This window comes from Peromyscus eremicus, chromosome 5, assembly GCF_949786415.1.
Source record: "Peromyscus eremicus chromosome 5, PerEre_H2_v1, whole genome shotgun sequence".
In the NCBI taxonomy this organism is placed as follows: domain Eukaryota; kingdom Metazoa; phylum Chordata; class Mammalia; order Rodentia; family Cricetidae; genus Peromyscus; species Peromyscus eremicus.
The window spans coordinates 11,463,822-11,752,179 of record NC_081420.1 but is presented as its reverse complement, the minus strand read 5'-3'; the positions used below and the strand labels follow the sequence as shown (position 1 = coordinate 11,752,179).

Below are 288,358 nucleotides of genomic sequence, written 5' to 3'. Positions count from 1 at the left end.
CCAGACTCGGTGGGACCTTCTGGTGCCAGGAGCTAGGAAAGTTCAGGCCTAACTGAAGTGGTCTGTGAGGTTGGACCCCTTGGGCATAGCCATTTTGATGCTGTCCTAGATGCAGATTTTGAGGAGACCTGGCAGGATCCTGGCAGAGCAGAAGATAAAGTGAAGTTTAGGGGGGAATTTTTTTCTTAGTTCTGGTAATTGAGGGAGGGGAGTCCCAAGAGCAGGGAAAGGTGGGGGAGATCCCACCCTCAGGAACAGGCAGTAGGTGGGGAAACTTAGGCTGTTGGTTGACAGTACTTATCTGGAGTCCATTTGACCTGTGCTTAACTCCCTGGAGCTTACAAGAATTTTTCTGCATTTACAAAAAGAAATAAGTTTTAGACACATTAACATTCCCACTGTTTGTAATCTGTACTGAAATCCACATTGTAGAAAAGACAGTAGACTCACACCTTTGAGTCACAGCAACACTTTTAAGTCTACACTTAAAAAGTAACCAAAGGGAGTTTAAAATCTTGAGCTTATCAGAATTCCATCGATTAGTGTTAAGGCTAAGAACTTTTGGAGTCTTGATACAACAGAAACATAGCAAAGGAAGGAAAACTCAAACATGTTTCATTCTTTTATCCTTAATTTAATACCTTAAATCACTTTTTAAAAAATCACCACTTAGGCCTCCGTGCCTTCTAGCCTTTATAACCTGCACTGACACACCTGAAAACCTTAGACCCTAAAACGTGTTCTTAGATCCTCAACTCAAGCTTTCATATCCTCACACAAACTTTACACCTTAGAACACCTTCTTTCTGTCTAATTCACCAGGAGACACAGGTGGTAGATTACTGAGGGCAGTCACTGCAGAGTGAGTTCCTTTAAATAAGGGAAGAGTAAAAAGATGCATTGAAATCTGCTTTTTGAGTTTATCTCTTGTCTGCGTGTGGTAACAAGGTAAACTGTGTCTAGACCTAGTAGTGGCTCTAGGAGAGAGGCCTGTGGCCTGAATTTTACACACAGAGGACTGAGAAGGCTGCTAAAGTCATGGTTGCTGCTGTTATGCTGACAAAGCTATCACTAGCCTAGTCATCAGATACCATCAGAGTTCTGAGGAGGAGAAATTTCACCTGAGTAAGAAGTGCAGAGCAAGCAGCTTCTGAATCTATTAAAAATGACAGAGACTTGCTGGCTACCTAGACAAGCTACTCTAGGGTCCTCCATGGTCGTTGGGGGCAGAGGTCTCAGGCAGCATCAGTCTTCGGCTGCCAGGCCCAGAAGATCTGACAGACTTCCCTGTGGAGTAGGAACTTGAGGGTGTGTGTGTGGGAACCAACCTACCTCGTCTAGGCAAAGTGGGGCAATTGACTCCCCAGTGTCCTGCCATCCACAGTATGGACAGGGTCTTGGCAGCAGCTGAGGTGAAAGACATTTTTTTTCACCCCGTGGCTGGTGCCACATTTCAAGCAAGCTCCAGGTGGAGGTTCTTCTGTGTCCATCCATCTTCTTTGGAGGAGATATGAGTGCTGCTTATGAAAAACTTTTTTATTAAACACTTTAAATGCCATATTCTGCAGATCTCTGAATCTGAGGACCATCTACCTATTGAGTATATCTGAACAGACAAACTTTGCTTGTTTCTAGTTACTTGTTTTAAGCATAACTTTGAAAACATATACAGGAAACTAAGTAAGGCTTATCCCTGTAATTAACTATATTGCTACTAAGCATGATTACAATTAAAGAATTTGACCATTATAAGATGACTATTAACTTATGTTCCTTAACAGTCTACAATAAGTTAGCAGCTTTCATAAGACTAGGAATTTACGTTCCATTCATGTTTAAGGTGACTGACCATTAACTTGCATTTCTTAATCATCCTTGATCATTAACTTGCACTTCTTAATTATCCTTAACTGTTTATAATAAGTTAGTAGCTTTTATAAGACTAGGACTTTATGTTCCATCCCTGTTAAGTTCAGCCTTAAAAATAATGATTTTGAACTGAAGCTCTTCTAGTATCAAAATAAAACTTTTTAATCATAGATAATGGACTCAGTAAAGAAACCAAAAGTAGTCATTCCACAGGTGAAAGTGGGATAAGTTTGTTCCAAATTGCTAAGGCAAGAAAAAGTGATGGGGAAAGATCCCCAGAGCCAAATGGGAACAGGAGAAAGGGGGCCTGTGAGCAGGGATTGAGGGAGCCCATGAGGCGAGCACTGCCCTTGACAAGCCATGGGGGCCCCTGCCCAAATGCCCAACCCTGGAAAAAGGACCCTCTCAGGACCAGGAACTCCATTATAGAATACATATCTTACTTATCAAATGCCTTATTTGTCAAACACATGTTGTCACTTATCTAAGTTCCCTAGATGCTTGGTGTTGAACACTTGGCAAAGACATAAGTACTTAGGTGTAAATCTCTAAGTCAGCTTTTATTAACCTGAATAGATATTTATAATCTTAAAATTTTATCACCATATAGAGTATATTCTAAACCAGAGTTGAACCACATACACAGTATGTTGTAATAAATATAACCTTACATTTCTATCATCATACAAAAGTCCATACCAATCAAAAATATTTGAGAATTGTTGCTTCCTTAGTCTAAAGGGAGATAACAATGAACAGAGAGTTCATTAGTACATGATTGTAGCTTGAGTTTTCCTGCCTGGCCCACAGTCAGGACAAATCTCTCTCACCTGCCCTCAGACCCGACCAAGTAAACACAGAGACTTATATTGCTTTCAAACTGTATGGCCGTGGCAGGCTTCTTGCTAATTGTTCTTATAGCTTAAATTAATCCATTTCCATTAATCTATACCTTGCCACATGGCTCGTGGCTTACCAGCATCTTCACATGCTGTTTCTCATCGTGGTGGCTGGCAGTGTCTCTCTGACTCAGCCTTCCACTTCCCAGCTTTATTCTCCTCCTCGTCCCGCCTACACTTCCTGCCTAGCCAATGGCCAATCAGTGTTTATTGACTAATTAGCAACACATTTGCCATACAGAACATCCCACAGCACTTCCCCCCCCCCTTTTTTTTTTCAAAAAGGAAGGTTTTAACCTTAACAAAGTAAAATTACATATAATTTGGGAATTTGGGCGTAGCTTCTCTTACTACTTCCTGCTGGAGGGGGGCGCTGTATCTTATGGGGAAACAAAGAAAATTTTAGAATTATGGAATAGTCCATGAGGCTGTATCGTCTGAGCCAGATGCCTTCAAACCATTCTGGATGTTGGATCATCTGGGCCATGGTGTCATCGGAGATCTTTCAGGGGGTCTTGGCTGGTCAAACCTGATGTATCTTAATCTTGAACAAATCCATAGCCTCTGGCTTTCTGTGGGAACAAAAGCAGAGTCTCCTTTCCAAAGTAACATATCCTTACATCGAAATTTTGAAGTCAAGATATCTTTAAAATATGCATATTGGTTTAACTCAGCTTCCTTTACAATCAAATATCTCTCTGCAGTTAAAAATCCCAAAGACAACACAATCCAGATTCTCTGTGTAATATTCATCTTTACGTGGCTTATTTTTTATATTACCTTTACTGTCTCTTTAAAGACTTTATTTTTTTAAACTATGTATTTGTTTCTATAACTGTATATATCACCTTTTTTGTCTCTTTCAAGCCTACGTATATTTTACACACATTGTAAACTATTACATCTGAATCTGTCTTATTGTGAATCTATCACTTTAAACTGCAGCAGCTGTGGCTGCTGGCTCCGCCCACCTCAGCTTCCCCACATGGCGGTGGTTTACCACCAGCTCTGGGAGCTATCGTGGGTCTATGCTTTTATCCAAGCAGCGTGTAGCCCAGAAACCTCTTTTTTTTTTGTTTTGTACCTGCAAAGTCTAAATCCACCACGCAGCTTAATGTGCCACTTGCGGAGGCCTGATTCCCGCCATACTGCAGGTCGAGCATGCATGCCAGGAACCCGCCAGTAGTTCAAACCGGCAGCTGCCGCTCATTTGAGAGAGACAATTAGGAACTGTTTTTAGCTCCGTTTTAGAATCTTTTTTCTCAGTTTTTAGGTGGAAACTCTTGCCACCACGTTGGACGCCATTTGTAGCTAGAGTTTTCCTGCCTGGCCCACGGTCAGGGCAAATCTCTCTCACCTGCCAGTCCCACAGCCACTCAGACCCGACCAAGTAAACACAGAGACTTATATTGGTTACAAACTGTATGGCCGTGGCAGGCTTCTTGCTAACTGTTCTTACAGTTTAAATTAATTCATTTCCATAAACCTATCCCTTGCCACATGACTTGTGGCTTACTAGGATCTTCACATGCAGCTTGTCATGGTGGCGGCTGGCAGTGTCTCTCTGACTCAGCCTTCCACTTCCCAGCTTTATTCTCCTCCTCGTCCCGCCTACACTTCCTGCCTAGCCAATGGCCAATCAGTGTTTATTGACTAATTAGCAACACATTTGCCATACAGAACATCCCACAGCACATGATACATACTCTTTAACCTTAGTAAAGTGTCGGGGTCCAGCCCCAATCTGTTGAAGGGTTCTTAGAGGAAGGAGTGAGGAGTCAACCTGAGTTTATTCATGATGAGCATTTTATACATCAGTAAGGAGAGGGGCAAAAGACTTCCCCCTTACAAGGCCAAGGTATAAAGTACCAACAAATGTAGACCCTCAAAACACCTGGCAACCACACCTTTGGCCAAATCACTTATAATGCAGCCCTGCTGGGCAAAGCAAGCTCAGATTTTCTGTTCTTGAGTAAGGCCTTACTAGGGAGCCTGCCTTTGTGGGCCTCAACAGTAAAGATGGCTGCCAGTCATGTGGCCATCTATATACTAATGAGGTCACCAGCCAAGATGGAGGAGAGCTGCATGGTAGCTATTTAAAACATGTTTTCCCAAACAATAGTTAAGTGATACGCACATATACACATAGAGTTGAATCCAAGTTACATACACATACACGCAGAATTAAATCCATCTTACATTCACACATATATAGAGTTAAATCCAAGTTACATACATATACACACAGAATTAAATCTATCTTACATTCGCACATATATAGAGTTAAATCCAAGATAGCACAGTGGGTCTGCAGGCTACAGGTGGAAACGGAGAGACAGCACAGTGGGTCTGCAGGACTGTAGGTGGAAACAGAGAGACAGCACAGTGGGTCTGCAGACTGCAGGTGGAAACAGATAGCACAGTGGGTCTGCAGGACTGCAGGTGGAAACAGAGACAGCACAGTGGGTCTGCAGACTGCAGGTGGAAACAGATAGCACAGTGGGTCTGCAGGACTGCAGGTGGAAACAGATAGCACAGTGGGTCTGCAGGACTGCAGGTGGAAACGGAGAGATAGCACAGTGGGTCTACAGACTGCAGGTGGAAATGGAGAGATAGCACAGTGGGTCTGCAGGACTGCAGGTGGAAACAGAGCATAGTGGGTCTGCAGGCTGCAGGTGGAAACAGAGACAGCACAGTGGGTCTGCAGGACTGCAGGTGGAAATGGAGAGACAGCACAGTGGGTCTGTAGGACTACAGGTGGAAACGGAGAGCACAGTGGGTCTGCAGGCTGGCTGCAAGGTGAGAGAAAGCCAGGAAGGAGCAGAAGAGAAGGGAGGTGTTCACATGGGTCAGCAGGCTACAAGAGCCAGAGCCATGTGGAGAATACAGCAGGCTAGAGCTTAAGCTGTGGGTCTCCAAGGCTGCTGGGAGAGGGGAGCAAGCAGGAGAGATGTCCACCTGGGTGCAGCAGGCTGCAGGAGCCAGACAAGCAAATGTGTCCACATGGAAAGTAACTCAGAATCAAACTCTAAAATTTGGAATTAGATTCACTCACAGACAAAAGATCAGTACATACCTTACTGAGGGTTAGATCAGCCAGCAGATGCTGCAGGGGAGAACCAGTGTGTGCTGTGCAAGATGAAGCTGGCCTCTCCGTCTCTGACTCCCACGTTGCAACTCACATACAGACAGGACATTTACGCAGTTTAGAGAGGGAGAGCAGACAGAAACGAGCAGGTCTCGGAGCAAAGAAAAAGGAGAGTGGAGATTTCTTTCTCTGCTCCCCGACCACCTGGCCCAAGGTATACTGAGGCCAGATTCGATTTGAAAGGAGTGGTCAGGGGTTCTCCAAAGACGTCCCAATGGAAGGGAGGAGGTGTATGACACAGTTACCAAGGATGAGGCAGAGAGAAGTCCTGAAGGTGGGAGTCTCAGGCACCCCTGGGGCTCAGAGCAGGACCAAACAAAGCAGGTACAGGCTGTTCAGTGTGGTGTTGTACAAGAATGGGGCCAAGGGCTAAGAGCCTGAGTGAGGCACAGTTGCCTGGTCCCAGGACTTCTAAAAAAGCCAGAGAGCAAGGACTGTGCTCAGTAAACAACACCTCATATCCAGGTAGTAGAATATTTGAAGGTGTGTTACTTTTGCTTATGTTGCATTTGTTTAACTCTGTGAAGCTGTGTTACTGTGCCTGTGTAAAACACCTGATGGGCTAATGGGCTGGCAGGCAGAGATAATATATAGAAGGAGAAATCTGGGAGGAGAGATCAATCAGCCAGAGAAGGAGGAGGACTCCAGGGGCTAGCCACTCAGATACACAACCAGCAGCCGAGTAAGATTTACAGAAGTAAAAGAATGAGAAACGTCCAGAGGCAAAAGGTAGATGGGATAAGTTAAGAAAAGCTGCAAGAAACTAAGACAAGCTAATGCCGGGCATTTATAATTAAGAAAAGCCTCCAAGTGTGATTTGTTTGGGAGCTGGGTGGCGGGCCCCCCAACAAGAGTAAAATACTAATAATAACATCCAGGGGAATTGTCAGAGGGGGGATTCCCACCAGAGACCCAATGCTGGTAATGAATGGAAGGCAAAGCCATCGGTGAATGAGAAAGCAGATCTGTTGCGGGTGGAGTGGGAGGGTAGAGTCCCGGTGTGGCCAGACCAAATGCCAGAAGAGCCTAGTGAGTCTTGGCACCAATGAAAGGATAAAAAAAAGAAAGGCAAAGAAGGTATCTGTCCGTGGACCCTGTCAAGGTACGCCACTAAGCAAACACTCCACGTGCAATGGTTAGTGCAAGAGGTTTATTGGGGTAAAGCGAGAGCAAACGGCCCTGCCCTGTTGGAATGGGGACATGAGAAAGGCAGGCAAACAGACAGACACACACACAGGCAAAGAACAGGGAAGAGGAACGAGAGACAAGAAAGGCAAGAGAAGCAAGAGGGAAAAGAAGAGGCAAGACAGCGGGCTGTGCCTGGTGGGTTTTAAGGGGTGCAGAGCTGTGCCTGGCAAGCACTTTTAAGGGGTGCAGAGCTGTGCCTGGCAAGCACTTTTAAGAGTGCACATGTCGCACAGCTGACGGTGGAAAGGCACCTGGCGACGGGTGATGACGTAACTGCTTCGGTGGCAGAGGCGGGCTGCTGCCAGGGTGGAGACTAACAGACAGCCCCGAGGAATAACACCTGAGGGTAACCTCTGGCTGCCACATGGGCACAGGTGCACACATATCTACATGTAATAAACAAACAAATACCAACAAAAACACATCTCCTGGAAAAAGTTCTTACTCTCAACAATAGTACAAAAAAAAATATAAAATTTCAAATTAAAATTGAGTTCAAGCAAACATCAAGGAAACAACACGACGTTTGAGGCTTCTCAGTGGGGCAGAGCTGTTTACATGTTAAAAAGTCACTTTTTAAGAAGTTACCAAAATTCTGTGACACCCATCATGTGAGAAAGCCAAACCCTGACCCACAAGGGACACTGACATTGCCAACCTATTTGCTCACCTCTGTTCCATAGGCACATGGACCAAATTCATGTGCAGGTAGGTAGGGCCACATGACTGGCCCGGACCAATGGGCTGTGACACCAAAATGCACAAAGAGTGGGTGCAGACCGGTTCCTGATCTCACGGATTTCCAAGCTGGAGCTTCTTCAAGCTCATTGTTAGCCAACAATGAGACAGAGCTGGTAACAAACAGGCCCCAACTTCAGTTGCTTACCAGGACACAGGCTTGCTTCTTATTCACCTAAATATCCAGTAAGGGTGTTGATCAGCCCACGCCAAGATGATCTTGGTAGTATGCCAAGATTTACATCAAACGAGGTTCACTGTAGCATTACTATGCTGGTATAATTTTTACAACACCCTAAATGTCAAAAACTAGGAGCTAGTGAAGCAAATTATGGCCCATGGTAGAATACTGTAATAAATATTTTACAACAAAGAGGAGTGATATATTGAAGATCTTTAGTAGCAGTTGGGGAAATTTTTCCAATAAAATATTGAGGGAGAAAGGCAGACGGTGTGATCACATTTTTTTTTAAACGACTGACACACCCATAGGAAGAAGTAGTGGGGAGAGTCGTAGTTGTGGCAGGGAAAAGGCACAAGATGAATGTAGGCAGACTTTTCCTGTCCTGACCACCTGCCCCCAAATAACCGGCAGCCGCTTTCCAAATAACTGCCTTGGAGACTTAATATAAATTATAAATGCTCGGCCAATAGCTCAAACTTGTCCTAACTAATTCTTACAACTTAATTTCTATTTATCTATGTGCTGCCCCAAGGCTTGTGGCTTTTACCTCTATCCCATTTTGTGTGTCTGACTCGTTCTCTGTCTGGCTAGTGACTCCTCTCTCTCCGCCCTTCCACATCCCATCATTCTCAGTTTGGCTTTCCTGCCGAACTTTATCCTGTTGAGCTATTGGCCAGTCCGCTTGTTTATTAAACCAATCATTGCAACATCCATTCACACAGTGTACAGAAGGATTATTCCACAGCAGATTAGTGATGGAAAGACCACAGAAGGGAGTGCAAGGGTGTTAGTGGAATGCTGAGAGATGCTGTTTCATGCAGTACAGAAAGGGGAAGAGTGTTTTCCAAAGCCTGGGAGCAGCAGTGGGAATAGGAAAGGACTGGCTTCAGGCAGCCCCTGTTGAGCAAGAGGTCTCCCGGGTGAATCACTGTGTGGGCATCGTGCCAACATAACTCTTCTTCCTTTGTTTTCACCCACAATTGATGTCTCAGGTTACAGTCTTGCTAGCCATGGTTCAAGATGGATAAACAGATGAGTGGCACTAACCACTCACATGGATGTCCAAAAGCCTTCTCATGCTGGCTCAACTTGAGTGGGTCTTAGGTGTGGGTTATGAGGCATGCCATAAAACTGCTTAGAGAACTTGGACTAGACGTCCCCGGGAGTTTGAAAACCCTGCCAGACCTTAGTTGTTCAGGAACATGGTGTGCTGAGGGAGGGTGTTGGCTTCCAGACAAACAGGACATTTTCTAAATGATCAGGGCCTGTTCCAGGAAAAGGCCTGGAGAGGAGGTGGGGTAGATTGTGACGTTTTCAGAAGTGGCCATCAGGTTGATCAAAGCACTCTGTGTGTCTCAGTCACAGTGATAAGTTCCAGAGATTCCACCATTTCCTGTCTGGGGAAGCCCCTACAGGTGAGGCTCTTCCTTCACCTCCATGGGGTTTCCAGAGTCACCAAAGGGAGCATGCACATCTCTGAACACTGGGCTGGAGCACTCCCACAGAGATGTTCAAAGCCTGGTTAAGAGACTACAAAAGCCATTGGGGCCTCTCACAGCTAAACCAGCTACCAGTTGCTAATGCTCTCGGAGCTTACTGAGTACGTAGAGTAGTGTCAGGGGAAAGAAATCAGCCATTAAGAGCACTTGCTGGTCCTGCAGAGGACTGGAGTTCAGTTCTTAGGATCCACAATGGATGACTCAAAATTGCCTCTAACTCAGCTCCAGGTATCTGACATCCTCTTCTGGCCTCTGCAGGCATTGCACTGGTGGACACATACACCCATACACAGATGTATACATTTATACGTGGATATAAATAAATAACTCCTTTAAAGGGGGAAGCCAAGGAATCCTGACCATATTTAAGACAAGGAGGACATCTGAGAGAGAAGAACAAAAAAGGTAGCAGGAGGAAGCAGCAGCTGAAGTCAATGATTTCCCACTTGTTGATCACACGGTAAATTTCTATTCAGCACACACTGGATGGACTGCGTTAGTCCCTGGGAATAGCATGCATCCAGTGGCAGTAAAGGCTGCCACCCAACAGGGGACAGATTCACAAACTACAGTGATAAGGCCATGGGGACCTGGCAGGACAGTGACCTTAAGCTGAGCCCTCAAGGACAAGAAATTGTCCTGTTCAACCAGGAACATAGCTTGAACACAATCCGGTTGTGCAGAGGTTCCTGGGGAAAAGGGAGGTGATAATGAAATACCCCGGATGGGCTGCCCCACACTATGTGATGGCACAGGGTGCTGGCTCCAGAGACACTCCATCACAGGAGTCCCCAGTTCTCCAACTACAGAGATACTGGAGGAAACTTCCTATGTCCATTGATCAGATTGTCCTTCATCGAGCAGTGAGCATCCTGGTCTAGTCACATCATCAATTCAGTGCTTGCAGAAACAGATGCCAAGACAGGGTTTGCAATGCAAAAGATCCCAAGGACCACTTGGGATGAGATGATAGGAGACAAGGTCCCCAGAACAAGAAGATCTAGAGATGGACGGAACGAAGGTTAAGTATGATTGCCTCATCAGGGGCAGCAAGGAAAAAATGCCTCATAGCTTGGTAGGAAGCCTGGTGCAGAGACACATCTGGGCACAGATGACCAGACTCCACTGTTAGTGGTGTCTGGAGAGGCTCAGTTGGCCCCTATCTGAAAAGGATGCAGCCTCAGCCCGAACATTGCAGAGGAACCTGCCAACTACACTCTTTATGGCTGACCAGCTTGCCCTAGCAAAGAGCCAAGCATTGTGACTCTGTGGCTACCTCACAGGGCCTACTTTGTTTATTTGCCATCAAAGTGGAAACTGATGTTGCTTGCAAAATTTGGGGAAGGAATTGATTCAGAAAGGTCATTGTAGACAGGTATCTAGGGGTGTCTGGCAGCTTGGCAGGCCTCAAGGATGAGGGAGACTTAGCCTCTGTTCCAGACTATAATTATACTGATGCTTGGAAGAGAGAAGAGCTCCTCTCACTGGAGCTAAGGACCTGCCCATGGTGCTGCCATCAAAAACCCACCCCCTTCTGAACAGGAGGCCATCATGCATGATGCATGCTCCCCCCCTGGAATGCAGCCCATTGTGTGTGCTGGTGTCATGTGACCCTCTCTGCAAATCCCATGGGACGTGAGACCCATGTCCTTGGTTTCTGAGCCAAGAAAGTCTCTTTTAGCCTATTAACAAGCGACATATTAACCTGCACCCAGGAAACCACTGAAAGTTTCTCTAGCTTGCAAGCAGAATATGAATCTCAGCTCCCATTAAATCGGAATTCTTGGAAGGGTAAACACTACATGAAATCAGCTTTCCATAATTACAGGTTGGAAGGTCTAGCTGGCTGCAGATCAAAAATAGGTATATGATAGTTACATCTATACTGAACGGGCACAGAATTTCCAGTTTTATTCCCTAGGTACTACAGGTAGTAACAACTATTTGCATAAAATTTATAGTGTTATTGGTCATCATAAGCAATTAAGAGATGATTTTAAGCCTATGATATTGCATAAGTTTTATGCAAGTATTATGTAGAATTTTTAAAATTACATTGTGTGTGTGTGTGTGTGTGTGTGTGTGTGTGTGTGTGTGTGGACATATATCATAGCACACATGTGGAAGTCAGAGGACGACTTATGAGTCAGTTCTCTATTACCACATGGGTCCCAGGAATCGAACTCAGGTTGTCAGTCTTGGCAACAAGCGCCTTTCCTTGCTGAGCCATCTCACCAGCCAGGGTCATCGCATCGGAGCATTAGCACCACAGAGCTTGTCATCTGTGGAGGATCCTGGAGGCTGAAGGCGAGTCTTTTTAGTAGTATAATGGGAGCGTAAAGGGGATGGGAAGAATCTGTCCTCAGGGAGACTGAGCTCCGAAAAAGGGAGGTCACCAGGCAGGATCTGTCCACTCTGGGGTTGTTGTCAGGTCCCATTTCCTGAGCCATACTGAGGGAAATTATGAGGTCCAGAACACAGCAGCCACCTCAACAACCTGGCTGTAAATCAACAATATTTGTTTTAAATGGTAACAGTGAAAGGCTGTCTTGGGACCTCATCTCTGGAGTTATTTATAGGCTTCATATGACAGCTTAATGGGATAGATCACATTTTAATGCAGCAGAGCTCTTGGTCATAGGAGAGTCTGTCACAGAGGCCTCCAGTGTTTCCCAGACGAGCTCAGGCAGCACTTGAGGAGCACTTCAACAGAGATCTGCTTCCTGAACACCAGGGAATCGAGGCACACAGCCCGCACCAGCACACTTAACATCAGCGGATCGAAGGCTCGGACCCAGCATCCCTGGCTCATACTTTTCTCTGTTTAGTCCCATAGTCTTCCACATCACTTTCCTCTGCTGATGCAGGGAGGCAGTCCCATCTTTCCACCCACAAACACCATACCTGGTTGGAACTGCAAGGCTGATCTCACACGTGGCTTTTTAAAAGTGGTGAACTGAAGCCGGGTGGTGGTGGTGGTGGTGGTGGTGGTGGTGGTGGCGGTGCACACCTTTAATCCCAGCACTCAGGAGGCAGAGCCAGGTGGATCTCTGTGAGTTCAAGGCCAGCCTAGGCTACCAAGTGAGTTCCAGGAAAAGGCTCAAAGCTACACAGAGAAACCCTGTCTCGAAAAACAAAACAAAAAAAAAAAAAGTGGTGAACTGAGCTAGGCAGTTAGCACAGCTGGTAGAGTGCTTGTTTGAGTCTAGTCCTCTGAAGTAGCCAGGCTTGGTGGTACACACCTGTGAACCCAGGGCTGGTGAGAGCAGAGGCAGAGAGGGACAAAGGGGCAGAAAGGGACAGAGAGGGACAGAGAGGAGCAGAGAGACAGGCAGATCCCTAGAGCTCACTGGCTAGCCAGCCTAGCCTGCTTGTAAAGTTTCAGGCCAGAGAGATTCTATGCCAGAACAAACAAACAAATAAACAGATAAATTCTCAAGGTAGACAATGCCTGAGGACCACCATCAGAGGTTCCTCTGGCCTCTGTCTGCATGCACATATATATATACACACACACACACACACACACACACACACACACACACACACACACACACGCGCGCGCCCTACTACACAGGAACATGCACACATCTGTGTACATATACAACATGAGCTAAGTATCCCATCTCAAAGTCCCCAGAAGATACTAAGGCTATCTTTTTGCTCTCTCTACACCAGCTACTCCCTGCTGCTTCACCTGGCAGGGGCTGCTCCTCAGCTAGCCGGAAGTCTAAGGCACATTTCCCTGAGTGGTCTGTGCCTTGACATGGGGCCAGAGCAAAAGCAACTTAGGCTCTACACAGAAAAGCCTCCCTTTCCCCTTGTGTGGGGGCACAGACCCTTCAGGAGATAACTGGAATCTTAGCAACCAAGACTCCAAACTTAGAAAATCACCACACTATTGTTCACGATCTTGGTTTAAATAGCACCTCTACTTCCTTTCAATCGATTTGTGTTTGTAGCTGTTGAGAGGCTTACGTGTTTCTTTGACTGTGTTTCTCCAACATCATCATCGTGACAGGACACTTTGCCAGCAGAGATCTGACACTGACATGGTCCTCTGTGGCTCATCTGAGGTGTGCTGCTGCTCTAGCTGGCTCACATATGAACCTTGGTTTATCCATCCCCCCAGAAGCCAAGAGTCTGAAAGTTTCAAACCCCTAGCATGTCCCCTTTTTCTTTCATAACCACATGCACCATTCTTGTTCCCAAAGGAGATACAGACAGGTGTATAAGATGGTCGTGCCCCTAGTGGGAAACGAGGCTGCTTCTCATAAAATATGCAGCACCATGTGGTCAGCATGGGTGTTCCTGAGCATTCACTGGAGAGCCAAAAACCTACATGCAGACAAGGCCTTGCACGTGAGTGTTCACAGTAGCTTCTAATAGTAATAGTAAAAGGCTGGACTCCATGTCCCTCCATGGCTGCACTGTTGAGCAAACAATGACCTGTGCATCCCATGACATACTAGCTAGCCATAAAGAATAACTCATATATCAAACAGCTTGGGTGAGTCTGGAAGGATTCATTCTGAGCAAAGGAGATGCCCAAGAATGTTCATAATGTCTGTTCTGTTTCTATATCACTCTTGAAATGGACATGAGCTGCCTAACTTCTTGTCAGGACTCAGGAGCCAGTCACATGTTTCAGGCAGCCAGCTCCCTTCTCCCAAGATAGCAAGGATGCCGTTAGGGTGGTGGAGAGGAGACATGGGTCCCAGCAGTACGTGTTCTCCAGTAGTGTGAGTGCCAGTGTGGCTGGAGTTCTGCTGAGACGTTGTGATAGTTCACCCTCTCCATTCATGGCATTGGTTAGTTAGCAAGATTCCAGATTGAATTCTCCATTCATGGCATTGGTTAGTTAGCAAGATTCCAGATTGAATTTTTATATTAAAATGTCCTTAAAAAAAATCTGCAAAGCACAGGGGCTGTGCACAGGAATCCCCTCACAAAGAGCCTATGGCCACTTGGCTAAACAGGACTCCATAAGCATGTGGGTCTAGCCAGGGGGTGTGTGGTCTGCTCTCCTGAAGGTTGGGAAGGTATAAAGAGAGAGGAGGACCACAGGGAGAGCAGGCCTCCCCACAATCTCCAACCAGGCAGTGCTGGGAACAGGGACCTCCAACACATGAAGTACTGTGGGCTCCTGAAAGTTCTTAAAGGATGTTGACAAAATGTGCTGGAGTTGGATAGGGCCCAGTGGATGATACAAGGGAAACAGGTTAGGAAGTAAAGAACTGAACCAAGACTTGCTGTGTCCTCAGTATAGACCAGTTCACAGAGTATCAGCTGCCCAGGTAACGAGAAACCTGCCATTCAGGAGAAGAAACTTATTCTTCTTAGCACAGATAGGAAACAGTAGCCTCTGTTCTTCTGAGAAAAAGCAGATTTTAGCTCCCTCAGCAAATAGTGGTCTCAACTCATCCTGTTAACAGACGTTCTCAGCTCTTATAGGTAACCATCATCACCAGCTCTCAGCAAAAATTGTCTCAACATATCTCATGTAACTCCCAGATCACATGGGTAAGAGGATTGTCTCTCAGTTAACTATACCACAGATCCCTGGCTTTGCTACCTGTCTCAGATTCCTATATAACAATGGTCTCTGGTGCCCTAGATTACAGCACCCTCAACTCCCCAGGTGATAGTGGTCTCAGACCCCTCAGGAAACAATGTTCTCAAATGACAAGGTAACAATGGCCTCATGTTGCTGAGGTTAAAGTGTTGTCAAATGCCCAGGTAATAATGGGTAACCCAGGTTACAATGCTTTCTCTCAGATAATAGTAGTCTGTTTTCCCAGGGAATAGTCTCAGAACAGCAAGGTTATCGATCCCCATGTTATTATGCTCTTAGATCCCCCAAGTAATAACTGTCTTCATATCCAATACAGCAGTGTTCTAAGACACCCCCAAGTCACAATGCTTTCAGATCCTCAGGTTAGTGGTGTTGTATCCCCATGTCCCAATGGTCTCAAATACCCAGATAACAATGGTTTCAAATCCTCAGGTAACAGTGGTCTCAGATTTCCAAGTAACAATGGTCTCAGATCCCCAGGTAACAATGGTCTCAGATCCCCAGGTAACAATGGTCTCAGATCCCCAGGTAACAATGGTCTCAGATCCCCAGGTAACAATGGTCTCAGATCCCCAGGTAACAATGGTCTCAGATCCCCAGGAAACAATGGTCTCAGATCCCCAGGAAACAATGGTCTCAGATCCCCAGGTAACAACGGTCTTAGATACCCAGATAATAAATGGTCTCAGATACCCAGGTAACGAAGGTCTTAGATCCCCAGATAACAATGGTCTCAGATTCCCCAGGTAACAATGGTCTCAAATGCACATACAACAAATGGTCTCAAATCCCTAGGTAACAGTGGCCTCAGATCCCCAGGTGACAATGGTCTCAGATCCCCAGGTAACAATGGTCTCAGGTCCCCAGGTAACAATGGTCTCAGATCATCTAGGAAATGTCTTCATAACCAAGATAACAATACTTTCAGATTTTCAGTTCACAATCCTCTCAGATTCCCAGGTTACAATCCATAGATATGCCAAGTAACAACAGCATTGATTCTCCAGGTTACAATGATTTCAGTTCCCCCAGGTAACAATGGTCTCAGGTCTATGAAAACAATGGTCTCTGATCACCCAGGTAACAACTGTTTTCCATCCTTCAAGTCATAAAGCTCTCAAGTCCCCCAAGTTACAATGTTCAGATCTTCAAGGTGACAATGGTCTCAGACCTTCCAGGTAACAATTATCTTCACACCACAGGTAATAATGTTCTAAGACTCTCAAATTACAGTGCTCTCAAATCCCAAGATAACAATGTTCTCATATCCCACAGGTTAACAGTGCTCTAAGATCCCCAGAAACAATGGTCTTGAATCATCTCAAATTCTCCAGGTAGCAATAGTTTTAATCACCAGGTAACAACTTCATATACCCCAGGTTACAATGTTACCAAATCCTCCATCTGATAATAGTGTCAGATTCCCAGGAAGTAGAACAGTTGTCATGTCCCAGGTAACAGTGCTCTCAGATCATTCATGTTACAACACTCCTAAGTTCACAGGTAATAAATGTCTCAGACATCCCAGGTAGCAATGCTATCAAATATGCCAGGGAGCAATATCTTTATCCCATAGTTTAAAATGTTATTAGATGCACCAGCTAACAATGTTTTCATACAGCCCAGTCGATGGTCTTGATCCAACAGGTTACAATGTTCTCTGTTCCCCAGATAACAATGTTCTCATATCCCCCAGGTAACAATGTTTTCAGATCCCACAAGTAACAGATCCCCCAGGTAACAATGTTCTTAGATCCCCCAGGTAACAATGTTCTCACATCCCCCAGGTAACAATGTTCTCACATCCCCCAGGTAACAATGTTCTCACATCCCCCAGGTAACAATGTTCTCACATCCCCCAGGTAACAATGTTCTCAGTTCTCCAGGTACCAATGTTCTCAGATCCCCCAGGTAATTTTGTTCTCATATCCCTCAGGTAACAATGTTCTCATATCCCCCAGTTAACAATGTTCTCATATCCCCCAGGTAACAATGTTCTCATCTCCCCCAGGTAACAATGTTCTCATATCCCCCAGTTAACAATGTTCTCATATCCCCCAGTTAACAATGTTCTCATATCTCCCAGGTAACAATGTTCTCATATCTCCCAGTTAACAATGTTCTCATATCTCCCAGGCAACAATGTTCTCATATGCCCCAGTTAAGAATGTTCCATCTCTCCCAGGTAACAATGTTCTCAGATCCCCCAGGTAACAATGTTCTCATATGCCCCAGGTAACAGTGTTTTCAGATCCTCCTGGTTACAAAGATGTCATTTCTCAGATAACAACAGTCTTGATCCTCCATGTTACACTGTTCTCAGGGCCAATAGGTAACAGTGTTCTCAGATCAACCAGGTAACAATGGTCCTGGTCCTCCAGGTTACAGTATCCTCAGATCCTTCAGGTGACAATGGTGTCAGATTCTCCAAACAACAATCATTCTAGTTAATAGTTAACAATGTCTCAGATTCCTCAGGTAGTAAGTCTCAGATGCTCCATATATTTGCCAGGGAACAATGGCCTTTATCTCTCAGGTAACAAAGCTCTCAAGTTCACAGGTAATGAGAGTTTCACATCACCCAGGTGTTCTCAGATATTCTCAGACTTTGAGATACCTATGTTCTGATATCTGCCAAGGAACAATGGTCTTGAGGTCCTGAGTTACAATATTCTCAGATCCCCCAGTAACAAATGTTCTTAGATACCCTAGGCAATGGTCTTCATCCCACAGGTAACAATGCTCTCAGATCCCCCAGATTATAAAATTCTCAGATGCCCCAAGTAGCAACGTTCTCATAACAGTTAACAATGGAGTTGATCACTCAGGATACAAAGTCTTCAAATTAGCCAGGTAATAATGGCTTAATCTCCCAGGTAACAATGTTCCCAGATCAGTCAGGTAACAATGTTTTCATCTCTCAGATTACAATGCCCTCAGATCCTCCAGGTGACAATGCCCTCAGATCCTCCAGGTGACAATGCCCTCAGATCCTCCAGGTGACAATGCTCTCAGATCCTCCAGGTGACAATGCCCTCAGATCCTCCAGGTGACAATGCTCTCAGATCCTCCAGGTGACAATGCCCTCAGATCCTCCAGGTGACAATGCTCTCAGATCCTCCAGGTGACAATGCTTTCAGATCCTCCAGGTGACAATGCTCTCAGATCCTCCAGGTGACAATGCCCTCAGATCCTCCAGGTGACAGTGCTCTCAGATCCCCCAGGTGACAATCCCCTCAGATCCCCCAGGTGACAGTGCTCTCAGATGCACCAAGTAAGAATGATCTTGATCCCAGGTAGCAATGGTCTTGATTCCCCAGGCTACAATGTTTCAGATCCCACAGAAACAGTGGCTTTGATACCCACAGAGAAAATGCTTTCAAATGCCCAAGGTAACAATGGTCTTGATAAACCAGGATACACTGTTCTTAGCTCAGTTAACAATGGTTTAAAATGCTCTCAATGGTCTTGATATTCCAGGTAAAAATGGTCTCGATTCTCAGGATTACAATGTTCTCAAATCATTACATTCAGACCCTCCAGATAATAATGCTCTCAGGTGTTCTAGGTTACAGTGTTCTCAGATTCCCCGTTACAATGATCTCTGATCTCACAGGTAACAATGGTCTTGATCCTCCAGGTTACATACAATGTGTTCAGGTCACTCAGGTAACAGTGCTCTCAGATGTTCTAGGTTACAATGTTCTCAGATTCCCCAGGTTACAATGATCTCTGATCTCCCAGGTAACAAATGTCTTGATCCCCTAGGTTGTATACAATGTGTTCAGGTCACTCAGGTAACAATGGTCTTGATTCCTTAGGTAACAATGTTCTCTGACTCCCCCATGTAACAATGTTGTCATGCCCCAGTAACAATGTTCTTGATTCCTTAAATAACAATGTTCTCAGATGCTCCAGATAACAATGCTATTACATGCCCAGGTAACAACTGTCTTAATCCCCCAGATTGTAATGTTCTCAAATGCCCTAGGTAACAATGGTCTTGATTCCCCAAGTAACAATGTTTTCATACCAGCCAGGTAAGAATGGTCTTGTTCTGAACAAGTTACAATGCTGTAGATCACAAGAATCAACGGTCTCATTTCCCCAGATTACAATGTTCTCAGATCCCTCAGTAACTCATGTTCAGAACAACTCATGTTCCCCACAAGTAACAAGGCTGTCAGAACCCATTGGTAACAATGGTCTTGATTCCCCCAGACAGATGTATATATACCACAGGTTATAATGTTTTCAAATTCCCCAAATACGGATGTTCTCATATGGCCCAAGTGACAATGGTCTTATTCCCCAAATTACATTGCTCTCAGATGCTCCAGATAACAACTGTCTCAATCCCCCAGATTTCCATGTTCTCAGATCCCGAGTGACAATGCTCTCAGATCTTCCAGGTGACTATGCTCTCAGATTCCCTGGTAAGAACAGTCTTGACCCCAGGTAACAATGGTATTGATTCCCCAGGTTACCATGTTCTCAGATCATCAAGGTAACAAGGCTTTCAGATGCTACAGAAAACAATGGTCTTGAGTTCCCAGTAACAATGATCTCAGACCCCCCAAGCAGCAATTACTTTGACCCCCAAAGTAACAATTGTCTTGATTTTCCAGGTACAGTATTCTCAGATCCCTCAGGTAATGATATTCTCATATGTCCCACTTAACAAAGACTTTAATCCACCAGGTTACAATGTTTTCAGATGTCAGGTAACAATGCTCTCAAATGCCACCAGAAACAATGGGCTTGATCCCCCAGGATCAATGTTCTGGAATTCCCCCCATGTAACAATGTTCAGATGCCCCAGGTAGCAGTGTTCTCAGAGTGGTCTGTTAAGAATGGTCTTCTAAAATCAGGCAGGTAGCAATAGTATTGATCCTTAAGTTACAGTGTTCTCAGTTCAGACAGATAACAATGTCCTTGATCTGCCCCCCAAGGTTACAATGTTCTCAGTTCAGCTAAGTAACAATGGTCTTAATCCCCACAAGTTACAGTGTCCTCAGATAAACCAGGAAAAATACTCTTTAACCTCATCTGTTACGATGTCCTCAGATCAGTCAGGTAAAAAAGGTTTTGATAACACCAGGATACAGTGTTTTCAGACGAGTCAGGTAACAACAGTCTTGATCCCCAAACATTAAACTGTTTTCAAAACAGTAAAACAATGGCCTTAATCTTCACAAGTTATAATATCCTTAGATAAACCAAGAAAAAAATATTCTTTAACCCCATGAGTTACAATGTTCTCAGATCAGTCAAGTAAGAATGACCTTCATCCCCAGCAAAGCTACAGTGTTGTCAGATCACCCAGGTAAAAAAGTTTTGATAACCCAGGATACTATGTTTTCAGACCAGTTAGGTAACAATAGTCTTGATCCCCAAAGGTTAAACTGTTTTCAAATCAGGAAATGATGGTCTTGATCCCCCAAGATGACAATGCTCTTAGATCAGCAAGGCACCAATGCTCTTTATCCTCCAGGGTTACAATGTTCTCAGATCAACCAATCTCAGATGAGCCAAGTAAAAATGGTTTTGATCCCCTCGGGATACAAAGTTCTCAGATCAGTAAGGTAACATTGGTCTTGATCCCTCAAGGTTACAATGTTCTAATATCAGTCAGATAACAATGATCTTTAACCCCACAAGTTACAATGTCCTCAGATCAGCCAGGTAACATTGACCTAGATTCCCCTAAGTTACATTGTTCTCAGGTCTGCTAGGTAACAATTGTCTTTATCCTCTCCCAAAGGTTACAATATTCTAAGATCAAACATGAAACAACTGTCTTGATTCCCACAGGTGATAATATATTCAGATCAGTCAGGTAACAACTGTCTTGATATCCAAGTTTACAATGTTCTCAGATCAACCTACCAATACTGGTCTTTATCCACAAGATTACAATAATCTCAGATCAGCCAGGTAACAATAGTCTTAACTCCTCAAGGTTACAATGTTAGGAAATCATGTAACAATGTTCTTAATACCCAGTTACAACATTCTTAGACTAGCCATGTAACAAAGGCCTTTATACCCCTCCCCCCAGGTTACAAAGTTCTCAGATAAGTAAGTTAATAATGGTCTTGAGCACCATGTTACAATATTCTCATATCATTCAGGTAACAATGGTCTTGATTCTCCCAGGTTACAGTGTTCTGAGATCAGCCAGGTAGCAATGGTCTTTATGCTCCAAGATTGCACTTTTCTCAGATCACTCAGGTAACAATGGTCTTGATTCTCCAAGGTTACAATGTCCTCAGATCACCTAGGTAATGACTGTCTTCTCCCCCCCCCCAATATAACAATATTCTCAGATCACAAGAAAACAATAGTCTGTATTCTCTTCCAAGTTACAATATCTTCAAATCAAATAACAATGGTCATGATTCCTTCCAGGCTAAAATGTTTTCACATGGGGTAACAATTGTCTTGGTGCTCACAAGTCACAATGTTCTCAGATCAGTAAGGTAACAATAGCCTTGATTCCTCCTCCCCCACCCCCCCCCACCCCCGTTACAATGTTTTCAAATCAGGAGACAATGGCCTTGATCTCACAAGGTTACACTGTTCTCAGATCAGCCAGGTAACAATGTTCTTTTCCCCCCAAAGTCACAATGCCCTCAGATCAATCAGGTAACGGTGTTCTTGATGTAGGGTAAAAAGGGCCCTTGAAAGATAACCTGAGACTAGAGCCAAAGAAACACACCCTGCCCCCAACCCAATTCAGGAACTGAAATCCAACCAATCTCTGAGTATGAAATCCAACCAATCTCTGAACTTGTTCCAAGCTTAGAAACTGAAATCCTACCAATCCCCACCCTGAAAATCTCCACCTTGGGAAGCTCCACCCCTGGGAAATCCTACATAAGCCCTGTACCTGTTCATTTTGGGGCTGCCCTTTTTCCACCCTGGCAGAGGCAGCCACTCTCCCTCCCAATAAATCTTGAATGAGGTTTGTTGTTACTAGTTGTAGTAACAACTTTCTTTCCATGGAGCAGGGCAGAGCAGAGATGGAACAACTTTCACTGGAGCAGAGCAGAGCTGGAGCGGAGCAAAACTATAACACTTTGGCTAGGGAAACTTCCCCTTGCTGGAGCAAACTGTTACTTTCCGGGGAAGTTGAGCAGAGCTGTAACATTTCTGCGAAGCAGAGCTGTGACAACCCAGCTGGGGAAATCCTCCCCTGCTGGAGAAGACTGTTACACTTGCACTAGGGAAACTTTTCCCAGAGAAAGGCCTGTAACACTTCGCTGGGGAAGCTGTCCGCCACCAGAACAGAGCCGTAACATTTCTGTTGGAATACCTTTCCCCTTTGAGCTATAGGTAATCCTTGACTTCCGACTGCCAGTATACCTTTTCCTTCATAGCTGTAACACACTTGATTCTCCCAGAATACAATGCTTTTATATTAGCCAGGTAACAGTGGTCTTTATGTCCCAAGATTACACTGATCTCAGATCAGTCAGGAAAAAAGTCTTGATTCTCCCAGGTTACAACGTTCTCAGGTCAGTCAAGTAACAATGGTCTTGATCCTCCAAGATTGTGATGTTCTCAGACCACCCAGGTAATAATTGTCTTTATCTCACACACACACACACACACACACACACACACACACACACACACACCAATATTCTCTAATCATAAGGTTACAATGGTCTTGCTTCCCCTCCAGGTTACAATGTTTTCAATTCACATAAAAATGGCAATTATCCCCTCCCCCCCCCTCGCAAATTACAATGTTTTCAGATGAGTCAGGTAACAATGTTCTTTAACTCCACTGGTTACAATATTCTCAAATCAGTCATGTAACAATGACATTGATTCCACAAGGTTACAATGGTCTCTGTTGAGTCAGGTAACAACAGTCCTTTTACCCCAGGTTACAATGTTTTCAGATCAGCCAGATAAGAATGATTTTGATCCCTCCAGGTTACAATGATTTCTGGTAAGTCAGCTAATAAAAGTCTTCATCCTCCAAGGCTACAGTGTTCTCAGATCACCAGGCAACAATGGTCTTGATCTCCACAAGCCACAGTGTTCTCAAATCAGTAAGGTAAAAATGATCTGTTCCCCTCCAGGTTACAATGTTTTCAAATCAGGAGATAATGGTCATGATTCCTTCCAGGTTACAATGTTTTTAAATAGGACAGCAATGTTCCTGACCCCCTAAGGTACAATGTTCTCAGATCAGTAAGGTAATAATGGTCTTGATTCTCCCAGGTTACAATGTTCTCAGGTCAGCCAGGTAACAATGGTCTTGATCGCTGCAAGCCATAATCAGTTCTCAGATCAGTAGGGTAACAATGGTCTTTATCCCCATTGGTCACAATCTTCTCAAAGCAGTCTGGTAATACTGGTCTTGATCTCCCCGTGTTAGTGACTAGTCTGGTAACAATGGTCTTTGGTCCTTCCAGGTTACAATGCTCTAGATTAGTCAGGTAACAATGTTTTTTATTCCCTCATATTACAATGTTCTCAGTTTAGCTAGGTAACAATGTTCTTGATCCCCCAAGGTTACAATGCTCTCAGATCAGCCAAGTAACAGGGGTTTTGATCTGCACTAGTTACAATGTCCTCATATCAGCTAGGTATCAATGGCTTTCATTCCCCAAGGTTACAATATTCTCAGATTACCCCAGGTGTCAATGTTCTTATATGCCTCAGGTAACAACATTCTCAGATCAGGAAAGAAGCAATGGCCTTGATCTCTGGGTTTCAATATTTTCAGATATCTCAGGCAACCTGTCTTGATCTTTCTGATTACAATGCTTTTAGATCTTTCAGGTGATAATCCTCTCCAATTTGTAAGTAAAAATGTTCTCCTATTCTCTAGGTAACATGTATCTTAGAGTCCCTAGAAACTATGCTTTTATATCTGCTAGGGGACAATGGTCTTGATCCCCTAGGCTTACAATGGCCCCAGATCCCTCAGGTAACAATGGTATTGAACCCCTTCATAATAATGCTCTTAGATTCCACAAGTATCAATGATCTTGGCTCCCCAGGTAACAGTGGTTCTCTGTTCTGCCAGCTAAAAGATTCTGGGTTTCACATAACATCAGTTGTCAGCTCACTTTGGTATCATTGGAGTTATCACATCTCCAAGGTAAGTTTTCTCAGCTTTCTCAGGTAACAGTAATCCCATCTACCCAAGTGACAGTAATGTCACCTCTCCCGGATAACAGTGGTTCTCAGTCCAATCATTAACAGTAGTTCTCTGGCTTCCCATGCAGTCTCTACTTCACAATGTCACAGTAGTGCTCACAGTACCAGGTAACAGCAGTATTGGTTCCCTCAGGCAACAGTGGCTCAGCTTACCCATGTAACCATGACCACAGCTCCCAAAGGCAACAGTGGTCTAAATACTCCTATGTGATATTCTTCTCAGATCATCCACTTGGTACTACTTCTCAACTCACCCAAATAACAATGGTCACAGCTCTTCCAGATTACAATGGTCTCAGCTCACTCAGGCAACACTGAGCTCTAATCCTCTAAGTAACAGTGTTATCACCTCCCGAGCTAGTCCCTGGCCCCTCCCTCATGTAATAGTTGTTTTCAGATCCTCCAGGAAACAGCAGTTCTCTATTCATCCATGACAGTGGTTCCCTGGTTTCCAGGTGACAGTGGTCCTCTTCTCACCATGGCAATGTTTCTCTGGTCTCCAGGTAACAGTCATCCTCATGTGACCCAGGACAATGCTTCCCTGGTCTCCAGGTAACAGCACTTCTCAGCTCACCCACAACAGTGGCTGCCTGGTCTCCAGCTAAAAGTGGTCCTCAGCTCACCCAAGTGATGGGAGGCTCTGCTTTCCTAGGTAGCTCTGATTCAGAGCTCATACAGATAACAGTAGTCTCAGATAACCCACGGAACAGGGTCATAGTTCACCCAAGTCACGTAATCTTAGCTCCTATAGATAACAGCAGTCTCTGATCCCTGCATACAATGGTTCCCAGCTCTCCCAGATAAAGGCTATCTTTGCTCACCATGGTAAGTAACTGTTTCTCTTGCTTAGGTATCAGATGGTCTCAGTTCACCCCTGTAACGATGATCACAACTCCTCCAGATAACAGTGGTCTCAGCTCTTCCACATAACACTGTTTTCAACTCCTTCAGCTAACAGTGGTCTCAGCATCACAAGATAATAATGACCTCAGATCACCATTGGAATAATAATGGAAGTCTCCCAGCTTCCCCAGACAACAGATGTCTCAGCAACCCCCAGGTAAGATGGTTATCAAGCTCTTTGTGTAACACAGTTCTGTTCACCCAGTTAACATGGTTCTTAACTCACCCAAGTAATGGAGGTCTCACTTCCCAGAGGGTCAACTATGGTTCTCATCTCAGACAGGTAATGATGGTCCTCAGCACATATGGGTAACAGTGGCCAGGACTCCTCCAAGTAACAATATCTCAGCTTACTCAGATAACTGAGTAACCCCTACATGTAACACTGTTCTCTGTTCACTGGTTAACAGTGACCTCAGCACTGTTAGCAGTGGTCTCCACTGCTCAGGTAAAAGTGCTCCTCAGGCCTCCAGGCGACAATAGTCTCGTCTGACTGGGATAACAGTGGTAACCCCCTCCAAGACAGGAGTAGTTCTTCACTGTTCAAGGCAACAGTGGCTTTAGCTCCCCCAAGTAACAATATCTCAGCTCACACAGGTAACTGGTTCTCAGATGACCCAGATTAAAGTTGTATCACTTTCCTAAGTAACAGTAGCATCCACTTACCCAGGCAACAGTGGTCTCAGCACACCAGGTAACAGTTTTACTGGCTCACCACTGTTCTCACCTCCTGCCCAGGTACCAATGTTCTTACCCTCCCCCTCTAGATAGCAGTATTATTAACACACACACACACACACACACACACACACACACACACACACACACAGAGCATACCACTGTTCTCATCCATGCCCTCAGATACCTGCTGTTCTCACCACTCTCCAGGAAACAGTTCTCACCTCCCAGGTATCACACACTCACACACACACACACACACACACACACACACACACACACAGAGCATAACATTATTCTCACCACTCCCCAAGTACCAGTGTTCTCACCTCCACCAGGTAACAGTGGATCCCAGCTCCTCAAGGTAACAGTTGCATCTGCTCACCCAGGCAACAAGTGTTCTCAGCTCCCCCAGGCAACGATAGTTCTCAGCACACCGGGTAACGGTTTCGAAGCTCACCCAGGTCCCAGTGTTCTCGCCTTTCCCCAAGTCTGTTATCATTCAGATACCAGTGTTCTAAACTTCCCAGGTATGGATGTTCTCACCTCCTCCAGGTACTAGTGTCCTCACACTCCACAAGGGCCTGGTGATCTACCGCCCAAGGTGTATGTTCTCACTTGCTATGTACCAGTCTTCTCACTTCCCTGAGGTAACACTGTTTTCTCACACACCACACTTACCACTTACTCGCCTGTCCCCCAGGTACTGGTGTTCTCACATCCCACCTTATATCTGTGTTTCACCTCCCCCATGTAACAGTGTTCTCACCTCCTCCCACTCTAGTTTTCTTACCTGTTCTCAGTTCCCTCAAGAAACAGCATTCTCACCCCCTCCCAGTTACCACTATTCTCACCTACCCCAGGTACCAGCATCCTTACCTTCCAGATGCCAGTGTTCTCACCTCCACAGGTAACAGTGGTTCTCAGCTCCTCCAGATGATAGTCATATCCATTCCCCCAAGCAACAGTAGTGTGAGCTCACCCAGACAACCATGTTCTTGGTTCCTCTGGGCAGCAGTGCCTCTCACATTCCAGCTAAGTTTGTCCAGCTCACGCAGTCAACAGTGATCACAGCTCAGCAGATGTCAGTGATTCTGGCTGCTCCTGGTGACAATGGGACTCACTGAGTTCTTAGGACTTTTCTCAGCTTACCCTAGTGACAGCAGTCTATGACCACTGGGCAACTGCCATCTTAGGTCACAGGTTACAGAGGCATCAGCCCCTCCCGAGAATCGGGTCGGAGTGGGATGCAGACAGGAGCCACTTCGGCAGAATCCACCCTGATGGTACCTTGACTCTTCACCACGTCAAGCGTCACTCTTCTCCTCTTCTGATTCTATAACTCTGCATTGAAAAGGTCAAGTGCCTTCTCAAGTGTTTGTGCTCTCCACAGTACTGCAGGCTGATGGCAGCCTTGTTCTGCTGCACCTTCCCCCTCACCCACACCTGGCCCACGGGCCCCCGGTGACACAGGCTCTTTTTTACCTGATTCTCCAAGGAATTTGAGGTCTTCCCTTTCCTGATTTGATTCTTTACTCCATTAGCGTGAAAACAAGTGACCACTTGTGAAAATCATGATGTTTTCCTTTTGATGCTGAACCTTCACCCACCAGCTTCACCTGTGAACAGACACCACTGTGAGAGAATCAGCTCCCCAACTGCAATCAAATGTTCCTCCCAGGGCAGTGGGCTAGTTTTATGGTTCATGGCTTCCAGGGCCTTGTCTGTTATGTCCTAGCTCTCCCAGCAGCCCTGCTCTAGGCTTCTTCTAAAACTCCGCATGCTATTCTTAATGGAGATTGCCATGATGGCCCCCAAACCTGGGGCCACCCAACCCTGGATTCCCAAACTGAGGCCATTGCTGGAAAATATTACAATTCCAACTCAAGGGAGGCCAAGTTGTGTTCAGTTGAGAGTTCTGATCCTGCATCCAGGTCAGGGCTAGTCCTCCTCCAGGTCAGGGCTAGTCCTCCTCCAGGTCAGGGCTAGTCCTCCTCCAGGTCAGGGCTAGCCCTCCTCCAGGTCAGGCAGCAGCACTATTGCACTGCCCTGGCTTCACTGTGTAGCTAGACTAACCCAGCATGCTCACAACTGTCAAGGGTGTGTTCAGTTAGGGAGGCCATTGCCTCATACACCCAGGTTCTCCACATTGAGACTGCTCAACCCCAAACTCCAGGTGCAGATGAAGAGGGAATCTACCCAATGGTCCTCTAGGAAGGACCTTGAATTCCTGGAAAATCCCAGTCAACAGAGTCCCGTGATCAAGCTGGGCTGTTAACTTCAGGAACAAACAGCTACAATTGGGTCATTTCCTCAACTTGGTTTCCCAAGAGCAGAGTCAAAGTCAAGTACCCTGTCATCCAAGCAGGAAGGGAGGCATGGAGGTCAATGAAAGGTCTTGATCATCTGTGGGGGTGCTAGGAATGATAGGATGAAAGGGAGATTATTGAGTCTACTTTAAACTAAAAAGCAACTATTAATTTCAAATATTTTACATTGGTATGGATTTTTATGTATTGATACAAATTTAAGGTTATTTTAGTGTGTGTGTGTGTGTGTGTGTGTGTGTGTGTGTGTGTGTGTGTGTGTATATATATATATATATATATTTCTACTCTTGTTTAAGGTATTGTACCTATGCAGTTCACTTTAGAATGTAATGTAAAGTTCTAGTCCTTAAAGGCTATTATTACAAACTATTTAAAATAGTCATCTATAATAATCAAACTTGTAGCCATGTTAGGTATGTTTTCAAGGTTAAACAGATACATTTTAGATAGTAGATGGTCTTTGAACACTTCAAAGATCTACAGAATATGGCATTTAAGATGCTTAATAACCTAAGGGTTTTCATAACAATAAGACACATCTGCTCCTGGCAGCATCAATTTACTTCAAAAAAGGATGATGTGCATTGAAGAACTTGCACATTGAATTTGCTTTCAATGTGGTAAAGCTAGCCACTGGGCAAGAAACTGCTCTTGCCTCAACTGCTGACAGTATGCTGTCCAAAGTGGATAAGTAGGATAAAAGAAAGCAACTGCTGAACTCTGTCAAGACAAGGTAGGACAGTTCTTCAAAATTCCTGCTTCACAGAAAAGTCTGAAGATGGATGCCCCAGCATTGCAGAGGAAACTTGGGTGACTGACCAGGTAGCCAAATGTCTCTGTCATTATTATAGTTTCAGAAGTTGTTTGCTCTGCACTTCCTGTTTACTCAGGTAATATTATGTCCTTATCAGGTCTCTGATGGGGTTGAAGACTAGATAGTTACAGTTTTGTTTGTTACCAAATTCAGAAAAGAAACTCACAAAAGAGGTGTAAGTTTATAAGATTGAGAGATATAAAAGCTTAAATTGTTTATCTAAGAAAATGTTTTGAGGTCTAAAAAGATAGTTTTGGGTTGGTAAGATAGAAAGTGTATTAGGTATAAAACTTTGGACTCACCAAGATAGGATAGATAATGGGGTATTGTCTCTGAATTTGCCAAATGCAAATGGACTGGACATTGTGACTGTAATTCTTACCTGATAATTATTCTTATTATATATAGTTTTACTGTATTAGAGTTAAACCCTTTCCTTTTTCATTTAGACAAAAAGGGGAAATGTCATATGGTAAAATGTAGATTACTAAAAATAGTTTTTATTACCTCTGTTCCATTCTGTGCGTCTGACTCATTCCATGTCTGGCTGGCTTCTCTGCTTCTCTTCTTCCCAGAGTCCTCTCTGCCTGGAAGTCCCACCTATACTTTTTATCTAGCTATTGGCTATTTAGCTCTTTATTAAACCAATCAGAAGGCACCTTGGCAAAGACACATATTCAAGTGTACAAAATGATTATTCCATATTTCCCCTCAGCCACTGCCACCTCAAGCAGGACCCAACAGGGCAACTTAGTCCATTCCGTGCCGCCATATTGGAGTGCCACAGACAGAATAATTTACAATGAACAGAAGCATGCTGACCCACTGTCCCAGAGGCTGGGGAGGCCAGCATCAACACAGTTTTATTACTGCATTTTCCATGGAGGAGGGAAGAGTAGGGTAGGCGCATGACCAAAGCAAGGAAATAAAGATTGAGATAAAGAAAAGGGGACCAAGCTCATCCCGTAGTCACAGGCCCACCTCCACATACCAGTACTATTTTGCCCCACCCTCCTGTGCTATCAGCCTCTCATCAGCCCCTACCCCAAAACCATCATCTTGAAGATCAAGTTCCAACATACTCTAGCAATATATTCAAGCCGTAATATACGGGATGCAAATATGCCTGCCTTGTGCCCCAGAAAAAGAATGAGCTTGATACTATTCACTAACAGAAACAAAACTCACCCTGAGGTGGAGGATGGAAGCCTAGCCCAGGCGGGTTAGGGAATTCAGGCGCCTGCACTGTGCACTCTTACTGATGGAGTCCTAGGTCTGTGACCTTGTCCTGAACCCAAAGACACCATTGGGGTCCCCAACACTGTATTACCTTCTCATAAACTATACCTCAAAATCAGAGAGGGCTATAAAGCTTGAAAGATAGCTTTCCACAAGCCTTCCCAAAATCTTACAGCAATCTCTTCTCCCCCTTCCAGAACCTTCTGAGCTGAGGTAAGTCTAGACCCAATCCCTAGGGGTCCTTCCATGGACACATGATTGGCTAAGATGCTCAGCTGGAGATGATGGCCCCATGTAGGTGCCTCTAAGCAGGGCTGACAGGGCTGAACAGACCAGATGAAAGTTTTGACAGCTACTTGCAGATAAATAGTCCAGGCTAGGCCACAGGGGCTGAAGGCACACTGCCACGTGCAGACAAATAGCCCAGGCTAGGCCACAGAAGGTGGAGGCATATTGCCACATGCAGACAAATAGTCCAGGCTAGGCCACAGAAGGTGGAGGCATACTAACACATGCAGACAAATAGCCCAGGCTAGGCCACAGGAGGTGGAAGCATACTAACACATGCAGATAAATAATCCAGTGTAGGCCACAGGAGGTAGAGGCACACTGCCACATGCAGACAAGTAGCCCAGGCTAGGTCATAGGAGGTGGAGGCACACTACCACATGTAGATGAATAGCCCAGGCTAAAAACCATAGGAGGTGGAGGCATACTACCACATGCAGACAAGTAGCCCAGGCTAGACCACAGGAGGTGGAGGCATACTACCACATACAGATAAATAGCCCAGGTTAGGACCCAGGAGGTGGAGGCACACTGCCATATGTCCCTTTCTTAGTCCAGGCTCTGTTATTGTTTTCAGTTTTAAGGAGGAAAATGGTGTCATCCTTCCATGTCCACATCATGTTACTCTTTGGCAACACAGGCCCAAGACTCAGTTCGCTGTGTGGCAGCCCTTTGAATGTTATAAAACACGTCACTCTGTGGAGTCATTAGCCATGCTGTCTCATCACACTGACACGCAGTTGAGACTCTACCAATATTCTAAATTCCTGGCACAGTTACCCGACCAACAAGAACAGCAAGGGTTCTCCGAGCCTCTGGAAATGTCAAGTGCTCTGGTTAGCTCTGCAGAAGTGGTACACATGTCACTTTTCCAACTGCAGTGGCTGAGGCCCTTGGAGGATGCACTTCACTCCCTGGAGAGGAGCCTCTGCCGGCTGTGAGATGCCTGCCTCACAGCATGGCATCTTGCAAGCCTCCTTCTGGGTTGCCTCTCTGAGGTGACTCTCTGCAGGGGTCCTTCTCTAGGGGCTCTCATTTTTGCAGCAAAAGGAATAGTCAGTGGGCTTCTAATTTTATTGATGGGAATTCCTTATGGACAATCTCAAGATGCTGACATAGCTTGCAGTAGACAGGTGCTGCCTCCACTGTCCCAGCAAAGTGGGGGTGTGGGACAGAAAAGCAGGTATTAGGATTTCCTGTTGCTGTGAAGAGACATCATGACCTCAGCAACTCTTATAAAGAAAACATTTCATTGTGATGGCTCGCTTACAGTTCAGAGGTTCAGTCCATTATCATCATGGCAGGGAGTATGGCGGTGTGCAGGCAGACATGGTGCTGGCTATATCTTGATCAGAAGGCAACAGGAAGCAGACTGAAGCTGGGTGGATCCTGAGCACAGGAAACCTCAAAGCCCTGCCCCCCCACACACACACATGTAATGACACACTTCCTTCAACAAAGGGCATACCCACTCCAAAAAGCCACACTTCCTAATAGTGCCACTCCCTATGAGATTATGAGGGCCAAATTATATTCAAACTACCCTAACAATGGAGTGAAAACACGCCATCTGTCAACTGCTGTAGTCCTGAGGGAGTGGCTCTCCACTTCAGAGCACATGAGAACCACCTAGAATGTCCACTGCATGTGACCCCTGGACCTCTTACGTCAGGTAACCCAGAGTGGAACCCAGAAAGGTGGGACCAATTCTAACCAGGTGGACCCCAGCCACAAGTGGAGACAAACACCCCGGGGGGCCAGGGATTATTCCTCCGCAGCCTGTCAAAACTTGGTGGACAGTCTGAGCTGGATTATAGCAGTGCTTCCCGAGGGCTCTGGAATCCCCACGGGATAGTAAGAGACAACATGACCCCAGCAGTTCTCTCCGTCAATTATGGACCCGATGACACGGAGCAGGATAGCCGTGTCAGGAGGACTCTGCTGAGGTCCCAATAGAATCATATAAATCACTTTATAAACCAGGTGACAGATTTAGAGACGGCAGCAGAGCCTTGCTGGCAGTTTCATGAAGGTGATAGTCCAGGAGGTAACAGGAGTTACTGCAGTCACAGGGAATGCTCCAGGGAGACAGGGAGTGGACTGCAAGGAGCAGAGTGTCCTTGTCCTTCCTGCTGAGTGAATGCAAGGTGCTTACATGCAGAAGCACGCCCGAATGCCATCATCGGTACCAACTGTGTTCCTCTGGTATCCTGCTGGCCCCGCCCTGTGTAATGTCTCCCTCATCAGAGCTTGTTCCATGTCATGCTGGAATCTCTCAGCCAAAGAGGGGAGGTCAGGAGAACACATGACCTAGGTTCTCTGTTCCCTGCTGTTGAATCCTCAGCTGGGTTCACAGGGGCCACCAGAGGGTCCCCAGTAGGTGGGCTTCTCCACGACCACAGACTCTTCCTGGATTTCTTCTCATTCCTCCTGTCTCAATCACTTGAGTTTCCGGGTCATCATCATCTGAAATAAATGACTCACTGCTATAATTGTACCTCAGGCTCTGCTGATGGCACAAACCAACCATGGCACATGATTTTAGTTTAAAACTATTTTCCAACTGTTAGTGTGAAGTACTTCTTCAGGAATGGAGAAGACAAGTGCAGAGTCTGGAATGGCTGATTCTACGCACCGATCTATTTCCCATGATTAAAAAGCAGACTAGGGAATGAGCACCCTGACAGAATCATGGTCAGGGGCAGTAATGGCAGGTGATTCTCCTGATGACGTTAGAACTGCAATTCTCAGCCGCAGTTCTAACTTCTTTCTTAAGACACAGAGCTGGGAGCAACCAGAACGGAGAGGCCAGTCAAAAAGGAAGCCAGAACAGACAGGGCCAGGTAGCAGTAGCTCCTAACAGCCACGGGAGGCCTCAGTGCTGGGGACTGGGTTGTAGGAATAGCGGTGTTCCAGTGGCTGTTGTGGAGCCAGCTCCTCCTAACTGAACCGCTCCCTCCAGGACGGGACAGAGAAGCTGCTGCAATATTGCAGGCTCACGGGCTCAGAAAGTTACAGGATTCACAAGGCCCCTCCCCAAGACTGCACAAGCAGTATGCCATTGCTGGAGCAGGTGAGACCTCTGGGGGCTCTGCCCCCAAGCTGGGGAGAGGGTTCCAGTCTGGGGTGGGCTTCTCAATGATGCAGCTGCCTCTGGGGCACCCAAGCTCCTGCAAGTATAACCCCATACACTCCTGTAAGTAACCCCCATACGCTCCTGTAAGTAACTCCCACACTCTCCTGTAAGTAACCCCCATACACTCCTGTAAGTAACCCCCATACACTCCTGTAAGTAACCCCTATACGCTCCTGTAAGTAACCCCCATACTCTCCTGTAAGTAACCCCCATACTCTTCTGTAAGTAACCCCCATACTCTCCTGTAAGTAACCCCCATACGCTCCTGTAAGTAGCCCCCATACACTCCTGTAAGTAACCCCCATACACTCCTGTAAGTAACCCCTATACGCTTCTGTAAGTAACCCCCATACTCTCCTGTAAGTAACCCCCATACTCTCCTGTAAGTAACCCCCATACACTCCTGTAAGTAACCTCCATACGCTCCTGTAAATAACCCCCATATGTTCCTGTAAGTAACCCCCATACGCTCCTGTAAGCAATCCCCCATACGCCCAGTGTTCACTAAGCGGGACTGGTGGGAGTCGTTCCCGGCTCTGCTGTCAGGGCCTTACCTGGGGTGAACAGACGTTTGTTCATGTCTCCCCAGGAAAAGTGACACATGTCAATACCGTCACCATTCTCACACGGGAAGTTACACTGTGAACTTTAAACCTCCCAAAGGCAATTCAAGATGCACCCTGGATGCAAGGCCGTTTAGGAAACACAAAGGAAAACATTTGCAATCTGGGGAAATAGTTCTTTAAAATGACACCAGAAGCAGAAGGCATGAGAAGGAAGGTGGATGGACTCAGCTTCATGTCTGCTCTGCTAAAACTTTAATAAGGGGATGAAAAGGCAGGCTAGAGACTGAGAAAATGCTAACAAATCACATATCTAGCAAAAGGTGTATCTATAACATATAAGGAATGCTCAAAATCAGCGAGAAACAATCCAACGAGAACATGGGCAGAAGAGCAGTGTAAAATGTGAAAGAAATCTGCCGCTCAGCGTCATCCTCTGACAACAGTGACCACCCACCAGAATGCTAAAGTGACCATACAGGATGCCCACAAGGATGCAGAGAAACTAAGTTACTCATAACTGATGGAAATGGGAAACACTTGCAGACTCACAGGAAAACCATGTGGCAATTATGTAATTACCAAGAACCCAGCAGCCTAAGTCTTGGACATTTCCTCCACAGAAGTTAAACTCATGGACACACCAAGCTTTAACAAAGTTAAACTTTAACACTGTTCACAGCAGTTTTATCTGTAATGTCAAAACTGGAGCCAACCTAAAATGGCTATCACGTGTGAACAAACAGCTCAGCAAAGTGTGGTCCATCACACCAGGATATACCAGCCAGCGACACAAAGGGAAGGCATGGGCACAGGAGGAGCTGGGTCAATCTCCAAGAAGCCATGCTGAGCAGGAAAAGCAGGTCCCATGGGCCCCATATAATTTTGTTCTATATCTAGAGCACGCTTGAAATAACAAAATTCTGAAACAGAGAATATATTAGTGGTTACTAGAGGTTAAAGTCTGGGCCGGGGTGGTGGGGGGTTGGTTATAAAATGGCAACAGGGGGCGTTTGTGACAGTGGAGGTACCCCAGCTTTGATGCTGGGGTGTTGCACTATGATTCAGCCAAATCTCACCATTATAGGAAACTGGGTAAAAGGTGTATTTGACTTCTGTGTGTTATTTCTTACAAGTGTAAGTGGATCGGCAATTATCTACTATTTAAAACGTCTGGGTTAGGGAGCTAGCCAGCTCACTCAAGCACTTTCTGCACAAACTGGAGGACCTGACTTTGATCCCCAGAATGCACATATAAAGTGCCAGGCATGGTGTGCTGGCCCACCAGCCTAGCCTACTTGGCAAGTAGTCCCTGAATAATGACACCTGAGACTGACTTCTGATCTCTGCATGAATGTGCACATGTGTACATAGGTACCCACATGCACATATGCACACATGCACATGAGTTAAAACATCTAATTCTTTAAATAGAACAAAAGTTACGTAAAATAATAAATTTGAGAAATTTTAATATAATCTTATATATAAAGTATATACTTTTTAAAGATTTGTTATTATTTTAAATTGTGTGTCTGTGTGAGTGTGTGTACGTGAGTAGACATACCCTCAGAGTCCAAAAGAGGCACAGATTCCCTAGAGCTGAGTTACAGGTGGTTGTGACCACTCACTGTAGATGCTGGGAACTGAACTCAGGTCCTCTGGGAAAGCAACTGAGCCATTTCTCACGCCCCAAAAACCAATGGGTATTAACACAGCAAGTAACAGGAAAATAAATGAACAGTGACTGGAACCAGGGATCTGGTGAATAAGGGGTGTTCAATGGCCACACTGTTTCCAAGTGTCTTATAGGCCAGCAGTCTGAAAACTTAGGGAAACAGTACTTTTGTGGTCTAAAATCACAGCTCCTACGGATTCTAGATGAATCCTTTCTCCTGATTTGCAGTTACTTTCAAGAAATAGAAAAGGGGGCAAATTTCATGCCATTAATAAAACATGCTAACATACACAGCTCCCAACTCAGACTTTTTTAGTTTACAGTAGCATTGTGAAAGCCACAGATCCACTAACTCCTGTACTTCACTTCTTGAACTTTAGTCCCCTGTGGTATATGGTAGGACGTGTTATATTAAAAGATAGAAGATGGGAGGTAGGCGTATGGTAATGAAGTGGAGACAAACTTGCTGTTCAGAAAAACTTCACTAGGCGAGTTTTTGGCTCATGGTAACAGGCGGGCATGATGGGGTCTTGAAGGGAGAGCCTTCAGATTGCTGAGTAAAAGGGAATTTCTGGCCTTTACAGGTTTTACAGGGAGACAGAACTAGATAAAAGTAAAGTTGTAACTCAAGGTTGTCTTAAGTTTCCTCAAAGCTTCAAGGAGGGAGGCTATAAACAACACAACTTTTATCATTCCTCTGTCTCAGAGCGGGGATGTATTAGTCAGGGTTCTCTGGAGAAACAGAACTTATAGAATGAATGATGGGTGTATGTGGGTGCACAGGGGGCGGGGGTATGGATGTATATTGTCCCAGTAGGGTTTCTATTGCTGTGAAGAGACACCATGACCATGGCCACACTTACAAAGGAAACATTTAATTGGGGTGACTTGCTTACAGTTTCAGAGGTTCAGTCCATTATCATCATGAAGGGAAGCATGGTGGCATGCAGACAGACATGGTACTAGAGAAGTAGCTGAGAGTCCTCCACCTTGCAGTCAACAGGAAGTCAACTGACATACTGGGTAGTAACTTGTGCATAAGAAACCTCAAAGTCCACCCCCACAGTGTCCACCCCCACAGTGTCCACCCCCACAGTGACACACTTCCTCCAATAAGGCCATATCCACTCCAACAAGGCCACACCTCCTAATAGTGTCACTCCCTATAAGATTATGAGGGCCAATTACATTTAAACCACCTCATATATGTACACACACACACACACACACACACACACACACACACACACACACATTGTGTGCACAAGGCTGGATGTCTCAGCTGGTCTTCAGTATAGGCTAGAATGCCAGTGAAGGAATAGACTTGCCAGAGAGAGCACAAGCTAGCGGACAAAGAGAGCTTCCTTCTTCCATCCATCTAGGCTGCCAGCAGACGGTGTGGTCCAGAGTAAAGATTAATCTTCCCACCTCAAAAGATCCAAATTAAAAATGGGTCTTCCCACTTCAAATGATTCGATTAAGAAAAAATTCCTCACAGGTGTACCCAGCCACTTGGGTTTTAGTTAATTACAGATGGAGTCCAGTTGACAACAAAGAATAGCCATCGCAGGAGGCATGGCCTGGTTTCTGAGGCAGGGTATGGGACAACATGGGACCTATGATCTAACAATATGCTCTCAAAATGCAGCTCACAGTCAGCCTTGAGCTCATGAGGGGACCACCAAAGGAGACACACAGGCATCGGTGCTGAGCTGGAGGACAAGGTAGGATAAGTGTGTCAAATGCGTGCTGAGGTATTTAATATTTAAACATTTAAAGCGGTTGATCATTGTTGTGCTTTCTCTTCTAGAATGTTCTATCTCGGGACAGCTTAGTCCACACTCGGGTATTCAGTTCCATTTTGGTGTAAGTGTAAATGTTCCATCTGCAGTGGCAGCTCTGTTGCTCACAATGGCTGCAGGACAGGACTCCTCACAGTCTCCACACTGGCTGAAACACTGTCTTTGTAGTACTCTCAGATAATACACGTGATTACACTCTGAGGCCCTACAGACCCAGAGAGTGAGACTTTGTTCTAGAGGTTTAAGATGTGTAAGTCAATTTTATTTATTTTTCCTTAGTATAATTCATCTTGGAATGTTACTGGTGAGGCATCTGACATGAATGTCATTCCTTCTCTCCCTTTTTCCCCTCCCTCTGCCTGCTCTCCTTGCTTCCTTTCTGAACACTTATTGAAGCTCGTCTTTATTTCAAGGGGAAGTTCACTGGTGTGTGCTCCTAGACATGCCCTGTTCTATCACAGCACTTGAGTCTCTGTGGCTGTCCTTCTTCAGCATGGGGTGATCTTTCATTGGCTGCTTAATGATCACTTGTCCACCTGTCCCGTTTCCTAGATCCCTGTTGCTCCCACTCGCTCCTGGACCTGGCATTCCATCTCCTTCACAACTACTCACTGGTGTTGCCTTGGTTCTAGTTTTGTGGGACAGCTATTCCACCCCCCTTTCAAACCAGAGATCCAGGCTTTGGGAAAGGTGGCTCTCTGCAGCCCCATCTGCCAGTCTTAAAACTCAGAATCTACATGCTTGTTTGCATATGTCTTTTCGTGATAGACCCTCATGGCTGAAGCCTGTCTTCCTGTCCTTTCTCGGGGTCTCATGGGATCCCTTCTGTTCTGCTTCAAGAGGCACAGCAGGCCCCAGTCCTCACGTGGCACTTCCTCCTGACATGGTTATGGTTCCCTTTGCCTCCACACAGCACAAGAGAGTGCTGGGAACCCAAGCCAGGGCTCAATGTGGCCCTTCATGCCAGTTGCCTTCCCCACACTGCAAGAGGCTGAGTGCTCAGCTGGGCTAACAGCAGAGAGGCTTTGTGCTCAAGGAAAGTGGTTCCAGGCCTCTATCTCCTTTGTCCAAACTCAGGGCCAGTCTGAAGAAGCCAGTGATGAGCTACTGCCTGTAAGTGAGCCCTCTGGACCTATCAGGCTCCCTCAAACAGAATGAAAAAGTGCCAGGTGCCTGGAGAAACCAACTTATTCTTCAGGGTGCCAAGTTTTGGAAAAATTCAATGATGTGACCGTGGGCAGGAGCCACACAGGCACCTCCCTTTTTAATATCTCCAAAGTGACCATGCTTCCAAACAAGTATGTTCCATTGCTTGGGCCCAGAAGCTGCCCTGGGAATTAGCTTGTCTAAATTCACATCCTCCCATTTGGATTGGGCTCCTACAGGGGTCTGCTCGCCAAAGAAAAAGGAACCCTTGGGAAAGGGGGAAGCTCATCTCCAGCGATCCCCAAGAAAGGGCCCTCGAAGCACCGCAGCCATCTTGACTTCAGAGTATGCCACCACCTCCACCCTGCCCAAAAGAGATGCAAGCTCTCAGTCAGGCAGGGGCTGCGATGTCCTGCTCTTGCCATCCACCGGGAACCTTGATGCTCAAGGCTCTTCTCTCCTGTGCTGCTTAAACAAGTAAGATGAAGGAGAATCTAGGACTCCACCATAGAAAGCACCCATTTCCTCCTAAAGAGATCACTGTGGCTCTATCCATCCACTGCTTTACACACACACACACACACACACACACAGAGAGAGAGAGAGAGAGAGAGAGAGAGAGAGAGAGAGAGAGAGAGAGAGAGAGAGAGAGAGAGAGAGAGAGTTACTGAGCTGAGTTACATCCACAACTGTCCTCCATACTGGAGTTCTTTTGAAGGAACTGCAGCCCTGACCTCCCCTTAGCATGCATTAACCAAGCCTAACTTAGGTGTGCACAGAATCTGGGATGGAGCTTTCCTCGCCTGGCTGCTGTATGAGATGAGGCCTCTCTAATTAAGCCAACATTTCCCTTTGGCCTCTAGCTACAGGTCCTTAAGAGGGGAAGAAGTGGAAGGGCACTCCCCTCCAAGTCTAAGCTGATTGGGAGGACAGTCACAAGGAAATGCCTGACTCCAGAAAAAGCCAGCCAGCATTCCATCTTGTACTAGTTAGGGTTTCTGTTGTTGTGATAAAAGACCATGACCAAAAGCAACTGGGGAGCAGCTTGCAGTCCCTCCTCCGGGGGAGGCAGGGCAGGAACTCCGGGCAGGAACCTGGAGGTAGGAACTGATGCAGAGACCATGGAGGGGTGCAGCTCACTGGCTTGCTCAGCCTGATTTCTTCCTCCTTCTTCCTCCGTCTTCTCTCATCCTCCCTTCCTTCCTCCTTCCTTCTTGTTTTGTTTTTCAAGACAGGGTTTCTCTGTGTAGCCCTGGCCATCCTGGAACATGCTATGTAGACGAGGCTGGCCTCAAACTCACAGAGAACCTCTACCCCTCAAGTGCTGGGATTAAAGACATGTGGCACCACCACCCGGCTTCAGCCTGCTTTCTTCAAGTACCCAGGACTACCAGCAGAGGAGCAGGACCACCCACAGTGAGCTGGACCCTCCTGCATCAATCATTGATTAAGAAAATGCACCACAGGTTTGCCCACAAAGCCAGTACAGTGTGGACATTCTCTCAATTGAAGTTCCCTCTTCCAAAATGGTTCTAACTTGTGTCGGGTTAACATAAAACTAGCCAGCACACCTCTACTCTGAAAACATGAGCATCCACATGGGCTTGACTTGCTCCACAGGCAACTGGGGACCAATTATGTAACCCAGCCAGCTGACTGACATCTAATCCAAACAAAATGTCAGCTCCCACAGGCTGAGGGCTCAGTTCCTAAACTGTCCTCTGCTGGGTGCCAACCTTACAGCCAGAATCTGTGCTGTGAAACTCTCGCTTGGGTTTGGCAGCTCATCACTAAACGTGTTTTACAAGGCTTGATGGTGAGCATGAGGCAAAGGGCAGAGATGCAGAGATGGTGGGGAGAGGCAAGTAGAGTTCCTGTGCCCTGTCTGGGTGCTGGACCCGACAGGCCCCGGCAAAGGGGGCTGTTCAGAAGCTAGCGACCCTGGTGATCACCTCAGACTTCAGCCCCTCCGGAGGCTCTGGGCTGCGGTAGAATGCCCTGACTCTATTAGCGTTATTTCTTATGACCATTCCCCATTCTGTAGCAACCTAGGGCCTTCAAAATAGGTCATCACTGTGATGGTGGCAAGGGTTTGGGGAATTCATAAGAGAACCAATCTGAGATACCCTAAATTCCAAACGCTAAGGGAGAGAGGAAGGAATGTGACATCAGTTTTTGTCAATCAGTCACAATCTAGAATCACCTGAGAAAATTCACCTAGTTAAGGTTAGCTTGTGGGCATGTCTGGGGGGTGGGGACGGTCTTGACTGTGGATTAGGTAGGAAGACGTGTCCATTGTGAGTGACACCGTTGCCTGGCTTGGGGTCGTGAAGAGTATAAGATTAGAGAAAGCTAGCTGAGAACAAACAAGCAGCCAGCAAGGATTTCTAGGGATTTCCACTCATTTCTCTCCACTCTTGTCTGCCTATTATGTGACTAGTTGCTTGAGTTCCTGCCTTGATGTCCCTTGATGACGGACTGACCTGGGAGTGGGAGCCAAACAAACCCTCTTCTCCCCTAAGGTGCTTTGGTCAGGGTGTTTCATCCCAGCAACAGAAATGAAAACATAACAGAGGACTCATCAGTTAACAGCTGAAGAGCCGACCCAGGACTGCTCCACGTTCCTGAATGTGTATTGAAACCTTAGAGCCCAGGCAGCCACCAGCCACCAGACACAATTGCACCCTGCCTAGGAAGAACTTCTCAGACAAGCCTTCCAGACTCAAGCACTTCCAGGGGCTGTGCTCCTATCCCAACATGTTCCCGACTGCACTCCTCTGCTTCTGACCTAGAGCCGATGCAGATTTAATGTCAGTTTCCTTCCCTAGGTTTTCATATAAAAAGGGCCTTAGTCATTTCACATCCTTAAGACATCCCTCCCACACCAGCTAGCTTTGTCTCTAGGAGTATTAACACTGCCCCCACTCCACCCCAGGGCCTGGTCCTCACAAGCCTGGCATCTGTAGCGCTCAATAAACCCCTTTATTAAAAAGGAAAAATGGAAGACACATTCTTTAGCACACTGGGCTCAAGATTTGGAAGGCCAGATGCAGAGCAGTGCCTCCGAGCATGCTCGGTTTGCACCCGAACACTCCAGCTGACTGTAAAGGAGTGGACCCTCTGAAGCTGTTATCGCAGCTCTCCTCGATAAGCACCTGCCTGGCTGAAAGGCCAACACTTCCATCACCATTTCATAAGCACACTGAGGAGTTGTGGTGGTCCCCTGACCCATGCATCATCTTATTCAGGTCTGGTGGGGGCAGGCCAAGCCCTTTGAGCACCTCACAGTTTCCAGTGACTAGTGAGTGACCAACCCCTGGCCTGTGTTGAAGGCTCTAACATGGACAAATCTTGCCTCCAATACGGTGACCCTCTGGCCCCTTGGGACCTCTGACTTGATTGCCCCAAGACAGAATCCCCCATTCAGCTGACTCAAATTTTTTTCATTCCCAAGGCCATTTTGCCCAAGAAATTTGTATGTGGCCTGTAGATATGCTTATATATACAAAGTATACATTTGCTGATAATAAATCATTAAAAAGTCACTTTAAAACAATTTTGTATACGTGTAAATTTTGACCTATCTAGCCACAGGTGTTTGTCCCTTTAACAGTGCCAGACACGGTTCCATCTCATACATGGAGCCCCAGAGGCCATCAGAAAGTGGCCGGTGACATGGAGAGCATCCACGGGACTATCACACCTGTGGGCACATCCTGTCAGGTCCCTCTTTGTAGCAGGCTTCCTAGGCAGGTGAACTGGAAGATCACTTTTCTCCTCCAGTGGCATATAGCACCCTCCAGTACCAGGAGATCCAGCCATGAGGATGAAGGGCCCAGCAGGGCACCGTGATTCTTTCGTGTTCTGTTACTCAAGGATGTGGCATTGCCCACAGTAAGGACTTAAAGTCAAATTCAGAGTGTAGTCAGGAGTGTGAGCGGTATCCTATGATGGCTGGGGGGCCTGTCGGACCCCACTGTTGATAGTCGTCATAATCCCTAAGCTCAGCCATGTGACCAAACAGTGGGGCTATGCCCTCAGTTTAAGAAATTGGAATCTAAGCCGGGCGGTGGTGGCGCACGCTTTTAGTCCCAGCACTCGGGAGGCAGAGCCAGGCGGATCTCTGTGAGTTCGAGGCCAGCCTGGGCTACCAAGTGAGTTCCAGGAAAGGCACAAAGCTACACAGAGAAACCCTGTCTGGAAAAACCAAAAAAAAAAAAAAAAAGAAATTGGAATCTAGAGGGATGAAGTCACCTCAGACTTCAGCCCCTCTGGAGGCTCTGGGCTGTGGTAGAATGCCCTGAGTCCATTAGCATTACTTCTTATGACCATTCCCCATTCTGTACATTTCATTTCAGTACAAAGTTGTGTTGTATTCTATGGCACCTGACATCCATGAACCCCCTGCACTGAGGTGTAAACATACCCCTCCTTCAGATGACCACATCTTGATCACAGTCACAAATTCTCAAAGAAGATGAACGTGTGATGCCCCCTTCCCAGAACAACTTAAAGTCTATGGTCCCATTTCCTCTTCACCTTTATTTCTTTCTACCCTTCCCCATCCAGGGAGCAGGAGGTAGCAAGCAGCATTTAGACCCTAGGAGAAGCTGGAAGAAGAGTTCCTCTCTCCTGACCTTGGGAAGGAAGACCAGGTAGCGGAGGATCCAGCCAAAGAATCTGGTGTGTCCCAGTGAGTCTTACTGATTCTCCTGCAGCACTCTGCAAAGTATGAACAACGGAAATCATGATCCGGGTAACACTCCTGCAAAGTATGAACAACGGAAATCATGATCCGGGTAACACTCCTGCAAAGTATGAACAACGGAAATCATGATCCGGGTAACACTCCTGCAGAGTATGAACAATGCAAATCATGATCCGGGTAACACTCCTGCAAAGTATGAACAATGGAAATCATGATCCGGGTGACACCACCTGAGGCCAGTCAATAGGAGGGAGGTGGCAGCTACGCACATCCAGGACACAAGGGTGACACAGAGGTCTCTCTAAGAGCTGGAGGAAGAAAGAAATCTCAGCGGAGAAGAAAAGCCAGACCACAGAAGAAACAGAAGGCAATTCCCTAATAACCTAAAGGAGGGGAGGCAATCAGAAATGCTCTCCACCCCTTCAGAGCATCTCAGCCGCTCGCTCCCTAAGTGGAAATAAAAGCTCTTGAGAGGCAGTGATTTGCTTCAAAAAACATTCATTTAAAAATGTCTGGAGACTATTGACACTATCATTAGACCTTGGCAGTGGCCTCCTATGTGTTTGCGTGAGAAAAGCTCCTGGTTTAGAAAGAAAAATATGAGTCCAAGAATAATGTGCTCAAAATACAAGCCTAAGATGAGAAGCTGATGGTCTGCAATAGGCATGATCTTCCATTAAATGTTGTCTGTATCCACCCATTTCAGGGCCTGAATGTTCTCGTAGCCCTCTACCCCCCTCCTTTACTTTCCTCATTCTCCCTTCCCTCCCTTCTCCCCCTCCTTCTCTGTCTTCCCTCCCCCTCCCTCAGCTGGGCAGCCATCCAGATGATTCATAGTATATTCTAGCTATATTCAGCACAAAGCATCTGAGCATTGGAGGATCAAAGTTACATCAACTAACAGGCGCTGGGGAATTGACAAGCAGCTAAAATTAGGCCATTGCATAGCAGCGGCCTTTGACTGATGGAGTGAAATTTAGCCTCTGGTTCACTATTTAAAGACTGGTGGCAGCACCCTTTTCTGTAGCCACAGCAAGTACACAACCAAGTATCCGGGTCTGATTGAGTGTTTGATCACCTCTGGCCCACCGCTGGTTGTGGCAGATGGACAGACTCCTAAGAAGTCGAGCCTCCCATTCCCACACCCAGAGCCTCTCCGGGCCTACTGCTCCCTCCAGGCACATTCTGTAAAGCTATTTTAATCACTTTTACAAGCATTCCTGCCATCAAACAGTTCAGCCTCCAAATCCTGACCCAGCTCAAGGGTTTCCAAATTCATCATCGACTTAATTAAAACCAACAGCTCCTAACTGCCAGACCAATGCGTCAACTGTCCTACTGGCCTCTTTTCCTCTTCTGGCTCCTTCAGGGTTAGATGCGCTCCTCCTCACACATGACAAGTGTCCTCCTCACACATGGCAGGTGTCCTCTTCACACATGACAAGTGTCCTCTTCACACATGACAAGTGTCCTCCTCACACACGACAAGTGTCCTCCTCACACATGACAGGTGTCCTCTTCACACATGACAGGTGTCCTCTTCACACATGACAGGTGTCCTCTTCACACATGACAGGTGTCCTCCTCACACATGACAACTGTCCTCCTCACACATGACAGGTGTCCTCCTCACACATGACAGGTGTCCTCCTCACACACGACAACTGTCCTCCTCACACACGACAGGTGTCCGCCTCACGCATGACAGGTGTCCGCCTCACGCATGACAGGTGTCCTCCTCACACACGACAGGTGTCCTCCTCACACACGACAGGTGTCCTCCTCACACACGGCAGGTGTCCTCCTCACACAGGGCAGGTGTCCTCCTCACACAGGGCAGGTGTCCTCCTCACACACGGCAGGTGTTCTTGTCACACACGGCAGGTGTCCTCCTCACACAGGGCAGGTGTCCTCCTCACACAGGGCAGGTGTCCTCCTCACACACGGCAGGTGTCCTCCTCACACACGGCAGGTGTCCTCCTCACACAGGGCAGGTGTCCTCCTCACACAGGGCAGGTGTCCTCCTCACACATGACAGGTGTCCTCCTCACACACGGCAGGTGTTCTCGTCACACACGGCAGGTGTTCTCGTCACACACGGCAGGTGTCCTCCTCACACACGGCAGGTGTCCTCCTCACACACGGCAGGTGTCCTCCTCACACACGGCAGGTGTCCTCACACACGGCAGGTGTCCGCCTCACGCACGACAGGTGTCCGCCTCACGCATGACAGGTGTCCTCCTCACACATGACAGGTGTCCTCCTCACACATGACAGGTGTCCTCCTCACACACGGCAGGTGTTCTCCTCACACACGGTAGGTGTCCTCCTCACACGACAGGTGTCCTCCTCACACAGGGCAGGTGTCCTCCTCACACATGACAGGTGTCCTCCTCACACAGGGCAGGTGTCCTCCTCACACATGACAGGTGTCCTCCTTAGGTGTACCTTTGCTTTGTGACCCTTGTCACCTCCAAAACAGAGACACACTGGCCCTTGGACAGATTGACACTGTGGGAGCCCAAGATGATCACCATGCCTCTGAGGGCCAAACAGCCTTGACGGGCCACTCCTCCCTGTGCAGAGAGCACTTCCAGGAAGTTGGTCAGCAGCTGCCCTGTCAACTTTGGACTGACGCCGCCCTTGCTATCAATCCTCAAGTCCAAGGAGAACTATTTCAAAACAGCTTGCATAACCTTCCTCCCCTGTCCTCTGAAACTCTGACCTACCTCTGCCTCCTCAAGCATGGCTGTGTGGCACCCTAGCACACATTCCAGACATCCATCTGCTACACCTCAGTTGTTCCTTGGGTGGCCTATTTCTTGATGGGTTAATTTGATTTAGCGTGGTTGCAGCTCAGTCTCTGGCCTGTATGGCCTGCAATTACCAATTCTGGTTTCATTATCTCTGTGGCCAGGCTGAAACTTCAAGAAGTCCTGAAGGCTCAGTGTGAGCTGCCCAGATAGGGGCAAAATGAGACAGTACAGGCAGGGCGTCAGGCTCCCCCATGGCCACCTGTACTGACAGTCCTAAGACAGGACCCGAACCTGCAACCCCAGAAAAAGAGAGTAGAGGAAGAAAAGGACATTGGGGTGAGAGGTCTAGCCCATTCAAGGGGCACCATGTTTAAGTGCACCCTACACCAGACACAAGGCCTTGGTGGGCAAAGGAGGAGATGGGAAAAGCCGGGCATGAGCTAGGGTTAGAACAGAGGATGAAAGCCAGCTGCTGGTGCTACCCTGGTTCTAAGGAAGGGACTGTGACGAAACACCATGACCAAAAGCAGCTTATACTTCCGCATCACTGCCCGTTATCAAAGGAAGTCAGGACAGAAACTCAAACAAGACAGGAACCTGGTGGCAGGAGCTGATGCGGAAGCCATGGAGCGTGGCTTACTCCCATGGCAAACTCAGCCTGCTTTCTTATAGAACCCAGGACCACCAGCCCAGGGTGGCCCCACTCACAATGGGGTGGAACTTCCCCATCAATCACTATGAAAGTGCCCCACAGGCTTGTCTACAGCCTGATCTTATGGAGGCATTTTCTTAGTTGAGACTCCCTCCTCTCAGATGACTTTAGCTTGTGTCAAGTTGACATGTTCTTGGTAATTACACAACTGCAGTTGGTTCTGTGTCTCTGCGTTCAACTGACCCCAAGCTGAGTACACTCAGAGAAAACTTTGCCACTGGATGGTCTTTATAGAGACATTTTCCTTGTCATTATTCATGAACAACCCCATGATAACAAATCCACAGTTCACTCCCTGTTCATATATGGTCACCAAGTGTGAAAGGATGCACAGAGGTTATGTTTAAATACAATGTTTAAATACAATGGCGATTTTTGCAGATTTTCAAATTAATTCAACGTGCGAACTTACAGGGTGAAGTGTAGTAACTGGGGACATATGTGTGGTGTGACAGAATCAGGGTGCCGAGCATTTTTTATGAACACTGACAACTGTATTTTGGGGGTTCAGGGTGATGTTTAAGATGTGTATACACTGCACAAACTTCCTACCAGAGTCATCGATGGCTCCATCTCCTGTCATTACAGCTTCTAAGCTCTCTTCTCCAAGCCATTCATAAATTATACTACACATCAGTCACTTCATAAAGGGCTCCTGCAGCCCTCCTCTCAATGAGCATCTGTGCCGTGCTCTGTACACACCACTCCACACACACTTACTCTGCACCTACGTGTCTCCTGCACAGCCCGCCCAGTTTCCATGCTCATCTCTTCAGTTTGGCTCTGGCCACCCCTTGGTGCTTGCCCTGTAGGACTCCTGCAGTGTCTGAGTTGCAAGCCTGAGTCTGTGTTTTCTTCCTCCTTATGAACTGGCCTTTTTATCTCCATATCTTGCTTCTGGGTCTTTCTTTCGGAAGTTTTGTTCCCCATCGGCCACGCGTTTCTTGTCAGCGTTTCACAGGAACAAGTGCTTGGGTTTCTGTAGCCTCCGGCTCCACTGTCTGAATATTCTTGACCTACCTTTAATGGCTGCCCGGGTCTTCTCTTGGCAATTTCCTGATTATCTATAGTCTGCATTTGAGGCATCACTTCATGGTGAAAGGATTGTAGGTGAGGCATTTCGAGAGGAAGGGATAAGCTAGGTGAACACAGAAATGGAATCAGAGCCTGTTTGCCCAACGTTTCACTCTGGGGTCAGTCTCTGCTTGGAAGGGCTGGGATTTGCAATCTATAACACAGCCTGCTGGGCCAACAGTCCTTGACGAAATATCATCAGAGCTGTATGTGCACCCACAATGCCTTCCACCCTACAAGGCACTCCACGTCCCCCAGAGATGGTAGTTGGTGTCCAAGCTTGGCTCCCATCTGAGGCACCTTGTTTGGTCTGGCCCTGGGAGGTGTGCCTGAGCTCCAGCTGCAGCACGAGGCTACATACTTACCACCACCCAGAGGCAGTCTGAATCTCTTGCTTCGGAGGCTCCTCTTTCAACCGCATCCTTGGGAGGTGGTTGCACCCTCTCACCATGGAAGATTGGGTCCTCACCGCTGCATTAGTGTTCTTGCTCTGGGTTGTGTTTGTCCCTTAACTGATACACTGGGGTCCACCCCTCTTTGTTTTCCAGGGCACCCAGTTTTCAGTGTCAAGTTATTTTTAAACGTGCTTAATTGAAATGTTGTACGATATAGAAAAGCACACACATCTCACTGCATAGCCTGACAGATTTTGGCAAACAGAGTATGTTCATGAAACCAACATGTTGACAGAGACACAGAACCTTGCCAGCAGTCCTACAAGGCCCCTCCATCTGTTCCATCAGGAGCCCTTTAGATGTAAGATGTTTCATAAACTCCTGCACAATGGCATATGTACTTACTGTCCAATGATGGAGAGATCCAGAGTAACCTAAAGCCAGTGCACCCGGAAAGCATGGATGTACTTCACACCATGGCAGCAAGCCCACAGTGGGGGTCAGAGGAATTGGTTACATTTCCCACTGCTGTGACAACATGCCTGGCAGAGGGGCTTAAGGAAGGGTGGTTTGAGTGACAGTCCGTCACGGAGTGAAGACTGGCGGCAGGAGCTTGAGGAAGCCAGTCACACTGCTTCCACAGTGGGGAAGCAGGGAGCAATCAATGACGAAACTGGCTTTCTCCTTTTAATTCAGTCCAGGACTACAGTCAACGAGACGGCACCGTCCACATTCTGAGAAGGGCTTCTTGGTTGAACATCTCTAGAAACTCCCTCAAACCCATGCCCAGGTCTGCTAGGGAAGTCCAAACACGGCCAGTGAGGATTAGTCATTACACAGTTTAGGAGACCTACAGAGAAGGGTATGGTGCCCTGCAGGTCCAGGAGCTTGCTCTGTCATCCAAAGCGTCCACTGCAATGGGACAGATCACTAGCTATTGGCTTCCTAATGCAATTCAGAACACTCTATATGTAAAATGGGCTCCCACAATCAGTCTCGGGCTTTTCCACAAAAATGGGTTCAGATTTCCTCCACCCAGCCCATGAGCTGGCCTTGGGGTACTGAGCCCTGGGTACCAATTCTCTATAGTACTAGACTCTGGAGCACAAGGCTCTGGGGTAGCAAGTCTCCATAGTACTAGACTCTGGGGCCCAAGGCTGTGAGATACCAAGTTTCTGTAGTACTAGACTCTGAGGTACAAAGCTCTGGGGTACCAGGCTGTGGGGTACCAAGTCTCTGTAGTACTAGACTCTGGGGTACCAGGCTGTGGGGTACCAAGTCTTTGTAGTACTAGACTCTAGGGTACAAGGCTCTGGGGTACCAGGCCTGGGGGTCAGAGAGTAAAGATGTGGGGTAGGAGGCCTCTGTGCCAGGCTCTAGTGTACCAGGGTCTGGGGTGTGAAGGTCTATGGTACCAAGTTCATGGCATACAGGCTCTGGGATAGCAGGACCTGCTGAGCAATGTCCTAGGGTAGCAGGTTCAGTACCACACTTTGGAGTACAAGACTCCAAGCAAGCAGGCTCAGGATAGCAATCTGTTGTGCCTGGCTCTGGGGTCTGAGATTCAGTAGTACCAGATTCTGCCATATTAGGCTTTAAGGTCTGGGGCTTTGAAATAATACTAGGGTTTTGGCCTGTTCTCAGGAGATGGGGAAGAGAATTGTCCCTTTCTGTCACTATAACAAAATACCCAAGACTGTAATGCAGTGGTTCCCAGCCTTCCCAGTGCTGCGACCCTTTAACAGAGTCCTGTGGGGAATATTATTTTAAGGTGTGTCACTTTTGTTTATGTTGCATTTGTTTAACTCTGTGAAGCTGTGTTACTGTGCCTGTCTAAAACACCTGATGGTCTAATAAAGAGCTGAACGGCCAATAGCAAAGAAGGAGAAAGGATAGGCAGGGCTGGCAGGCAGAGAGAATATATAGGAGAAATTCTGGAGAAGAGTGATCTATGAGCTAGAGAAGGAGGACCACCTCAGGGTCCAGCCTCCCAGCTACACAACCAGCAACAGAATAAGAAAGAAAGATATACAAAAATAGAGAAAGGTAAAAGTCCAGAATCAAAAGACTGATGGGTTAATTTAAAGTTAAGAAAAGCTGGCTAGAAACAAGTCAAGCTAAGGCCAGGCATTCATAATTAAGAAAAAGTCTCCATATGTGATTTATTTGGGAGCTGGGTGGCAGGTCCCCAAAGAGACAAAGAGTAAGAAACCAAACAACAATAAAGTCCCTCATGATGTGGTGACCCCCAACCACAAAATTATTTTCATTACTACTTTATATCTATAATTTTGTTACCACTATGAATTTGTATTGTAAATATTTTGGGGGATAGAGGTTTGTCAAAGGGGTTACTGCCCATAGGTTGAGAACTGCTGCTGTAGCGTATGACCAACAGGAAATCATTCCTCACACTTCTAGGAACTGGAAGATACAGGTACCAGCAGGCTCAGAGTTGGGCACATCTCCCTCTGCTTCCACGAGGTACCAGAACAGTGTCCTCACTGGACGGGAAGCTAGAGGGCATGAAGAGATGAGAGCAACAAGACACCTTTATAAAGGCCTCAATCCCCTATACTTAGGCTTTGCCTTTCAACCTAACCACTAAAGGCTTCACTTCTTTATTCTAATGCTTGAACCAGTACATCTCACTGTATGGATCTGGGGAAATATTCGGACGGCAGCTTAGAGGGAAGCTCCCCCAGGCCCTTCTCCTCTGTTGGCTGACCCTTTCCAGTATACGTACAGGAGAAAATCCCCAGCTGCAGCTGGGTGCTGGGTACAACTGCAGAGGTAGATGATGAATACTGTACCATGTGTGAACTTTCTACCTGGGGTATGATGGAGCCATGGCTGGTACCACTATGAGAAGAGGCTCCAGCTCCCAAGAGCCATGGTTGTGGGCTGGCCTGAGATGCAGGGAGAAATCTGGAATCAGAGCTTCAGGAGGGGCCCTAACAGGATGGATGGAGGATGCTCCTCCTGTGCATGGCATTCATCCTTCCTGCATGCATCTTGCTATGCCTCCCTCCATGCCATACTTGGGATGTGGCCCTGCCTCCTGCTTTCTGTAGGAAAAATTGTTTCCTTCTGTGATGTTACCTACTGGCTATCTATCTTGGGCACTCAAATAGGCCAAACCAAAAACTAGACAAATGCCAATTTCTCTACCCCATCACTTCCCTTTCCAGTCATCTGTGTCCCTCCTACACAAGCTAAAATAATAGACACTTACCTATTGAGACCAATGTCTAAGGGACCCTGGAGTTCTGAGGTCTATGGCTGTCCCAACCTCACCCAGCTGGATCCCAGCTTTCCTTCAGCAAGGACACTGTAATAGCCAGCAAGCATGGATGGCTCTGGTTTGCAATGTCATGCCAAAGAGGAGGGCACAGGGGTGGGGTGGGGCATGGTGCCAGCACTGTTGCTTCTAATTTAAATTCTCATTTCTTATTCTATTTTGAGATCCCCTCTGGATTTGAAGAATGTCGAGACATGGCTGTAGTAAAGCCTGGAGTACAGAAAGGTCCCCAGGGCTGTAAGCAGGCAGCCGTAATGAGAACAAATCACTGCCCCAGCAAGCCACGCCTTGGGCCTTTGACCAGAAGCTCAGAGTGGCGAGGGTGGTTCCCAGTGACTGGACTGACTGGATGAGGCTACCGAAGGAGACTTGGAGGCTTCCGAGCAACTCTGTACATGCAGAGCCAAGTAAGCCTTTTAACGACGTTGGGCACCCAAGGGTGACAGCAAACACGACCAGAAACAAAACTCATTGGGCACCACAGGACGCCGAATGACGCAAGAGTGGTCTCCCTTGGGGGAGACGGTGCCTTCAAATGCAGGCACAAGAGTGACAGAAGGGCCCTTCCTCCTAGAGAAAACGGGAGAAGAAGAGCCAAAAAGGCCGGCGCCGAGAGAGGGCTGGCTCACCTTGGCTGACGGAGAAGTCAAGGCTCGGGTGGGAACCAGGCAGCGTCTCTGCACCGTCAGTTCACTCTCCTGCCCTTTAAGCACAGCCACAGCAGCCTGACCTTGGGCACATGTATGCCAAAGCATTTTCCACACATGTAAAGATACTTTGCATGCTTTTTCTAAAATTCCCCCATGAGGCTCTATAGTGTGTTTCTGCGTTCTTTCCTCAGCTGTGGAGAGGGCGTTTCGAATTCCAGATTTCAGGGTTTCTGGGTTTAACTTACCCCCCCACACCAGGAAAAAATCATCAAAGCAAAGTGGAATAGAACACCAACAATGTGTGAGTGTGTGCCCGTACATGTGAAAATCATTTTGCGTTTTCTTGGGTTAAGGCGAACAACCACGGCCAACTCGATGTGTGGACAAAGCTGCAGGCTTCGGACAGAAAGCAAATCTCCAGAATATAGTCACTGCACGTCCTGGCGCAGGGCAATAGCTCCTAGTGTGCTTGGTCTGCCTGGCTCTGGAGAGAACAGAGATGGGATGTGGGAAGACCTCCACCTCTGCCAGTATGACACCTCAGGCTAAGAAAGACATGCTCTCATCTAGAGATTTGAGGGTGGGTGATGAGAAGGAGGCTGAGAGGGACTGGGTCTTGCTTCCTTGAGAATAAAGTGAATGCGGGTTTGCCAATCAGCGGTGAGGCCCTTTATGTATAAATGCCCACTGGCCGCTGTCTATGTGGAGCATGATTCCCCAAGGCACTAGAGTTCTTTTTGTCCTTTGGAGAAAAAATGTTCTAAGCTTTCAAAGGTCCATAAAAGTGGCCAAGAAATCCATAAACTCCTATTCAAAACTAATTTCAATCCTTTCTAAAATTAGAAGTGGAGGCGTGGAACCAATCTAAATAAATAATTAACTCCTTGAGTCTTGGGGTTCACTTGCTTCCAGAGGGAGTGACATGCAGGATTCCCCCTGCATGGAGGTAATGAACCAGGTCTCAGAGGAGGGATGGCTGTCTCAGACTATGTCACACAGAAGGCTCAAGGCTGGGCCTCAGAATGCATGCTGTGATTCTGGGAATGTAAACTATGGGACAGCGATGTGCTTTGGCTGTTGAGAGATGCACTGGGGACATGGGCTTCGGGTGTCCCTGTTGGCTGAGAAATGGAGACTGCTGTGTGTACAGTTTTGTCACCTGCTTGGTAGTGGAGACTTACTATGGAATTGCTATTTTCCATGGAGCCAGAATACTAAACTTGATCATCAAATAGTTCAGGAGTAAGTTTAGGGGTGAGTTTCAGAAGCATCTAGATAGCCACAGTTCTCTGAAGGGCAGAAAGTAGCACAGAAGGCAGGGTCTGGGACAGCCCAGGTACCAATCTGTAGAAGGACCCTTCAGCCCACGATTCAAGTAACACCCTAGTGTCCTGACAAAGAGCTCTTTCCTCAATTCTGATAGACAGCCTTCATCTTAGACTGATGGAGAGAGGGAGGCTTGTTCCCTTCATTAGGAAGGAGAGGTGAATATTCAAAAGGATTTTATGGGGCTTGGTACAGCCCAGTCAGACAGTACCTGGTTAGTATGAGTGAGGCCGATTTCAAGCCTAGAACACACAAAAAGCTACACCCATGAAAGGATACAGGGGCTTCCTCCTTTTCCACTCACAGGAGAAATCCTGTCAATATGGTTTACCATACTGAGCATCCATATATCCATGTTTTACTTTTTTAACATACAGTAAAAATCAATGAGTTAATACATATCTGAGATTTTCATATATGTATCCTGAGTAATTTTTATTATATTTTAATTATCCAGTTTGCATTAAGACTGCATTTGCTCTGAATAATGAACTAGGATGTGTCTCTTACTTCTATTTACTGAAAAGATACACATAAATTAGGGATTATTTATTCCTTGCAAGTTGTGTAAAGCTCATGGTTTTTCAGGGGGAGTTAGTACCATAAGCAATTCCTCTGAGGCTAGAGGCTAGCTTTCCACTAAATTCCACCTTCTGCTTCCATGGGTCTTGTGGTTTGGATCCTAAATGTCACACATTGATGTGTCAGAGATTTGGTGCCAGCCTGTGGCAATATTGGGGGTGACCTTTAAAGAGGAGAGGCCTGGGAGAAGGATGAGAGGTGTCCTTGAAGGGACTCTTGGGACTTGCCCTTCCTTCCTGTCTCTCTCTGTGCTCCCTGGCGGCTCTGTGGTGACCAACCGTGCTCCGGCCATCCCTCCTCTCTCCCTTGTCCTTTTTTTTCTTGCCTTACTGGGGATTCGTTTTGTCATTCTGCTGAAAGTAGGCCGGTGTGATGGGGAAGCTCAGTCACACATATCCAGTTTACTTTTAACAGGACTACCTTTTAAAACAGTAACTCAGTCTTTGGAAGCAGACAGGGCAGCAATGGCTCTAGAAAGCTCTGCTGGGGCGTGTACACTAATCACATCCTTGGTTTTTTTCTCCCTGTGGCTGGTTGACATTCCTCACCCCGCAGATTCTTCTCCGTTACTATATAAAACGTGCTAGCCTCTGAGCAGGTCCAGGCCTAAACAGGGACCAAACTCACGTGGGCATCACTCCCAGAGAACGGGGCTGGCTTGGTGCCAAATGGCTTTTCAATTCAGATTTGCTTTGACACCTACACAAGGACTCCTTACTCCCATAACTACCCTGTCCCAATCTTCACAATAATTCTCAGTAAAAATCTGTCTGCCGGGTACAGACCAGGCAGGTTTTGCTCGACATGCAGAAGACACCCTTAGTGAATGAGAAACTGTGATGAGCCTGTGCCCATCACTCAGGACCACACAGGGCTGAAATGGTTTTATGGATTCTTGGGGAGAAAGCCCCAGATCCGCCTCACTAAGTGTGTCAGGTACTCAGAGCCAAGACCACACCCACTATGTGACCCAAGCAGGTGACTGAGCTTCTCCAGTTCTGTGTCCTGAATCATCAAGGTCTGCTTTGCTGTACAGGTGTCCCAAGAAGGCAAGAGCCCAAGGCAACTGTCTACAAACATGGAAAAACCAGGCAAGCACACACACGCACACACACACACACACACACACACACGCGCACACACACACACACACACACACACACACACACGCACACGATTCCTCAGGTACTGTATCTGTGAAAACAGATGATCCAGACTCGACAGTTTCATGATTTCTCAACTTTATGACAGCCAGGCCACCCTGCTTTTCACTGTCACTATAGTCTTCAATATATTACTAAACCTCTAACATTTTACCACAAACTAGGCCTTTCTAGGTGACTTTTGTCCAACTGCAGGCTACATGAATGTTCTGGACCTGTTTTGGGAAGGCAACACTGGACTGTGAGAGCCAGCAGATGAGATATAGAAGGCAATTTGGACCCCGGTAGTTTTTCAACTCAGGATGGGCTGAAATGTGCCCACCCCCCATAAGTACAGCTGTGTCTGTATGTGTAGATACAGATGTGTGTGCTTCACATACGTATACACTCATGTACATGCAAACACCAGTCTCTGTATATCTACATATGTGCAGTGGCACACCCACACACATGAATATGGTGTTGCATGTGTTCATATATCTTCAAGGGTTCTGTCCAAACGGGCACAGAGCCAGGCCGTTCACTCCTCCAGCCCACTCCAAGTCATGAAGTTTCTCAGTTCATGAAAACCATCGACTTTTCGGAATGCAGCCATGCTCTGTGGGAGGCTCCTGCTGCCTCCTGGACTTCATTAGCATAAGTATGACATTAGTGGGACTTCTTAGGATGGCTTATCTCTCCAGAGACTCCAATACGGTCCTCAAACACTTGCTGCTGACAAATGTGGATTCCATTAAATGAGATGCCAGGTTCACTGATAGTGACTGACAGCCAGCAGAGGAGGGTGCACTGATGATAAAAAATATTCTTCCTAAAGAAGAAATATATTCCTAAAATATTTATGGATGAGCTCCCTAAATTGCTTTATAATCTATAGATGAAAGTGCCCCTTAAACATCTGCCATAAAATGAATACCCGTCTAAAGCCATAATCAATTTTCTTCCCATTTATTTCATCAATTGTCCAAGTTGGCATGAGTTCCAGACTCTTCCCAAGCTCTTCCTGCCTCTCATATCACTACTGAATTCAATTATGACCTGACTGCCTGCACTCTGTACAGCTAGAGAAGCTGCCCAGACAGGCGTATTCACTGACTTTTTATTTAAAGCAATTTGGTACCGCAGGCTTCCTCGGCAAAGGGGGCATGTCTTAGTAACAAAAGCATCGAGGTCATCCCACACACAGCCAGACAACAGGCCATGCTGTGGCTATGAGAGTTCTTGTCAAACTGCACCCCCACACACTGTGCAAATCCAAACCTCGGGACTATCATGACACCTGCCCACGCTCACCTGCAAGGGGCAGAAATCTCCTCAGCCCCGTCAACTATGCAGGACACATGGCAGGTATTAAAGGACTCTGGCACTACCCTCAGGAACAAGCTGTTTACACCAGGCCTGTAAGTGGGTGGCTCCCTTCTGTCCAGGGCCTGGACATCGTGGCTGTCACCAAAGCTGTCACAGTAAAGCCATACTCCTCTACAGCAGCCAGCAAGAGCAGTAGCCACCTCTTCTTCTTGCCATCAATGCTGCTGGAAGCCTGGGAATTTGAGTACCTGGGCACTCAGAGTGGGTGCCGCCGGCCTCCAGCCTGAGGGAAGCATAGCAGAGGTGGAATGCCACCTACCTCTCCCACCCACCCCTGCACCTCATAGGAGAGCCAACACACTGTATGATGAGCAGTAGCAGGCCACCTGGAGGCCACACCATAGCTTCTAGGAGGTAAAGCTTACCTGAGATGTCTAGAACGTGATGTCCACGCAGTAGCCACTTTCTAGAACCCGGTGTCCATGCGGTGTCCACCAGCCACTGGTGTCTACTGTGCAGCTGAGTCAGGAGAGTCAGGACTGAGATTGTCTCTGTGTGGAGAAAACAGCCAGACCCTAAAAATGGAGACCATCTTGTTAATCAGTCCCCACTGATTACACAGAGGACATTTATGGAATTCAAATCTATTGTGAAAGTCAGTTTTATGTCCACAGAAGACAGGTCTATAAAATGTGGTGCAGAGAGCAATGGAATCTCATGGGCCTGTGAAAAGTGAAACAATTCCAATTACACTATGTATGTCCCGCAATGACACTGTGACGAATGGAATGAACCAGCCACAAAAGGTCAAAGCGTATGTCACTATCTTATCTACATCACTAGAACACCCATGGGTCTCTGGTCTCTGGAATCATGGGGACACCTGTGACTCACTGTGCAAGGACAAACAGGGGTTAGTGACAAGTGTGAGGGGCAGGTGCCTGTCCACTGGATCGGAGAGACTCAGAGAAGACACCACCTGGCACCTCCCACCGATCCACTAGCCCCAGCACTGGCTCCAGTCACGAGAGGAGCTTCCTCCCACATGCATGTATGCCAAGAGAAGGAAGGCAAGGAACTCTGCCAGAAGGGCCCCACCACCGTGAGAGGGGAGAGGGAGAGGAGGAAGAAGCCAGGCCAGCCTGAGTCAGGAGAGCATTCTGTGAGCAGCTCCTTGGGGGAACTTGCCTAGAGCCAGGATTCTTGTGAGGACCTCACCCATCTTCCCACAGTCTGTGGAGTGCATCTCCATACCCCTTACCACCTCACAGATGGGAGCTATCAAGACGTGGGGCATCCCTCAGCTGCCAACAACAGGACTTGCCCTCAGAACTCAGGCTAGGTCCCATAGCTGTCAGAGGCCAGCAGACAAAGCTCGTGTGCCATTTCCCAAGCTTCCCTTCCTTTTGTCAGAGAGTGCCTTCCAATCCCATAGTCACTTCCAAGGCTTGCTTAAGCCTTTCAGTACTGAGCCCAGCCATGCTGCTCTTCCTGTGACCTTGAACAGATACCATGGTGGTTTGAATGAGCAACGTCCTCTATAGGCTTATGTATTTGAACATTTGGTCCCTAGTTGGTGGTGCTGATTGGGGAGGTTCTAGAACTTTAGAATGAAGAGCCTTGATGGAGGCAGTAAGTACAACCTTTGGGGCAGACTGAGAGTTTATGGCCTAGTCCCATGATCAGTTTGCTATCTCTACTTCCTGTGTGTGCAACTGAGATGTGATCTCTCAGCTTCCTGCTCCTGGTGGCCACACCTTGGCTGCCATTATAGATATCTAGCCCTCTGGAAGCAAAGGCCAAAATGAACTCTTCCTTAAGTTGCCTTTGTTCACAATGTCTCATCACAGCAACAGAAAGGTCACTAATACAGACCTTCAGATGTTTGGTGTGGCACAGCAGATGGGAAGATATCCTTGGTGTGAGATGAGGAATTTTCATAATTTAAAAACTATACTCAAGTTTTTTTAAGTAACATTTGGATTTTTATCACAATGTAAAGTGTTACTATAAAATTTCACATGGCTCCTCCCCTCATCTCTATTTCCCAGCCCACAACTCCAGAAGAAGCTCCCTGCTCTACCAGAGGCCACATTGGTACCCAGAACCCCAGAGACCACACCAGTTACCAGGACCCTAGAACCCCAGAGGCAATGCTGGTACCCAAAACCCCAGAGGTCATGCAGACCACCAAAGCCCCAGTGAAGGCACCTGATTGGACCTGAGGACTCATTGGCTGATTACCAGAACCACAGACCACTCTGGCCAGAAGACCAGAGAGGTAACAGGAACCAAGGGGAAAAACACCCACCCAAAAAAGATAAACTCAGAAATTGGCACCTAAACCTATAATTACCCCAAACCCAGATGCCTAGAGGCCAATGTAAGAACACAATCAATAACAGCCAGGGCAATATGTCACCACTAGAGCCAACAATCCTACTACCTATCCTGAATATTCCAACAGAGCTGAAGCACAAGAAAATGACCTTAAAACCAACTTTATGAAGATGACAGAATTCCTTATGGAGGAAATTCATTAAGGAAATCCAAGAAAACACAAATAATTGGAGGTCCCTTAAGGAAATCAAGGAAAACAAACAGTGGGAGGAAATAAATAAATCCCTTCAAGAAGGCCAAGAAAAAATAAATAGGTGAAGGAAGTGAATAAAACTGTTCAAGACCTGAAAACGGAAATAAAAGCAATAAAGAAAACACAAACTGAGAGAATCCTGAAGATGGAAAATCTAGGTAAGCGAACAGAAACTACAAATGTAAGCATCACCAACAGAATACAAGAGATGGAAGAGAGACTCTCAGGCATAGAAGATATGATGGAAGAAATGGATACATTGGTTAAAGAACATGTTAAATCTAAAAATTCCTGACACAAAACATCCAGGAAATCTGGGACACTATGAAAAGACCAAACCTAAGGATAATAGGAATAGAAGAAGGAGAAGAATCCCAGCTCAAGGTCCTAGAAAATATATTCAACAAAATCATAGAAGAAAATCTTCTTAACCTTAAGAAGGACATGTCTATAAAGGTACAAGAAGCTTACAGAACACCAAATAGACTGGATCAGAAAAAAAGTCCCCTTGCCACATAATAATGAAAACACTAAACATACAGAACAAAGAAAGAGTATTAAAAGCAAGGGAAAAAGAACAAGTAGCATATAAAGGCAGCCCTATCAGAATTACACCTGACTTCTCAGCAGAGACACTAAAAGCCAGAAGGGTCTGGAAAAATGTCTTGCAGACTTAAAGAGACCACGGATGCCAGCCCAGACTACTATACCCAGCAACATTTTCAATCACCATAGATGGAGAAAATAAGATATTCCATTACAAAGTCAAATTTAAACAATATCTATCCACAAATCCAGCACTACAGAAGGTACTAGAAGGAAAGTCCATCCCAAGGAGACTAATTACACCTGTGAAAACACAGGAAATAATCTCACACCAGCAAAACCAACACACACATACACTACCACCACCAACAACAACAACAACAAAATAACAGGAATTAGCAATCATTAGTCATTAATATCTCTCAATATCAGTGGACTCAATTCCCCAATAAAAAGACACAGACTAACAAAATGGATGCAAAAACAGGATCCATCCTTCTGCTGCCTACAAGAAACACACCTCAACATCAAAGATAGACATTACCTCAGAGTAAAGGGTTGGAAAAAGGTTTTCCAAGCAAATGAAGCAAGTTGGTGTAGCCATTCTACTATCTAACAAAATAGACTTCCAGCCAAAATTAAAGATATACTACTACAGCTTAAATCATATATTGACCCTCAAACACCAATAGTGAGAGACTTCAATATCCCACTCTCATCAACAGACAGGTCACCCAGACAAAAACTAAACCGAGAAATACTGAAGCCAACATGACTCAAATGGACCTAACAGATCTCTACAGAACATTTCACCCAAACAAAATATACTTTCTCGGCATCTCATGGAATTTTCTCCAAAACTGACCACGTAAATTGGTCACAGATACAAGAAAATTGAAATAACTCCCTGTATCCTATCAGACCATCACAAATTAAAGCTGGATTTCAAAAACAACAGAAACAACAGAAGCCTACAAACTCTTGGAAACTGAACAACTCTCTATAGAATGACTACTGACTGGGTCAAAGGAGAAATAAGAAATTAAAGATGGGCTGGAGAGGTGGCTCAGAGGTTAAGAGCACTGACTGTTCTTCCAGAGGTCCTGAGTTCAATTCCCAGCAACCACATGGTGACTCACAACCATCCATAATGAGATATGGCACCCTCTTCTGCCTACAGGCATATATGCAGACAGAACACTGTATACAGAATAAATAAATCTTTTAAAAAAAGAAATTAAAGACTTCCTAGAATTCAATGAAAATGAACGCTCAACATAACCAAACTTATGGGACACAATGAAAGTAGTAATAACAGGAAAGTTCATAGCACTAAGTGCCTACATAAGGAATTTGGAGCAATCTCACACTGGCGACTTAATAGCACACCTGAAAGCTCTAGAACAGAAAGAAGACACACCCGAGAGAGATAGCAGGGAATAAACTGAGGGCTGAAATTAAAACAGAAACAAAGACAACAATACAAAAAAAAGTAAACACAATCAAACTTTACACCAACTTGCAGTGGTTTGTTCACACGTGATCCATCCCCCAGGACACTACTTAGAAATGAGAAGAAATGCTGATGCACACCACATACAGAGGAGCCTGAGAGCACCGCACTCTGAGAGAGAGAGACTGCACATGGACACACACTACCTACCTGTTTGTGAGCTTCTCAGAATAGGCCTGGGCCAGAACTACACAAGTGATTATGTGGGACTTGGACGGGGCTAGAGAGAAAAGCTAAGAGAAAGGGAGTAGTTCCTTTTGCTGGGACAAAAATGTTCGGAGGGTAACAATGGCTGCAGAACATACCAGAAACTACAGAGTTGTGTGCTGTAAATGGGTAATTTGTATGTTATCTATGTTGGTAAGATCATAACAACAAGGCAAAGGACACAAGAAACTGCCATTCCAGGGGTGCAACAGGAGCCCCAGCACACAGGGCAGAGGTGGGGCACTGCTCATCTCATGGCAGAGAGAAGAGAGGAGGAGAACTGGGAGGTGGAAGACAAGAAGAAAGAAGAGGATATAGAAAAGGAAGAGGAGACGGAGAACTAGAAAGAGGGGAGGAGAAGGCCCCAGAATCCCCTTCAAGGACACTCCATCAGTGGCCAAAGACCTTTCACTAGGCCCTACTTCCTAAGGATCCCAGCACATCCCAACAGTATAGCTCCTGAGACCTTTGCTCATGGGTCTCTGAGACATCTGAATCAAAACTACAGCATTTGGGGCTCATTTTCACTAACAATTCTTCCTCTATCTGTGAGCACTAATGGACTACACTTCTGAATCTGTTCTGATTGGCCAAGCCATCTGGCTAACGTGCTGGGAGTACAGTGAGACCTTCTGCTTCCAGGTGAATGAGGTCCTCACCAGTCCTCTCTCCCACTGCCTGCTGACAGCACCGTGTGCAGCAGCAGCTGTTTCATCAACATCGTGACACAGGTGTGGTGACACATTGTGTAACCCAATAAAGCTTATCTGGGGATCGGAGGACAGAACCAGCCACTAAATTAGACATAGAGGTCAGGCAGTGGTGGCACACACCTTTAATCCTATCACTCAGGAGGCAGAGATCCGTCTGGATCTCTGTGAGTTCAAGGCCACACTGGGCTACATGAGAGAAACAGAGCCAGGCAGTGGTGACACACGACTTTAATCCTAGGAAGTAATGTGGCAGGACATAGAAAGGTATATAAGGTGTGAGGAAACAGGAACTTGCTCTCTTGACGCTGAGGATTTCATAGAAGTAAGCTAGTGGCTGGCTGCTCTGCTTCTCTGATCTTTCAGCTTTCACCCCAATATCTGGCTCTGGATTTTTTTTTTATTATAAGACCTTTTAAGATCCGTGTTACACACAGGGACTGTCACAATGAATAGTCTCCTTAGCAACACTGCTGATATACAGCGTGACCACGAAAAGCACCTATTATTGCAAGCAACTCAAACTTCGTCATTGATGTGTCCTTAGCATTATTGCTATGTCCTGACTTAACAGGCGATCCAGCACATGACAATGTTTTAACTTGAACTTCTGCACTGGGAAACATACAGGAAATGAAAGAGCCTGCACACATTGCAGTTGCTAGCACAAACAACCACAGGATGGGACAGATTCGCAGGATATGTAGGGAAGGTCTCCAGAGCAGTTCTCAAACTGTGGGTCACAACCTCTTTGCGGGTCAAATGACCCTTTCACAGAGGTTGCCTAAGACCAAGACCATCTGCATCTCAGATACTTACATTATGATTCATAGCAGTTACAAAATTACATTTATAAAGTAGCAGTAAAAATCATTTTATGGTTGGGGATCACCACATCAGGAGGAACTGTATTAAAGGGTGGCAGTATTAGGAAGGTTGAGAACCACTGCTCTAGAGGGAGGTCCCACTTGTAAGCTGACGAGGGGGAAAAGAACATCCACCTAACACAAGGTGATGGATGCCAAGCCAGAGTCTGCGCAGATGGCCATGGTGCCATGGGCAGTGGGAGACTGCCTGATGGGGCAGGAAGTATCTTCTCAGAGGTGGCATCTGACCTCAACAGCCAGTCACAGGCTAGTGATACAAGAGAAGGACACCGTTCTGGGGAAGGATGGCTGGATGGTTAGATGGATGGTTGGATGGACAGATGGAATGACAATAAAGCCAGAAAAAAGAGGGACATGTGAAGGTCTGGGACTAAGAAGGGGCAGGGCTGTACATTCTCCTATTCTGCACCCAGAGGAAGGAAACAAAGCTTGGTCTAACAGGGATACAGGAGCTGAGCTGGGTGTGCCCAGCTCAGTGGATGATGGGGCTAAAACCCTTGAAGTCTCAGAGGGGTTGGAGTTGACACGTCTGGGAATGCAAGACAGGGTGCTGGAAAAGGTGGGGTCATCAGTCCCTACCCCCAGAGTCTCCATAGAGAGCTTGAATAAGTTCAAGAGTGGAAAGGCTGGGGGAAGAAGCTGAGACCTTAGTGTTCAGGAGCAGGAAGTCAGTTCACTCATTCCAGGAATGAGAAACCGAACAGAAGCAGAGAGAATGGAAGGAAGCAGTCACAACAGGCCTCGCAGGACAGGCAGGGCCTTCTGAACTGTATTTGGGGGGCTGGAAAGATGACTCAGTGATTAAGAGCACTGGCTGCTCTTGCAGAGGACCTGGGTTCGATTCCCAGCACCCAAAGAAAGGCTCACAACCATCTGTAACTCCAGTTCCCAGGGATCTGGTTCCTCTTCTGGCCCCCATGGACACCAAGCATGCAAGTGGTGCACAGACATACATGTGTGCAAAACACTCATACACATAAAATAATTTTTTTAATTTAACCATATTTTGATACAAGAGGACAAATACAAAGATCTAGAGATAGAAAATTTGTAAGGCAAAAGAACCTATCATATATTCTACTTTTAAAATGTTGCTCCATTTAAAAAATATTTGTTTACTTATTTTGCAATGCTGGGAATTGAATCTATGGCTTCCTGCATGATACATAAGCACTTTATCACTAAGTTATGCTCCAGGCTCCATTTAATTTTTAAAAGCATCATTCACAGGCCACTACATCAATTCCTGGCCCACTCACTGTTGCCAAGCCTTGAATTTCAAAAACACAACTGTGGCAGGTAGCCCAGGCCAGGCCCACAGCCACTCAGGCTCAGTGACCCCCAAACCCTGTCCTAGTGCAGGTGACCCTAAAAATGGGCCACATTCCAGCCTGAGTCTGATGGAGTAACATGGGGAAAGGCACAGAGGCTAGAATCCTAGAGAGCAAGGCCAGGTGTGACGTGCAGCTGCTTTATCGAGACCACTACTCTTCCTCCCATTAAAATTCTGCATCCTGTCCTAAAAATGTACCCTCCCATAACCCACCCTGAGAGCCAGAGGCAGAGTCCCTCCCATCCTGGAGAGCCCTTCTCCTGGCCTCGGCCCAGGCAGGGAGAGGAGGCAGCTTGGGTCAAATTTCATCACATATAAAACCAAAAAAAATAAAAATAAAAAAAATAAAAAAGAGAGAGAGAGAGAGAGAGGTATGCTTGCTAAGCCCAAAGGTTCCTTCCTACCATCCACTCACAGAGCCTTAAAGTTAAGCAAGTTCATAGAGTGTTCACCCCCTACCACCACCACACCCCATCTCACACACACACATGGTATGAAGAAATGAAACAAGCTGGGAACACATTTCAGAAACCTTTCGACCAGGTACAGAATCTCTCACCAGGCGAGAAATGAATCATGCAAGTTAAGAAGATCAACACGAATCATGACTGGTTACACTTGTTCTGCTGAGGTGAAGGTCCCCTCCCCCCCACCAGCTCAGACAGATGGCGACCTCAGAAGCACTCCTGCATCCATGGGTGTCTCAATGCCTACCTGACTCTCCTCCCTTCCCTTCATCCCTCCCCATCTCCTTCTTTCTCCCTCTCCTCCTTTTTCCCTTCCTCTTTTTCCTTCCTTCCTCTTTGTCTTTCCTCCTTCCCTCCCTCGTCTTCCCTTCTTCTTTTCTTACTTAGTTTCTCTCTTCCTCCCTTTTTCCTTCCTCCTTTCAAGTGCTTTCAGTTCATCCTGGTTCATCCAGAAGCAGCAACTGAACCCGCTCTACGGAAGAACTCTGGACAGCCTGGAAGCAGCGTCCAGGTTAAGACCTCTCAAAGAACAGGCCTCTGATAGTGAGGTCACTTCCGGCTTGGAGGGGAGAGGGGAGAGGGATGGGAAGAAAGGAGGAGGAAAGGGAGGGGGAGGGAAAGGAGAGAGGGAGGGGAGAGAGACAGAGGGAAGGACAGAGAGAGACAGAGACCCCTAAACCGGAAGTGGATGCAGACAATGGATGCTGTTCACTTGAGGCGCTTTCCTGACCACTCTTGATTCTAATTCTAGACATTGGATGTCTGCGCAGAGCAGTCTGACGTCGTAGACTGACAAGAAGTGGAAATTTAAAGAAGAGGCTGAATTCTTATTTCAGTTAGTTTCCTTTAAAGGAAGATTCTGATTGGTTACTGTCTGTGACGTCAGATTCTGGATCCAGCCAATCAGAAGTCAGAATCTTTAGTACAAAACCATGGGCCATGATGTTTATTGATAGAAGGTTCTGGACCCTCTGGAGACAGAGATCCTTGCCCTGAGGCTGGACCAGCGGGGAGCAGTTGGGCTGAGTCCACTGAGCTCAGAGATGGGCTAAGCCTCCCCAAAGACAGCTGACATGAAGGTGTAGAGACACGAGACGGGACAACTGAGGCCTCTCCCGAAGGAAGGGTCTAGATATGTCTGCAGCCTCTCGGCCCCAAAGCTGTCCCCTAGAGACACCCCTTAATCAGAGCAGTCGTTCTGGACACCAAACAGAAACACAATGTAATGCGGGGGGCGCTGGGGAAATGGTTCAGCCGACAAGTGCTCGCCCCACAAGCCTGAGAACCTGAGTTGTATCCACATCAAAAGCCAAGGGAGGGGATACAAGCTTGTGATACTAACTAACACTAGGTAGGTGGAAGGAGACAGTAGGACACCTGGTTCTTGCTGGCCAGCCAACCGGGCCTAATCTGGTAGCTCCTACTGCAGAGAGAGACCCTGCCTCAAAAACTAAAGACAGTGGGTTACTGATGAAGACCTCTAACTTCAGTCTCCAGCTGCCGGATACATGGCACACACGTACAGATTCAAAGGACCTCTGACCCCAAGACGCCAAGCCAGAATGGCCATATACCCTGATGGTAACTGTCACGGGTTTCTGTCTCTTGTGTGCAAATTCAAAACAAGTGAGAGGAGACAGGCAGAGAACAGCCACAGCCACGTGCGCACAGCCAGACCTTGTTGTCCTGCAACAGCACACAGCAACAGAGAGCCCAGCCTGGCAAAGGAGACTTGCACAGGCCATGGGTTGCATTCCCAGCACCCAAAAAAAAAAAAAAGTAACTGCGTTGTAGATTTTTTTTTAAGATTTATTTATTTATTTATTATACAGTGTTCTGCCTGCATGTGTGACTGCAGGCCAGAAGAGGGCATCAGATCTCAATACAGGTGGTTGTGAGCCACCATGTGGATGCTGGGAATTGAACTCAGGACCTCTGGAAGAACCGTCAATGCTCTTAACCACTAAGCCATCTCTCCAGCCCCCCAAAGAAAAAAACGTAACGGTGTTGGTGATATACTAGAAGGCGCTGGTGTTCTAGAGGCTCCTAGTCAGCAGACACACCTCAGGCCTGTGGAGATACACCCCAAAGGCACACTTGGTTCCTCAGTGGAAACCGGAAAATAGAATGCAGTAGCGTTTCCTTTGAATCAGCCAACCAGGAAGAACCTTGATCTCTAAACACAGCGTCGCCAGGAGCCTGTCACCCTCAGAGCGGCCTTTCTGCCACTCCCAACTAGGCCAGTTTGGGTAAGGCTCATTTTGAGCAGAAGCCAACTGAAACCCAGTGAATGTAGAACGGCCCTCTGCTGTCCCACATGTGGAAAAGTCATAACTGTCCCTTGGTGGAGGTGATGCCATCTCCAAGATAACACTGCAGGCTTCATTCTGCACAAACTGACCCTGCTCCATGAACTTGGCTTTCCAGGAGCTTCTCTTACACCTCTTCTACGGTGTGTTTCCCCTCACGGCCCAGCCCCCTCTCCTCTGCCTCCTCATGGCCCAGCACACTTTGGATTCTGTTAAAATGGCACAGAGGGCCTGGGACCTAACTGTTTGGGTTTCACGTCTTCTGTATTATCTCACAACAAATCAAAATATTAATACATTCTTTACATTAACAAATGAAATTTTTACTCGTTTTTCTCTGGTTTAACTTTCTTCAGTCTATTTTAGAGGGTCATAGACACAAGCTAGGAGAGTAGAGGAAACAATTGCCTGTCTACATCCGAGACACTGTTGTCTGGGCTGAATCTGGGGTTTATTCGCTTGCTTGCTTGATTGATTAACAGAGTCTTATGTAGCCCAGGCTGGCCTTGAACTTGTTATGTAGCCAAGGACAACCTTGAACTTCTAATCCTCCTGCCTCCACCTCCCAATTGCTAGAATGATAGGCGTGTAACACCCTAACTGGCCTATGCAGTGAGAGGATTGAACTTTGGGCTTCATGCATGGTAGGCGAGCATCCTGCTACCTAAGCCACATCACAACCCTGTGACCCACTCTAGCCTACAGAGTGTGACAAGTGATCTGGGCCTGGCCTGGGCAGGTATGGGGGTGACTGTTCTTAACCTGAGCCAGCTGGAAGACAAAGGAGGTAAATTATGGCCCTAGGCTGTCTCCAGCCCACTACCTGTTTTTGTAAATATGGTTTTCTTACAACATAAGCACACCTCTTTGTTCTGAGAGCACCCACGCATGACAAGGGTGGAGTTGGGAATGCATGGTAGAGACTGAATGCTTTGCAAAGCTTGAAATCTTTGGCCTTTGTAGGAAAGTTTGATACTTCCTCATTTTAAAAAAATCCATCTACCTGCTAAAGAGGCCCTAAAGCTATCTACAAGGACCACCACCCTGTCTCATACCTAATTCCCACGACCAGGTGCTTCAGTGAGGCCTGTTATCATCAGTGGATCCTGAAGTTCAGTAGAGCACTCAGCTGGTCTAGGTCACCCACAGAACAGAAACAGTGAAACAGCAGTATTAAGTCTCTACACTCAGGAGTGACTTATTAGGCAGCAGAACTACTCCCCAACACACGCGCACGCGCGCACACACACACACACACACACACACACACACACACACACACACACACATTCTCAGCATCCCTGAGGCCAGGGGCCCCTACCTGCGGCTCAGCTGGTTTCTGACAGTGTCGGACTGCACACAGCACAAGTTTTCGTTTTTCTGGAGAAACGCTGTCAGTCATCCTGAAACTGCTGTCAACCACAGACTTCTGTTTCCTTCACCTTGGATGTCCCCTTCCTCTCCACAGCACTGTGACCACATTGTGCTCTGTGGGTTTGGCCTTTTTAGTGACTCTTACCACTAAAGCATACTAGGATGCTACGGTCCCCCAGGGTGGGAACTTCTTAGCCTTTGTGAAGCTGAACGGCCACATGGGCACTCCTTCAGATCAGCAGTACCTGGCTCTGGATTCCCAGGGTATCATTTTAAAGGAAAGCACCATCATGAAAATAGCCCCATTTTCCAACCGCGTGGAGCACTGTAAATCAAGGTCAGCCACTCAGAGGTTTTTCTCATTGGAAAGCCACAACTACGCCACTCCTCCGGGACAGCAAAACTCTGGACAAATGCTGCTCACACTCCCTCTGCCACAGTAGTGTGGCCTCATCCACTGTGCAGTGGGTATTCCTAGACATCCCTGCAGGGCCACAGTGGCTGGGTGCAACCTCCCTCCATCAAGGGGTCCCTTCCCCCCAACAAGGTGCCCATGCCCTAGTGCCTGGAACCTGAAGTGTGTCCTGTTAAATGGGGAAAAGGACCTTGCTGGTGTACTAGGACTGGACACATTATAATAGGGAACATGTCCATGTATCCGATCTGATGTCAGACTGTCACAGCTGGTGACACAAAGAAATGTGAGAAAGGATGGAGCTGCTCTGTTTGCCCTTCTATACCAGAGTGACGTAAGTTGGAGGAACTTGTGAGCCACAGCGGCATACTGCTCAAAGGCTCAGAAGGCCTAAATCAAGGTGCTAGAAGAGCACACATCAGGAAAAGCCACTCCCCGGCTCCAAGAAGTGCATGCTGCTGTGTCCCCACTGGTGGGGAGAGGGGCAGCTCGCGGAGGTCTCTTTCACAAGAACACAAATCTTATTCATGAGGTGCTACCATTATGACCTTCTGACCTCTCAAGACTCGGTTTCCTAACCACCAGGGTTAAAATCTCAGCACACAAGTGCTGCTGGATGATGGCTCAGCAGGTGAAGCCCTCAATCCCCAAGCATGAGGACCTGAGTTCGTATCCCCAGGCAGGGCAGCATGGATCTAAAATCTTGGCACTGGGGAGTCAGAAGTAGACAGACCCCTGGAACTCACTACCTGCTAGTCTGGTCAAATGAATGAACTCCAGTTTCAGTGAGAAACCCTGTATCAAAAACCAGGGTGGAGAGTAATTGAGGAAGACATTTGACATTGATCTCTGGTTTCTACATGTAGAACATGCATGAGCACCCCCCACCCCCCCAACACACACACACACACACACACACACTATGAATACAGATACCTATCACACACAAACATTTGAATTTGAGAAAGCCACGATCAGCCTGTAGTGGGGGTTGCAAAGAAGCTGGAAATGTGGCCACTGGTTTAAGACTCTTCACAACAAGAAGAGATGCTGAGATAGGCCCTGGCTAGAAGCCAAAACCATGAAAGGGCCATCTTTTGGTGGGGGCTGAGGACACTTCTGCACATACAAACCAGACTCGCACAACTTGCTCAGAATCTCCGAGTGAGAGTGATGTCTCCTGTCCTGTCAGACCTTAGGAATAATCTACAGTGTCTCAACCATTATCCTCTCCCTCAAAGGGAGTACAACCAGCAATGGCGATATGGGAAGCTGTGGTGGTATTGTGTTCCCCAAAATATTGTGTACCTTAATAAACTTATCTGGGGTCAGAGAACAGACAGCCACTAGATACAGAGGCTAGAAAATGGTGGCACTCACGCCTTTAATCCTAGCATTCCAGAGACTGAAATCCCTCTGGATCTCTGTGAGTTCAAGGCCACATTGGAAACAGCCAGGCATGGTGACACACGCCTTTAATCCCAGAAAGCAGCCTTTAATCCCAGGGAGTGGTGGTAGAAAGCAGAAAGGTTTATAAAGCGTGAGGACCAGAAACTGGAAGCATTTGGCTGGTTATGCATTGGGCTGGTTAAGCTTTCAGGCTTCTAGCAGCACAGTTCAGCTGAGACTCATTCTGGATGAGGACTCAGAGGCCTCCAGTCTGAGGAAACAGGACCAGCTGAGGATCAGGCGAGGTGAGATAGTTGTGGCTTGTTCTGTCTCTCTGATCTACCAGCATTGACCCCAATAACTGGCCTCGAGTTTGATTTTATTAATAAGATTCATGCTACAGGAAGCACCCTTAATTCTTGTGTTCATGAGGTTGTCTCCAAAGAGTGAGGTAGAAGAAAACAAAATACAGTGCTAGGCAGGGTGTGCCAGGCAGGGTAAGGCCATGCCCCTGAAATGTGCCCACCCACATTGAGCTGCTTATCAATTCACAGTTCCAGAAGTTTCCATGCTATACCGAGTATAAACATTCCATGAGTGATGGGGTGACTGTGCCATAGTGTAAAGAATCAGCCCTTTTTTGCAGACTGAGCGCCGGCCCCTATGTCCTGGGGGTGTTGTTCATCAGACCACCAAAGATGCTGTCAGAATCACTCGGGTCCACTCTGTTCATATCCAACCCCACAAGAAGGTTACATTTCTCCTACCCTCCCCAAGCCCTGATCTTACTCTTCCATTCCCTCCTTGCCACATGTCTCTGACACCTTTGCTGCCCTCCAGCGGGCTTTGCTCCACAACGTGTCGCCTTTCCCAGCTTCCTGCTGCCCCAAGAACATGGGCATAGCAGCGTACCATGGAGAATAGAGAGCAGGGCACCCTTGGGTCACTAAGCAAGCCTCACACCCAGAGGCCTGTCTTATTTAGGTTTTCTTTCGCTGCAACAAAAATACCATGAACCAAAAGCAAGGTGGGGAGGCAAGGGGTTATTTGGCTTACACTTCAGCTTTGCTGTTCATCACTGAAGAAAGTCAGGACAGGAACTCAAACACGGCAGGATCCTGGAGGCAGGAGCAGAAGCCATGCTGCTTCCTGGCTTGCCTCTCCTGGCTTGCTCAGTGTGCTTTCTTATAGAACCCAGGACCATCAGCCCAGGGTTGGCACCACCCACCATTGGCTGGGCCCTCCCCTATTGATCACTAATTGAGAAAATGCTTTACAGCTGGGTCTCATGGAGGCATTTCCTCAGCTGAGGCCCCATCCACTTTGATGACTCTAGCTTGTGTCAAGTTGACACACAAAACCAGCTGAGACAAGGCCTAGCACTGACTCTACTTTCCCATGGGCAGAGACAGAGCCTCCATGTAGGAGAGTGGCGAGGACCTTCGGAGCACATGGTTATAAGTTGTCTACGCAGAGGCCCTTACAGAGAACACGTTACACAAGAGCTTATTAAGTCAGTGTACTGCTTGTGGGTTTGACAATTCCTTTCCAACAAGCCCCCTTCCTATTAACATCAGAGCCCCCACTCTTCTTAGAGCAAGGCCCAAATCTTTGTGTTCTTTCCTGGCCTGGCCACAGAGCAAGCCTGAGTCAGAATCCTTGGCACAACTTCTAGAAGCTTCTCAGAATTTCAGAGAATGTAGAGGGAAGTACCCCCATGCTCCTAGATGGAACAACAGAGTTTGAGCTGCGCAGCTCCCCAGAAAATGAGTCCCTGGCTGACTTTGGCTGGGCACACAGGGCTCATGGCTGGGAAATTCAAGTAAAGAGGCCCCATGTAGATGAAGGTTCTCGCCCCCACTGTGCTGTGACACACACCCCAGGAATCCCTAAAAGTACCCATATCTGAGATGATTCAGTAGATAAAGTGCCTGTCCTGTAAGTACAAGGACCTAAGATAAAAGTCCAGAAAATCAGGGCATGACTGCACGTATTTGTGATCTCAACAGTGGGGGGAACTGCAGAAACAGGCAGACCCCTAGAACTCACTGGCCATCCATCTGAATAAGTAAACTTCAGGTTCAGTGAGAGAACCTACCTCAGTAAATAAATAAAGCTGGAAAGCACTCCAAGAAATACATCCAACACCTGCCTTGGGCCTCCACACACATACGGACTATATGTATGGGCACCCGAGTGCCTACAGCCACACGAACAAGTACATACCACATATTACACACAGTGAGCACACACAAAGGCTCCATACCCTCCTCATCTCAAAAGCTCCATTGGAAAGTTCTGTAATGACTGCCACTGCCATATCTGGTACTGACAGATGACCACAAAATGTACCTGAGCTGGAAGTGACTGAGATGAGACAGCTGTCGGAGCTCACACGTGTATGAATTGCTTGGGGATCTTGTTAACATGTGGGTTCTGACTCAGGAAGCCTGGACAGGTAATGTTGTGAATTTCCGGAGACATCCTGTGATGCTGACCAGTAGGAAACAGCCTACTTTCACAACTGGGTCTTCCAGGACCTGTGCCACCTCTGACCCTGAACCAAGAGAGAGAAAGAGAGGGGGGGAGAGAGAGAGAGAGAGAGAGAGAGAGAGAGAGAGAGAGAGAGAGAGAGAGAGAGAGAGAGAGAGAACATGCTTTCCTTGAATGGTACTGGAACACTGCACAGGAGGAGAAAGCCCAGCTGATCTGCTCATGTGGTGGCTGTGGTTGCCCATCTTCTGTACTGATGGGGTGGTCCCACCATGGCACCAACCGGGATAAAGATATTGAAACCAGCAAAGGTGTGAGCCCAAGTCCACAGTGCCCAGGGGCTTCCCTGCACAGTGAGGGGCCTGCCATCCACACCTGTGTTGGTGACTGCTTCACTTATCACAATTTAGAGGCTACCAGGTCGTTAAAAGGGAGACTCTCCCAAGGCCCTGCTGCCCCCTGAGACTCTGTAGGCACTGGTTGCTGGGGAGTGAGAGGCATTTTCTTCAGTGGTACAGTGTGTGTTTAATGGTGGTGGTTGTTGTTTAAACTCTACAGAGGTGTACCCCTGAATCTTCAGGGAGACATGATGCATGCCTCTCAAATTTTAACATGTACCCTTACTGTAAGCTGAGGATCAAGCAAGTCAAAGGCATATTCAGCCTCTGGAGGTCTGGGGCAGGTCCAAGTTCTGCATTTCTTTTTTTTTTTCTTTCCAGAGCTGAGGACCGAACCCAGGGCCTTGTGCTTGCTAGGCAGGTACTCTACCACTGAGCTAAATTCCCAACCCCAAGTTCTGCATTTCTTACAAGCTTTTGGATGAAGATCCAGCTATTGGCCACAGGTCACACTCTAAGTAGCTAGAAGATAGGACAGAATTTACCTGAATTCTCGAAGGGCCCTGGAAAGTAGAGCTTAGGCTGGGAGCACAGCGCAGTGAGGGAAGTCCCTGCTGTGCAGATGGGTCTCTGTCTCATTCTGCAGCAAAGCACATGACAAAGCAGCCTGTGGTCTGCTGTGGCTCACAGCTCCAGAGCACAGTCCCCAAGGCCATGGTGGCAGGGCCAGCAGGTGTCCCGGGGTGTTCACAGGCAGGAAGCACAACGTGCTGGAAACTGGTACTCATGCTTCCTCCTTTTCATTCAGTCCAGGACCCCAGGCCACCAAACAGTGTTGCCCACATACAGGGTGAGTCTTCCCACATCCATTAACCTAACCTAAGTGACAGGCATTTCTAAATCCTACCAGACCGACAAAATTCACCATCACACCATGCAAACACGTGGACCTGAGTTTGATCTCCAGAACCATGTTTCTAAAAAGAAAAGCCAGGCGTGGTCTTCTGCTTTAGTATCAGGATTAGGAAGTCGGCTTGGGAGCATCGGCCAGCCTCAGGCCACGAAAACCCTGTCTCAAAATAAAGAAATAAATAAGCGAATGTCTGTCCTGAGAAAGAACATTCTCTGGCCTCTCTGTGCACCTGCAGCTATGTGTACCCACTCACATGCACACAATATACATGTGTGCGTGCACCACATACACACACACATATACTCATATAAGAGCTTATTCACAACCAAAAGTAAAGCTAAAAAGACTGAGAACCCAGTGAAGTGGCCCCATGGGTACAGGAGCCCATTGCTCTGCCTAATGACCTGGAGACCTGAATTGATCCCTGGGACCCACATGTGGAAAGAGGGAACTGACTCTTGCATGTTGTCCTCTGCCCCCTACACCCATACCATGGCACATGAACATGATAGCACACACACACACACACACACACACACACACACACACACACACACAATGAATTTTTGAGAATTAAGTAACACTCATTTTCCAAGGAACCAGCAATAAAAATGGGAAGGACTCGAAGTTTATGGCTGAGATTGTGTTTCCAAAGCTGTGTATTTATTCCTTATCACTCCATAACAAATAATAAAAGTCTATTGCCACATAACAAACTCTACTGCTTCAACAAGCCATGTATTATCTCACAGCTCTGTGGGTCAGAAGTCCAAGTAGGTCAATTAGCTTCTCTGCCCAGAGTGTCACAAGGCCAAAGTCAAGTGCTTATATTTGGAAGCTCAGGGAGAAAAACCACTTCCAGCCCCTTTACACTGACGGCCAGATTCGGGTCCTTAAATCCTTTTCTCACTGGCTGTGGGCCAGAGACTGTTCTCAGCTCCTTGAGGTCATCGTTCTGGGTCAGGGCCTCGAACCACCCACCTCAAAGCTAGCCACAGGTGTCCTCTGTCAAATCTCCATTATGTCCCTCCCTGTTACCAGCCAGAAGAAATTTGGCTTTTGAAAGACTAATGGCAGGGGCTGGAGAGATGGCTCAGTGTGCAAAGTATTTGCTGTGCAAGCCTGAGGACCCAAGTTCAAATCCCCAGAACCCATGGAAAGCTGAGTCCAGCAGCACAATCTGTCATCCCAGGGTTCTTATAGCAAGAAGGGAATTGGTGACAAGAGACTAGTTCAAAGGTCATGGGCCAGCCAGCCTGGAGTACACAACAGTGAACAACAAAAAGAGATCCTTTTCAACACGGTGGAAGATGAAGACCAACATTCAAGGCTGTCGTCCGACCTCACACGTGCAGTGTGGTGCTTGCATGGGCACATTTACACACTAACACACACACATGCACACCCAGTGATATGTCATACCTTCTGCTGCTTCCTATGGCACCACTGATTATCTTAGGCCCATGGGAGGATCTCCCCAGGTTTAGGTTCACCGGGTGTCTTCCATCATTTTTCTGATGCTGTGATGAACACTACAGTCCAAAGCCATTTGAGGAGAAAAGTGTTTATTTCAGCTTACACTTCCAGGTCGCTTGAATGAAGTCAGGGCCGGAACTCAAGGCAGGAACCTGGAGCAGAAACCATGGAGGGGTGCAGCTTACCGATTCACTCTCTGGCTCATGCTCAGCAAGCTTTTCTATGCAGGCCAGCACCACCTGCCTGGGGATGGCACTGCCCACAGTATGCTGGGCCCCTCCTACACCCATTAGCAATCTAAACCAAGCCCCATAGACCTGACCTAGGGGAATCTGACCTAGGCAATTCTTCACTTGGTTTCCCTCTTCCTATGTGACTCTAGGCTGTGTCAAGTAGACGAGGGAAACTAACCAGGACAACTGCTAAACAGCTTTACATCTTCAAAACCTCTCAGTCCCGGGAGTAATTCCAGGAGGCCCAGTTCCTAGGGGCCAGTTTAGAATGCTGCCCGCCATGGCTGCGAATAGGAGCCAGGTAACAAAGGCTCTGTACTCATGTTATCTAGTTTCCACATAGCATAATTTGTTTGTGATTGCTTCCTTATATGTGTATGTATGTGTGTACACATATTTTTCATAGATTATTTTGTTTATTCTCAGAACTTGGTTCTGGTATAGCCCAATATGTCTCATATTCACTATGTAGCTGAGGCTGGCCTTGAACTCCTGAACCTCTGTCTCTGCCTCTGACTCCCAATGCTGGCATCCCAGGCCTGTGCCACCATACCTACATCTTTCATTTCTGTTTATTCCTGACTAATATTTCTCTATGTAAACATGCCAGGAAATAATTATCTGTCCACCTCCTGGTGGGCGTGGAGGGTGTTTCCAATCTGGGGCTGTCGGGAAGGAAGCTCCTTTTGAGCATTCATCCATGGGTCTTTGTGTAAACGTACGCTCTGTTTGTTTTTGGCAAAGACCAAGGAGTGGAAAAACTGGGTCATCTAATAGATATGCACGCTCAGCTCTAGGAAACTGCCATGAATAGTTTTCTAGTGTCTGCAGCATTTATAGTCCCACCAGGAGGCCTTGCTGCTGCTGGCATGTATCCTCACCCCAGTGAAGCGCTGTGGCATGTATCCTCACCCCAGTGAAGCGCTGTGACAGCTCACTGTAACTCTGCTTGTCCCGGGTGACTGACAGCAGCAAGTATCTCTTGTGTCTCTGTTGGCCATGCGCAGATCCTCTTTGATGAACTGTCTGGTCAAATGATTTGTCCACTTGCATAAATGGTGGTTTTGACCTTTTTAGTTTTGAGTTTTGTGCCAGTTGCATATTGTGACCTGCCAGACACCAGCGCAGCGCTGCTAATGCTTTTTACTATCCTATCAATCACGCTTTCATTTTCTTAATTTGCTCTTTTTTAAACATCATCTCCCTTTGAAGTCCAGGCTGGTCTGTTGCTCCACAGCCACAGTATCCAAGTGGTGGCTGAAATTGCAAGCTTGCACAGAACCACACAGCCAACTTTTTAAAAATATTTACTTCTGTTTTTTATGGGTATGAATGTTCTGCCTACATGTATGTCTGTTAACCATGTGTGTGCCTGGTGCCCTTGGGGGTCAGTCAAGGGTGTCAGATCCCTTGGTACTGAAGCTGCAGGTGGTTGTGAGCCACCAATCAGTACTGGGAACTGAGGCCGGGGCCTCCACAAGAGCATCGAGTGCTCTTAAGTCCTGAGCATTGGTCCAGTCCCCACACATCCAACATTAGGAATGTCATTTGTAGAGCAAAGAGTTTACAACTTGGAAAACTTCATTTTATCAATTTTTATACGGTCTGCTTTGTGTGTATGTGTGTGCACACACGCACGCTATGTAATTAAAAAATGTGGGCTGGAGAAATAGATTGGTATAAGAGCGCTTGCCGGAGATCCTGAGCTCAGATCCCCAGTACTGACATAAAAATCTGGGCCTGTCTGCACAGGTTTCTAATGCCAGCTCTGGTGGAGGTGGAGACAGACAGATCCCTGACCAGCTCACTGACCAGCTAGACTAGCCGAAACAGCAAGCTCTGGGTTCAATGAGAGATCCCATCTCAAGAGAGCAAGGCACAGAGTGGTAGTGGAGGAAGCTCCACTTTCTCCTCTGGCCTTCAAATGCACTTATGGGTATGTACACATGCATGCACACACACACACACACACACACACACACACACACACAAGCACACATACATAGACTCTACTTATTCAAGGTCACAAAGAACTTTTTCTTCTAAGAGTTTTATGTCTGTGATCATTTTGAATGAATTCGAATTTGGACAAAGTAAAGAAAGGTTGACACTCCCGCCCGCACACCACCCCACTTTAGTTTTTCAGTGGTGGGGAAGAGCTGATCTGGGACACCAGTTAGTTTCGACTCTCTGTGGTGCCCAGGGGGCTCACATCTCAACCCTCCCATTCTCAGGGCATCACGTGATTACCACAAGTTCGAAAGAAGTCTGTGATCAGGTGGTGCCAACATCTTCAAATTGCTGGGATTGATATTAACCTTTTGTTTTTTACCAGTAACTGAGAATTAACTTCTCAGTTTCTACACAAAACCTTCTTGGGATGTTCTTCAAGTTTACCCAGGATCTACAGTTTATTTTGAGAAGAACAGCCTATGTTTTTGTACTATTTTGCCTTCTAGCTAAGTGAGAGTCAGAACACATTTCTCCAAAGTACACAGGCCTTTTGAAATGCCTTTTGTGGATAGCATTGTTCCGTAGATTTCTCATACTTTCCCTTAAATGTATGTTGAAACATTTCACTTGGGATTTTGCATGTTGTTCGAATCTTAGATGGTCTTTTAATAAAAATCCCAGATATTGGGGTGAAAGCTGAAAGATCAGAGAAGCAGAGCACTAGCCACAGCCACCACCTATTTATTACCTCACCAACTCCGTGAATCCTTTGACTAAAATCCTCTGATCCTCACCTGAAAGGGTCTCAGCTGAATTGCTTTAGTTCCTGTCTCCTCACATTTTATATACCTTTCTCTTCCCTGCCGTCGCTTCCTGGGGTTAAAGGTGTGTGTGCTTCCCAGTACTGGGATTAAAGGTTTGTGCCACCACTGCCTGGCTCTGTTTCCAGTGTGGTCTTGAACTCAGAGAGATCCAGACGAATCTCTGCCTCCCAAGTGATAAGATTAAGGGTGTGTGCCACCACTGCCTGGCCTCTATGTCTAATCTAGTGGCTGGCTCTGTCCTCTGATGCTCAGGCAAGCTTTATTAGGGTATACAATATATCACCACATTTGTAATTAAAACTTTTTTTATTTTCTAATTATTTGCTGCTCATATGTAGATATGCAGTTAATTTTTATATCCTGAAAAATAAGCTAGTGGAGATTTGAGGTTTTCTATGTAAATAAATAATAAAGTAACTATGTTATATTTAGAGAGCCTGGCTGCTTTTTTGATGTGGGTTTGCCTTTTACAGCCTTTTCATTGTTTTGATTTATTGTTGCAGCTAAATTCTCAGTATGATGGGGGTGGATGTGTAATCTTGTTCCTGATCACAGACAGCACTGTATTTCAACAGGAAGTGTCCGGTTAGATCTAGGATTTCCACAGATACCACTTGTCAATGGAAGGGGCTCAGGCTTACTTTGATGTAAAATCAGTTCCACCATCATGGTGAGGTTAACTCTCTTTCTCAGCAATCTGAGAGGCAATTAGGAAAAATGCCAGCCAACCAAGAGTGGACTATGTGCCAGCTGTGAGCCTGGCTGCTGTGGAGACATCACTGCATGGGCTTCTCATGAGGAGCCCACTGAGACAAACTGTGTGCTGTGACCGAACTCTTAAAAGACTTAAGACATCTGAAGTCGCACAAAGGGGGCTCTGCTTCCAATTAATAACAGGGTAGAGAGAAAATTGAGTGGCTGGCAAAGTGCTCGATTTAGAAGCATAATTACCTGAATTCAACTCCCAGAAGCCATGTTTTTAAAAAGCCAGGCATGGTGGCTCATCCTTATAACCCCAGGAATAAGGAGGTGGAGACCGGTGAATCTCTGGGGCTCTGATGGACAGCCAGCCTGGTCTACTCAGGGAGCTCCAGACCAGTGAGACCCTACCACAAAAATAAGGTGAATTGTGCCTAAGGAATAACACCCCAGGGTGACCACTGATCTCCATTTACAGATGCACAGAAGTGTGTGCACATGCACACACGCGCACACACACACACCAAACACACACACACATACACACACCATATACACACATGCACACATACACAAACACACACACATATCACATACACACACCATACACACACATACACACACATCCCAAATACACACACATACACACATCACACACACACACCATACACACACATCACATACACACACCATACACACACACATGCACACATACACAAACACACACACACACACAAAAGCACACAGAAAGAGAAATCAACAGCTAGAAAACAAACATTTGAAAATAATTACAGAACTAAATCTTACTTTAAAAATGAGAAAACGAATAAAATTGTAACTGATCAAGAAAATTAATAACAGAACACAAACAGAAACCTCAGGAGTTGGGGACCAGTTCTAACTTCAGATATCACAGATATTAAGAATGATAAGCTCACTTTTTGATTGTGCTAATTGATTTGGCAACTTAAGAAAAGCAACCAATTCCCAGCAGAGTGTAATTGCCAAAGACGACACAGGATGGAAAGGAACATCTGAAGATCGCCTTGTTCCTTGCAGAAGTGGAGTCTGTTGCCATAAGCCTTCCAGCCGAGGCAACTCCATCCCTGGTGACTTCACAAGAACTCCACCAAACGTTAAAAGAAGCTGTAAAGCCATCAGCACACAAACTGTTCCAGGAAACAAGACATGGAACGCAGCCCACTGTGTTTTATAGGATCAGCTTAACCTCACACCAAAACAGAACAGCACACAGCCAGACAAACAGACCTTGTCAGAGCCTCCGCTAATGGGTTAACACCCTCCCATGAGCCTGGAGCATTCCATCCAGCTACCAGCACACTGGACAGACTCATCCACGCCAATGGGAATGGACCGCTGAGACCGCCAACTTCATCACGCCAGGATGTGTTTTAAGCGCCTGCCACATTTGCTGCTGTGTTCACTTTTTTTTTTTTCAGAGAGAAACAAACTAAACTAAACTAAACTAAACTAAACTAGGGCAAAAGGAACGTAGAAAATCAAATTACTTGTGTGGCAGAAACCCAGAGATAACAACTAAGATCTGGGAGAAACCATATTGGAGAGGAATTTGTAGAAGGATGACAGAGAGAAATGGGCCCCTACCTTGCTGAGCACAGAGACTCTGAGGAAGGCCCTGCCTGTCCATTTCAGCAGAAGCATTCATCAGGGACCTTCCTGTTCAGTCTCTGGGACACTGAATGTCTTTAATGATTAAGAATCAGGGGTAGAGCTTGCCAGGAGGCAGGAGGTTCTAGGTTCCCTTCACGGCACCCAAGAGTCAGGGGAGCGGGAGGAGGAAAGGAAGAAAGGATATCAGTGTCCTCCTTGGAGGATAGAAATCAGTTCCAGGTCCCTGACCACAGGAACATTCCCAGGATGCCTGGTGCCCAGCATCCCTGAAGAACTTTAGTAAAAGTTCTTCACTCTCGGCACACAACACCTGTAAGAACAGCAAGGTCAGGCCTTGATGCCTCAGGCTCAGGGTCTGAGAGAGGACTTTCTGGCTGGCAGTTTGATGGCCATAGTTGTTTAAAGGAACAAGGCAATGATCACTAATGTCTGAATGTGAATTGGCCTGGAGAGCATGTTGTGCGGGCAGCCAGCCTGTGCCAGGGTGGTCCATGGACCTGACACCTGCAAGCAACCCCTGACGATGTTATTGAGAGAAGCTGAGAGACAACTCAGAACACAGATGCAACTGGACAATCCTGCCATATCAAAGAGGGGACAGAACTTTTGTAAAATCCATGTCTACTGTGTTGTACAAAAGCATTTGGTCCAAGACAGATGGTAAGAAAGAAGAGGAGAAAGAGGAGAAAGAGAAGAGGAGGAGGAGGAGGAGAAGGAGGGAGGAGGAGGAGGAGGAGGAGGAGGAGGAGGAGGAGGAGACAACTAGAAACAAATAGTCCTTCCTCGTCACTGTGACCCAGTGTTCCAGCACAGCAGCTCCATAATGTACCTTGACGTCTAGCAGCTTTGAATGTGTTTTTGTTTTGTTATTTTTTTCTTTTTTTTTTTTTAAGACAGTCTCATTACTTTGTCCAGACTCCCGCACTTAAGCAATCCTCCAGCCTCAGCCCTGACCGCAGCCTGCCACCAGTAGCTGGGGTTACAGGTATGTACCACTTGGCCTGACAGTTAACAGCACTAGAGTGCACAGTGTAACTGAGAATAGAACTTGTAGCTCAGCCCAGGATTCAGGAAGCCCTGGGCTGGAGCCTCAGCAGCAAATAAACCAGGTGTGGTGGTGCACATCTGTAATCCCAGCGCTCAGGAGGCAGGCAGAAGGAGAAGAAGCACGAGGATTTCTCTCTGCTCAGATCTCACCAGTCTTCCTGAAACATTTTTGCTTTTCTGAGTCAGCCTGGAGCTAGGCCTCTATGTGGCCTATCTATTTCACAGATGCAAACTGGAAATGATCTCTTTAGAGCTACTTGGAGCCCCAGCACCCAGTGGTCATGTACTCAGAGTGATGGGTTCATTTCTGTTTTCTGGAAGGCTTTCCCCTAGGGTTAGCAGGCTGTAAGCTACTCTGAACCACTATTGCCATTGCTCTGAACCACACCAATGCCACTGTTCATCCCTTGGCAGCCCTAACAATACAGGCTCTGCCATTAGTCCTTAATGTGCCAATTCAAGAGACAGGTAACAGTGAAACAGGAAGGAAGGAGATGTAGTCAATGAGGCTACATCGGGAAAAGGAACAAAGATATTTCTGTGACAACTCCCCTGTCCCCTAGTCTACCTTCAGGGTCCTGCAGGAGGGTTAGGTTCAAATAGAAGGGAGGAGATATGCATAGCTTTGCAGTCCAGTTAAAGTATGGTCCTGCCCACCCTCATCACCCAGTCTGTCCTGCACGGTAGTTAGAACTATGGGGCATCTTTCCAGAAGCAAGTTCCTCTGGCTGGCACAAGGCCTCAGTCTTTTCCTCCCTCCAGCAGCAGATTCCTGGGGAGATTCCAGGTCCTTGGGGACATTGTTTTTGTAGTCTGATAGCTCAGGGAAGAACACAAGTCTGTCTGATTTAGAAACTCTCTCATTCCTGTCAGCAGCCATGCAGGGGAAATTTTGAGTTGGATTTGGACTGGTGGATTTGGGAATGGGCAACCTTAGCTCAGATAGAAGAATGTCCTATTGACTAGGTCTCAAGAAGCCCTGGACTTCAAGACCAGGAGCCATAAATCAGCACAGAACAACTACAGTCAGTGGGGGTGTTGGCAGTGGCTGGTTCTGTCTGGACAGCTCTAGAAACTCACAACCCACTTCATTACATTCTGTTCATAGTGTCCTGTGCTCATCAGCCTGGGCCACTTGTGCCTATGGCAGAGTAGGGCAAGCTGTTCAGGGAGTGAAATGCACAGAGGCCAGCCACTTGAGCATATATTCATGAGCATCCAGAGGTACAGCCAGTTCCATTGCTGTGGGAGCCCAAATTACTCAGGGTCTGAGTAATCTGAACTTGCTTTACCCAGCAGGGCTGCATAATGGGCTGATTTGACCACTGGCGTGGTTACCAGGTGTTTTGAAGGGTCTACACTTGGCTGTATGATGTGCTTTGATCTTGCAAGGGGGAGGTCTTTTGCCTCTCCCCTTGGCATATTATAAAAAAGCCCTTTTGAATAAACCTTGGGGCTGTTGGGTACTGACCCAGGCCCTCCCGAAGCTATCCTGTGTCTCTGTCTTTCTCCTCTTCGTCTAGGTCTATTTTTCTATCTGATATTTTCTCATTCCTCTCTCCTCCACCCAAGAACCCTTTGAAAGGTGGGAGCAGGTCGGAGCTGGACTCCCACAGCCTACCACACACCGCCACCTCCCTCTCCCCAGCAAGCTGGCCACATTGTGGATATGCATTCACAGGCAGCCAGAAGTGCAACCAGCCTCACCACCACTTACCTTTCCCACTAAGCCTGCCATTTGCCTCTGCTTGGTGTTGCGCCACAGTATAGGGGTGGTTCCAAAGGCAAGCCAGTCCACAGGGGACCTTGCCTGTGGGTGACAGGGATACCTTGTGTATGTCCCAGCAGTTCTGGGCTCTTCCCAAGGCTGACAGTCATCTGAGAGTAACTTGGGACTGTGCCAGAGTCACCCTGAAGTAATCATTACTTCTATAAAGTGACTCAGATCAGTCAGGCATGTGCAGGTGTAAGACAAGCCACTAAGAGGGGGAAGGAGCCACGAGGCAGCTCTCTGAGGCACCTCAGACTCCCCACTGTCCTCTGCGCCTTGTGCCTCCCTCCAAATGGGGGGACCCTCACGACTCATAGCAGTGCTCTGACACCAGGGAGGGTGTGTGTCCCTGAAGGACAGCAGCTGGGACAGACAAGGGCAGGAAGAGCCAGCAAGGTGGCTGAACTCACACTTCCCAAGGGATCATGAGCGAGAACCCTTAGGGCAGATGAACGTCAAATGCGGAAGGAGTAAGAAGGCGAATTAGAGGACCAGAAGCCTGGACCATGGCATGAGAGGTTTCTGGTGTGGCATTCAAGAGGGATGCTGAGATGGACCACTGTGGGTAAAAAGTCTCTTAGAAGGGTTTTAACACCATGGAGAAAGAAACAGCATGGCGGGGACTCTGAGAAGAGTTCAGGCCCCAGTGCCAGAGACAGGATGACAGGGTCTCTAAAGCAAAGTCATGCCCTGGCAGGGCTGAGGTCCTTTATGTTAGCTCTCTGAAGACGGGAGTGGTTTCACCACGAGATTCTGCAGCCAGGCTCTCTGATTCCCAGGCAGGAGTCAAGGAAAGAGGTGGGAGCCGATGGACCCCCCCCCCACACACACGCACACGTGAACTCACTTCCCAGGTGAGAATCCCTAGCATGTGAAGTCTGTTAGCCAGAGAGTCGCAGATTGTGTCTGTAGGGGCCTGCTGGTATCAGTGAGAGGGGAAGGGCTCCTGCAGGGGCTGTGGCCCAGAGAGCAGTCAGGTCTGGATTCTACCATCACATGCCACCACTTATAGAGGGCCCCAGGAAGACAGGGCCATGCTGGGAGCTGCCACCTTCCTGGCCTCTGTTTCACTCCATCCCCTGCCTACTCACACTCTCTCTCTCCCAGGTCACATCCACCCAGCTGGTCTTCCTCCTCCTAGTTGCACTGACAACCCATCCCCACTATACTGCCTACCCAGCCTCCATGCCCCACAAAAGCCATGGCCAGGGTCTCCCTTCCCTTGGTGACGAGGCCTGCACATATGCCTAGGTGAACCAGCCTGCTGCCATTGTTTCCCACTACTGCAGCGAACATCAGGAGTAACTAAGGCAAGCTGGGTCTCATCAGACAGCCAGGGAGCTTGGAGAAGCCACAGAAGCCTTCTCCTCCTTTGCCTGTGACATCTCTCAGCATGCTCAGAACGAGCTCTACCACTGAACCACACCCCCAGCCCAGCCTAGGGGTAAGCTATGTCCTTCCCTGCTCAGAGAGCTCCAGGCCACTGAGAGACCCTGTCTCAAAAAACAAAGTGGATGAATTCTGAGGTACAACATCCATTGTTGGCCTTTGTCTTCACATGTGCATGCCCCACACATGCACCCAAATAACACACACACACACACACACACACACACACACACACACACACACACACCACAGAATAAATGAATAATTTTAGTGTTTTTAAAGAATTATTTATTTGTATCTTACATGTATGGCTGTTTTGTCTGCATTTGTGCCTGCATACCACAAACATGCAGTACCCATGCAACCTGGAAGAGCAGAAGAAAGTGTTGGATTCTCCTGGAACTAGAGTTACATACAGTTGTGAACTGCCATGTGAATATTGGGAATTGAACCGTGGGCTTCTGGAGAGCAGCCAGTGCTTTGTTGGTGAGCCATCTCACCAACATCATAAATAAATAAGTAAACTTTAAAAAATGTAAAAATTAGACAGATGAGTGACATCAAGTCAAAAATTTCTCCCACCACAAAGGAAAGGGTGGAGGATACAAAGCTAGCTGCAGACTGGGAGGAAGTATGTGCCAACTATTCACCCAGTGAGAGATTAATGATGAGAAGGCCCAGGGAACTCATACAGGGTAGTGCTGCCAGCTATGAACCCGTGGTGGGTAGGAGCAGCAGCTGGAAGCTCATGCCTACCCTCAAACCCCACAGGCATGCCTCAATCTCCAGCACAGTGCTCTCTTACGGGACACCTTGCCCTGTGTCAGTACGTCAGACATGAGTCTGAATCCTTGGTGGTTCAGGCATGATCCCAGACTTTGCACATGACCACTGCCAGGCTAGGGGGATACCGACGCATGTGACTTGGCATCATTGAATTGCCATTTGGAGTAAGGTCCTGAGACCTTGAAGACTTGCTTTCCCTCAGCCATGCCATCCCAGTTAGAGCACAATCATAGTGGTGATGGCCTGGGGATCCTTGAATCCAAGGATGATCTTGGAGATTCCCCTGGAGGAAGCAGGCAGGCGTGCGGTGGGTCTGACTGTCTCTAGCTTCTGTGTACTGATGTGAGAGCATGTTCATCAGACCCCATCTCCCTGTGTAGATAAAAAGCTCTGGTTCTTTAGAGGCACTGTCTGCTGGTCCTGTCCTGCAGCTACATGGTCATCAGGAATGAGGGCCATTGCCATAGTCTCACCTGCCTGCCAATTAATTCTGTGACCTCCATCAGAACCCTGGGTGGGAACCCTGGTGGGAATCGCAGGTCTTCAACCCTACCCCAGGGCTTTTGTGAGCAGCCATCACTTACCTTCACTCCCATCCCACCCCGACTGACAGACACGGTCTGGTAGGGGCCATCCACCACACAGGAAAAGATTTTTCAGTATCTGTTTACTGACAGAATACTAAAGCCGAAAGACACGATGAGGCCAGCATGGATAGGTTGCTCAATAAATAGTTTCGGAATGAAAGACTTAATAATTATCCGGATTGCAGACGACTTCAAAACTATTGGGCTGGAGAGATGGCTTGGTGGGAAAAGTGCTTGCTCTTCAAACAAGGACCAGAATTCAGTCAGGTCCCCAGAACCCACGTAATGCCAAGCTGGTATGCCGATAGCTTTTAAGTCCAATGTTCAGAAGAATCCTTGAAGCAAGTTGGCCAGCTGGACTAGCCAAATCAGCAAGTTCCAGATTCAGTCTAGAGACCCCACATCAACACACACACACACACACACACACACACACACACACACACACACATACACACACACACACACACACAAACACACGCGCGCGTGCACACAAACATGCACACATATATACACACACACACCACATATACACATACACATGTAAAGATATTGCAATTTAGGGTTTGGGGGTTCAGCTCACTGGTAACATGATTCCATAATATTGTGAGGTCCTGGGTTTTAATCCTAGCATCACAGAAAGAAAATACTACAGCATGTAACAATATTAGGGTCTCAAGTTTAAAACTCTTTTTTTACCTAAGCATACAGATTTGGTAAATTACACATTCGAATAAACTAGGAATTGCAGGAATATGGGGTTTATTTTTGGTTTGGTTAGATTTTTTGGTTGGTTGGTTAGGGGTCAGAATAAAAGGGGTTGGCCACAAGGAAAAGTATAAAGGCCAACAAATACATTGACACTGTTCACATGGTGCTTATATGTCTCATAAGAGAAATTAGACACCTTTGCATAAATAATAATTATGAAAGTGCACATTAAAACAAGAGAGCATCCTCAAGGATCAGCTGGTAGACTAGTGTGGTATCTGTTCCTGAGGCACTCCCAGTAGGCATGCAAGTCAGCATGAGATCTAGAGTGTACTATAGCAACGCTACAGAAAATCAAAACTGCCTACCCAAGACAGTGCCAGCCCATGATAGAGAAGTGACAGCGAAGCCTCAGAACAACCAGGGTGTCCAATGGTTATTCAGGTGTGTGTTCACAGGTGTGTGTGTGTGTGTGTGTGTGTGCAGGTGTGCATTTGTCTGCTCTTGCAAGAACAGAGAGGGGTCAGCAGTGCCATGGTGATGGGGGTATTGGCAGATAAAGATCCACCTGGCCAGAGCACCAAGCAACTAGCATACGAAGACATATCTAATCCTCATGACATCCACCCCATTGACCAGGAAACTGAGGCAGTGTTGGCCAAGTGACCCATTTGTCTCCAAAGCCAGATAACAATGCCTACCGCCCATGACCAGAACTATTTATCCTATTCCACTGGCAGGCTTAAAATACTGAAGGTGGCCTAACCCGGTGCCCCCAGCATGTTGGAGGTGGAGTCTGAAGAAAACCTAGACTACACAGGGAGTTCTAGCCAAGGCTGGGCTACATAGTGAGCCTGCCATGAGACATGCAACACCACAAAAAGCAGCAGAGGCTGGGAAGGTAGCTTAACCAAACAAGTGCTTGCCTTGCAAGCATGTGGACCTGAGTCTGAACCCACATACAAAGTCACTGTGGTGTGGCATGCAGCTGTAATCCCAGCACTGGGGATGGAAGGACAGGAGGATCCCTGGGACTCACCAACCAGCCAGCTTAAACTACCTGGTGAGCCCCAAGGCCAGTGAGTGGCCTTGTCTAAAAAAAAAGGTAGGTGGCTCTCAAGGAAAGACAATAGGATTGACCTCTGACCCTCACATGTACATACACACATGTACACATGCACACACACACACACACACACACACACACACACACACACACACAGCAGGAAGTCAGGCACATTGTTAAACATTTTAAGTGAAGGGACTCTGGGCATTAATTTACTTTTTTTTATTTCTTCTTTTTAAAGCAGTTTTATACAGAAGTTTCTTAGTGTAATGATCAAACCAGTCACATCTCTTCCTCCCTGAGGACGAGGCAAACCTTGGGCTTTCTCCTTTCTGTCCAGGTGAGGTGATGCATGTGGGCTGCATGGAGAGGCAAAGTCCATGTGATGCTGAGTTACACAATCAGCATGATTCTCAGGAACTGCAGTGCACCTGAGCTCCTGAGGTAATCCCTGGATCCCAGAGCCATCAAACACAGCTTCAAAAAATAAAAGGGGTACACCCAGCCCACACCCTGATGCTGTAATCCATCATTAATTAGGGGAAAGAAAGAGAGAGCTGTCTGGTTTTATGATCTCAGCTTTTCCACCTGGAGAATGAGCCCTAAGGATTCCATGTAGCCGTTCACCAGCACCAAGTCAGTCACAAGGGACTACAGACAGCTTCTTGGCGCATGCTCCTAAGCCAGCCCACAGTGTCAGAGGTTAGACCAGAACACCTGCTAGCCCAGTCCAGACTTTTAGTTTCAGATTTCTTATCTAATGTGTGTGTAGGGGTGAAAGGGTTGTGCATGCATGTGGGTACGGGGATGCATTTGGAGCCTAGGGAGGGTGTCAGGTGCTGTCCTCTACTGCTCTCCTCCGTATCCCTGGAAGACAGTGTCTCTCACTGAATTGGAAGCTTGAAGCCTTGGCTAGCCTGGTAGGCCGGTGAGCTCACAGAATCTTCCTGTCTCCACCGCACCCCCTGCAATTCCACCCTACCCCACAGCTATGCCAGACTTTGTATGTGGGTGCTGGGAATTTGAACTCAACTCCTCCTGCTTGAGAGCAAGTGCTTTTACCCATGGAGTCTTCTCCCTGCCCCCTGCATGTTTAATTAGACATGTTACTTCTAACAGTGAATAAATACACATCCTTGTAGTGTGTGTGTGTGTGTGTGTGTGTGTGTGTGTGTGTGTGTGTGTGTACGCGCCTGCATCTGTATGCAGGAGTGCATGCTCATGTGTATGGTGCACTAGTGTGTGCAGAAGTGTGGAGGTCAGAGGACAATCTCAGGTACCATCCGCCTTGTTTTTGGAGACAGGGTCATCCGGTAGCCTGGCCTGCCTGCAAGCTCCGGGAGACTCTTGGCTGTCTTCTTAGCCCTGGCATCACAAGCATGCACTACCATGCCTGGCCTTTTCTGGGGTCACTGGGGATTCAAACTCAGGTCCTCATGCTTTTTCACTGCAAGCATTTTACTGAGTATGCTAATTCCTCAGCCTGTGTTTCTTTATCTTTTAATTTAACTTAATTAATTTTTTTTTTGAGATAAGGCCTCACTGTGCTGCCCAGGTTGCTCTCGTGTCAGAGCAAAGGTGTTCCTTCTGGTTCAGTCCCCTGAGTAGCTAAGAGAGGACTTAGTTGTACGTACTTTTCCACCTAGGGAACTTAGCATGGTGGAGGCCTGGCCTCCTATCCTCCATGAGGTTAACTTGATTGGGCTGAGAGATAATTCGAGGACTAGGAAAGCCCACCCTTGTGTCATCTCTGAGGGTGTTTCCAAGATGAACAACAACAGGTCAAGGGGGCTGTGACCTAATCAAGGGTTCAACTGTGGGATTCACAACTGGAACAGACAGTCAGGAAGTGCTTGAACAGTGGGAGGTGGGGCGTGCTCTGAGAAACAGGTCACTGGGGGCCGGTCTCTGAGGCTCTTTCCTGCCTGTTGCTGATCTATGGTGATATTTTATTTGTACTGAAGTGTGATTTTATTTGTGTGTTAATAAATAAAGTTGCCTGGGGGTCAGAGCTAATAGCAAGCCATAGCAGAAGCCAGGCGGTGGTGGTGCACGCCTTTAATCCCAGCACTCGGGAGGCAGAGGTAGGCAGATCTCTGTGTGTTCAAGGATACAGCCAGCACGGGAGACACACGCCTTTAATCTCAATACCAACCATAGAAGACCTGGAGGTCTGTATAGACAGGCAGTGACGAGGAGGTCATGTGGTTGGATTTACAACCAATGAGAAGGCAGAATAGAAAGTCAATAAAAGGACAGACACACAAGAAGTAGGCCTCTTTCTGAGGGGAAGGACGGCAGCGGCAGTGAAGGGTAAGAAAGGGTTTTAAGTCTCAGCTCTCAGCTACTGCTCTGACCTCTTGGGCTTTTAACTCTACAATTGGCTCTGTGTTTCTTATTTAATAAGACTGTTCATCTACACTGATCCACTCTGTTTCCTGGCCACCATGATGTGAGCAGCCCTCCTCTATGACACCCCACCCTCCATGATGGACTGACACCTCTGATACCCTGAGCCCTGTTCAAAATGCACTGTGTCCAGGATTTTGTCACAGTGATAATAAAACTGAGTTCTACACCCCTTAGGCTCAAGCATATCCACTTCTTTCAGAAAGATGCTGGCTGGGTGAGTGTCCCTGGGGATGTCCCCACCTCAGCACTTGGCTAAAGAAATTGAAATGTGTGAGGTCACCAGCAGCCACAGACCCTCATGGAGGAGCTGCCTTTATTTAGGAACTGCCTACACAAGCTCTAAGAAATGGGGTGCCCGAGGGAACTCCCCAGGCAGAGAAGTGGGAGGAGGATATTGAGTCTTAAGCAAGAAAAAGAAGGATAAACCACCTACTCTTCCCAGAAAGTGCAAGGCAGGATTGCAGAGCAAGCAAAGGGCAGGGAGGCCCTGTGGTCAAGAGTGGGTGTGGGGCTCAGTCTCCACTGATGCCCTGGTGCCTAAGAACCCTGAGGAACCAGGACAGATGAAAGCCTGAATGAACTCAGCAAGAGTCCATGATGGCCTCTGGACGGCAGCTGGACCCTAAAAGACCTATTCCATTCTTCTGGAGGCTCAAGAACATGGCATGATAGGGTTCTAACCTAGGACAAAGCTAGGCTACATCTTCATGGGGCAGGACAGGGAGGGGCCGGGACTGGGTTTCATGTCCTCAGCCGATACCACACACAACAGGGAAGCCCCATACATACAAACTGACCTGATCCAGGCAATTGGGACTTGAATCACTGAAGGGCATGCAGAACTGTGAGCAAGGGTCTGCCTTTACTCTGGATAAAGATGAGCTGCTGGTTTCTAGCTCTGCCTTGATCCTGGCCAGTGCCTCAAATGACAGTTCTCTGTAGTGACACCTGTTCCCAGGGTAGAGTAGACATGAGGTAGAGGCACCCTGAACAATTAGCTAATGATAGAAGGGCTTATAGCATGGGTTCTCAACCTGTGGGTCATGACCCCAAGAGACCATCAGAAAACACAGATATTTACACTATGATTCAGAACAGTAGCAAAATTACAATTATGAAGTAGCAATGAAATAATGTTATGGTTCATGTCACCACAACATGAGGAACTGTATTAAAGGCCTTAGGAAGGTTGAGAACCGCTAGTTTACAGCAAAACAAATGTTCTCTGTGCTTTTACAGGACACCAGGCAGACACTCATGCTTTGTCCAGACATGTCCCACTTAAACCTCACAAGTTCAGAATAATCCCCTTCCTCACAGTTTTGACCAGCAACATATGGGAGACACAAACTTCTGGGCCTTTTGAGATCATAGCTTCAACATTCTTCTCCATGTTTCTAGGACCTCCAGACCACATGGAAGAGAGAAAAGACAGCAGAGGAGAAAGGATGCCATTTTGGACAGTCCCACCCAGAGAGATCAGAGATTAATGTAGACTAACTATTCATTTAATTCCTGCCTCACTGAAGAAGCCAGCTGAGCCTTGCCCACACTGTAGAAAACCTATAGAGTATGATAGTGTACCAGCAGTGATGGTACACTCACGCCATCAAATACAGATGCTTCTGTTGCTATAAGAAACTACTTAAAGCTGGAAACTGTTGGTTTATTCTTAAAGAGGCTTGTTTAATGTACAGTTTTGGAGATGTAGACAGTATGATAGCAACTCTGGGAGGTCCCCATGCTGCACGCACCTCTGTTAGACGGCTTCACAGAAGGAGCACATGCTGGAGGAGTCCCACCGGAGGACAGAACATGAAGAGGAACAGGCACAGTCCTTTAGAACAACAAACTCTTGAGAGAACAAACCAGTTCCTCTCCAGCAGAGTGCTCCCAGTGACCCTAGTTCCTCTCCAGCAGAGTGTTCCCAGTGACCCTAGTTCCTCTCCAACAGAATGCTCCAGTGACCCTAGTTTCTCTCCAGCAGAGTGCTTCCAGTGACCCTAGTTCCTCTCCAGCAGAGTGCTTCCAGTGACCCTAGTTCCTCTCCAGCAGAGTGCTCCCAGCAACCCATCACCTCCTGCAGGGCCTCACCTCTTAAAGAGTGCTCTGGCTTTTAATGCCAACACCTGGGACAAAGCTCTCTGCATGTGAACTCTTGGGAGATACTCAAACCATCTAAAGCAGCATATCTACCCCACAGCCTGTGGCCCACAGGCATCCCAGAATAGCTGTGAATGTAGCTAGCGAATGAGCTATGGATGACAATGTCATGTCACAATGTTAAAAACCATAAGAGTGTGTGATATTTTTTTTCCTCCAAGCCCCTCTCCACTGCTACACTATTTCTTCAGAATCACATTCCTGAGGCAGATAACCATCTCCTGTCCCAGCCACAGGTGGGGAAGCTGCCTGGCCCACCTAAGCCATGGGCTTTTTCAGGGTCAAAGGCCATTACAGCATCATTAGTCTGTCCACTGTATTGTTCAGGTATTGTATCCTTATTCCTTAATTTTTTTTCTTCTAAAGATAGCATAAGTGTAGTCTAGATTTGTTGACAGTGTCCTTTTATAAACTACTCTAAAATATTTAAGAGCCTTACATTATGCAGTGTGCTTTAGGCCTAAGGTCACAAATACGTGCAGGAGGTAGCCGCTGAAGTCCTTAAAGACTGAAAGAAGCCAGAGCACACTGTAGCTTTTCAGGAACCTGTGGGCTTTTCTTGGTAGTTCCTGAGCTCTGTGTTGGAAAAGATGTGAGGTTGGAAGCCGTCTATGGATTCAGCCCCCACTCAGCCTCGGAAAAGGCCTCCTGGTGGAGACTACCCACCTCACACATCAGCGCTGCTCACAGACAGCGTCAGATCAAGAGATTCAGCAGCTAACAGGAAACCTCTGGATAGCTGGACAGTTTCCCATGAAAGAAAAAGGCAAGATCCACCACCGCGTGTTCCAGCCTGACCGTCACTAAGGGCATCTGCCAAATGCAGCCCCCACTACAATGGGTATCCTGGAGGACTGGGCTCAGTGAAGCTGGTGGCTGATAGAAGTTCGGGTCAGGGACTCCTCTGAGACACTGGCCCTTTAGAGACCCGTCCTGTCACTGGCCTCTGCTTCCTTTCTGTCCTCAGAGATGTCACTCTGGTCAGACCAGGAGTGTGTGTCTGTGCACGAAGCACACATAGCCCTTTCCTTTCCTTTGATAAATCATGGTGGGGGATAAAACAGGGAAAGAAGTCGAAGTCACAGGGGAGCAGAATCTGCACCCTGTGCGAAAACAGTCTGCTTTGGGGGAGACCCTGGCAGGAGCTGTGGGAGCTTGCTCCACGTACACTGAGTACATTCTCTGGGGACAGGTACGTGCTACAACCACTCAGCTCACTTCAGTTCAGGAGGCCTGGCCACCCTCTTTCACTTGAGTGCACAGAGCCATTGGGAGTCAGAGGAGCTTGGGATGGATGGGCAGCCTGGATGGTCAATTAAGTCTTCAAAGGGGACCAAATCTGGGCACTGTGTGCCCAGTCTCCATGCAGGGAGGTGCCATCCCTGAGTCCCATCTTCAAGAGGCTCCTCTCCAAGAGGAGGTCAGGACTCAGCGTTTCTCTGAGTGTCACAGCCCCCTTGTCATGCTGAGGTTGTTTCATAGAAAACACTGTGGACGCATCAGGCCAAGGACCCTGGCGCTCTGTTCCTGACATCATGCTTCCTGCCACAAAGCCTGCGTCAGGTTCAGGTGTCTCTTGGTGTTGCTGGGGAAGTGGCTCTACCACATCTGTAGGTATAAACATCCTTAGATGTTGCCTCCTTGCAAGTGTGGTCTGTGCAGAGCCTCCTGAAGACCGTAGCTCATCTTCAGATGGCCTGTAATACTTCAAATGGTATCAATGCTGAGCATATCTACTATATCTCAGGAAGACACCATGGGACAAAACGACTGCTTTCAACCCAAGAGTGACTGACTCTGGATCTGAAGACGGACGCCACCTTGGAGAGAAAGCTGAGATCTTTACGCATTCCCTCCAAATCCAGCACACTGAGCTACAGCCACTCAATGTACTGAACTCACTCTTGGGGTCCCACCCACTCAGCTGAGGTCACCTCTCAATTCAGTGTCCCCAACATCTCCAAATCTACCTTCTTGGTGCTCTCTGAAGATACTCCCAGCCTCTGTCAGTCTCTCCCTGTCAAAGCCCCCTAAGGCTGGGCTAACAGAGTCCAAGCCCCAGATTTCACATCACACCTGAGTCCAGTAGACTGGCTCCTCGCCCATTCTCCCTTGGTCCAGATGTTTCGCCTACTCGCTCACAGTGGCAAACAGTTGCTCCCTGGTATTTGGCAAGGCCGGTCTCCACAACTCAGTGTCTCTAGAACAGATGGTAATTTGTTGACACTCAAAGACGTAAGGGGACTCAATTACAGTCCCACTAAAAAAAGCTTTCTCTAAAATAAGAAAGTACACAGATTCCTCAATGTGTGGAAATCGCTGACAGTTTTGTTTCCCCCACAGGAGTGAAAAAGAAGCCGATGGCTTATTTTTGCAGGCTCTGCTCATTCAAGTCTATTTTAAGATAATTTTCCTAAGTCAGTCCACCAGAATAGCATTCGGTTTGAAAATCACCATCTGTTCGGAGCACAGGGCAGGGTCTCAAAGGGTCCGGGCTAGCATACCTGACCTTCACAAGGCATCAGTCCCCTGAGACAAGAGCAAGAAGGTGTTTAGGGGGCTCCCAAATTAGTGTTGAAAGAATGCACTAAAACATGGCATTGAAAATTGTCATTAACTATTGATATATGGTATTTATAAACTGAAAGACACACACACACACACACACACACACACACACACACACACACACACACACGCCATTGACCTTTCAAAAAGCTGTTCAAACAATCCCGTGTATTTAAATAGTTTTCTTGTAAAAAGGCCATCCAACCTTATCTGGGTTGTTCAGATAAAAATTAACCTATGGAAAAGAAAGCCTACTCAGAAAGCTATAAAAAGGCCCTCGCTCCTCTTTTTTTCCGGTGACCGGGGCCCCTCCCTCCCTCCCTCTGGCCTCTGTGGTGACTCATGTTCTTCTCTGGAAGGCAGCAGGGCCTGAAATACAGCAGGAGAGCAGCAACCTGACAGATGAGTAATGATAGAAGAATTGCTCTGTATCCCCATCCCCCGAGAGGTAAGGGCTCTCCAGGCTGGGGGCAGGCAGCATGGGGGTGGGGGGGTTAGGAAGGCAAGGGAGGGGTGGGAGTAATTGGTGCCCAGCAAGCCTGCCCACCTGGCCACAGGTCTAGGTCATTTTTAGCCTCCTCTAAACTTAGTTCTGTCCACCCTCTTGAATAATCTGCATCTGAAATGTCATGCTTCTCCTATGGATTAGAATGCGAACACACACAAGATTGTATACTAAATTGCTAATGATGGGCATTTATTGTTTTATAGCCCAATTAATAAACTGTTCCTGTGAGGGGCTCCTCAGGCAGCAAGGACATGGCAGGAGTGTCTCAAAACCTGTGCCACCACGCAATGGGTGCCCCAGTGCCTTCTCAGCAGAACCCCTCCCTCCCTGCATGTCATGAGGTTACAAGACCCCCTGAGCACGGAAGCACCCAGCGGGGGCCTCTAGCTGTTGTGTCTGCCCTGTTTTCCAAAACAATTGTGAAAGGAAATCATGCACACTTGACAATCCACAACTCACACATGTTCACACACACATACACACACAAACACACAGTTCATACATTCCACATATACTACATGCACATATGGAAACATATGCACACATTCATGAGCATGCATACACCCATCATATCACACCATATCAAACACATAACACAAAACATACACCATACATGTATGTGTGCAAGCATACCACACACACACATCCTTCCTTCTTGGGGAAGCCAGGACAAGAATCATCCTCCAGTGAAAGTATGAGAGCTTTGTGGTCCTCAGTGAATCTGCCCTTTGCCAAAAGCACAGCCCCATTGGCACGTGACTTCTCATGGTCATGTGTCCCAGGAAGCAGCTTGGACTGTGTTACTGGCCTTTCAGAGTAGCCTGTTCATGGGTAGCTTCAGCTACCAGGGGATTTGCTGTCCTTATGCCACAGCCAAACATCTCAGCTATGGGGAGCTGGAATGCAGGTCGCTAGAGGGTGGTTCAAAAGTCAATGTACAACAGCGTTGTTGGCTTTCAGTGGGGCCTGCCTGTGAAAGCTGGGCCCAGGCAGGTGGGGGCCCTCGGCGGGCAGCGTTCACTTGCTGTGAGGCTGAGGTGAGTGTGCAGAGCTCTGGAGGAGGCAGGAAGCAGGGCCTTCCGAACAAACTACACTGCAGGACCACTCACTTCTCTGCCTGCAAACCCCAAAGTTGAGAAGCCAATCAGATCGTCTTGAAGTCTGTTCTCAGAAGCAAAGCTTGAGGACAGGGGTCTGGGAAAGGCGAGGTGGGCACTTCCTACTTCAAATAGCTTTAGAGTATGCAAACTGTTCAGAAGAAAGGGAGTCTTGAATTCTCTTCCTCAGAAGTTTATTTAGGAAACAGGCCATGGTATTAGCAGAAGTTCACATGTGGGGTCAGATCATCTTGCCCCAGAAAGTCCCAGAACTTCTTCTCTCCAAGCCCTCAAAACCAGGCTCCCATTTCCCCCAAAGAGCTCATAATGAGAATAAATAATACTGATCTCAGAGAAAACACATAAAATGGCCTATAGCTGGGTAAATCAGAACTTTGCAAAACTCGACAGCTCTTGAAACACTGGGAGACAGTGAGGTGTGTGTCCGGGAGTTACTCTGTTGGTAGTAACAGGGATGATACCGGATAGTGGTCAAATGCTTTCCCGGGGTTCACAAGCTGCCCACTGGAGGATCTGGACACACTGTGAGTGCAGAGGTAAACAGAGAAACTCACACATTGCTCAGAGATCCAGGAACCTAGAGGGGCCCAGCCAGACTCCACTGGGCTACTGACAGAATCATAGCTAAGGATGGTGGATGTCCCCCACACTTTCCTCCTGATCTAGGACAGAGTCCTAAGGAGGGCTGCCCATGACAGCATGTCACCCCTGGCCAAGGTCCATGTCCTTTTCAGGTATCTCCAGAGAGGTCATAATAGCACTGTCTCTGATGGGGAGACTGGGAACTAACTGGCAGGAGCATTCCTCTCCAGTAGGGGAGGGAAAGCTGGGCCACAGGGGCTGGGTCTAGGTACTCCCTCTACCCAGGCAGTCTATTTAAACCATGTCTGTGCACATCCCCACCCACCGACGTTCTGACTCAGGTGTTGACGCCTCCACAGGACTCTGCCCCCATGGCTGACCCGCTCTCCCACAGTGGCGGGAGCTCCTGGCTAGTCCAGGTTCTTGCCAGACCAAAGGCCTTTCCACTGCCAGGCCCTCTCCTTTCCTTCACGGCGGAGGCCATGAAGGCTTCTGGGCTCTGCTGTCAGCCAAGGTCACCCTTAGTCCTCCACAGACAAAATGGAGGCAGATGGTGGGGCCGGGGACACTGCTCAGCTGATAATGCGCTGGCATGCCTGAGGACCTGAGTTCCGGCCGACAGTGGGTTGGGAGTTGCCATCAGACGGAACTAGACCAGAGAGCGAAGCCATACAATGGACACCAGGAATGACAGGCAGCACAGGGTGTCCCTCCAGCCCTGAGAGCCTGGCCCTACTGTCCCCATGATGCTGCCTCCTGTCCTTTCCTGCTGAGGGTTGCCGGTCAAGTGACATTTCCTTTGATCCAGGCCGCTTTGTTTGAACTTGTCCCACTCACAACAAAGAATCCTGACACATCAGTTCGTCAGACCAAACTCCCTTGATAAGATTAAAAACCCGCCACAGTGTGGCATTTACTTTTTTTTTGTTCCATGGACTCAGTACTGGCCACACAGTAACTTTCCACTGTATGCGGAAACATGACAGGCCTTGCCTCGTGGCTCTGAAAATGTTCATCAAAGCCACTGTACATCAGTCTTTAGCTCACCAGACAGAGAGGTAGACCTGGCTTTTCGACAGCAAGCTGGAACACAGAAAGGTAAAACCAAAACACTGCGGAAGAGAGAGTTCCCACAGGAACCCTCTCACACAGAACTCCCACGTTTAGAAAAGAAAGCCCTGAGTCGGTCTCTCTGTTTCACTCAGAGGTTTAAAAACATTTGTGAATCGTGCAGGAAGGGTAAAAAAAAAAAAGTCCAAAAATGCTTAGCTATTTCTGAAGTGCTTTATTTTGGAATTTCTGCTCTGTTCGAGCGGCCTGTGTTCGTGGGCGAGAATTATGTCACGAGTTAATCATCTCAGGAGACAGCAAACTTGGGGAAGGAGAGGTTGTGCAAAGGGCCTTGAGGCCGGGGCTGCGTTGCGTAACGGGCTGCTCCTGCGCACGTGTCTGGGATCAGAGTGCGGGGCTCCACAACGCAGCCGGTGTCACAGCTCCCGCTGACCTTTCCGAGACAGAATCACAGCCACGCCCCACCCCCAACACGGACGGTGCCAATAATGAAGTTGGATGTGAACAGAAAAGCAGAAATGTCAGTTCTCCCACAGTTCCCCAAGGAAGACTTTGAAGTCCCCGTTGCTGCGGCAGCCTGGTGGCTTGCCTGCCTGTCTCACTCCAAAGCACTGTAAAAAGCTGTCCTTTTACACCAAAGCAAGATGTTTTGCTCAAGTACTTCCTGGCATCTGTGACGGGAACAATAGGCACAGCCTCACAATAGATTATTTTATACGTAAGAAAAGCAAAAGGTCAGAGATGGGGGGAGCCAGGGCTGCGGGCGTCACAGCCCTCCGTCCCTGTTTGATGCTGTTGCGCAAGCACGCTGGCCTGGCCGAGAAGCTGTTACTTAATCCTGCCAGTATTCTCCAGAAAGAACGCTTGCGAAATACTGAAGACAAATATGCTGTAATTATTACATGCACAGGGAGCTTGTCAAGCATAAACTGTTAGTGTAACATCAACACAGTCTCCCGCTCCACTGGAGTGGACCAGTAATTAGCACCAACAATGCACTGTGTGTGTGTGTGTGTGTGTGTGTGTGTGTGTGTGTGTGTGTGTGAGCAGCGGGGGGCGGTGCCCAAGGCCTTGTTCTCCATGATACTTCCATCTGAAAACTCTTCAGAGCCAAGCACCAAGTGTGCATTCTAGAAGAAAATAAGCCGACACCTAACTCCTGATACATCAGGGGCCACCAAATGTCACCAAGAAAGCAGAAACTGTCACATGTCACCAAGCCTCTCTTTCCTTCTACTCCCCTTCCCACTTTCCCCTTCTACATTTTCCCTCCCTCCTTCCCCTCCCCTCCCCTTCCTTCCTCACAGGTCTCCCCCTTCCCCTCTCCTCTCTTCCCTCCCTCCTTCTTCCCCTCTTCTCCCCTCCCTTCCCACCTCCCCTTTCTTTTGCAAAAAGGACCCTTGGGTTTTATGGCATCAGAACCTCTGACTGGGAACCCTGTCCGAAGGCTGATCCGTTCACATCAAGGACTGGTCCTGTCATGCTCTGAATCTCTAAGTGTGGAGTATGAACTCGATAGCTTTTTGTTGCCAGAAAGGCAAAGCACAACAAAGGCTGAGATTTCATAACCAGCTTTCGGTTTTCACTGACCAACGCTCTCCTTCAGCTCAGTTTGCTCTGTTCTGTGTCCATCTTCAATCGTTGAAAGAAAATACACAGCAAACCCCTTTCTTTTCATGTGGGAGATAAGACATGTCCACATTTCAACTGAAATAATAATAATAATAATTCAATAAATGCCACTTTTCCATCAGAAAGTTACTCTACACACTAAGTTGATCAGTAAGAGCTCATAATACAGGGCAAGAGACACGGCTCCACGGTTAAGAGCATACCTTGGTATCCCAGTGGACCAGAATTCAGTTCCCAGCACCCACATCAGGTGGCTGACAACCACCTGTAACTTCAGTTCCAGAGGATCTGATGCCTCCAGCCTTTCAGTGAACCTGCATTCATGTGCACATACCCACCCCATACATGTAATTAATAATAAAAATAAATATTTTTTAAAGAGTGCATGGTACATGAGGCTGCACTGTAATCAGCTGCCTGAGGCCATGAGGATAGTTGAGGCCAGTAAGCAACTGAGAGAGAGTTCAAAGAAGATGCTGGAAAATGAGATGCTGTGGACAGTTCAGACGTAGTCTCAGGAGTCAAAGCCTCCCTCATGATCCGAGGGCCACAGCCAGGCTCACAAAGGAGACAGAAAGCTACGGCTCTTGGCTCCCACAGACCTGGAGGTTCTACAGAGGAAGAAATGGAGGCAAAGGCAGAGCGGTTTTTGTCAGCCTAAGGGTTGAACGAGTGCCACAGTGTCCCCCCACTCCATCCCTGGAAGAGTTGTGTACACCTCAGGAGCTGGGATACAGCTCAGCCAGAAAAGTGCTGCCTGTGCAAGTATGAGGCCCCGAGTTCAAGCCCCGGCACTGATGTAAGCACCCAGACACAGTGGTGCACGCTGGTAACCCCAGTGCTGCAGAAGCAGACAGAGAAGGATCCCAAGTGTTATTTATTTGTCGGCGTTATTTACCAGGTGTGAGAAAACACGAGGTACAACAGAACCCACTATAAGGGTTTTATTAGGGAAGGGAAAGGGCGGAGGCGGGTAGGCCTACCTAAAAGAAAGGGGGGGAGGTGCGTGCTACCTCTGACGGGAGAGCGGGTAAGAGCCTGCTTTTATAGGTCACCTCAAGCATGCATATATGGGCTTACATAGATTACGAGGATGTAAGGCCCTGGAGTGACTAAGCATTTTGCCTGACTGCTGACAGTGTATGCTGGGTCATGTGACTCCAGAAGTGGCTAGAATAATAACACCGGGCTCACTGATAGACCAACCTAGCCTACTTGGTGAGTTCCAGCCTGGTGAGAGGCTCGGTCTCAAAAACCAAGATGGACAGCCACTGATAAATGACACCAAGATCAACCTCTGACTCCCGGACCCCCCCCCCCCCATGTGCATGTACACCTGCATGCCAATCTCTTCTCCTAATCACGAGATGACTATCAGGAGACAAACAGAATTGGGAAGTTAGTAAGCAAATTGCAAGGAAACCGCCAGCCTTAACTGGCTGGTGGGGGAGGGGGCACAGAATTCCGTTTCCACAGTTGTGATACTGTATTATTTTAAAAGCCCTTTATTCAAAAAATATATATAATATGGAAAGAAAGATCTGTGTAAGAACTCTTGAAACTCAGGAGAAATCACACCAGAGAAACCCGAGCGTTGAGGTGACTACTACATATCCTACAAGCATTTCAAATCAGCTACTTTGTGTATGTGCAAAGAGGTTGGAGAGGCAGCTCATGGTTAAAAAGGCTTCTGTTGGGCCAGGTACTGGTGACGCACACCTTTAATCCCAGCCCTTGGGAGGCAGAGGCAGGCAGATCTCGGTGAGTTCGAGGCCAGCCTGGTCTACAGAGCAAGTTCCAGGACAGGCTCCAAAGCTACACAGAGAAACCCTGTCTCATAAAAAAGGAAGAAGAAGGCGGCTTGCCGCTCTTACAGAGGACCTGAGTTCTGCTCCTAGTACCCATGTTGGGTGGCTCACGGCTGCCTATAACTCCAGCTCCAGGGGATCTGATGTACTCTTTTCTGTGGGCACCTGAACTCATATGCAATGTGTGTGCACACGACAGTTTTTAAATTTTTTTTTTGTGTGTGGTGTCCCGGCATCTGAGGATAGAACCGGCGAACGGGAGGCCGCAGGCACCGAAGACATAACGCCGAGAGGGCCGGAGCCCTTTCCTTCTGCCTCCGTACAAAACGGGGAGCAGGATGGTACGCCCGATCCCCGCCAAGAAAAGAAGGGTCTACAAGGTCAGGCCTAGACCCCAGCAGCACCCAAATACCCACAATTTAAGGAGACTTACGCAAAAACGATCCTTCTTTAAAAATGTTTTTAAGTATGTGCAAGAAGCTGGTTAAAAAGTGTGAGAATAATGTCTGGCCAAACACAGAATAGTGACACAGAGGAAGATCCAAAGGAGGTTCCTAAAATCAAAAGTACAACAGGGTGGTGAAAAGCTCACTAAGAGGGCTCCGAAGCCTCATCGTGAGGACAGCACAGGAGAGGGGTAAGCCTGAAGACTTCAGGAGGAGCAATCAAATCTAAAGATGAAAACAGATCAAAGGAAAATGAACACCTTCGGAAAACCGTGGGGTTTCCCTGAGTATACCAACATGAATGATGGGAGTCCTGGCGGGGGCGGGTGGGGGGGCAGGTTAGGAACACATTTGAAAAGGTAATGATCAAGTGGTCCCCATGTTCAACAACAGACTTAAACCCACACACCCAAGAAGTCCAGTCACAGAGCCACTGAGATGCATTATAGTGCAAACGTCAGAAGCCTTCAGAGAAGCCTTCAGAGCAGCAGGGTTATGCACAAGGGTTCCAAACAGAGGGACTGAAGCCTTTGCTAAGGAACCCCCCTAGTCTAAAGGCAGTGGGCCTGCACACTCACAGCTCAGACGGGAAAACTAGGGAACGCAGGCCTACGGTTGCAGACAGGCCTGTGTTCCCACCCACTTGAGGGGGGGGGGGCCTAAGGGAGGAAGATTGTGCTTGGACTACTGAGGGAGTTCAAGGCCATCATGGGCAAGTTATTGAGATTTTATTACCAAGTAAAAAGAGGGCTGAAAACATAGATCAATTGTAGAGTACTGACTGTATGTGTGAGGCCCTTGGTTCTATTCTCAACCTCTCTCTCTCTCTCTCTCTCTCTCTCTCTCTCTCTCTCTCTCTCTCTCTTTCTCTCTCTGTGTGTGTGTGAGAGAGAGAGAGAGAGAGAGAGAGAGAGAGAGAGAGAGACAGACAGACAGACAGACAGACAGAGACAGAGAGAGATAAACACAGAGAAACAAAGAGAGGCAGACAGAGTCCAAATCATCTATGGAGCACAGGGACAATCCTGGGAAGCACAGCACACAGACACCAGAGGAAAGCTCACCCTGCCTGCTACAAACAAGTGAGGGCAGAATCCCCAGGCATCCTCTGGGACACCACCAGAAAAGCAGTCCGAACCCTGGTAAGACGAGAGCAGCAAACCAGTGCAGGTTCAGCTCCCCAAGAGCCCAGAGCACTGAAATCCACTGTTGAAAAGTCTGACCACAGAGCACAGAGAGGATGTAAGCCGTCAGGATAGGCACTGTGCTGAGGTGGCATTCCATGCCGAGGGCTGGGAACCTCTTGAGGGCCGATTCCTGAGCAGGAACCTACCTCGGCAAGACAAGGAGAAGACAGCTCGCACCCCCCCCCCCCCCACTGGATCTAATGTGCTTGATCCTGGAGACACAAGCTGTTCTCTGATGAGTGGTGCTGCCTAGAAAAGACAATGCAGAGGCTGGAGGAACATACATTCAACCCAGCATAAGAAATTAGTAATGTTATTTTTATTAGTAATTTTATTTTTAGTTTGTTTTCATTCTTATTTTAAATTCATATCTGTATTTTTAATTGCTTTTAGTTTTATCTTGCTTGATTAGGTTTTATGACTGTTACCTCCATTATCTCTCTTATCTTTAACCTATATTCTTGGGAGGCAGAGGCAAGTGGATCTGTGAGTTCAAGGCCAGCCTGGTCTACAGAGGGAGTTCCAGGATAGCCAAAGGTACACAGAGAAATCGTGTCTCAAAAAACAAAACAAACAAACAAACAAAACCATCTACCTACCCATTCATTTAATGTGTGTGTGTGTGTGTGTGTGTGTGTGTGTGTGTGTGTGCCTAAGTATGTGTGTCATACTCATGCAGTGTTCTCAGAGGTCAGGTCAGAAGAGGGCATCAGATCCCCTGGAACTGGAGTTACAGGTGGTTGTGAGCTGCTATGTGGGTGTTGGGACCAAACTCAGGTCCTCTGCAAGAACACTAATCTCCCCACCCGAGCTAGCTCTCCAGGCTCTTTTCATTATACCCATCTTTAGCCTTAATAATCTTTTGACTCCATTTATCCTATGAGAAATTGAGGTCCTTTGCTTCCTAACACCAATGGTAGTGCCATTACAATTCCTATTTGCCTCATTCTGCATTTTAGTACCAGGATTATTGTCCAATCGGTGTTCTTATTACAGCTGTCTATGGGGATCATACTCCCCAGTGGATACTAGCTGCTAAGAAGACCCGCACAAATAAAAAGGGAGAGAAAAGAAAATCTAAAAACTAGGATGCATTCATCCCACCAGATGCACAGATCATGCACGACACAGATACTAAAACAGAAAAAGAAAGTATAACATTTTCAAAGTCCAGCCATAATTCCTCGTTGACTGAAACCACAGATCAGGAAGTCACTGAGACACCAGAGAAAGAATTCAAAATCCTAAGAGGAGCTATGCTTAACTGTACAAACAACGTATTTAATATCACCTTTTCTTTTTAGGAAGCTGGACTGTAGTGGTCCTTGCACAGACTCTGTGTGTGTGATGCTCCCAGCCAGACTCCTGGGCTCTCAGCATCCAGGAAGTTGCTGGCAGTGCTTCACACAAGCTTTATACAAACCATTCCTGGAACTAAAGACATCCCATGTGACCTCCCCAGCAGAAAGATCCTTGGATGCAGCCTTTCTCCCACAACCTTTGTCCTGTGCCTCCTCCAGTGCTGCTGGGCAACACATTCCTTGGTAATGACTCACTGCCATGAGTGTGGTGCATGCTGCAGCTCCAGAAGATGACCAGAGTTGAAGGGAATCTTGGAGGCCCCAACACATTTCATCTCATTATAGTTGACAAGCATACTTTCTCAAGGAGTCTTGTTTTCCGGCTGGTGTATGTTCTGTCCTGGAGAAGGCTGCATGCCCTGTTCTGTTGTTACTGGATAGAATGCTCAGTAGGCATCTATTGAGAATTGCTGGAGTCTTGTTTCATCCTTTCCTTTCCTTACGGAGCTGCCCAGTTCTAGCGGATTTGAAAATGAGATATTGGAGTCTGTAGCTCTTATTGTCAGACTTACTACTCGACAGTTCCTAGCTGCCAATGCCCTCCTCATAAGTCAGCAGTCTTCCCACTACTTTGGAGCTTTGCATTTAGATGTGTCCATATTGCACCATTCCACCCATTCCGCCTTTGGAAGGGGACCTTAACTGCTGACAGTCTGTGTCACTCGTCTTAATGTGGGACTCCTTCCTGCCATTTGCAGTTGTAGATCTAAATGTCACAGCAGCAACTCCTGCTTCCCCCTCTTCCTCTCACTCTCTTCTTTCTCCTCCTTTCCTTCTTTCTTTCTTCTCTCCTCCCCCTCTTCTCATTGTCCCTTTTTCCTCTTCTTCCTTCTCTTCCCCACGTCTGCATTCTCTGTTTTTCTAATATAGCATTTGATTCCTTTGTCATTTCTTTTGCTATACGTACTTGATTTGTTAACGAGTTTTCTGGAAATTACAATTACTATCTCCGTCTATAAAATCTATTTTGGATTGATGCCAACTTAATTTCACCCATCTATAAGAGTTCTGCTTATGGGCAGCTTTGTAGCCCTCCCCCTTCCTCTGAATTCCACGGTTTCACAATTAAGTCCTTGTGCATCACGAGGCCATCAGAACAGCTGCAGAACGACGGCTCTATGACGTCATCTTTTAATTCCAATTAGAGGAAAGGAAGTTACACATGAAGGATATGCTCACACTGTCTTTTATGCATTTTGAACCTTAACTGGTGCTCATTTCTTTCATGTGAGTGTGAGTCTCTAGTGCCTTTTCATTTCACCCTGAAGAACTCACTTGATTCTTTGTCAATAGAGCAGCCCACTTCTGACAAAAACTCAGTTATTGGAATACCTTAAATTTTCCTGGATTTTTGATTCTTTAAAAATAGTGTAAGTGTTGAAGAGATGGCTCAGGAGTTAAGAGTACTGGCTGCTCTTCCAGAGGACCCGGGTTCAATTCCCAGCTTCCACATGGCAGCTCACAGTTCCAGGGGATCCAATGCACTCTTTTGGCCTCTGTGGGAACCAGGCATGCATGTGTGGCACAGACAAACATGTAGGCAAAACGCTCCTATGCATAAAGTAAATATGAATTTTAAAAAAAAAAATCGTGCATTTGTTGTACAAAGCAGAGGGTTTCATGATGTTTTGTTCAACCATATCACGTACTTCAGCATTGTTTATCCATTACCTCACTCTGTCCTTTCCCCTGCTCCCACCAGTGCCCTTCCACTTGCATTGTGAGTGTGTAAAATTTGAAGTACATAAGGCAAAGCACCCAATGTTCATCTTTCCAAATCTGGCTTGTTTAGATCAGTACAGTGATCTCCTGTCCAATCCATTGCCTCGCCAATGATGTAACTTCATTTTGTTTGTGTGTGAACAGTCTTGAAGGTATATCACACTTTCTGGATCCCTTCCTCTGTTGCTAGACAGAGGCTGACTCCATAACGTGGCTGCTGAGAATAGTGCTACAGTAGACACGGGCGAGCAGCAGCTCCGTTGTATGAGTTGATCTAGGAGAGATACAGTTAGATCTTCCATACCAGTTTCCAGTGTCTGGACTACCTCGTTCTCACCAGCAGCGTCTTCCCCTTTGCCCTACATCCCCACTATCTGTTGTTGTTTAAGGACAGCGATCACAGGGTGTGATGGAATCTCAGTGTGGGTTTTCTGTTGTTGTTCTTGTTGTTTTTTTGAGACAGGGTTTCTCTGTGTAGCTTTTCTCCTTTCCTGGAACTCACTCTGTAGACCAGGCTGGCCTCGAACTCACGGAGATCCGCCTGCCTCTGCCTCCTGAGTGCTGGGATTAAAGGCGTGTGCCACCACTGCCCGGCTCTCAGTGTGGTTTTGGTTTGCATTTCTCTAAGGACTGTGGATGTTGAACATTTTTTGGGCATTTACTGACCAGTTTTACTGTTTTTTGAGAAATCCCTGCTCATTTCAACTGGCCTTTATTGATGATTGTTTGGTTCTTTTTATGTCCTACACGTTAGCCATCAGGTGCACAGCAAACACCCTCAGTTCTGCTGCCTGTCATCCATCTGTCAGTGCTCCCTTGTTCGCATGATCTGAATTCCACACAATTCTAGCTGTCTAGTCTCGCTATTATTTTCTGGGTTGTCTTGGTTCCTTTCCCTGTTACTGTGATAAAAGCAGCTATAGGGGAAAAGGCCTTTCTGGCTCACAGTTCAGGGGTTCAGTCTGTCATAACTTGAAAGCCAAGGTGACTGGAACATTCTTTTCAAATCAAGAGTGAGACAAGCATGCCCCACTTTCTCTCCTCTTACTCAATACAATGTTTGGAGATCTAGCCAGAGCCTGACAGGGCACAAGGAAAACACCCTGGAATTGGGTCACAACCACAGTTATACAACTCTGAATCTATTTAAAACAAACACTCGATTGTACACTTAGGTGGCGACTTTTGTCAAATTCGAGTTACTCAAAAAAGAACCCCCAACTGAGATGGCTTTTCCTCCACCTTGAACCCCAGGGTGTGGTAGGTGGGAATAGAGTGTGGGTACCTGTGGAGGGTTCAAGACCAGGAGGCTCAGGCCTGGGTACCCCAAGCTGGTGAGCAGACACGCTGAGCCGTGCTGCGCACACGTGGCACCCACCTTCCATCTGTAGCAGACCACAAAGCTGGAGGAGCAGGGTTGGAGGGAGGCCAAGACTGCTGCTTTTCCTTAGCACCTCAGCCCTTACGCCTGAAGAAATTCAAACACAATTTAAAGTTCTAAACTTGTTCAACTTTTTCAGGAAACTCAAGAGACACGCTGTCTGTATACAGGATGCTCACGTGGGCACACAGAAACCGCAGTCGTGGGGAGTGATGTGAGCCCAGAGGGTTTGTGTTGTTGCCTCTCAACTGCTCTTGGGAGCACTGGTGTCACCGGTGGGCCAGGAGAGACAACCCCCACTCATCATTTCTCAATAGCAGATTAACAATCCCAAGCCATACACTACACATTTGCAAAAAGATTAGATAAAAAAGCGAGTAATCCCATGCATTGAGCAAGCCACTGCGGGTTGCTCAGGATACATGTGCTGGAGCTGGAGATGAGGTTTAGTTGGTGTGACGCTTGCCTTGCATTCACACAGCCCTGGATTTGAGCCCCAGCACCTCATAAACTGCACGTGGTGGTGAAAGTCGTTAATTTCAGCACTGAGGAGATGAAGGCAGAGGATCAGAAGTTCAAGGTTATCCTCCAACACACGGTATGTTCAAGGACAGCACAGGTACATGGGATCCTGTTCCCCCAAACAAGAATATAGCACTGTATCATAGCTGTCCATCATCAGGATTTCCTGTCAAGTTAAATGGTACTGTCATTGCCGGTCTCTTACATGTCACATAAATCTTATAGTTATGTCTTAATGCATTCAAACGATGGCCCTCTTAATAAGCAAGTTCCAGGCTTCATAAAAAGCATTTTTATCAGACAACTTAAGCAGAACTATTACTCAATGAGGGAGCGGCTGCTCGGAACTGGACTTATCTTGCTTGCCCAAACACTTTACTTTCTGCAGACTGCACAAAAGATTCATTCAACCTGTTCAGAGGCTGAAAGTGAAAGTGACTCATTATGTTTGAAAAGGTCAAGAGGGTGCAGCTGCCAACTTTCAAATGTCTCTAGAACCTTCTATGGTGAACATCACCACCAAATGCCTTCGGTCCTCAGCTGCTGCTTTTTGTGGGAGGTGCGGGCTCCTGCTCTGAAACCGCTCCCACAGCTGCAGGCAGAGCCTTGAGGTGTTCTAGAAACTTCAGAGGCTGACGCAATTGAAGCCATCTTGGCAGAAGATTCAAGAGTGGACAGAGCCCTGGGCAGGAGACCTGCCTGCTCTCAGCCCAGCCTGATTCCTGCTCAGGTGGTCCACAAGACAAAGGAAACAGCAAGGCAGCCCTGTGAAAGCCAGTGGCTGATGAGAAAAATTCAGTGCTTTCTCCAAGGCAATACATATGCCCAGCCCCCCCCCCCAAAAAAAAAACCTGGTACTGTAAACATGCCACTCAGATACATGTGTGTACAGGAGCATACAGGTCTGTATTCAGGTGTGTCTATGCATGTGGAGACCAGAAGACAACCTTGACCATTGTTCCACAGATACTGTCTGTCCATCTCGTTTTGTGACACAGGGTTGCTCACTGGCCTGGGGCTCATCAAAAATGCCAAGCTGGCTGGCAGTGAGCCCCACGGATTCCCCCACCCCTGACTCCCCAACACTGGGGTCAGAAGCATACCACCATATCCAGATGTTTTATGTGGGTTCTAGGACCTGAACTCAGGTCCTCTTTACCCATTGGGCTATTGAGCCCATGATGATGCCAATTCTTAGGCTAAAACACCACAAAGCACAGTGGCCAATCAGACCCCTCCTGGACCATACTTACTTTTCTCATTTCTAAGGCCTTACTGCCCTCTACCCCTCTCCAACCCTGCCACCTGAGGCCAGCATGTGCCACAAAGGCAGAGCTTCACATCTCAGTCCTCATCCATACTGAGGCAACAAGCTGGTGCCCTCCACAAGAGCTGGCCCCCATTTCCACCTAATACTATCCTTGCCCAGCAGCCCTGCCCGGGACAGTCTACTTCCTGTTTATAGGGTGATGTGGACGGGTGTCTCAAGCTGCTTCTCCTGCTGCCTTCAACTCTCATTTCTAGTGACTTGGAGGCTGCTGTGCAGTGACTTCCTCCCATCCTGACAGCCTCTAAGGACCCCCAATTCATCCTGCAGGGCCCTGGGAAACACAAGTGTGGTGACTGCTGCCAGGGCCTCTGTTCTTACACATGTCCCCAAACTGGCTGTGGTTGTGAAGCCCACCTCCTTGCCCAGCTGGTCTCCTCTGAAACATGAAACGCAAACGGTACCATCAACAGCTGTTTGAGGCCATACTAACTATAAAATCAGGTCAAACAAACAAACTGAAAACGGGTGCAGTGTGACTGGGACTCTGCGAAAGCAGCAACTGCTGACCCCTGACCAAAGAAGACGCTTGGCCTGTGGTTTCACTTTTGGTATCTGTACACCAAAGCTCACCCTAGAGTTCCTGGGTGCCCTCAGAAAACCAGTGACTCCACGATCACCCCAAAAACAGGACATTAAAAACTGGACACAGGATTGGGCATGGTGAGTCACACCTTTAAGCCCAGCATTTGAGAAGCAGAGGTGAGTTGGTCTCTGTCAGTTCAAAGCCTGACAGAGTTACATAATAAAATCCTGTGGGGGTGGGCACAAATTCCAGCATGACCTGTGGGGGATGGGCACAGCATCCAGCATGACCTGGGGGGGGGGGATGGGCACAGCATCCAGCATGACCTGGGGGGGATGGACACAGCATCCAGTATGACCTGGGGGGGCTGGACACAGCATCCAGTATGACCTGGGGGGGGGGGACACTGGGCACAGCATCCAGTATGACCTAGGGGAGTGGGACTGGACACAGCATCCAGTATGACCTAGGGGAGTGGGACTGGACACAGCATCCAGTATGACCTAGGGGAGTGGGACTGGACACAGCATCCAGTATGACCTAGGGGAGTGGGACTGGACACAGCATCCAGTATGACCTAGGGGAGTGGGACTGGACACAGCATCCAGCACGACAGGGGTGTGGGTGGGGGGAATGAGGCATGTCAACCTTTATAAAAAGTGCCCAGGGTGGCTGGTCCAGACAGGGTTCCTTCTTGAGCAGTGTGGCTCTCAGGCTTTGACACCTGTCCCAGTGTGGAGTGGGGGCACCGTGAGATGCAAGGCCAGGTCAGTGGGCTTCATGGCAGGGGCCGAACGACCATTAGCATCCACCACACCTCTCAACATACTGTTGTCATTAAGCACCAGGGCCCTGCACACAGATACCCAGCACAGCTTCCACTCCAGACCCTGTTCATTAAACTAGAACTAGACAATGCACTTCTCAGAGGTCTTTGTGGGCACTAGGGTGGGAATATGGGCAGCACCTGGGCAAGGGAATGCCAAGGAGCGTCAACTCTGTCACCTGCTTTGTCACCATTCAATAAGCACACCTCCTTAACTCTCCAAGTCATGATGACTGAGCGATCAGGACAAAGGACACGTGTCCCTGTGTTGATGGCACACCCATCGCAGCCTTAGCCTTACTGTGGTTCTGTTATCCAGCTGGTTGCAAGTGCAAAGGGGCGGAGTCATCGGTTCTGGGTTCAATCCCTGACTTGTTGGTTCAATGTGCTGGTCTCCTCTGGGCACCACAGGAGGCCCAGAGTCTGAGTCCTTGGAGGACTGTCATGGAGAGTCACAGAGTGCCTGAAAAGCACTGGGTAGGTTCCCAATTCAGTTATTATGACAGTATGTCAACATGCCTACATAAAGTACCTTGTATTTTATGGTGCTGGGAGCCCAACCCAGGGCTGCATGCACGCTGAAGAATGCACTCTACCACTCAGGCACACTATCTGCCCAATGCTGCTTTTATGTTAGGATTTTTACAAAGAATAGCCATGCTGGTTCCTGTGAACAGTTGTCCTCAAGATCTGTCACTTACCAAGGAAGGGCCATCTTACCACTCACCTCTTCTAAACGTGGACAAGCAAGAGACAGGGTGGCCCCTCCAGGGTGTCTGTGTGCACTGTCTTTGGATCACCCCATCTTCCCTGTCACGTCCAGTGTTTGCCTGTTGCCCTGAAATTCAGAAAATAATCAACCACCAGCTGGCGGAGGCACAAGAGCCATACCCCAGCAGGGGAGGGGAGGCGAGTTCTGAACTTTCCAGAAGGGAGGGGCTGTGACCACACAGATATTTTGAGCAAAGGGTTTAAATGACCCTCCTTCTTGCCCCCCAAGCACAAACTGTGCTTCATTAATGTAAAATAGCTCTCAGTTTCTCAGATTATCAACTAATAACTTTCAAGTATGTTCTTTTGCGACACATCTACCAGTTATTTTTAATATACTGTGAGAAAATAATCTGAATTGTTTTTTTGATAAAGCCCAATAAACACAGACGTACTTGTCAGTTAACGTTTAACTAGGTCAGTAGACAAATAATGGGCTTATTATTTAAAAATGTCAGCCTGTTGAGATCTTTGGACTCCAAATGAGAGCCAATGGAGGGCATGTCACCAAAGTGGACATGAAGGTCAACTGAGGGATTGGGCCACAGCCAGCCACCCAAAAAGGTACGTTTTCTCACATCCCATCTCTGGAAAGCATTATTCCAAGTGCTGCTGGGAAAATGAACCTGCCTGTTAAGATGTATTTGATAGATAAAAGGGCTAAGTCTTGATTGGTAAACAGACCTAGAGATGATCCTTGAAGTCAAAGAAATAACCATAGAAAATCAGAGCTTCTAGGTTTTTGTTTTTGTTTCCAGACAGCATTTCTCTGTGCAGCCCTGGCTGTCCTGGAACTTGCTCAGTAGACCAGGCTGGCCTTGAACTACTCAGAGATCTACCTGCCTCTGCCTCCTAAGTGCTAGAATTAAACACTTCTAGCTTTTTAAAAAAGGGATTTATTGTGTGCTGGAGAGATGGCTCAGGGGTGAAGGTCACTTGCTGCTCTTGCAAAGGACCTGGGTTCAATTCCAGGTACCCAAACTGAGTGGCTCACAACTGCCTGCAAATCCAGCTTCAGGGAGATCTAATGTCTCTACAGGCACTCACACTTACTTGTGCCTACCCCTCACCCACGCACACGCTCACACGCATGCACACACAATCAGAAATAAATCTTTTCATTTTTAAGACTAGGCCATTTTTTTTTTAGATTTATTTATTTTGTATACATTGTTCTATCTGCATATATTCCTGCATGCCAGAAGAGGGCACCAGATCTCATTATAGATGGTTGTGAGCCACTATGTGGTTGCTGGGAACTGAACTCAGGACCTCCGGAAGAGCTGCTGGTTTTCTTAACCTCTAAGCCATCTCTCCAGCCCCAGAATTAAATCTTAAATAAATATATATACACCTTATGGGCCTGACATCCCATCACTTGGGAGGCAGAGGCAGGTTAATCTCTCTTGAGTTGGGGGGTAGTCTGATCTTCATAGATTTTAGGACAGCTGGGCTACACAGTGAGACCTTGTCTAAAAATATATATTATATAGTGTCTGTGTGCATGTATATGCAGGTGTCCACAGTGGCCAGAAGGCGGCACTGGATCCCTGGAGCTGGAATTAAAGGCAGTTGTGAGCCATGTTAGTGCTGGGAACCAAACTCAGGTTCTTCTGGAAAAACAGCAAGCACTCTGCATGCTGCCTCTCTAGCACCATTTTGTTTGCTTTTGAGACAGTCTCACGGTGGAGAACAGGCTGGCCTCAAAAGCTTGATTCTCCTGCCTCCACTTCTCAAGTATTAGGAGTCCAAGCATGCTCTACACACAGTCATTAGGTGACATGTCTTTTACAGGTTTAGCCCCTCAGCACTAGCAGATCTCACACTGAGACAAGTGAAATGCTTTTGCTTGCTTCTGCCTCTAGGACAACTGTGCCTGACGCCCTTAGTCCCTTTCTGTGCCAACAGCTGGACTCAGGAGTGCCAGCAAAAGAAAACCCAGGCAAGGCAAAACCACCAAGAACCAGCACCCTACTCCTGCTCCTTCCCTATCTCAAGTCACTACAGGACTCTGCTTCAGGCTAACCACCGTCAGGAAATCAAATGGTGACCAACCAGCGAGTGTAGCCTGGCCTACAAATCCACACCCTTTCCCATTCCCATTTCCAGCCCAGTGAGAACACAAGTGACATTTTTAGCATGCTATGGACAGGACATGGTCCTGGTATCTCGGAGGGGCTGAGGAAACAAGTAAGGTCACTCCACTGGCCAAGGTTTCAGGCTGGAGATCAAGAGCTCAGCAGCTTTCTCAGTAAACAAGTATGGACACCAGACAGGATCCCACCAAGGGCCAGGTGTGCACACCAGACAAGACTCCCAGAGAGCCAAGTGTTGTGGGTATTCGTTTGACCAATAGCTTTGGAGTACCAGCCTTAGGGAATGGCCTCTTGGAGGGAAAACTGAGAAGAGAGTATGTGTTGATGGCACTGCTGGTTCCATTCACCCCTGGGCAGAACGGAAGACCACAGTGGCTGTTTACTTTGTCCTGGATCCGTGAGTGCATTTTCTCCCCATTGTATATCTTAATAAATCCTTGATATCCTTTTAACAGACTTTCGTGGTTTTGCTAACAGCCAGGCTCCTCAGCTGGTTAGCTGCAGCCTCCTCAACGGTTGAGGTAGTGAAGGAGCAGCTGGCCTAGGGGCAGCAGGGAGGATCTTGGCTGCCACCCTAATCAGGACAGACAGCAAGTGTAGGCCAGGTGGTGGTCAGCCCACTGCGTCTTTCTTGAGAGTTTTGAGAATCACGTCTGTGCACTCTCAGATAGCAGACCAGCCAGGATGAAGCTGTGAGCGTAAGGGAAGACCAGGAACGAGCAGGATGTATGTATGTTGCAGGACAGGAGGGCCACTGCAGCCTTCAGCCAGCACCAAGTACTCAGCCCTTGGATCCCCCTATAGAAGACACTGTAGCTAAGCCAAGCAGAGCCTCCGGATGGGCTGACCCCTCACCGCCTGTTCTGCGACCATGTCACCTGATTCCTTGACAAAATCAGCATAGACATTTTACTCTGAAATCTAACACGCAGAGATCCGTTTTGAAAAGCTGGGCAAGGGGCAAGAGGCAGATTCTCAAATCATCTTCCATTGACTTTATTGACATTGGGGAGTTCCACTCAGAATGCCCATCCCAGGTCCTCAGGTGGCAAAGGACATGTGTCTGTTAGTATGTACATAGTTACTCAGCAACTGTATTTGGTATAACTTCACATTTTTGGTATACAGAAATAGTTTTATTTTCTTAACGCAGCACAGTAGACATACAATCAATTATTCCCTAGAGTGTGCAATATAAATTATTCACATTAAAAAATTAACAACAGAAAGCCTGATATATGGGAAATATTAAAAACATACACCTAATTTTAATGTGTTTTGATCACAGACACTGCTAGCTGTATAAATCTGAATAAATACGACATGGCGCACAGTGGCTTGAGCAGGGCCTGCTCCAGGCGTAGTGAGGACCCACTCTCCACTTTGGTCACTGAGATTCCCCGTGCCAGGCACGGAGCCCATCTGAAAGAGCTTCCAGCACTACAGGGCGTCTCGGGCTTTTCCAGCACTACGGGGCATCACGGGCTTTTCCTCCTATTCTCCTTTATAGCGAGGGGGCCTTTTCTCCTTAAAAGCAAGAAGACCTTCCAGTCTGTCTTTCGTTGAGATGGTCTAGGAAAGACAAAACATGAAACACTGAAATCTACACACACAACAGCACGTCAAGCATTAACTACGAAAGCCACCAGCAAGTGCCGGGCGGCCACTGTCCTTTGAACAAATTTCCTAAGCGTGTGGCCAAACTATTTTTAATTGAAGCACTTTTTCTCCGTTTCCAATATGCTTAAAAAGTGAGACATTCTATTTTCAGAGCTTAAACAAATGAAAAGCTCAGCATGTGGACAGCTGTGCTCCCTCTAGCCCCCGAGTCAACAGCCTGCATCCGAACACACAGCAGCCGCCTCCCCAAGAGTCAGTGCGCTCGTGTGTTCTGTGAGTTTGGACAGAGGCATGACGTCATCTGCTTATCACCACAGTGTACACAGAACGGCGTGGCTGCCCCAAACATTCTTTGTTCTCCACATACTCATCTCCAACCTGTCAAACACTTCCTCCAGAATGTCACTGACTGTCTGGAATCACTGAGTACCCAGTACTTTCAGACTGGATCCTTTCCCCAAGCACCATGAATTCAAGTTTCCATTTTCTTGCCTGACAGGTCCTACTCTGTCAATACTGCACGATGTACCAGGTGGTCTATTCACCCACTGAAGGACAACTTTTCTTTTTATTCTTGAGAGAGGCTCTCACTGTATAGTGGAGGCTACCTTCAAAGTCCCAAGGTACAGCAGACTGCCTTGAATGTTCTTGGATTTTAGTCATGTGCCACTAGACCTGCCCATGAAGGACAGACATCTTGGTTGTTTCTAAATTAGTAATTGTGAATGAGTTTAGAGGCAGGATTTTTTTAACAATTTTTTTTTAAATTTATTTATTTTTATTATATGTGCATTGGTGTTTTTTGCCTGCATGTATGTCTGTGTGAGGGTGTCAGATCTTGGAGTTATTGACAGTTGTGAGCTGCCATGTGGGTGCTGGGAATTGAACCCAGGTGGTCTGGAAGAACAGTCGGTGCTCTTAACCACTGAGCCATCTCTCCAGCCCTGAGGCAGGATTTTGGGCAGACATGTTCTCACTGTATCTGGTTAAACTCAGGGGGCACAACCGTTAGGTGACAAGGTAGAGAGCCCTCAGGCTTACCTCAAACTGGCACCTATCTTGGGGCCACAAACTACCAACCCTGGCAGCCACGGTGAGTGTCGGTGCCCACTGTTGTGAGGTTTCGTCATTTAACACACACAGCACAGTCTTCAGTTCCCAAACGACAGGTATTTCCAGCATAGGCTCATACGGCTGTTTGCCATCTGCCCATCTACTATGGCAAGGTGGCTAGTCAGATCTCTCATCCACGCTTTTATTTATCTATCTATTCAGATCTCTTTCTTTCCTTTATTTATTTTAGGTGTGAGTGATGCATCAAGGTAGCTATTCAGATCTCTTACCCACTCTCAATCTGTGGGACTTGAACTCAGGACCTCTGAAAGAGCAGCCAGTGCTCTTAACCACTGAGTCATCTCTCCAGCCCCTCCTGTCCATTCTTGAAGTGGATTTTCACTACCTTACTGTGCAGCCTTTGAAGATCCTGACGAGTCTTGGATGTGAGACCTTCACCAGATCCGTGTTTTGGAAAGACTTCCTTCCAGCTCGCCCCTTTCCACCCTTTCAGTGCTGTCCAGCCCACCACTCTCCTCTCTTGGGGTCTTGACACTGCCCAAACCAAGGCTGAACTTCCTCCTGCGCCATCTACACACTCTACAGTTGCTCCATGCACACTCAGCTCTCCAGTCCATTCGGGACCACATTTTGTGCAAAAGGTAAGGTTGCGCATTTCCGCGTACGTGGATGCCCAGGGGCCCTGTACCGCTGTCCTTCTGTAGTGCCCGTGGCTGGGCTGTGGGGCCCCACGTCAGCCCCTGGACCCACTGATGTGCTCTTTCGCCAGCATCATCGGAGTCCTGACTGGGTCCTCTTGGTCTCCCAGCTCTATCTCTGGCCACACGGAGCTATCTGTTCCATATCTTTGAACTCTGAATCAACCTTTTATCCATAAAGTAAGGAGTCAAGATCCTTGTCGTGACTGAATTAAATGTACAGACGTTTTGTCTTTGTTCGGAAACAAGGTCTCACTCCACTGTATAGCCCTGGTTGACCTGGAATTCACACCTGCCTCTGCCTACGGAGTGCTGATATAAAGGTGTGCATCACCACACCCTGCAGGACTCCCTTCTGAATGATACTGAGTCGTCCTGCCCTCAAACACGGACATCTAGTGATACGGATCACGGTGTCTGCCACAGGTGTTTACTAAGCTTGTGATGCTTTATTAAATGTTTTGACTACTAAGCTAATGGCCACACATTTCCCTCCCTTGTTGCTGGTGTGTAGGATTAGTGTGATCTTGCTGTAACTTCTGAGGAGAGTTTCCATTGCTGACTTTTTGGAATTTCCTCAGTTCTGTCAGTGGCTTCATTTTTACCTTTTCAAGCTTGGCTTAGTGCGTTAGCTCGGCTCCTAACCCGATGCTGAAAGGACAGTGGGAGGACACCACCACCGTGACCCTGATGGCTAAGGACCATGTCAGCACAGGGCCTGCTCTGCTCACACTTACTTGTGAGCTTTGATGGGGAATATAGACTAGACCTTGACAAAGACTTTTGCTTTAGGGGAGAGGGGTCCATCAATATGATCATACAGTTTTCTTTTTCAGTGAAGACAGAAGGCTCAGAATCCCAGGAACAGCCAATGTGCCACAAACCCCATCAGCACGTGGCAGGGCACCCCTGCAAAAATCCCGTCCCGAGGATGGGAATGCACACAGAAACAGAATCCCTTGGAATTACCATGCATGGATGTAACTTGGAATGTGCACACTCACGGAATCTGAGACCGTGCTACATACCTGAGCATAGCAGGCTTCTTCTATGGCTAACCCTGTTACTAAGTCGACCTGAGGATAAAAACATATTTTAGCAGAATGAGGAGGATTCAATACAAACTCAAACTAAATAGCCCCAATCTAAAATAACAGAATCCTTCAAACATAGCACAACTGCTCAGAAGTATGTGCAACTTGAGACTTGCAACTAAACTCCTGAAGTCACAGTCTGACCCCACCATCAAGAGCTGTGCAACTTGGGAGAGTTATGTGACTTCTCTCTGCTTCAGAGGCATGTCTGACAAAGAGCTAGCTGCAGTACTCACTAAGTAGGGGGTACAGTGACGGTTAATGAAGACTTGTGCATGCATGCATGCATGTATGCATGCACGCACGCATGCACGCGAGTTCCAAAGTTTATGAGAATCTGCACTGTCCACTGTTCCACTAGCCCAGGACTCCTCTCCTTTGCAGTCATGTTCCCAGTGTGACACACAAACACCCTCAGACCAGCCTGGGTTCAGTGCTTCTCCCTGCACACACATGAAAGATTCCAGGTAGAAAGCAATTACTCAGCATGGAGCTGGGAGGCTCTCCTTGGATTACTGATAGAGGTGTGATCTGGCTAAGGATTCTGTTTCCTCAGGACTGGCTGAGGACCCCACTAAAGCAATGGCAGAGAGAACAAGGCTGCCCTAAGTTGCAGGGACACTGGAATTCTGCAGCTATGGCCCTGAAGGGAATCCCGACAGCTTCAGTCAATATGGCAGCAGCTGCATTCCAGAGCACTAGGAAGGACACAGGTGTCTAAGCCTGATTCTGAGCAGCAGTCTCCTTCCCCGGCAGCACCCGAAACACTCACCTCCATCCCTTGATTAATTGCTAGTTTGGCCACTCTCATTGCAACAGGCCCCTGAAAGTCAAAGGAAAGAAACAAAGTTTAATTAAAACCTGGCAATTTATGCAGACTACCTCAGCAGAATTCACATATTCTCAACGCTGGATCCACGGATCAGCTAACCACCGCCGAGACACTAGATAGAAACCGACTTTCTGAGCGACTTGGACTTCAGAGTGGCTGTCACTGATCAAACTGGGTCTTGATGGCAGCAGGAGCTGTATGTCCTTTAAACGTCCAGCACTCCTCAGGTCCTGTCCTTTCAAGTGAAGCAGAGGGGAGCCCGGGCTCAGCACCACACCAACCGGGGCGACGCCTGGCGCTCAGGCTGGAGATGAACTGCAGCTGCCAGGTGAGGCTCTGAGCCATCCCTTACGTACTCGCTATCTCTTCTCCTGCAGCACGGAGAGCTAACTGCAGTGATGGTGGGCTGGCACAGATGTGTCCCCTCAGGTATGTCTGGGTTATGGAGGGAAGAACTAAATGCTCTCTGAGAAGACAGGAACGCTCACATGCTGTGGTATCTCAGCTGCCATCCCTACCCTAGAGACGGCCATACTCTGCGAACAGAACTGAGTTCTTAGATCTTGATTTACATCTATCCACAGGAGATAAGTGTCAACTGGATGCTATATTTTGAATTGAATGGTCTTTTTAGATTATCACACAACACAGTGGGGCCGAGGAAAGGGCTCAGTGGGTAATGTGCTTACTCAGAGTTCAGATCTTCAACACACATGAATGACAGGTTGGTGTGGCAGCCAGCCTGTAATCCCAGAACTTGGGGAGGCTGAAACAGGCAGAAAGCACGCTGACTGGACTGATGAGCTGAACTACAAAGCTCGGGGCCCAAGAAAGAGATCCTTCTTCAATATACAAGATGAAGAACAATGGAGGAAGACATCAACGGCAATCCCTGGCCTCCACAGGAGTGTGCAGTGGGAGACAGTGTCATCTACATGCTTTAATGTGAGGTAGCAGCCCACCTTCACTCTCTCTATGGAGGTAACTTAGGTTAGAGTACAAGTTGGTAAACAAGCTAAAAAAACTTGCTAGGGAGTTAAACGTGTGTGTGTGTGTGTGTGTGTGTGTGTGTGTGTGTGTGTGTGTTATGCATGCGTGCCATGTGTCTGTCTCCAGTGCAGCCCTCGGATTACCTTCAAATCTTATTTTAATTGCTTTACTTGAGAGGCAGGACAGGGCCACCCTGGCTTGTGAGTTGGATGCTGCACTATGGGAGAATGTTATTGAGTGATCTCAGGTGGACTCGGGGGCTCGCACTGGTACCTGAGGTAGGAACTCTCTCGCCAGGTCCAGTGCCTTCCTGTAGGCAGCGTCTCCTTCCTGGTTCTGCTCCAGCACGTGGCTGATCAAGCCCACAGCTTTGGCTTCCTGACCATCAAGAACTCGTGCAGAGAAGATGAGTTCCTTGGCCAGGGACATCCCGATGGCACGCGGCAATCTCTGTGTCCCTCCTGAAAGGTGGAGGAGAGAAGAAGGGCACATGATGATCTGAAAGAATTCCCTCCTAAAAATAAACCAGGGCCAGAGATATTTATGTGCTTCAAGCAAGGCTCCAGTGTACAGAGTTACACAACCGATAACCTGAAGCACGTAGGCTGTCATGTCATGGAGTGGTTGGGCACCTGGACCCAGCATGTATATTCTCCGGGCCAAGGCAGGTCTGGCAAGGACAGGCCCTCCTCCCAGTCACTGGCAAAAGCCAATACCATGCCAGCAGACAGCAGCAGGCAGGCAGGGCTCCCAGGAATCCACCCACCAGAAATAGTTTCATCAAGCTTCCATTCCAAATTCTGACAAGTTCAGTTCACAAAGAGACTCCACACTTGATGGTGTGAATTGTAAGCTAATTCTAAGTCAGGAGAAATTAAAGCAACTGTGATGAGAACTGGCCTGTCCTACACCGTTCACTGCTCCTGCAGGCCTCTACACTACTGAAGATGCTCATCCACTCATTCATTCGCTCACTCGCTCACTCACTCATTCATTCACTCACTCGCTCATTCACTCCCTCCCTCACTTACTCACACCCCTCCTCACTCAGATGTGTTCTCTCTACTGAGGAAGCTGCTCTGCAGAGCCAGGGCTACACACGTGGTCTCAGCTCTGTCAGTTAGTACCTCAGGGACTCCAAGAGCTGAGTGACTGACTCTGGGACAACTGCCCAATTTAGGGTAAACACAGGTCATGGGCTAAGGCATTCCATCCATACACCAATCCGCTGCAGCGTCTTCCGGGGAAAGGGCTGGGAAGAGGTGCCAGGTCCCCAGGGCTGCAGTTGCAGGTGCTTATGAGCTGCCCAAATGAGTGCTGGGAAGTGAACCCAGGTCTTCTAGAGCAGTAAGGGCCCTTAACACTGAGCCATCTCTCCAGCCCCAACCAACAACTTTTTAATCCCTAAAAATCATCCCTAGCTTGCAGATTTTAACCTACTGAACACCTGACAACACAGAATTTCCCACTGAGGGTAGAGCCAGGCCCTCTGGGATGATGGGAACCCATGGGCTCTGTTTGGTGAGGGCCTGATCTGGGTTCATGCAGCACTTTTTCTCTGTGGTGCTGAAGATGTGGGACAGCCATGATTTCACACACATGTTCCGAATATTCTCTTAAATATTTTGCACTGAGTTGAGGCTTATGCCTCCAGGGTGAGCACTGACTAATGAGTCGTCTCTGCCCCTCCCCCCACTCAGGGAGGGAGCTCCATCTTTCAGCACTTCCATGTGATCTCAGCATATCTTCAACCTTCCCACTGCCCACTTTACTAAATACAGCCTCTTCAGCAAGGCATACATTTTACCATTGTGATTTAACTGTTTCTTGAAGCCCAAGAAGTAAAACAAGAACTTGAGGGACTAATTCTCTCAAGGATGCACAAAGACGGCAAAGAACTTCCCTGAGGTCAGACTCTCTCCTGTTTCTCCTTTGCTATCATCCACACCTGGTGTCTTCCAGTCTCTGTTAGCTCAGGGGTCCAAAACGGCTGCTGAAGCCTTGCCATCATGTCTGCAAACCATCAGTGCGCAGAAAGAAAAGGAAAAGGGTAAAAAGTACTCCATTTGCTGGAGACCTGAATTAAGTAAGCACTGGCTACGAACATTTACTTGTGACTGACTATTCACTAGCTAGGGCTGGTTCACACAAATGAACAGGGGCTTGGAAATGGAACTCTCCTTGCTATGTGTCTCACAGCATGAGGAATTCAATGGGGTCTCTGTTTCTAGTAGAGTGAAGTGGGTAGATTACTCAGCAGTCACAAACTAAATGGGCAAAACCGATTTAATCACGTCATTACACTTCACATTTACATGTTATTTGAATAGGGTGAAAGTATACTGGAAATGTCAGACCTGGTTTGTAATTTCTGTTATGTAATCTAATGGAAGGCATAAAAAAAAAAAATTAGATAAAACGGGCAGGGGCTCGGGCAGGGGCTCAGGCAGAGCAAGCTTTTGCCAGAGGAGAAACACAATGCTAATGCAGAAGACAGCAGACAGACACAATGTCCCTTAAGAAAGCTTTGACATTCATAATCGATTAGAGCATAATGTATAAACAACTGAACATAATTTGGGCCCATCCAGTATGAAATGTAAACTGTAGAAAGCACCCCGCTTGGTCTGGTTTGTTTGTCCTCCATCTTTCCACCCTCTTGACTTCAAGGAAAAAGAATCCACACTAACAAAAGGGGACGCTTGGCGCATGGACTCAGAGTTGAAAGCTACACAGGCCATAGCAAGGAATTTTACCTACAGGATTAGCAGTGACCTTTGACCCCAGGAACTCCTAAATTTCTTCTCTTAAGCAGAGAGCTCCACACTGCAGTAAATGCCCTTTCATGCAACAGATGCTGAGAGCTGGGCAGAGTCTTCTCAGTGGACCAGGGCCCATTGCTCACACAACTGACTCTCTCTCCTTCACAATATGTTTACAGGCCCCGAACACGCCGTGTCACGAGCACACAGAACCATAGGAATATCTGGCCTTCAATCTGATCACTGTTTACAGTGTTGTAATGTTTTCTACTCCTCCATGCTCTGGGCATGTTGTAAAGCAATGGGGTGGGAGCCCAAGATCGGAACACACGAGGAGAAAAATCAACTAGCTGAACCACAGCAGAACGTCCTGAACCATGCAGGGAGAGCTCGGCCCGCCCTCGCTGACACCTCCCTTAGCAAAACTAGAATGTTTAAAGACCGGACGGGAAGACACAGGTTAGACATTCAATTATTTTCACAAGGTCAATTAAGCAACCGGCGGCAAATTAGAACACTTACTACAGCTTTACAGTTTCAGAGTTAATTAGTGAAAGCCTTTCTACTAGTACACTGTTAGAGAAAGACATGCTAAAGCCTTACCCACTACAAACAAAACGATGCTTTTTAAATGTTTCTCTGTACATTTTTTCTTTAACAAAAAGTGTTTGTTCAGACATCACTGTATCTGTCTTAACTTCTCTTTCTGTAGTTCTGGGGCGCTAATCCAGGGCCTTGTTAACTGTGGTAAAAGCCCTGCCTCAGGCTACACCCCTAGCTGTAATCAGCCCCATGTCAGACTCTTAGCATTTTAAAAGCACATCCCTGCAGACCAGATGAACAGTCTTCCTTTTAAACGGCTATGGAAGACAGCCAAAGAGCATGTTGACCATTCCAGCCGCTCCCAGCAGCCCAGCCACCCTGTGCACCATGTGCAGTCTGCAGGCTGAACTCCACGTGGGTCTTCAGAGCATCCAGAAACGAAATGACTACCTCACAATAGCTGTTCCCACACATCCAAGTGGACTCTGCAAATCTCATGTAAGCGGAGAGCTTGCCAGCAGGTCTCTGCCATCAACACACCAACCTAACTCGGCGTGATGCTCTCAGGAGTGGCAACCCAAAGAGGCTGCCAGGAAGAGGGAGCCACTGAACCCTGTAGCACCACATGGCACCAGCTAGCGCGCTCAAGCTGCTAACATAAGGCACCATGCCACCACACACCATGACCATGTCTACTGTCCCGTGTGGCACTCCTCCAGTTCAGTCCCTATTCCTAACAGCAGTATGTTATAGACAACGGCGAACATCAAAGGCTGGTCTCTTTCTGTGATGACTGCCTCGTCTACCTAATAGAACAGGTGCTGTGTGTGTGTGTAACACGACACGGTTGTGCTGCTAGAGGAACACAGCCTTAAAGGAGCCCCTGAGAGAGGTACTCTGACACAGTGACTTTGCTGGAAATACAGCTTTCACACTGATGGTGAGGACCATCAGCTGGCTCCGGGCTACTCCATGAGCTCTGTTTATCACTTGGTTCTCCTTTTTTTTCTTACAGTAAAAAAAATTGTGTGTGTGTGTGTGTGCACACGCGCGCACAAACGTCTAAGTGGACATACAGAGGCCAGAGAATCCCTGGAGCTGGAGTTATAGGTAGGGCTGTGAGCCACCATTTGGGTGCTGAAAACTGAACTTGGATCCTCTGTAAGAACATCAAGCTAGAGCTCTTAACTTCTGAGCCATGTTTCCACTGCCCCCCCACCTCTCTCTCTCATACACACACCACACACACACACACCCCCTCTCATCTTAAATGTTGAAAACCAATTATGCAACAGCATTTCCAAACTCAGCTTGGTGGTAACAGTGTCTTCACCAAGTTCTTTACCAAGAAAAGGTTTCATCACCACTGTGACCGGATGACAGGGCCGTGGTAGTCAGCTAGCGAGCACGGCAAAGGACTCCACTAATCAAAACAACGCCTCTCATCTCACAGGCTCTGCAGGTCCCGAGCCCAGGAGGCCTGTGCCTGCTATCTGGCTGAGCCTCATAGGCTGGGGCCTTTGCTTCCGACTTCCTCTGCCTCCGGCTAACATTCTGTGTCCTGCAGCAGAGAGCCAGGGGAGGGGGCTGCCTCCTGGCATGGCGTGACTCAGTGGACATGACTCAGTGGACTCAAGAGAGGCAAGACTTGAGAGGGAGGCCACAGTCTTAGCCCCTCCAAGGGGTGTCAACTCAGAGTAAAGCACAGTGGCGGACCAGCCACAGGAACAGTGCAGACCATGCAGCACACTGTGCATCCCTTCCTACACCTTTTTCTAGAAAGCCTTCAGAGCACCTCCCCGAAGTTTACAACCATCCCCATCCTTTCCAGGCAGAGGAGAGGGAAACAGAGCATGTTAATGAGTCATCTTTAAAAAACAACAAAGGAGTGGGGAGAGAGTAACATGGAAGATGCTACTGCTGGACCACATCACAGGGAAGACACGTGGTAGCTGCCCACGACCACGGGGAGTAAAGGATGAGGGGCACACTCATGAAGAGTCCTTTCCTCACTAGCACTGGAGCTGGTGGCTTTCACTCAATGAGGGGCCTAAGGGCTTAGGACACAGTGGAGCGCCCTCAGGAGCAGACATGTGCGCTGCCTCAAACCCAACCGCTTACACATTCTCTTCTCACAAATGTCAGGCGCTACCATCGGCCAGCAAAATATTATTGAAAAAAAAAAGGGAGAGAACAGGGAAAACATTTAATGTTTCCAAAATATAACCAAACAATGACTCAGAGATGAAGACATGAAAAGTTTATTTCTCCTAACAAAAGTAGGTCACACTGTGAAAACCGCAAGATTCGAGGCTAGCAGAATTGTCATGAACACACAACTGGCATCTACTGAGAGCTGCCTACACACCACACGGCATAACACTATGCCCACAAGAGTTCCAGGAGGCCACACTGTCATTATGTTATATGTCAAACCTGGGCTCACAGAACTGCAGTGACCAAACCACACACACACACACACACACAGACATGCATGCTCCTGAGTGAATGGTGGTACAGCAGGTCACCTGCCTCACCTCACCAGCAGGGGCCAGAGCCTCACAACTCCCCACCTAGTCCTCCTCTGACACACAAGCTCTGAGAGGGACCGCGCTCAGCTCGGCCAGCCAGTGCTGTGGAGGGAAGAGGGGAGTCACCTGTGCCTCCTGGCGGTGGCCTGTCCCCCACTCACTCTGCCATGGATCCATCTCCCAGTGTCTGTGGTTTTTAGGCCAGGCCATTGTTGCACCATCACCATGAACTCTGAGGTCGTGTGCTTGGGACCAGTCCGAGGGGAATTGCCTACTGTTTTGTTTTTTTGGTTTTTTTTTTTTTTTTTTTTTTTGGTTTTTTTTTAAAGACAGAAAAACAAACAGCCAAGTGACTAATTTAAACGAGCAGGATGCTTGAGAGTTCACCAAGATGAAGCAGCTAGAATCACTGGTCACTAGGGAAAGCACTGGGCACTTTGTAAATGCCAGCCCAGGAAAGCCCTCCTGGAGAGGCTAGTCCACAACTGCTTTACATTAACAAAGGATGAGCACTCCCTGGGGCACAGCCTGGCAAGATGAGGCAATTCTAACTTACTGGAAAAAAATTATTTTTGTAAACCATATCCAACTACTGGTCAGTTTTTCAAAACTCTGAGTCATATCTCAAGAAAACCAAGACAAACAAAACTCCCTAGTTCAATCAAACATAAAAACAAAATATACCACAAAACACCTTAATCCTCATCCAAACCAGCAAGAAAAACCATCCACAGCATAAACCAGTGTCAGCTTCCTGAGCCTACCCCTCAGACTGTACTACTAAAAGGAAGCCACCAACGCCTGCTCATGGTACTGCTCCCCCACCCCCCACCCCCTCCCCACCCCACCCCCACCCCTGTCCACAGTTTCCCTTTCTGAGGCTCAGCTCCCCAAGATGTGCGCAGTCTAATCGGAAATTCAGAAGTAGTTCATGGCTTTACAAAGATGCAGCTTGGTGATGTCTGCTCCATGCTGCCCTGCCTAGGATGTGATCTCCTCTCCCGAGGTGTGCTTGAGATGTGTACACTACTGTCCCATGGCGGCAGGGACGGTCTACACTGCTGTCAGTGTTCACCTGCACCTGGTTTCTACACTCAATGCCACCACAGGTATGTACCTAGAGGGAAGGCGGTGGACGGGACTTACCTGTTGTCTTAGGCCTACACTGGGGATCTTAGAACAGCCCCTCCCACAAGAGGCAACAGGTATAGTAACAGTATCATTGCAGTACACTGGTCAGCGCTGTCATGTTAAAATGTCGGGGAACCCCACAGCACCAGCCACCCACAGACTTCCTTCTCAGAGACTGCTCCTAAATAAACAGACCCGCAAGCTCAGCCTTAACACCTGTGTTTGATGCAGTCTTCTGCACTCTGATATTTCAGACTATTTTAAAGCGTAGCTGGAAGCTAAGCTGTCTAATTTTCATTCCACCCATCACATCTCACAACAGCTCCGTAACCACACTGCTGAGTGTATGGGTGACAAATGTGCATGGCAGGGCAGTGCCGTCCCTGCCACAGCACCAGCCTGGCCTCAGAGTTCTGCACCCCTGGGGGGTGGGGGGGCCTCACCCAGGGGAACAGTAAGGGGACAGTGGGGACACGGTTGACACTGTCACTGCTTCCATGTGAGAACAGGAGCATCTGTCACCACTGTGACACACAACAGCCAAGGGAGGGCAGCAGTGGATTTACGGGGTGTGTGTACAGTGTGTGTGTGTGTGTGTGTGTGTGTGTGTGTGTGTGTGTGTGCGCGTGTGCGTGTGTGTGTGTGCGTGTGTGTGTGTAATTAACCCACACTGTCAGTATTTTAAATGAAACCCTTGCAACGACTGTCAGCTTACTGCAGATACCTGCAGGGAACTTAGGTCATAGCTAATTCCTCTCTATTTTCTTCAAAGTCTGTAAAAAATAACTGAAAAGGGCGTGGAGGGGGTGAAGTCGGTGTGGACAGACAGCCCTCAAGAGGAAGAGGTACAGACCAACAGAGAAGGCACAGGACAGGCATTCAAGCCAGGACAGAGCATGCTGGGATTCCAGAACACAGCGCCCCTCTCCTTGTCAGGTGTTCCCAGGGTGTGGAGAAGGTATCTTCCTTTTTACCTAACGAAAGGAAAGCCGAAAGAAAGCAGAAAATATTACAACCACCTGGTCCAAGGATAAAAGAAAAATCACACGATAATCTCAAGAGATGCAGGAGGCTCTCCACCAAGTTCACTTTCCCTTCATGATAAAAGACAACAGGGTAAGAAGGAACATTCCTCCACCATAATAAAAGCTATGTGTAACCAACCCTGAGCCAGTGCTACACTAAAAGGGAACCAAGGATGAGAGAGAGTCGGGACTCTTATCTCCGATTACTCACAGAATGCTAGTGAGCCAGAGAAATAAGCAAGAGAAAGAAACAGAAGGGACCTGAGTGGGAAAGGAAGGGTCACAGTATCCCCATCTGGGATGACATGATCTTACACCCCGAAGACCATAAGGCCACCAGGGAACTCTTTGATCTGATGAACACTTTCAGCAAAGTGGCAGGAAACAAAACCACCATAAAGAAATCATCAGCCTCTCTGCGTATCAATAACAAGCAAGCTGAGAAAGAGATCAGGAAAGCAATCCCACTGATAATAGCTCTGAAATGAATGAATGAATGAGCACACAAACAAAATACAGAGAAATAAACCTAACCAGTAAGATGGAAGACTTCTGTAAGAAAACTTTCAGAAACCAAAGAAGGCAGAGTAGGTGGAAAGACTTGCCAGGCTCGCAGACAGCAAAATCAATGTAGTAAAGTGGTTATGCTACTGAAAGTAGCCTACAGAGTCGATGCAACTGTTATCAAGACCCCAGAGATAGTCTTCACAGAAAACCACCCTACAACTCACACAGAAGGACAAGAGATCCAGACTAGCCGAAGCAATCCTGAGGAGAAACAGCAACGGCCGAGGCGTCATAATAACTCTCTCATTTATACTAGAAGCAAACGACAACAACATGGTAACAGAACGCAGGCCGACAGAATGCCACAGGACCCAGAAATAAGCCCACACATCTACAGTACTCTGACTTTTAACAAAGGTGATAAAATTATAATTGGAGGAAGAAGAGCCTCCTCAACAAAGCACTGGGAAAGCTGAACATCCAAATGTAGAAAATTAAACTAGATCCCCTCTCACACTGAAGAAAACCAACTCAAAGTGGGGGAAGACCTGAAATTTTAAAGCTACTAGAAGAAACTCAGGACACAGACAGGGAAAGACTGCCCGATAGGGCCTGATAGCTCAGAAATAAGAGCAAGAACTGACAAGTGGGGTTACATCACATTTAAAAAGCTTCTGCACAGCAAAGAAAACGGCAAACGATCTTCAGCCAGACATCTGGTGGGTGTATACACAGAACGTAAAAAGAACATGAATTGAAACACAAAAACCTTAAATAATCCAGTCAACAAAGGCCAAGTGAAATGAATAGGCATGTCTCAAGAAAGTCAAGTATAAGTGGCCAATAAATACACGAAGAAATGTTCAATGCCCTTAGCCATCAGAGAAATGCACCTGTCAGAAGAACACTACCAAAACAAAATCAAAAGCCGGAGAGAGCGCACTTCAGTGGGGATTAAACCAGTGCAGCCAGCACAGAAATCAGGATGGTGCATCTGCAGGAAACTAAAACTGTACCCACCGTCTGGTGACAGTCAGCAGATGAACAGAGGAAGGAGGTCTGGGATATACACGAACTGGAGCATCTTCAGCCATAAGGAAGGATGAAACTGTGGCATCTGCCACAAAGTAGATGGAGCCAGAGATATTACATTAAATGAAATAAAGACAAATATTGGCTCAGAAAGACAAATGGTGCACGCTTGCTTCCCCCCGCCCCCCTGTCTAAGATGGGGAACATGTAGGGGAGAACTACTTAAGAAGAGGAAGTGGACTGGTAGGGAGGAGAGAGGACAAGGAGGAAATGAGGGATAAGATCAAAGCACACAACACACATTCCTAATACACTAGAAACTCCTGAAATCAAAACTAGCAGGCTAAAAATGTCAAGAGGGCAATACCTCAAATAGACGCTAAAATGTCAATTTGGCTAGAAAAGGGATGTGTGAGGCACACAAACTCAGAATGCCCTGTTCATGTGTCAGATCAGCAACTACCTAAGGTTGGAGGAAGAGGCAGAGAGGATTGTCACAGCCCCTCAGAACACCTACCCTGTAGTGACAGGGCTATTCCAATAATCTTGGGGACTTACTGAATGGCACACTGTGACACAGTATGTGAAGCTTTTCCTTGTGACAGTATTTCAGTAACAAAGAAAGGAAAACAAGTCTGTGTGCACCAACAGGGAGCGGGTGAACAGACAGAGCAATGTAGAAGAAACAAGGATGATGTTCACCAGCTATAAAAGTAACTGCAGGAGACTCTCACGGACCGCAGCCACAGTCCAGATGCCACCACACTCCTCAGGTGTGGGCAGGCGCTTAACTGATTAGGAGAATCCCAAAGTGTTTCCTACCTCGTGTCTATCTTTTCACACGCAGAGTCTCGAAGCTGCAGACGCCCCACACCAACAGCAGTGCCCACGGCTGTGGGTGAAAGCTCAGGCCTGCCTGTGCTACGTCAGCATCCCCACCCGGGCCTGCCATGCCCAGTATCTCTCCACGCTCTTATCTGCTGCCCTTCCACTTCTCAGAGGAAATCTGCTCACAGCCTTGGCTCTTTCTTCAACCAGTTTCTTTAATTTCCAAGGACATCTCAAATCTCTTGGCTCTTTTTTCAACTGATTTCTTTAGTTTTCCTTCTATTGACTTCAAGGGTTCTCTACATACTGCAGGCACAAAGTCGTCTGTCAGTCATGCCCTCATACTGTACACACGTCTTCTGACAACACTTTTCACCTAGATGGATCTGGCTGTTGTCCGGCAAGTCATGGGGAAAAGGGTTTCAGGACCCCTGGGGTTCGGTGCCCATAAATTCTCAAGCCTCTAATGTAAAGAATACAGTATGTGCAAATCTGTTAGCCCCCTGCACATGCACAAGCCATTCCTACATTATTACAACATAAACACTATGCACAAGGCTGTACTCCAATGTTTGTGGATAACGACAGGAGGGCAGTTTCTACTTTGGGCTTCTATACGTCTGTCTTCGACCCACATTTGTTTCTTCTGACTTGTGGTGAGACATGGAGACTGCAGTTTACTCTTTGCATGGGGACAATGAGTAGATAAGAACCCCTTCCCAATGAGACGCCTTTGCACCAGGCCTTGTTTTTCAATGTTTACATTTGTTTTGGTTATTATTTTTGTCTTAGAAGGAGCAAAATGCCTCAAAATGATGTTTCTCTTTCTAAAAATGCCTACAATTATTGGAAACAAGCAGGAAAAACATGAACACAAGAGTCCAAGAAGAGGCTGTGTGAATGGCAGACAGAGCTGTGCAAGGCAGCATGGTGCAGGCCAGCACATGGGTTTTCAGGAGCTTGAATGCAGTTTACACAAGCACACCACTATCAGCAGGGTGACTCTTCTGCTCATGGCCCCCAGTGACAAAGCTTGCTTGCCTGAAGGACCGGTGTCCAGGCAAAGGACAGCAGTGTTTCTGAACACTGACTGACCCAGACCGAGCTCTGCAGGAGGCACAGCCTGGCCGGGACACAGTGTAGCTGAGGACACAGGAAGAGAGTCCTAGGGAATCCTGAGAATCTCCTTCTGGGCTGGGCTGATGCAGTCAGCTGACTGTACACAAGTGACCTGTGGCAGTCAGGTATGGCCAGAGGTGTAAGATACATATGGAAAGCACTCCGGATACTACATTCAAGACAAAAGCTGCATTTAAAATGTGCTTTCAACTACTGTGTCCCTTCACTTTAATTTTTTTTAAAAAGATTTTCAAAACAATGTAAGGGTTTCTTAAAATTTATAGTCCCATTACTCCTTTCTTTCAGGAATTAAAGGGTGGGGAGGGGAAGCCTCTAGGGCAGTGGTTCTCATCCTTCCTAATGCTGAGACCCTTTAATACAGTTCCTCATGGTGTGGTGACCCCCAACCATAACATTATTTCATTGCTACTTCATAACTGTAATTTTGCTACTGTTATGAATTGTAATGTAAACAGCTGTGTTTTCTGATGGTCTTAGGCAACTCCTGTGAAAGGGTCATGACCCATAGGTTGAGAACCACTGCTCTAGGTCAAACGTAGAGAACTGTCCTGTGTTTGCTGTCTTGGGGACAGGTCTGTGGATGGAAGCATACACACTGTGGCCTCCCTAGCTCACAGGAACTCTCCCCAGGCATTTACCTCAGTCCTCACTGCTACAGCAGGACAGTGTGCAGGTTTTCTGATTCCCCCGAAAATTCCTTTTAACCATGTAGTCACATAAGAGGGTTCTGCCAAGGGACCCGCTGACTACATCCCTCAGCGAGCGCACTGTGCGGTTGCAGTCAGGGTTATGATATGCTCTCCTAAGGGACTAGAACTCACGGGGTGGGGGTGGGGGTTATTTCCCAGATACTCAGAGAGCTCCAAGGAATCTTCTTGTCTCTGTCTCCCCAGTGCTGGGATTACAAACACATGCCACCACACTCCACTTTTTAAAATGGGTTCTGGGAACTGAACTCGAGTGCTCACACTTGCATGGCAAGCACACCATAGACACATCCATCTCCCCAGGCACCACCCATTCCCTATTTGGTGGTGTCTGGTTGTAGCATGGACCACTACTGCAAATAGAAACAACCTGGTAATGCACGTACTCTCCCTAAAAAAAGTCCACTTTTTCCACCCTAAAGCGACTAACGGAGAGCAACCAGCAGGAAGCCGAGAAGACCGTTTTCTGTTCTCTGAAAAACAGGCACTGAGTCTGCAAGCTTTTTAAATAGGAGAAGTTTCCAGGTTTCCATATGTAGCTGTCCTGGCTAGTTTTATGTCAACTTAACACAAGCTAGAGTCATCTGAAAGAAGGGAACCTCAATTGAGAAAATTCCTTCAAAAAATCTGGCATTTTCTTAATTAGTGACTGATGGGGGAGGGCCCAGCCCATTGTAGGTGGTGTTATCCCTGGGCTGGTGGTCAGGAGTACTATAAGAAAGCAGGCTGAGCAAAGCCATGAGAGCAAGCCAGTAAGCAGCACCCCTCCATGGCCTCTGTATCAGCTCCTGCCTCCAGGTTCCTGCCCTGTTTGAGTTCCTTTGATGATGAACAGTGATATGAAAGTGTAAGACAAAGAAACCCTTTCCTCCCCAAGTTTCTTTGGTCATGATGTTTGATCACAGCAACAGTAACCCTAACTAAGACAACAGAGGATCATGGTGTCCTCCACTACATCTGTCCTTCCTGTTGCAATAGAAGTCAGCACGATGTTGCCCAGGCTACTCTCAAACCCCTGAGCTCAAGTAATGCTCCAATCTTAGCTTCTAAATGAATCAGGACTCCCAGCACTGCCATCTTATGACGGCAGACAGTCACCCTCAAGACAAGCCTCCTCCTATCAGACTGCACATGATGATATGTGCAACCCCAATACCCAGGGGCTGTTCACTCTAACACAGAGAGGGACTGGCTCCCTGTGCTAGAGAACATGCATACCTCTGCCTGCTGTGAAGGCAGAAGGGCCAGCTAGAGAGAAGCCACTCCAGAATCAATGAGCAACTTCCTCATACAAGGCAAGCCTGTGAGGTCACCAAGATGCGTGGGGCCACCCTCCCTTCTCCTTGTCTGTGCCCTAGGTGCAGCAGCCGCGCTCTGCCCCTCCTCCATAGGTGCCCCTTAACATCTGGAGTGTCCTGGCACAGTCAAGTGTTAAGCTCCTCTAACTTTTCCTAACTAATCCATCCTGCTCAGCAAGGGACCTCAGCATGTTCCCATCTGTCCTCCAAGCAGAAGCTGCCTGGGCAAGCACACCCTCTGCTTTGCATTTTCCATGAGAACTTGGGAAGGAATCCCCTGTGGGGTCTGCACTACTTACAGAGGAGCTGAGCTTCTGAGAGGAGCCACTGGAGAGTGGTAAATACAAGTCAATCATGGCTGATCAAGTATTCATTACAAAAGCCAGAGGTGTGGCTTCTCAAAGAGCCTGTAAAAGAAGAAGGGAAAGGGGGCCAAGTGTGGAGGACATGCCAGGACAGAGGGCCTCTGCTTTGTCCTGACTCCTGAGCCTGCTCTCTGGCTTCCTGATAATCCTATGGCCTCTGTGCATTCCACTCAGGACGGGCACAAATTCTTACACTGGCCAAACAATGGATGGTTCCCACTGCCCCCTAAGTGCTGTGACTGTATGTAGTTACCCCCCATGTCCGCAGGTTCTGCACCCACAGACTCAAGCAACCACAGGCTGAAAATATTACTGAACACAGACAGACATTTGTCCTTGTCCCTACTCTGAATAATGCAGCTTAGTGGACATCTGCACAATGTACATATACCAGCAAACTAGAGGTACAGGGAGGGTGCTCACAGGTCACATGCAAATGCACTATCTACTAAAGACTGTGAGGTCCTCAGGCTGTGCTCTCCACAGGGGAGGGCCGTCCTGCAAGCAACTTCTAGCAAATGCTAAGGAGTAACCACAACTAACATGTGATGAACAGGGTGAGCATTTCTGTTCCATTTCCTTCAGCATCCTCTGTGGTGAAATGGTTTTTTATGTCTAGCTGAGCTACCAAAGCTGTTGAGGGAATCTACACACCTATCGATCAATCTCTCTTTTCTTTCTTATTTACCTGAGTTATTTTTAAGAGCATTCACCTATGAGTGAGGAACAGCGCCACAGAAATAACTACCTTGAAAAAGAGACTGTGGGGAAGGACGAGTGCCCAGTTATGTGTACCAGGCACTTACACGCATGCCCAACACCCACATGAGCCCATTACCCACACCAAGTCTAGGGCCTGGCAGCAGGCACGGTGAGATGAGGGCTCACACATCACCACCATGCTACCTCTTATGTCTAAGGATGACATGGCTGGGAAGCGGTCCTGCAGAGTCTCAACCCACAGGGAGAGAACACAATGGGGACCCCTGGGTAGCCAAGGTCCACCCTGGAGACAAAAGCTGAAGCCCGTCTGAAGAACTCACCACTGAGCACTACGTGTGGGTACAACACATGTGCTGACGAACGCAAAACAGTGTCACACACTGATGGGGACGGGACCTTTTCAGCCCTGGACTGAGGGCACATGGGGCACAGAGGTGGATGTAACTGGAATATGCAAAACTTTCTAGTCCAGTTGTAGTTATTACTATTGTCTTCTAGGTTTGTGTTTTTTAATTTTTCCCTTTAAATCCAATGGAGGGGTTTTGGCTACAGTCAGTGGTAGAGCACTTTTTTAGCATGTGGAAAGACCTGGATTTCATCCTGGCACTGCAGATAGACAGACAGACAGAAACAGACAGATAGACAATCAGATAGATCAAATACATGATTTTTAAAGGTATAATGGGATCCATTACTTTTTAGAAAATAACTCACCATGCAATTTTTAAAAATTTTTATTCTGTATGTGTGTGTGGTCAGTACGTATGTATTCACGTGGGTGTGGTAAGTGCACATGTAGGTGTGCACACACCACAGGCTGACACCAGGTGTCGTCTCTACCACTATGCACCCTGTTTGTTGAAACAGAGTCTCTTACTAGGCCTGGAGCCCACCAGAGCAGCTGGGCTGATCTCATGCCTCTGCCCAGTGCCGAGATTACAGCTGTGTCCTGTCACATGCCTGCAGAGCAGGACTCTAATGATGAAGCCATCAGCCGGCCCCTCATGTCATTCTGTCAGTAAGGGACATTCTAGCAAACATGGACCTAATTAAACACTTCTACCTCAGAAGAGCCACTACTCAAGGGGAACTAGCAAAACTAACCTGGCAGCTGGCAGTCTCATGTTTAATAGAATGCACTGAGGTGCTGGAGAGCTGGCTCAATGGTTAAGTGTGTGTGTGTGTGGCTCCTGCAGAGGACCCGGGTATGGCTCTCATCACACATCAGGCAGCAGCTCACAACCATCTGGAACTCCAGCTCCAGGAGGATCTGATACCTTCTCCTGGTTCCATGGGCATCTGTACACGTGTGTATGTACACACATATATAAAATTTACAATGAATATTTTAAAAGGGATACAAAGTTGGGATTCTACACAGTGTACATGAAGTGGGCTAATAACTAGAGCTTTGGGATTAGACATTCTGATTTCAGATAATCATCTCATCCTAAGTCCATGGCGTCTACTACAGAAACCAAGCCTGTGAGGAACACCTTCTCATTCTTTTTAGCGTGCAGACACATTCCTCAGAGCACCTACAGAAACGGGAAGTATGTTATGGTGTGCAACTGAAACCTCACAAGAGGGCTGGAGATGGCTCAGTGTTTAAGAGTCTGTGCTTCGCTTGCAGAGAACCCAGGTTGGGTTTCCATCACACATCATGTAGCTCACAATCATTTGACTCCACTTCCAGGGGATCCAACACCGTCTAGTGTTGTGAAATAATCTTTTTGTACACTGTGAAGATGTGTCACTCCGGCTGGTTTAATAAAAAGCTGAATGGCCAATAGGTAGGCAGGATTTTGGGGGCAGAGAGGATGCTGGGGAAAAGGGTGGAGATGCACAGAGTGGCCAGTCAGATGGAGAGGTAGCATGGGCAGTATAGAGCAAAGGTAATAAAGCCATGAGACAAAAAATAGATGGATAAAAATGGATTAATTTAAGTTGTATTAGTAACAAGGCTAAGCTATTGGCCAAGCTTTTACAATTAATAAAAAGTCTCCATGTGGTTATTTGTGAGCTGACAAACAGGCCAAGTCTAGCACCCATGGGCATCTGAATACATGTGGTGTACATAAAAACTCACACAGTCACACAGACATACAAATTATTTTGTAATCTTAAATAAACAAACCCCTCAAGGAGAGATATTAGGATATTATTTCAGGGACCAAGGTCACACTGCCTGCTAGTCAGTCAGGCCCCTGATACAGAGAAGTGCCTCTCTGCTCCTACTTCATGTTGGGGAGCTCACTTTAGTAGCGGCATGGCCCTCGGAATCCCAAGCCCTAAGGAGCCTCCCAAGCCGAGGCATCTCGCTCACACGTGTCTCCTTGTGAAGGAACTCTTCAAACCTTCCAGATGAGCTCACTAAGACTGCCTAGCACATCCCCTCCGAGTGGGTCATCACGTCCACTGGCCCAGAAGACATCTCAGAGCTGCCCTCCTCTGCTGAAAACACCAGTTTGGGTGTGTGTGTGTTTGTTTGTTTGTTTGTTTGTTTGTTTTTTCAAGACAGGGTTTCTCTGTGTAACCCTGGCTGTCCTGAAACTCACTCTGTAGAGCAGACTAGCCTCAAACTCAGATCCACCTGCCTCTGCCTCCCAGGCATGCACCACCACTGCCCAGCTATTTTTTTTTTAATGGAAAGACAGCTCACATTCTTTTCTTTTTTTAAATGTGCATTCGTGTTTGGCATGCATGTCTGTGTGAGGGAGTTGGACCCACTGGAACTTGAGTTATAGTTGTGAGTTGCCATGTGGGAGCTGGGAATTGAACCCAGGTCCTCTGGAAGATTATAAGCCAGGGCTTTTAACCACTGAGCCATTACTCTAACCTCTACTAATCATATCTTAATGGTAGGGAATTCAGCAAGACTCAAGTAGACAAACTAGAAATGTGTTAGAAGGAATTAACATAAGAAGCTAAGAAAAAGGGAAGATAATTACATTTCTGACTAATTAAAATGGTAATAGAACCAGTGTCCTTTCTGGTATAAAGACTCATCCATTAACAAATCAGCAGAAAGAATGTTGTAATTGTGCTGTCGTGAGCACAAAGACCTACTCCAGAACCTGCAATGGCAGGCTGCACAGGTCCAGTGTCCGTCGCCCCCCCCCCCCCCATCAACCTTCACAGCAGATACGTATTGGCATTTTATCCTTGGACCAACACACACAATGTGGCTGAAGGTAGCTTCCAAACAGAGCTTCCAAACAACCTGAGGTGCTGACCCGCATTTCCAGATGCAGCTTTGATCACAACTTTAAAACCTCAGCCTCTGCTGTGCAGGGACCAGTGACATCAAGGTGTTTCACCTAGTTCACCCCCAGCAGCTCAGCTGGCCTCTGCATGTGAGGTCTGTGCTTCACCGTACAAGGAGCTCTGCCGGTAACAGAGCAGCTTACACTCACTGGACAGGCTGATTAAGATAAAGACAAACACAGTAATGGATGCACACGTCTGAAACAGAAGACAGAAACTGCTCTGATGACATTCCTACATCTGTCCTGACGCACAATCTCTCTGATTAAGCAAGCCTGTGCGTCTTGTGCATGCACACACTCTTAAAGCACAGAATATTCAATGTCCCCTGTGAGCTTAATGGAACCATAAAATGACATTTTTATTTCAATCAAATGCTAACTTGGCACAAAGTAAAGTTATCATTTAGTGATGACCTTTCTTATTTAAAACCAAGTATAATATAAATTAGCTTTGCAAAATGTCATTTTCTTTCTCACATTGGAAAACTAGCCACTTGCTCGGAAAATGGAACACACTGATGTGGCCGTTAGAGACCAACTCTAAGTGCTGGCGTTTTATCTTCCATTTTACAGGAATTGAATTTAATCAAATTTAAACAATATTATATAAACATCTTATTTCAGTTTTGTCTTATCTTATAAACAACAAAGATTGATCATTTGTAGCACATGCAAGTGTTTGAAATTGCTCTCGGCTGCTCTATTAAATCAGTCAGTGAGGCTTAGACTGTAAACCAAATGTGCATCTGCCCAGACTGCAGCAATCACACGTATAGTTTGTTTAGTGCATAAATGATGCTTCATGAAATTTGTCCTAAAATAGCACATTGATACAACCATGACCATGATGACTCTAAGAAGACAAGCAGATAATACGGCTGCCCCGACCTAGTGAAGCGCAAAAGTGTGCTCTAGATCCCAGACAGGCATCAGTGAGCCCACCCCACCCCACCCCACCCCACCCCTACCGAGGACTGGCTGTGGGGTACTCCCAAGTTACTTGTCTGGTAGCTCTGCTCCCTGAAACATGTGAACACATTTGTGGGGCTACCCACTTGTGATGGGTAATGTTTCCCCCCAATCAAGTTCACACTGCATGCAGCTATGCAGGCCAACCGTGTCACAGGGCCGTCCCAGTGCTGTGGGAAGGCTGAGGATGCTTGCACTGTGCTGTGTGATGAGTTCCCCCAGGCTATGCCAGGGGCCCTTCCCAGTGATGCTTCTATAAGAAGGAAGAGCCAAGCTCTGGACAGCAGCAATCTGGCAGATAGCATTATGGAGGGAGACAAGGAGCCCCACCACAGGGAGAGCTCCCAACTCACAGTGCTTCCCTAGGAGCTGTAGCAGGGCCACACCATGGCCCACACCCGCTCCTGGCAGAGCAGCAGCTGAGGAGGTGCCCGAGCAGCTGGTATGTAGTTGGCATTTTCTTTGGGCCACCGACCAGCTCCCAAATAAAGACATGGAGACGACTTATTAATTGTAAATGCTCGGCCTTAGCTTAGGCTTGTCCCACTAGCTCTTTTAATTTAATTTAACCTGTTGCTATTCATCTACATTTTGCCTTAGGACTTTTTACCTTTCTTTCATTCTGTATGTATTTTACCTACTTTCCTGCTTCCTCCATGTCTGGCTGTCTGGCTGTCTGGCCCCTGGTATCTCCCTGGTCTCTCTTTCTCTTTCTCCTCCAAGCCTAAATCCATCCTCCCACTTACTCTCCCTGCCAGGAAGTTCCACCTACACCTCCTTCCTCACTACTGGCGGTTCAGCTTTTTATTGGATTAATCAGGTACCTTAGGCAGGCAAGATAAAACAGCAACACATATTAACATAATTAAGCAAATGCAACACATCTTTGTATAGTTAAACAAATATTCTGTGGGCTGAAGAAGTTCCCTGCTTGTAAGTTTTTGTTTTTGTTTTTTATCATGAATGAATACTGAATTCTGTCTACTGTTTCTCCTGCAAATATTGGGATCACCAAACCATTTGTCCTTCTTTTTGGTTAATAAGTGTTAAGTGTTGTGAATGCCACATTATTAAATTTGATGATTTCTGAACCTTTCGAAATTCCACATGTTTTCAGAGTTATGTCTTACATATGGCTTTCTTTGCTTTTGGTAGGAAAGCAATGAAGACCCTGTAGGGTGTGCTGGTAATGCTCCACACTCTCAAGGCTCTCTTCACCAGTGAAGCTGTCATACCCTGGGGTCTTCTTTGTGAGAAAATCCTTAACTATAAATTGAAATTTCATTTAATAAGTGAGAGCATTCTGCTTTCTGCTTCTCAGTTTGGTTTGGTACCTGCATCCTACAAGCTGGTGAACTCCATAACACAAGACAGTACCTATACCCTGCTAGGTAGCTTCGCGCCCCCTAGAGTCATCTGCAGCCCTGGAGATAAGGAGGTGGCTGCCTTTCCATCCTACACTGGCGGTCTCCCCCGCCCCCCCAATGTGGTCACCTTTTCCATTCTGATGACTCGGCTTTGGGTCATTAATTTTTCTACCATTCCCACAGTTTGTTCCACTTGTCACCCTCCCAAAGGCGGGGCAACTGAGAACCTTTCCTGTTGTTGCCCCCTTTCTCACTCTGGACAGGACTTCTTTCCTAGCAAAGGCTTTTCAAAGCCTTTTAAGCACTGTTTTAGCTGTACCCAAAACAGTTTACTGTGTTTTCATTTCACTCACTTTAAAGCTTTTTTTCTTTTTTTTTTACATTTCTCTTGTAAATTCTTCTCTGGCTCATAGGTGACTAACAGGTGTTTTCATTTCCAGGAATTCAGGGCTGTGTCACTGTTTTCTGTCACTGATTCTGTTGGAGTCAGTAGATACTCTGCATGACTTCAATTTAAACTTGGTTTACTCATGGCTCATCACTTGGTTTTGATGAGTATCTCACGTGTCTCAGTGGGGGATCGTGACGGCAGCCAGGCCCTGATGGGGCAGCCCCAGTTTCCTACCTCTCTGCAAGGGCTGTCTTTCTCTAGCAACTACAAAGTCACCAACTTTTTAAAGTAGTGTGTTCTCCCTCTCTCTAGTCTTTGAAACAGTCTCACTATGTATACCAGGCTGGCTTCAAGTCTCCTGCCCACCCCCCCCTTCTCTTTTTTCACTTTGTGTATTCTCAAGTTTTGTTGTTAGAGCTGCCTGAGCACAGGCTGTGTCTTCCCGACAAGATATGCTCGGCTGGTATGAGATGTCGCCCTTCATCCCCGGAGCACCCTTGTTCCCTGTGGTTATGGGATGTCGCCCTTCATCTCCGGAGCACCCTTGTTCCCTGTGGTTATGGGATGTCGCCCTTCATCCCCGGAGCACCCTTGTTCCCTGTGGTTATGGGATGTCGCCCTTCATCCCCGGAGCACCCTTGTTCCCTGTGGTTATGGGATGTCGCCCTTCATCCCCGGAGCACCCTTGTTCCCTGTGGTTATGGGATGTCGCCCTTCATCCCCGGAGCACCCTTGTTCCCTGTGGTTATGGGATGTCGCCCTTCATCCCCGGAGCACCCTTGTTCCCTGTGGTTATGGGATGTCGCCCTTCATCCCCGGGAGCACCCGTTTTCTGTGGTTATGGGATGTCGCCCTTCATCCCCGGAGCACCCTTGTTCCCTGTGGTTATGGGATGTCGCCCTCCATCCCCGGGAGCACCCCGTTTTCTGTAGTTATGGGATGTCGCCCTTCATCCCCAGAGCACCCTTGTTCCCTGTGGTTATGGGATGTCGCCCTTCATCCCCGGGAGCACCCGTTTTCTGTGGTTATGGGATGTCGCCCTTCATCCCCAGGAGCACCCTTGTTCCCTGTGGTTATGGGATGTCGCCCTTCATCCCCGGGAGCACCCGTTTTCTGTGGTTATGGGATGTCGCCCTTCATCCCCGGAGCACCCTTGTTCCCTGTGGTTATGGGATGTCGCCCTCCATCCCCAGGAGCACCCTTGTTCCCTGTGGTTATGGGATGTCGCCCTTCATCCCCGGGAGCACCCGTTTTCTGTGGTTATGGGATGTCGCCCTTCATCCCAGGAGCACCCTTGTTCCCTGTGGTTATGGGATGTCGCCCTTCATCCCCGGGAGCACCCGTTTTCTGTGGTTATGGGATGTCGCCCTTCATCCCCAGGAGCACCCTTGTTCCCTGTGGTTATGGGATGTCGCCCTTCATCCCCGGGAGCACCCGTTTTCTGTGGTTATGGGATGTCGCCCTTCATCCCAGGAGCACCCTTGTTCCCTGTGGTTATGGATGTCACCCTTCATTGCCACTCCAGCTTCTGTATCGGCAGCAAGGCATATATATACTCTTCTAGCCTCTTAGCTGTAGCCTGTCCTGCCTCAATCGGGAAAGCATCCCTTAGAAACAGCTCCAAATTGAGTTGTTTCATCAGTCTGGTGATCTCTTCCTTTTAAACACATTGTGTAGAAAATTTACAGTTAGTGAAACTCAGTCTTGCTTATGCATTCCAAATTTCATCTTGTTCTGGTGGAAGCTCCACCTCAGCCCCTGGCACCCTGGCATCCATAGACCCAAAGAGTCTGGAATGTTCTGGTGGGAGGTCCACCTCAACTCTCCTCGCTCATCTCTTTCCTTAAACCCACCCCTTCAAAGCCCGCCAAACATGGCTCCTCTCCCAGAGATGCTCAAGACCATTCCCATAGGGTATATAAGCTGCATCCCAGAAAACAGACTCGTGGTTTCCGGTCTCTTGTCCCTGTCTCCTCTCTGGGGAGGCCAGAGAATCATCCGGGAACGCTTTACCCATTGTGGGAGCCCGTTCTCAGGTTCCTCGTGGCTTTACCCAGCAGGTCCTCATAGAGGATGATTAGACCACGGGCCTGAGTGCAGGTGTCTGGGATGGTCTGCACTTGGCTGTGCTGGGGGAGGAGGTCTTTTTTTGCTCCACTCCTTGGCGTCTCTATAAAAACCCTGGGGCAGAGACAGTCGGGACCTGTTGGAATAGGTTCCAGGCCCTCTCGAGGCTATCCTTTATTTTCTATCTGTTTATCTCCGCAAGATTCTCCTCAATAAATCCTTCTATCTAATATTTCCTGCTGCTCGCACTCAAGAAAACTCTGGGGAACTGTGGGGGTGGTGGGTAAACACCCCACAACCCATTAAACCAGGGCTTTTTCTAATTGAGTCTGATTTGGATTGCTGCATCAGCAGAGAGGCCTATCTATCGGGGTGCAAAAAACCTTTCACATCTGTCCATCCTGCTTTCCATTCCATTCTGCCATCAATGCCTGCTTATCAGCTATATGGTTTTTCTTTGCTGTTGTTTGGATTTTTTGTTTTTTGTTTGTCTTTTTTTTTTTTTTTTTGCTTTTTAGTAGTCAATCTGCAATGTCTTTTGTAGTAGAATATTATTTTAAGGTGTGTTACTTTTGTTTATGTTTCACTTGTTTAACTCTGTGAAGCTGTGTTGCTGTGCCTGTGTAAAACACCTGATGGTCTAATAAAGAAATGGCCAATAGCGAGGCAAGAGAAAGGATAGGCGGGGCTGGCAGGCAGAGAGGATAAATAGAAGGAGAAATCTGGAAGGAGAAAGAAGTAGCCAGAGAAGGAGGAGGACTCCAGGGACCAGCTACACAGCAAGCCGTAATAAGAGTAAGATTTACAGAAGTAAGAGAACGAGAAAACCCCAGAGGCTAAAGGTAGATGGGATAAGTTAAGGAAAGCTGACAAGAAACTAAGCCAAGCTAAAGCCGGGTATTTATACGTAATAATAAGCCTCTGTGTGTGATTAATTTGGGAGCTGGGTGGCAGCCCCCCCAAAAAAGAGAAAAGACAACTAACAACAGTCTTTCTCAGTGGGTTTTGTGGATAAACAGGGCTGAAAGAAAATATATAAGTCTTTATTTTTAAATCTCCCAGTGACACCACCCACAATCTAAGTCTTTAAAAAGTAAAACATTAGTTTCCATCCATTTTGGAAAACTCTGGTCAGTATTCCCTGCTTTCTCTGTCAGTTCCGACTCTGGTTCCGCCAGGCCCTTGATCAAATGGTCGCAGCTCAGAGGCTCTGGCCTTGCTTCTCTGCTGTGGGATGTTCTGTATGGCAAATGTGTTGCTAATTAGTCAATAAATAAAACACTGATTGGCCATTGCTAGGCAGGAAGTGTAGGCGGGACAAGGAGGAGAATAAAGCTGGGAAGTGGAAGGCTGAGTCAGAGAGAGACACTGCCAGCCGCCACGATGACAAACAGCATGTGAAGATGCCTGTAAGCCACGAGCCATGTGGCAAGGTATAGATTTATAGAAATGGATTAATTTAAGCTGTAAGAACAGTTAGCAAGAAGCCTGCCATGGCCATACAGTTTGTAAGCAATATAAGTCTCTGTGTTTACTTGGTCGGGTCTGAGCGGCTGTGGGACTGGCAGGTGAGAGAGATTTGCTCTGACTGTGGGCCAGGCAGAAAAACTTAAGCTACACTTCTCTGCGGTTTCCTCCTCTATGTTTGATTCAGATATCCTCTATTTCTGTGCTTTCCAATTCACTAAGCTTTTCTTCTGCAGTGTCTAATTTGCTTTTAATTTTATCCTACAAGTTTTCTGTTTCAAAGACTGCTCGTTCAGCCCTGGGTGTTCCATGTGGCTCTGTCTTTTATTCCCTCCTCCTTTCACCATGTTTACCTTTTGCTCTTAAACCCTTGAGTTTTTGAGCCCACCCCCTGCTGATTATCTTTACCAAAGGCCACATTTCCCCAGGAGTCTACCGTGTTCTTTATTGCTTAGACCTTTATTGGTTAGATGGCAATTGGCTTCCTTTCTGTTGCTGTGATAAAACACTCTGATCAAAAGCAACTTAGCAAAAGAAAGCATTTATTCTGCTTACAATTCCAGGTCACAGTCCATCATTGAGAGATATTAAGGGCAGGAGTTTGAAGCAGAAACTACAGAGGAACAAATGTTGCTTGCTGGCTTTCTTAAAGGCCCATGCTTATCTTAAGCTCCCAGGACCTCCTGCCTGGGAAATGGCATTGCCCATGAGATGCTGCTGCCACAGTGGGCTGGGCCCTCTTCCACAGATTAACAATCAAGATAATCCCTCAAAGACATGCTCCAAGACAAGCTGATCTGGGTAATATCGCAACTAGAACTACCTCGCCAGGGGATTCCAGGCTGTGTCAAGTTTGACAGGCAAAGCTAACTGGGGTGGACAGTACATGATTTTGTTATGTGCTGGGTTATACTATATTCCCTTAGAGCAATTTGGATGGTGTACCACAGGCAGTTAAATTCTTTGTTGAGCATGTGGGGCCTCCAGACTTTAAGGTTTGATGGAACATATCTAGAGAGCCCTTGCCTTGACCCCAATGGCTCTCTACTTCACCTAGTATGATGTACACAACTGATGCACTCTGGAGAACCCAGGTTATTCTTAACAGTTCCCTGACTGTACTTTGCTTGGACTTGTACACTTTGACATACAGCAACATATCTTAAGATTCAGTAACAAATTCAAGGTCACTCCAGTTTAAATTTCTAGAGCTTTTCTGTGTGGCTACGACCTGTCACCCACCTAAAGCACTCCAGCCTGCTGCACACTTCCAGTCACCCACCTAAAGCACTCCAGCCTGCTGCACACTTCCAGTCACCCACCTAAAGCACTCCAGCCTGCTGCACACTTCTAGTCACCCACCTAAAGCACTCCAGCCTGCTGCACACTTCCAGTCACCCACCTAAAGCACTCCAGCCTGCTGCATACAGGCAGTATGCAGAAAGGTGCAGGGACTTCCCAACTAATGCACCTGGCCTGATGCATACTCATGGTATGCAGAAAGGTACAGGGATTTTAGGGCTTCCTATTGGATCACAGGCCTGTAATATTTATAGTCTAGTATCTGAAAATAGCTATTTTATAAATATGCCCAATTTCCTAGGCATTTAAAGTATAAAGGCAGATCTGGTCTGTTAATTCTTTGTGGTTAGACAAAAGAAAAGGGGTGTTCCTGACCAAGATGAAACTGGGGTTCTGAAATGCACTAGAATGAGGGTGTGTTTCTCTCTGTTGAAGAATGGAAAATGACTAGATCAGTCAGTAGTAGCTCAGGAAACTCAGTAAAAGGCTCAGCTGAGGCAGGAAACAGAGAAGAGCACCCCATGTTTACCACCCACTCCATTCACTCAATTAGTACCGAGTTCTCTGAATACAATCTTCAGGAACTTCATGAGAGACATCAGTACTTAGTATCTTCAATGGGTGGTCTACATTAGTTGTACCTGAGATAATTTTAGTCAAATATGTTTTCTAACATAGTATTTTAATGTAGGTTTATATTCTTACTTATGAAGAAGTACCTGAGAGTGGCAAAGGCATTTAGGGAGGTGCAAAGCCCTGGCTTGGCTCCCATGACCCCTTCTTTCCCTTCATATGTCTCACTGGGCAGTATTATTTCCATGGCTGAGAATATGACCCCAAACGTGCTCCTCAGGGTGGGTCAGCACACAGGAACAACCTAACAGCCCCTCGGACCTGCTCCAGTTAGTGAAACTGAACAAGAGCTGCCCCAGCCAGCACTGCTCACAAGCTTGGGACACCTTCCACTTCCTCTAACCTTCAAAGTCTCTGCACTGAAGACAGATTAGCAGCTTGGACTCCAACAGCATTATTAAGGAGAGCTAACTTGCTTAAGACTCTTGTCCTCAGTGACTGGCCAGCTGTTTTCACAAATCAGTCTCAGCCAGGATGGAGGGCAGAATCTATGTTCACAGTCACATGACACAAGTTTGGAGACAGGTACACAAGATTCACCACCACCTGAAAAATAAAACTCTTGACTGTCATGGCAACAGCTAACTTTCCTGGGTGCAGGAAACACTGTCCAGAGCTTCTGACTGAGGCTCCCTGTGCTGTTCCCAGCTACCTCCTCTACCAACTCACCCTCAGGGTAAGAAGAGACAATAGCTCCTGAGTCAACTCCAAGTAACCAATAATGTTTATCTGATGCTTGCAATGCAGAGTAAAAGGTCTGAGCCCACTTCCTACCAATCCCTGAGACCAAAAACCCACCAATCCCCGAGTTCCAAATTCCACCAATGTCTGGGTTTGGCTTGAAATCCCACCAATCCCCACTCTGGAAAAGTCCTCCCCTGAGAAGCCCCATATAAGCCTGCCTCCTGCTCAGTTCCTTGCTGTTTCTGCATGTGCAGAGGCAGCCAACCTCATTTCTCTCCCAGTAAATCTCTTGTGTGAGGCTTGTTGTACAGTATGACTCTGGTATTCCGTTGCTTCTGACTGCCAGGATACCTTTCCCTTCAGCACTGTAACACTTGCATTGGGGAAACCTTCCTCCTCAGAGCCAAACACCTCATTGGGGAAGCCTTTCCCCTCACAGCTGTAACACTTCCACTGGAGAAGCCTTTGCCCTAGAGCTATTAACACTTACATGGAATACCGTGTTTAGGGATCCTGGCTCAAGCCTACACCAGACCGAACAGACCACAAGTCTCCCATAGCCGAACACAACTATTTCCAGACACAGAGTGTTAGGTTCAATAATGGGATGAAGAATCATTTGACTTTTTGTTATTGCTCAGATTAAGAACCATGACTGGAGGAGCAGATCCCACCCTACTGTATTCCCTGAGGTACCATGAATGGATTTAGAGGCAAGTACTCCAGTTAAATCCTGTCTTAGTTTGTATTTTACTGCTGTGATAAAATGCCATGAAAAAAGCAACTTGGGGACAAAGGGGCTTACTCTAGTTTACATCTGTTACTACATGAAAGGAAGTCAGAGTGAGAACTCAGGGCAGGAACCTGGAGGCAGGAACTGAAGCAGAGGCCAAGGAGGAGTGTTGCTCAATGGCTTGCTCCTCACAGACTGTTCAGTCTGCTTTCTTATAAACCCAGAACCACCAGCACAGGGGTGGTACTGCCCCCAGGGAGCTGAGCCCTCCCATAACAATAATCAAGAAAATGCCCTACAGACCTGCCTCCAGGCAATCTGATGGAGGCATTTTCTCAACTGAGCTCCTTCCCAGACAATTCCAGCTTGTGTCAAGTTGATGAAAAACCAATCAGGACATATCTCTTAACTAAAACTTCAGTATAAGTCTGGACTAGAAAATAAATGTTTCCAACTAGGATTTGAGTAGACTTCCTTACATGCATGGAACCTTCAGCATTGCAAATGAAAAAAAAATAAAAAAGTGTTGCTATCTTAAAACACGATGTAGGATAAATGAAATATGCGCACTAGAAGTTATGTGTTTCCACACTTCCTTTCTACCATGTCCCACTCCTCAGAAGAAAGTTTCTGAATATCCTCATTTTTCATTCTTCTGACAGTTATCACTATTCCCCTAAATAGTATACTCATATGGAGGTCTCTGGATTTAATACTTTTGCATGTCCATTTATTCCTCTAATTTGTAATTTATCACAATTAATCTACCATCACCACTCCCCATCTTACACACCTTTACTAGCTGTGACTGTAAATAAATAGAACACAATTCAGTTCTCAGTTCCACCAAGGTGACCCCACCGGTGAGCTTCACAGGCAGCCAGGGAACAGCCACACATCTGCTTTCAGTGTCTAGACCTTGCTCTGCATGCCTTGAAGGAAACAGCCACCACAACCTCATCGCAGACCATCGTGAGAAACAGTCTCCACTAAGATATACAAGAGTACTACATAAGGTCTGGCCAGGGGAGATGCTACAATGACATTTCATTGTTTACAGATCTAACCCTGGGTTCTCCTGGCCACTCTAGGAAAGTAAACGGTTCTAGCTTTACAGACACTTTTCTTGCATATTGTTTAGAAGCACAGCCTTTCCTCACAAGTGGAGGTCTCTTCCTGGGAGCCTGAGTCCAGCCAATCTGGCTTGAACGGACCAGGATACAGCAACAGAGCCCCTGTCTCCTGACTTCAGGTCCAGACAGTACCAAAGTGTAGCACTAGCACCAACAGCAACCTGGAGCCTAGGGAGGTGCCTGCCAGACACTGAGCATAAGTAGCACATATGCAAAGAATACATGTAACCATGGTGCTGTCAGATTCTGGAGCTGTTGGGAAAACACAGTCAACCTTAAAGGACTAGTATATGGGCAAGATCTGGCTTCTCTTTTAGAGAATTAAATAACCGCCACGATTACAACATGCTGCTTAATAAGTGGCGTTAAGCCCACCCAGTGCCTGCAATTCTAAGCCTTCACTAACAGAGCAAGTCCCATTTTCCCTTTGCTGACATGCTCCCTTTACCATGGTGCCTTAACCTGAATGAACAGCCAGCCAAGTAGATTTATCTGAAATTTGCTGATTCACGTTTTAGTTCTCTGCATTTTGATTCCTTTGGGTCCCATCTGCTGCCACCCCAAGAAGACACGTGGGAGTGATAACTCAACTGAGGGGGTCAGAGCATCATACTGCAATGCCCCTTGCTGCTAGTGGCAACATCAGGGATCTACTGTCCTGAGTGTCCCCAGCAGCCAGGACAGAGATGTTTTTCCCTTGCCCTCTAAGGCTACTACAAGTTCTTGTCAGAAAGACAACAGTGTGGACCTGCTGCTTCCCATCCCTCTGTCCTGCCCAGGACTGCCCTGGTACTCACATATCTAACTCACTAATTCCTACCTTCACTACAGAGCTGTCCTGGGCTTCAAAACGTCAGCTCTAGGTGACCCGGAGGCCGCCTGGGGGAGGCAGACTCAAAGTCCATGATGGTGCCACCTCTCACCAGGGCCAGCTGTGATTACACTCTTCACACTCAAGAGTCCTGCTTACCTCTGCAAGCTCTTCCTTCTCACAGAGGCATTGGTTTGTTCTGTATGTGAAGCAGAAAGCTCACTGCCTAAACACTGAGCTACAGTAGCCAAAGCACTACCCCATGGGTGCCCCTTCTCGTGAGACACTTCTATAAAGGACACACAACTCGCTCCTGAACGGGAGGGCACAAAACCCAAGCATCTGTAAACTCTGAGAATGTGCAAATATGACACCCACTGGGAGAAACAGGGTGGGGTAAAGATCCCTGAAGGCTTCCAGTTCAACAGCAGTATACTATTACAGCTATTTCAACACGTCTGCTTTAAATAAACCCAGGCATATTTTATTGTGGTACTCTTAAATATATCCAAGGACGTGACGCCTCATACACCATCTAAGGACAGATCCAAATGACTACACATTATGGTGTAGCCTGCTGAGTGAGGCATTATGATTTAGACGCTTCACATTTTCTACATCTTCCCGTGAACTCCCTCACAAAAGATGGATGAATTTTGAGATATGCTAAAGGCCAACAGGATCCATCCAAGGTAGGAAGACTGACAGAGACAGGCAGTGACTCACAACAAACACCACACAGTGAGACCTCAGTGTAAACGAACACTTCCCACTCTAGCTCACACTCATACTCCAACAAGCATGAGCTGTTCCTCTTCAACACATAGTTCTCCCAGCAATGGTTCTTTTCAGTAGAAAAACTATGCCTTCAGAGGTAACTATATATTTTATTCTGAATAAATTTCAAAATGTAATGTTTTAAGTGTAGTCACAGTCTCCTCACCTAGACAGGGTCACCTTAAGTAAAACAGCAAGAGAGAAAAGGAAACTCGGTTTGTTTTAATAAAATTTCATCACATAAAAATTCAGTGTAGGACATGCTTTAAGAGCTTGACTACCTGTTTATACAACACAGCCAGGACACAGTGAGCAGCTCAGCTTCCCGTGCCAGGCTACTGGAAAGCAACACTAGCCAGACCTCGCAAACCACACCTCCAAAGCCAAGCTCTGGAGCTCTAGAGCGTGGTGGTGAGCACCTGGCTGGACACACCTGCTTAGGGAAGACCTTTCAGTGTGACAGCACCATTATGTCTTGGCAGTAGACCACATGTCATAAAACCAAAACTTTGCACTAGACTCTGAAGAATGTGTTTCTTGGTTTCTTGTGTTTTGAAACAAGGTCTGTGTATAAAACCAAGGCCAGCTCCCAGCACTGAAGGGAAAGGGGCTCATGATGTCCCATCCCTAGCTGAGGAGCTATCAGCAGTTGATGGCTGCTGGGAGGAGAGGCCATTTTCTTCAGGGATATGTGCCTTAAAAAGCTGCCCACACTCCAGCAGATCATGCTCCCAGGCCCAGGCACATACAAACAATACTAAGTACACCCAATGATGATGACAGAAAAAAATGGTGAGGGAAAGGAGAGGAATTAAAAAGGAGGAGATGGGGATAGATTTCATCAGTTTATATGTACGCATGCCTGAAAAATCTCAAACAAAATAAAGTAAGTAAATTAAAAAAAAAAAAAAAGTCTGGCTATGTAGCTCAGGCTGGCCTGGAACTCACTAAGAGGCACAGGATTAGTACCAGGAATATAGGTGTGTATATCACATCCCCTGACTTTGGAAGTACACATTTCTTAAACCAATTACATTCTTGCAAAGGTGTATGAGCAAAAGGTGTAAGTTAGCATAAAGAAAAGAGGATTTATGGAAGGTCCATAGCATCAAGGAATGGGCTTCTGAAGTGACAGCTCAGGGGAGTTCCAGAACCCCACCAGACCTCTGCCACCACAGCACCTCCCACTGGAAGGTCCAAGGGCCAGGATGGGGGAGCACACAGTTGCCTGGTCATGTGTGAAGACTCAGATGGGCTCTGGTTCCATCCCTACAGAAACAGCCCTGTGCACTTTCAGGAAACACAACAGATGCAGGACTCCAAAAGACAGCTAGAGAGCCTCAGTAGCCATCAGTCAGCAACACAGAAATACTACCCAGCACAGGTTCACAAATACCACATTCTCAAGATCTAAAACAGATGTCCCCTGTTAGGCAAAATGAATGAATGAATGAATGAATGAATGAACGAACGAACGAACAAATGCATACATACATATTTGGAATCTTTGCTCAAGTAAGATTGTGGTAAAGATGAGTAAGAGTTCTACTGACAGACTGGCACAGCCTGCCTGCTGCTACACAAGGTACCTACTGATTAAACACCACAATGACACATCCACACAAACACACCTGTGCACAGTCCAAATGAACTTGCAAACTGGGATTTGTCACTTGACATAGACAAAAACAGATGTGTCTCAATGCTTCTGAAAATGTCTACCTACATCTTGCAAAGATTAAATATTTACAGAAAAGCCCAATTGGAAGTTGGGTGATAAAGAAAAGAGATGGTTTATTATCAGATTGCCTCATTAAAAATACTAATATATGTTGTACATTTTGTTTGTGTTCTGACACATGAAGCTTGCCTGGAGATCAGAGGGTGGAGCTAGCCACTAGTTAACCATAGAGGCCAGGCAGTGGTGGCTCACACCTTTAGTGCCAGCACCTGGGAGGAGAAAAAAGGAAGATCAAGAGTTCAAGGCCACCATGGGCTACACAGAATTGAACCCTCTAAAAGAGAAACAGAGCCAGGTTTGCAAGCCTTTGATCCCAGCACTTGAGAGTCTCAATCCTGTAATCCCAGCACTAGGGAGGTGGAGGCAGGACTATAAGGTGGGTGGGGACAGGGGCCCATTCGGTTTGAGGATTTGTAGAGGTAAGAACTCTCTGGTGGCTGCCGCTCTGCTCTGATCTTTCAGTCAATATCTGACTTGGGTTTTTATTGTTAAGACTAATTAGGATCGCACTTCAAATGTATATGTTAGAATTCATGTACATAGGAAGAGTCAAATGTTCACAGCCCCTTAAAGAAACCTTGTAAGAAACAGACTTCTGATGGGCAGTGGTGGTACACGCCTTTAATCCCAGCACTTGGAAGACAGAGGCAAGCAGATGGAGGACAGCCTTGTCTACAAAGCAAGTTCCAGGACAATCAGAGCTGTTATCACCAAAAAAAGAAAAAAGGAAGGAAGGGGGGGAGGGGGAGAAGAGTGAAAGGAGGGAGGGAGGGACGGACAGACGGATGGACAGATGGACAGACTGACAGACTTCCAAACCTTTCTCTGAAATCAACACAACCCCCCTCCAGATGCTCAGCAGCACAGAGCTGCGTGGGGCTGAGCTGAAAGGACTGTGCTGGAAGGGAAGGGAAGCCACATCTGAGTGCAGCAGCATTCATCCTCACTCAATTGTGCACTGCCTTACAACACGGTAAACGGGAAAGTGTGTGCCTCCAATGGTGGCTGTGGCGAGCGTGCTGGCTGCAGAGACAATTAATGCATGCAGCTGGCGTCAACCATCAGTAAGTCTCAATCACTGCCTGACAGCTCCAGTAACATCTCACGCAGAGCAATTACAGCAAATGGTGTTCAGGCTTAATGTTCTGCTTTTTTTTTCCTGAGATGTAATCAACAAGATATTAAGATTGCTTCTGCTTAGCTTTTCTTTAATATTCACGCTGACAAAAATAAACAGTCATCAGACACTTAGTGAAAAGTATAGGGGAGAAATGAATAAGACTTTTCCTATGACAATGACTTTGGTAAACATATACGTTTACGGCATAATAGCATTCTATTAGCCCTTCCATAAAGAAATGCACACTCCCCAACATGCATTTCATTTTCTACAAGTCCTAGACTGTCTCACATACATTACATCAGCATTTGCCTGTGTCAGGTGTCAAATACTTTTGTGTGCTAAATAAGGAAACAGAGAAGCAGCTGCTGAGGCAACTGTATTATAATAAGGCTTAGTGCTGCCACACATTCCTTGTATATGGGGCAACAGCTAAAATAGACATCAGGAAAAACAGCATACAGCCCAGGTTTAGCAAGTTCATGGTCTAAGTTCTTAAACTTACACCCTCATGCTCCTTTGAAACTCCATTCTACGGGTGGTGGCGCATGCCTTTAATCCCAGCACTCAGGAGGCAGAGGCAGAGGCAAGCAGGTCTCTGTGAGTTTGAGGCCAGCCTGATCTACAGAGCTATTTCCAGGACAGCCAAGGCTGTTACACAGTGAAACCCTGTCCTGAAAAGCAAAACAAACAAAAAAACCCACCTCTACTCTATAGCATCTGCAAGTTCAACCCCATTATTCCACCTCACCTGCTCAAGTGAAGCTACCCCACTCCCACACTCTGCTCCAAACCCCCAGGAGGCCATGGGGAAGGACATCTCAAAGCTGGGAGGGCTCTGGGCCTGCCAAGCTCCTTTTTGAGCCTCCTGATTGGAGCAGAAATGGGAACAGAACCCAGCACTCTGCACCACCTCTGACCTGAGACCACCAGGCTCCTTCCAGCACACCCACTCTAACAGTGTTTTGTTCACACTCCTGTCCTCCATGCTACTTCCAATCACCCCAATCACTTCTGCGCATCTGTCTGCCTCCTAAAATAGAGGCTCAACCAAAGCAGCTCTTTCCTCCTTATGGAGATCTGTGTCTCTAGCCCACATATGAAAGGTCGTCATACATTTGGCACTCAATAAAATACTCAGTAGACATACATCTGTCTCCCAGACCTACCAGCCAAAAGGACCAAGGGGAAACGTGCTAAGTGTTAGTCAGCACAGAACATTCTAGCAGGTCCCCAACCTTCTGACATTCACAAAGTCTACAAAGTTCATGCTCAGAACTGTTCAATCAAGTTACAAGAGGGAAAATAAGCACACAAAAATCCCCATAGTGATTTAAGTAAGTTTACAATTTCCTGTTGGGCTGCAGCCACAGCTGTCTTGGGGGACACTCCCACGAGGGGAGATACATTACTGTCCCTGTACTGACTCATTATCCAGGGCAGAACACGGAGAGCACATCCATCAGTCACCCCGCTACTCTGCCACTAGCAAACAAGGGAAACCAATTCTGGTTGATTGATGTGAAATTTTTACTTAAAAAAAAATGTGGGCAGCTTCAACCAACACCAGAAATGCTGAAGAATCTTGTCATAAGCCGAAAGACTCCACTCCAAGGACTGCCCCCAATGTGTCTCACGCCTGTGAGAAGAGCTCTGCCACAGACACTGTGTTCCAGACAGGGACAGTCACAGAAACTCTGCGGGCAGCCACTCAACCTTACACAGCAGGCCCGGAGACTCAAAGAGGAGGCCGCCTCGTGCCAGCCTGACCCTGCCCTGCCTCCCTCAAACACAGCTCTCCTGGAGCTTCAGGACAAAAGGATACCGAGCTCAGACCAAGGTGCTGGATGTGTGGCTGCTAATCAGTACAGTAAGTGACGACCCAGGCTCCGCCAGCAGCTGAAAACAGTCTGGAAAAGCCACAGCCCCTAAGTGAGCAGCAAGTTCAAGTTCTGCAGTTTAAACTGGGGACAGAAACGATACCTTCAAGTCACACAAAAAGGGCTGTCACTGAAATGTGTTTTATGGAACCAAAATTAATGCACATATGTACACATTCATGAGGCACATCAGCAAAAAAAATAATAATAATACTAATTAGCACTCCAAATGACAAGCACTGGGAGGTGGCGGCTCTGATTCAGAGCAATCACCAACTTATAAAAATTCAGCGGCCAGCTTTTTAAAACAGTCTTTGCCGCTTTTGACTAATGCTTTTTACCCCCCTTGAAATTTGGGCAGGCACAAATACATAAATAGCTCCTGAATACTCATCTTTTAAAAAAAAGAAGTTGTATGTGTCTGTGTGTATGTGCATGTACACCACACATGTGCAGGTGCCCTCAAAAACCGGAAGATGGGATGGTGCCCTGCTGGAGTTAAGATGGTTGTGAGCTGCCCTGGAAACCAATCTGCCTCCTCTGGAAGAGCAGCGGTGCTCAGAAGTGTTCAGCCATCTCTCCAGCCCAGACATTCACGTTTTCTTTGCTCCCACCTCAGAGGTGCTAAAGGATGGCTAGGTACAGCTGAGCTTGACAATCATAATCCTTTCTCCCTTGGCCAGCAAGGGCCAACCGAGGCAGGAAGGAAATAGCCTGTGAATCTATGTTCCTCACAGCAGGGGAAAAGGTGCTTCAGGTTCCCAGAATAGGAATCACAGGGTCCTGCAGGGCAGGAAGCCATACCTGCTCACAAGCAAACAGTGGACAGACAGCGTAACTGCACAGGGCACACATCTCCAATACAGAGGGAATTCCTAGGAATATGCCTTAAAGGCCCTAGATAATACAAAATCCAGAGAGATCATTCAAGTCCTTCCAAGCAGTACTAAGCTCTCACACTTACCAAGCACTAAAGTACTACTGCTATAGGAACCAACCACCCCACCCGACCCGGTTTCTCTGTGTCTTGAGAACACTCCTCAGACCTCTCAGAGCAGCAGAGATGTGACACCTTCTCTAGGGGAGCAGGACGTCGGAGCTCTTACTTCTGTGTCAAAGAACATGCTTTAAGTACACTGTACACTGACTGACAGAACCCAAGCCCTCCTGAATCGTGCAATACTGACTTTCCACTGGATGCCTCACAGCTGCTGCGAAGCCAGGAAGAAGAACTAGCAACACTTCCATCATCGAGTTTATAAAATCTGAGAATGAAGTAAAACCCAGCATTGAAACTTATTCTGAACAATCCTAATATAAACCCACACTATAGTAAATCTTGATGTAGCCTTAAAACGGTGGTAAAATAACAAGAAAGGTTTAGAAGGGCTGGGAAGATGGCTCAGCAGGTAAAGTGCTTGCCATGTAAGCAAGAGGACCTGAGTTCAGGTCCTCAGCACCCACGTGAGAGCTAGCCATGATGACGCACAGCTATAACCTGCACTAGGGGATGCTGAGACAAGGCAGATCCCTGGAGCTGACTGGCCGATCAGTGAGCGCCAGGTTCAGTGAGAGACTCACCAAAACAAGGCGGAGAGCAATTGAGGAAGACTCCTGATACCTTCCTATGGCTTACACACACACACACACACACACACACACACACAGAGACAGAGACAGAGACAGAGAGACAGAGATAGAGACAGAGAGGACTCAAGGAAGAAAAGCACTAAGAAATAAGTGCAGATACAGAAAAGATCCACATCTGCTGCTGCCTGCTCTGCTAAGCTTGACCCACCAAGGCAGGTTTGGAAAAGCTCCCACTACCAGGATAAGGTGAGCTATGTGGGCCATCCTACAAGAACCACACCCCCTGATGCCTTCTCAGGGGTAACAGTTTATTAGACAAGGTCAAAGAGGACAGAGGACACTAACAGAACATGCTCAACTACCTCTACTTGTACCTGGCAGCACTTGGTGACCCAACACTCAGCATGCCCACATATTCACCCCCACACCCCTCACAGGGCCATAGAAAACATATGTGGATACACATACCCATGATGGGGCAGACTCCAAAGGTCACATCACATTCCCAAAGCCTCAAGACAAGCAAATGAAGCCAGGCGGTCTGTTCCAGGCCCTAACTGCCACCAACAAGCCAGGTCAATGGTTCTGCAGTAGCTCCGTTTTGCCATCTTTTGAAACAGTAAACTGGCAGACGACTGATCTCAAAGCAGTATTTACTACACATCCCACAGATAAGTAACTCAGAGGAGATCTGCAGTTATGGCACACTTTTGGGCACTTGTTTCAGGCTGCTAAACCTAACAGCAAATGGCCCTGTACCTACCAAAAGCCGGCCAAGGCGAATGTAACCCAAAGAGCACTCAGCTTCTTCATACATACATTCAGTTGCTGGGAGAGTGAGTCATATCCCAAGGAGAAGCTTGTTCCAAAGGCTCCACAAAATGCCAGCCACTCTACCAGGCCATACCCCCAGCCAGGCCACATTCCATCACATCATACTCCCTGCTCAACAGGAACCCCACATCAGTCTCAAGACTTCCTCTGCCTCTGGGATGCTAGTGACCATGTAAATATTAGGAATATATTGTAATAATTAACTCCAAGGCCCCTGGATTCTGTCTGTGAAAGGACAGTGGCCTGCTGATGTCACATCATGTTTCCAGACAGCACACTCAACAGCAAGTCCCACAGTGTGGTGATGCCCAAACACCAGCACTGAGGTTCACTGGGCTGGGAAGGAATAAAATGTATCTTTTGAGGCAGACAGCACTAAGACAGCTTCTGAAACAGCCCTACAGGCTACAACCGGAGGGAACAGCAAAAATGGCTTTCCTTTCTGTAGTCCACAAATTAAGGCTAACTCGAGTGTTATTTGTATTTTTTTTTAATTAAAAAATGAGGATTGGTAGATTCAAATGCATTTTTAAACTTTTCTTTCTTTGAGACATGGTTCTACTGTGTAGCCCAGGCTGGTCTCAAACTTGCTACAATCCTCCTGTCTCAGCCTCCTGTGTGCTGAGATGGCCTGTGTGAAGCACTACACCTGGCTTGTGATGGTGAAGGAGGTGGTGGTGTGGTGTGGTGTGGTGAGGTGAAGGAGGAGGTGGTGGTGGTGGTGTGTGGTGTGGTGTGGTATGATGAAGGAGGTGGCAGTGTTGGTGTGGTGGTGGTGGTTGGGGGTGTGTGGTGTGGTGAGGTGAAGGAGGTGGTGGTGTGGTGGTGGTGTTTGGGGGTGTGTGGTGGTGGTTGGGGGGATGTGGTGGTGTGGTGGTGGTGGTGGTGGTGGTGGTGTGGTGGTGGTGGTGGTGGTGTTTGGGTGTGTGTGGTAGTGTGGTGGTGGTGGTGGTGGTGGTGGTGGTGGTGGTGGTGGTGTGTGCACGTGTGCACCCTCACAGGGTAGCCGCTGACATTGGCTGCTTACCTGATTGTTCTCCACCTTATTTTGTGGAGCAACCACAGGGATCTCACTAATCCTGGAGCTCGTTAGACTCGCCTGCCAGCAAATGAACCCCAATAACTCTGCTACTCGTGCCCCACAGTGATTGGGATTTCAGGTGTGTGCTTCCACATCCAACTTCTCACCTGGGTGTGGGGTGAAAATTCAGGTCCCCATGCTTTCACGGCAAGCACTCTACCAACCTGGCATCTACCAGGCCCCTAAGAAAGAAAGTATTTTCAGGATCTCACTGCCTCTTGTAGTTTCAAAAACGTCTACTATGGAATGAAGGTGAATGTGTGCAACATTATGTTCTCAGCGTGATCTGACAATGTGACCTTACCAAAGGACAAAGTATGGAACTCCCTCCCAGTAACAGAATATAACCAGGCAATGCACACTCAAGACTCCAGGGCAGGGAAGAGCAGGGCAGAGCAGGGCAGGGGCACCTCGGAAGGTCACAGTGCTTGCCATGCAGGCCTGACGAGAGTCCAACCCGACCATACACACAAAATAAGGAATACGAAATAAAATTAGTTGTAAGAGCCTTTACCACGATGGTGTCAGAAGACAAGAGGTGAGAAACAAGCCAGATGCAACCGGGACTCAAAGCATCTTTACTACACAGCTTTCTGCTCAAGTAAGGACTGTGAGCAGAGGGTAAAGCGGCCACCTGGACGAAACGCACTACACAGCATAGGCAAACTCCGAACACATCATGAGACACGCACCTCTGCAGCTCGAGGTGGAAAAGACTAGCTAGGCAGCTGCACATGGTGGCCAGCACTCAAGAGGCTGAGGCAGAAGGACAGCATTGGGAGCCAACCTGGGCTACAAGTCAAGATTCTGTCTCAATGAGGCCCACAAAATAAAGAAAAGGCTAAGTAAAGCTGCATCATAATTAGATGGTCACTTGACTTAGAGATCACGGCATTTGTCAGGAGGGAGAACACAGGGCAAAACATTTCATGGGGACCCAAGGTTCATCAATGCTGAAGACAGTGATTGATGTCAGAAGACCAGACCTCAGCAGGCACAAAAGCACTTCAGTGAGATGGCTCATGGATCTTTATAAGAAACAAAGATTCACATAATGAGCAACTCAACATACCTCTCCTAACTGGACAGATCACAAAGACAAAAAAACAAATACAAGATGTATGAGCCGGGCGATGGTGGTGCACACCTTTAATCCCAGCACTCAGGAGGCAGAGGCAGGTGGATCTCAGTGAGTTCGAGGCCAGCCTGGTCTACAAAGTGAGTTCCAGGACAGCCAAGACTGTTACATAGAGAAACCTTGTCTGGAAAAACAGAGAGAGAGAGAGAGAGAGAGAGAGAGAGAGAGAGAGAGAGAGAGAGACAGAGAGAGAGAGAGAGAGACAGAGAGAGAGAGACAGAGAGACAGAACCTAAGGATCACCAACGACAGCTAGCTTCTTTTCAAGGCCCCTAAAATGCAGTCAGAGTGAAGAGCCAATGCATTAAAGCATTGATCACACAAAGCTGAAGCCACAGCCAGGAGCTAAGGGCAGCATCTGGGACAGTTCTGACAGCTTATGATGCTGCAGGTGAGAGAAACCATGTTCTAGGTGTTCTAGATGGTGACTAGAAACCACCCTAAGTAATCTGAACACTTAAACTATGTTAAACAAGTGACTACAAATTGAATTTTTAAAACATAATTTGAAAATAATAATGTTATGTTGAGTGGCAAGTAGTCAGTCAGCTTAAAATGTAAACTTTTCATCACTAAAGATGAATATTCAAGCAAAGGGGCATGTGAGCTATGAGAGAAATGTAATTGTTTTCCCAGTTTCAGCTCTGTCATAGCTTTTTCCTTCTGTGGGGGGAATTATGCATAGAAATGCAATTGATGGAGATGTAAAAGCCTGACCAAGCACCACAGCCTCCAAGCGCAGCTTCTAACTGTACGGGGGTCACAGTGAACAGCTGTATGGGGGTCACAGTGAACAGCTGTACAGAGGTCACAGTGAACAGCTGTACAGGGGTCACAGTGAACAGCTGTATGGGGGTCACAGTGAACAGCTGTACGGAGGTCACAGTGAACAGCTGTACGGGGGTCACAGTGAACAGCTGTACGGAGGTCACAGTGAACAGCTGTACGGAGGTCACAGTGAACAGCTGTACGGGGGTCACAGTGAACAGCTGTACGGAGGTCACAGTGAACAGCTGTACGGGGGTCACAGTGAACAGCCGTACGGAGGTCACAGTGAACAGCTGTATGGGGGGTCACAGTGAACAGCTGTACGGGGGTCACAGTGAACAGCTTCCAAGTGCAGCTTCTAACTGTACGGGTGTCACAGTGAACAGCTGTATGGGGGTCACAGTGAACAGCTGTACGAGAATCACAGTGAACAGCTGTACGGGGTATGGTGATATTTTATTTGTATTAAAATGTTATTTGTATGTTAATAAATAAAGTTGCCCGGGGGTCAGAGCTATTAGCAAGCCATAGGAAAGCAGGGCAGTGGTGGTGTATACTTGTAATCCCAGCACTTGGTATGCAGAGCTGGGTAAGTCTCTGTGTGTTCAGGGATACAGCCATTATTGGACACACATGCCTTTAATCTCAATACCGAGCAAGGAAAACCTGGAGGCCTATACAGACAGGCCGTGACGAGGCGGTCATGTGGTTGGGTTTACAACCAATGAGAAGGCAGAACAGGAACACTATATAAAGACATTAACACAGGGGTAGTGAGTTCGGAGAGGTAGGACCACTGCAGGAGGAAGGGTAAGGTTTTAGCTCTTAGCTCTGACCTCTTGGCTTTCTTCTTTGCATTGGTTCTATGTCTCTTATTTAATAAGAAGATTGGTTGCATCTACATTTGGCGCCCAACGTGACAAGAATCCATTAAAAACCGCTTGGCTTGGCTTGGCGGCAGGTCCGGTTTCCGGCCTGGGCGGCCCGGCTGCCTAGCTCGGGCCCAGGCCTGACTGACCCGCAGCTGGAGTTACTTGCAACTGCTACAAACAACTCAGGCCTGCCCTGCCGAATAGGGCCCATACCCGTAAAGCCAAGGCTTGACTCGGCTCAAGGGGCTACTCTTTCTTTCTTTCTCTCTCTCTCTCTTTCTCTCTCTTTCTCTCTCTCTCTGGATTCACACCTCGAACACCAGGAAGCTGTTTTGAAATTCCCTGGGATTCTACTGTTCTACCCAGACTTGGTAAGTCAATTAACATATCTATTTAAAAGAGAATTTTTTTTTCTACATTAAAAAAAATGGGCTTTATGTGTGCATTGGAAGAAAATTGGACTTTGTTTGAAATTTTAGGCACTCTGACAATGGAACAACTATATGAAAAGGTTAATATTGATCGAATTATTCAGTTTATTACTTTTCTTATCCTCATTTTACTATTTTAAAAGATAGTCAATTTAAGTGCCAGGATAACAGTCTTAGAAAAACCTATTAAACTGGTAAAAATGAATTATAGAGAAATTCAAACTCAGACAGAAGAAATAAACAGTGAAGTTGTTTCAAAATTGGATCATAAGGTTACAGAAAGAAAGCCAGTTTTCACACAATCACCCTTAATTTATCCGGTAGCGGTACAGCAGATACCTGATGAAGAGAATGAACAAAATACTTGGGCTCCAATTAAAATGTTAGACTTACGAAGATTTAAGGAGGCAATAGCATCTTATGGCATGCACTCCCCATATGTAAAGCAAATGTTAAACAACTGGTCAACTAGTAATAGGATTATACCAAAGGACTGGCGGGAATTGGCACAGGCTGTTCTTGAACCTGGACAACATCTCCAGTGGAAAATGTGGTTCAATAATGAGGCTAAAAATATAGAAAAACAATAGAGGGAAAGCGGAATACAAGTCTGTCAGGATCAGCTTACTGGAGAAGGCCAATATGCTTCAGTAGAAACACAAAGTTTATATGATGTCCAAACCCTAGTTCTATGTCGAACGGCAGCTTTGAATGCATGGGACAGAGTTGAAGAACCAGGAAAAAAAAACTGAGTCATTTACAAAGGTTATACAGGGCCCAAAAGAATCTTTCACAGATTTCTTACAAAGATTGACTTCAGCAGTACAGAAAATGGTCCCGAATTCAGAGGCTAGTCAGATAATAATTGAATCTTTGGCCTTTGAGAATGCAAATGCAGCATGCAAAAGGATAATCAGGCCGTTAAAGGCAAGATCTGCACCTTTGGAAGATTGGATTAGAGATACAGTTAATGTTGAGGCTTATGACCATGATGATATGTGGGTAGGAAAAGCAATTTCAAAAGGTTTGAGCAATGTTAGATGTTTTGGATGTGGAAAGCAAGGACATTTGAAAAGGGACTGTAAACAGGTCATTCCTAGAAATAATGTTTCTTCAAGGAACACTGGCAACAGAATTCCCCTTCCTTCTGGAGTATGCAGAAGGTGTGGTAAGGGAAAACACTGGACCAACGAATGTAGATCAACAAGGGACAGACAGGGTAATCCTCTGCCTCGAGCTTCGGGAAACTCCCAGAGGGGCCTCAGGCAGGCCCCCACAGTAAATCCAGTTCAAACCTTTCCTGCAGTTGTAGAGGAAACCCCTACTCAAAGCAACTAAATAACCAAATGTCTATAGGAATAAATCATGTTAGTCGAGATGATGAAACAGAGAAAATAGGGAATTCAGGAAAAAACATAAAGAAAATTTTTTGGCAAACTTCTATTAATGAACAAAGACCAAAACTAACAATAAAAATAAATGGTGTTTTGTTGTCTGGTCTGGTAGACACAGGTGCTGACATTACCATAATTGCACCAGAATTTTGGCATCCAACTTGGCCTCTTCAGGAGGTAAACGTTCAACTGTTAGGAATTGGGACATTATCTCGAGTGAAACAAAGTGCAAGATGGCTTGAATGTATAGGTCCAGAAGGACAGAAAGGAAAATTAAAACCATATATGGCTAACATAGCTATGAACCTGTGGGGTCGAGATTTGTTACAACAATGGAATACTCAGATTAATATCCCTCCAATCTCAGAAACAAGTCATAAATTAGTACATGTTTCTGAGAGAAATATTAAAAGATATTATTCTAATGAGTGCTCACCAGCCATCCACGTCATACAAGAACAGGGCACAACTGATAATTTTCCAAAAACACCAACAGCTCTACCTTTAAAATGGTCAACAGATAAGCCTGTATGGGTTCAGCAATGGCCTTTAACAACAGAGAAACTCCAGGCTTTACAAGAGCTGGTAGAAGAACAGTTAAATGCTCATCATATTGAAGAATCAACCAGCCCTTGGAATTCTCCTGTATTTGTTGTTAAAAAGAAATCTGGTAAATGGAGAATGGTAACAGACCTTAGAGCAATTAACAAAGTAATTCAGCCAATGGGCTCTTTACAATCTGGAATTCCTTTGCCTACTCTGTTACCAAAAGGATGGCCTCTCATAGTTATTGATTTAAAAGACTGTTTCTTTTCAATACCGTTACAAGAAAAAGACAGAGAAAGATTTGCTTTCACAGTGCCTACTTATAATAATTCTCAACCGGTTAAGAGATTTAAATGGAGGGTTCTCCCACAGGGAATGTTGAATAGCCCAACTTTGTGCCAATATTTTGTAAAACAGCCATTAGAAGTGGTACGTAAAAAATTTCCTAAATCTATAATTTATCATTATATGGATGATATTTTATTAGCTGACTCAAATGCAGATACTTTAGAAAGAATGTTTGAAGAAGTAAAGAAAATTTTGCCTTGCTGGGGTTTACAAATTGCCCCTGAAAAGATACAAAGAGGAGATTCTATTAATTATTTAGGATATAAAATAAAACTTCAAAAAATTAGACCTCAAAAGGTGCAAATTAGGAGAGATAGACTACAGACTCTTAATGACTTTCAAAGATTATTTGGAGACATTTCTCATCTAAGAACTATTGTTGGGGTAAAAAATGATGAACTGAATAATTTGTTTAAAACCTTAGAAGGTGATAAGGACTTGAACAGTCCAAGAGAATTATCACCTGAAGCTGAGAAAGAATTGGCCTTGGTAGAAAAGAAAGTACATGAAGGGCACGTAGATCGTATTGATCCAAAGCTGGATTGCATTTTGGTTATTTTACCTTCTAGGCATTCTCCAACAGGAATATTAATGCAGAGGGAAGATATTATATTAGAATGGATATTTTTACCAAATAAACCAAATAAAAAATTAAAAACTTATGTAGAAAAAATCTCTGACTTGATTTGGAAAGGAAAATTGAGACTTCGTCAGTTAGCAGGAATAGACCCAGCAGAAATTGTTGTACCTTTAACTAAGGAGGATATTGAAAAATTATGGATAGAAAATGAAGCTTGGCAAAAAGCTTGTAGTAATTTTTTGGGAGAAATTAACAGCAAATATCCCAAAAGCAATAGAATTGATCTTATAAAGAGAGCTGATTGGATCTTGCCTCGAATTGTGAGGAAAAAACCCATATCTGGAGTTCGTACATTTTATACAGATGCCAACAAACAAGGAAAGGCAGGTTACAAATCAGAAAATTTAAGTAAAGTGGTTCAAAGTCCTTATAATTCAGTTCAAAAATCAGAATTGTATGCTATTCTGTTGGTATTAATGGATTTTTCAGAACCTCTCAATGTAGTAACTGACTCTCAGTATGCTGAAAGAGTAGTATTACATATTGAGACTGCAGAATTTATCCACGATACTTCAGAATTAACTTTATTATTTATTCAATTACAAGATACAATCAGAAAAAGGAGTCATCCTTAATATATAACTCACATCCGATCCCATACTGGTCTGCCAGGCCCTCTAGCACAAGGCAATGATGAGATTGATAAATTATTGATAGGAAATGTGCTGGAGGCCGCAGAATTTCATAAAAAACATCATGTAAATAGTAAAGGTTTAAAAAAGGATTTTTCCATAACCTGGCAACAAGCCAAAGAAATAGTAAAGAAATGTCCTACTTGTTCCTTCTACAATCAAACGCCATTACCAGCAGGATGTAACCCAAAGGGTACTCAGAGGAATGAAATCTGGCAGATGGATGTGTTTCACTTTGCAGAATTTGGAAAACTGAAATATGTACACCACACTATTGATACTTATTCAGGATTTCAATGGGCAACTGCTTTGAGTTCTGAAAAAGCTGATTCTGTAATCACTCATTTGCTAGAAGTTATGGCCATTATGGGTATACCTGCGCAAATCAAAACTGATAATGCTCCATCATATGTCTCTGTTAAAATGAAACAGTTTTTTGCTTATTATAATATAAACCATATTACAGGTATACCACATAATCCTACAGGTCAAGCAGTTATAGAAAGATCAAACAGAACTCTAAAGGATATGCTAAATAAACAGAAAGGAGTAACAAAAACCCCCAGAAATAGACTACATAATGCTCTATTAACTATGAATTTTCTCAATGCCAATGAGAAAGGAACAACAGCTGCAGAGAGACATTGGATAATAGAAAAAACTACAGAATTAAATCAACCTATATACTTTAAGGATGTGCTGACCTCAGAATGGAAACCAGGATATGTATTACATTGGGGACGAGGTTTTGCTTTTATTTCTACAGGAGAAGATAAGCTGTGGGTACCATCAAAATTGATAAAGGTTCGATTTGAACAAGAGAGACCTCTTAATTAGAGGAGGTGATAGTTCATCAACTATCATGAACATCCAATTTAAACTAACTTACACCAGTAACATATATCTTTTCATTTAATCAGATAGTAACTTGCCAAAAAGGAACATCCCCAAAAAACCTTGGGGAAAGATTTTTGTTTTTGTCTTTTAGGAGAATGAAGGTTAAGGAATTTGAAGAACACTGGACAAATGAGACAACTGAAGAAAAGGGACAAATCGTCTATCCTAAGAAACAGAGTGAAATGGCGATGGGTATGTTATCTAAAAAATTTTATGTCTTCCTAAATGTTTGTTTCTGCTTTTCTTTAAAGATTTAACACTATTTAACTTCTAATAGTCCCAGTTCAATTAAAATTTAAAGCTGACTTTGGAGTTGGAGAATGGCTCACTCCTTCTTTAAACTCAAGCATGTTGTTAAAAGGAAAATGCAAACTCCCTGTATCATGCCAGAGGAAAAGAGCCATCTTCTGCTATGGGACAGGAGAAAAGCCAAATTAATTAAGGGACTATTCTATTACTAATCTCAACTCTTTGATTCTATTCTGATTCTTTAAACTTTTCTTAAAGTATGAAATTTATATCAAAATTTACAAGATTAATATATATAGATATATATACATTTTAAACTTTGTTAAGATATGAATGGTCATATAGAGTACTAACTAATTCTAAAAAGCCGCATATATAGTCTTTGTGTTCGAGTCTCTTATCAGTTTTTTGCAGGAAATCACGGTCAGGCCTAACATCAACTGAAGTCTCCAGGAAGAAGACGGGGCCCCACAACAACAACAATTCCACGTGGACAATAATAACATCACTAAGCTGACAAACATCATCTACAGATCAGCTTTGAACTACAAAGTGCTCAGAGCAATTTTGAGAGCGCTAGCTGAGATGATCCAGTCTCAAAGACTACTTGAATAAGGATTTGAGATAAACCCTGAACTTTGGCATTATACACAGACTGGATAACGAAGGATATAGTTACCTTTCCTAGAATTTGACAATTAACCTAAAATTTTTCTTTCAGGATAAAGATAACTTCGCCCATACCCAGCAGGAAGCAATTTCAAGAATACGACGCCCACATTCCTAAAGAGGTGGTGTGGGGTGGTTGGTTTTTTTGGTCTTTTAGGTCTTTTAATGGGTTTTGGGTCTGGGATAATTTTCATTGATTAGGGGGGTTGGTTACAAGTTGTTGTAAAGGGTGAGGAAAAGGGCTAAGCAAAGGAGATTAGATTTAAGGTTCTTATTAAAAAAAAAGAGAGAAAGAAAGAAAGAAAAAAATGTAAATACTTTACATTGGATTGGATTGTTTTATATTGTATACAAATTATATATATTGAAATTGATATTATTAGAAAATGCTATATGTATATTTCTAATTGTACCATTCATTTAACAATGTAATGCAATTTTCTAATCCTTGAATGTTGTTATTACCAACTATTCGGATATAAAGAAATGAAAGTTAGTAGTTAGACATTATAATAGAACTTGTAGTTATATTAGGTATGTTTTCAAGATTGAGTAGATATATTTTAGATAGACAGGTTATCTTCAAACCCTTCAGAGATCTACAGAATTTGGCATTTAAAATGTTTTAATAACTTAGAAAATTTTTCTTTTTTGTTATGACTATGAGACATGTTGGCTCCTGACAGTACCAATCTACTTCAGAGAAAATATGGGCATTGAAAAAACTGTAATTGGAGTTAACTTTCATTGTAGCAAAAGTTAGCCACTGGACAACAAAGTATCCTCGAATCAACTGCTGACGAACAGGACAGACAAGACACGAAACAAAGGACTACTGATTCTTGTCAAAACAAGTGTGGTTATGGCTTTATCAAAAGGCATCTTCTGAGGCCAGGACAATATGGCACCATCCCTGAAGTGGCCTTCGTAATCCGGGAAAGGTACAGTGCCCTTTTCTTCGAAGGCAGCTGAACAGGCAGTGGGCCGATGGCTTCTGATGTGCAATGGGGAGGTAGCTGAAACAGTTATTCTTGAAGAGTAATTAAGCTCACACCTCTCAACAGAAGAATGGCATTTAATACAGGGATGTGGAGAAGAACGGGATGCTGAAATGAAGCCACATACACACATAGCCAAGAAGAATGGACAGCTGAATTAAAAAAACATCAACAATTTCCAGAATTTAAAATCCTGAATCATGACATGAAACTAGTGGAATTCAGGTATTTCTGGTATATAGACTGCTCTCACCCAATGTGAGGTTGAACTGTTGACCTTGTGTACATTCTACTTCACAAATGAGTCTGTCAGATACGCTAAGCCTATAGGCTGAAGATGATGCCCCAACACTGCGGAGAAACCTCAGATGATTGTCCAGGCAGCTGGCTGTTTCTGTCAACTCACAAATTTTTGGAAGTTGCTTGCATATACTTCCTGTTTTTATTTTTTTTGTTAGCTAATACTATTTCCTTCTTGGGTCTCTGAGGGAGTTGAAGATTAGTTAGTTATAGTTGACGATTAATTAGGATAGAAAGTGAATTAGATACAATTGAATAGATAATGGAATTATTTTCTCTGAATTTGTCAAATACAAATGAACTAGACATTGTTTAGGTATTTATTACTTGTATATATTGTATATAGTTATTGTACTTTTGCATATAGTTTTTCTTATGTTAGTTATAAGCTTTTTCTTTTTTCCTTTTTATTAAAATAGAAAAGGGGAAATATGGTGATATTTTATTTGTATTAAAATGTTATTTGTATGTTAATAAATAAAGTTGCCCGGGGGTCAGAGCTATTAGCAAGCCATAGGAAAGCAGGGCAGTGGTGGTGTATACTTGTAATCCCAGCACTTGGTATGCAGAGCTGGGTAAGTCTCTGTGTGTTCAGGGATACAGCCATTATTGGACACACATGCCTTTAATCTCAATACCGAGCAAGGAAAACCTGGAGGCCTATACAGACAGGCCGTGATGAGGCGGTCATGTGGTTGGGTTTACAACCAATGAGAAGGCAGAACAGGAACACTATATAAAGACATTAACACAGGGGTAGTGAGTTCGGAGAGGTAGGACCACTGCAGGAGGAAGGGTAAGGTTTTAGCTCTTAGCTCTGACCTCTTGGCTTTCTTCTTTGCATTGGTTCTGTGTCTCTTATTTAATAAGATGGTTGGTTGCATCTACAACGGGGGTCACAGTGAACAGCTGTACGGGGGTCACAGTGAACAGCTTCCAAGCGCAGCTTCTAACTGTACGGGGGTCACAGTGATGGAAAGAGTTGAGGACTGCACAAGTGTCTGTGTGAGCGGCTACCTTAACCTAGTGTGATATTTTTTCATCTGTGTGTCCATCAAAATAAAGTGATCTTATTAGAAAATAAAAATAAAAATTAACATGAGCAAATTAAATATGTAAACTGTGAGTTTAAGGCATGAAAGCAGCAAGGAAAGGAAGACGTAATGGAGCTGTAAAGAGGAGGAGAGAGCTGCAAGGACAGCACAAATAACGCTGCTCTGTGAACGCTGGAGCTCGGGGAAAGCAAGGAATGGTGAAGGGACACCAGAGGGGACCTAGGAACATCAGGACGCACTAGGCACGCGTCAATGCGCATACACCTGAAAACCTGGGCAAACTGCTTTCCAAGAGGCACCAACTGTGAAAAGGAAATCTCAAAGCGTAAGACACAAGTAAAACTTGTACAAAACTACAAGAACTAGTGATTCCAGTGTTACTTCAAGTACTCTAGAGAACAGACAACAATTCTTCCAAATACTTTTTAAGATGGCGTCAAGATAACATGAAAAACAAACCGCTCATTTCATCTATAAAAACCGATTCCACTGTGAACACAGAAAATCCAGAGTTAGAGTTTGTCTCCAGAGAGTGACACTCCAGGGTCATCCAGTAGGGTCCGCCCAGGAAAGCAGAGCTGTCCGCCACAGAAAACCGATCTATGTAATTCAAGTGTCAAATTTCTTAAGGTTAATGTCATGTCATTTCCTTATCATCATTAAGAGGAGTGTCTTGGGCTGAAAACCACAGGAAGGTTTTTATGGTAAAACACATCTCCGTATTTGAGTTACACGTAAGACGAGATAGGCTTGTGTGGTAACAGAGTAGGACCTGCATCTTGATACTCTGAAATCCAAGTATAAAACTATTAATAATCTTTACTTATTGCAACTAACATTTCTCTATTATCTGAATCAAAATCAAGTGACATCAGCCAACACAGGCGAATACTTTTAAGAACTCCTTTACTAGGAAGGGGGATGAAGAGAAACAATATATTTTTAATAAAAAAAAACTTCCCTTACTAAAGACAAGTGAGAATTTGAAATTCTGCAGAAGGCTCCCCTCTACTGTTTTGTATTTCTAACCATGTGTCAGCTCATCTCCCCATGTTTCCCTTTATAAAGGCTCCTCAAACCAGAGTTTATCACAACCATTTCCTTTTTAGCTGAGGTTATGGTACTGGCATGGGAGTCTCTACCTGAACTCAAAGTCACCCAGCTTGGGAGGCAGCAGTGCTGATTGATAAAAGTGGGTGGGGACGGGGGACAGCACAGACAGACAGACAGACACAGCTGTGCTGCTATAGGCTGACAAGTCTAGTGGCCCACAGGGCCCAGAAATACATTCCAGGTCACTCTCTTGTGAAAGAGAACAAAATGGACTGCAGGGAAAGTGAGGCATGTGGATATAAAAGGCTGGTCTAGTTCCACAGCTGGCTCTTCCGAGCAGCACAGCATTATTTAGGAACAGCATTATGCGGAGCGCAAGCACTGAAGGTTCCTCTTCATGTCTTCCACAGTCCTGACAGACAGTGCTCACTTCTGAGTGACAACTGCTGATGCCAAAAGAAAGGCCGTCCCTGACCACCGCCAGGTACCCCAGAGGTCACCACCACAGTTTAACCTCACTTTTGAGGACAGCAAATCCTGAGAGCACTTTGGCAAGGCTGAGCGTACATTAAACAGCCGGTCCGGTGACGTGCTATGTCCTTTGAAAGGGGAATGTAGCCTGGTGACTCCGGCATGTAACAAGTAATCAGTTTAATCCCCAGCACTGCCTAGTTGCCTCAAAAGGAATGAGCTCCACCTTCAAAAAAAAAAAAAGAAATCTCAGCTACATGAATTTGTAGAAACTGACACTGATTCTAAAATTCATGTGGAAACACAAAGAACCAAGATTCAACAAAACAATTGGCAGAAAAAAGGTAGAAAAGCCAATTTAGGTGATTTCAAGATTCAGCATGTGGCACTGGCAGCAAGCTAGACAGAAACACTGGTAAGACAGAATACCAGTCTGACCTAGTTCATGGAGACATGGATGCCATGGAGATGTAAAGACAGAAGAGAGGGTCTTTCCAATGTGGCACGTGGGGACAAGCACATATGCACTTACACCATGTATAAAAACCGACTGATGACTAAATGTAAACCAGATCTATCAACACCCTAAACAAAACACAGGAAACTGGCCAGGGCTTCAGTCGGCTGGAGACAGGAGTTCAAGCACAACCCACTGAAGAGCAGACACATGGGCTTTGCCAATGTAACACCTTCCAGTCTGTGAACCACAATGTTAAGAATGTAAGTCACCGCAAAGTGGAGAAAACATCTGCAAGGCACACACTGCATAAAAGAACCTGTACCTAGGTCTACACATGGTGGCAGTGTAAGGAGAGAGCCCACTCTCTGACCTCCACTTGTGCACTGTGGCACATGTGCACATAAATAAAACAATTTATAAAAAGAACTTGTACCCATGACATTCAATGATAAGAAAATTCAGTACTAACTCAAGAGCAGGTCTGCAGAGATGCTTGGCTGTCAAGAGCACCAGTTGCTCTTCCAAATGACCCCAGTCTGGTTCCCACCACCCATACCCATCAGCTCACAACTGCCCATAATCCCAGCTCCAGAGAATCCAACACTGTCTGTCCTCCATCACACATGCACATACACACAAATAAAAATAAATCTGAAAAACAAAAGAACTCTAAAGCAAAGTAAACTGATTTTAAAAAATGAAAGAAGGCAGGCAGGCAAGAAAAGAGAGAAAAGAGAGGAAAGAGAGGAAAGAAAGAAAGAAAGAAAGAAAGAAAGAAAGAAAGAAAGAAAGAAAGAAAGAAAGAAAGGAAGGAAGGAAGGAAGGAAGGAAGAAAGAAACAAAGAAAGAAAGCAAGCAGGCAGGCAGGGATGGAAGGGAGGGAGGGAGGGAGGGAGGGAGGGAGGGAGGGAGGGAGGGAGGGAGGGATCGACCCGCGAACACACACATGCACACACACATATGTAAAACAGTTGGATGAATGTCCTCAGAGAAAAGATGCAGAACATAAGGACGTAAGGTGGTCAGTGTCACATCACTGGACCCTTGGAAATACAGTGGAGTGTGGTGATCACACCTTTAATCTCAGCACTCAGGACATCGAGAAAGGTGGATCTCAGTAAGTTTAAGGCCATTGTGATCTACACAGAAAGTTCCAGACTAGCCAGGACCATACAGTGAGACTGTCTGGAGAAAAAAAAAAAAAAAAAAAGCACAGCCACACGAAAATATGACATACCTGTGTACCTGTGAGAAGTCGGCATGGTAGAACTCACGCTGCTGGAACCAGCTCACTGAAAGCAAGCACACACTGGCCACATGAAACATCAATGTCAAGCGTTCACCTCAGACAACTGAAAACATTGCACTACATGGACACAATCACTCACAGTGGCTCTACTCACAACAGGCAAAACTAAAAGTAAGCAGATGTCTGTCCGTACAGGAAGACAGTGGTACATTCACAGAATACATCACCATTTGGCAACAGAAAAGAAATTTATACCAAAATTCATAATATGGATGAACTTAAAAATAATTACATAAGTGAATGAAGCCAAATAAAGATTACATGCACATTACATGATGTCACACGATGATCTAGAAAATGAAAAGTAACCTAGGCGGTGGACACGCTCACTGATCGAGTGCTCATCCAGCACTCAAGGCTCAGTTCAATCCTTAGCACCAACAAAAGACAGAGAAGAGGAGCACTACTTTACAGGATCCCTGAGTACTCCAGTGGCTGCTTGAGAAAACTGAGAGGTGACAGACATGCTCACTACCTCCATGGTGATGGTTTCACGGCTGTGTGTGTATCAACACTTACCAAATGGTGTGTTAAAACATGTGCTTTACTGAACCTTAATTATAATTTGGTAAAGCTGTTAAAGATTTTTATAAAGAAGAAAAATTGCAGCAACCAACAATTAGGCAGGCAATGCCAGGCAGTGAGGATCTTACTTCTCAACACCCTGTAGGCTGGATGTTAGCAGCAGGTAGACAGGCTAGTCATCAGACAATAAATCATGTGACAGCTGAGCTGCTGTGTATGTGTTGATTTTATAAATGAAAGCAATGACTCCCATTCCCGCTATTCCAAATCAGAGCACTCACCATCAATTCTCAGATGAAATACTCATGGACACACCAAAACATCACTCTGAGCTAAGCCTGCTCGGCTCACACCGTTTTCACATTAGAGGCGCTACAAAAGACCAGTTACCAAAGGTTGGGTGATGAGCTCACTGACAGAACTGCCTAACACAGGAGGCACTGGGACGGGGCAGATGCAGGCAGGACTGATGTACCATATTTTACTAACCCTCTCTAATGAAAGTGTTTTATCTGACTAGTGTAACGAGCTTGGTTTTCAAACATCTGCTTTCTACTGTACTTCATTTATTAACCTGATACATAGACACTGTGCTGTGCAGATATGCAAATAAAGCTGCTGTGATCACAGCTGGACAAGAGGAATAGAACAGGCTGCTTCCGGAATGTTTGTTCTTACTGGGTGCATGATACATCAATGCAGACACGCATGTGCACCACAGTGAGTGCGGGCCAGAGGATAACTTGGCGGGGCTGATTCTCTCCTTCTACCTTTATATGGGTTCCTGGGATTGAACTCAGGTAGTCAGGCTTCTGCTGCAAGTGCTTTTACCCTCTGAGCCATCTTGCTGGCCCAAATCACTTACATTTAGAGCAGCGAGTTACCAGGTGCTGAAAACAAGAAGAAAAAAATAACGATGAGAGACACTAACAGCACCGTGCCTTACTGGGGTGCAGTTCACACTCGAGAATTCCTATGAGCTCCTGAGGCCAAGCCCTTCAGTCGCCAACAATGGGGAACAAGTGTGTGACTTCTGGGGATTTCAAAATGCCATGTAGTTGTACAGTTATGTTCTATTTTGAGCTCACCTTTGCATAGATTTTCAAGATGAAATCTAAGTTACTGTTTTTTCTAACATAGCTGTCAGTTTTACCAAAACTAAACTATGCCCATGAAGGCTCCCCCACAGCTTTGTCAGCCATCATAGACCTTTAGTAACAGCACTGAGTCTGAGACAGAAATTCTGTTCATTTTTCCTGATCTGATAATTACCTCATTTCATCATCATTCTTTCTGTGGGGAGGGGGTGGGGAGTGCTGAGACCTAGCCTGGAACTTACAGCAATTTTCCTGCCTCAGAATCCTGAGTGCTCAGACAATGGGTATGACCTACTAGGTCTGGCCCAGCATCCTCTCTAGGTGAGGTACCCCTGGATGAGGACTCTGGCCCAGCCATCCTCTCTGGGTGAAGTACCCCTAAATGAGGGCTCTGGCTCAGCCATCCTCTCTGGGTGAGGTACCCCTGGATGAGGACTCTGGCCCAGCATCCTCTCTAGGTGAGATACCCCTGGATGAGGACTCTGGCCCAGCATCCTCTCTAGGTGAGATACCCCTGGATGAGGACTCTGGCCCAGCATCCTCTCTGGGTGAGATACCCCTGGATGAGGACTCTGGCCCAGCATCCTCTCTGGGTGAGATACCCCTGGATGAGGACTCTGGCCCAGCATCCTCTCTGGGTGAGATACCCCTGGATGAGGACTCTGGCCCAGCCATCCTCTCTGGGTGCAGTACCCTTGGATGAGGGCCCTGGCCCAGCATCCTCTCTGGGTGCAGTACCCCTGGATGAGGGCTCTGGCCCAGCATCCTCTCTGGGTGCGGTACCCCTGGATGAGGGCTCTGGCCCAGCATCCTCTCTGAGTGTAGTACCCCTGGATGAGGGCTCCTCTTTCACTTCACAGTACCTCCACTGGTGTCTGGACTAATTTCTAACGAGGAACCGTCCATTCTAATTCCTGCTTCCTTATAAGCATGTCCCAATGCCTCCTCCTTACAAGAAAAGTTTGTTCCCACTTCAAGCAGTAAGGCTGATGTGTCTGTGCGCACTCCTGTGGTGTACCTTACTGGAGCCCATGCCCTGGGGCTCTCGAACTACAGACCTGCTTTATCGAAGCTCTGAGCTTTGCCTGCTCTCACTCAAGTTCTCAGTGTTCAGTTATGATGTCTTATGCTTTTTCTTTCTCCTTCCAGAACTTTTGGAAGCATAAACATTAACCCTCTCCGTATCGCCTTGATTGACTTTCTTGATTCTATCTTCTTGATTTTGCTGTGCCGTTCAGACTTAATACATTTCTACAGACCTGTCTACCCATTTACACCTCAGACACACTCTCTTCCTCCAGCCACGTTCAGCATCTCGTCTACACAGCAGGCTGGCTGCAGTGTTCTCAGTCCTAATGTCTCTGTTTGCTGGTACCAGCTGAAGCTACTCTAAACCCTACTCCTTGGTGAACAAACATCAGACTTTGAGATTTGGGGGCATCTTGGATTTCAGATTTTCAGATGAGTCCGTGTAAACACTATCCCAACCCCACCACTCCGGGTAAGAGATACTCAACTGATACTTTGCATCTTTCATTTATTTTCTGAAACTTTTCTACATCCCAGGGAGTTTTAACTGTGTTCAAAATGCACTAAAAGACCCAAACTTAAGGTCTCATGTGATAGTTGCCTCGGCAGCTGAGGAAGCCGAGGTCCACAGGGCCAACTCTAAGTCCTGCCCATTCTCTCCTATGACAAGGCCTGAGACAAACATGTTCTCTTCTTCTAGGAGGCCAGGGTAGTCCTCACGTAGCCACTGGGAACAACCCCATGAGTTACCCCAACAATCCTGGGGAAACCAGGGTCCCAAACCTCTTGACCCTCTACAGCCTCCTGCCACGGCCTGCATGTCCGTGGTGTCCCATATGGTGTGTGACTCTGACAAGCTGTTACCAAGTTCACCACTTGGGGAAGGAGGGCATCTATTTCTGGGCTCAGGACCCTTTAGTAGGTGGGGAAACCAACAAACACAGTAATTTTATTCCTGACCAGACTGTGCCCCTATCCTTAGCGTTTGTGCAACTAACCCGACACTTGATTAAGACAGTATTTACATATTTAGTAGTCATTTTTAAACAAATGGTAATACTCAGAGCAGCATTTTTTTGCTGATATTCCTTCTCAAGAGAAGGCAATTCCTTTTTCCAGACCCCCTGGCTTGTTCCCTACTCATCTCTCTTGATTATATTCCCGTCCCACCTGCCAGGCGATTTTCCTAGACTTGTCTTCAAAATCCACCCAGAATCTGACCACAGTCCTAGTTCAGCAGAACCACCCCAGTCCAAGGCCATGCCACACCTAACTAAGGCACCAGCTCCGGATTACTGCTTCTAGCCTTGGCCTACTGTTCTCCACTTTCAGTACACTGACAAGAAACCTATAAAACTGCTGATTCACCTGCTGTGGGCCCCTTCTCACTGGGGTGAAAACTCAAGTCCTTATGGCATGACAATCCCTTGGTGACCTCACTCTTTGGTGCTTCCTGCTGTGGCTGCAAGCACTCCCCACCTCAGCCCTTCGTCATGGGTGCTGTCTTTGTCTAGAACATTCTTCTTCAAATCTTTTAAGGCTTAAGCCTACTCCTGTGGGACCCTCTCAGTGAGGACGCTGCTGGCCTCCTCTTTGCAAACCCACCCTCCCCAGACCCTGTCCCCCGAGTACTTTTCTACCGGGGACAGGCTCCTACTCGGCTGTGCCACCAGTTCCCGGGCTGGAATGGAAGGTTTATGATGACTGTAGCTTGTTCCTTCACAGCAAGAGCCACTGCCTGCAACAGTGCAGGACCCAAGAGCTGTGAGTGAACCAATATGCCTAGCATGTGGGGAGCAGAGCAGGAGTGAAATGAGGTGAAGAGGCCAGGGAGCCACATGGGCCTTGTCAGCTACTGTTACTGACTCTTCAGGAAGCCTCATGGGAGGGACCTCACTACTTTCACTGGATTCAGGACTACTGGCCTTAGATCACTGTTTCCGTTTGGCTGCAAATTTTATCACAATAAGGTAGTTAGACACGTGGGCACATGTGTCCTCTCTCCTATCTGATCTCAGAAGGGGCATTCCAAAACAGCAAGAAGAATCCCACAGAAGAGATGCATCCTTCATAACAGCCCTGAACCCAGCAGGAAGTCAGGACACAGCCCCCTCACATCTCCCACCTCACCCCAGCCTCAGTACATGAACTGTGGAAACGACCCTGGAGGGAACTCCAGAAAGCATGCTGACAGTTCTCTACTAGTCTTCAGAGAGGCGCGTGCACACACCACACTAGCACTAGGCCTGCAACACTGCCCACCTTCACATGGGAAAGGCCTGCAAGGCCGCTGTGCGAGTGTGAATGGAATTGGCCCCCTAATATCATAGGGAGTGGCACTAATAGGAGGCATGGCTTTATTGGAGCGGGTATGGCCTTGATGGAGGAAGTGTGTCACGGTAGGGGTGGGCTTTGAGGTTTCCTATGCTCAGGATACCGCCCAGTGAGCCAGTTGACTTCCTGTTACCTGTAAGATGTAAGACTCTCAGCTACTTCTCCAGTACCATGTCTGCCTGCATGCCACCATGCTCCCAACCATGATGATAATGGACCAAATCTCTGAAACCGTAAGGGAGCTCCATCAATTAAATGTTTTCCTTATAAGAATAGTTGTGGTCATGGTATCTCTTCAAAGCAATAAAAACCCTAACTGAGACAGTTGCCCACCCTTCACAGCATGGGGGAAGCCTGCAAGACTGTGCACTCTTGGCAGCAGGAAAGACCTGCTGTTACTAAGCCTCTCAGATCTTACTTTGCTGCTACACGGCTCTCCTTCCTGAATGACCTTATCCATTGGCTTTGGCACAGACAGACCTCTTGCTATTTATGAAAATCAAGCTCAGCCTCCCAGAATGAAGATGACTCATGGCTGAGGATGCTCTAAGATAAGCTCAGATTCTGATGTAAATTCTAGGGGAATTTCAACAAAGGTTATAAACAGAGCTTCCAAAATCAGTACTGTGTTAGCAACAAAACACACTCCCAGGATTTAAATGTCAGTCATTACCTCATAGACACGCCTTAACACAGAGTTCCTGGAAAATGTGCCAAGCACACGGCTACCCAGAGGCCCCGGCACTCATCCTGGGAGTGGCTCTTTCTGGCTGTGGAATCCGAGAACTACAGTATAGCCTCACCCCCATCAGTTTGCTAAGAAAAGGCCAAGTAACACCCAGTTAGTCCTACTTTAACCAGGTGACAACTCTCTCCAAAGGTAGACTAGTCAAACAGCGTCATGTGACGAAGCACCAAACAGAACACACGGCATCACCTTTCAGTGCTTGTAGCCAGGCTTTTCAACCTAAACCCAAGCATGCGGAAATGCTAACTGAAACCAGTGTATGAGCTGAGTCAACTGGGGCAGCTCGCCCTTCAGCCTCAGCACTGGGGAGGCTAAGGGTAGGGGGGCGTGGATCAGGAGTTTGAGGCTGGCAATGTGGTGATATTTTATTTGTGCTGAAATGTGATAGTTTATTTGTAAGTTAATAAATAAAGTTTGCCTGGAGATCAGAGGTCATAGCCATAAACAGGTAGTACACGCCCTTAATCCGATCACATAGCAGGCAGGGTCTCTGTGTGTTCAAGGACACAGCCAAGCGTGGTGACACAAGCCTTTAATCCCAGTACCAATCATAGAGACCTGGAGGTCTATATAGACAGGCAGTGACGAGGAAGTGATGTGTCTGGGCTTAGAGCCGATGAGAAGGCAGAACAGGAAGGCAATAAAGGTGCAGGTTAGACAGGAAGAGGTTCTCTTGGGAAGCTACGGTGGTATGGTGAGCTAAGGTTAGTCGGCGGCTATTGCTCTGATCTCTATGGCTTGCTCCTCCGTATTTTACTCTGTGTTTCTTATTTAATAAGACTGTTTAGAAATTTGTCTACAATTGGCGCCCAACGTGGGGTGCCAGATGTAACATGAATCTTAAAAGGTCTTATTAATGAAAAACAAACCCAGGGCCAGGTATTGGGATGAACACTGAAAGATCAGAGAGACAGAACAGGCCACAGCTTCCTCACCTTGCCAATTCCTCAGCTGATCCTGTTTCCACAGACTGGAAACTTCTGAGTCCTCATCCGGAATGAATCTCAGCTGAACTGCTGCTAAAAGCCTAAAAGCTTAACCAGGCTCTAGTTCCTGGTCCTCAGGCCTTACATACCTTTCTGCTTCCTACCATCACTTCCTGGGATTAAAGGCATGTGCCACCATTTTCTGGCCTCTGTATCTAGTGGCTGTTCTGTTCTCTGACCCCAGGTAAGTTTATTAGGATGCACAACATATTGGGAGACACAATATACCACCACAAGCACAGGCTACACAGTAAGTTCTGGGTCATCGAGATACTAGAGACCTGTTGTAGGCACTGACAATAAAAGCTATTAATAACACATAGAACCCTTAGAAATGGACAGGGGGATAGACTTCAGTGTTGTCACGGGGAGGAGGGTGTCGGGGGAGGAGAGAGAGAGATGGGGGACAAGGACAAGGGGAAAGGGGAGCAGTGAGGTGGTGTAAATGTTGTAAGCTTGACTTAGTCATACAACACGCATGTAGACATCAAAACACCCATGTTATAGCCCATAAATAAGTGCAGTTTTTAAGGCAAAGTGACAATCTCACAAAAGAAAGGCCTGGTGAGTGTGCTGGTGAGTTTTACATCAACGTAAGATAGAGTTGTGGTGGTGGTGGTGGTGCATGTCTTTGATCCCAGCACTCAGAGGTAGGAGGACCTCTGAGTTCAAGGGTAGCCTGATCAACAGAGCAAGGTGTGGAAGCCACAGAAACCTTTTGGCCACTAAGAAGTAAGAAAAAAGTAAATGTAGATAGTTTTAACAGCTAACAGAATGGCCACAAAAAGCAGGTATCTCGGGACCTCTGAAATGTAGCAAAATTCACCAATTTAGAAGCAGAACTTTTAAAATGTATTTTATCTATCAGTGCGTGTGTGCATGCAAGCATCTGGGGCATGGAGGCTGGCTCTCTCCGTCTACCGTGAGATCCAGGGATCCAATTCAGGAGTCAGTCTTGCATGGCAAGGGCTTTTATAGGCTGAGCCATCTCACAGACCACAGATGGTTTTCAATCAATCTTTTCAGGTGATGCTCTCCATGAGAAATGAAAGGGAAACAGAGAAACAGTGACTGGTAGAGCAGCACAAGGCAATTCCTTCACAAGCTTGCAGACATGCGCCTTTAAGTACGAGAAAATTGTATTTGAAATGAACTGGTCTTCGACTTAAAACATAAAGTGCTTATTTTAAGAACCAAAACAGTAATGTGCACACGCCGCACACAGGTCCTGGTGAGTTGAGAAAAAACAAAACCCTGTTCAACACGAAACTGCACCCTTACACCATGCTGTGAGTTAAGTCATAAACTGAAGCCTTCTCAGGTTGAAGGAGCAGCTGAAATACAATCCTCAGACTCAATTACAAAATAGCGTAACAGACTGTCATCTATCACAGGAGATTAGGAAAACGCCAGTGCACTCCAATTTTTATTATGAATGTATGTAATAAAAGTTAGAAAACTAACTGGGGGCAGGGGTTGAGGGTGGCGCATACCTTTAACCCCAGCACTTAAGAGGCAGAGGCAGGTGGATCTATCTCTGTGAGTTTGAGGCCAGCCTGGCCTACAAAGTGAGTTCCAGGACAGCCAGGGCTACACAGAGAAACCCTGTCTCAAAAAAAACCAATTAAAAAAAATTAGAAAACTACTTCTATTTATGAGAAAGCATAGTCCAAATTCAATGAAATCTATAAAAGCAGATTCTGATCAACGGGTCTACTGTGACAGACCCAAAAAGAACTTACTGTATCAGAGAATCTAAAGTCTCAGTCTCCAGCTACGTGCAACGGTGTGTAAGGAGGCGACAGGCATCGTTTGCTATCTCCCTGCCTCTGAACTGTCAGTCTGGCCACAGTTAACAAGCAGTTTTCTCACACAACCACTCCATCTCCTACTGTGCTCACAATGCGCTTCATGCTCAAGACATAGTCAATAACCAAATCAGCATCCCCCACCACCAGTGACCTCTGCCAGTCTCCTAAGACCGCTGTGATAAATTACCGGCAACTTAGTGCTAAACAACAAAAGGTGTTCTCTCACAGTTCTGAAATAGAACTATGAAATGTGCACCAAGTTCAGCTGGGCATGGTGGCTCACACCTGTAACCAGCACTTGGGAGGCTGAGGCAGGCAAGTAGTCACGGGTTTGAGGCCAGCCCATAAGGTATACAGAATGAGAGCTCACTGAAAGACACGACCTAAGTCAAGACACACAACAAGACCCACAACAAGCAAAGGGAGGAGAGAGGGGAGGGGGAAGGAGGGAGGGAGGGGGAGGAGCGCAAGGGGAAGGGAGTGAGAAACTTCTGACCGTGCAGTAGACACTGTTGCTCAATGCTGGGGACAATCAATTCCCTGCTCTGGCCCTCAGCTTCTGGAACCTGCCACCCTCTGCTCACAGATTCTAACTCCTGTCCTCAGGGGACTTCCTTCTGTCTGAGTCTCTTCTTGCAAGGACTCTTGTGTCACTGTTCAGAGATCACTCAGATATTTGTGACTTCATCTCGAGACCTTTTATTTCCATGTGATGGTCTCTTTTCCAAATGAGGCCACATTTACAGGTTCAAGTTGACACATTGGGGGTGGGGGGACACAGCAGTCACACACTAGCCTCCTAGGATTAGTTATATTCTAATTTCCAGCCAATCCTGACTCAAGAAGTTCAAGGCTTAGCTACAGCTCGGCGGCAGAGCTCTCGCAGGCATGCTCCAGACCCTGAGTTTGTCTCCAGCACCATGAAAAGACAAGTCAGAAACATCAGATCTCACTTTCTTAACACAGTTTTATTTCCTGTATTATCTGACAGCTCTTTACAGACAGACGCCCTCTCTTAGGACTCCTTTTCCTGCTGTTCACTGTAAGGAAGGCAAGCACGCAAAACAGGCACATGCAAGCAGGAGGGCACGCTGGCCACAGGAACACTGACTGCTCTCAGGGATGAGCAGGCTCCGGTGCACTGACCTGGGCAGACTTCAACCTCCCTATCCCCAGACCTCACTCTGATGGAGACTCTGCAAGTAGGCTTAAGCAGGCAGAGGACCTGCTGATATAAACACATCTGAATGCTAGTCACTTCATTCATACGCTAATAAATTGTCCTTATGTGAAAACTACCAAAGGAGGGTACTCTAGTATATTGCACCCACCCTTACATGACACCTTCCTTGAAGAATGACATCATAAAATGGGAATATCTACAAATTCTCTGAATCACAACAGCAAAACATTCAGATATGGGGAGGGGGCGGATACAGTGTTTCGATGTCAATGTTGGCAAAGTACGTTCTTAAATCACTTTAAAGAGGAGGCCCCCACCCCACGCACCCAGAGAACAGACGCACACAGCTCTGCAGTGCAGCTCCCTCCAACCTAGCTTTTGTCCTGCTGTGCACACACAGCGAACCCAAGAAACTAGGGTCTTCTAAACCCCAAATGTCCCAAAACACCCAAGGAAGCCTGGCCCCCAGCGGGGCACTACAAGGAGGAGGTAGGAGGAGGGGACACCGAGAAATATGTTAGGTCACTGGGTACTGAAGGGACCCGGGTCCCTTTTTCTCTCCCTCTCCATGAGCTGAGTTTTGGTGGCCATGCCTTCAGGACTACAACGCTTAGCTCCAACACAGGCCAGAAGAGCAGAACCAGGAAAGCGACTGACTCCCCTGAGACTGGACCCAAACCAACCTTTCCTCCCGACAAACTGTTCACCTCTGGTATGGTCACAGCGACACAAAGCTGAGGAGAAGAAAGGCCACTTCCTCCTATACTCAGGGTTTGGCTGTGGACATGGCGCTCTGGGGTGAGGGTGCATAAGCACACACATGAGTTTCAAACCAGCTGTGAGTCTGTGAGGAGCGCACCAAGCAGTGATAGCCATACAGACCACACGATGACAGAGAAAGCAAGCGCGTGCAGGCCAATCTCCAGACCACAGTCCACACAGGCCCAACGGAGATGCTGAGCGGGAAGAGGGAACGCTGCTGGATCACAGCTGCACAGCATCTGCCTCTTAACCCAAATGCAGCCTTCCCACTGCACCCCGCATCTGGGCACAAACCAAGGATGCTGAGAGACGGGGCAGGCGTGAAGAACTCATACCTCCACCAGGAATAATTGCCAGCTTTGTTTCAACCAGGCCCATTTTTGCAGAGGAAGCTGAAAAGAAACAAAGAGAATTAAGTGACAGGCATGTCATCGCTTTGCAATACAACAACTTGAAAAGTAAAGTAAAATTCTCTGAAAACACTGTTCACTGGTTAAATTAATGCCACAATTTTCTTTTTTTTTTTTTTTAAAGACAGGGTTTCTCTATGTAGCTTTGGAGTCTGCCCTGGATCTCACTCTGTAGACCAGGCTAGCCTCGCCTGCCTCTGCCTCCGGAGTGCTGGGATTAAAGGAGTGTGCCACCACCTCCAATTTTTAAGAAATTACTTCAAAAGTTTTTTTCTTATGAAAACACATAATCATTCAAAATGACCCTCCACCCCCAACCCTATCCCCAGGTGAACACATGACATTTTCTGTTCAAAATTGCTTGGCAATCAGCTAGGTCCCAGTGGTCGAAGATCAGAGTGGAAATTTCATCTTTGGATCCAATGTTGCCAGCTCACGAAGGCCTGAATCCTGTTAATGATTCAGGAACAAGGAGAAACCTCTTGACAAGCACAGATTCCTTGCCTGCCTGGGCAGTCCCCAGACCAAACAACTCTATCTGCTATCAGATAAGGTAAAAGCTCAAAACCAAGTCACTTTCTGACAAAAGGTTCCACAGCCTCACTGCATTGGGCTGGCTATCCCTCACAGCCTTGCTCCCAGAGTCTGCTGCTTTTCTGAATGGGCTGTACGTGCCTTGGCTTCTCAACTGAAAACCCACCTGACCCCAGTACCAGGAAAAATCAGGTAAAAACCACCACAAGAATGTGGGGACCCAGAATAACATGGGGAAAGGGAAAGCACCCAACACGCCAACCTCACGCCCCAAGACGTGCGTGACCACATGAAGTCAGCACAAGGCAAACTAAACTAAAACAGCAGTGACAGCATGAAGCAGGGCCCAACTGTGCTGACCCTCTGCTGCCCAGAACAAAACTCCGGGCAGGACAGAAGCCTGGGCTGTGACACCACAGCTGGGCTCAGATCCCAGCTCCCTGAATTCCTCCTCTCTGCTCCTGCTTCCTCCACAGCATCTCACAGGAGAGGGAGTGAACCATGTCAAGGGCCCCTGTTCAGCACCCAGCAAGTGGCTAGTACCAACTCTTTTCACAATCCTCTCAACACATGCTCACAATCACCCCAAAAGAGGGAACTTCAAGGGAATAAAGTCACTAAGTGCTGGACCAAACACGTCCACTAACTGAACTGACTCCATAGGTCAGATGCACAGAGCTACAGTCACAAGCTCTATTTTAAATGGAAGGAAATTAGTCTTTGAAAGAGAAGCCCTAGGGTCCCAAATCAGATGTCTGAACAAAGGATGGCTAAAGAGCTTCCTAAGTAGAACTTTTAAATGCTAGGCTCAAAAAAGGGCAGCTTTCCTAAGTAGGAGTTGCAAACACCAGGCTCCACAGGCCATTTTTTAATGTGCTACTGAACAGGAAGCAGAGCAAAACTATTTGGGCCTGAGGGGAATGCACCCTTCACCGCCGCCGCCGCCGCCGCCGCCGCCGCCGCCACCACCACCACGTGTGTGTGCACTAGGGGTCAAACCCAGGGCTTATCCTCCCAGACCCCAGGCTTCTTCATCAGCATATTCATCGTACAAAACAACAGATTTCATTCTAAGACTTTCATAGTGCCCATGATGTATTTGAATATTTGCTCCTCTTCGTCCCCCACACTTCCATTCCTCATCCCAAATCTCCTTTTCATGTCTTTGTTTTTGTCTAGATTCTACATATAAGAGAAAATGGAATGTCTTTCTAAGTCAGGCTTACTTCAACAAGCATGTGAATCTCCAAATTCATTGATTTTCATGCAAATAACATCGTTTTATAATTCTTTAACCCAAGCTCCTTTTAAAATTTATGTTAACAGGATAAATTCTCACCTGCTACTCGAATATCACACGCTAAAGCCAGTTCCAGACCACCTCCTAGGGCAAGTCCATCTATGGCTGCGATCGTGGGCACAGGGAGGTTAGCTGAAACGACAGAGTTTATCCTTCACTCAAAGCCACAGCTTTTCACTCAGTTCATTTCAGAACATATTCTTAAGCAGGGTATCATATGCAGACTTTATGCCTCTATAATCTTCAATAAAACACAAGCATTCCCGTACTCTTCATAAATCCTTATGTAATGATTGTAGACAGTGTACCTATGAAAGGGGAACACATCTGAACCATTTCCTGAATTCCCTTCAGGATTATTTTACTGAATTCTGTAACTTCATAATCTGAAAATGTAAAGTCTTTTACAAAGTGTTTAGTTCACACAAATTCAAGTTGGGATACTTTATGCAGCATTTTAGAACTCCTGACCCTTTATGGACTTGGTGCTCGGAATGCAATCTTGAGACATGGCATCTGCTCAAAAAAAACACACAGTGCAAAAGGCCACAGAGGGTACAGGCCAGGTACCACCACCAAGGAAGGGTGGTACAAGGGCTGCATCCACAGTCCTCTCTGGCTCTGGGATCCTGACCCAGAGACGTGGGAAGAAGCAGCATTCACAGAACCTACAAGAGAGTATTTCTGGAAGCTTCTACAGTAGCAGGTTTCCACATGGCATTTTCAAAAGTACTTGTGTCATCCCTCCCCTACTCCCCCCGCCACTTAACTCTTCCAGTTCCATTATTCCCCCGTCCCCCTACCACCTGTTTTCTAGCCCCCTTCTCTTGAAACCCACAGCCAAAGCCTTTCCCCGGTGTACTGACGGCTGTGGGTTTTCTAATGTAAACACACATCTCAACAACCTTCCCCAGGATTGAATCTGTGAGCTCCAGTAACAACTGGCCTAGTAAGACATGCCCGCCATTACAATAGTGGCATGAATGTCATTTCAGTAAATGACTACTCCCTGATTGGATAAATCTGCTCCTCCAGAGAGAATGCATGCCAGGTACTGCTAACCGGGTCCAAAACTTATGGCTGGCTAGGTCATAGGCCATAGGGAGAAGCTAATACTGTTATTTTGCTAAATGGACATAATGACAAATTGCCCCTTGCATTCTTAACTTTATACCCAAAAGTTAGTACATCTCTCAGTACATCTTCATCAGAGGAGCTACTTTTTGCAGTAGATGAAGATTAACAGAGAGACCCACAACTGGTCAATGTGTAGAGAATAAAGCTCAAAACAGAACATATATATTATACCCCTAAAGCTCAGGAATCATTGTGAAAGAAGTGTCAGAAGACTGTAAAAGCCAGGGGTCACAGACGTCTGCAGCAAACATTTGCTGGACATAACAGAGCTACTGCACACATGAACTGCATAAGATCTACCCAAAATCCCAGCACTGATAGGGGAAGAACTCAAGAAGTCCCACCTCTACCAACTGACGGCTGCCGGGGGAGGGAGGGTCAGTTTCTTTAGGGATACAGCCACTGAGTAGTTACTGAAAGGCCTGTTCCAGTAGGTGCACATTTGGGTAGCACTAAGAGGGGGTGGGGGAGTGCATATGTGTAGCTAGAGTTTTCCTGCCTTGCTCACAGTCAGGGCAAATCTTTCTCACCTGCCAGTCCCACAGCCTCTCAGACCCAACCAAGTAAACACAGAGACTTATATTGCTTACAAACTGTATGGCCGTGGCAGGCTTTTTGCTAACTGTTCTTACAACTTAAATTAATCCATTTCTATAAATCTATACCTTGCCACATGGCTCGTGGCTTACCGGCGTCTTCTCATGCTGTTTCTCATCGTGGCGGCTGGCAGTGTCTCTCTGACTCAGCCTTCCACTTCCCAGCTTTATTCTCCTCCTTGTCCCGCCTACACTTCCTGCCTAGTCAATGGCCAATCAGTGTTTTATTTATTGACTAATCAGCAACACATTTGCCATACAGAACATCCCACAGCACATATGAAGTTGAGAGGGAAAGGGAGGGGACTAGAGGAGGAGTTGGGAGGAAGGGGATGGGGGTGAATTTGATCATTATATGGTGGCTGAGGACCTGAGTTTGAGTCCCAGCACCCTCACTGGGTGCCTTACAACCACCTACTTCATTTGCAAGAGCTGGAGGTGACCTTGAGAACTGTTTTAACCTGCCCTTGTCATCATGGTTTTCTTTTTTCAGGTGAATTCATTAGGTACACTTGTACTATTAACCCATTCCTTGCTGAAGACAGTGACAGGTCTGTCTGATATTCCCCACAAAGTATATGCAAAGTCTGAATCTGAATCTGTCCTGTCCTTGAAGGACAAACCTCCCCTCACTCAGTTCTCATACACAGGAAGCATGGCCTGTGTGACAAGCCTTCCTCCCAAGCCCTTTCAGACTGACAGCAGAGCAAGTGTGGCCGATTTCACCTTCAAGAGCTGTGTAGACTTTAGAAGAGGCCAAGAAATGAGCCTGTGTTGGGGAGCAGGGGTGACGAAAGGGCCTTTACAAGTCCATTGTGTTTGGTGTGAAGGAGCCAGCCTTACTTCTCTCTCCCAGTCTGCAGAATACATTCTCTTTCACACAATTTCTAGGAAGGAATCATTTTTGCAAGAAACTAACAACGAAATCTGTCCTACTATAATTTATAAACCTTTCATTAGTGAACACCTTCTTTTCTTTCTCTTTTTTAGCAGAGACATTCATACATGCATATAATGTTTTTAACTTGATTTTTATTGTGTGTGTAGGTATGGACACATGAGTACAGTTGCCTGCAGAGGCCAGAGGTGTCTGAGCCCCTGTAGCTGGAGTTACAGATGATGTGGTGCTGACCCTGATCTCAGGCTAAGGTAACCTGTCTGTACAGCCGGACCGTCTTACACAGTAACAGACAGATGTGACATGCCATTGCTTAGTGAGTACAGCCCCCAATCACACAATGTAAGAAACACAGTGAGTCTGACCTAGAGTCTGGCTGGGAGGCAGAGTGAAGAGGCTGGCCTCAGACCAGGACCTGAAGTCAGGTGGTACAAGTAGTAACACTTTCCTATGTGATCATGCATTGTAGAATCAATACAAAATATTTTTAAATCTGACATTTAAAATTTGAGAAATAAATTTTCCAAAGGGAATACAATAAATTTAACACTGCAACTTTTAAGAAATAGAACACAGAATGACAACAAATTGGAATCCAAAAAGAACATGGAAAAGAGTAACTGTGCCCACATCACTTCTGAAACTTTCAAACAGTAACAAACTGGTGTGGTAGAAGGCTGGTTATAAAATGTTTCCTACTTAAAAATTATTTAATTAGAACAGCTTAATCCATTCAATACTTTACAATACTATAAAGTTTAAAGCTATACACCCTTGGAAAGGCAGACGATCAGCACAGAGGCCTGAGGGAATACCAAAGGGCAGCTGTGCATGCCTACAAAGGACTTGAGGCAGGAAATGAAATGCCAGGGCCACAGCTCCAGCGAGAAACCATGACTCAGTGAGTTACGCAACAGTGGGATCAGATACTATTTTGAGTTTCATTCCAGGAAGTGAGCCAGGTATGACAAGGAAGATAATAATCCTTTGAAATGCTCCTAAAAATATAATTAAGGCCATAATTAAAGAGTTGATCTATTCTGAGAAGGGAAAGCATGGCAGGGCCTCCGGTGCACCTCAGAGCCCGCAGCACATCCAGGCCCAGCGAGGCTGGAGTCACAGGACTGGAGGTGGTGTGTCTACTCCCTGCTCCTCAGGCACAGCTTAATTGAAGCCTCTAGAAAAACAAATGATCCGATTATAAGGGGAAGGTCAGGGTTGGCTATGTGACTTTCAAACGTGGTTCTGCTGAAGGACTAGTATTCTGGAGTCAGCAAGATGGCTCACTGGCTCAGCGTTTGTGACCAGCACTGACAATCAAAGGTCCACTCCCGGGACCCATGTGGTAGAAGTAGAGAACACACACCCTGACTTTCACCCAAATTAAAAAAAAAAAAAAAAAAAAAAAAAAAAAAAAAAGCCGGGCGGTGGTGGTGCACGCCTTTAATCCCAGCACTCGGGAGGCAGAGCCAGGCGGATCTCTGTGAGTTCGAGGCCAGCCTGGACTACCAAGTGAGTCCCAGAAAAGGCGCAAAGCTACACAGAGAAACCCTGTCTCGAAAAACCAAAAAAAAAAAAAAAAGTAATTTTAAACACCTAGAAATCTAGCACTGCTATACAAAACAGAAAAGTCGTTACTTTAACAGAAAGGTCCATATACAGTATGATGAAAAGTCTGAATGCCAAAATCAAGAATAGAAATAAAATCTCTATTAACAAAATCACAATAAATTCCTAATTATTCCTAGATCCAGTTAAAACTTTACTTTTGACTTAAGGTGCTTTCTCCTTTTTCTCTCAATTCTGAAGAAACCACAAGAACAGAACAAAGCGGTTCCTGAGCAAAGCTGACAGGCTGGGTAAGCTCTGCTGGGAGGTCGGCAGGCTGGACTGGGCTGGAGGCTGGTCCAGAACTGCCACACAGGGTGCTGCTGGATGCCAGCAGGCACCGCAGAGGGGAGCACCACCACCCTCAGGTGGGAGATGCCAGATCAAGACTGGAAATCTCAGCCACCTTAGCCCTAGAGACACAGGCAAACTCCTACGACGCCTAAACATTAACCCTAGGTTAAAATCCAAACCAAGTGAGAGCTCTGGAAGGCTGTGGTGGAGAAGGACAGCAGCAGTGTTCCTCATGGGGGAGTCTTTCTAGTAACAGCCACCTCCCGGGACCCAGCTCTCCCTCCACACATCCCAGTTTCCAGGCTGTATCTATACATGAAAATGAGAGGGTAAACTGATGTTTCAGCCAGGGAAGATGGAGGAAAAACCCTTGTAACAATGTGACAAAATAAGCCAAAGGACAAAAAGAAAGAGACTGATGCCACTGCAGGGTGAAAGGGAAAGATGGGCAGGCACAGGGAGTCCTGGCCACGCGTGGGACTGCAGCATGGGACAAACCAGAAGAGTGCTTAAGACAGGCATACGTATTTTCAGAAAGTAAAGTCACGAGGCTGGAGAGGTGCTCAGCAGTTAAGAGCACACACTGCTCTTGCATAGCACCCCCAGGTCAGTCCTCAGAACTCAAGCTGGTTAGATCTCAACTGCCTGCAACTCCTGGCACCCTCTTCTGGACTCAGGGTACCTACACAAACATGCACACATACACACATACACACACACACACACACACACACACACACGCATGCACGAATGCACGCACGCGTGCACACACACACAATTTTAAAATAAAAGTATGTCTTTAAAAACGTAGTCACCAAACCCAGAAAGTATAGACAGGACAAAGAGAAACCTGAGCCAGAAGGGATGGGGGACAGGAAGAGACAGGGTAGAGAGCATAACACATGCATGGTACTGCAACCAAGCCCTGAGGAAAACCTCCAGAACCTTAACAAGGCAGTGTGGACGAAGCGAAGATCCCTCATGTACAGATAAGTGTTCTGTGTAAGAGTCAAAGAGCTAAAGATGTGTACAATAAGTCAACACATCCACGATGACCACACCCACGCAGGAAAGGATGGCAGCTGCTGAGAAACGACCAAAGCCTACAGTCAACACAGCCTCGGGTGTTGTTTATGGGATTAAAAGCATAGGAAAACCAGTGAGAACTGAAGAGAATTCCCTCTTGATCTTACAAAGTCTAGGTGGCAGAAGTTAACAGTTAAACACATGGCTCAAGCTTAAACAACAGAGTGGTCAGGCGGTGATGGCGCATGTTTTTAATCCCAGCGCTCGGGAGGCAGAGGCAGGAGGATCTCTTGAGTTTGAAGCCATCCTGGTCTACAGAGTGAGTTCCAGGACAGCCAGGACTACACAGAGAAACCATGTAGACGGATGGATATATAAACAGACAGACAGACTGACTGACTAAATGAAAATAAAATGTAGCATGATCCTAATCAGTCTTATGAATTAAAACCAGGAGTCAGATATCAGGGTAATAAGCCGAAAGATCAGAGAAGCAGAGCAGCAGCCACTAGAGACTTCTTACCTCTATAAAACCTCAGACGGAATGGGGGCGAGATCCTGTCTCCACCTCCTGATTGTGCTGGGATTAAAGGTGTGAGCCACCACCTGGCCTCTGTGTTTAACTAGTAGCTAGCTCCACCCTCTGATCTGCAGGTAAGCTTTATTTGTCAGAACACAAACAAAATATCACACAACAATAAAAGTAAAAAGCAAAGTGTTCATAGCCAAGAGCCACAATGTGCATAGCACCCAGTACACTCAACAGGACAGGGGTGCTAGCAACTCATGAAGAAGCTATGTAACTCATGAAAGCTTGCTCTTCCTTCCCATGGGTCTTCCTTGGCCCTCAGACACAGGCAGAAGACACAGTGAGCATAAAGACTAACTGTGCAAACTCAAAACTATTCTTCACCAAGTAACTCTTAGCACAGTGCAGTGTAAACAAAGGCTAAGTTATCACATGGCGAAGAACGTAGACACATGGGGAGCACTCAGCCTCAGTGTGCATGCCAGCACCACTATGAAACTATCCAACAGAGGTTCTTGATAAAGTGGGACGACAGTCAATAAGAACCGAAGTTACTCAGTGGGTACCAGTCCAAGAAGCAGAGCTCCTGTAGGCTGTATCTGTGTCCTTAGTTTAACACTGTATGCAGTTAAAATGAACACAGTGGTTAAGTGGATAAAAGACAAACAGCACTTCCAACTCAGACACATTACCCATGCCTTAGGATGTCACACCAGAGACTCTGACCCTCATGGCAGAGACTATAACAAAATGATGGTAAGTCAGTGCTACACTCCACAGAGTATCTGTGAGAGGAAACTTTCCAAGTAATCTTTCTGATAGTTCATCCACAAAACGCAGAGTCACACGATGGGTTTTAACTTACATTTTACTTTATGTACAGTTTGGAATGTGCATGCGTACAAGGAATGTGCATGTGTGGAGGTCAGAAAACAACTTGCTAGAATCAATTCTCTTCTTCCACTATGTGGGTTTGAGATATTGAACTGCAGACCTTCACCCACAGAGCCATCTTGTCAGGGAGAGCTGTAATTTTATAACGCACCCCAGGCATCAACGCCTGGGTGATCTGAGGTATACAACAACCCCCACTGAGATCGAGCAGTTTACAAATCTGTGACCACTAGTGAGGCTGAACCCAGTTAGTAAACCCCTAGAGCAGTTATTCTCAACCTGTGGGTCTTAACCCTTTCACAGGGTCTCCTAGGACAATCAGAAAACACAGTATTTACATTATGATTCATAACAGTAGCAAAATTACAGTTATAAAGTAGCAACAAAAATAAATTTCATGGTTGGGTCACCACAACATGAGGTGAAGCAAGCTTGATCCCAATTAGTCTTAACAATAAAAACTTGGAGTCAGACATTGAGGGTGAAAGCTGAAGAGCAGAGCAGAGCAGCAGCCACCAGAAACTTCTTACCTCTATGAAATCTCAGACCAAATGGGTCCGCCTGTCTCTACAAATCCTCAGACTGAATGGGGCAGCTCCTGTCTCCAACGGCCTTATATTCCTGTCTCCACTTCCCTCCCTAGTGCTCATCAAAGGCATGAGCCTCCCTAGTGCTCATCAAAGGCATGAGCCTCCCTAGCGCGGGGATTAAAGGTGTGTGCCACCACTGCCTGGCCTCTATGGTTAACTAGTGGCTAGCTCTGCCCTCTGTTCTCCAGGCAAGCTTCATTTGACAGAACACAAAATATCATACAACAATGAGGAACTGTACTAAAAGGGTCACAGCATTAGGAAGAAGGTTGAGAACCACTGTCCTAGAGCGTGAGGGACATTTTCATGTAAATTCTTTTTTCATACAATATATTTTGATTATGTTTTCCCCTCCCTCAAGTCCTAGATCCTCCCCACCTCCCTACCTACCCAATTTCATGCTCACACTCTCTCCTACTCCCTCCCCCTTTCACCTCCCCCCAAAAAAACAAAAACCCAGCAAGACAAAGAAAAATGCCAAAACAAAATATTCACACAAAAAATAATAGACAAACAGACCATGGAGTTCATTTTGTGTTGTCCAACTATTCCTGGGCATGGGGTCTGCCCTGGAGGGTGGTTGATACAGCCAGTGCCTCTCCACTATAGAAAACTGGTTTTCTCTTTCCCAGCAGGTATAAACTGCAAACAATTTCTGGGTGGGTGGGGGGGGGGTTTTGCATCCACTCTCCCAGAGTATCTATCCTCTCACAGGCTTCCAGGCTATGTATCAGTCTTGTGTGTGTGTTCACATATACACAGATCTTCTGACAGCTGTTTCAAGTATTTCTCCCAGGACAATTTAATAAACTGATGTTCTTATATTTAATGCTGACAGAATTGATTCATCTTTTCTTCCCTTTTTAAAGAAACTCACTCACTCCATCTTAAATTCGAGTTTCCTTTCTGGGCATATTAACAGTTCCCATATTCTGCCGTTCCCCAATAAGGCCCGTCTGCTGCCTCTCCTGGAGGGGTCTGGCCACCCGTGAGCCCACAGCAAGCAGCTCAGCACCTTGACTTGTGTCTACTGAATAGTCTGCAGCATCACTTCAGCGAGGCTCCTTGTCCTTTCTGTTTGGGGACTTGGGGCCCTAGCTCTACTCAAGTCCCTCAGAGATCGGAGCCAGAACTAAAGTCAGTGCACCTGACTACACACCCCATCTCACAAGACAGCTCCGTCACTGCACGTTTCCTGTGCTCCTAGATCCACTAAGACTTCTGAGCCGATGATGCCGTCTTCTTGGGCATTGACAATGACAGCTTCTGCCTATTGCTGACGTAGGGAAACAACTGATGACTTTTCACACGGGTCCCCTGCCCTACCATCTTGCCACACTATTCTACTTTTTAATGATTCGATCTTTTGGTGTGTTGATTTTTCTTTTTCAGTCTTTATTTTGGTTGTTTCCCTCTTTTTTCCAGAGGCAAGACTTCGGAACGATGTTGACAGAGGCCGCCACAGTCTCTCCCAGCTTGCTTCTGAGCTCAGGGGACAGCTCTGAATACCATGAAGAAACAGGTATTGGCTCAGGCTGAAGAAGTTCATTCCCATTCACTAAGCTTTTCCATGAATACAGACTAACATTTTTCAAGTGCTTTTCTCACTATATAAGGTGAACATATGATTTTATTTTAATTGCCTAATGTCATGAATTAAATTTAGCTTTTTCCAATGGAAACCACCCTTACATTCCTAGAAACACCCAACTTTGTCTTTTCCTCAATCTGCAGGTCCTACCCAAACTCCCAGACATCAGCTTGTTTCTACCATTTCTGTTGGGTTTGGGCATAAAAACTGTTATACGTTCATTAGCTGACTCCCGTGGTACTGTCCATGGAAAGGCTGGTACAGGGTGTAAAGAGTCCTCCCAGCAGCTCCCATGACACCTGAGATCTAAGTCCCTGACATTTAAGCTGAGCCTGCTGTGGGTCTGGCATGGCAGGGGATAGAGGAGAGGTTGCGGAGGAAAGAGGTCACAGTCTTCACAGCTGGTTCAGTTTCGTCTTTCACATCTATTGGCATTGAGTTTCGCCATGACATTTTCTTATTGCCTTCACCTTCTCTGCGGTTTCTGTACCAAGCCTGGTCCATCTGCAGTATGTTAGTATGCACCACGCTCTCAGGAGTGGCCTGACCTAGGCTGTCACTCTCGTGTGTCACTGACTTCTGGTCCTTTCATTGATGCTTTCCTGACACTTCCTTAGCTTTTAACCTTTGCTGATGCCTTGCTATCTATGATCAGTGGGCTTGCTCTCGCTGACATGAACTTAAGGTTGAGAATCTCCCTCAAGTGTTTACCCCAAGTCTCACGATCTGGACATACAGTAATGTAACCATTGAGTCCTTGAGTTATCGCTCACAGCTTCTCCTCTGACTCATAACTCAGCCCAGGTTCCTTTTAAACATGTAAGTACATGATTCTTAAATCTACCTATTTGTTTCTAACTTACTGTCCTGTGAACCAAGAACAATGTCTCTATGTGTCCATTTTCTGAAAATTTAACTGACTTTAGATTCTGGCTCAGCATAGTTTACAAAGATTCTGAAAGAATGATACACATTCTTTGGTTTACAGTTGAGTCTATTAAATCAAACCTGACAGTCCTGCTGTTCAGGTCCCCCCCCCCTTTTTTTTTTAAGTTATTTACCAGTTTTTGTCCTTTTGGATTCACAACAAAGTGATGGAATGCCAGCAAGGCTAATTTTACTAATGCTGTCAGATTTATCGATGTGTATAATTTTATTTATATTGAGACAGTAGCTTTAAGAGCAATAACTAGCAATCTTCTTTATCTTTCAGTTATTAGTTTTTTCCTTTCGTTTTTCTGAGAAAGAGGTTTGGTGGGCTGGCCTCAAATTCACTGTAATCTCAGCTGGCCTCACCTGTAATCCTATCCTCCTGCCTCATCTAGACTCTGCATCACCTTGCCTAACTCTTGGTCAACAATCTACGAATCAAAAATTTAAAAAGGAGAAAAAAAGAGGAAATGTGTGTGTGTGTGTGTGTGTGTGTGTGTGTGTGTGTGTTTGCGTGTGTACACATTGGTTGAAGTGCCCGTGTGTGTACATGTGGGTGGAGGTCAGAGGTCATGGCAAAGTGTCTTCCTTAATCACTCTCCACCTACTTTCAGAGTCAGTCTCTGTCTGAGCCTGGACCTTTACCAATTAGGTTAGACTGGCCGGCTGGTCCTGCCTCCCCAGTGCTGGGAGCACAGGCATACACCACTGCACTCAGCTTTTCACATGTGTTCTGGGGATCAAACTCAAGTCCTCATATCTCACGTATCTTTTCAAATATCATACATAAAGTGCTTAAGCAGCCATAGCTCCTGATTATCTAACTATGTATTTGACCGCAGCACAGGAAGACAATTGTGACATAAAGCCCATCCTAAGCATGCGGAGAAGATGTGACCGCACTTACCAATGTCATTGATTACTGCTCGTATCTTGGAGACAAAGGGACCAACTTCACTGGAATGCATTTTGGCTCTTTCCTTAAGGTCAGCACCTGCAAGACATTGTATTTACAAGTGAGATGGTGACATAAGACAATTGTAAAGCAAAAAATGAGACATTTACTCAGGACTAATGCCACATGAAGGCCCACTGAATTTATATGTTGCATGTCCTTCCCAGTGATGATGCTAGAAGGAAAGAAGGCCTGTTTGTCCATGCTGATCAGGTGGTCCACCGCAGTATCCTGCAGCTTTCTGCTCTCAGCACCCTTCATGCTCAGAGGAAGACCATGTTACACCCACTGCTGCTGCTCTACAAGAACTCAAGCACTCGTTTATTCACTAAAGTCACAAACACAATGACACTGTCACAAATGACTTCAGATTGGTGCTGTCACCTGCATCTTGAAGAGATGCTGGAGGTTTACCCACCTCCGCTCTGGACTCACGGCCAAAGCAGTGAAAATGGCAAAGTACAATGAGTCACCATGGTGACTGTAAATGCAACCTGAGAAATGCTGGCTTAAAGTCAAGTGATGATTTCATAATTATGGCTTTATCAAACAATGCTAGATTTGGAACAGATAAAAACAAACCTCAGGAGTTCCTCAGAGGGTCATTCATTCTGAACTCAACAAACAGGGTTTCACCAAAAGCTGTCCCACTAAACAAACTAAGTACCCAGCACTGACGTGGCTGATCACTCTCTCCTTAACTCACTGTAGACTACAACTATGCATATACCCGGGGGAGCTGCACACACACGCACCTTCCCGTGGGAGGAGAACTGGAATCACTTCAGTACAGGCCTCACAATCCACCAGTTCTCAGCACACATGTCACTGAAATCTCAGGACAGACAATGGGAAGCACAGGCAATACAATGCAGTGCAGCACAAGGAAGGTCCTGAACAGCACTAACAGACGGTTAACAGACCTAGGACACACTCTTATAAAAGGGACTTAAATAAAACAATTACGAGCATAAGTGCGGACAAGCTCTTGGGATCCTCCTGTCTCCACATCCCCAGTACCCAGTCCTAACTGCACACACAACTTCACACTTAAGATTTTTTTCAAGAGCACTAAGGTTCCAAACTTAAGTCCTTACCCTTGTGGAGCACATACACTAAATTAAATTTAAAAGTGAGCTTTGATGTTTCCATTATAACCGTTTTATGGTACCATGAATCCTGCTCAGGTAAGATAGAGAACTCATCTAGGTACAATTTTGAAAAGATGCTAATTAATAGCTCTACAGGAGCCTCTAAATGTCCTAGTGAAGAGATGAGGCACAAACCTCTCAATTTCAAAACAAAAGCCAGACTGGAGAGATGGCTCAGCAGTTAAGGGCACTTACTGCCCTTCAGAGGACCTAGACTTGGTACTTACATGCTGGCTCACAACCACCTGTAACTCCAGTTCCAGGGAATTCAATGCCATACTCCGGCCTCTGTGGGCAGCAGGCATGCTTACAGTACACACTCACACACATGCAGGTAAAACACCCATAAAGCAAAAATGAATACTTTTAGAAGCCCAGCAATGATTAAGGTTAGTGGGAAAGCTACAGTGTACGCCAGACAGATGGAGAGCTGGCCTCCGCATCAGTTAGCCCAAGCTGCCAGTGCAAAGGAGAAGTTTCTAGAGACTCCAAACAGCAAAAGGCCTTACTGCACATAACAGAGAAAGTTCTAGTGGTCTGGATAAAAGACCAAAGCAACCACAGCATTCCCTCTGGCCAAGTCACAAACCACAGCCAGCCCCTACTCTCTTCAGTTCTGGGAAGGCTGAGGAAGCTGCAGAACCAAGACGTGAGACGAGCAGCTCCAGCAACCGAAAACTAACAAACCGGCAGGAAGAGCCAGGAACACCTTCCATTTGAACTGGGGCACCCACTCCGCCTTTAGCAAATGTACGAATCACTTTAACCATCTTAAGACCTCCGTAACATCTTCCTTCCTCGTTACTTTGTAATTCTTCATGGAAAAATTAATTATGAAGATGTCTCAAGCATCCAAAAATGGTTCAAGACCAACTCTGAGCACATGCTGCCCAACCCTAAGCACTACGACAGTACAGGTAGTCCTGTCAGGGGCACACACCCATCCTAACGGCACACTGTTACAGATGAACCCGCCAACCCCACATGACCGGAGCACATACCCATCCTAAAGGTACACTGTTACAGATGAAGCCGCCAACCCCACATGACCAGAGCACACACCCATCCTAACGGTACACTGTTACAGATGAACCTGCCAACCCCACATGACCGGAGCACATACCCATCCTAACAGCACACTGTTACAGATGAACCCGCCAACCCCACATGACCGGAGCACACACCCATCCTAACAGTACACTGTTACAGATGAACCCGCAACCCACATGACCGGAGCACACCCATGCTAAAGGTACACTGTTACAGATGAACCCGCCAACCCCACATGACCGGAGCACACACCCATCCTAACGGTACACTGTTACAGATGAACCCGCCAACCCCACATACCCACTATGCATGCTTTATAGCCCTAAAGTGCATTTTTGTTTGTAGCTTTAACTAATGTACCTTAAGCTGGTAAAATTATACATATTTATCATGCATGGCATGATGTTCTGAAGTACATCAACACTTTTAGCATGGGTTATTAAATCTAGTTCAATAACATGGACATTACCTAACAGCTGTGGTTTAGGGGGTTAAGAAAACTAACATCCACTCACTCTTGTGGAGTTTTCCAAAGATATACACTGACAAGGTTTCATCCCCAGGATGGTGTTATGGGGATCTCTCAGGAAGTGTTTAAGTCATTGGGACGACACCCGTGAGGGAACCCTTCTCCTTCCTGACTGAGAAGTAACTGCTCTGCCCACATGCTCCTGCTGCCTGCCCATCCACTCAACCAGTCATGGATCGAAAACTTCCACAGTTCTGGGCCAGAACAACCATCTCTCCTCATAAATGACTATCTCCAAGATCTGTCAGTGACGGAAGCTGGCTAAGACAACAACCACCACCCTACCTCAACAACACTGTGGGTTCTTTGCCAGACCACTGTAGTGGATTGACTGACACACAAAGCAGACTACATGGATGTTTTTAATTTCCCGGTGTATATAAAAGCTGCATTCAACTCTGCAAAGGTCTACTGAGGAAGTAAGGACATCACGTATCACTGTAGAGAGCAGAAGAAGCCCTGAGTAAGTGAAGTTCTGTGTGAGCGGGCATTGTTGGACTCATGGGGAATTGGCCATTCTGTTACCCATAAGGACAAGGCTCATGAGGAACGGCAACAACTGAACGATGCAGCAAAGACTAGCAACTGCAGCTTCTTCCTCCGGGGTGCTCACACCTGAGACTGCTCCTCTTCAGAGACCTCCTGCCTACACAGCTAAGCCTTCTCCTGTGACCCCAGCTGACATCAGCTTTACCGTGCTGTGTCTGTCCTTTCCTATTCTACTGCTGCCCCAGCCAGGGTTCTAGGACCCCAGGGCATCCCACTACGCCTATCTTAGGTGATGACTACTCATAACCACCGGAACCTTCAGCAAGGTGGACTCCCCGACCTGGGACCTTGCTGATACCTAGGGTGTGAACTCATCAAAGTGGCAGCTGCTCATGGTCACAGTTTTCTTGGGACAGGGTCTTAGAGTGTAGCTTACTGTGTAGACCAGGCTGGCCTCTAGCTTGCAGTGATACCTCGATTCTGCTTCCTTTCTTAAAGGCACAGTGAAGGGAGTTTCCCTCCTTCACTGAGGCCTGCCTGCAGCGTTCCCAAAGGGCTCATCTTTTCAAACTTTGCTACTGCCTTCACAACTAATCCTGAAGCTTGTGTTGTCTCACCAGAATGTCACAGTGTCTTCATCAATCAACAGAAAATTTCACCTCCAGCTTCCATGTATGCTCCATCTTATTTTATATTGCTTTTAAGGTAGCACCTTAAAACATACAGGACAAAGAACGGCTAAAGCAAAGGGTGAAAGCACACCAAGCCAGAGGCCACTGTTCTGTGACAAGTAAGATAACCTACTGGTTTGTGGGTAAAAGCACTCGCTGGGCAAGCCTGACGACCCAAGTTCAATCCTAGATCCCAAGTGGAAGGAGAGACCCGACCTCTGACCTCCACAAGCATGCTGTGGTTCATGCATGTTGGTTCTGACACACACACACACACACACACACACACACACACACACACACTTTAAGACATCCAAAGAACTCTAAGTTGTTGATTCACATAGTATGAGGGAAACTTGTCAGAAGACAGTGACAGAGCCCCATCACAGCTGACTTTTAAGAGCCCGCTCTCAATAACTGGTACAGTAATCAACCACCTGCGTCAAGAAACAGAGGGCAGGGGAAGAAGAGCAACAGACAGTGGAGTCGTGCTGCAGTGTGGCGCCCACTGTCTCCACAGCACGTGCAAAGGAGAGGCACGGGCCTCTGCTCAGAGCCTGCCCTCACTCCCAGGCAGCTCTCCCGGACTGGAGAGCAGTGCTCTCCGCACTACAGAATGAAGCCGTTCTGGAAGAGAGGCACTCCCCCTGCCAAGACACGACAATCTGGAAAGGCCCCACCGCCAGCACAGTGGCATCCACAGCAGCCTGGGCTCCCGACAGTCACCACGGCAGCTTCAAACTGAGCTGACGAAACCGAGATCCGAGCTTGGAAACCTTTACTCATAACCCACCACAGTTTTTACCAATAAACATGTACTAAAGTGTTATTAAGTTCCCTGTAGCCTTAAGTAAGATTTCTTTCTGATTGAATTTCATTAGCAAAACTATTAATACAGCTGACCACATTATATATAAACTACAAACCTAGTAACTATAAAAGACTAAATGTAACATTGTAGTTTAAAATGTATCTTGTTCAGGACCATCTCCCATCTTCCCATTATTTCATCTTCCCATCATCTCACCATTTCATAAAGCCTTGTATGGAAAGCATTTCTTGCTAGAATGGGGCAGGGTTTACTTTCGATTTGACTCATGCTGAGAAAAATATTCCACAGTAAGCAGGAAGGAGTTTTATTACAGCAGGATCATTCAACTGACTGCTGGGGAAAATAATCACAGCCATCAAGAAATATCTTACAGTCCATGTCAATACTGAACAACCTATAAAAGTTGATGCTGAAAGTGGAGGATTGGAAATCACCAGAATAAGGATCCCAATGAAGTGCCCAATATCATTCTTCTATATGCCTTCCTCTGTAACTCACAGGCTTTTCCCTCTCCCTGGAGCAATAAAGCACAGATCCAGACTGACTTCCTTTGTATACGAGGGGCAACTCAGAAAGAGCATGCTCAACCCTGTAACCTACTGAGAAGTCTGGGAAGTTTTAGGGAAGAATGCACAGAAGCCAAGCATTCCTGTTGCTTGGCAACAGAATTGAAGCCTCCTCTCCTGGAGGGAGAAGGGAAGCTATTCAAACTCAGGAAGTAAACAAAACTTACAAGACTGAGAAAGTAGAAACTACAAGAATCACCAGGCCCCTTCCCAAAGTTCCATGAGCTTCACCCCCAGCCCAGGCTTCCCTTTGAGGTTTTGAGACAGTGTCTCAAGAAGCACAGGCTGACCTCAGACTTGCTAAGCCCCAAGGATGACCTTGAACTTCTGACCTCCCATCTCCACCAAGTGCTGGGCTTATATAGAAAGCACTACAGAAGAGAAAGCAAAGCTTTGTGCACGGCAATCAAGCACTCGACCTAGCCCTCAGTAGACAGTTTAGGGTAGGGACTTACTAACCCCCTACTTCCATCTCCTCCCTCCTCCCCTCCCATCTGCTAGCTTTTGTCCTTTACTAGCTCCTGACCACTTGTCTGAACATGAACCCTCAACCCCCAGGCCCCTCTGGGTAGGCCCTGGTTAGCTAAGCCAGTAGCCCGAAGGCTCCGGTCTATATTAAGGCAAAAATATTCTATCAACAAAGCCACACATGGGTGCGGCCTGGAGCTGCTGAAGCATCTGGAGGCCATGAAGGCATTTCAGACAAACTCAGAGTCACTATCTTCTGGCCATCCGATGGCCACATTTCTGGGTCACTTGAGAGTTTTTTCTGTCACAGGATGTTGCAAACTCATCACTTACCAGCTGTCAGTTAAAACAGTGACAACCTGATTCTACTGAAATTCTATCTCTACTCTGTGGATGTGACCTTAAGCCATAGCGCCTGTGTTCACGGCTGCCTCCTCCTTCACAGCCATGCCCAAGCCTGCCCAGGAGCTGCCATGAACAAGGTCCACCCTCCCAAGCTGAAGAGAGTTATAGAAAAGAAGTTATCATTGAAATGAAATGTTGGTATGCCATGTCCACGAACACTGAGGAGCTTTGATCCCTCCAGGAATTATAAACAGTAGGTGTGTGGAGATGGCACTAGTGGGCCACAGGAAACAATGGGACAGTGGCCACAGGAGGTGACAGAACGTGTTAGAAGCCTGAGAGTGACTGGCTTTTCAGCAGAGAGCTCCAGGTCTGCAACCCAAAGGGCCTTTTGTAGTATGACACAGTAGGTCACATACATTTTCTATGAAACTTTGCTACATAAACGCTTGTAATATCTAAAAAAAAAAAAAGGGAGGTGACCTTGATCAGTGGGGGCCCTAAGGAATAGGCTGCTATGAAATAGAATATTTGTTTAACTAAGTAAAGATGTGTTGCATTTGTTTATGTTGCAGAATAATTGTTTAACTATGTAAAGATGTGTTGCATTTGTTTCTGCTGCATTTGTTTAACTATGTTAAGATGTGCTGCATTTGTTTAACTATGTAAAGATGTGTTGCACTTGTTTATGTTGCAGAATAATTGTTCAACTATGTAAAGATGTGTTGCATTTGTTTCTGCTGCATTTGTTTAACTATGTTAAGAAGATGTGCTGCATTTGTTTAACTATGTAAAGATGTGTTGCTTTTTACCTGGCCTGCCTAAGGCACCTGACTAGTCTAACAAAAAGCTGAATGGCCAATAACTAGGCAGAGGAAGGATAAGCAGAGAGAAAAGAGGAGCAGGAAGAAGTAGGAAAGCAGGATGAACAGTACATGGATGAGGTAAACGAGCCTCGTTCGGGACAGCACATAGATTAACAGAAATGGGTTAAGTTTAAAAAAAAAGCTAGCTAGAAACAAGGCTAAGCTAAGGCCAAGCATTCATAATAAGAATAAGTCTCTGTGTCATGATTTGGGGGCTCACGGTCCAAGAAAGCCTGCTGCACTAGGCTAGTTATTACAGGAAATTTCTAGACAGTGTGAAGTGAGACAGAGAGCGAGTGGGTGAAGCTAAGGGGCAAGGCTCTCAAGGACTCTCTGGTGCAGGGCCTGGTGCCTCCCAAGTCCCCAGCAACACTTGTTGTGAACGAGCTGCCTGAATCTCTTCCAGGACATACACTCCTTGGACTCTAATTAAACATAAAGAAAGTTCCCATCTTTAAAAAATTGCCTAACAGCCGGGCATCAGTGGTGCATGTCTTTAATCCCAGCACTCAGGAGGCAGAGCCAGGTGGATCTCTGTGGGTTCAAGGCCAGCCTGGTCTACAGAGCGAGATCCAGGACAGGCACCAAAAACTACAGGGAGAAACCTGTCTCAAAAAAAAAAAAAAAAAAAAAAACGAAAACAAAATTGCCTAACAAAATCTTGAGGCGGGCCCCTGCTAAAGCAAAGGGCAGTTGTGGTGCAGGATTCTCAAGGCTCTGATGAACAGCACTTCAGTTTTCCTCAAAGTGGCCTTGTTCTCAATTTCTGCTTCTGCTAGGCACCCAAGCCTTACTGTCCTACTTCAGGATGAGTGACTCCACTCACAGGGACACTGACTAGGCTCCTCCGGACGGAGTCCCACTCCCCTCCTTTTCACAGAGGTCATCTTCACAGTTCTGGGAACTAAACATGGAATGATTTCTAGAATGTACTATTAACTGACAAAAGTAAACATGCAAGCCTGGCGGTGGTGGCTCTTGCCTTTAATCCCAACACTTGGGAGGCAGAGGCAGAAGGATATGAGTTCAAGGCCAGCCAGGTCTACAGGGTGAGTTCCACGACAGGCAGGACTACACAGAGGAACCCTGTCTCAAAAAACGAAAATGTAAAGGTACATCAGTTGGACTACAGACATTTATTTCTAAGATGCTACCTTTGCAGTTCTAACTTCTGAAACCATGTTAATATTTATATATTCAAAATAAAATGAAACAGGAAACCTAAATCTGAACCGCAACACAACCACACTGGAGGGAAAATGACCTACACACTTTTCAAAACAGCATTTTAGGACTGTGTTTCAATGTTGTAAACCCTGCACTACGCTCAACACGTCACAAACAAGCTACTAATCATCTGTCAAACAGAAAGGTGTGGAGTGGGAAGGTTGCTGTCTCTCAAGCACCGGGATCTGAGTTGGAAGCACACTTCCATAATGGGGAGGGCACCAGGAGGATCCCTGAAGCTCAGTACCCAACCAGCTCAGCCGAGTGAACGCGCTCCAGCTTCAGTGAGAGCCCCACCTCCAACAGCAAGATGGACTTACTTTGATTATCTTCAGGGGTGTGTGTGTGTGTGTGTGTGTGTGTGTGTGTGTGTGTGTGTACATGTGAGGTAAGTGCATGCCACAGGAGCTACAGGCTGACGTGGGTGCTGGGAACCAAACTCAGGTCCTCTACAACTGCAGTGAGTGCTCTTAACTTCTGAGCCAACTCTACAGCATCAGTAAACTTTTACAGAAGGAAAATGGGCGGTTAGGTGAGTAGGACATAAAATCTGAGGCAAGCATTTTCCAAGCACCGTGTGCACCAAGTCCGGGGAGAAATTGAGCTTTGCCTGACAGAGCAAAGGAGTCGTGGGGCGGTGGTGATGGAGAAGGAGAAAGGCAAGAGCAGATGAAACCTAAAACTCTTGGTGTCAGCTGCCCTGCCATTGCTAGGAAAGGACCACAGACAAGATGCATCCACCATTATCGCTAGGTGAGGCATCCCCCAGTATCTCTAAGTGGGCTGGCAGGCCTGTGATTCTGGAGGCACCACAGTAGGTAAGCTAAGTGACCATGTCCCTCTCAGTTTCTTGGGTCTGGCTCTTTCTGTGAACCCCTCCTTGTACGATTCTGACTTCTAGCTCCCAGCATCATTTCTTGTTGTTGAAGTTCCCCTGCCTCCATTTTTTGCAGACTCTGTATCTTACGTGGCCCCAGGGGATGAAGCAGGAAAATTTCCCATCACAAGATCATCAATTTACATCTGCCATGTCCCCTTTGCATGTAAGAGCAGCAGCCATATAAGGGCAGAGATCATGGCATGGACAGGTCAGGGCCTCAGCCTGCACCCAGGCAGTGCTACTGGGCAGGAACAGTATTCTTAGATCACTTGGGCTGTGTGGGGAAAGCGCTGAGTGGACAGGTGTGGAAGGCAAGATTAAGCCAACAACGTCATTACGAACGGATTTTTCCTATGTGCTAAGGAAACGGTATGTACAAAATCTAGGACAGTATTTCAGTAGGTTTGCTGAAAATGGAAACAGTTACAAGTTAATGACAGCCAATCAATTACTTCCTTGGAACCAACAGGAGTCCTGAGCTAATGGAATCCTGGCATGTTCAAAGGAAGAGAGGAAAGGCACATTAACAGTGAAAGGTCACATGATAAAAGGAGGCCTCAAATGCAAGAGCTGACCTTCTACCTTAAGAGAAATGAAAGATTAAGTCCAAAGCACACAGAGAAATAAGCCAATAGAACAGAAAAGAAAAAACAAGGCGAACTAGCTTTTAAAAAGATAGGTAGGGGCTGGAGAGTTGGTTCAACAGTTAAGAGCACTGGCTGCTCTTCCAGAGGACTGGGGTTCAACTCGCAGCATCCACATGGCAGATCAAGCCTGTCTGTAACTCCAGTTCCAAGGGATCCCACACCCTCATACAGGCAAAACACCCATGCACATTTAAAAAAATACATAAATAAAATTTTTTTAAAAAAGGATAGGCAAAATGATTATTTTGTTAATATTTTAAGGAAGAAGGACAAAATTTATCAAGATTGAAAAAAAAAAAAAAAAAGCTAAGCATGTAGCATATATATGTCTGTAGTCTCAGCACCCGGGAGGCTGAAGCAGGAGAACAGAAAATCAAAGGCCAGACAGTTTACAGGTTAAGATGCTGTCTTTAAAAAAAACCAAACAAACAAACAAACCACCCAACAAGCATAAAGAGAAAAGGGCAGAACGCAGTGGTGATGCCTACAACCCTGCAGCCTTGAAGGAACCAGGGACGGCTGTGAGGCTGAGGCCAGCTTGCACTACAGGTCCTGTCTCACGCTAAATTAAATACAAACAGTGAATAACCACAGACTCCAAAGACCTTAAAAGCATAGGGAGGGCTGGGAGCAGCTTGATACTAATAAATCTGAAAACTTTGACAAAACAATGTCCTAAACACACACACACACACACACACACACACACACACACACACACACACACACACACACAAAGTTCTCCCAAAAGAAACAGGTAACTGGAATAGCACTTTGTCTGCTAATAGCATTAAATTCACAGTTAAAACCTTCCCACTATGGAAACCTGAGGCCACGCGGCTTCCTTGGTAAATTTACCACTCAGCTAAGAAGTACTCCAGACTGTATTTGTACGGCTCTAGAAGGCCGGAAGTCGGCATTCTTAGGAGCCCAGCATGACCCTGACATTCACGGGAGTGGCTGTCCTGATGCAGCTGATTGCAGACTTCCTCACTACACCTCAGCAAACCAGAGACTGTGTGCTGCTGCCCAATGCAAGAATACACTGTGACCAAGAGGCTTGTCCAGGGATACCAGGTTGTTTAATATTTGACAATCAATCACTACTGTAACATCAACTGGCAGAATGAACAAAAACACAACTGTCTTAAAGAGTCTGGCAAAATTCAATTCATGCTCATGAGGTGTTTTTGGTTTTTTGTCTTTGATCTCTAGGAAACAGAGGTCAAGAAAAAACTTTTTACATCTTAGGCGGCAAGCTGGCTGGTGCTGACCCAATGCCTTCCACAGAAGTAAAGTACAGGACCAGGACAGGCCTCACCATGTTGACTCAACCTGTTCCAAAATCCACCCCAAGAAGGAAGGATGAAAGGCAAAGACACTGGAAAACAGCTTACTCTAAGATACTGTGACTATCTACAATGAACAGACGAACGAGCTTTCTCCAACTAAAGGCTCCTAAATCTAAAACATGAATGTCACACGGATATCAAGGGAGCCAGCTGTGTGGACAGCCATGTGCTAGGAATAAAAAATTAGAAATGAAATTAAAAAGAAATACCACCTACGATAGCATCAAACACAAAATGCATGAAAATAAATTCAAGCAAATAGCCGCTCTGATTTGGAGTGTTGACCCCTCCCAGGGCTCATATCTGGGGAGCTGGGTCCCCATGTGGTGGTGCTCAGAGGTGATGGGCATTTGTGAGAGGAGCCTAGAAGGTACAGGTCACTGGGGATACAGGAGTGCCACCTCCAAAGGACAAACAGTTCTCATAGAACCAGTTAGTTTCCGAGAAAGTAGGTGGTATATATACAACAGCAAGCTTGTGGCTCCCACTAGTTCTCTGGTTTCCTGTCACTCATATGTGCTTGAGCCACCCTAATACCATCTACCAGGAAGTGATACAGCAAGGGAACCCTCACCAGGGATCACACCTGACCACCCTAATACCATCCACCAGGAAGTGATACAGCAAGGGAACCCTCACCAGGGATCACACCTGACCACCCTAATACCATCCACCAGGAAGTGATACAGCAAGGGAACCCTCACCAGGGATCACACCTGACCATCCTAATACTGCTGTGGGATGGTCTGTATGTCAAATGTGTTGCTGATTGGTCAATAAATAAATCACTGATTGGCCAGTGGCCAGGCAGGAAGTATAGGCGGGACTAACAGAGGAGAATTGAGAAAACAGGAAGCTGGGTGAGGGAGACACTGCCAGCCGCCACCATGACAAGCCGCATGTGAAGATGCCGGCAAGCCATGAGCCATGTTTCAAGGTATAGATTAATAGAAATGGATTAATTTAAGCTGTAAGAACAGTTAGCAAGAAGCCTGCCACGGCCATACAGTTTGTAAGCAATATAAGTCTCTGTGTTTATTTGGTTGGGTCTGAGTGGCTGTGGGACTGGCAGGTGAGAGAGATTTGTCCTGACTGTGGGCCAGGAAAATCCACCAGGAAGTGATACAGCAAGGGAACCTACACCAGAGATCACACCTGACCACCCTAATACCATCCACCAGGAAGTGATACAGCAAGGGAACCCTCACCAGAGATCACACCTGACCACCCTAATACCATCCACCAGGAAGTGATACAGCAAGGGAACCTACACTAGAGATCACACCTGACCACCCTAATACCGTCCACCAGGAGGTGATACAGCAAGGGAACCCTCACCAGGGATCACACCTGATGGTGCTGTCAGAACTTTAACTTTTGAAACTAAAGAAACTTTTTTTTTCTTACAAATGATATACTCTCAGGTGTTTTGTAACAGCAACAGAAAATAAACTAATACAATGTGCAAAACCTAACACAGTAACCGGACAGTATACTGCTGTATAAGCCCATGTTCATTAATGCAGCAGCACAGAGAACCTGGACATGACTCAAGTACATAGCATCTGATGTTTTTAGTAAAGTCTCTCAATAATTCAACGGGGAGAAAAAGTCGTCACAACAAATGGCTGCTAGAAGAATTGGACATGCATATGCAATAAATAAGTCGAATAAAGATAAATAAATAACAGCCTGTAGAATGAAAAAAGTTGGGTCCGTTCCCAATTTCAGATTTCTGGTACAGAGCCCCAAACTTTGAACTCTGGAGTAATGGTGCCCTTTGTTATTCAAAGCCGTCCTTCCTAACGAAGTTGGTGGTTATGTTGATCACGTGACTCTCCTGGGTCAGGGCACAGCTTCAGCATTGGACTGGTCACCACAAAACTAAAGCTATGATTCGAAGGGAAGAACTTTCAGCCCCACCTGCCTCCACTGGATGGGCAGGGATGATGGACTGGAAGTGCGGCTCAGTCATCAATGGCGAGGACTTAGGCCCCAACACCTATGTGAGAGATCTCCACTAACACACCTGGTGTTCTCAGAAGAGTGATAGGCCCAAAGAAGCTGTGGAGGCTCTACACCCTCACCCCATTCCCACCTGCCCTGCCCTGAGCAATTGGACCTTCCTTGGTAAGTGACACTCTGGCTTCTGTGAGAGAGACTAACTCCTGACTCCAGATGCAGAAGGGGCATCTTGTCCTTTTTTCCTGTGGCTATAATAAACTATCTCAACAAATTAATTTAAGGGAGAAAAGGTTTACGTGGCTCAGTCTTAGGGAATAATCTCTAAGACCAGGGAAATACTGGGGGCAGCTTGAGGCAGCTGGAAGCGAAGACCGAGGATGAATGCAGGAGCCTCCTTTAGGGTGGGCCTTCCCACATCAACTAACCTACTTAAGATAATCCTTCACAGGCATGCCTGCAGGACTAGTCCTCCCGGTGGCTCTAAATCCTATTAAGTAGACAGTCTACACTAGCCATCTCAAAGAGATCCACACCAATTCTCCAGTTCTCTGGCCAAGCCAGTATCCAACAGTTCAATTAAACTCTGGCACGAGCTCCCAAAGTTAGTACACACAGGTGTCTACTCAAGACTGTCTTCTCTTCAAATACCAATCCCAGGACAAATCCTAAGGGCAATTCATACTTCTGACCAAACAGGATGTAACTGTGGGGTTTCCCTCAAAGCCCTGCCCAAACTCATCCACTAAAACAACTCAAGGAACTCAGGCAACGTCCAACTCTATTACAATCAAGATGCACTTCACAGACGACATAGGCCACGTGGGGGGCAGGGTGGGGGAACAGATCCATCACTGCTGGGCCCTCATGGCATGAATGAACCCTGGGGGAGGAGTCTCTTGAGGCAGGCCCCTTTCATAAGTTCCCACAAAGATAAACTCAACCCCCCACTTGCTAGAAGACGAAGGCAAGGGTACCTACCAATTGAGCCTTCTAATCCATTTAGAGACCCTGCCGAGGCCACCTGTTGACAAACACAGGCATTTTCATCACTCCACAGTGTTCATGGTCTCAAGGAGCTCTATGCTGAGAACCAAAGCTAAACTACATATGATTTTCGTGTACCCTAACACCCAACCCCTACTTTACATATACACACAAACCTAACTCAGAATACACCCTAGGCCCAAAGGGAAAGCACTAGAATTAGGAAGAAGGAGCTGGGACTCTGAAGCAGCCACTAGAAAGGTGCAAATCAGAAAACAATGCTTGATATCAACCCTCAGCGGAAACAAACTGTAAAAAAAAAAAGAAAAGAAAAGGCAAGCCACTGAGTGGGAAAAACACTCGTAAAGCATGCTAGATAAGAACAGATAGTTGTTTCAATATAAAGAAGGAACTTCAACTCAGTAAGGATGCATTCTATAAAAATGTGAAGGCCAAGGATGGTGGCACACACCTGCAATCCAAACACTCAGAAAGCTGAGGCAGGAAAATCATGAGTTCAAGGCTAGCCTGAGCTACACAGGAGACTGCGCCTTCATAAAGGTAAATGTGGGGAGGGGCAGGGAAGAAGGAGACAAGGATGAGAAGAAGGAGGAAGTGCTGACGGAGAAGGGAGGGACAGACAAAATATCTGAACTGTCATTGTACCAAAAAAAACCACCCTGTGACAAAGGAGCACAAGACAAGATGCTCGGACTCTAGAGAAATGCAGACTGAGGCCATCCGCCAGTAACAGCGCGTGCTGCAGGACGCACAGCAGAACCAGGCAAGAGAAGACCAGAGACACTCTGCCTCCTCCTCTCTCTCTCTCTCTTACACACACACACACACACACACACACACACACACACACACGCACACACGCACACACGCACACACACATGCACACGCACACACGCACACACACAGCTTCTCAGTTTGAGGGTCCTGTTTTGTTTGTGACCTGGCATCTAACTCAGAACCTTGTACCTGGTTGGCACAGTTATCTAAGACCTGGTAACTCCTCTCCTGAGTACTTACCCAACAGACTAAAACCATACACTGACAGAGCCTTGGCTGTGAATGTCCCAGAAACCACTGTAGTTTAAATGTGAATGTCCCTCTAAGATGTTCCACATCATCCCAGCCATGATGTGCTGAGCCGCCACAGGCCCAACCGAGGGCCCCCAAGCACGGAACTGAAACCTCCAAAACTCTGAACCAAAATGACCTTTCCTCTTTCAGAGTTTATCATCTCAGTTATTCATTCCAGTGACTGATGAAAATGTGGTCCACATAAAACTAAAGAGTGAAAACCTCAGGCAACTATCATGAGCAGAGAACCTGCAGCTCAGGAAGCAATGCTCAGCAGGGAAACACACACAGGCAAACAGGCCAGACAAATGACCTACACTTTCCCTGCAAAGCTCCAAACATCTTTGTCTGAGGAGACAAAGTAGCCTTTTAAGGGGGTCACTGTAAGGAAAACACAGCTATGCAAATGAACACACTCAGTATATCATTCCTAACATGATGGCCTAAACATCTGTTAAAACATCAATTATACACTTAAAAATGGTAAATGTCATTACAAGGAATTCATATCCTCAATGAAATATTTAGCAATGTTGTATGTAAAAAATGGCATGCAACAGAAAACAGCACACTAACCCCCTGCCCCTCCCCTCCTACAGAACTGACTATGTACCACACCAGAGCAACAGCCTAAGACTGAGGCAACCGTTTACACAGATTTCTTCATCAGGCAGAGACTCCCACATTCTATTCCCGTCATGACATCTGAACACACAGCATTTAACAACGTGTGCTGACGGTTTTAGTGAGGAGTCCTAGTCATAACACAATTTACTAGAATTCAAAAGCAGAAGCAAAACGACCTTTACTTTTGGGGGAAAATACCCACACTGGTATAATTCAGTGAAACACTCAATTTAGACTGCTGCACAGAGGAATCGCTACCAAGAACTGAGTGTCGTCTGTTCAGAAACTGCAATGGGGCAAAAGTGAAGCTGGCTAAGTCTTCATTTTAGAACAGTATGGTAAAAACAGCTCCGGGTATTTACTACTTGGTGTTAGAAGAGACACACAAAGACAAAGAGCTGACCACAGGAACCAGCTTCTGGAAGCTTCCATGTGTTTATGCAGCCTGGCCTAAAGGACTTTTCCATAATTTCATTGAAGGTGACATTACTAAAAACTGAGCAGATCTTAAACATCTAGAAATAACAGACTTTAGAGCATGTATGCATGTGCAGTAGGGGAAGGATATGAACTTTAAAATCAAATACACAATTCCTGTAAAGCACAGGTAGATGACAAGGTCACACTGGCTGATTCGCCAGACACACACATACACACACACACACACACACACACACACACACACACACACACACCTCCCTGTGATGCTCCAAAGAGGCTAGCCATGAGCTCAGAAGCTTAGCTCTAACCTACAAGGAAACATGCACTGTGCCTCCTGGTCTGCAGAGCCATGGAGACAGTAAGCACAGGGACTCGAGAGAATTTAGAGGTGCTTTGCTCCCTTGAGGTCTTAGAAGTCAAGGTAAAGAAAACCACCAAGGTCTGAGACCGGACAGCACTGGGGTACGGCACCTCCTGAGCATGGGAAAAGTCCTGAGTTCCATCCGCAGCACAGAATTGTCAAGAGAACTCACCATCACCACTCTTAGGCCGCCCTTTGCCTCACACAGCTGATCTGACTTTCTGGAAAGCCTTGCTTCAGTCCCTACCTTTGCTTTCAACAGCTTTAACAATCATTCAGGACCTTAGTTACCACCACAATTTCAGTTATCAAAATAGGAAAGTATACTAATACACTTGTATTTTCTTTAGAGTAACTTACTTCAAAGATACACTTAATACCATGAAGTGAACTTGCCACTTCAGGAAGTTTCAAGATAAAGTATCTCCCCCTTGTAAACAGTCCACCCAGCTGGAGAAGCCCTGGGGACATCTGCATGCACCCTCTCTCTGCTGTCAGCACCCACACTGCGGCATGGCCTCACTCCAAGCACTGGCTTAACACTCTAATCGGCACGGTGATACACTGGGACATTTGTGTGCGTTAGTACAGTAACACAACAGTGTGGTGATACACCGTGTACCCTAATAAAGCTCGCCTGAGGATCAGAGGACAGAACCAACCAATAGATTAGACAGAGGTCAGGCAGTGGTGGCACACACCTTTAATCCCTGCACTCGAGATCTCATGCCTTTGCTTTGGAAGCAATATGGCAGGGCAGAGAAAAGTATATTAGGCGTGAGGAAACAGGATTTCAGTCTCTTTAGGCTGAGGATTTCGCAGAGGTAAGAACTAGTGGCTGGCTGTTCTGCTTCTCTGATCTTCCAGCTGTCTAAGATCCGAACAACACAACCGAAGAAGTAAAAATGGTAAAATGTCTATTAGAGGAAGGAGCAAGACCTCTCTTTGTGTATTTTTCACATATTTTGATCTAGAATCCGCGTTTTAAATTTTGATTTGAAACGTAAGTAAAATAGTTTCAACTCTACAGCAGAGATTTAAATGGAAGCCAAGACCACCCAGTCCCAGCACTAGTATTATGTAGGAAACTTTTTCATAATACATGTAATAACTACCTGTTTTCACAGCATTTTAAGAGAAAAGGACAGAAAGATAAACAAATGTCTGTAAATAGAAACATTGTCAGTGAACAGGAGCATGGTCTGAAACACAAGCCAACAGCCCCTAAAAACACACTGTGAATGAATGCACAGTCAGAGGGGTGAGCTGGGGCAAATACATGTGGCATCTCATTTCAAATTCTGTCCTGAGACCACAAAACAGGATTTTCAAAGACAGTTTCCTGTGCCCCAGAAACCTGAAGCAAGACCACTCCAGATGCTTTAGGTCTTCAGAAATGAAGAAGGCACCAGCAGCACACAGCAGCACACAGCACACAGCAGCACACAGCACACAGCAGCACACAGCACACACAGCACACAGCACACAGCACACAGCAGCACACAGCAGCACACAGCACACAGCAGCACATAACACACAGCACCAGCAACACACAGCACACAGCACCAGCAGCACACAGCAGCACAGCACACAGCAGCATACAGCAGCACACAGCACACAGCACACAGCAGCACACAGCACCAGCAGCACACAGCAGCACAGCACACAGCAGCATACAGCAGCACCAGCAGCATATGGGTGGACAAGAAGGGAAGATGAGTCCCGGGCATGTAGAGCTCTCAAAGGGGGTGCAGATGGGCGGAGCTCCCAGGTTTTGTATTCTCTAGTACTCTAGAATAGGTAACTAAGGATTCGGTGGGTTCAAGATGCATGTTGAATAACTAACAAACACAGCCGACCAACATTAAGACTTTACAATTATAATAGCTCACATATTCTCTTAATTAGGTTTTTTTGTGACCTAGAACTGTATTTCACACAAACAGAGCTTCTGGACGATCTCAAATACATTTATGAAAAGGACGCCCTTTGGAGAAAAGCTGTGGATTAGGACAATAAACAAACTGCCCCAAACTGTCTATAGCACAAACACTGAGTATCTAATAGAATATAGAAGGAAAAACAAAACATACGACCACTTAGGAATTAAAATGTGAACAAACACCCTGACTGTGCAAAAGTTGAACATACATAGAGCAGATTCTAGATTAACTTCGGATAAAGTGAGCAGGCTGACTTACCATGACAAACAGTGTGTAATATCGTGTTTGCACAGCCTGCAATGGACAACAGCAGACTGTACCAGAACACCAAAGTTTCTTCCAGACAGCATCACTTACAGAGACAGGACAGACAAAGGGGAAGCCAAGGATGGCTAGAGTCTGACTGGGGGGCAATCAGGAGGCCTCTCGGGACCAGCAGACAGTACCAGTGGATGGCACGCTTACCTGAAGCGCTCTGCCTTTGGAATGTCACCACCTTTAATCTAGAATTCATGACAGTGAGCCTTAAAAGCCCCAGAGCACTCCACACTCCCAACCATGCAGCCCCCGAAGGCCTCAGGGCCAGTCCCTGATAGCCCTCCACCCCAGACTGTAGCTGGTCCTGAAAGTCACAGACTAAGAATCCTAACGCTCTAGGTCTACATTCCTAGGAACTAAGCGCATCCTGTGAACTGCAAGCCTCCTGCATCCATGAATTTCACAACCTCAGTTCAACGAAGCAAGAATACAGAAATATTTGTGGGGAAAATGTCACCTGAACTCATTGTGTGCATTCCCTAAATGACACGTTGTCACTATTTTCACAGCTCTTACATTGTTAGCAGGCATTGCAAGTGATCCAGAGATGACTTAAAGTACAAGGAAAGACTGGGGTGAGGGCGGGGGGATGGTGCTGCATGTAAACACAATGCAGTTGTCTATGAGAACAGTCAGCATCCAGAGACTGGAATTCTGGGAGAGGAGGGAATCACAGGGAAAGATCCTAGACTCAGCCATCCTGTCGACCTTCGCAGGCCGACAGAGAACAGCAGCCTGGGGACACTATTCCCCACATGTAAAGGCAGTAACCACCTTCTTGAATTACACACTCAGTAAACGTTACCTTTTTAGGTATGCTGAATTTTAAGGAAGCAGTAAAACTTCACTAAAGCCAAAACATAACTCATCTGCGCTGGATGTGCCCAAATCCCATAAAATTCTACAGCAGTTTGGGGTGAAGCCAGGCTTGTAAAGATGAGCACCCTGAAGGGCATGAGCCACAGTCACCACACCTCCAGAAGAACGGTCAATATCCCCGTTCTCAGAGATGGCCCAGGCACAGCAGCCACTTCTTATTAAACAAACACTTGTGCGATGAATGAAACACTACCGGTGGTTCCCTTGAATGGTTAGGGGAATTACCCCGTTCATAGTTTACTGAAAACATTAGTTCTATCACTTGCTTACTGGTCATGATCACCTAGGTTGTTTACTAGTGGAAACAGATTCATTCCGCACCGTGGCTCAGAAGTACTAACAAAGTAAACTGCAAGATAACAATCTTTAATTCTGGGGAAACATGGCACTAACAGAAAGTACAACCGTGCTACTAGTGTGAAAACACTATGACCCGTGGGCACACTCACAGGGGTGGGAGACACTGTGCACACCAACCTTCAGAGCTCAGGCCTGCCCCTAAGAATCCATGATGAGGCAGATACTCAAGTGTCTCTGAGCAATCAAATGCACAGAGCAGAACACTGTGACCTGAGACCTAGTTTCTCCCACTGAAGTTTCACAAGGATTGTTCATTTACCACAAATAATTATCTCAATGGCTCCAAGAATTTTTTCAGCTTCTAAAACAATCCACATGTTGCAAAAGTGTCTTTCCAATGCTAACAGACTAAGAATAGTCTTTTCTTATGAAACTGTAAAAAGGAGACAAAGAGGAATCTTTGTAATAGTTCAAACCACAGAACATCTTAAGGGAGAATGGACCACTGCAAAGGAAGTATGCAACCAGCCCACAGTGTGACAGTAAGATTCCTCACAGGAGGCTGGGAAGATGGTTCAGTGGTTAAGCTCTCCTGCTGTTCTTTCAAGGGAGTATAGTTTCTATCAAGTGTCTGTAGCTCCAGCCCTAAGAGATCCTGCCTTCTCTCCTAGCCTCCACGGGTGCCCACACACATGGCATATGGATCCACACATACACGTGAAGAAAATAAATCTTAACAACAAAAGATTATTTTACCTACCAGCACAGAATATCCCAGGGACTTCACTCCTGATTATAACGGTCCGAACTTTCTTATCTGATTTTAATGCATCCACAGCTTTTGATAACTAAACCAAAGCAGGGAGAGGAAAGAAGAAAGAGGAAAAAAATCATTTTCAAAATCATGTCAACAATGTATCTTAATATTAGAAGCAAACAGCTTAATCTTACACTCACCATTTTGAGAAGGTTTTTACTGAGTGAATTTTTCCCATAAGCTCTGTTTATTCCAAGCACCACAATGCCTAGTTAAGGAGGGGGAAAAGTACACACACTTGGGTTAGTGAGGTACTCAGAGAACAGAATGTAGCATATAGCTGACTAACCTGACTAATCTGCCATCTTAACCAAGGCTTGTTGCAAAGCTGGGCCTTTATTTTTACAGTTATAGCTTTCTCCTCAAAGTCAAGTACTTTTTTTCTTAATATGGCAGTTAAAAACATATCAAAGCAATTGATACTTAATATTCTCAGTTCACTTTAAAGGGAGAATTTCAGTATCCAGTTTCACGGGCCCTTCAACTTTTCTCTTTGAAAGCAACACAATAGGAATCTGCAGTGTCTTACAGGTTTGAATCACTAATAAGACTGACTAGGGAGGGCACACGGTAGAGACTGGCAATCACCACCTCATTCACCATCGCCCAGTAAGTGGCACACACAGGCAACAGCCTTGCTGCATGCAGGCCTCGGCCCTGCTTTCTGCTGCTGCTTGCTGCTCTAACAGTCTTAGTACTTCTATGCCAGACTTCCTCCTGACCTCTGCCCTGCACACTTAACCCAATAACACTTCCATTCAGATCTACAAGCAATTCGGACTCAACCCAAATAAAACAAAGTTCATTATCCTTCCCCTAAAGCCCAAGCTCTCCCTGTTTTATTTATCAAGCTTTCATCTGAACCCAGGCTCTCCGCTCCAGTGGCAGCTGTCAGACTAACTTTCCAAAACCAGTTCCACGCACAGAATTCACCACTTATGCAAAATCCTTTATTTACCACAAAATGCCGAGTTCAGTGGCTGTAACTGTAACTGTAGATCTTAAGTCCTATACAACCTGCACTCAACCTTCTCCCTTAAGCACCAACTTTCACTGTGGGTCAGAAATGCCTTCTCCAGTTGAGTGGGCCTTTCTGTTCCTGACTTAAATCAAGGCAAAATACACACATCCAAACACCGTCAGGGAGGAGAACAGCTTGCAGGGGACTGAGGCTGTGACAGGCCAGAGGCCTACACCTACCTGCACTGACTGCACAGTGTTGGGTATACTAGCTCATTAATCCCACAGCAACCCAACGGGCAGCCACCATTCTGCCCCAGTTTAAGTGTGTGCCATTAGCGGGTAGGCGGCTATATAGCTCCACACCTAAATGACTGCACTACATATATGCAAACTTCAGTTTCCATGTGAAGACAATTTAGCAGCTTAAGCCAGGTGTACTGAGTACACATTATAATACTCAGTTAAATACATACCAACATGAATGGTGCATGGTGACTCTGACCAAACTGGCATAGCCTGGGCCAAAAGAAAGCCAAGGAAAGGCTCCCCCAGACTACTGAGATGAGCCAGAAGCTGGATGCTCAGGAAGGAAAGTGGAAATCATCGGGAAGAAGGCTTGACTGGATTGAGACATGCCTAGAACTAGTAAAGCACACACCTCTAGGGGTGGCTGTGACCACCCCTACCAGCTGCAACCTAATGAATGAATTAACCATCCCGTGATGGAGTCTCAGTGTGTGGTATTACAGGAAAGCAGCAGAAGGAAGGAGGCAGGCCTGGCTGGAGGAAATGGGTCACTGAGTATGGCGTCTTTGGGAGCTGTATCTTGCCCTGGTCCCTTCCTATCTTCCCTCCCTCCCTCTGCTTATCATCCTCCATGAAATGAACAGCTTCCTCCACCATATAGATTCCTACCACCATGATGTTCTGCCCAAATGCATGACGGGCCCTCACCACCAAGGAATGAACCTTCTGAAACTACCAGCCCAAAATAACTCCTTCCTCATTTACACTATTACTGTAAGATACTTTGTCATACAGGAAAAGTGACACAAGGACTGAATTCAGAGCAGAGGATGCTCAGGAGAAAGGACAAAGAGAGAGAGAGAGAGAGAGAGAGAGAGAGAGAGAGAGAGAGAGAGAGAGAGAGAGAGAGAGAGCGCACATGGTCAGGGAGAGAAGAGAAGTCAACCACAAAATAAGTCAGCACAGGTCAGAGAATGTCCTTGCAGGCCAAGACCAAAGTCCTGTCTTCAGCTCAAGGCAACTTGGCAAGAGCAAGAGAGCAAGAAAGCAAGAGAGAGAGAGAGTGCATGAGAGAGAGAGCGCAGAGAGGCATCAAGATGGGAAAGAAAAAAGTAAAACTTTGACCACTTATAGGGGACATGATTATCTATGAAGGAAATCCCACAGAACCCACCAAAAAAACTACAGAGCCAATTCATGAATTCAGCAATGCTTGTGTTTTATACATTAACAGTAAATAATCTAAAGATAAATTTAGCAAAGAATTCCATTGGTAACAACATCAAGGCACAGAACAGGAACTCCACTTTGCAGTACAGCACTAGAAATCATCACTCAGTCCTAGCAAGAACTAAAGACACTGAAAGACAAGCAGTCTCTAAATCTATCAGCGAGCGGAGGTCTGACAAGAGGGCATCTCAGCAGAAACCCCCAGCATACCCTCCAGAGGAGCCAGTGCGGGGACAGAACACACCAAACTGCAACTGACAAACGGGTTTCATTTGCACAACCACCCAGGAACTCAGCGTAGGCCACGTGTGATGGTTAATCTTGACTGTCAGCTGGACTGAGGCTCGTCTAAGAGATTAGCAAAATCCATCTGCAGGTGTCTGGGTTCGACTCTAGAAAGGATTAACTCATGGGAGAAGACGGCAGGATGCCACACCATCAGTAAACTCTACCATTCGTAAACTACACCATCAGAAAGTTTTATACAGGTTTATCATACACCACAGAGCTCACGGTGACGGAATTAGCTAACTATACAGCTAGCCATAACTAAACAACTTGGCTCCCATGTAGCTCAGACTGGCCTTGACCTCACTACGTAGTACACGGGGGTAACAGGTACATCACCACTCCCTGCTTATGCACCAGTGGGGACTGAACCCAGGGCCTCCCGCACACCAGGCAAACACTCCACCAGCTGAGCTACACCCCAGTCCCACATTAATATTTTTATAGACAGTGTTGGACTTCCTTTGATGTGAAACAAAAAGGGGCTTGCTGTTCCATTTTGTCTCAAAACAATAAAGAATAATAATAATGCAGAAAACATAACCAGAAAGGCTGTGAATCACAGCGAGAACTCAGGACAGGCTTAAAGACATTTTGACGAAAGTGCCTGAAATTGTGGCATCCTTCTATCATGCTTTTTTTCTTTCACCATGAAGATGTATATTTTTACTTAAAAAAAAATTTCCAACTTAATCATTATTACTAAAAAATTATATCAACCAACCACTGAAAAATACTGCTAGAACCTGTTTGACACCCATAATAAAATCAACAGCTTGGCAAATGCTCCAAAGGAAGTCACAATCCACACGTACAACACACACGCTCCCGCGCTTCTGAACCATACGGTGAGATGTGCAGGAGCAAGGCAATGATCTGGAATTGGACTCACTTTAGGGGTATGGGTGTTGTGCATGCATCTATGTTTGTGCACATGTGTGCCTGGATGTCATGACAAGGACATCAGAGCCCTGGAAACTGGAGTTACTGAAAGCTGTGAGCCACCATGTAGGGGCTGGGACTAGAACCTGTTCCTTGCAAGAGCAGCAAGGCTCTTAACGCCGGCCATCTCTCCAGCCCTGTATCAACTTTTGTAACAGGCAACTTAGAGAGAACTTAACAAGCCATTAACAGAGAAACAATTAAAAACAAAAAACACACACATGAAAAACATTACTACCATAAAAAGCATTCTTTAAAAGACAGACTCAACATAGTCATAAGAAACAACCTAGTAGGAAGGGAGTGGAGTGGAGAGGAGGCCCTCCTAAAGCTGTCTGGGGGAAGACATCACATTTTTAGAAACAGCCAGAAAGGAAAGGCTGGACGGATGACCAAGTGACACTCTTAGCAAGATCTGGGCAAATCCCACTGGCAGACACTTCCCACAGCTCTGAACACCAGGAAAGTCAAATTAAACATGTCTTTACACAGTAAGCCATAACATGTAAACAATTCCCTCACATCTATTCAACACAACACTGATTCTGAACAAAATGGTGTTAAATCCAGCTGAAAGTAGCAATGCAGCAAGAACCAAGAGAATACTAAAAAGCGAGCAGGGCTGCGAAGGAAGGAGCCAAGCCTCAGACAGGGACACAGGAGTCGGGGTGGGCGGAGGGCTTCCTGCTGTGTGTGAGGCACTGGCCTGGATGCCACTGCACAGACAAACCCACGTTAGTCATAAAGCAGTATCGCAGTGCAGCATCCACAGGGCCAGGCAAGCAGAATTCCCGGGGATCTCCTCTGGACTGACAGTGTAAGTCAGCGGGTGGAGGCCAACAGACATGCTCGGATGGTTGGGTGCTCACAGGAAAAGCAAAGGACACACGTGTACACCTAAATACGGAAGAGCGAGGGGGTGCGGCTGAAGGACTGATGACCCCTAAGTGTGGCTTTCTACGGCCCCATTCTCTCTGTCTGCTGCTGCTGGTGCCAGGCTTTGCCCTTTAGAGGTAGCAGAAGCATCCTTCAGTTTGAACAGTGAGCTTTTATCACGATGAATTTTGTCAAATGCTTTGTCTGAGTGTGTTGGGGTTAGTGCAGTTTTTCTTGTTTAACTTGCTGGTGTGATCAGTCACTTTAAATGCTTTTCAATAATGACCCACACCTGCACCCCCAGAGTAAATCCCACATGGTTGTGGTAAATAGTTCTTACTATGTATTGTTAGATTTAATTTGTTTGGAGTTTATTTGAGGCCAAAAAAGACACACACTTAAACCTAAGTATGCAAGACCGTGAGGGTGAAGACACCAGTGAACAAGACAACGGGAAGCACAGACGTGATACGTAATAATCCAACCAGCTCAGGAGTAACGTTGGGCTGGAGGGACCTAGGGAGATCATGAGGGGCTGGAGAACGGCTCAGCTGGTGGAACTGCCTGCCCTCCATCACCTCAGCCCTAAAAACAAACAAACAAACAAGCAAACAAAATCATCAGAGTGGATATCATCATCATCAGTGGCAAATCATCCAGCAGGACTTGGCGGCTGACTCTAAAGACATGTTGTGTTTTAAGGTCCATCACTGGCACTAATCAAAGAAAGCTGACACAGGTATGTTAATTTCAGAGAGCTGATGTCGAGCAAGGCATCGCCTCCCGAAAGAAAGGGGCATTCCATGATGCAGGGGTCCTGCTCCTCTGAGACATCACAATCCTTAGTGCGCGTGCACCTGCAGAAGAACCGCAGCGCTTTGGGGAGAAGAGATAAACCCACACCCCACACAACAGCAGTAACTCACTTCTACCAGCAGACCGGCCCCACAGCAGCTGTGCTCACTGAATGCAGAAGCTTTACCCAGCCACAGCAGAGTTTCCACTCTTCTCAAGCTCAAGGAAACATCAGTGAGACAGACCACATTGAGGGTGAAAACACCTTAGTCCACAGCAGTGCGCTCCTGTGATCCCAGCACTCAGAAGGCTGAGGCAAGATCACAACTCTAGGCCAGTATGGACTATTCAGCAAAGCTATGTTAAAGGAAAAGAATGTGGGGCTGGAGAGATGGTTCAGCGGTTAAGAGCACTGGCTGCTCTTCCAGAGTGCTCTTCCAGGGGACCCAGGTTCAATTCCCAGCACCCACATGGCAGGTCACAACTGTCTGTAACTAGTTTCAGGGGATCCAACACCCTCAGACAGACAAAACAACAATGCACATGAAATTTTTAAAAATTAAATAAATTTTAAAAAGGAAAGAAAAGAAAGTGGAACAAAGACATCAAATTAAATGCAAAGAAAGGGAGAGGTGAGAACCAACAGAATCAACCACAGTGGGAACAGAAAATTAGCACAGAAAGTTAACAGAACAAGGGTAGTGTGTGTGTGTGTGTGTGTGTGTGTGTGTGTGTGTGTGTGTGTGGCCTCTACACTGAGGCAGAGTCTCTCAACTGAACCCAGGGCCAGCCAGCTTCATCTAGTCCAGCTCCATAATTCCCTCTCTGCCTCCACATGCTGAGATCACAATGACAGCACCAAGCCTGCTTGGCCACCAAGCCCCAGCTGGCCACCAAGCCCCAGCGGGCCACCAAGCCCCGCCTGGCATCTGGGTGGCTCTGAAGGTCCCAACTCCAGTCTTCACACAGGCATGGTAAGCACTTTAACACCTGGGCCATTCCCCTATCCCCCAGAGGGTAGTTTTTAAAGTGAGTGATTTGATAAGCCTCTATCAAAGAAAGAAACTTGAGTAATTCTCAACAAACAGGCTCTGTGAAAAATAGAACCAAAAAGACATATCCTACCTCAGTCTACAAGGTTAGTATTAAACCAGAAAAAGATTATAGAAACAGAAAACTAAAAACCAATATTTCTCATAAATATAGTTGCACATAAAATACAAGTATATCAAATCCAACAAAAGAACCACATATCACCATCACATGAGATTTACTCCAGGGTAGAGGTGTGGGTCATCACTGAAAAGCATTTAAAGTGATTCATCATACCAGCAAGCTAAGCAAGAAAAACCAAGATTATTCCAGAAAACGTACTTGACAAAATTCAACAAGATAAAAATTCACTCTCCAAATGGAAGAAGCTTCCTCAACTGATTCAGACTGAGTGAGCAAAGTCTGAATGCTTTCCTCCATGGATCAAGAGCGGCAGGATGAGGTAAATTCAGCTGTATAAATTAGCGAGAAAAAGAAATAACGACATTCAGAAAGAAGCAAAGCCACTGTTTCCAAATGACATGCGAAATATGGGAAATACAGAAAGTATGAGGACAAATAAGAGAAGTTATCAACGCGCACAATACAGTGTCTACGGACAGAACTCCAGTGGACTCCCACACATCAGCAATGAGCAGCTGGAAAATGAGCGTAACAAAACTATTCCCTTCATGACAAGAGAAGCAGAAATGGAGCCAGTCAATGGAGACAAAAAGAGGTAAAATGTTGTGGGGTTTTTCTTGGGGGGGGGGGAAGCAAATGGAGTGTCTTGTTGAAGATGAGAGGGCTTATTTTGAGTTTGATTTTTTCAATGTTCTAAAACTGAAGCTGGAGAGATGGTTTGGTGGTCAAGAGCATTTGGTGCTCTTACAGAGGACCCGAGTTCGGTTCCCAGCACCTACATCAGGTGGTTCGAAACCACTGTAACTCTAGCCCCAGGGGATCCCACACCCTCTTTTGGCTTCAGTGAGCACTGCACTCACATGCACATACATGCACACATACATATACATAAAGAAATCTTTTTAAAAAACAAAAGTAAAAATGTTCTAAATTGGGATTGTGTTGAGAGAGCACAACTGTGAAGATGCACTCTACATGTTGAATATTATGGCCCATCAATCATACCTCAGTAATTCAAAACTCTGTAACTTTATTATTGAGATAATTCACATATTCATCAAATACATGGAAATTCATCTTTTAGAACATGAAGAAAGATGTGCTAGCAGACTTCTGCCGCATCTACCAGCCTACCATAGGTAAAGGTGGCAAAAATAAGGGCCATAGAAGGTTTCAAAGAAATCTCTCACCCGATCTTTGCATCTCGAGTGAAGGATGGAGAGGGTGCCTCAAGAATGACTTCCCTGTTCACTTGCTTGTTTGTGCTATCTGCCAGAAACTGTCCCAACAGTTTCACAAAGCCATCTTTAAAATGGGTCACTGTATAGCCCAAGCTTACCACCCTGCAGAAAAGAAAGTTCCTAGGGGCGGGGAGAAGCCATTCCCGGAAGCATGTACAGAAGCCTAAGCAGAAAGGGCTGCAGAAGAGCAAGGTCAGGGCAGCTGCAGGGGTGAGCTGAGGCGGACCAAAGGAGAAGGCCTGCAAGCAGAAGATCCCCCAGCACACAGTGTGAAGGGGGAGGGGGTACAACTAAGAGGGGCCTCTGCAAGACAAGACCAGACCCACAGGCTACTCTAAAACTGAGCAGGATGAACAAACCCGGAGGAGAAATACGCGGCAGGGAGGCTGTCTGAGGCCCCACTGCAAACTGCAAACACAGAGCCCTGAGATAAATCGGAAAGGCCAACTCACCACACAGGACAGGTGAATTGTTGCAGGGTTCTGGACCACGAAGGTCCTGTCCTATGCTGCTCCTGGTGCCTGAGTCAGCCCCACCATCCAAGCCCACCAGGGAGAGAACAGAGTGGCCTACATTCGTCTCAGGTCTTAAGGGTAGCCCTGAGGCTACACCCCAGGGACTGGTACTTCAAGGTCATAGGTAGGTAGAACATGTATCCACTACATCTGCCCCTTTTGTCTAAATAAGAAAGTTCTAACCTAATACAAAACTATATACAATAGGAACGACTATCAAGTATTGTCCAGGAGAGGGGAAAAGTAATAACATAAATAAAATAGAAATATAACCAGCAAGAACAACATCAAACAAGAGACACACACTAAATACCCAAAAATATCCAGACCATAGGTAAACGGCATGTTACTCCAATAGCTGTCCTATCCTGAAGAATCTAACTTTAGTACCCAAGGTGTTATTAGCTAAGATATGAGAGGATTATAACTGTAACTATCTAGTCCTCAACCCCATCAAAGATCTGAGAAGGAAAATAATGTTACCCAAGAAAACAGGAAGTGCAAGCAAGCAAATTCCAAAAAACTGCAGGAATAGACAGAGACAGCCGGCAGTCTGGACAGTCAAGCTTAAAGTGTTCTGCACACACCCACCTCTGCGGCGGGCCCTAACCTTACAAATGAAGCTTGGTGCTTCTCTGGTCCCAGAGGGTTCTCATGTTTCTGAAAGGCTGAGAGGATCAAATTCTGGACTCATGACTCTGACAAAACCACCAGGAGACTCTAAAGAATGTGCTGTTAGAATCCACAGTACCTGCCGCAGCCCCTTCCCTCTCCCCACCAGGCACCATCCTGAGAACACTGAGATTTCTCACCAGGAGGAGTGAGTTTACATCACAGGAGACAGTGGTGGTCACACAGTCTGATCCCCATCGTTTCCCCTACCTCCTGCCTGGGCATCATCTAGCCTGGGTACAAGATCCTGCTGAGAAAGCACAGCCATCCTCAAAGGTCTGTAAGAGACCACCACTCCTGTGAACTCCGATTCACTCTTCTGAGCCCCCTCAACGCTGCAGTCTCTGACGGCAGGGCCTGAACTCTCCTGTGTCCCTGCCATGCTGTTTGTTGTCTGTCTGTTCATGACAAAACTCTAGCAACTAAAACACCAACAATCTGCCTCAGTGTCCCTCTTAAACCTACATCCCCAACCTTTTGGAGACTCCATCCTGCAGTACCCCAGCCCTCATGTTTCTCTTTGCACTCCTTACAGTTGGCTCAGTGGTAAAAAACAGAGCAAAGCCTGCACGGTCATTTCTGCCAATCCTCAAAGAATGCTGGCCGGCTCAGTGCTAAGGCCAGGGTGTCCTAACGACCGATAGTTAGATTTCTGATCAACGGAAAACATTCCGTTTCTCGAGGCATCTTCCATGTGCTCTTTCTTCCCCTGCAGCCCAATCACATACGAACGTAAAGACTTCCCAGATGTTCTGTGTGGATTTGCACAGAACGTGCACTCACAAAAGCACACGGAACTTGGTACATACAGCTAGCCATATTCCCAACCTCCTCATAAGTAAGGCACCACTGGAGCACAGAACTTAACTGAATCTCCAGCACCACTAAGCTTACCCAGAAGACTGGCATTCAAGGCTCTAATGATTCTAGGCCTGCTTGTCTAAGCTCCCAGCTGGGCTTCCTGCTCTGTCATACCAGCCTTGTCATCTGCAGTTTCCCAAATACATATCTCCATCATTTTGACCATTCCACTGTCTCAGATGGCTTGAATGGGCAAGAAACAAAATGACTCTCCATACTCCTGAGCACCTCACAAAGGTTACCTACTCATCGGGCACAGTAACCATCTCATCTCATCATTCTGCTTGATACATTCGACGGCTGGAGAGCAGGGAAATCAAATCCAGAACCCTCAAGTCTCCAATACCTACAGAATGCCTTGGAGTCGGCGCGGTGGCTCAACCCTGTGATGCCAGCACTCTTGAGTCTGAGGATCTTCCTAAGTTCCACAGTGAGAGATAAACCCTGCAGACACTGCAGGGTTCTCAAAAAGCCTTTGAGCAAGCCATCATCTGATCTTCAATAGACAGAAGAGCTTCTTAAAAGACAGCCATCCTGACTTATTTTCCACTTCTACTTAACGGATTACAGCACCCTATAAATGGATGTCAAAATGCAATGAGTGGTCCTCTCTTCCTTCCTGGGCAATCCCCTATCCCACCTTCTCCACCCCTATAGTTAAGCCAACATGGCAACTAAAAGGAACTTCCTCACTATTCCTCTGCATCTTACCTTTCCAACGCCCCCACCCTCTGTCGTGCACTAATCTGTCTCCTCCCAGAACAGGGGCCCAAGGGCAAGATGAATATCCTTTATTTACTCCCACGTAACTCAGCAAGGCAAAAAAAAAAAAAAAAAAATTAGAAGTGCTCAAAATTCTTTAAGTGAAGTGCAACAGTCCCCCAAAACTAACTCTCCGAGATTAAAATGTGCAAAAGAAAAAGATGCGTCTAATTTAAGATTCTCTCGGGTAATAAAAGGCATCCCCGCTGCAGCTCCTACAACTCTCGCACTGATGCCTGAGGTGGCAGGGAGCTATTACACAGCAAGAAACAAGCCCGGCCCAGTACTAAACCCCTGGCATTGACCTTGGCTGCAGAGACCCCCAGGCGCGAGCAGCAGCACCTTGCGCGCTGAACCGGGTGGGCCACCGTACCCTCCAGCCGCAGTTGCAACCGGGCCGACCTCCGCGGCCTCGCCCGCGCTGCCCGCAGCTCACCTCGGTTCTCCTCCTCCAGGTGCCGCACGCGCAGCTCGTCCTCCGTCTTCACCTCAGAGCTGTAGCCCCTCCTCGGGGCGGGACCCCCGGCCCAGGCTGCAGGGCCGAGCCGCGCACAGCACGCGGCCACCAGGCGGACACGACTGGCCCTCAAGGCGCCCAGAGCGCCCGGAGCCGCCGCCGCCATGTTGTCTGTTTACAGCGGGCGCCCGCCGCCAGGCTCCGCCCCCGCTTGGAGACGCGCACGCGCACGACGGGCGTCTGGCGCTCTGGCCCCGCCCCTCTCCGTCTGGCCCGACCCGGGCCCTGGCGGTTTCTGAGGTCTAGGTCTGCAGCTGCCAGTGTGACATTAGTCTCTTGCCACCGCAGAGAAGAGGCATCGTTAAAGCTATGGAAACGCTAAGGGGACACATTCTCAAGTACCAGTGCACTCCTTGGACCACAGTCTAGGGTTGTGACTGACCATCCCTGCAGGAGCAAAGATACTCCAAAGACACACCTTTGAATCCCTCCCTTTGGATGTCAGGCTGTTAAAAATACAAAAGGAAATGAAATTTCCTCCCTGTATCCCATGTGGAAACGGGCACTTTGGAGCCTAGAGGCCACTCAGAGGAGGAACTTCTCTCCAGACAGAAGTGTCACACAGTTCTGACAACTTGTCAGACCACCTTGCAGGAAAGACTGGAGATAATGATGTGTCAGTGATGGGTGGGACCTTGTCTTGACCAAGACTACCTAGCTAAGCATACTCCTTGCCCTCTGTTTAAACCTCCTACCAGGACCTTGAAAATGGACTGGGGGACAAGAACATCAAAGGACCCCTTTCTTCCTCTTCCCAGTGTGGACACATTGAACTATCTCTAATTGGCCTATTAAAGACAGGTGGCTGAATTAGTTTATCAGGGCTGCCAGGACCTCAGGCTCCCATACTAATGACTCCCATCCCAAGGTCATTGTGTTTAGTGAGCAGCAACCGTGAGCAAAATTGCTCCATTCCCTTAGGTTTGGTGGAACAAGGGGGCAGCTCAGCATGGGACCTCTCTGCTTGTCACTAGATGTGCCTGATAAACCTGGTAAGTGAAGGGGAAACAGCAAATAGGGAAATGGGTCCTCCTCCCCACCTATGGGGACTTCCTGGAGGCCTGTGTCCCAACGAGAACCCACCCCAAGGAAAGCCCAGCCAAAGCTCAGGCCCAGGTGCAATTTCAAGCCTAGGGCTACTCCCGAAACCTCTGGTCAGTTCTGTGAAGATATTCCTTAGAGTGCCTTGTTTGAGAATTTCCTGGTACCTGGCTTTTCTTAGCTCTCCACTCAGGGGAAGCCTGTTGAGGAACAGGGTCTTCAAAAAGTATCACTGTTGCTGGAGTTTAAGAGTTGGCACTTGTGCCCCTCAGAGTCCTAACAAACCAGGCTCCACCACACGTCCTCAGTAAACAAACCATTTAAAATCACTGAATTGATAGTGAAAAGCAGAAATGGGAGATTGATTCAAATCTGTCCATACTGGGAAGAGAGACACGGAGATCCAATGATGCGTCAGGTCCTTCTTCAGTTAAAGTCGAGAGACAAAATCATGCATAGCCAGGCAAGTTAGTGTGTGGTCCCTGCCATCCCTGGCCAGCACTGTCTGTGAGAAATACCCAGATTCAGTCTTTTCCTTCTCCCACTGTGAGATTCCTGGGGGCGTGGGGGGGGGGGATTCCAGTTCCCTGGGGAGCCTTATTTCACAGTCTAAAGCTAAAGGGAGAGAGAGAAGGTCTCTTTAGAGCACTCCCAGTCCTTCCAGACCAGGAGATTACACTCTGGCCATAGAAATTCTGATAGAATACATTATGTTTGGCATCCTCAATGTTCCCACCTGCTGGGCTAGTCTCCAGAAGGAGAAGAGCCTGTGTTGTTACAAGTGTCTGCCTCTGCTATGATAATGACCTTGGGACACCCTCTGCTGTGAGTTTCTGCCAAGTGCCACTTGGGAAGTTGTTCTTGAAAGTTAGGTTGTATCCTTTTCTGATAGCAATGTTCTTTTTGCTAAGTGCTGAGATTGTTATTGTCAGGGTTTATGGTTTCTCCAAGTTGATTTTGAAGTCTCTAGGCAAACAGGAGGTGTGGGAGTGAAAGGGAAGCCAGCCAATGGGAGGGAGAGAGAGAGGGGAGGGGGAAGGAGAGATTGATTAAGGATGAGAGCCAGCTGACATGGTGGCTTCTAATTGGTGGATTTAGAGCAAGCCCCTGTTTGAGTCCCACTGTGGTCAGAGGGTTCATCTCTGCATACCTGGCAATCCATACAGGGTGAGGACAGTGCCATGGGCTGTCTGTCCCATAGGGAGGTAAGACAGGCATCTGAATGGACCAAATTAAGAACTGAGGAGGGGCGCAGAACTGGAAACCAACTGCATCAGGGTGGCCAGGCCCTGTCTCAGGGGTAAAAGAGTTACCTTAATCTTTAACATAGATGCAGAGACAACCTAAAATTACAAGACTCCATCACACTGGGAAACCAACCCCCCAACCATGTGTTTATTTGGTCAGCTGGCTTTTTACATGAAGTCTCCCTACACTGCCCAGGTTGGCCTCCAACCAGCGACCACAGGCCTCCCATATTTCTGACCAACCAGCTCTGCACTGGTTCCCACCACCCTTTCCTCGGGAACAGTCTTCTGTCAGAAGAGCTCACTGAACTGAGGAAAGCACTTTACTTCCATTTCAGATTATTACAAAGAACATTTCAAAGGGCACAAATGACCAGCCAGGTGAAGCAGCACACCACATAAGGCCCAGAAGCTTCCTCCCATGGGGTAGGGTGCGACACCTGGGGTCCTCTGACCTCTACATGTGTAGCTGGAGTTTTCCTGTGTCCACCCAGCTCCTGCAGCCTCTCAGACTCAAGTAAACACACAGAGACTTATATTACTTATAAACTGTATGGCCGTGGCAGGCTTCTTGCTATCTAGTTCTTATTTCTTAAATTAACCCATATCTATAAATCTATGCCTTGCCACGTGGCTAATGGCTCACCAATATCTTTACATCTTACTTCTCATGGTGGCAGCAGCTGGCAGTGTCTCCTGACTCAGCCTTCCACTTCCCAGCATTCTCCTCTCTGCTTATCCCGCCTTTACTATACTTCCTGCCTGGCTACTGGCCAATCAGCATTTTATTTATCAACCAAATCAGAGCAACACATTCACAGCATACAGAGCGTTCGATATTCACACTTGGACATTCACACACACACATGCACAAACAAACAAGTGACTTTGAATTTGGGTCTTTTCAAAGGCTGGCAGCAGCATATCTACACACACACACACACACACGCTCAGCCTGGGATCATGACAACCCAAGCAAGACTGGACCGGGTGCCACATCGCTAAGCTGGAATATTTAGCACTTGAGAAGTATTAAGCAAGTTTTGAAGGAAGATATTTTCAGCTTCTGATGTGTCTATTGAGATGGGGTTCACTGAAAGGCAAGGAGTAACTGGACACTTTGATAACAATATGGTCGTCTCCTTCATTTACCCAAAAAATGAAGGGTAGGAATTGGCCACAAAGCTGTCTAGAAACCAACCCTATTGCTCTTTACCCCTCTTGCTTTAATAAGCCTGTAGGTATACTCTCCTGCTTCTCCTAAAAGATAGTCTCTTCTCTTTTGCTAGAGAACCAGAAATCTGGGGTTTAAACCCTGCCCTGCTATAGCCCCGGAATTCATTGATCCTTGTGCCTTAAGCACTAACTGTATTCTGTCCTCTTAACTCCCTTGTCCTCCTGTGGTGTCAAGGGGGCAGGACAGGGTGTCTAGTCAGCTCTGCCTACCACAGACCAGGCGGCTTAAACAACTGATTTCACTTCCTCATAGATGAGGAGGTTGTAATCCAAGGTCAAAGTGTTGGCAGAGTCAGTTTCTTCTGAGGCTTATCTCCTTGGAATGCAGATGGTCACCTTCTCACTGTGTCCCCACCTGACTTCTCCACTGTATGCACCTGTCCCTGGTGTCCCTTCCTCTGCTTAGAGGGGCAGCAGTCCTGTTGTAGCAGGCCTGGCAGAGATGAGGATATTCTAAAAGAGACATTCAGGTCTTTCCATCTGACTTTGAGATCTTTGCAACAATAGGCCCCTGAGAAATGGTCTCATGGTAGGAGAAGGAAAAGGTGCCAGCCAGAGAGGAGACTTGACTCCTAGGAAGAGATTTCACAGTCCCTACAACTCCTTAGACCACTTTACACGGTGGTGAGACTAGGGCCCAAATAGTGTGGGCAGGACCGCGCCTTCGAGGGACTGCTTAGATATGCGTGACCTTGGCTCTCTAGATTCTTTTAGAGGCTTCTGGGGATCTCTTTGCTGCTAGCTCCTCTTCCCAATGTAGCCACCTCCTTTTGTGAACCTCCTCCTTTTCCTGCTTTCCTTTTCTTTTTCTTTTTATATTTTTGTTATTTTGAGAGAGGGTTTCTTGGCGTAACCTTGGCTGTCCTGGAACTCTCTCTGTAGACCAGGCTGGCCTCGAACTCACAGAGAACCACCTGCCTCTGCTTCCCAAATGCTGGGATCAAAGGTGTGCACCACCACCACCACCCAGCTCCCTGCTTTCCACTGTTATGTGACTGATTTTTTTTTTTTTTTTTTTTTTTTTTTTTTTGGTTTTTCGAGACAGGGTTTCTCTGTGTAGCTTTGCGCCTTTTCCGGGAACTCACTTGGTAGCCCAGGCTGGCCTCGAACTCACAGAGATCCGCCTGGCTCTGCCTCCAGAGTGCTGGGATTAAAGGTGTGCGCCACCACCGCCCGGCTTGTGTGACTGATTTAATTGGCTTGTTGAGGACAGGTGGCTAGACCTAACTTGAGGCACTGGTTGTAACCTCCAAGTTTAATCACAAACAATACAGTTGGGCTTCACCCATATGAGCCTCCCAGCCTTAATTACTTCATATTTACACAGTAAGGCAGAGGATTTCACTCCGTGCACTTGGGAGAGTCATAGCTCAGTATTAGAAATTATTTTATTTGTTCATTTATGTAAAGTCTATGACAGCCCAGGCTGGCCTAGAACTCCAGCTTCGCTGTTCTTAGCCTGCCAAGGTGTACACCAACAGAGACCACACAGCAGAGAACGGACTCCTCCAGTTCCCTGCAGCCAGCTCTGCTGACCTATTCCTGCCCTGACTAGCCCAGTTCTGAAGCAATGCCTCAGGCAGTGACAGTGCCAGCAGCCTGAACCACCTGGGGCTCACATGTGCCCTGTGTCACACGCTCACAGGTAACCATAAGAAGCATTTGGTCAACAGGCACATCGTTAATAAGCTACAGAGCCCAGTGCAAATCCAGGCAAGTTTCTTCACGAGCCCCCCTCCCTGCTACTGCCTCTCTTTCCCCTAGGACATCTGCACATGGGTGTTCCATCTCCATCATGTTAGGCATGGTGTCCTCAGAGTGGAGACACTGGTACTGCAAGGCTTCTCTTGTGCAGAGTAGACCCCAATTACCAGGCATGGCACACCTGTGATCCCAGCACGAAGCGAACTCAGCAGGAGGACCAGGAGTGCAGGCCAGCCTGGGCTACACAATGAGCTTAAGGCTGGCCTGAGCTTCACAGTGAGTTTGAGTCCACCCTGGGCTACAAGAGACCTCATCTCAAATAGCTAAGCCACTGCTTTCAGAAGGTTCATAATAGAGCAGCAGATGACAGCTCAGTCTCTCTGTCTCTGCCTCTGCCTCTCCCTCTCTCTCTCTCCCTCTCTCTCTCTCTCTCTCCTCTCCCCTTTCCCCTCTCCCCTCTCTCCTCTCTGTTTTGTGACTATCCAGAAATCAGTCCCCCAAAGCAGCAGATAGAATCTACTTCAAGGCTTTGAAGTGCTGTTCTTTTATGGAACAGCAGGCATGTGAGGCCCATAATTGTCTCTCTGAATAAAGCATTTGTTCACGAATATCACAGCGAGAAAAATCATGGTGCAGGACTGCCCAGCAAGGCTGAGTTGCAGCAAGGTCATGATGAAGCCTGGAGATTCCAGGGTCCTCCTGCAAGGGGAGGGGCCAGCTGCCTGAAGCCAAGCCTCCAGTCTGTTACAAGCTGATTTTTCCACTCCTGGAGAATATTCTCAAACACATTTCTTCAAACACCTGGATGCAAACCTGTTGTTCAAAGCACTCATGCTGCAGGAGTGGTGGCCCATGACTTTAATCTCAGTACTCTGGAGGAAAAGGTAGGCAGATCTCTCTGAGTTTGTGTCCAGATGGGTGTGCTTAGAGAGTTACAGGCTAGCCAGAGCTACTTGGTGAGACCCTAACTCAAAAACAAACAAACAAACAAAAACTTTCTCAAGCTGACTAGCTAGCAGGGAAAGAACCCATGATACACAAGTTTTGTTTTAGATTGTTTTTTGGCTTTTCGAGATAAGGTTTCTCTGTGTCACAACTCTGGCTGTCCTGGAACTCACTTTGTAGATCAGGCTGACCTCAAACTCACAGAGATCCTCCTGCCTCTGCCTCCCAAGTGCTGGGATTAAAGGCCTGTGCCACCACACCTGGCCTGAAATCAGGTCTTTTTGATAGGAAAAGCTCAATGTGAGCGACTGAATACTTTTAAAACATCATTTGGTGATGCGGAGATACAAAAGGGCTCACCTCTTAAGGTTATAAAAGTGTGCAAAGGCTGGGAATGTCTTAGCAAAAGGGCTCACCTCTCAAGGTTATAAAAGTGTGCAAAGACTGGGAATGTCTTAGCTCAATTAGATGTTCACAGAGCACTGGAGAAGCAAGCCCTGGGCTCCATCTCTACTACATCTCTACTACCACATAAACCAAGTGTGATGGTGCATACCTGTCTTTTAAGCACTCAGGAGGGGGAGACAGGAAGATCAACCTGTGTTATTTGAAACCCTGGGGTGTGGGGGGGAAACATGAGCTAACTGTATAAACTGATGACATGACCATCCCATAGTATCGTTAAGGGGAAGGTTAATTAGGTCAATAGATTGTAGATGTGAGAGAGAACATCCAGAGGCATCTGCAAAAATTCAGAGAAGGAGATAGTAGTAGACTGAATATGGACAGCAGATGGGACCTGACCACGACCAAAGCAGGAGTAGAGCGAATAGAGCAAGTGAGGAGATAGAGGGAGAGAGTGCTGTAGAGCTGAGAGAGAGAGGGGGGGTGATAGAAGACAGGAAAGAATCAGCAGGGTTATGAGGAGAATGAGTAGCTATGGGAGGGAAGCCCATGAGCTGGACAGAGTTTAGGGTAGGGGAGGAGGTGAGAAGGGCTAGGAGGCTAGCAAGGACTTTGAAATGTGTAACAGGTACTTGTGATACTAAGGGAGCCTGGAGGCCACCATGCTCTTTGGTATAATAAATGGCTCAGATAGCCATTTGTCTCTTCTGCCTTTTAGAATCTGGGGAAATGGAGTTTCCTTTGGACCTGACAATAACATACACAAATATCCACTGCAAATGCAATATAGAGCAATAGGTCTTAATAGACTTGAATATCAAATATAAGAGACTATTATTTTAATTTCAGATTCCACGCTGCAACCGGCCTTAAATAAGCTTGGGCGAGGGAGACGGCTCAGCAGGTAAAACACTTGTTTCTCGAGCCTGGTGATCCCCATTTATATCCCTGGAACCCGTGTTAAAACAAAAAGTGGGATTCATTGCTGCACACCTACAATCTCAGCATGCCTACCCTAATAGTAGGAGGTAGAGATGGCAGAATCATCCAGAAGCTCATGGGCCAGCCTGGAATTCAGAGATCCACCTGCCTCTGCCTTCCAAGTGCAAGAATTAAAGATGTGCATTGAGACAGACATCCAGTTAAGAATTTTAGATCCCAGGTTCTGGCTATTACAAACAATGCTGATATGAACATAGCTGAGCAAGTGCCTTTGTGGTATGATTGAGCATTCCTTGGGTATATGCCCAAGAGTGGTATAGCTGGATCTTGGGGGAGATGGATTCCCAATTTTCTAAGAAAGCGCCATATTGATTTCCAAAGTGGTTGTACAAGCTTGCATTCCCACCAGCAGTGAAGGAGAGTTCCCCTAGGTCCACATCCTCTCCAGCATAAGGTGTCTTCAGTGTTTTTGATCTTAGCCATTCTGACAGGCGTAAGGTGGTATCTCAGAGTTGTTTTGATTTGTATTTCCCTGATAATTAGGGATGTTGAGCAATTCCTTAAATGTCTTTCAGCCATTTGAGTTTCCTCTGTTGAGAATTCTCTGTTTAGTTCTATAGTCCATTTCTTAATTGGACTGTTGGGCATTTTGATGTCTAATTTCTTGAGTTCCTTATATATTCTGGATATCAGTCCTCTGTCAGATGTGGGGTTGGTGAAGACCTTTTCCCATTCTGTAGGCTGTTCAACTGGAGAATGGATAAATAAAATGTGGTACATATACACAATGGAATACTACTCAGCAGAGAAAAACAATGGCATCATGAGGTTTGCAGGCAAATGGATGGATCTAGAAAAAATCATCCTGAGTGAGGTAACCCAGACTCAGAAAGACAAACATGGTATGTACTCACTCATAGGAGGATACTAGATGTGGAACAAGGATGACTGGATTGCTACTCACAACACCAGGGAGGTTACCTGGAAAACAGGACCCCAAGAAAGACACGGGGATCGCCCAATGACAGAGAAATGGATGAGATCTACATGAACAGCCTGGACGTGAGTGGGGGTAATGAAGGGCGAGGGTGGAGGGAAAGAGAGCTTGAGGGAGCGGGAGATCCCAGCTGGATCAAGAACAGAGAGGGAGAATAAGGAATAGGAGACCATGGTAAATGAAGACCACATGAGAATAGGAAGAAGCAAAGTGCTAGAAAGGCCCACAGAAATCCACAAAGATGCCCCCACAATAGACTGCTGGCAATGGTCGAGAGACAGCCCGAACTGACCTACTCTGGTGATAGGATGGCCAAACACTCTAATTATTGTGCTAGAAACCCCATCCAATGACTGAGGGAACTGGATGCAGAGATCCATGGCCAGGCCCTGGGTGGAGCTCCGGGAGTCCAATTGGTGAGAAAGAGGAGGGTTTATATGAGCGAGAATTGTTGAGACCAAGGTTGGATAAAGCACAGGGACAAATAGCCAAACCAATGGAAATATGTGAACTATGAACCAGTGGCTGAGGGGTCCCCAACTGGATCAGGCCCTCTGAATAGGTGAGACAGTTGATTGGCTTGATCTGTTTGGGAGGCATTCAGGCAGTGGGACCAGGTCCTGTGCTCAGCGCATGAGTTGGCTGTTTGAAACCTGGGGCTTATGCAGGGACGCTTGGCTCGGCCTGGGAGGAGGGGACTGGACCTGCCTGGACTGAGTCTACCAGGTTGATCTCAATCCTCAGGGGAGTCTTTGCCCTGGAGGAGATGCCACATAGCAGGGAAGGGAGCTTTAGAGAAAAACTAAGCCCCAAGCGTCAAGGAAGCCTGAAGTGCTGAGGGAAGCATGCTTAGAAAAGAATGGAAGGAGCAAAGGAGGAGATGCACTCTTCCGACTAATTCAGAAAAGCAGGCAAACTTACAAAGCTGCCCAGCTTCATCCCAAGAAGTAACTGTGCTAGAGGCAGGGATTCAGAGAAGAAGTTCGGTATCTCATTAAAGGATGAATTATTCCACCTGTCTCTTTAGTATGGCCTAAGGTGAGCCCACCTTCCTAAGAGTCGTCCCTTTACAGAGTGATAGATCATACCCAACTGGAATGTTAGGGCTTCACCCAGACCGGAGATTCTATTCTCTTGACCATGAGTTTTTCCTTAGTGGGCCTTTATTGCTATTCTAACATACAACCCCCTCTGGAAAGACAGCCCTAAAATCATTTAGGAAGCAGGTCAGGAATCAGAGCCCCTAAGCACTGTTGGCCTTTGGCTTCTGGCAAGGATGACATTGCCAATCAAAATGAAGTCTCTTTCATGCAAACCACATTACCTTCAACTCATTAATTAATCATTTAATTTGAGCAGCCTACACTGGAGCGTACAAACATTCCTATCTTGAACTAAGGCCAATAGGACATGTTTACTCTCCACTTCAGCACCGACGGCAAGTCCCTTTATGGGATCACTAGATTCTGCGCAGGGTTTTGTCTATAGCTCGTGGTTTTATTCTAAGCAACAGAGTTTATCAATAATTCAGGAAACAAGTCAGACCTTCTTTCAGTCGGCAGTATTACTGTCATTTGGCTGTAGAAACGTTCTGCATATGCCATCCCCTGAAGTCACTTGATGAGCTGTCTGTAAATTAGAGCGCTGATTAAATTAGGCTGAAGCCTGAGGACCTGAAAGGAGCATCTTCTAGATGTTAGCTCCCATCCAGCTGCAGCAGTGAGCAGCAAGAACCCCTGGCTTTCCTGTACAGTTGTCCCATGTCTCATGTTTGAATGGCTGCTGCCCAGAAGCTGATACCAAGTGCCTGTCACCTTGGACAACTGACTTTTAAGTTTTTGTTGGTTTGTTTGTTTGTTTTAGTTTTTTTGAGACAGGTTTTCTCTGTGTAGCCCTGGCTATCCTGGAACTCAGACCAGGCTGGCCTTGAACTCACAGAGATCCTCCTGTCTCTTCCTCTCGAGTGTTAAGATCAAAGATGTGTGCCACCACTGCCCGGCTACTCTTGGATATTCTTAAAAAAAAAAAAAGGAGTGCACAGTCAACATTCAGAAGAAAAGAGAAAGCTAGGATGAGGCTCAATTGGTGTAGTGTTTGCCTAGCACACAGCTCCCCACCCTGCCTCACCCAGCCCCCACTTTGGCTTCCTGTACTGTATAAACCAGGCATGGTGGAACACATGCCTGTCAGCCCAGCACTCAGGAGGTAGATTTAGGAGGAACAGGCATTTGAGGTTAGCTTCTGCTAGAAAGTGAGTTTCAGGCGCTCCTGGACTATATGAGTCCCTGCCTTAAAAAGAAATTAATTCATTAAAATTAAGTTCAATAATTTAGAGATGCAGCATCAAAATTTTGCTCAATTTGACCTTCTTGTTGGCTGAAACCCAAAGTGATTTATTTTGTCAAATGAGTAAAGTTAGGAAGTGGACATACACACACACACACACACACACACACACACACACACACACACACTTGCTCTGGTCTTCCTCTAATAAAACCACTTGGATTCAATCCCAAGGCTCTACCTGATGACCTTATCTGACCCTGTATTATCTTGCAAGGTTCCTCCTGTAAACACATGGTGGGATAGCTTCCATCCTCATAACTTCTTGTAATGGGGAATAGATTTTAATACACAGAGCCCTGGAGAAGTGCAAACTCACATCCAAACACAGAACCCATACATCAAATGACCTATTTTAAAAACCATTTAGATGCGCCCTGTCCGGTGTTTCTACAGTAACTTACAAGATCACCTGAAGTTCTGTTTAGAAGATGTGTTTTGTCCCTAACTGCTTGTATAGGACAAGCCGCCTCCGTTTTACCAAGCAGCACCTCTGGTCCTTTGCATGTCCCAGCACGAGCTGCATGAGAATATTTGCATGTGTGCTTGAGATTGTTTGGTGAGCAGAAATGGCTGGCCTGACCCTTCCCTGGGCCCCAAGAACCAAAAGTGTCTGAGCAATAGTGAGTAACGTTGGATGAGAAGCTGTTTCAAATAACCGGAGCTCTTTGGGCCGTTCTGGATTAATTTCCTCTGAATTGTTAAGCAGAGACACCAGTCAGAACCCTCATTCATCATCAGTAGGCAGAATAATAAAGCACAAACCATGTCATAATAATAGCATTTTCTTTATCATGATTGCTGTGTCTATAATAACAGGGAGTAGCTGCTGCTTCTAGGTTTCCAACGACATGGCCCCACACTCTTCCTTTCCCGAATGGCCTGAGCAGAGGCTCCTGCACAGGAAGGTTGTGAGAAGCAGCAAGCAGTCCTGCTCTGCCAAGGTCAGATGGCCATGAGAGAGAGCTCCATCTTTGTTCACAGACATATCCATGTTGTGGGACTCAAGAAGCGAACCAATCAGGAACTTGAAGTGCTCAGAAACTTGACATAAAGGAGATGTCCACATTGGTACCCAGCTCGACACAGCTGTGGGTCAGAGCCATCGGAATCAGGAAGGAAGGAGGATGAAGATGTGCTAAGCAAGCTCTGTGCTTGGGCTGCGCATGCCCGGTTATCCATTGCCAAACTCTGCAGGTCACTGGTGTGAATGGTAACTCACTACTGACTGTCAAAGCTGAAGTTACAAAACCATCGCTGCAGAATCAGAGAGACACCAGGTCAGCCCGTGTCACTGTACATGCTGTTGGGGAAGCATGGGCTGAGAGAACACTGTGATGCGCTCATTATTTGTGTGCGTGTCATGGCATAGTGAGCCAGTTCTCCTGCCCCTGCGAGGACAGGTCCCAGCAAGAAGATCTGAGTGCAACTTTTGTGGTAGTATGTGAGTTCTTTTCAAAGAAACAGGGTCTGAGTATGTGGCCCCATTGGTAGGGTGCTTGCCTAGTATTCCATGAAGCTCTGGATTTGCTCTGTAACACTGTATAAAATGGATGTGGAGGCACACATGCACTTGTGCACACACGCACGCGCACACACACATACACGTAATCCCTGAACTTGAGAAGTGGAGACAGAATGATTATGAGTTCAAAGTCATCCTCAGCTACATAGCAAGTTGAAGGTCAGCCTAGGCTACGAGAGACCTCCTTGGAGTGGGGGAGGGAAGATGGGGCTGAGCTGGCTCAGTTTAAGAGCTCATACTGGTCTTCCAGTGGACCCAAGTTTGCTTCCCAGCAATACTCAAACTGTTTGTAATTCCAGTTCAATGGGTCCAACCCCTTTTTTGCCCTCTGTGGGCACTGCACTCATGTGTACATACCTACACACATACTCATAATTAAAAAATTTTAAAGTCTTTAAAAGAAAATAACAAAAAAGAAGCCTAGGCATTGTGGCACATGCCTTTAATCCCAGCACTCAGGAGGCAGAGGCAGTCTGATCTCTATGAGTTTGAGGCCAGCCTGGTCTAAATAGTAAGTTCCAGGACAGCCAGAACTATGTAATGAGACCGTGTCTCAAAAAAAAAAAAAACAAACAAAACAACAAAAAATGACACTAGTTGCTGGTGAGGATGTAGGGAACTCGGAACTCTTATCTATTGCTGGTGAAAGTGTAAAGTGGTACAACCACCATAGAAATCAAAGTAGAGGTTCCTCAGAACATTGAAAATAAAACTATGACACCATCTAACTATGTACCACTCCTGAATGCACACTTGAAGGACTCAAGGTCAGCAAACCATGGAGAATTGTTGTGGTTTGAATAAGAATGGCTCCCATAGGCTCATAGATTTGAATGCTTAGGGAGTGTGGCATTAGGGGGTATGGCCTTGTTGGGGCAGGTGTGCCCTTGTTGGAGGAAGTGTGTCACTGGGGGTGGGCTTTGGGATTTCAAAGCATAAGTCTGTCCCAGGCTCGCTCTCTTCCTGCTGCCTGTGGATCCAGATGTAGAACTCTCAGATTCTTCCCCAGCGCCATGTCTGCCTGTATGTTGTCATGCTTCCCACCATGCTGATAATGGACTAAACCTCTGAAACTGTAAGCTAGCCCCAATTAAATGCTTCCCTTTATAGAGTTGCTGTGGCCATGGTGTCTCTTCACAGAAACAGAACATTGACTAAGACACTTGTACATTCCTGATTATAGCTGCTTTATTCACAATAGTCGGGAACTAGGACAAGCCTAGGGCACAGTAGCAGATGAATAGAAAAAGAAATTGTGACATATATACACAATGGAGTTTTATTTAGCTGTAAAGAAGAAATTATGTCATTTGCTGGAAAATGGCTGGAATTGGAGATCAGCATGTTAAATGAAACAAGTCAGACTCAGAAAGACAAGTATCATGCGTTCTCTCTTGTATGTGGAAACCAAAAGAAAATGCAGTTCTATGCACATCTTTTTTCAGTAGCCCACTCATTTATTTCTTCAGTAGCCCATTGTCCTTAGCAGAGTCGGATGCAGCCTTCTGTGGCAGGAGAATAGCAAGGTGAGGAAGGCGCTGAGATCAGCATGTACAAAGCCTGTGATGGTTAGAATTCACTGTCAACTTGACAGAGTGCAGAATCACCCCAGACAGGCCTCTGAGCATGCCTGAAGGCAGCTGTCTTGATTACATTAAGACAAAGTCCTGCCCACTGTGGGTGGTTCCATTCCCTGGCTTGGAGTTAGAAACCTTAGCAGCAGCATACATTCATCACTCTCAGTTTTGAGACTGTGGGTACAACATGAGCAAATGCATCAAGCTCATGCCATCTTGACTTCTCGCGAGAATAAACTCTTTCTCTCTTAAGTTGCTTTTGTCAGGATTTTATTGCATCAATAAGAAAAGCAACTAAGACAAATTTTGCAGACAGATGGTACCACCCAGAGTGGGGAGGTCTTCCATCCTCAGTTAATTCAATTAACCCTCAAGGGTTGGCTGAATCTGCAGATTCAGAGCATTCTCACTCATACTCAGAAACAATGTATTATTAGATAGCTGGTCAACCCTTAGCCTAGTCATGTTGACACAAGAAATTAGCCAAGACATTGGCCAAATGATAAAATCTGAAAAGGAAGAAAGAAGACACAGAGACAGAGAGATAGAATACATTGGGACTTCCTGCTATTACCAGTAAATGGGAGGCATGCTTTTTACTACATACTTGCTCATAAAATGTGTTGATTATGTTTGCCTTTGAACTGAAATTATGTGATAAAAGTAGGCTAGTGTGGCAGGTGTGGGAAGGCTTCACATGGAACATGTATACATGTGTTTTAGAAGAAGTCTACATAAGTTTTAGTATGGAAATCTATACACAGACTTGACCACTGGTCATTGCAGTGAGATCAGGTGGAGAAGGGAAGGCTAGTGTTTCTCTATACTGCTATATCATATTTCTTCCATATTCCATGACCTTAAAAATATGTGAAAACCTCTTTGTCTACTTGAGTCAAGTCTGAGTCTAATGTTGCCTATAATGGGTGTCAATCATCTGAAATCACCTACTGTTGAAAAAGATAGGGAACCCTAGCAACTGCATGGAGCTGTATGAGCTGGACCACGTAGGAGGTATGTATGCTAGGTTTGTGCAAAATCTGCCAAATCCTCAGGATGCACAGTCAGATAAGGCACTGATAGGGCTGAGTTATATACTGCCAGTTGCTAGCTTGAAATCCTCATTCCTAGGTTTCAGAGTGTGACTATATTTGGAGGCAGAGTCTTTAAAGAAGTGATTCAGTTAAAATGAGGTCACTAGGGTGGGCTCTAATCCAACATTACTGGTATCATTACAAGAATAGGAGATTATGAGACATACACAGAGAGAAAGGGAGAGGAGAGCAGAGGAGAGGAGAGGAGAGGAGAGGAGAGGAGAGGAGAGGAGAGGAGAGAAAGGGGAGAGGTCATATGAGGACATGAGGAGAAGATGCCCTGCTTACAATTCAACTCGAACTTGAATTTCCCGCCTCCAAATTGTAAGAAAATAGAAATCTGTTGTTTAAACTGCCCAGGCTGTGGTTTTTCCTTAGGCAGAAAACAAAGCCAGACAGCCACATCCTGCTGTCTCTGGCATGTCTCCATTCTTCTCTTTTTTTTTTTTTTTTTTTTTTTGGTTTCAAGACAGGGTTTCTCTATGCAACAGCTCTGGCTCTCCTGGAACTCACTTTGTAGACCAGGCTGGCCTCGAACTCACAGAAATCTGCCTAGCTCTGCCTCCTGAGTGCTAGGATTAAAGGTGTACCGCCACCACCCAGTTCCATTCTTCTTTTTAAAATTTTGTGTGTGTGTGTGTGTGTGTGTGTGTGTGTGTGTGAGTGTGTGTGTATGCGCGCGTGGGTAGAGATGTGCCACAGTGAGTGTATAAAGGTCAGAGACAGCCTCTAGTGCCAATCCTCACCTTCCACCCATGTTTGAGGCTGGATCTCTTGTTGCTAGCCAGATGGCTCCCAGGGATTCTCTGGATTCTATCTCCCGTCTCCTTATAGGAATTATAGGCACATCATGCTACAAGGATGGGTTTTGCTTAGGTTCTGGGGATTCAAACTCAGACCCTCACACTTGCCCGCTTGACCCACTAAGCTACTTCTTAGCGCTAGCACCTCTCCACTCTAATAGGATGCTTAAAAGCAAAGATGAACCTCTTCATGTGTCTTTACCATTTGTTCAGCATTTCAACTTTTATTTATTTTTATTTTCTATGTATGAGTGTTTGGCTGCATGTATTTATGTGTACCATGTGTGCACAGAGCCCTCAGAAGCCAGAAGAATGTATTGGATCTCCTGAAACCAGAGCTATAGATGTTTTTAAGAGCTGTGTGGGTGCTGGCAACCAAACCTGGGGTTCTCTGCAAGAGCAGCTAGTATTCTTAACCACTGAGCCTCATGTTCTAACATTTCAACTTTTAAAATGAGGTCACTAGGATGGGCTCTAATCTGATATAACTGGTATTCTTACACTTCCCACAATTCTTTGGTTTTTACCCTCAGGATTATCAGGTGCAATGAAGAGCATCAGAGATTCCTTTTTTACAGATGAAGAAACTAAGCACAGACGGAGTAAGTAAGTGGACCGCCATCTCATGGCAAATGGTCTCCTGAGCCATTTTCCAGCCTGTGTGAACATTTGTAACCAAGGAGGGTGGAGAGGTAGAAGGAAGGGAGAGGAGGAGGAAGAGAAGAGGGTTGTTAGATCCGGAAGCCAGGTGCACAGTTGCTTGTGAGTGACTTGCCTTGTATTAGTGTCCCACGAAATGCCCTGTGAGTATACATCTGGGGGCAGGTTGTGGAAGATGATTTTACCATGGTCTCCTGGGCCTCTGACTGACTCATTTCAGGAATATCTCAGCTGGAAAGAATACCACAAAACTTCACAAAATAGACATTCTCTGAATTCTAGTGTGTATGTCTCTTCCTGATTCAGATCTTAGTCCTAATTTAGTCTTTATTTGGTAGAAATGGAATTTTAGTGAGATTTGTTTAAGTAAGTCACATGCTTCAATGGCAGACTATTTACAGCAAATAAATAAGTAAAATGAGTTTAAAATAATGTTAGCAAACCAGCAGTGGTTGGCTCAACGCCATCTCCTCTCAGGGACATGAAGAGTGGCTGAGCACTGTGTGTGGAGAACAGATTGCTGCCCATGAGGTCTATTAGAAATTAACAGCTAGGCAGATGCTCCTGACGGTTCTGTTATCATTGAAGATTCAACATTCAGGGGCTGCTCTCATTCTAGAAGAATGTATAACAACAAACTAGCATATTTTCCTTCACATCTTAATAAGGATTAATTTGTAAAGATGCATACAAGGCATTAGTGAATGACCTAGGACTGGGGAATGCAGCTCAGTTAGTAGACAACTTCCCTGGTATGCATAAGATCCTGGGTTACATCCCTAGCATGAAGGCAGATGTACTGCCTTCATGCTACTACAGGAAATAGAGACAGGAGGATCAGAAGTTTAAGGTCAGGGGCTAGAGAGCTGGCTCAGTGGTCGACTTCTTGCTGAATATCCAAGTTGGGTTCCTAGCACTGGTTTGGGTATCTTAGAACTACCTGTAACTCCAGCTCTAGGGACAGGACCTGATGACCTCTGAGGGCATCTGTATAAACATGCACACACACAGGCGCACACATATAATGAAAACAAACATTTTAAAAAGTAAGACTTAAGAAAAGTTCAAGGTCATCCTTGGTTACCCGGTGAATTGGAGACCAGCCAGGGCTTCATGAGACCCCTTTCACTAATCAAACAAAACTACACTGCTTTAACTAATAACTTTTTATTACATCAGAAGCCTAAGGTGGACAGAGACAACAAAAGCAGACGGTGGATTTAGAATCCTATAAATACAGTGAAGGCTGCTGGAATGATGCTGGGTCAGTTGTCATGTTAACAAGTTCTCTGCTCGGAGGTCAGCTGGAGCTGGTTTAATTCAGAGCCCCTCCCCAGTATGTAATAGGCAATTGATTACTTTCTCCAGACTCCCCAGAATGTAATAGGTGACTGATTACTTTGCCCAAGGTGACTTGAACAACCTTGGAAGGATTTTTAACTCCTCAAGGAGGTCTCCTATTCTTTGGCCTTCTGTTCTATGAGGTGCTATCTAGTACCTTGAATAAATAATTCCTGATGAGCACACCCTAGTCTGGCATAGTTTCCCAGTGCATAGCTAATGTAATGGTTTGAATGAGAATGCCCCTCCCCCGCCCCACCCATAGGCTCATAGGTTTGACTGCTAAGTCCCCAGTTAGTGGAACTGTTTGGGAAGAATTAAAAGGTGTGGCCTTGTTGGAAGAGGTGTGCCACTGGGGGTGGGCTTTGAGGTTTTACAACCCAGCCACAGGCCCAGTATTCCTCTCTGCCTGCTGCCTGTGATCAGTATACAAAGCTCTTAGCTACAGTTCCAGCACCATGCTTGTCTGCTTCCTACCATGATGATCATGGACTAAACCTCTGAAACTGTAAGCAAGCTCCCAGTTAAAAGCTTTCCTTTACAGAGTTGCTTTGGTCATGTCTTGGTCTCTTCACAGCAGTAGAATAGTAACTAAGACAGCTGACTTCAGTAGTGATGGAAGAACACCCAAGCAGGCCTGTGATTTCCTACACACCTATAGATAACAGAGAAGACTCCTGTACCTTCTGAAGTCCAAACTACCTTACTTACAAAGTACAGTTAGTACAGGAGTCGGAGGAATCAAAGCTCCAAAACTCCAGAGAAGCTCTGCTAGGAGATAGGGGGTAGAAGAACTGGAGATGCACTCCTCTTTGAAATCCCCAAACATCGAAGCACCTAAAACTGAGATGCTAAAATATGCCTTTAAAACTCATAAAGCCTATAGGGGTCTGGAGCTGTAGCTCAGGCAATAGAGTGCTGACCTAGTATGCATGACATCCTGAGTTTGAGCCCCAGCACCATGTAAACCAGGCATGGATGAACATGCCTACAATCTCAGTATGTCGAGGTGTAGGCTGGAGGAGTAGCAGTTCAAACTCAGCTTAGTGATCTCAGAATGAGTGCCGAGGCTTGCCTCTAACTCTCTTCCTCTGCATCCCAAAAGGCAGGCACCTTCCAGCCCCCAGGACTCCTAAGAGCACTGTGGACATGGGGTGTATGTGTGTCTTTCAAAGCTCAACTTGCCTGACACCAATAAGGGACGAACTTTACATTGGGAATAGAACCATGTCCAGTGCATATTTCAGAGGACTGCAGTCACTTATCTTATGAAAGGTATTACTATGGCCTCGGTTCGTACTCAGAAAGGTGGCTGATTTCCATCAAATCGTTGGCGCTGTCTGGGAAAGATGTGAGTCACACTAGGATGGATTGACAGGAGAGGAGCCTGGTCTGTAAGTTCCATACAAGGCAGTTGTTGGAAGGTGAAGTTTCTCTGAGTCAGACTGTCACCATCTTCATGGGAAAGCCACTATCCGTGTTGGGCGAAGACTTTACAGTGTGGCTGCTTTAGGGCCACACATGCCCCTGTCAGTGACCCCTCACCCACGCTCTGTAAGTAAGCCCAACAAACTCTTTGGTTCCTTCACAATAAGCTAGCTGCCCATTATTACTAGCAAATAAGAGAGCATACTAGTAACTTTTCATTTGTATTTGATTTTTAAATTATTATTATCATTGCACATGTGAATGATGTATGTGTGGACACTGAGCACATGTGTGTAGGTCAGAGGACAAATTTGTGAAGCTGTTCACCCCCCCACACACACACACACATACACTTTTCTGTGCATTCAGAAGTTCAAACTCAGGTGAGAACCTTTACTGGTAGAGCCATCTCGCTGGTCTTGCTTTACCTCGTGACAGGGTTTCATGTAGTCCAGGCTAGCCCAAATTGGCCTTGTAGCCAAAAATGACCTTGAACTTCTGATCTTCCTGACTCCATCTCCCATATGCTGACACCCCAGGAATGAGCCACCACACTCAGATTCAATCATTCCTGGTACTGTTAATTCTTCATGGGGAAGGGCTCAGCCTCATAGCTTGAGGGATGTAGCCAGACAGTGGTAGGGAAGGACTGCTTCCCACCGTGGTCCCATATATAGGATCAGCAGAAAGCTGGAGCCAATGAGGCCACAGATAACATAGACGGAACACAGAAAACACAGAAGGACAGACGGCCATATTCTAGCTAGTTGTTTGCTTTTGGGTTGTTTGTTTTGTACAGTGCGTGTGTGTGTGTGTGTGTATGTGTGTGTGTGTGTGAGAGAGAGAGAGAGAGAGAGAGAGAGAGAGAGAGAGCGAGAGCGCGCGCGCTCATGTGTGGAGGACAGGACAGCTTTTGGAAGCCTGTTTCCTCCTTCCATCACATGAGTTCTGTGGTTTGAACTCAGGTAGTCAGGCTTGGCAGCAAACACTCCTACCCACAAATCCATCTCACCAGCCCTACTTCAGATTTTTACTGAAAATTCTCTTTCTGAGCTTTCAATATTGTTCTGAAAACATCAAATAAACGTTTTCATTTATTTTTCATGTTTACTACTTAAATAAATCAAGCAGTTCAAGTTGCAGGCTATCTCACTCCATCCATCCCTGGATAAGAAATACCCTGTTGTCCAGCTTGTCCACACTATATTTACTACCTGCCTGCCAGTTACTTAGCTGTTTTAGCCATCAGACCGAAAGTTACTATACAGGGTGTTCCTATTTAAGAAACCACTGTTTTACTAATAACTGCCCCAATCACCTGAGCAGTGATGCCTCCAATTCCATGCGACTGTCACTGCCTCCTCCTCTTCTTCTTCTTGAAACAGGGTTTCTCTGTGAAACAGTCCTGGCTGTCCTCAAACTCAGAGATCTGCTTGCCTCTGCCTCTCAAGTGCTGGGATTAAAGGTGTGTGCCACCACACCTGACTCCATGCTTCTTTTAAACGTAAGGGTTAAAAGCATTCTTTTAATAAAGAGGAAACAATTGAAATGTTGTGGTTACTAAGACTTATGGTAAGAACAACTCATCCATCTGTAAAATTGTGAGGAAGAAGAGATGTGTATTCATTGTGTTGTATTTCAAACTGCAGACATTCCAGAGATTTCAGGTGTGGTACTATCCCAGCTTTGTGGAAGGGTGGGCACCGCTGGGCTCCCCCAAACACAAGCACTTGCTCCATGGGAGGACAACTCCTTTCTGACTGGGCAGGGTATTTCTTTGAAGAAGCTTCCAGATCTGATGTCCTGGGCTTCCCAGCCCCTTGTCACTTCCTTCTCCAATCATGGCTCAGAAGGGGGATTGCAGAGACAGGCTGAGGCCTCTCAACTCTATGTTCAACAGAACTGCATTTATATCCATCTTAAGTTCCCATGAAAACACAATAATATGATCTGCCATTGCTCTTTGTCAAGCTTCATTATAAAGGCGTTACCACATGGTTAGGCAGGAGCTCCATTTGGTGGGAAGGATTTGGATGTGAGCTAAAATCCCCGAAGGCTTCAGGTGTTGAATGTATTCCCATCATGAGAAGCTAAAAGACAATCCCTTTGTGGTATTGACAGCACAGGTCTTGAGAGGTGTGATGAGGGTCAGAAAAAGTCATCAGGTAGAGCCTTGTGATTGAATACAAGTGGCTTTATAAGAGGGAGGAAGACCAGAGCAAGCATGTGTATACCCGCCCCCCCCACACACATACACTCAAACTTATGCTTATGCACTCACACACATTCACACACTCTCACACACACACTTACACTCACACGGTGCACAAAGGCATACTCCCTCACTTTCCTCATCTGACACCACGTACCTCTGTGGGACTCAACTATCAAGGACATCAGCTGGCTGGGCTGGGGAGACAGCTCTGTGGTTAAGAGATTTGCTGTTCTTATAAAAAAAATCCAAGTTCAGCTCCCAGCACCATATCAGAAGGCTCACATCCATTGGTAACTCCAAAACAAGGGAATGGCCTCCTTGCATACTGCAGGTATGTGCGCGCGCGCACACACACACACACACACACACACACACACTTAATAAAAATAAATCTTTAAAAAAAGGAAATAGCCTGATGGATGACCTTGGAGAGGACTTATGGGCCACCTGGGATGAGAGAACTTGACAAAATTGATAAGCACAGTAACTCCAGCCATTTCTGTCATTTTCTTCTGCTTAGCTACAGTTTGACGCTTGTGTTTGTTCTTTTTTCTTCTTTGGTACTGTGAGGAAGCTCAGGGCCTACTGTATGGCTAAGCAAGCACTCTCTCACCTAGATACTTCCTCAGCTGGATTGTTGTTTTTTACCAGCTAGTATACCCTACTTCGCTTCCTTGTGGAACAGTCTGGCCTGAGGTCAATTTACTGTCAAACTCAATGAACAGGAAGAACAGCACTTTGCTCACTTCTGCCCTGTTGCACGCTGCCAAGAGTAAGTGTTAAAATGAGTTTTCTGTGTGTTTCCCAATGTTTAGTCCCCACTTTGCATGTTTGTGGCAAGCGAAGTGATCAAGAACAAAGATCATTATCTTGATTCAATAAAAACATACTAATTTATAGTCTCAAAAGACTCACTGTTTTCACCTGAATTATACAAATAATGGTCTTAATTTTGTTCTATAGTGGGGGAGAGGAGATCTTAGATGCCACATGAGACACATAAACACAAAAGCAGCTACAAATCAAAGAAACCAAATATAATTTGTGATATTTATTCCTCTTTGTAGATGACTAAGAATATCATCATCACTATCCCCCAACCTTCATAAACCAGGCATGGCCTGTGTGCTAATGTTGAGGCATCTGGAGAATGCTGACATTCTTCCATGGGCAGATACATTTTAAGGACCTTTTCAGTTGTTCCTTGGTATCCATGGAGACAGTTCCAAGACACATGAGGAAATTCAAATCCATAGATGCTCACATCCTTGTATAAACAGCACAAGATTTGCATAGCACTTTCATATGTCATCAGTCGTTTCTAGACTTCCTAATAGCAGTTAGCGCAATGGCTATGCCGTAGAAATTGAATGGTGTATTGTTTAAGGAATGCATCAGGTTTTTTGTCTCACTGTAAGACCAAATACGATCAAAACAACTCCAGGATGGAGGGGTTCACTCTGGCTCACAGTCTGAGGGTACAGTCCGTCATGGTGGGGAAGGTATGTGCTGTAGCACATGGTCCTTCAAGCAAAATAGCTGCCATCTTTATTACTTCAGCTGTGCCCGCTGGCAAGAGTCCATCACAGTCTGGTTTGTTGACTGTTGACATGCCGTCACAGAAGGAGAGGGTAGGGAAGGTCACTGGACCTTCTCCTGAGACTCTAGCCGCTTCCCGCAGCTGTGCGTATGCACTTCTGCCCTAACTGTCTATAGCCACCAGTCTCAGACAGTCTGACGGACATAACATAGGCTGGAGGACGTTGAGATGGGGCACCGTCTACGTGCTGTGGGTGAAGACTTCCCACCGTAGCTGCACCGGGGCTTCTCAAGCTCTGTCAGTGAGCTCCTCCCACCCATGCTCCGTAAGAGAGCCCAATCAACTCGGCGGTCCCAGCGGGAACTTTGGTTTGTCTTTGGGACCTTAAAGACAGAGCTGACATGGTTTATGACCCCCCAGGAGAGGAATTCTCCCAACAATATGGCAGCAGGAACACGAGATAGCTGTATGGTATCTACAGTCAGAAAGCAAACACACACACACACACACACACACACACACACACACACACACAGAGACAGAGAGACAGAGAGAGACAGAGACAGAGAGAAAGAGATGGAGAGACAGAGACAGAGAGACAGACAGAGATAGAGAGACAGAGAGGCTGTTCTCAACTCGTTTTCTCCTATTCATTCCAGCCCAAGGCCCTGGGTTCGATCCTCAGCTCAAAAAAAAAAAAAAAAAAAAGATAGGGTTTCACCTATTGGCTAGATTGACTGGCCAGGATGCTCCAAAGATCCACCTGGCTCTGTTCTTGAAATGTGACTTACAATTATGTTGCCCATATTCAGTGTGCATCTTCCCACCTCAATTAACTCAACCTACAAACGTCCTCACAAATGTGCCCAGAGATTCATATGATTCTAGATCCTGTCAAGTTGACAGTCAACATTAACCATCACGAGGAAAAATGACAAGAAGTCTACATGCTAAGAGCAGATGCATCTTATTTCCAAAATCATTCTAACCTGTGGCTGGTTGCATCTTCAGCTATAGACTGCTCTTACATGGAGAACCAACTCGACCGTCAGACCATAAGGCGGCTTGGTGTTCAGTCTTTCGGAGGAGAGGATAAGTGATTGTCTACTTGATGTTAGCATTATTCCCGTTACTTTTAGGGTCAGAGGTGAGGCCTGGCAACAGCTAGGCCTGGCTATTGGTCCTCGGCAAGCCCATGAAATGAACAAGTAACAGCGAAAAGCAGAAAAAGGAGACTGATTCAATGTGGCCACATCTAGAGGAGGAACAAAGATCCAGTGACTCCTCAAATCCATCTTCAGAGTCCTGTTTTGAGTTTTACCTTTAAGTAGAGGGCAAGAGGTATATACAGTTAAAGAGTCCTGGTCAAGGTGTGGTCCTGCCCATCGTAAGTGTCTCCAGTCTGTTCTGCAAGGTGGTCTGACAAGTTGCCAGCACTGTGTGAAATCTCTTTCCAGGAGACAAGATGACTGGTACCAGACTTTGGTGTTTCCCTTCTCTCAGCATGTGATTCCTAGAAAATTCCAGTCTCCTGGCATTCATTGTCTCCATGGTCTGACAGCCCAAGGGAGGAGTACAGGTATCTCCAGAATGTCTTCACTCCCAGATGGTGATGGTTCTAAGTCCTGGGGTTGAAGTCTGTTGTTCATGACTGGGAAAGGATAAAGCAGATGCCATTGTAAGGTGGGTGCTAAGGAAACCTGGGGCTCTTTTCTGCTCAGCTCTTTGGCCTGACCATGGCCCATAGAGATTAGCATCCTGAGCTGCTCAATGAAGAATGCTGTTTGTATGACAACCTAGGAGTTTTGACAAGTATGGACATGGAGACAAACCTCTTCTCTGAGCTTACCATTAGCTTCTGTTCCAGGGACTCTGCAAAGCCCATCTTGTCATCATTCCCTCCCCCTCCAACCCCCCTCCCCGCAGCACTCACCCCCTCTGTCAGCCCACGGTTCTCTTCCCATCCAGAAACATGACCTGCTTCACTCCCGCCAACTCAACTTCCGCTTCTTCTCTGTTTTCTTTCTTCCTGTCTACACAACATCATCTTTCCTCCTCTGAATGTGCCCTTGTCTTCCAATTCTCTTCTCATTCTTTCCCTGGGCCAACCAGTACCCTTTGCAAAGGAAAAAGAAGTTTCAGCCAAACCTCAGAGATGAATGGGAGTCATTGACTCAGCGGTGACCTCTGACCATTCCGGTCCTCTCACAGGATGAGGGACGGTGATCTGGAATGTTCCTCAGCCCTATTGGTACAGTTGCAACTGGAAGCACTGATGGTCAGCCTTCTTCATGGGATGGGGGGCGTGGGGGGGCTCACAAGAAACTCACAGCTGGCTTGGCAGAGCTTCATACTGAAGGGATTGAAAGGAACTAGGAAACCAAAGCACTGAGCAGTTTAGCCCGGTGCCCACCCGGGAATTTCTAAGACACTTCCCACACTCCTGCAGACACCCTTTGCTTTGCTTTTGACCTCTGTAGACTCCTAGAATTTACAGAAGTGCATCACTGCACCTGGTAAAGGCCATTTCTTAAGGCTGGAAGCCAACATTCAATGGCAGTTGGGCCTATGTTCACTTGTGAATTTGTGTGTATGTGGGGGCAGTATGGGTATACATGGAGAGCAAAGGTTAATGTCTAGGGTTTCCTTAGTCACCTCTTAAGATAGGGTTTCACCTATTGGCTAGCTTGACTGGCCAGGATGCTCCAAAGATCCACCTGGCTCTGTTCTTGAGATGTGACTTACAGACACATGCAGCCATGCGTGCATTTTTACATGAGTGCTGAGGGCCCAAATTGGGGCCTCCATGCTTGTGCAGCAAACACTACCCAACTGAGCAATCTCCCCAGCCCAGTTTTTGAATTTCATTTTATTTTTTTAAGATTTACTTTTGTTATTTTTTAATTATGTGTATGTGTGTGTTATCTATGTGAGGGTACGCATATGTGAGTGCGGTACCCTAGGAAGCCAGAATCCAGAGGCCTAGGAACCCCTGGAACTGGGTATTCCAATATAGGCAATGTTGAGCCTCCATGTGGGTGCTGGGAATTGAACTTGGGTCCTCTGGAAGAGCAGCAAGTGCTCTTAACCACTGAGCTATCTCTCCAGCCCTTGATTTTCATTTCTTACTAAGCCTCCTCACTTCAGTGACGTTCAATGCCTCAATTGATTCTCTCCAGAAAGGTAGTAAGTAAGGAGTCATTTATTGATGTAAACACTGAGAAATGTGTTGCTAGGCAATTAGGTTATTGTGAGATCTCAGAGGGTGCATGTACACAAACTGATGGTTGAGATGTCACAAGACAATAGGAAATCATCATCGAATGAGGTCCACTGTTGACAGAAACATCCCTCTGTGGCTTGCCCATGTTCCCTGCTCCGTGTTTCTTCCTTCCAATCTGACTGTTCTCTCTTCCTGTTCAGGCTCTTCACTTACAGCGTGCCCTTTCATTCCCTGTTGACAACCACAGAGCTGAGTCAGCATGGGAGGTATGTAACCATCCTGGCAGGAGAGGAGATATTCTAGACGAACTGGTGTCTGTTCCTTAGGCTATCAGACTATTGGAGCAATGGATCTCAAGTAATTAAAAACTCTATAGGAGTCTCACGTGGGGAAAGGCAAAGGCTGAAGCCCCTGATATCCAGAGGAGGCATTTGCTTCCTGGGATGAGATTCCACACAGTTTTGACAACTTGTCAGACCTCGTAGAAGATACTAGAGCTAAGACAATTATGATAGATGGGACCACACCTTGACCAGGACTGCCTCTTGCCATCTCTTTCAGCCTAGACCTCATGTCAGGACTCTAAAGTTGGACTGGTGGAAGTGGGGGTGTCTGCTGGACCCCTTTATTTGTTCCTCTTCCCAGTGTGGTCACACACAATACATCTCCCTTCTCTGCGTTTTATTGCCGCCTGTCTCTTTAATTACCCCATCTGGCTATGGCTGTGAGGGCCTGAGCTTTGACCCTAATGGTTCAGTAACAGGTGTGCTTTTCCCACATATCCTTCTTCTCTATAGTGTCTTCTCTGGGCTGATGTTAGTATTTTGATCTTTTTCTCCCCAAAAGCAGAGACTGTTTCTCTCCGCTATATTCCTGCCACCACACCGGTGGCTAGCAAGACCTCTGGGTAAGTTTCTCTTGAGTCTCGGTGACATGGTGTTCTAGTTTCATTCTGTTGCAGTGAGAAATCCTCTAGCCAGAAGCTACTTAGAGGAGGAAAGGGTTTATTCGGCTTACACTACCAGGTTGTAATCTATCATTGAGGGAAGTCAGAGCAGAAACTCAAGTAGGAACTTAAAGGCAGAAACCACAGAGAAATGCTGCTTTCTGGTTTCCTCTCTGGCTTGCTCAGGCTCGTGACCAGATTGCTTCCTTATACAGCAAAGGACCATCTGCTTAGGGGATGGTTCTACCCACAGTGGGTTTGGTCCTTAAGCCAGGCCCTCACAGGCCAACCCGCTAAAGACAAGTATTCAATTGAGACTCTTTTTATAGGTGATAAAAGGCTGTGCTGACAAGTTAATGTTAACTAGGACATGTGGCTTATCAAAGTCCAAGTCTCCTATACTTGCTGAGTACAGCCAGCGCTCATAGCCATGGCCTTGGGCACCCACAGAAAGGGAAGTGCTTCACTCTGCAGAATGTTGACCCAGATATACAGTCCAGCGAAGGTGCAGAAAGAACACCCAGAAAGCATCCAATCAAGGATTCACTGAAAAAAACTGAGGAGGAAGTGACCAAGTATTTCTGCATGTTTACCAAGTCATGGGAAGAGTTTCAAGTCACAGAGCTGGCTTTCAGTGTCCCGAAGCAGTCCACCCACAGGGGTCAACAGTGGTCCAGCTGTCTCTTTAGTCCATCCATCCTCAAGCTTTGCCCTCCTTGACCCCTGAAAAGGACAAGCCCCAATGCCAGCTACCTCCCTCTTTTATCCAAGGCAGCTTACCAGTTTCCTAGCCCTGGCATTCCTGTTCTTGTCTCAGAGTTTCCTGTCTCTGGAAATTTGACAGAGCCATAGAATGAAAGGTGTTTGTTCACTTCCGGGTTACCGATCTTGGGGCGTCTCCCTCTTACCTTTCTGTTGTTTCATGTTGTTGTCAACTTCCTTTCCCTCCTCTCCAGCCTCCTGCTTTCTTCCGTGTCTTCTTCCTTTCTTTCTTCTGCCTTTACACTTTCAGTACATTTCTTTATTTGCAGTGTGTGTGTGTGTGTGTGTGTGTGTGTGTGTGTGTGTCTGTGCCCATGTATGTGCAGTGGCACATGGATGCAGGTGAGGACAGCTTGCAGGAGTTGGTAGTTCCTTCCACCATGCAGGCCCCAGGGGTGGAGTTCAGATTGTCAGGATCAGCAACTGGTGCCCTTACTCACTGAGACATCCTGCCCAGTCCCGTGCTCGCTTTCAAAGTCGCCTTTTTCTTCCTAAGTGGGTGAAGTAGTGTTGGACATGCTGGGGACACTTGGCTGAAGTGGAGGTGAGTTCCACTCCCCACCAGCAGCCCTGGGGAATCTCTCAAGGACTGCTCTGTCACCTCCCGCAGTCACCTGCGCTTCCTCATCTATCCCCATCACTTCCTGAATTCAGCCTTTCCTTCTAGAATCCACACTAGCTCCCTCTGCAGGGCACAGAAAAGGGTAAGGCCAGCTGGATTCCAAATGTTTTCCTCATAACACCCTACTTTACTTTTCTAAAACTGTGGTTCATAATCCAGAATTATCCCATTCCTTTATTCTTACTGGTATTCTGGGGCCCCAACTACCTCCCATTAGTGGCAAATGTTCCTCATTTGAAATTTTCTGGCCCAAGTAGTTGATGGGATACAGCCCAGATCATTGGTGACTATACAACATCAATGACTCCTGTCCTTCCCTGCCAGCTGGGGCTGCCAGCAACTTCCATCTGTGAAGGTTTTCTAGCTTTCAAAATTGACTTTAATAGCTTCCAGGTTTTTAAAAAATATAAGTGTGTGTGTGTGTGTGTGTGTGTGTGTGTGTGTGTGTGTGTGTGTGTATTTGAGATAGGAGTCTCTAACTCAGACTGACCTCAAACCCCCAATGTGGCCAAGAATGACCTTGAAATTCTGACTCTCCTGCCTTGACCTCCTGTGTGATGAGATTACAGGTATGAATGACCATGTCCTGTTTATGCAGTGCCAGAGTTGGAGCCAGAGTGTTGTATGTGTATAAGCACTCTATCACCTCAGCCACATTCCTAACCTCTATCGAGACTTTAAACTTTTTTTTTTTTTTAAACCAGCAAAATGCCTGTGTGGCAGAAGGTATCAATGGATGAAGGCTCAATTGTTCAGAAGGTAATGTGTGTAGGCAGCCACAGGAACTCACACAGAAGTGAGCTGTTTTTATTTTGGAGTATTTCCTCCCTCGAAGCTAATAAACAAACCCATTATACAACTATTATACAATAGAAAACTAGACATCTCAACCACAGCTTCCTGTTGTTCTTAATTCAGACAGGTTCCTGTTATGGAACCCTGGCTGGCCTTGAATTTGCGATCCTCCTGCCTCTGCCTCCCAAATGCTGGGGTTATGTGTATGTATCACTGTACTTAGCTTTAAAGGCTATCTTACAACTCCTCAAGAAAAAGCCCCTTCACCTTCTCCCTCCATAGGTGCCTTTTCCTCCCTGAAGTGCCCCGTGTTGACCCCTGCCCACCCTCCTTGTCCAGGTACAGGGCTTGGATCCTGGCCACTGCACTGCTGGCTGCTGGCCAGCTTCTGCAAGGGACGCTCTCAGAATATTGACACAGTGGCCAGCCTTTCTGCACTGACTCAGTTGCTTGTGGTATTGACTGTCAAGAGAAAATGCTAGAAATTCCTTTTTGGTTTGTGTTTGGAAGGTCTTCTAATGTGCTGGATCTTGCCAAGGAGATGAAGATGAACTTTACCTCCTGCTTGCACTCCCAAACAATTCATTAAAAAGTAAGTTTTCAGGGCTGGAGAGATGGCTTAGCAGTCAGGAATACACACTGCTCTTGAAGAAGCCTTGAGGGTGGTTTCCAGAACCTACAACTGCCTGTATGTAACCCCAGCTCTGAGAGAACTGACAACTTCTTCTGGCCTGGAAAGGCACCTGCACTCACGTGCACATACCTATATACAGGTGCATACACATATAATTAATAAATCATAAAACACTTTTACTACACTACTATTGTTCTATTTCTTAGTAGCTGTTGATCTCTCACTGTGTAACTTATAAGTTAAACTTTACCAGAGGCATATGTAGGGCAGACCCAGGCTGTGTAGTCAGTCACTGCCTATAGCTTCAGACATCTACAGGGATCTGAGTGTGATTATAAAAGGCAATATCTCCTTACGACCAAGGCATGTGATAGGATGAACTCTAACCAATCCCATAAGTGAGCTACTAATGAAGACAGGATACACACAGTGAGGAGGCCATGTGGAGGCCTGTCTGAATTCCATGGAAGGAACTGCCAGTCATTCCTCTCTCCCTCTTTCTCCCTGGGTGCTGGGGCTGGGCCTTTGGAGAGCACCTTTGGGTATGTCTGGCTATGGCTTCCTCTCGTTCTACAGGTCAATCTGAGAGCTGCATTTTGGACATTTCTGAGATTTTCTGGTACTCTGAGATGTACGTTCCTTATCTTTTGATCGTTGCTGTGGGATGTATGGCAAATGTGTTGCTAATTAATCAATAAAACACTGATTGGCCGTTGGCTAGGCAGGAAGTGTAGGTGGGGCAAGGAGGAAAATAAAGCTGGGAAGTGGAAGGCTGAGTCAGAGAGACACTGCCAGCCGCCACGATGAGAAACAGCATATGAAGATGCCGGTAAGCCACAGCCATGTGGCAAAGTATAGATTTATAGAAATGAATTAATTTAAGCTGTAAGAACAGTTAGCAAGAAGCCTGCCACGGCCATACAGTTTGTAACCAATATAAGTCTCTGTGTTTACTTGGTCGGGTCTGAGTGGCTGTGGGACTGGCAGGTGAGAGAGATTTGTCCTGACTGTGGGCAAGACAGGAAAACTCTAGCTACAAATGGCGTCCAACGTGGTGGCAAGAGTTTCCACCTAAAAACTGAGAAAAAAGATTCTAAAACAGAGCTAAAAACAGTTCCTAATTGTCTCTCTCAAATGAGCGGCAGCTGCAGGTTTGAGCTACTGGCAGGTTCCTAGTGTGTGCGCTGGACCTGCAGTATGGTGGGAATGAGGCCTCTGCAAGTGGCACATTAAGCTGCATGGTGGATTTAGCCTTTGCAGGTACAAAACAAAAAAAGAGGTTTTTTGGACTACATGCTGCTTGGATAAAAGCATAGACCCACCCCACGATAGCTCCCAGAGCTGGTGGTAAACGTAGCCATGTTGGGAAGCTGAGGTGGGCAGAGCCAGCAGCCACAGCTGCTGCAGTTTAAAGCAATAGATTCACAATAAGACAGATTCAGATGTAATAGTTTACAATGTGTGTAAAAATGTACGTAGGCTTGAAAGAGAGAAAAAGGAATATATACAGTTATATAAAGAAATAAATAGTTTTTTAAAATAAAGTCTTTAAAGAGACAGTAAAATTAATATAAAAAATAAGCCACGTGAAGATGAATATTACACAGAGAATCTGGATTGTGTTGTCTTTGGGACTTTTAACTGCAGAAAAACATTTGATTGTAAAAGCTGTTGAGTTATGCCAAAATGTATATTTTAAAGATACCTTGACTTCAAAATTTGGATATAAGGATATGTTGCTTTGGAAAAGAGTCTCTTTTGTTTCCACAGAAAGCCACAGGCTATGGATTTGTTCCAGATTAAGATATATCAGGTTTGACCAGCCAAGACCCCGTGAAGGTCTCCAATGACACCATGGCCCAGATGATCCAACATCCAGAATGGTTTGAAGGCATCTGGCTCAGACGATACAGCCTCATGGACTATTCCATAATTCTAAAATTTTCTTTGTTTCCCCATAAGATACAGCGCCCCCTTCCAGCAGGAAGTAGTAAGAAAAGCTACGCCCAAATTCCCAAATTACATGTAATTTTACTTTGTTAAGGTTAAAACCTTTCTTTTTGAAAAAAAAAAGGGGGAAGTGCTGTGGGATGTATGGCAAATGTGTTGCTAATTAATCAATAAAACACTGATTGGCCGTTGGCTAGGCAGGAAGTGTAGGTGGGGCAAGGTGGAGAATAAAGCTGGGAAGTGGAAGGCTGAGTCAGAGAGACACTGCCAGCCGCCACGATGAGAAACAGCATATGAAGATGCCGGTAAGCCACAAGCCATGTGGCAAAGTATAGATTTATAGAAATGAATTAATTTAAGCTGTAAGAACAGTTAGCAAGAAGCCTGCCACGGCCATACAGTTTGTAACCAATATAAGTCTCTGTGTTTACTTGGTCGGGTCTGAGTGGCTGTGGGACTGGCAGGTGAGAGAGATTTGTCCTGACTGTGGGCAAGACAGGAAAACTCTAGCTACAGATCGTCATGACTGTACATGGCTGTAAACCTCCGTTGTGTGTATGTGAACGTGTGTGTGCAGGCCAGAGGCCAACGTCAGGCATGCTTCAGGTACTGTCCACTTGATTTTTTGAGACAGGGTTTCTCACTGAAGCTGGCGATCACCTGTTAGGTCAGGCTGGCTGGCCAGTGAGCCCCAGAGATCCTCCTGTCTTTACCTCACTAGCTTCAAGATTATAAACTTGTGCCACCATATCTGACGTTTCTTTTTGCTTTCCTGGGATAGTCTATGAAGCCCTGGCTGTCCCAAAGCTCACTATGTAGACCTGGCTGGCCTTGAACTCACAGAGATCCACCTGCCTCTGCCTCCCAGGTGCTAGGATTAAAGCCATATGCCACCAACCCTGGCCTTACATCTGGCTTTTCATGTGGATTCTAGGGATTAAATTTAGGTCTTCATGCTTACATAGATAGCAGCCTTTACCAACTAAGCTGCCTCTCCAACCCCGTTTTCTATCACCCTGGGGGACTTTGTATTGGTGAAATTATTAAGGCCACTCCACGTAGTTAAAAGGGAGGTTTATTTTGTGGGGTAACTCACAAGTGAAGGGATAGGGTACAGGGTCTGGGAAAGGTGTGGCGCAGTCCAGCGGTGTTCTCTGGAGAACTCTGCTTGGTCTAGCTCCAGTGTCCAGGGTCCAGGAACCAAGAGAGCTGGTGCGTCTGGATCTCGGGTCTTCAGGGTCCCTACTCTCGGCCCCGCCTTGTAGGCGTGACAGTTACCGAAGCCTCAGTGGGGGTTGGAACTTCCAGATCAAAGCTGGAATGGCTGCCCACTACAGCTCTGGCAGGAGGGGCAGGGGGACAGCAGGGATCCCTGTTAGCAGTGGGCAGTTTATTGTACTATTTCTTTGGTTCTTCACATAATGATGAGGCCTGTTTTTATTTCCAAGGCATAACATTTTAGTCATCATCTCAAAGACAATGTATGTAGGTAGGGTCTTGAAACGCTAAGGCCAAGTGACACTAAGAGGAGAGAGAAAACAATTGGGGGTGGTGGTGGCATCCCCAATGACTGCTCATATCTGACAATGAATCTGGGATACAAGCTGGGCATGGAGGCCACACCTATGAGACCACACTCCTGAGGCCCAACCCAAAACAGTGGCAGCCAAGGTTGGGAAGGTGCTTGTGGTCTGAGGTCAGCACTCTTCATGGTTCTGGAGATAAACAAAACAACAAAACCCCCTTCAGAACAAAAGACTTTCCTTTGCTGCACTTGGTCCTGTTCTTGATGCCTTTGGCACTCCAGAGTGTAGACTCAGCCCATTTCTGGATAACTGACTAACACTTTTCTTAATATTTTCACTTTCTTCATGACTGCAACGCTCACTGCTCACACCTTGTTAGGAATGACCATGTTTTAATATTAATTCATAGTGTGTGTGTGTGTGTGTGTGTGTGTGTGTGCGCGCGCCATGTGAATGTTGGTGTCTGAGATCACTAGAAGAGGGTGTTGGATCTCTTGGCATTGGAGTTACAGATGGTTGTGAGCAGCCCAGTGTGGGGGTGAGAACCAAACTGGATCCTCTGGAAGAGCTTAACTGCTGAGCCATCTTTCCAGTCTTACAGAATGTTTTCCCATCCAAGTCCTAACCAGGCCCAACCCTGCTTAGCTTCCAGGATCAGATGAGCTTGGGCTCTTTCTGGATAGTATGGCCATAGGCCAGGTTTTCTACTGTACCTGAGTGCATCTGCAGAGTCAGGGGACAACTGTCTGGATGTCTCAACACAGACACAACCTATTCTTTCACAGGGCTCTGACTCAGCAAGCTTGAAGGAATTCCCCTCTCCTTATTGTAATTATTTGTTTTTTTTTTTTCCTTCCCTTATTGTGACTTTTGCTTTGTAGTGCTAAGAATTGAATCCAAGGCCCTGTACATTTGAGCTTAGTATGTACTGCCATGCTGTAAGCCCAGCCCTGGATACTTCTTCCCATGTAGGAAAACTCAACATCCTGTTTTTTCCTACAGCTCGTATTGGGTGATTCATCCTGTCCCTTCTGGGTTGCTGAAATATTTTGACTCTGTTCTTTCTGTTAGACCTGCTTCTTTACTTAACAGCGTTTGTGGGTAACTGTCACAGGTCTCAGCTCAGCCTGTAATAAGACTGAGAAAAAGCTGGGTAGTGGTGGTGCCTGCCTTCAAGATCAGCATTCAGGAGGTAGAGGCAGGCAGATCTCTGCAAGTTTGAGGCCAGCCTGGTCTACACAGTGAGTTCCAGGACAGCCAAGGAAAAGACTGGAAGAACCTAGATGGAAGTGGAGGCCAGAGCTAAAGGATAAAGTAGGCAGCCTGTGTATGTGTGTTTGTGTGGGACAGGAGGTCCCCTCAACACAAAGCACCACAGTGTAAATTATGAAAATGCAAAGAACATGGCCTACAACAAGCACCGGGCCTGTCCTGGATGTGGCGAGTCACAAAGACTCCATCAGGGCACACTGCCAGGCCTGCTCTGCCTCTAGGCATTGTGGTTGGCCGTGTGGCCCAGGCAAAGAGCAAGCCTGAGTCATAGTGCAATGGTTTCCGTATCCAGCACAGAAAGATGAGTGTGGAGACAGCCCTTGGGTGAGGAGTGACCTACTGGGAACACTGTCCACCACCCACCCACTCCACCTGAGACACAGGACACCAACCACCGCACGGCAGGAGCACAGGGTCTCATGACACTTGCTTCTTGGGACAGTGGAGAATTCCAGACAAATAACCAGGCCTGGTCTTTTCTCCAGTTGCCGGGGATCATGTTTTCTAGACCCATTTGTTATAATTTCTAATGTCTACAGATGGAGAGGCATTATTAATATTTCTCATTAACAGACACTCCCTACTTCCCTGCCCTGAGATGATGGGGATGGAGCGAGGGCCTCACACGTGCTAGGCAAGTGTTCTGCCACAGAACTCTATCTTGAGCCCATAACCGCGCCATCAAATATACCTGAATTGTATAGATGTTGGTGTGTGGTAACTGATGGGGTCTCAGAAATTCCTTTAATGACATCTAAATGGTATTTAGCTTTTTCCCTGGAGGGCCATACTCTGGAACTGTTAAGCTTTAGGGTAATGTTAAAACAAAAATAAAAACGAAAAACAAACCCCACCTCCTTCAACCTGTCTTTATCCACTTTTACAAATGGTTTTTCATGCAGTGAAGTGGGTCAGTGACTCAGCCACCGCACAAAGGGAGGTGACCAAAGAGAGGCCAACTGCTTGGAGCCTTCCACTCAAGAAAATTAGGGAAAACTCCATCCTAAAGAAACCTACCCAGTGGGGAATAACTCAGTAATCCAGTCTCCAGCACAGGAACACTCACTGTCTCTCCGCTCCTCTCTCCTCCCTGGGCTGTACAGACCTCTCTACTCCCAGTTCCTTTTCTTAGAAAGTTTCTAAACACACCATGGTTTTGAAAACCAAAACATTAATATTTCCGTTTTTCTCTCATCCTGGGGAAGCTGCCACTCCACATTAAGTGAAAGATAAAATACCTGTTTGTACGTTGCTAGCTTTTGTGTGTGCATGTTTGTGAGTGTGTCAGGTCAAGGGTCCCAGGTCGATGTCGGGAGTCCTCCTCCACCACTCTCCACCTTTGTTTTTGATTCAGGGCCTCTCACTGAGCCCAGAGCTTGCCAATTAGGCTATAGGCTCTCTGGCAAGTGAGCCCTAGGGAATCTTCCTGTGTGCTGTGTCCCCAAGTATCCCTGCTTCTCTGGAGTTACAGGTCTATGTGTTTCTGCACCTGGTCTTTTATATGCATGCTGGGGACCGAAACCAGGTCCTTTCGGTTATATGGGGAGCACCCTACCCCACTGAGACATCCATCTCCCCAGTCTCTACCTCAAGACACTTCAGTAGCCTTTTCTCTTCCCATCCGATCAAGTGCAACAGAGCCCGTGCTGCGTCTGTCACCAACCCTTTATTGAAACTGGCAACATACACACTTTATAATAGAGCAAAAATAATGTTCCATATGTACAGCCTCTGTGGGGCTATCTGACTATACACCAGGCAGAGTGAGGGCATCAAGTCTTCAGCGTGTGCACACAAGGACACCAGACAGACACCGTGTGCACGCTACAGTGAAACGACATCAGAGGTCCAGTGGAAATTCGGCATGGTACCAACAGCATCCTCCTCCACGCACAGCTCGGTCAGTAGTCATTTACCTGGAGTCCGAGGCTGAGATAGGTTGTGTGGCTATGAATCTCTTGAGTGAGACCACCTCTGCAGATAAGTTTGCCATCCCCTGCTTCAAATACAAACTCTCAGCCTCGGAAACCTTATAGCCACTGTCTTTGACTTCCACCACTCCTGTTTTGAAGCTACTCTGAGTTTTGCCATTCAGTTCTTTGTGATGCCAATGTTCCGATTTGAGGGACCAATCTTGAATGTTCGTCACCTGCACCGAGAAAGGAGTGAGGGAGGAATGGACCATACCCGGGGTGCCATGCTTCTCCAGGTCAAAATGTCTTTTGGCCATCACATCTGCAGGCGAGGAGAGTTTCTGCATGCCTTCAAACTCGCTGTCCAAAGCCTCCACTTTGATCTGCATGGCCTTGGCTTTAATTCGGAGCTTGTGTGGCAAGGCAGAAGGGTTCACTTCCGGAACCTTCACCACTGTGGCATGCACCCGCTGAAGCTCCACCGGAGAGTGGATGGGGCCCTTGGGGACCTGCTGCTCATCTTCCCCATCAGAGGACTTGCCCACAACACCCTCGTCGGCCTCCGAGGTTCTTGGGGAGTTGCTGGTGGACCCATGGACCTGCAGGAGGGGTGGGGAGTGGGAGAAGGTGGAGAAAGAGCTTCCCATGTAGCTCTGGTAGATGGAGGCGGAATAGGCGCCCCGCTCCTCCCTGGACTCCCTGGCAAAGCTCTCCAACTCCACCGGCTCCTGCTTGATCACAGGGAACTTGTTCTCAGGGCTCCGGCAGCCACCCTGAGCGGGACTTTCCTGTGTGTGCTCCACAGAGGACACCTCAGACACATCGGACAGAGAGCTCTGAGGAGAGTGTTTGATGACCGAGATGCAGCTCCCAGCTACCATCGTGGGTTCGTGCTCATCCACAAACGAGCTCACAGCAGCCTTGGATGTCTGGTAGTCCTGGAAGTACACAGCTGTGGAATTACTGAGTTTCTGGATTTCTTGGGCATACGCCGCGGAGCTAATTAAACCGAACTTTAATTTGAGAGACAGCAGCTCGGCTTTTAAAGTGGCGTTTTCTTCCCCCAGTGCAATCAGCTTGTTCTCCAAAACCAGGTCGTTGAGTCGGCGCTTCTCCCGAGACCTTTTGGCGGCCTCGTTATTTTTCCTCCTCTTCTCCCAGTACATGGCATCCTTCTTCTCGTCGGGAATGAACTCCCGTTTTCTCCGACACGCGGAGGACTTGCTCTTCCCCACACTCCCTTCACTCAGGAGCAGATCTTCACCCGAGGCCAGGTCCTCTGCCACCTCGGCTAAGGCAGTGTTCAGCACCATCATCTTGTCTGAGTTGCTGGCAGGATCCAGGGGGGCAGGCTCCTTTTTGATGGTCTGCATTTTCCTCAGCTGCATCAGAAAGGACCTTACCCGACAGACCCGTGGGAGGGGATCACTTGCCCAGTGTTCTTTCCATCAACACTCCTTCTGTGGTCCAGTCCAGGATAAATCTGTCACGTGCCTTTCTGAAGCAGAGTGAGGTCGTATCGGTTATCTGTAATAAAGGAGAACACGGTGAGTCCCCTGGGCAGATGTGTGCCAGCTGCTGGGGGGAGGGGGGCAGCGGCTGTGCTGAGCAGTCAGGCAGAATGGGCTCCAGTGAGGCTCAGGTCTTTATAAAGAGTGAGCATGCTGGAAAAAGACGTGAATACACAAACACTTCCACTTCGGCGGCAAAGGACCTCTTTGCAGGGACTGTGTGGTCCAAGAGAGTGAGGAAATGAGTTACTCAGTCACTCACTTACTCACCCAGTCACTAAATCTGTCACTCAGTCAACCACCCCTCCCTCCCTCCCTCCCTCCCTCCCTCCCTCCCTCCCTCCACCAACCCATCCTTGGGTCCATCTAATCCCTCTCTCTAGTCCCTCGCATCCATCCATCCATCCACTCGTTCCTCCCTTCCCTCTGCTCTGGGTCAGATAGAAGAAAGTGGTGTTTAAAAGATGAAAAGGCCACGTGCAAGATTCAGGATGATTCATTACAGGGAGGAAATGACAGATAGCCCATCAATGGTGAGTTCCTAACCAGAACCCGCACTGGCTGTCCTGTTTCAGAATGACAATAGATGACATGGCTACCATCTGTTAACCTGCCATCCCACCCCTGAGGGCCTGGTGGTCCCCAGTCTCCCCTGGGGACTCCTCTGGCCTCAACATCAAGATGCTACACTTATATACTTATAAGATCTGAAATGCAAAGGCCCTTCAGGCTCACTGACGAGACTTTTAAGATCGACAACCACAGTGCTTTTTGGGGGGTCCTAAAATCTCAGCTTCATAGACTTCAGTTACATATCCCCTACATAGACTAAAACAGTTACTATTCAGAGGGACTTTTGTTTTTTTAAACAGAGCCCTCTTGAAAGTTAAGATTACTTCAAAACTAGAGAATATAATTATGGAAAGAACTTCTTTCAATCTTGCTAATTAGTTTCAAATAAAATATAAGAACCAAAAAATAGAATCATCAACCGTTTTTCACACCCATGAGTAAAATATTTATAATATGAATTGGGTCTTACTGTGTGTGTGTGTGTGTGTGTGTGTGTGTGTGTGTGTGTGTTGTGTGTGTGAGGGGGGGTGAGTATGTGTGGGAGGAGGGAACTAAGGGAGTGTTAGGTAAGCATTCTACTCCAGGCTTTGCCACAAGATAATAAATCCTTATTATTTGCCAATGACTCTCTCTCATGGTGCTTTTGGGTCTCTATAAAGCAAAGATACACACAACCTGTGCACACTATTCCCCAATTCCCCGCTTCAAGGTGTTGCTCATCCCGACACACAACAATTGCGTGTTTTCGCTTCATGCCAGTACTTCTCACTCTTTGTGCACCTCCAGAGGTGCGCCTGTGCAACTGAAGGTCAGAGGTCACCTTCAGGTGTCATTCCTCAGGCTCTGTCCACCTTGTTTTTTGACACAGAGTCTTTCGCTGGCCTAGAACTTGCCTTGTAGGCTAGGCTGGCTAGCCTGTGAGCTACAGGGATCTTCCTGTCTCTAGCTCCTTAATCACCTGAACTACTAACTGAGCCCCACAATGCCTAGCTTCTTCTCACATGGGTTCTGGGGACCAGGACTCCACGCTTGTGTGGCGAATACCAACACAACTAAGCCATCTCCTCTCACAGAAGCCTGCCTGTTGCTTCTGTCTTTTCCACGGCAGCAAGAATGTGAAGGTCCTAAAGACTGAGGTGTCACACAAGGCTCTGTCCACCAAATCGGGCTAGCACACCGGGAGCAGCTCCCCTACTCAAGGAAGCCCAAGGGTTATTAACAGGAGGCTTCTGTTTGCTCTGTGACAATGACACCCTGACAGGCACCACCTCAAGAGAGCGACACCACAGGCCAAAAGACACCCTTTCATCCTTTAGTGAAAAATAAATTCTTATCACCTCTGTACAGGCCTTCTCTTCCGATCTGGAAACACCGCCCACCGCACAGTGCAGGGAGCACTCCTCCGCGGGGGAGGCTTGCAGTCACTCAGGTCGGTCCTCACCCCTAAAGTGAACTGAGCCAGTGACAAGGCTGGGAGAAGAAAGTACAACCAAGGAAGGAGGCTGACCCTGGCCTTTCCGTGCCACAGGTACTAGCTTTTAAATACCACACAGGCCCTTCCACACCATTTTTTTTGTGGGGGGGAGGGGACGGGGGGAGGGGACTATCTTTTCTTGATCTGCTACTATTTTCCTCCATGTACTTACTTATCTCAGTTCTTCCTTAAAATATGCATTATACTTCATCTACACACCCCACCATCTGTGAATTCCTCTCCCTATGAGTCTCACAATTTCTCCACATAGCTGAGCTCAGATATTTTACACCTTCCTGCCCCAAAAGTGTTCATCGTGTGACTATATGGATTTGGTAGGGAGAGAGAGAGAATGAATGAGTGAGTGTGTGTGTGTGAGTGTGTGTGTGTGTGTGTGTGATGGCAGGTCGTCAGAGCAGGCCACCATGGCCAAGCTGAACTGTGTAACGAAAACCAGCCCTCTCAGTTGGGAAGACGACTCAGATGGTAAAGCCCTTGACTTGCAAGTATGAGGACCTGAGTTCAATCCCCAGAACCTATGACAAAAGCTGGTGGCAGGGACTGTATCTCAGTGCAAGGAAGATAGAGACAGGAGCATCCTGGGGGCTGACTCCCTGGCCAGTCAGCCTAGCCTACTAGGTGACTCCAGGTCTGTGAGAGACCATGTCTCAAAAGCCAAAGTAGACAGGATGCTGAGGAATCCTTTGGTCTCCATATATGTACATACATATAGATGCACATACTCACTTGTGAATGACTTGGTGACTATACATGAAACAGCTGTGTACTGGCACCAAGCTAGACTGAAGATTGTTAGAGCAGGGAACCAAAGCCCTGAAGAATCTAGGTTTTGCAGGCAGGGTGGGGGCCAAACTGAAGAGGACCGACAGAACAGAGACACACGCTTGGGCTTCGGTCATGATGGGACCTGAGGTGTTGGCCCTGCCAACACTTGACATTGACACTTCATTGACAGATGTCATTTACTGAGCTTTTGCTAAGTCCTAGGCACTGGAGGTATGACCTGCCTCAGGCCATGCCCTTTTAGCATCTTCAGAGAAGAAAGCAAAGGCTCACAAGGCAAGTGGCATGCCTAGAGATCCGCTACTCATGTGATGACCAACTTGAGACCTCAAGCTAGCCTGGACCCTGGCACTGACCCCTCACGGATCTTCCCTACATCCTCCCTTTCATCCCCCCCCCCCCACACACACACAGCCTCCCTTCATCTCTCTTAGTTTGGAGCCTCACATCTAATTATAAAGCTCCTCTAGGGACAGGAAGGCACCACAGATCTGGGGCTCACCCCACAAGTTGGCTGCATCATAAAGGACTGCCCAGAGCTGCCTTCAGTCAACCTGAAATAGTGAAAAAGACAGACAGCTATTGGCCTTGAATTTGTGACCATCCTTCAGGTATCTACACTTGTTCCAGCCCTCCTTATTATCATTACTTTATCTTTAAAAGAATACGTTTATTTGTGTGTTTCTGTGTGCATGTGAGAGCCAGTGCCTGCAAAGGCCAGAGGCTCCAGGTCCCCCAGAACTGGAGTTACGAGAGTTTGTAAGTTGCCCACCGTGTGTGCTGAGAACCAAACTCTGGTCCCCCACAAGAACAATATGTATTCTTGCACTCTTAAGTGATGAGTTATCTCTCTAGCCCCTATTATTATCTTTGTTGTTGTTTTTCAACTCACTATGTAGACAGACAATGTTGGTCTCCAACTCACAGAGCTCTTCCTGCCCCTGCCTCCTGAGAGCTGGAGTTAAAGGCATGTGCCACCACCACCACCCAGCTTAAAGCTTTATTTATTTTATGAGTACTCTGTCTGCATGTATACCTGCACACCAGAAGAAGGTATCAGATCCCATTATAGACGGTTGTGAACTACCATGTGTTGCTGGAAATTGAACTCAGGACCTCTGGAAGAGCTGCTAGTGCTCTTAACCATTGAGCCATCTCTCCAGCTCCCCTATTATTACCTTAAAAAAAAGATTATAATTGTATGAATGTTTTGCCTGCCTGGTACCCTTGGAGGTCAGAGGGCATTGGATCCCCAGAACTGAACTCACAGATGGTCATGAGCCGCTATGTAGGTGCTGGGAACTGAACCCAGGTCCTCTGCAAGAGCAACAAGTGCTCTTAACTGCTGAGCCAAATCTCCAGCCCCATTATCATCTTTTAAACAAAACCCAAAGTGTATCTATTTCACCAAGGGGTGAGCATTTCTCTGACCCAATGACTTGGTAGAGTGTCTTAGAGTTTCTATTGGTGTGGTGAAACACCATGACCAAAGCAACTTGGGGAGGAAAGGATTTATTTGGCTCACACTTCCACATCACAGTTCATCATCATAGGAAGTCAGGACAGGAACTCAAACAGGACAGGCACCTGGAGGCAGGAGCTGATGCAGAGGCCATGGAGGGGTGCTGCTTACTGGCTTGCTCCTCATGGCTTGCTCAGCCTGCTTTCTTATAGAACCCAGGACCACCTGCCTTGGAATGGTCCCACCCACCATGGGCTGGGCCCTCCCCCACCAATCACTGACTAAGAAAATGCCCTACAGGCTTGCCTACAGCCCAGTCTTCTGGAGGCATTTCTCACTTGATGCTCCCTCCTCTGGAGAGAGTCTAGCTTGTGTTAAGTTGACACAAAACTGGCCAGCACACAGAGTAAGCTGCTAACAGACAGAAAGGCTAAGCAACTAGCCGGAGACCACACAGCCATTAAAAACAGATGGCTAGGGAGTCCAGTTCCTCGACAATGGATGCAGGCAAATGGAGCTGACAACATCTTTTTGTTTTTATTACAATACCCATGAAGTGCATGTGTGTGTGTGAAGGTTGGAGGCTAACTCTGGGATCTCGCCGTTATTACCTGTCTACTTTTTTTTTTTTTTTTTTAAAGCAGAGTCTCTCAGTGGACCTGGAGATTCCTGTTTCTACAGACAGGCTGCCTAGCAAGCTTCTAGGATCTGCCTGGCTCTGCTCTGTCTCCCCAGCACTGAGATGACAGGCATGCTCTACTGCCCCACGGGTTCTGGGAATTCAAATTCAGGTCCGCACACTCAATGGCGGGCCCTTTACCCAGTGAGCCATTTCCTCAGCACAGCGGAGGCCACCTTCTGAGACCATCTGCGTTCATCATGACTGCTTCAGATCCCAGTGTCTCTCTTTATGATTAGTCAAACCATGACTTCACCCATGTGTCACTGTTTGAAATCAACACCGACTGCCGGGGCACCTTAGTCACTATTTGTGTTTCTTTTTTGGTGAATAACTGACATGAAATACCAATTCTATGATGTTACCTCTGTCAGTGCCATTAACTCCATTACACCCATTAGCTGATCTGACTGCTTAAAGACACAAATAAAAAAGAGAAATTTAAGAGCAGGCATCGCGTCATGCCAGCTGACATACTTTCCCACGCCTACTGTGAAGAAGACACCATCACTGCTGCCGCACGCTTTTTTATAACCTGCTAGAGGCAGGAGCTGTATTTCATAAGCGCAGATCCTCAGAGTTTATTTAAGTCAGATGACCTAAATACTCTCTGCAATTAAAATGAGACCTGACCTAAGAAAAGTCCACAAAAGAATCCAATCGACAACGTAGATTCTAAACAGTTTACCCCGCAGGGGTTTCCCCATGGTCATAACAGAAATGCGTGTGCAGTTCTAACCTCTGACCTCTCAGAGATCAGGGTGACAGTTCAGACTCTGCTGAGGCAGAAGTGAACAAGCACTCTGCACCGATCACAGAGCGCCTTCCTTGTTTAGATACCTAAGTCCACGACGACGAGGCTGGCTGTGAGATGCCCGATGTGGTGCTGGGGACTGAACATGGGTTCTCGGCCAGACCAGCAAGAGCTCTGAACCCCGAGCCTTCCCTCTAGCTTCTACCTGTGAAAGTTCTGGGAAGTGAATTGATCACTTCATCACCTCCTTAGAGGTAAGCTTAGAGAAAAGGCCTTTTATTTTTATTTATTTTTTGATTATTATCGTGTGGTGGGGTCAGAGCCAACTTTCAGAAGTTAGTTTTCTCCTTCCACAGTGGGACCTGGAGACTGAATTCAGGTCATCGGGTTTGTGCAGGACCACTTTGATCCACTGAGAACAAAACACTCTAGCTCCTGAGTGTCCAGCTCAGGGCCTGTAGTCACTTAGCAGTCCAAAGTACACCCAGGGCCAGAAGAAACACGTGCTTGGTGCACACGTGGGGCACATACACATGAGCCATTTCTCACACTGCCAGATTAGCCCTATCTCAGCAACAAACTGACCCACTTTTTCTGTTTGGATGCATCTGTAAATAAATGTGTCAAAACCTGATCCAGCTTACAGGAAAGGAAAAGATTCCAAGTTCAATAATGGGTTACTTGAAAATTAGATTTAAACTTAATAAATCGGATGACAAGTTTGCATTTTATTAATAGATCCATCTACTTTCCTGATTGAAATATGAACTAGTGTAACCGACAGTCTCCACAGGAGCACGTGTTTGTAACATAACGCAGTGAGTCTAAAGATGGACATACACAGGGTACACAGGGTCACCCCCTAAAACAACTTCACAGCTTGAGAAAACGGAGCCCATGGAGAGACATGTGTGAGAGAGAGAGTGTTGTGTGTGGGGGTGTGTACAGAAATGTGTTTTTTTTTTTTTAACCTAATAGAGAAGCTTCAAAATGGGAACCGTTACTATCCAAGAAAAAAAGTTTTAAAACAGGATTTATTGTTTTATTTGTGTATGTGACTGTGTTGAGTGTCTGCCACTTGTGGCCAGTGCCTGTGGAGGTCAGAAGAGTATTGGATCCCCTGAAGCTGGAGTTACAGTCAGCTGTGAGCTTCCTGGTGTGAGGCCTCAGAACGAAATTCAGGTTCTCTGGAAGTAAAACAGTGGCTCTCACCCACTGAGCCATCTCTCCAGTCCCTACTATTTGTGACGTTTTTGAAAAGATAATCAATCCATTTATTAACTCCTCGCGAGTCTTGCTATGACAATGAGCTTCTGATCCTCCTGCCTTCTCGGCAGAAGTGATGGGACTAAAGGTGCACACTGTGACATTGGGCTGGGGTGCTGGACAGAGGACCCAGGGCATTGGGAATGCAGAGCAAACACTGCCAACTGAGCTTCAACCCCAGTGTCCCCTAAGTCTTGGGGACACCAACATCACACACAGTCAACTAGTTTATAGCGTAATAGCAAAAAAAAAAAAAAAAAAAACATCAGTTGCAAAAAAAGAAGCATGCTGGGGACGGGGCAAAGCAGAAAGGGTTCTTGAATGTTCCCAACCTCCCTGGCCTGGTTTTTAACATTCTTGTTCACTTTCTTAATCCGCACATGACTGTGAGTGCCATTTATTGTGCTGTGTGCCTTACGACTAGAGTGGAAGGTTTATTTGAGGGCTACTTAATTACATTTAAGATCCCTAGAAAGTTAATAAACTACACTGTGTTCTGATAATTGAAAGGCTTATAAACACCCAAACTCCAGCAAAACTACGTCCTCAAAGCCCGGCTTATTAACGAATGGCATCTAGTAAATCCCCGCTAAACTTAAAAAACAAGCTCAAACTCTAATTAAAGCCATACGAGAAACCAAATCCTCCCCCCTTTATAACTACAGGAAAATGAGTTGCAAAGAAATGTGAGAGGTAAGTGGGGGTGGTGGCAATAAAAACTCATTTTGAAACTGAAAAAAAAAACCTCTTATGTAATTATGATCAAAGGTCAGTATCTTTCGACATTCACTGTGAGTCCGATCTGGATAAAAATCAACTCAAATAAAATTTAGAAAAATAACAGGATATCAAACAATGTGCTAACCCTGTGAAATGCGGGCATACCTGACAAAAACAAGAAGTGAACATTATAGGAAATCTCAATTACATTGTTTGTTATGTTTGACTTGAATCCCAAGCGTGCTCTCATTCCTCAATACAAATTAAAAATAAACAACTTTTAACAGCACCGATGCCATCTGGGTTACAGTGGAAACAGTGAGGCATGTGTGATTTTGAAGTTGGGTAAAAATAACGCTGAGCACTCTGACCGCGCCTTTCCATCCCACGCTTCAATTAGACCTGCATCTCCGAACCCACTGATGACCATGGCAAGGTCAGCTAGAAAACGCCACTGGCGGGCGTGAGTCAGGGGCCTTGCTCAACCAGCGCACAGCCTGTCACAAAGGGCTTTAATTTGCAGGCCGTTGCATCATGGTGTTGTTATAATTGCCAAGATAAGCCCTCAACACAGAAAAGGAAACTGTTTCACAAAGTACAGTGAGCTTGTGTTCACTCTCATTGAAGGGACAGACAGGATGGTGGAGGAGAGCGGCATGGCTGACAGAGCTCCCATCTTTGAAGCCCTGACCTGGGCTGCTAACCAGCTTCTTCTCTAAGTGCAGGCACTTCTGTTACATGAAGGTGCTGAGTGGGTCCTCCACCTGCCTTGTTTAGTAACCGCCCTTCTTATTTCTGAAGAATGATCGAGGCAGGTCCCAGCCCTTTCTGCAAAGTACTGTTCTAGACTGCTGCCGCCAGTTCCTCAGACCCAGGTTTCTTCAACAAGATCAAGAACCATCAATCTAACAGGACCCGGCTTTTGTTGTCAACCACACAGCTACGTGTACCCTCTAAAATGGCACATGTATACACGTGCATGTGAGGACAGCCATTGCTGATCTCAGACCAGAGGTTCTGAGGCAAGCATCAGCCAGCCCCAAGAACACAAGTCACAGAGAGTTCCAGGGATTTGGAAAGGTCAGCCTACTCCTGCTGGGGGGACTCATCATTTCTGTTCCTTCAGACACTTCCCTAAGATGTGAACCCAGTTACTTGGAATGCTGAATCGCTTCGATGTTGTCAAGAATTCCCTTGGTACAGACATTAATTAACAACATATACATGTCAAGAGTATTCAGGAACAAAAAAAGTTGGATCTTTACAGACCCAATACCAACCCCATTCTCATCTTTCCTGTGAGATTCCGGTTCAGTAAAGGAAAGTGAGCCCAGACACAAGCATTCTGGAAACATTTATTGAGTTTCTTCTAACTGTCCAGCTCCACAGGTTTCCCCTAGATTCCCCAGAAGCTAGTGAGGGTCGGTCACATGCTCAGAGGCCTGGGCAGCACCTGGGCCTGTCCTTTTTGCACCTCCCAAAGCTGTCTCCAGTTGAAAGAGGGTCCCTAGGGTGTCCGATAGCGTCCTCTGAAGCTGAATTCCAGGTTCACCCTCCAATACCTGGATGCTTCGCCTGAGTGACATCAGAAGCCCACCCAGGGAAACCAGCAGCGGGCATGAAAGCGCAAGGAGGTATTTTCACAGAGGGACAGCTGCATCTATGTTTTAGAGTTAGGGACACTTGACCATATATATAATCTTGGGCCTTTGACCATATAAACTTTAGATACAAGAAATAGAAAAACGTGTGCTCAACTGGCCCCGTTCAAGCAGGGACCCTCCTTCCCATCGCAATCAAGACTGCCCTCCCCCATTTCTAAAGCCATTTAGAGGTCTTGCTTTTTCACTCCATGAATGGAGAAGAGCTTGGCTCGGAAATACAACGAAGACTCCAGGCACAAAGGTGTCTGTGGGGTCACGGCTAGCGATGCTGCTGCTGCAGAGTGGAGTCTGCCCCTGGCTGTGACGCCCGAGGCTGCTCTGTCCCGAGGCCCATCTCCGCTGGAGCCTGCGCCCAGGAGGCACGCCCGCTCTCCGCCTCTGGCCTCCCGGCTCCGGGCGAGCGCAGCGAAGCGCACCCGGCCCCGCGAGCCTCCGCCCCGCTCCGCGGCCGCGCCCCCACGCCGCGCCGCTCCCCAGGCCCGCCTCCCGCCGGGTGGGCGGCGCAGCGGGGCCTCGGCGCCGCGAGGACCCCCGCGCCAGAACAAAGGAATGCGGGGAGGGGGCGGGGAGGCGCGCGGGCCACCGCGAGGCGCGTCCAGCGGCTGCCCAGGGGCGCGTCTCGGGCCGAGGTCCCCGCCTGCCACCGCCAGGCGCGTGCCCGGTCCCTGGGGCGGGAGCGAGGGGCGCAAGGACGCTTGATGGAAGGTGGCGCTGCAAAGACCCTGGCAGGCCTGGGTCTCCCACCCCAGCTCGCAAAGTGGGTCGGGGGCGGGGGGTTTGGCAAGCCCAACTGCAGCGTCTTGGAAAACGGCTGAAATAGGGGTAATAATATGTTCCAGGGGTCAATATCTGGAATGTGTCCACCCCTTAAAATAATACTGTAGTTCAACTATGTAAATGTTACGCTAAGAAAAATATATCTCACAGACACTATTAAATACGTATATTCACACATCATTACACTAAGTAAGAGTCCGGGAAGTAATTTAATATCCAGATACTTAACATATTCATCTATCCCCGATGAATAAAACTAGGTTACACAGGCAAAAAAAAACAATCTACTAACCTATATATGCTTCCCACAACTCATATTTGATCTGGGGGGGGGAAATCACGATGTGAAATAAATACTTCTGACCTCATTAGCTGTTGTTATTTACAAAAGCCAGAGAGAAGATGACTCTTGGCCATTCCCTGGTGGCCTCTGAGCGCAGCAGTTCCTCCAAAGTGTCCTTTAAAATGATAAATGGGGCCCCCGCGATCAGCAGTCACTGGGCGCTGCGAAATGCCTTCCTAAAAATACGGTCTTATCAGAGGTCTTGGAAGGCTGGAGTTAAAACTACAGCAAATGGCCTTGAGCTTGTATTTGCACACAGCCCTGGAGACACCAGAAATAGCACTGAGGCCACGATTGTTAAAATGTGATAGGGCTAAATTTAGAAAGACGTACATTTCATTTAGGGCAAAAGACACACATTTGGCAAGCCTGGGCTAAGTCAGAGCTTAGTCGGTTGTCACTTTTCGGCTTAAAATATCCTTAAAAAGAACCAACAAAACCCCTGTTGATAGTGACATTCTTAAACGCTGAGATTGCCCTACTTTCTTTGTGGCAAGATTATAAAATCACGTAATTAGCTCTCTTTCTATGCTCAACAGCCAGCAAATTCGGCAGTTACATAACCTAACATTTCCAGGAATCTATTAATGATCTGTCTTGTGGTGTCTGAAAAAAAAAAAAAAAAACCCAATGACGATAAGGTGAGAAAAAAGCTGATGGAACGAACGCATTCCAGTTGGGAAAGTGGGGAGACAAACGTCACAATGGCTCGTCCGGGTCTTAAAAATAACACCTCGAACATTTAAGGACCCCCCCCCCCCGCGCGCGCGAGTATCTGCATCTAATACTAGGAATTCTCCTTTCTTAATAATGAATTCCGTAGGATCGTTTTTGGGACGATACAGAGGTACTAATAAGGATCTAATACCCAACGCTGCGCTAAAATGACCAAATCATTGCAAACATACGCGCATATTCCCACATCAGCTAGTCCTCGGTGCCCACGTTTCACCGCGGGTCCATTATGCAATGTAAGAAAGGACACATCCCTCCACCTTCCCGAGGGCTCGTAAAACACGCTGACGACAAACAGGGTGGAAAAACGTCGGTGCAGACACAGCGCCTGACACAAACAAACGCCGCGCAGGCATCTCCGAATGCCGTCACCGTTCGCACTCCCAACCCTCCTCCTAAGCAAATCAAGACGGTTCCCCGTGACTCAACCCTCCCCCTGGCCGTCCCCGAGAGGGGACCAGCACGGAGAGACCCCGGAGAGCAGGGCACGTCGTCTGGCTGCTAGGGGGATTGGCCTCCGCTCTGCCTCCCCGGCGCGCTCTTCTCCACCGAAACATCAATTTTCCTGAAATCCGGAGACATTATGCAATAGCGGGGAGGGGGAGGGAGCGCGCGGCAGTCAGGGCTACGTGCCGGCGCCAGGGCGCTGCAATCAAAGCAGCTACCTTAAGGTGGCGAGTCCCCCTCCTGCCAAGGCAGCAAAAGTTTATGTAATGCATGCCCCGCGCACACTCGCCGCCTCCCGCCATCCCCGCGCCGCGCCCGCCCGCGTCCCGCGCCCCACGCCCGCCGGCCGCGCGCTCCGAGAGCGGGCGCGGAACGGAGCCGGGCCCCCCGGGCCACCGGTGGGCGGAGCGCTTACCGTGATTCTGCTCCCTGGCCCGAGAAGGGAAAGAAAGGGTGGTCGGGATCTAGCTAGCTGCGTCTGAGTGCGATCCGGGCTCTGCTCGGCCCTCAGCGGGCGGTGGCGAGGGCGCGGCGCGGGAGACTGGCGGGCGCGCCGGGTCCGCGGGCGCCGTGGCCGCGCCGAGAGATGTGTGTTAGTAGGTCAGTTCCGAGCGCCGCGCTACGTCGCCGCCCGCCAGCCCCGCCGTGACGGGCGGCCGCCGCCCCAATCGCCGCGCCCGCGCCCGCCCCCGGCCCGCAGCCACTGGCCGCGCTGACAGGGGCGGGCTCCCCGCCGCCCCGCCCCGGCCCGCCCCGTCCTCTCCGCCGCGGCGCCACCGCCAGTCCGCGTCCTTCCCTGGCCGCGGTCTCAGCTGCTTCCCGTTGTCCACGGGGACCCACGCCGAGCTCTGCGTTGCGCAACGGGATGCACCGCGGAGCCACCGAGGCGCGCCAGGGAGGAGCCCAGGACCCCTTTGCCCGTTGCTGGCCGCGCCCTCCGTGGCCACCGCGCTCGCTCAGTGCACCTTTTTGTTTGTTTGTTTGTTTCCCCGAGAGCCACAGCGGGCTGGGCTACCTGTTGCCAACAGAACCCCGGGTGAGAGCTGCGGGGACCCGGGCGTGGCGGGAACCTTGGCCTCCTTGTGTCCACGGTCCCCCTGAGACCGGGAAGGGGCGCGGCGGCGGGGCTGAGCTGTGACTGAAATGTCCCGCTCCTTTCCCCGCTGCACGGCATCAGCCAGGAGTAGCCGAGAGAGCTCCGTACACAAACACCACCCCGGGCACAATTAGGGCAAAGACGACCCCTGCGAAGTTGTTGCGTAACACGACTGGGAAACCAGGCTGGATGCAGTCGGTCTGCGTCCTCAGCCACGTGGAGAGGTGGCCGCTGTCTCCGAGGACCTGAAGGTCTGCGGCCCGGGTGCGCCCGTTTGGGACGCCCACCTGCCTTCGGTGCCTGGGTTTGAGCGAGCCATAGAGGGCACTCCAGGAAGGATCTTGAACTGGTAGCTCTCCTGTCCTTTCTGTTCCCCATGAACACGCCAATCCCCCTCCTCCTAATTCCCGGGTTGCACAAAAGACATAAGGAAATGGGAGACAGGGCATCTGGCAGCATGTTCTTAAGTCAGTCACCAGGTCGGCTATTGTAAAGGAACGTGGCATACACGCCCCGCGTTTACAGACACGTAAGATTAGTGCCGGCCTTGGCAAAGGGAGCCATATTCCTGACAGTGACGCACGCGCTTACCCAAATACGGAATGTGGCAGGTGGCGAGGTCCTTGAGCGGTCTCCTGCTCTGCTCAGACTGTGGGCGCTGGGCTCGAATGACTCCCTCATTCTACTTTTTTTCCTTTCGTTTATTTTAGAGACAGCAACCCCCAAAGTAAAGAGCGAACGCGCGGGTCTCCCACCCAGAACATCTCACTGAGTGCGTCTCTTTCCATGCACCCCGGGCACACATTACAAAGATAATCTTGGAGGCACACACAGTGCTAGTTTAATTACCTTTCACCAGTTGGACTTTTGGACGCCTTCACAGGGCAATAAATGATAGGGTCTCTCTGGTAAAAAATACCCTTGAACCAGTAAGCCCCCCCGCCCCCCCCCCCCCCCGCAACACAGATAGGCAATACGGTAAACCTCCTTTCCCAGGTGCTGACCAGTTCAAGAAACATACCACCCCTTTACACGTTTATTTCGAAGAACTGACTACCTTGATGTAAACGAATCTTGATTTAGTTAATCGGTTCCACTTTTCTCGAATTTACTGATGTCATAAGATCCCGAAGTAGGTAGAATTAAGGAGTAACGTTTTCACAAAAAGTCAAATCAACTTGCCTGACTCACCGGAGGCTGACAGCGGAGGAACGGACGCTCTGACCCCCGAAGCTGTTCTTTAGACTGAATTTTGAAATCTGATGCCTGTCTTCATTCCCCGGGGCAGTTTACACTACGCCTCCACCTCATTTGTGCTTCCGTCATTGTCATCTAACTTGGAAATCAGAGGAAGTGTAAAAGATGCATCTGATACCAACTTGGAAAATAACTCCTGAGCGCCCCCTGGTGCTTAGAAAACAGCTCAACGAGGCGACGGAGGCTCTGTCCCCGGGACCCCGGGTGTCCAGGGTTGCACTCTGGAGTGTCCACCTAGTGGGCACGTGCTCGCAATTAATTGAACTGGAAGAAAATTGAAGCATAACCCTAGGGTGGGAGGACTTTCCCCAAGGCGCCAGTGTGCTGATTTCAGATCAAGTTGTAAGTAGGGTTTCCTGAAGAGGGAGAGGATGGAAGGATCTGACTCAAGCACGGAGTCCAAAGTTGAGTTTTTTGGAAGTTCTAGGGCTTGAACCCCAGACGAACTGCATGCTAAGCAGTGCTTAATAGGTGAGCTACCTTCCCAGCTGAAACTCAAAACGTTCTTACTCTTAGCAACTGGTTTCTTTTCTTTCTTTCTTTCTTTTTTTTTTTTTGTTGGTTTTTTTTGTTATTGTTGTTTTGTTTTTCGAGACAGAGTTTCTCTGTGTAGCTTTGCGCCTTTCCTGGAACTCACTTGGTAGCCCAGGCTGTCCTCGAACTCACAGAGATCCGCCTGGCTCTGCCTCCCGAGTGCTGGGATTAAAGGCGTGCGCCACCAGCTGGTTTCTTTTAGTGCTGGAATTGGGACTGAATGGACGCAGGAGCCAAGGTATTGGTGAAATTATTAAGGCCACTCTACGTAGTTAAAAGGGAGGTTTATTTAGTGGCGTAACTTACAAATGAAAGGATAGGTAGGTCGCAGGGTCTGGGAAAGACGTAGCGCAGTCCGGCGGTGTTCTTTGGAGAACTCTGCTCAGTCTACCTCCAGCGTCCAGGGTCCGGGAACCAAGAGAAGGCGCGCATCCGGATCTCGGGTCTACAGGGGATAGTTACCGAAGCCTCAATGGGGGTTGGAACTCCCAGACCAAAGCTGGAATGGCTACCCACTACACCAAGGAGAGGTGACCTGGACCAGCAGGAAATGATCACCAAGGGCTTTGTTTTTACACACTGCTGATGTGCTCTTGGACCAGAAAATGTAGGAAGTGTGAGCTGAGAACAGTGAGAACGTGACTCCTCCTGAGAAAAGCTTCAGGACATGTCCAGTCGGAAGGTCTAGACAGCTCATATCTAGGCATCCAGAGGGGTTCCTGGTTCATTGTGGTGCCGGGCATGGAACCCAGGCCTAACCCCAGTTAGACAACTTCAGCCCAGTGTCCAGAAGCTTTTGCCCTGGACCTTGCTAAACCTAGATAGCTGAAGTTAGCTACTTTATGAGGGTTCAGGAGGTGAGCTACGTGTGGACCGTGACACAAGACAGAAGATGCCTTCGTTGTTACGGTACCAGAGCAGGGGGTCATGGCTCCAATTTTTCGAAGGCTGACATTAAAAATACGTTTTTTAAAAAATTATTTATTTATTATACATACAATGTTCTGCCTGCATCCCTGCAGGCCGGAAGAGGGCACCAGATTTCATTACAGAGGACTGTAAACCATCATGTGGCTGCTGGGAATTGAACTCAGGACCTCTGGAAGAACAGCCAGTGCTCTCAACCTCTGAGCCATCTCTCCAGGCCCTAAAAGTACCTTTTTTGAGTGTGTGTGTGTGTGTGTGTGTGTGTGTGTGTGAAACATCCTGCTTTTCAATGTTGGCAAGGAATTCATTTTTTTTTTAAACTGGTGCTGGTGAGATGTCTTAGTGGATAAAAGCACTCGCCACCAAGTCTGACACCTGAGTTTGAGCTCCAGGATTCAAATGGTGGAAGGGGAGAGCAGAGCCCTAAATGTTGTCCCATGGCCTCCATACATGCTCTATGGCATGGATTTGAGGGATGCACACACACACACACACACACACACACACACACACACCCCATAAATAAATAAATGAATAGATGTGATACATTTAAAAACAAAATATGAGGCCAGGATGTAGCTCAGTTGGTAAGGTGCTTGCCTATCATGCACAAAGCCCTGGGTTCAATTCCCAGCACCACATAAATCAGACATGGTGGGTGCATGCCTATAATCTCAGCACTCAGAGGGTACAGGCAGCGAGATCAAAAATTCAAAGTCGTTTTTAACCATAATGTCAGCTCCAGGCTAGCCTGGGCTATGTGAACCTTTCTTTATAACTGAATGAATAAATGAATGAATGAATGAATGAATGAATGAAAGGGTCTATAGCTTATCTGACTGGAAACTAGAGATTGGAAAATGAAGTCCTTTGGACGGTCACAGGGCTGACTGGCAGATGAGTGACAAACCAAGTCTGCAGCTCTGTCTCTACTTTGTGGACCAGATTTCTGAATTTCTTTGTGGAAAAGCTCCGTTTGCTATGCACCCTTTGGGAGCCACAGCCCTCATTTGGTGACCATGGCCAATGTGAAAACTCACCACCTACCATGGTACTGTGTTTATTGACCATCTAGTACTTTGTATTTATTTTTAATTTCTCAAAGATTTTTTTTATTTTATGCATATGAGTCTACGCATGTATGTCTGCATGTATGTCTATGCACCGCACATGTGCCTGGTGCCTACAGAAACCATAGAAGGCATCCAATCCCCTGGGACTGGAGATGGTTGTGAGCTGTCCTGAGCGTCTGATAACTGAACCCCAGGTCCTCTGGAAGAGCAGTCAGGGCTCTTCACTGGTGAGCCCCCTCTCCAGCCTCATCTCGTTACTTTTAATTAAACTTTTCAAAGCAGAAGTTCACATAGTCCCTAGAGATCTGTAGGTTGTCGTTTGCTTGTTTTGTTTCCAGTTAAGGCTTTACAGTGAGGGCTGGTATGCCGCCCACCAGCACATGGTTTAGGAGAGCATTTCTGCTTTGACTTTTGGATTCATTTGTCCCACCAAGCATTGACTCTTTCCATGCCTGAGTATGAAGCTTAGAGAGTCCTGCTGTCCCCCAGCCTCTCCCCACCTCCTCCTCCCCATCCCCCTCACCCTGCCAGACTCCCACTGTGTGTTTTCATCATCCAGACTTAACACCAAATATGCCTGGCCCGATTCTCCAAAAACCGGTTTTGTTTTGGGGGAGGAAATTGAGAAATAGAAGAGAGTCAAGTAACAGTCCCCAGAGAAGGGACAGGGAAGCCAGAAGGTGGAGTAGCTCATTCAAGCTAAAAGAGAAAGATCTCGACACTGGCTACAAGCTCTCCCCGGAGGAGAGCAGCTGAGGGTTCGAACGCATTTCAAAAGCTTCCCAAGTGACTCAGGGAATGTTGTAAGCACAGTATTGCAAAAAACGGAAGCATGTTTTCAAATTCAGCCGCACACGGTACACATGTCAGTCACTGAGTGCTTCTCTGTCTGTTCAGATTAAACTGTGGATGTGGTTGATGGTGCCGGAGGAAGGGAGAGAGACCCCAGAGGATGAAGGAGTCAGGGGCTCCATTAAGATGGTCAGGACTTTGGAAGCAGCTGATGCTGTCCATTGCAAAACATTGTTGATGGAGCAAGTCTGTGGCAGCAGTGGACAACCGGGGCAGAGCTAGCTGCGTTTCAAGGATATGAAATCTACAATTGTGAAACGTGTTGTAGCAGAAATCATTTTACTAAGAATAAGAGATGACACATCCACTCTGCGATACAGCTCAGACCAAGAAGGTGTAAAGCTTATCTGAACGTTTCTGTGAAGTCCTGCCCAGAGTGCTTTACTGGAAAGAGACATGGCTGCCAAGCGGAGGCCTGGGTTCCAGAATGTTCTGTACTCCAGGCTCACCTAGGGGGTCCCTGCCTGTCACCGAGGGTCTGCTCTGTCATCTAGCACTGCAGGAGTAGAAACAGGCACTGCAGCAGGAACGATCCTCTGCTCCAGCCCCTGCCAATGTGCAGCAGGAAGACCAGAGACACGGCCTTTGGGGGAAGCTACTCCAGGTGGGAGCCTCCTCAGTTCACACCCGTCACACTGCCTCTGTTCCACTGTTGCACACCAGCGGACCCAGAGTCAAAGCTGTCTTCTGTAGTTTGTTCCGGTGAGTGCTGAAGGCGAGCACTCTGGTAAAGGCTCTTAGAAGCCAGGAAGCCGGGTGCTTGACCACACTTCTGGTCTTCTGAGAAGTTTCCAGTTTCACAGGCTCGGGGCAACTCTGCAGAAGTGCTTGGGGTCCAGCTGCTGCTGCTCAGTCAATCACACATGCCAGTCACACATACTTGGGGGTATCAGCTGCAGATCATCACACATGCCACAGTCACACATATTCAGGGACATAGGATGCAGACTGTCACACATGCTGCAGTCACACACTCAGGGTTAGCTGGGCCGATTATGCATGCTGCAGTCACACACTCAGGGTTAGCTGGGATGAACACGTATGCTGCAGTCACACACTCAGGGTTAGCTGGGATGATCATGTATGCTGCAGTCACACACTCAGGGTTAGCTGGGATGATCATGTATGCTGCAGTCACACACACTCAGGGTTCAGCTAGGACGATCACATATACTATAGTCACACACTCAGGGTTCAGCTGCAGACAATGCTACAGTCATACATACTCAGGACATCTTGCCAGGCTGTGCACTGTCAGAATGGTAGAAAATCAGGCTCTCTGTCCACCACTAAAGGATGCAGACAACAGTGCCCAGTGGTGGCTGCAGAGATGGAAGCCACTGCCTCCATCCCAACTCCCCTGCCTCGACACACCAGCACTGTGGTTGGGGCAGGATACATTCCTCCATTGCCCTCTGCCTCAGTCCTCAGTTTCCCTTTTTGGTAGTCATTTATGATAATAATATTGATCCTAACATGTTTTGAGAGTAAAATCACTGAGGTTGCCCTTGCTTAGGTAAGGATTTGAAGCACAGACTGGCATGTGTTAGGGGTTCCTACCCTTAGCTCAAGCCAAGCTCAGTCTGGGGCTGGGGGTGCAGCTTAGTTGGTAGAATGATTGCCTATGATGCACGAGGCCTTGATCTGATCCCCAGCCCGGAAATGAACTGTTGTGGTGGCTGTCCCCTGTAACTCCAGCACTCGGGAGACAGAGGCAGGAGGATCTAGAATTCAAGGTCACCCTTTGCTAGACAGGGAGTTCTAGGCCAGCTTGAGTTAGAGATCTTGTTTAAAAACAAACAGATACACAAACAACACCCAGTCTTCACCAGGGAAACTACATCATCAGCCATGACATGTATACACACGCATATATAAATTGTGTGTGTGTGCGCGCGTGCGCGCGTGAAAACTAGCTAGACACGAACAGTGAATTTCCTTACAGTGCCAGGTCCTTCTTCAATTCCACTGAACGGTGAGTGTCCACAACTACAAAGCAGCTTCCCAGAAAGAAATAAGGGTGTTAGGTCACTAATTATTCCATTTATCAAATACCTGCTAGGTGTCAGGCATTCCTAATACCTACTGTAGACAAAGACCACATTCTTTCTTTCATTTGACACACTCTGGCCCATGGAGACTCTTGGGGGAATGGGGAGGGATGACGGATTAAAAGCAAACCCAGATCACTCTTACAGTGTGATAATATTCGCTCAAAAGCCCAGGCTATGTTCCAGTTGTCAGAGGAAAGAAAGAGCCTCCGTCCCATGGCACGGAGCAGAAGCACTTCTTGAAGGGGAGGGGTTTATCTGAAGTTTTGTAAGTGGGTAAGAGATCATGGACAGGAACCACAGTGGAGGACCATGGGAAGGCTTGCCACACCCTGGGCGTGGGAGGTGGGGGGCTAAAGGGAGAGCTGTGAGGCTCACAGAGAACTTGTTGGGAACCTTGAGGGTGAAGAAGAGGCAGGACAGATCCTGTCCCCAGAGACCAGAGGAAGCTGAATGGACAAGTCAGATGGGAAAGACAGAAGCTTTGGGAGCACATTTTACAGCGGGGGCACATGAGTTACATTTGCTGTTTTGTTTACTTGTTTTGAGACAGGGTTTCATGTAGCATGCAGTCTGTGCTGGCCTTGAACTTCTGATCTCCCTGCTTCCACTTCCCACATGCTGGGATTACAGGTGTGTGCCCTGTCGCCTGGCTTATACCATGATATGGAAAACCCAGGGCTACACATGAGCTAGATAAGGTAAGCACATTATCCGTTATCGACTGAGCTTTATTTTATTTAAAGCAGTGTGTGTGTGTGTGTGTGTGTGTGTGTGTGTGTGTGTGTGTGTGTGTGCTATAACATCCACATAGAGGTTCCAGGACAGCTTGTGGAAGTTGACCTGTTCCTTCCACTGTGAGTGCTAGAGCTTGAAATCAGGTCTCCAGTCTTAGCGGCAAGCTCCTCTACCCACTGAACCATCTCAGTGGTTCCCAACTGAGCTTTTCATGATGAATGTCCTGGGCACAGTAAGAATCAGTTCAGAGGCTCTGAGGTTGGGGCTCAGTGGTAGAGTGCTTGCCTAGAACACATAAGGTCCTGGGTTCCATTTCCAGCACCAGAGAATAAATAAAAGAAATACTGTAGGGACTTAGCTGGGACTCTGTGTAATGTGAAATCCTAAAGCCTCAGTTTACTCATCTGAAAAGCCTTGCACACTGTGTCTGTGCTTCAGCTGTCTGTCTGTACAGGAGCAGTAAAAAAACGGCCCAGGCAGCAACAGCAAGCTCACACCCTTTCAGGGAATCCCATATATTGCCACAAAGAGGCAATGGGTGTCTAGAGGAAGCAGGCTCAGCTCTGGGAGTTGTGCCTTGCTAGGGTGGAGCCCCTGAATCCTTCCCAGGGAAGCCCTGCTAGGAAGCATCTGAGCTGGAGACAGGGAAGTGTGGCCCAGGGTTCCAGCAATGCTGCATCTGAATGCTCCTGTTCCCATAGGCTCATAGATCTCCAGCTAGCGGCAGTGTTTTGGAAAGCTGTGGAACCTTTAGGAAGG

At 46.8% G+C, this 288,358-nt stretch overlaps 2 protein-coding genes, 1 long non-coding RNA gene and 1 other non-coding gene across 6 annotated transcripts; 1 reads left to right on the top strand and 3 right to left on the bottom strand.

Moving 5' to 3' along the window:
* Positions 1-102,601: 102,601 nt before the first annotated feature.
* On the bottom strand, positions 102,602-102,750 carry LOC131912130 (small nucleolar RNA SNORA57). The gene has a single exon (XR_009379538.1). It is a non-coding gene; the product is annotated as a small nucleolar RNA SNORA57 (small nucleolar RNA).
* Positions 102,751-115,524: 12,774 nt separating this feature from the next.
* On the bottom strand, positions 115,525-229,308 carry Auh (AU RNA binding methylglutaconyl-CoA hydratase). Its single transcript, XM_059262937.1, has 10 exons — positions 229,093-229,308; positions 218,230-218,297; positions 218,033-218,120; positions 197,242-197,328; positions 186,281-186,373; positions 184,333-184,389; positions 121,126-121,313; positions 119,803-119,853; positions 118,965-119,012; positions 115,525-116,116 (listed from the first exon to the last, which is right to left on the bottom strand). The coding sequence occupies exons 1-10, from the start codon at positions 229,277-229,279 to the stop codon at positions 116,039-116,041; spliced, it is 945 nt and encodes a 314-aa protein (XP_059118920.1). The 5' UTR covers positions 229,280-229,308; the 3' UTR covers positions 115,525-116,038.
* LOC131910958 (uncharacterized) lies at positions 224,317-246,291 on the top strand. 3 transcript variants are annotated; one of them, XR_009379255.1, is made up of 3 exons: positions 224,317-224,403; positions 236,601-236,655; positions 245,569-246,291. It is a non-coding gene; the product is annotated as an uncharacterized LOC131910958 (long non-coding RNA). The 3 variants fall into 3 exon arrangements; XR_009379253.1 differs by lacking the exon at positions 245,569-246,291 and adding an exon at positions 237,614-237,828; XR_009379254.1 differs by lacking the exon at positions 245,569-246,291 and adding an exon at positions 237,434-237,576.
* A 19,328-nt stretch (positions 246,292-265,619) lies between these two features.
* Nfil3 (nuclear factor, interleukin 3 regulated) lies at positions 265,620-279,602 on the bottom strand. The gene is made up of 2 exons (XM_059262274.1): positions 279,487-279,602; positions 265,620-267,389 (listed from the first exon to the last, which is right to left on the bottom strand). The coding sequence occupies exon 2, from the start codon at positions 267,248-267,250 to the stop codon at positions 265,862-265,864; it is 1,389 nt and encodes a 462-aa protein (XP_059118257.1). The 5' UTR covers positions 267,251-267,389; positions 279,487-279,602; the 3' UTR covers positions 265,620-265,861.
* Between the last annotated feature and the right edge of the window lie 8,756 nt (positions 279,603-288,358).

Bases quoted from the DNA above. Each gene is read 5' to 3' on its own strand.
- Auh (XM_059262937.1), bottom strand. From the start codon at position 229,279: ATGGCGGCGGCGGCTCCGGGCGCTCTGGGCGCCTTGAGGGCCAGTCGT. The intron at 184,390-186,280 runs GTGAGAATTTAT...GTTTCTTTTCAG, and splicing joins GTGTGATATTCGAGTAGCAG to CTTCCTCTGCAAAAATGGGC. The intron at 119,854-121,125 runs GTACCAGTGCGA...TTTGACTTTCAG, and splicing joins CGAGAGAGTTCCTACCTCAG to GGGCCTGTTGCAATGAGAGT.
- Nfil3 (XM_059262274.1), bottom strand. From the start codon at position 267,250: ATGCAGCTGAGGAAAATGCAGACCATCAAAAAGGAGCCTGCCCCCCTG.